This window comes from Bombina bombina, chromosome 4 (assembly GCF_027579735.1).
Source record: "Bombina bombina isolate aBomBom1 chromosome 4, aBomBom1.pri, whole genome shotgun sequence".
In the NCBI taxonomy this organism is placed as follows: domain Eukaryota; kingdom Metazoa; phylum Chordata; class Amphibia; order Anura; family Bombinatoridae; genus Bombina; species Bombina bombina.
In genome coordinates, this window is record NC_069502.1 from 253570918 (window position 1) to 253805917 (window position 235000).

At 40.0% G+C, this 235000-nt stretch overlaps 1 protein-coding gene across 2 annotated transcripts; it reads right to left on the reverse strand.

Annotated features, from left to right (window-relative positions):
* Positions 1-9711: 9711 nt before the first annotated feature.
* Positions 9712-135980, reverse strand: SEPTIN2 (septin 2). 2 transcript variants are annotated; one of them, XM_053709898.1, is made up of 13 exons: positions 135895-135980; positions 120237-120264; positions 118326-118443; positions 117093-117179; positions 114702-114825; positions 106708-106842; positions 106495-106612; positions 83390-83491; positions 82489-82634; positions 69806-69892; positions 58239-58296; positions 10716-10807; positions 9712-10620 (listed from the first exon to the last, which is right to left on the reverse strand). In XM_053709898.1, exons 2-12 carry the CDS (start codon positions 120243-120245, stop codon positions 10718-10720), a joined length of 1074 nt encoding a protein of 357 aa, XP_053565873.1. In that variant the 5' UTR covers positions 120246-120264; positions 135895-135980; the 3' UTR covers positions 9712-10620; positions 10716-10717. The 2 variants fall into 2 exon arrangements, with proteins under 2 accessions (XP_053565873.1, XP_053565872.1); XM_053709897.1 differs by lacking the exon at positions 135895-135980 and adding an exon at positions 126978-127064.
* Positions 135981-235000: the final 99020 nt, after the last annotated feature.

Consider the following 235000-nt stretch of genomic DNA (forward strand, 5'->3'; position numbering starts at 1 on the left):
TGATGCCCAGAGTGTTGACTCCCAATATGTCCACTTGCCCCATGTTGGGTATCTGAATCGGATCCAGAACTAGTGTCTACCGTCTGGAGTGTTTGTTTGGTATGGTATCTCTGTCTCCTCCGTCTCTGCGAAAAGGGTCTCCTGTTTTCACCCCCACTTAGCCATCGGTACACGGATTTCTCCTTATGGTCATCACACACAGTTTGTAATGTTCTGTTTTTAAATTGATCAAGAGTATCTTTATATTCTTTAATCTGTGTGGCAAGTTTTTCTAGCCAAGGCTCATGTCCAACTGTCAATGAACGGCCAGTGAGATTCAGTTAGAGTAATAAACAGATTACATATTGTGGCTGTTACATATAGATCATTATGCTTTATTTACATAGTAGGCATAGTGTTGTTACTTGTAGTGATCTGTTACTCTTACGGCACTTAGCGATACTGTACTGAGAGATTGCGGGTTGTGAGCTGTCAAGCACGATAGGCGTGATACGATTGGTTGTAGATCAGGCAATGACGTATTAGGTCTTTGAGCAACACTTCCTGTAACATGCACAGAGCGGAATCGCTCCGGGGACGGCTATGCGCTGTACAGATGATCCCCACAATATTCGCATGTAGGTAATTGCAATTTTAACGGTTTGTAGATTGTAGTCAGCATATATTATGTGGAGTTGTTTGGTTCTGTGTGAGCATTCGCAATTGGGCTGTTATGTTATCTTTTTACTGATCCCTTCAGGTTGATTAGGGTTTGATGCTTCACCCATTGCTCTGTATTCTCTGTTCTCCTATTTCCCCTTTACTTCACGAGTCACTAACACTTTTAATATTAATACTCAGACAGTTTATGCATATCACTTTAAATGTCAGCATGACTCAGTGGTCACCTTGACAACTGCTGTTTGGCGTTTTTTTTTTGTCTGAGGGGGTGGGGTTTATTATTTGTTTGTTATAAATGTATTTCACTTTGTATCACATGTGTCTGAGGAAGGGGATATATTATCCCCGAAACGTTACACGGTCACAGTAAATTTGCTTTGAAAAATCCAGCGAGTGCAAGTCTCTTTTGTATGATTATATATATATATATATATATATATATATATATATATATATTAAAAAAGATACAATATACACACATACACATACTAAAATTGTTTGAATGCCTTTAAACCATCTCTTATGAAGAACATGATGTTTTATGGCTTACAAAATTTGGCGGCAAGATTATCACACTTTGTATACTCAGCCTTCCAAACTGTCATTCATGTGGGTACAAAATGTCACTTTCTAGGATGCAGAATGTGTCAATCTTTTAAAGGGACATTAAACACTAAATACATTTTAGAAGTATAGTATTGCGGTCATTCCCCACCTCCCTCTAGTCATTTAGTGCCGCAATGTTAAAATATTTCTTTCACTACGTCCCAGTATTGAGCGGTTTGCACATGTGCAGCAACTCTCCTTTAGATACCTGCAGCAACTCTCCTCCAGATACCTAGGTCCCACCATGGCACCACCCATGATTAGAGGGACGTGCATGAAATGTATTTAGTGTTCCTTTAAGTGACTCAGAAGACCTTAGTTAAGCAAACCTCACATTAGTGTAAGCCAAGAGTCTAGTATCTATCTCTAGGGATTTGTTAAAAGTAAGTACATTTTCTGTATAGTTGTAAACCATATATACAATATTGATTTGGCACTATCTAAAAGCAACACTGACAATCAATAACTTCATGTATAGCAAATACAAGGTGGTTACATCATTTATAGAACTTTCCTTTAAAGGGACAGTCAACTCAAAAAATGTTATTGTTTAAAAATATAGATAATCCCTTTATTACCCATTCCCCAGTTTTGCATAACCAACACTGTTATATTAATATAATTTTAACCTCTGTGATTACCTTGTATCTAAGTCTCTGCAAACTGCCCCCTGATCCCATGACTTTTTATTTATTATCTATTGACTTGCATTTTAGCAACGGGCATGAGCACAACGTTCTCTATATAGCCCACATGAATGAGCAAATAAATAATGCATGTGATTAAGAATCTATAGTGGTTTAGAAACAGGCAGAAATTTAGAGGTTTGAATGCTATAAAGTATATTAATGTAACAAAGTTGGTTTTGCAATGCAATAGGGAATGGGTAGTAAAGGTGTTATCTAACTTTTTAAACAATAACAATTTTAGTGTTGACTGTCCTTTTAAGCCAATAATAATTAAAACAAGTTTTGGTGCAAGATACTTTTTATTTTTAAAATGTATTTTATTCATAGTTATATAAAAAGAAACAGAAGTCATAATACAAACAAACAGTAACATTACTCGTAACCCTGCTGCAGCAGCTGCAATATAATGCAACGCAACCAGTAAGTGAATGACTAGTGGCCAGGGTTTGTACTATTATATAAAAAAAACAAAACTTGTAATCATTTGATGTTACTACATAAAGCAGAAGTGGTACGTCCCCAGTAACATATGGCAGTTTATTAATAAAATACTGTGGCTTACCAGGTACAAAATGATAACATCTGAAAGTCTATTAACCTACTGAATACCCATCAGTTACAACACACTGCTTTTGTGGCAGGCAGAGGGTTAATGTATCACAGGTTAAGGCACTTCTGCAGAGTAACAAGCCCTTGTTCATTATTAGTTGAATGCTCCATAATATGAATATAAAAGTAAGATTTTGTGCTGTAATATATACTGCAGTAATTGTAAATTGAACACAACACAAACGTCATACCACACCAGAAAGGCTTACAGCTTTCATTCAACCTAGCTAGTAGAATAATTGTGTGGGAATAGTATTATATATGGTTTAAGGAAATTAGTTTTAAGCACTGTCACACCATGGGGCATTACCATAATGTATTACATTTTATTATTTAATGTATTGCACCAAATGAGTACAGTGAATTTGCAGCCAAGTGTGCGAACCATTATTGCCTACTGTGTTCAGTAATAAAAAAATGTAAACTTTTAGGGAAAAATATGTGAACTGGTTCTCACATGATATGACAGAGCTTTCAATCAACTATAAAAAGAAAAAAAAAAAAAAAAAAGGAAAAGGAATTATAGTGCTGAAATTGAAAATTGAACCGCTTCACACTAGTATGTCATAACCTTTGTGATGTTTCTAGGGCATTCCCAGTACCATGCCTACAGACCACAAACAGGCTAGATTTACAGGGTCACAACCTGTGACAAAATGGTCTTAAAATCCTGTTTAGTTCCAAATCTACTTAACGCCTGGAGAAAGACAATAAAAGGTGGTTATTAAAGATCTATTGTAACAAAAAAATAATGTTCAAGTGAAACAAATAGCAGCTGATGTTAGGTTTTGTCAGGATAATGGCATACTTATTTCTCTGCACTGTCCCTTTAAAGCATCCTGCTCTCATTAACATCAACCTATTTAAGGCCCCTCCCAGCATTTTCACATTGCTTAGTATTGAAGTTTGTTTTAAACCTTATCCTGAGCCTGCTCTCTGTAAGATTTATCTTACTACTTCTGTTTGTTGGATTCCTCTTCTCCTCCTAGCTGGATTTTTGTTGTCATCCTCTCCTTTCTGCCTGCTTCTCCATCAAGAAGATTCAGCTATTTCAAAAGCCTCATTCATACCTTTACTCTAACTCAGTTTCCCCTGCAGCTCACCGGCCTTGGGATTCACTTTTCACTGAGCTCCACTTCCTCATGCTGTGACGTCATCAGCCAGCTGCTACTGAGCTTCCCTGCTCCCTCTGGCAAGTCTCCATTACAACCCGGTGTTTACAACTATCATTATAACAGTCCTGTTAGGGGTAAGCCAGTCTCTGTATTTTACTTTGCTGCTATACTCTAAGATTAGTATCTCAGTTGCTGCTGTTATTTTTCTGTGACTTTTATTTTCATTCCTCATATCCTGCTGTTTTACCATAACTCTGTACACAATAGCAATTGCTTATTTTTTTCTATGATCATAGTACCATTTTTTCCTTGCTTATTTATTTTTTCCTTCATTAATGGTAAAATCTCAGGTTTATCTGAGCATATCCCTGCTGCATTTACTTTCTCACAGTGACTACCCAGACACATGTGGCAGCCATAGGGAATATGCTCAATTACTGCCTGTATATTAAAACTATGCAATAAGGAGTAAGGTTTTACATAGCTGCCTAATTCCTAATCTTTGTTTTACCTTATCACTCTGTTGCAAACAACCATACAATTTTTATTGTCTTTTTCATTCCCAGCAGTTGTGGTCCAAATAACTAAGCTGCACACATTTTTTCTTTCTTAGTTGTGCCTGACATAATACTAAGCCCAAAACTATGGACCCAGCTGGAATGAACGCACATGTGCAAAATATCACACAGAGGGTTGATTTATTAACTGAAGCTGTTAATTCTCTGAAAACAGAAAATGATACTTTAAAAGCTTATATCAGGGATGTGGTTGATAAGAGAGTACCTATATTAGAACCACAGGTTAGTACACCAGAAAAATTTAGTGGTGAGAGATCTGAGTATAGATATTTCAAGAATGCTTGTTTGCTTATGTTCTCCCTTAAACCTCATACCTATCCCACTGATAGAGCAAGGGTACTCACAGTCATATCCTATTTGAGAGGTGAGCCCCGCACATGGGCCAACACTTACTTCGAGAATAACGATGATATACTTAATTCGTTGGAAAGTTTTTTTTCTGCTATGGGTCAGCTATATGAGGATCCATATAAACAGCTTACTGCTGAAACTGCAATGCGAGGCTTGAAACAAAAGAAAAGAGTAGTTGAAGATTACATTGCCGAATTTAAAAAATGGGCGAAAGACACTCAATGGAATGACCTTTCACTGAGAAATCAGTTTAGATTAGGCCTTTCAGAAGGAATTAAGGATGAGTTGTCTAGATCTGAACTACCACATACTCTTGAGGCTTTAATGTCACTTAGCATAACTATAGACAGAAGACTGAGAGAGAGACAGCAGGAGAGATCATTTCATGAATATCCTGCAAAGAAACAAAATACACCCAGCCCCAGCAAATCAACTGCTGAACCTATGGATATAGGTTTTATAAAGGGACCATTAACCCCTGAGGAGAAGATCCGACGAAGGGTTAATAACCTCTGCTTATACTGTGCTTCAGACAAACACACTGTCAGGGACTGTCCTTCCCTCCTGAAACAAAATAAGGGTAAGATGTATAAAGAACCTTTTTGTTGTACCACTCAGGATCATGCTCTCCCTTACCTAAATTTATCTCTTCTTTTACAGTGGGAGTCACATCGAATCAACGCTCCCGCGATTATTGACTCAGGAGCTACAGCATCTTACATAGATACTGTATTCACTAAATTCAATAAAATTCCACTTGTGCAAAAAAGGTCTCCTGTGTTATTACGTGGAATAGATGGTAATCCAATCACATCAGGTCCAGTTAAATATCAAACAATACCCTTACTTGTTGTTACCCAAGACCACCATAGGGAGTATTTGTCATTTGATGTAATATCATCCCCTATTTCACCCATAGTTCTCGGTATAAACTGGCTCCGAATTCATAATCCTGAAGTAAATTGGTCTACCTCAACAGTCACATTTAATTCTACATTCTGCTCTACTACTTGTTTCCCAGCTACTATTTTGCAAACCACTGAATCCAATGAGACAATTCAAATTCCTGAGGTTTATAAGGATTATGCAGATGTATTCAGCAAAACCCAGTGCGACAATCTTCCTCCTCACAGGAAGTATGATTGTCCTATTGAGATCATACCTGGCTCTGAGATCCCCACGGGTCATATTTACCCACTCTCAAACCCAGAGTTAATACACCTTAAATCTTACTTAGATGAAAATCTAAAGAAAGGTTTCATCCGTCCCTCCACCTCTCCAGCTAGTGCTGGGATTTTTTTTGTTAAAAATAAGGATGGCTCATTAAGGCCAATCGTAGACTACAGACAACTAAATAAAATTACAGTAAAAAACAGATATCCTTTACCCCTCATCCCGGAGTTAATTGAAAGGTTGGAGGGAGCAAAATTTTTCACAAAATTGGACTTAAGAGGAGCCTATAATCTCATCCGAATTAGATCTGGAGATGAGTGGCTCACGGCGTTTCGAACAAGATACGGATTGTTCGAATACGTCGTGATGCCTTTTGGGCTCTGCAACGCGCCCGCAACTTTCCAGCACTTAATTAATGACATTTTTAGGGACATATTAGATGTCTTTATTGTCATCTATCTGGATGATATTTTAATTTATTCCAAGACCTATCAGGAACACATTTCCCATGTTAGACAAGTTTTATCAAGGCTCAGAGGTAACCACTTGTATGCTAAGGCTGAGAAATGCCTGTTCAATTCACAGACCATATCCTTTCTGGGATATGAAATTTCTCCTTCAGGTATCCATATGGAACAAAAAAAGGTTGATGCAGTTTTAAATTGGCCCATACCAACAACTAAACGTCAAGTTCAGTCCTTCATGGGTTTTGCGAATTTCTACCGCAAATTTATTAAAAATTTCTCCAAACTTGCTCTTCCTTTAACTGTTCTAACAAAAAATAATTCACATTTCACGTGGACTAAAGAAGCACAATCCGCTTTTGATTTGTTCAAACAAAAGTTCACTTCAGCACCAATACTCCGTTTTCCTGACCCTAATCTACAATTTGTTCTTGAGGTGGACGCCTCAAATTCTGCTATTGGCGCTGTTCTCTCCCAAAGAGAAAACTTGTCAAAACCCTTACATCCTGTGGCTTTTTACTCCAAGACTTTGAATAGTGCGGAACAAAACTATCCTATTGGTGACAAAGAACTCTTAGCCATAAAACTCTCCCTGGAACACTGGCGACACCTCCTTGAAGGTACTTCCATTCCTACACTCATCTATACAGATCATAGGAACCTGCAGTACTTGAAGGCCACTAGAACCTTGTCAGCAAGACAGGTTCGCTGGAATCTCTTTTTCTCTCGTTTTAATTTCCTCATCACATACCATCCTGCTGGAAAGAACCAAAAAGCCGACGCACTATCCCGGTTACCCACAAATCTTCCACATCAAACGACTGACCAATCCATCATACCAAAAGAAAACTTCATTTCTTTTACTCTTGAAGTCTCATCTAACCTTAAAAAGGAACAGTTGGCCGACTCTACAAAGCCATTACACCTTCTTCAACTTAATACTCAAGGACTTTATTCTCATGATTCAAAGATATATGTTCCACCTTCCCTCAGACTCATTCTCCTTCAATCTGTACATGATTCACCTCTAGCTGGTCATCCAGGTATCCATAAAACTCTGGATCTAGTAAAAAGAGATTACTGGTGGCCTCATATGGCAACTCAAGTTAAGGACTATATAAACTCTTGTCTTAATTGTACCATTTCAAAAAGGGATAAACACTCTCCCTATGGGTTGCTTTTGCCTTTGCCTACTCCAAAGAATCCATGGTCTGAGATTGCTTTAGACTTTATTGTAGATTTGCCAGTCTCTTCAAAGAATACCACCATCCTTGTCGTTGTAGATCTCTTCACGAAGATGTGCCATTTCATCCCCTTCTCCAAACTTCCTACCGCTTTGGAGACAGTACATTTGCTTCTCAAACATATTGTTAAGTATCATGGACTTCCCACTTCAATCCTCAGTGATCGTGGCAGTCAATTTTCTAGCAGACTATGGTACCATTTCTGTAAAACTTTATCTGTTGAGAGAAAGTTGACTACTGCTTACCACCCGCAATGTAATGGTCAAACTGAACGTTGTAACCAGTGGTTGGAACAATTTTTAAGACTCTTCTGTTCCTCTCAACAACATCTTTGGAGTGACTTCCTGCATTACGCTGAATTTTGTTACAACAACACTATTCATTCCACTACTGGTCAAACTCCCTTCTTCGCAAACTACGGTTTTCACCCCAAGTTTCACATCCTACCATCTTCTACCGTTCCAGTATCTAGTATATCAGATTTGTCTGATTCCATCTCTTCCAACTTTAAAACCATCGAGTCCAACATCATAGCAGCAAAACAACTCCAGAAACAGTATTATGATCGCCGCAGAACTCCGCCTCCTGTCTACACAAAAGGTGATCTAGTCTGGCTATCCACCAAACACCTAAGTTTGAAAACCCCTTCGAAAAAACTTTCTCCGTTGTTCATTGGTCCATACCCTGTTGAACTTGTCATTAATGCCAATGCTGTCCGGCTTAAATTACCCGATAATTTAAGAGTTCATCCCACATTCCATGTATCCCTTCTCAAACCCTATAAGGATCTCAGGGATTTCTCTTTACAAACGTCTCTTCCACCTATTTCTCTCGACCCTGAAATGGAGTATGAAGTTCACTCAATCCTGGATTCCCGTTTCCGTAGGGGACGTATTGAATATCTTGTTCGTTGGAAGGGTTTCTCTACAGATGATGATTCCTGGGAACCAGCTACCAACATATCTGCTCCTCGTTTGATATCTCATTTCCACCAAAGACATCCGGATCGTCCTGGGCCTTGAGCCTCTGGAGTGGCTCCTTGGAGGGGGGATTCTGTCAGGATAATGGCATACTTATTTCTCTGCACTGTCCCTTTAAAGCATCCTGCTCTCATTAACATCAACCTATTTAAGGCCCCTCCCAGCATTTTCACATTGCTTAGTATTGAAGTTTGTTTTAAACCTTATCCTGAGCCTGCTCTCTGTAAGATTTATCTTACTACTTCTGTTTGTTGGATTCCTCTTCTCCTCCTAGCTGGATTTTTGTTGTCATCCTCTCCTTTCTGCCTGCTTCTCCATCAAGAAGATTCAGCTATTTCAAAAGCCTCATTCATACCTTTACTCTAACTCAGTTTCCCCTGCAGCTCACCGGCCTTGGGATTCACTTTTCACTGAGCTCCACTTCCTCATGCTGTGACGTCATCAGCCAGCTGCTACTGAGCTTCCCTGCTCCCTCTGGCAAGTCTCCATTACAACCCGGTGTTTACAACTATCATTATAACAGTCCTGTTAGGGGTAAGCCAGTCTCTGTATTTTACTTTGCTGCTATACTCTAAGATTAATATCTCAGTTGCTGCTGTTATTTTTCTGTGACTTTTATTTTCATTCCTCATATCCTGCTGTTTTACCATAACTCTGTACACAATAGCAATTGCTTATTTTTTTCTATGATCATAGTACCATTTTTTCCTTGCTTATTTATTTTTTCCTTCATTAATGGTAAAATCTCAGGTTTATCTGAGCATATCCCTGCTGCATTTACTTTCTCACAGTGACTACCCAGACACATGTGGCAGCCATAGGGAATATGCTCAATTACTGCCTGTATATTAAAACTATGCAATAAGGAGTAAGGTTTTACATAGCTGCCTAATTCCTAATCTTTGTTTTACCTTATCACTCTGTTGCAAACAACCATACAATTTTTATTGTCTTTTTCATTCCCAGCAGTTGTGGTCCAAATAACTAAGCTGCACACATTTTTTCTTTCTTAGTTGTGCCTGACAGGTTTCTAGTTGTAGTAAGCATTAAATGGGCTATACATTATTCCTTTAGGTATATTATTCTACTACTTCTACAGAGCATGCATTTGTCTCCCCTTTGGTTGTATATAAATATTTTAAAATACTCCATTAAATCTTATTCTATCCATTTCACATTTTTAAACCATGTCAGTTCTAAAGGAGACATTCTATATGTTATTTATCATTACTGCATACATAGTTTTGTTAAATGATAATTTATTCTTTGACTGTAATTGTAGTCAATATCCCTCTGGTTTTATGCATTCGTATTTATGAACTTCAACTAACAAACTATAGTCTCATCTACATTATATGTGAATTCACAATTTTTTAAGCTAGTGGTTCTATCCCTTCATTAAATGCTAACAATAGAGGTGAGAATATAATGTAATTCAGAAAGGCAATCTCTCAATTGTTCCTGAAACAGCATGTGCCACATAGCTTTTTATGGCTTTGCAACTTTTAATAGCAAATCGGGCACAACCGTGTCTCATAAAAACACAGCTTTTTTCTATTAATTTCAAGGGGATTGTTCCCATAGTAAACACATGTCACTACAATTTACTACAGATTAGTAGGGGAACCATGTAAGTGCAAGTATCAGGACAAGAGTCATAGAATGAATGAAAAATGCATTATTTGTAGGTGATATGTAATAAATGTAAATACAGTACCAGAACAAAATCTACATTTCTTGTAAATACTATAAAAAAAGGTGACGCAGAGAAAACCAGTGTTAGTCTTGAGAATTTAGCAGTACAAACAGCACGAGGAGTATATGAAAAGTTGTGTGTGATCAGAGTATAAAACAGGTTTTATAAGATAAGGGCAGTGTGCACAAAGTGTAACAGGCAGATAACTATTTTGTAACAGGCTGTATGTGCATGTTTGATAAAAGTTGTGTATTTATCTAAGCAAAACATAACCATACCAAAAAATATATACATGTTTACGAGACATAAAACACAACATGTAGAAATCCTATGTCAGTATAACTGATGCGTAACAAGGCCACACATGACAGCCATGCTATTTTCGGTACAGGATAACAGGTCACATGTGAACAGCGGTCAGCATTCGGATCCATCCCTGAACTGTGATTATGGACCTGAAAGAAAAAACCCCACAAGACCCAAGTATTATTTTTACGAATACACAGGTCTGACTAATTCACCAACGACAACACGTGCAAATGCTTCTCACCATTACACATGCTGAGCGTCCCCATCTCCTCCTTGTCTCTGGATCTGCATCTGAGCCTGCATCCGTACAATCATTTCCTGCATGCGACGCAGCTGTAACACACAAGAGATACAAGTCAAGACTAAGGCCTGGCCTGATGATCTAAAGCACACCGCGCTGGCAAGATTATCTAAAAAGTAGCATCAGTACTGCAAGGTATTTTAGAAAGGAAAATGTTAGCTTGAGAGTTATTTTTCTTGATTTAAAGGATTCTGGGTGTGAAGGAAAAACCTGCATTGCAAAAAAAAATGCTTGCGAGTTATTGATCATCAGGCCCCTTGACTTAAAGTGAAGGTAAACTTTCATGAATGAGTGCCCGTTTTTTAAAAATAAAAACACCTTTTCTTCTTGCAAGCCGGAGAAGAGATCCCCCCGTCCGCAGTTAGTCTCTTCTTACATCAGCAATGATGAATCCGGCTTCCTCCAATCACGGCGTGGCCTCAGGCAATGTTTGCTCGGGGGGGGGGGGGGAGCCGTGATTGGAGGAAGCTGGATTTGTCATTGCTGACGTAAGAAGAGACGCCTTACGGGCGGGGAAATCCGCTGCTCCAGCTTGTAAGATGAAAAGGTAAGTGTTTTAACAAAAGCGCTGAAATGTAAACTTTCATGAATGAAAGTGCCACTGTTTTTAATAATATTTTTAAAAACCGGGCACTCATTTGTGAAAGATTACCTTCACTATAATGATTAAACACCTTTTCTCAGGTAAGCTGTTCATATACAGACCAGTAGCACAATGCTGTTGGGAGTTTCAGAATAGAACAAACAATCTCCGGGAAAACAAAATTTATGCTTACCTGATAAATGTATTTCTTTCTTGACACGGTGAGTCCACGGATCATCATCAATTACTGTTGGGAATATCACTCCTGCCCAGCAGGAGTAGGCAAAGAACACCACAGCAAAGCTGTTAAGTATCACTTCCCTTCCCACAACCCCCAGTCATTCGACCGAAGGAAAAGGAGAGAAAGGAAGCAACACAAGGTGCAGAGGTGCCTGAGGTTTAAATAACAAAAAACCTGTCTGAAAAAAAAAACAGGGAGGGCTGTGGACTCACCATGTCAAGAAATAAATAAAATTGATCAGATAAGCATAAATTTTGTTTTCTTTCTTATGACACAGGTAGTCCACAGATCATCATCAATTACTGTTGGGAATCAATACCCAAGCTAGAGGACACAGATGATAAGGGAGGGACAAGACAGGTAACCGAAACAGAAGGCACCCCTGCTTGAAGAACCATACTCCACAAGAAAACCTCAATCGAGACAAAAGAAACAAATCTGGAATCTTTTTTTTTTCTTCTTTCAAATATGTACAGAGAACTCAGATGCAGCCAGTCAAATCTGATGCACAGAAACGACATTGAGAAGGCTAAGAAGACTAAACAGCCCTCATGGAATGAGCCGCAATTCTCTCAGGAGACTGCTACCCAGCAGACTAAAAACCCAAACAATTTTACTTCTCCATCAGAAAAAAAGAAAGTAGCAGTAGCTTTCTGACCTATACGTTTCCCATAGAGAACAAACAGAAGGGTTAGAAGACTTGCGAAAATCCTTAGTCGTCTGTAAATAGATAAAAAAATCTGCATAATAACTGAATTATGTAACAAACGATCCTTATGAGAAGAAGGATCAGGACATAAAGAATTCCCAACTTAGGACTAAGGACCGCCTTATCAACATGAAAGATAAGATAAAGCGAATCACACTGAAATGCCGAGAGTTCCGAGACTCTCACCAAAAAACCAAGATAGCAACTTAATATCCATGGAATGCAAAAGCTCAAACGGAGCCTGCTGCAAAACTTTAGGAACAAAGTTAAAACTCCTCGGAGGAGCAATAGCAAAACACAGGCCTGATTCTGACCAAGGTCTGACAGAGAGATAGCACATCTGGCATGTCCGCCAGATGCTTAAGTAGCAAAAAGAAAATGCGGAAGGAAACCCATTCGGGTACTGACTGACAACCCATTTCCAGACCTTTCTGGAGAAGGACACAATCCTAGAAATCCTGATCTTACTCAAAAAGTAGCCCGTGGATTCACCCCATAAGGATAAAAGCGCCATATTCTTATAGCAAATCTGTCAACGAACAGGCCAGCGAGCCTGAATTATGGACTCAATGACTAATCCAGAAAAAAAACAAGCTCAGATAAAACTAAGAGTTCACCAATTGAAACGAGCCAAACTCGTGCAAAGAAAGCAAACTGAGGAACAGAGATGTCAGACTGAAAACCCCAGGAAACCACCAGGGATTTAACAAAGCAGCCTTCAGATCTCTTGACCTTAAAACGTAACCAAAAGGTTTGGCGTACTGCCATCCCAACTCCAGCACCCTCCATTTTGAGGGTTAACCTAGAGAACACCTCCGGAAAAAAAATCCACTCCCCGGAATGAAAACTGTCTGCTCAGGAAATCCTCGTCCAGAAGACCACCTCTAGAATGCGGAAAGGCAGATAGGCCATTAAGAGCTACCGTCCACTGAACGAAGCCTGAACCATCTCATGGCTAAGGAACACGAGTTCCTTCCCAAGCCACTGAAGAAAAAGACCAACTGGAACCGGATAAACTGGCTAGAACAACTTAAGTCAAGCCCTCAGAGCCTAAACATCGTTCTCCACTCCAAATGTTGATGGGGAGAACAAACTCCTCTAGAGCTCAAAAGGTCCTGCGCTGATAACGAGATCCAGACTGCACCGCAGCCCAGCATGGTGGCGTCTATGGACACATCCCATGGACCCTCAGGACAATTACCTCCATACAATGAGCCACAAAAAGAGAAGGGAAATTCAACAACAGCTGGATTCGAACTCCCAATCCTCTGGAAGCAATGGCTAAGCTATCTACCGGGCTACTATTGCTAGATATAGCCTGAAGAAGAGAGAGGTAAGTGGAAGAATACATTGATAATCTATTAAAATATCTCTAAAAAACATAATTTATGTAAGAACTTACATGATAAATTCATTTCTTTCATATTGGCAAGAGTCCATGAGCTAGTGACGTATGGGATATACATTCCTACCAGGAGGCGAAAAGTTTCCCAAACCTCAAAATGCCTATAAATACACCCCCACCACACCCACAATTCAGTTTAACGAATAGCCAAGAAGTGGGGTGATAAGAAAGGAGCAAAAGCATCAACAAGGAATTGGAATAATTGTGCTTTATACAAAAAATCATAACCACCATAAAAAGGGTGGGCCTCAGGGATTCTTGCCAATATGAAAGAAATGAATTTATCAGGTAAGTTCTTACATAAATTATGTTTTCTTTCATGTAATTGGCAAGAGTCCATGAGCTAGTGACGTATGGGATAGCAAATACCCAAGATGTGGAACTCCACGCAAGAGTCACAGTCACTAGAGAGGGAGGGATAAAAATAAAGACAGCCAATTCAGCTGAAAAATTAATCCACAACCCAAATCAAAAGTTTTAATCTTTATAATGAAAAAAACAGAAATTATAAGCAGAAGAATCAAACAGCTGCTTGAAGTACTTTTCTACCAAAAACTGCTTCTGAAGAAGAGAAAACATCAAAATGGTAGAATTTAGTAAAAGTATGCAAAGAAGACCAAATCGTTGCTTTGCAAATCTGATCAACAGAAGCTTCATTCTTAAAAGCCCAGGAAGTAGAAACTGACCTAGTAGAATGAGCCGTAATCCTCTGAGGCGGGAATTAACCCGACTCCAAATAAGCATGATGAATCAAAAGCTTTAACCAAGATGCCAAAGAAATGGCAGAAGCCTTCTGACCTTTCCTAAAACCAGAAAAGATAACAAATAGACTAGAAGTCTGTCTGAAATCTTAGTAGCTTCGACATAATATTTCAAAGCTCTTACCACATCCAAAGAATGTAAGGATCTTTCCAAAGAATTCTTAGGATTAGGAGACAAGGAAGGGACAATAATTTCTCTACGAATGTTGTTAGAATTCACAACTTTAGGTAAAAATTTAAATAAAGTCTGCAAAACTGCCTTATCCTGATGAAAAATCAGAAAAGGAGACTCACAAGAAAGAGCAGATAATTCAGAAACTCTTCTAGCAGAAGAGATGGCCAAAAGGAACAATACTTTCCATGAAAGTAATTCAATGTCCAGAAAATGCATAGGCTCAAACGGAGGAGCCTGTAAAGCCCTCAGAACCAAATTAAGACTCCAAGGAGGATAAATTGGCTTAATGACAGGCTTGATACGAACCAAAGCCTGAACAAAACAATGAATATCAGGAAGATTAGCAATTTTTCTGTGAAACAGCACAGAAAGAGCAGAGATTTGTCCTATCAAGGAACTTGCAGACAAACCCTTATTTAAACCATCCTGAAGAAACTGTAAAATCCTAGGAATTCTAAAAGAATGCCAAGAGAATTTATGAGAAGAGCATCATGAGATGTAAGTCTTCCAAACTTGATAATAAATCTTTCTAGACACAGAATTACGAGCCTGCAACATAGTATTAATCACTGAGTCAGAGAAACCTCTATGACTAAGCACTAAGCGTTTAATTTCCATGCCATCAAATTTAATAATTTGAGTTCTTGACGGAAAAAAAACAACCTTAAGATATAAGGTCTGGCCTAATGGAAGTGACCAAGGTTGGCAACTGGACATCCGAACAAGAACCATATACCAAAACCTGAGCGGCCATGCTGGAGCCACCAGCAGCACAAACGATTGCTCCATGATGATTTTGAAAATCACTCTTAAAAGAAGAACCAGAGGCGGAAAAATATAGGCAGGTTGATAACTCCAAGGAAGTGTCAAATGCATACACTGCTTCCGCCTGAGGATCCCCGGACCTGGATAGGTACCTGGGAAGTTTCTTGTTTAGATGAGATGCCATCAGATCTATTTCTGGAAGCCCCCACATCTGAACAATTTGAAAAAACACATCTGGGTGAAGAGACCATTCTCCTGGATGTAAAGCTTGATTGACAGAGATAATCCGCTTCCCAATTGTCTATACCTGGGATATGGACCGCAGAAATTAGACAGGAGCTGGATTTAGCCTAAGCAAGTATCCGAGATACTTCTTCCACAGCCTAAGGACTGAGAGTCCCGCCCTGATGATTGACATACGCCACAGTTGCGCTGCGGAATCTGTTGGCGCTCTACAAATAACCGATAATAATAAAATAATTGTCTGTCTGAAAACCAATAAATGTCTCTCTCTTCAAAAAGAAGCCAAAACTGAAGAACTCTGAGAAAACGCACAGAGTTTCAAAATACTGAATGGTAATCTCGCCTCTTGAAATTTCCAAACCCCTTGTGCTGACAGAGATCCCCAGACAGCTTCCCAACCTAAAAGACTCGCATCTGTTGTGATCATGGTCCAGGTTGGATGAACCGAAGAGACCCATAGAACTATATGATGGTGATCTAACCACCAAGTCAAAGATAGTTGAATATTGGGATTCAAAGATATTAAAAGTGATATCCTAGAATAATCCCTGCACCATTAATTCAACATAAAAAACTGGTTTTCATATGAAAATGAGCAAAGGGAATCGAATCCAATGCTGCAGCCATGAGACCTAAAACTTCCATGCATATAGCTACTGAAGGAAATAATAGAGACTAAAGGTTCCGACAAGCTGAACCCAATATAATTGTCTCGTCTGTTAGAGACAAAGACATTGACACAATCTGGAAACCTAAAAAAAGTGACCCTTGTCTGAGGAATCAAGGAGCTTTTGATTAAAAGATCCTCTAACCATGTCTTTGAAGAAATAACAAAAGTTGAATCGTATGAGATTCTGCAGAACGAAAAGACTGAGCAAGTACCACAAGATCGTCCAAATAAGGAAACACTGAGAACCTTGAAAAGATTCTTAGAGCTGTCGCTAGGCCAGAAGGAAAAGCAACAAATTGGTAATGCTTGTCTAAAAGAGTGAATCTCAGAAAATGAAAATAATCTGAATGAAAACAGAATATGAAGATATGCATCTATTGAATCTATTGTAAACAAATAATGCCCTTGCTGACCAAAAGGCAGAATAGACCATATAAACACCATTCTGAAAGATGGTACTCTTATATGACAAATCCAAAAGATTTTCTATCTTTGGGGCAATGAATAGATTTGAACAAAACCCCAAACCCCGTTCCTGAAATGGAACTGGTATGAATACCCCAGATAACTCCAGGTCTGAGCAGCGCCTTGAGACTCCAACGGGTGACCAGCCGCGCTTTACAAGTACCCAATACATATAGGTCTGAAACACACTTCAGGAAAGTGTGAGCCTTTACTGGAATAGCTGGAATATGCTAGAGAGAAAAAAAAACTTCTCACAGGCGGTTTTACTCTGAATCCTATTCTGTACCCCAATCTAAGAAGTTTGGGCCGAATTGAACCAAACAAATTTAAAAAAAAGTCTTAAACTGCCCCTTACCAGTTAAGCTGGAATAAGAGCCGCACCTACATGCAAATTTGTTGGCTGACTTTGATCTTTTAAATAGCTTGAATTCATTCCATGTTGAAGAAAGCTTGTAATTATAAACATGATACTTGGGGAAGAATTAGGATTCCGTTCCTTATTAAGAACAAAAACTAATATAAGCTTAAGATTTACTCTTAGAACTTAATCTTAAAGCAAAAAAACTCCCTTCCCCAGAGTAACAGTTGAAAGAATTGAATCCAATTGTGAACCAAATAATTGATTACCTTGGAAAAAAAGAAATATGGATTTTAGAAATCAAAATAGCATTCCAAGATTTAAAGTGATGGTAAACGCTCCCCTTTTAAAACTCAGATCTGGAATGTAAGCGCTATTTTAGATGGAGTTTTATTCATCATGTGCAATGAAGATGCGCTATAACTTAGTTTTTAATATAGATATGAAATTCAAATACCCCACGTTACACCACCCACTTCAAAAGTCAATTTTTCTGTCAGCTAAATGATTGAATTACTCTCCAATCAATGCTCTAGCTACAACAAAAGTGCCATATGGGGAGAGCGCTTATTGGATAATTCAATCTGTTAGCTCACAGAAAATTTTACTTTTGAAGTGGGCGGAGAAGCATGCAGTATTTGAATTTCATATCTATATTAAAAAGCATGTTATACTGCATCTTCATTACAGCTAATGAATTAAACTTCATCTAAAATAGAGCTTACATTCCAGATCTGATTTTTAAAAGGGGAGAGTTTACCATCACTTTAAGTCACAAAGTTCTTCTAGCTAAAATAGCTAAAGACATAGATTTAACCTCAATTGTGAAAATATCAAAAAATGACGACACGAAATTATTAGCATGTTGATCAACTTAATGCTAAACAAATCATAATCCGATACTTGTTGCACTAAAGTATCCAACCAGAAAGTTGAAACAGTTGCAACATCAGCCAAATAAATTGCAGGCCTAAGAAAAGGACCTGAAAAAATAATTTTCCTTAGATAAGATACAAGTTTCCCATCTGAAGGAACTTAAAAAAGAAATACTAGTTTCTATAGAAATAGTAGTATGTTTAGCAAGAGTAGAGATAGCCCCATTAACTTTGGGGATCTTTCCCCAAAACTCTAAACTAACTGCTGGCAAAGGATACAATTTAAAAACCTTAAAGAAGGAATAAAAGAAGTCCCAGGCCTATTCTACTCCCTAGTATCAGGAACTGGAAAAAACCTCTGAAGAAACCACAGGAGGATAATAAGCAGAATTTATATGTTAGCTAGTCTTAAAATCAAAAGAACTAGTCTCCTCAATATCCAATATAATCAACACCTTTTCAACAAAGAACGAATGTACTCTATTTAAAAGTAAAAAATTAGATTTGTTAGTGTCAATATCTGATGAAGGATATTCTGAATGAGATAAATCATCATCAGAGAAGGATAATTCAGTATGTTGTCGGTCATTTGAAAATTCATCAACTAAATGAGAAGTTTAAAAAAACATAATTTATGCTTACCTGATAAATTTATTTCTCTTGTAGTGTATCCAGTCCACGGATCATCCATTACTTATGGGATATTCTCCTTCCCAACAGGAAGTTGCAAGAGGATCACCCACAACAGAGCTGCTATATAGCTCCTCCCCTCACTGCCATATCCAGTCATTCGACCCAAACAAGACGAGAAAGGAGAAACCATAGGGTGCAGTGGTGACTGTAGTTTAATTAAAATTTAGACCTGCCTTAAAAGGACAGGGCGGGCCGTGGACTGGATACACTACAAGAGAAATAAATTTATCAGGTAAGCATAAATTATGTTTTCTCTTGTTAAGTGTATCCAGTCCACGGATCATCCATTACTTATGGGATACCAATACCAAAGCTAAAGTACACGGATGATGGGAGGGACAAGGCAGGATTAAACGGAAGGAACACTGCCTGAAGAACCTTTCTCCCAAAAACAGCCTCCGAAGAAGCAAAAGTATCAAATTTGTAAAATTTTGAAAAGGTGTGAAGCGAAGACCAAGTCGCAGCCTTGCAAATCTGTTCAACAGAGGCCTCATTTTTAAAGGCCCAGGTGGAAGCCACAGCTCTAGTAGAATGAGCTGTAATCCTTTCAGGGGGCTGCTGTCCAGCAGTCTCATAGGCTAAGCGAATTATGCTCCGAAGCCAAAAGGAAAGAGGTTGCCGAAGCTTTTTGACCTCTCATCTGTCCAGAGTAAACGACAAACAGGGAAGATGTTTGGCGAAAATCTTTAGTAGCTTGTAAGTAAAAACTTCAAGGCACGGACTACGTCCAGATTATGTAAGAGACGTTCCTTCTTTGAAGAAGGATTAGGACACAATGATGGAACAACAATCTCTTGATTGGTATTCTTGTTAGAAACCACACCTTAGGTAAAAGCCCAGGTTTGGTACGCAGAACTACCTTATCTGCATGAAAAATCAGATAAGGAGAATCACATTGTAAGGCAGATAGCTCAGAGACTCTTGGAGCCGAGGAAATAGCCATCAAAAACAGAACTTTCCAAGATAAAAGTTTAATATCAATGGAATGAAGGGGTTCAAACGGAACTCCTTGAAGAACTTTAAGAACCAAGTATAAGCTCCACGGGGGAGCAACGGTTTTAAACACAGGCTTAATTCTAACCAAAGCCTGACAAAATGCCTGGACGTCTGGAACCTCTGCCAGACGCTTGTGCAAAAGAATAGACAGAGCAGAAATCTGTCCTTTTAAAGAACTAGCTGATAATCCTTTGTCCAAACCCTCTTGGAGAAAGGACAATATCCTAGGAATCCTAACCTTACTCCATGAGTAATTCTTGGATTCACACCAATAAAGATATTTACGCCATATCTTATGGTAGATTTTCCTTTCGTGCATGTATTAAGGTATCAATCAATGACTGACTCGGAGAAGCCACGCCTTGATAGAATCAAGCGTTCAACCTCCATGCAGTCAGTCTCAGAGAAATTAGATTTGGATGATTGAAAGGACCTTGTATTAGAAGGTCCTGCCTCAGAGGCAGAGTCCATGGTGGAAAGGATGACATGTCCACTAGGTCTGCATACCAGGTCCTGCGTGGCCACGCAGGCGCTATCAGAATCACTGATGCTCTCTCCTGCTTGATTTTGGCAATCAGTCGAGGGAGCAGAGGAAACGGTGGAAACACATAAGCCAGGTTGAAGAACCAAGGAGCTGCTAGAGCATCTATCAGCGTCGCTCCCGGGTCCCTGGACCTGGATCCGTAAAAGGAAGCTTGGCGTTCTGGCGAAACGCCATGAGATCCAGTTCTGGTTTGCCCCAACGATGGATCAGTTGAGCAAACACCTCCGGATGGAGTTCCCACTCCCCCGGATGAAAAGTCTGACGACTTAGAAAATCCGCCTCCCAGTTCTCTACGCCTGGGATGTGGATCGCTGACAGATGGCAAGAGTGAGACTCTGCCCCGCGAATTATCTTGGAGACTTCTAACATCGCTAGGGAACTCCTGGTTCCCCCTTGATGGTTGATGTAAGCCACAGTCGTGATGTTGTCCGACTGAAATCTGATGAACCTCAGGGTTGCTAACTGAGGCCAAGCTAGAAGAGCATTGAATATTGCTCTTAACTCCAGAATATTTATTGGGAGGAGTTTCTCCTCCTGAGTCCACGATCCCTGAGCCTTCAGGGAGTTCCAGACTGCGCCCCAACCTAGAAGGCTGGCATCTGTTGTTACAATCGTCCAATCTGGCCTGCGAAAGGTCATACCCTTGGACAGATGGACCCGAGATAGCCACCAGAGAAGAGAATCTCTGGTCTCTTGATCCAGATTTAGTAGAGGGGACAAATCTGAGTAATCCCCATTCCACTGACTTAGCATGCATAATTGCAGCGGTCTGAGATGCAGGTGCGCAAATGGCACTATGTCCATTACCGCTACCATTAAGCCGATTACTTCCATGCACTGAGCCACTGACGGGCGTGGAATGGAATGAAGGACACGGCAAGCATTTAGAAGTTTTGATAACCTGGACTCCGTCAGGTAAATTTTCATCTCTACAGTATCTATAAGAGTCCCTAGGAAGGAGACTCTTGTGAGTGGTGATAGAGAACTCTTTTCCACTTTCACTTCCACCCATGCAACCTCAGAAATGCCAGAACTATCTCTGTATGAGACTTGGCAATTTGAAAGCTTGACGCCTGTATAAGGATGTCGTCTAGATACGGAGCCACCGCTATGCTTCGCGGTCTTAGAACCGCCAGAAGTGAGCCCAGAACCTTTGTAAAAATTCTCGGGGCAGTGGCCAACCCGAAGGGAAGAGCTACAAATTGGTAATGCCTGTCTAGAAAGGCAAACCGTAGGAACCGATGATGATCTTTGTGAATCGGTATGTGAAGGTAGGCATCCTTTAAGTCCACTGTGGTCATGTACTGACCCTCTTGGATCATGGGTAGGATGGTCCGAATAGTTTCCATTTTGAATGATGGAACTCTGAGGAATTTGTTTAAGATCTTTAGATCCAAGATTGGTCTGAAGGTTCCCTCTTTCTTGGGAACCACAAACAGATTTGAATAAAATCCCTGTCCTTGTTCCGTCCGCGGAACTGGATGGATCACTCCCATTACTAGGAGGTCTTGCACACAGCTTAGGAATGCCTCTTTCTTTATCTGGTTTGCTGATAACCTTGAAAGATGAAATCTCCCTTGTGGAGGAGAAGCTTTGAAGTCCAGAAGATATCCCTGAGATATGATCTCCAACGCCCAGGGATCCTGAACATCTCTTGCCCACGCCTGGGCGAAGAGAGAAAGTCTGCCCCCCACTAGATCCGTTTCCGGATAGGGGGCCGTTCCTTCATGCTGTCTTGGGGGCAGCAGCAGGCTTTCTTGCCTGCTTGCCCTTGTTCCAGAACTGGTTAGGGTTCCAGAACTGGTTAGGGTTCCAGGCCTGTCTGGAATGATCAACAGTTCCCTCTTGTTTTGAAGCGGAGGAAGTTGATGCTGCTCCTGCCTTGAAATTTCGAAAGGCACGAAAATTAGACTGTTTGGCCTTTGATTTGGCCCTGTCCTGAGGAAGGGTATGACCCTTGCCTCCAGTAATGTCAGCAATAATTTCCTTCAAGCCAGGCCCGAATAAGGTCTGCCCCTTGAAAGGAATGTTGAGTAATTTAGACTTTGAAGTCACGTCAGCTGACCAGGATTTAAGCCATAGCGCCCTATGCGCCTGGATGGCGAATCCGGAATTCTTAGCCGTTAGTTTAGTCAAATGAACAATGGCATCAGAAACAAATGAGTTAGTTAGCTTAAGCGTTCTAAGCTTGTCAATAATTTCATTCAATGGAGCTGTCTGGATGGCCTCTTCCAGGGCTACAAACCAGAATGCCACCGCAGCAGTGACAGGTGCAATGCATGTAAGGGGCTGTAAAATAAAACCTTGTTGAATAAACATTTTCTTAAGGTAACCCTCCAATTTTTTATCCATTGGATCTGAAAAAGCACAACTGTCCTCAACCGGGATAGTGGTACGCTTTGCTAAAGTAGAAACTGCTCCCTCCACCTTAGGGACCGTCTGCCATAAGTCCCGTGTAGTGGTGTCTATTGGAAACATTTTTCTAAATATAGGAGGTGGGGAAAAGGGCACACCGGGTCTATCCCACTCCTTGCTAATAATTTCTGTAAGCCTTTTAGGTATAGGAAAAACGTCAGTACACACCGGCACCGCATAGTATCTATCCAGCCTACACAATTTCTTTGGAATTGCAACTGTGTTACAGTCATTCAGAGCAGCTAATACCTCCCCAAGCAATACACGGAGGTTCTCAAGCTTAAATTTAAAATTAGAAATCTCTGAATCAGGTTTCCCCGAGTCAGAGATGTCACCCACAGACTGAAGCTCTCCGTCCTCATGTTCTGCATACTGTGACGCAGTATCAGACATGGCTCTAACAGCATTTGCGCGCTCTGTATCTCTCCTAACCCCAGAGCTATCGCGCTTGCCTCTTAATTCAGGCAATCTAGATAATACCTCTGACAGGGTATTATTCATGATTGCAGCCATGTCTTGCAAGGTAATCGCTATGGGTGTCCCTGATGTAATTGGCGCCATATTAGCGTGCGTCCCCTGAGCGGGAGGCGAAGGGTCTGACACGTGGGGAGAGTTAGTCGGCATAACTTCCCCCTCGACAGAACCCTCTGGTGATAATTCTTTTATAGATAAAGACTGATCTTTACTATTTAAGGTCAAATCAATACATTTAGTACACATTCTCCTATGGGGCTCTACCATGGCTTTCAAACATAATGAACAAGTAGGTTCCTCTGTGTCAGACATGTTTAAACAGACTAGCAATGAGACTAGCAAGCTTGGAAAACACTTTAAAACAAGTTTACAAGCAATATTAAAAACGTTACTGCGCCTTTAAGAAACACAAATTTTCCCAAATTTTGAAATAACAGTGAAAAAATGCAGTTACACTAACGAAATTTTTACAGTGTATGTAATAAGTTAGCAGAGCATTGCACCCACTTGCAAATGGATGATTAACCCCTTAATACCAAAAACGGAATAACAAATGACAAAAACGTTTTTTAAAACAGTCACAACTGCCACAGCTCTACTGTGGCTTTTTACCTCCCTCAATACGACTTTTGAAGCCTTTTGAGCCCTTCAGAGAAGTCCTGGATCATGCAGGAAGAAGCTGGATGTCTGTGTCTGTAATTTTTGCTGTGCAAAAAAATGCCAAAATAGGCCCCTCCCACTCATATTACAACAGTGGGAAGCCTCAGGGAACTGTTTCTAGGCAAAATTCAAGCCAGCCATGTGGAAAAAACTAGGCCCCAATAAATTTTATCACCAAACATATGTAAAAAACGATTAAACATGCCAGCAAACGTTTTAAAATACACTTTTATAAGAGTATGTATCTCTATTAATAAGCCTGATACCAGTTGCTATCACTGCATTTAAGGCTTTACTTACATTAATTCGGTATCAGCAGCATTTTCTAGCAAATTCCAGCCCTAGAAAAATATTTTAACTGCACATACCTTATTACAGGAAAACCTGCACGCTATTATTCCCCCTCTGAAGTTACCTCACTCCTCAGAATATGAGAGAACAGCAAAGGATCTTAGTTACTTCTGCTAAGATCATAGAAAACGCAGGCAGATTCTTCTTCTAAATACTGCCTGAGATAATCAGTACACTCCGGTACCATTTAAAAATAAACTTTTGATTGAAGAAGTAAACTAAGTATAAAACACCACAGTCCTCTTACGACCTCCATCTTAGTTGAGAGTTGCAAGAGAATGACTGGATATGGCAGTGAGGGGAGGAGCTATATAGCAGCTCTGCTGTGGGTGATCCTCTTGCAACTTCCTGTTGGGAAGGAGAATATCCCATAAGTAATGGATGATCCGTGGACTGGATACACTTAACAAGAGAAAAGACCTATACATTTTATTAGAAGGCAGGATGGCAGACAAAGCCTTTAGGATAGAATCAGAAAAATATTCTTATAAATTCATAGGTATATCTTGTACATTAGATGTAAAAGGAATAGCAATAGATAATGCATTAATACTAATGGACTCTGCATGTAAAAGTTTATCATGATAACTTATTACAAACCATAGCTAAAGATAAAAATTCATAACATTAAAATAAATTAACTTAGCTTTGGTAGGACTGATATCAGTCATCAGGAATCCAACAGTATTTTCTGATACAGGAACAGTTTTTGAGATATCTTGCAAATGTAAGAGAAAAACAAAATTTATGCTTACCTGATAAATTTCTCTCTCTTGTGGTGTATCCAGTCCACGGGTTCATCCATTACTTGTGGGATATTCTCCTTCCCAACAGGAAGTTGCAAGAGGACACCCACAGCAGAGCTGTCTATATAGCTCCTCCCCTAACCCCCACCTCCAGTCATTCGACCAAAGACAAGTAAGGAGAAACTATAGGGTGCAGTGGTGACTGTAGTTTTAAAAATAAAAACACCTGCCTTAAAGTGACAGGGCGGGCCTTGGACTGGATACACCACAAGAGAAAGAAATTTATCAGGTAAGCATAAATTTTGTTTTCTCTTGTAAGGTGTATCCAGTCCACGGGTTTATCCATTACTTGTGGGATACCAATACCAAAGCTTTAGGACACGGATGAAGGGAGGGACAAGGCAGGAACTTAAACGGAAGGCACCACTGCCTGTAAGACCTCTCTCCCAAAAATAGCCTCCGAAGAAGCAAAAGTATCGAATTTGTAAAATTGATCAAAAGTGTGAAGCGAAGACTAAGTCGCCGCCTTACAAATCTGTTCAACAGAGGCCTCATTTTTAAAAGCCCATGTCGCTCTAGTAGAATGAGCTGTAATTCTTTCAGGAGGCTGCTGGCCAGCAGTCTCATAAGTTAACCGGATTATGCTTCTCAGCCAAAAAGAAAGAGAAGTTGCCGAAGCCTTTTGGCCTCTCCTCCTTCCAGAGTAGACAACAAACAATGCAGATGTTTGACGAAAATCCTTAGTAGCTTGTAAATAAAACTTTAAAGCACGAACCACGTCAAGATTGTGTAACAGGCGTTCCTTCTTTGAAGAAGGATTAGGACACAGTGACGGAACAACAATTTCCTGATTGATATTCTTATTAGATACTACCTTAGGAAGATCAGATAAGGGGAATCACACTGTAAGGCAGATAACTCTGAAACTCTTCGAGCCGAAGAGATAGCCACCAAGAACAGAACTTTCCAAGATAAAAGCTTGATATCTATGGAATGCAAAGGTTCAAACGGAACCCCTTGAAGAACTTTAAGAACTAAATTTAAACTCCATGGCGGAGCAACAGGTTTAAACACAGGCTTAATTCCAACTAAAGCCTGACAAAACGCCTGAACGTCTGGAACATCTGCCAGACGCTTGTGTAAAAGAATAGACAGAGCAGAAATCTGTCCCTTTAAGGAACTAGCTGATAATCCCTTTTCCAATCCTTCTTGGAGAAAAGATAAAATCCTAGGAATCCTGACCTTACTCCACGAGTAACCCTTGGATTCACACCAATGAAGATATTTACACCATATTTTATGATAGATTTTCCTGGTGACAGGCTTTCGAGCCTGAATCAAGGTATCAATGACCGACTCTGAGAAACCGCGTTTTGATAAAATCAAGCGTTCAATCTCCAAGCAGTCAGACGCAGAGAAATTAGATTTGGATGTTTGAATGGACCTTGGAGTAGAAGGTCCTGCCTCAGCGGCAGAGTCCATGGTGGAAAGGATGACATGTCCATCAGATCTGCATACCAAGTCCTGCGTGGCAACGCAGGTGCTATCAAAATCACCGAAGCTCTCTCCTGCTTGAACTTGGCAATCAGATGAGGGAGGAGAGGAAACGGTGTAAACACATAAGCCAGGCTGAAGGACCAGGGCACTGCAAGAGCATCTATCAGCGCTGCCTGGGGATCCCTTGACCTGGACCCGTAACAAGGAAGCTTGGCGTTCTGACGAGACGCCATCAGATCCAGTTCTGGTTTGCCCCATAGTTGAATAAGCTGGGCAAATACCTCCGGATGGAGCTCCCACTCCCCCGGATGAAAAGTCTGCCGACTTAGAAAATACGCCTCCCAGTTCTCTACTCCTGGGATATGGATAGCTGAGAGAGCCTCTGCCCTTAGAATTATCTTTGAAACCTCCATCATTGCCAGGGGACTCCTTGTTCTCCCCTGATGGTTGATATAGGCTACAGTCGTGATATTGTCCGACTGAAATCTGATGAACCTGGCCGCAGCTAGTTGAGGCCAAGCCTGAAGAGCATTGAATATCGCTCTTAGTTCCAGAATGTTTATCGGAAGGAGGGCTTCCTCCTGAGTCCACGAACCCTGAGCCTTCAGGGAATTCCAGACTGCGCCCCAGCCCAGGAGGCTGGCACCTGTCGTCACTATAGTCCACTCTGATCTGCGGAAACTCATTCCCCTGGACAGATGGACGCGAGATAACCACCAGGGAAGAGAATCCCTGGTCTCTTGATCCAGATTTAACAGAGGGGACCAATCTGTGTAGTCCCCATTCCACTGATTGAGCATGCAAAGTTTGCAGTGGTCTGAGATGTAGGCGGGCAAACGGAACTATGTTCAATTGCCGCTACCATTAGGCCGATCATTTCCATACACTGAGCCACTGACGGCCGAGAAGTGGAATGAAGAGCACGGCAGGAAGTCAGAAGCTTTGAAATCCTGACCTTAATTTCTAATTTCTACTGAATCTATCAGAGTTCCTAGGAAGGAAACTCTTGTGAGAGGAGAGAGAGAACTCTTTTCTCTGTTCACTTTCCACCCGTGAGACCTCAGAAAGGCCAGAACAATATCCGTATGGGACTTGGCGATTTGAAAAGTCGACGCCTGGATTAGAATGTCGTCTAAGTAAGGAGCCACCGCTATGCCCTGTGGCCTTAGAACCGCCAGAAGAGACCCTAGAACCTTTGTAAAGATTCTTGGAGCCGTGGCTAACCCGAAGGAAAGAGCCACAAACTGGTAATGCCTGTCTAGGAAGACAAACCTTAGGAACTGATGATGATCTCTGTGAATCGGAATGTGGAGATAAGCATCCTTTAAGACCACGGTAGTCATATATTGACCCTCCTGGATCATAGGGAGGATGGTTCGGACTGTCTCCATCTTGAAGGATGGGACCCTGAGAAATTTGTTTAGGATCTTGAGATCCAAGATTGGTCTGAAAGTTCCCTCTTTTTTGGGAACTATAAACAGGTTTGAATAGAAACCCTGACCCTGTTCCTCCCTTGGAACTGGGTGGATCACTCCCATAACCAGCAGATCTTGAATGCAACGTAAGAATGCCTCTCTCTTTATCTGGTTTGCAGATAGTTGTGAGAGATGAAATCTACCCTTTGGAGATGAACCTTTGAATTCCAGAAGATATCCCTGGGAAACAATCTCTAGTGCCAAGGGGTCCAGGATGTCTCTTGCCCAAGCCTGCGCGAAGAGAGAAAGTCTGCCCCCGACTAGATCCGGTCCCGGTCCACACCAGGTGTGAATACAGCACCACTGTATGTGCACGGTGTAGAGGAAAAAACTGCAACTCCTCTAAATCATCCAATAATTCATGTAGTACACCAGCACTATGGATATAAAACTTTCATCTTTAATAAACGGACCAAGTTAAAATAAGCAACGTTTCGTGACTCCTGTCACTTAATCATGCTCTCTGTTACATACTAGCAAAATTCCTTTTTAAACATTTAGTTACTCGCGCCAAATTTGCAACAATTTGGCGCGAGTAACTAAATGTTTAAAAAGGAATACACACAGACATAGTCACGTTAATCTATGCAATACGTTTGGTACACCAGTGCACATTACCAAACAAAGATATTGTCACTTCACCACATAAGCTAAGAGGGACAGTTAGGAAGTGGTCCCTGGTCTTTAGAATCTATATATAATATAGTATCATAACACTGGTGTTCCGTACACATTAATTTTTATTACATATCATTTTTATATACATATTTGTTATCACGCATATAGCTATTGTCATTGGACATTCAAACTTTTTTGGGCATAATATAGAGTCCACTATTGATCGTATATTGAACAGGGTTGGTGAACTTGATGTCAGTCTGTTTACGCCATACCAACCTATCAGATTCATGGGTGTGTACCTGTATTGAGCAATGAAAATCATTATCTGTTATGCTGATGGCGGTGGATACAAAATCGGTGCGGTCCACACCCACAAAAGGTGTTCAATTGAATCATGGGAAATGTAGTTCATTAACAAATAGACTCCCACCAACCGGATTCAGATTTTAAGACAAGCCCCATAGTTCTTCGCTATTATTGGTGGGTTAGACATACATCACATGATGTGTTTATATAATTCCGGCTGTAACTCTCTACACGATCACACAAAATGAGTTCATAGGAATCATGGGAAATGTAGTTCATGATTAAATAGACTCCCACCAATCGGATTTAGATTCTAAGACAAGCCCCATAGTTCTTCGTTACCATTGGTGGGTTAGACATACATCACATGATTTGTTTACATAATCCCGGTTGTAACTTTCTACACGATCGCAAAAACAATTTGGTTAATAAATCTCAAGATCACTTGTATATATAACAAGAATAATAGGGAACAAGTAGCATACTGTCAATGATAAATTTATCTAGTAAATTATAACTAATTACTGCAACAAGTGGGAGTGGGGGGAAAGGAAGGTTCTGATTGGTTTAAGTAAAGGAAGGAAGGGGAGTGTTTATTGTGAACATGTGGTTACTTAGGCCCATTTAAGGGTGATCAAGACATAGATAGAGCATACAAGCCTGAGGAAACGGGGTTACTCCCGAGAAACGCGTCGCTTTACTTCTCTATATACCACAAGAGATTTGATTTTAACACACCAGCTGTAATGTGCTACATTACTGGCTATTTTATTCTGTATAATAAATGCTAGTTTTATGATTCACTAAGTCTGGTGTGTGCATCAATCTCTTCTAAGTAACCCAAAGGCTGTCCAGCCTTTCTCCCTTGTTCCAACCTTTAGGACACTATCCAGGCAAGGACTGCCTTGCAGGACATCCATCTCTCCAGGATATCACGACGGGGATTCGCATACACAGCCAGCTGGTTTGCTGTTTAGAATACCAGCCTGCCTCTAATAGGCACAAGAGAGTGCCTTCACGTTTGTGAGTATCCTGTGTCTTGTCCAGATTTACATCTTGGTATCTATTGATCTACACATGTGGCCCCTCTGTTTCTGTTTTTTACAGTTGTCCATATAAGAAAATTACATCACTTGTGAAGTGAAGACCGAGAGCTGCCTTCTCCACTTTTCCCTTTCTCAGACAGACTTATTTTGGGACTTTTTATTTGCACCGTTTATATTGGACATCTTCCAGTGTAACGTGTGTATTTTTACATATATACATTTGTATTTTTATTTTTTATTTACATATCAGAATATTTTTTTAATTAAGTTTATATTTGATTTCAACAATTTATATTAATTCTATAGTAATTTTGTATTTTAGTTATGTTTTTATTTTTATATGGGTATATCATTATACATTTATACTAGGGCCATCCAAACCACCTGTCAAGTATGCGCCTCCTATAGGTTATCTGTGACACTCAGTCACAGAGTTTCCAGTTTGTAGTGGTTAGGTCTCCAGACTGGCTTGGACTGAGAGAAATTTCCCTCTTGTTTTGTATTAGAGGAAGCTGAAGCTGCGCCACTCTTGAAGTTTCGAAAGGAACGAAAATTGTTCTGTTTGGTCCTTAACTTATTGGACCTATCCTGAGGAAGGGCGTGACCTTTTCCTCCGGTAATGTCAGAGATGATCTCCTTCAGGCCAGGCCCGAATAGGGTCTGTCCCTTGAAGGGGATGTTAAGAAGCTTAGACTTTGAAGTAACGTCTGCTGACCAGGACTTAAGCCATAGCGCCCTATGCGCCAGAATGGCAAAACCTGAATTCTTAGCCGTTAGCTTGGTTAAATGAAAAATGGCGTCAGAAATAAAGGAATTAGCTAACTTAAGAGCTTTAATCCTGTCTAAAATATCATCTAACGGGGTCTCCACCTGTAGAGCCTCCTCAAGAGGCCAAAAAGCTGCTGCAGCAGTAACTGGGGCAATGCAAGCAAGAGGCTGGAGAATAAAACCCTGATGTATAAAAATTATCTTAAGGAGACCCTCCAATTTTTTATCCATAGGATCTAGGAAAGCACAACTGTCCTCTACGGGGATAGTTGTACGCTTAGCTAGGGTAGAGACTGCTCCCTCCACCTTAGGGACCGTCTGCCACGAGTCCCGTATGGCGGCATCTATGGGAAACATCTTTTTAAAAGCAGGAGGGGGAGAGAACGGCACACCTGGTCTATCCCATTCCTTAGTAATAATTTCCGAAAACCTCTTAGGGACTTGAAAAACATCAGTGTAAACAGGCACTGCAAAGTATTTGTCCATCTTACACAATTTTTCTGGAACTGCAATGGGTTCACAGTCGTCCAGAGTCGCTAAAACCTCCCTAAGCAATAAGTGGAGGTGTTCGAGCTTAAATTTAAACGCTGTCATTTCAGAATCAGACTGAAGTAACGCCTTCCCTGAGTCTGAAATGTCACCCACAGACAGAAGCTCACCTGCCTCGGCTTCTGAGTATTGTGAAGATATATCGGACACAGGTATTAAAGCGTCAGAAAGCTCTGTATTAGTTCTAGCCCCAGAGCCGTCTCGCTTTCCTTGTAATCCTGGCAGTTTGGACAATACCTCTGAGAGGGTAGCATTCATAACTGCCGCCATGTCCTGTAAGGTAAAAGAATTAGACGCGCTAGATGTACTTGGCGTCACTTGAGCGGGAGTTATAGGTTCTGACACATGGGGAGAGCTAGATGGCATAATCTCCCTTTTTTCAGTCAGAGAATCCTCTGGAAATAAATCTTTAAGCGCCATAATATGGTCTTTATAGTTTATAGAAATTTCAGTACATTTGGTACACATTCTAAGAGGGGGTTCCACAATGCCTTCCAAACATATTGAACAAGGAGTTTCCTCTATGTCAGACATGTTTAACAGACTAGTAATGAGACAAGCAAGCTTGGAAAACACTTTAATAAAGGTGAAACAGCAATTAAACAAAAACGTTACTGTGCCTTTAAGAGAAAAAAAAAAAACTAGCACTTAAACTGCAAAACAGTGTAAAAATATAGTAAAGTCTTTGAAATTTTTACAGTGTGTGTAAGGGACTATAAAGCAACATTGCACCCACTTGCAAATGGATGATAAACCCCTTAGGCCCCAAACCGGATTTAAAAAACGTTAAAAGACAGTTGAGCACCTTGCCACAGCTCTGCTGAGGCTCCTACCTGCCCTCAAATACGATTTTGTGCAGAAATAAACCCTTTGTAATGGTCCTCAGATGCCAGAGGACTCCTCTATGGAAGCTGGATGTCTCAGTCTGAAGGAAAACTGCGCATCTAGAGCGCGAAAATAGGCCCCTCCCACCATGTACTGGATGTCAGAGGGGCCTTAAGAAAATACCCCTAGGAGTATCTAACAAGCCATGTGGAAAACTAGGCCCCAAATAAAGACTTATCTCCCTCAGAGAAAAAACGTCCTATTTATGAAACATGTAAAACGTTTTGTCACTAAGTAATATGAGTATTAACATGAGTATTACCCTGTTTTGTAAGCATGATCCCAGTCGTTGTTAAATCACTGCATCTAGCTTACCTCAAATACACAAGGCTCTGTCAGCATTTTCTAGAACTTATTCATCTCTCTAGAAATAAAAATACTGAACATACCTCAAAGCAGGTAATCTGCAGACCGTTCCCCCAACTGAAGTTTTCCCATACTCTTCAGTTATGTGTGAGAACAGCAATGGATCTTAGTTACAAACCGCTAAGATCATCAAACCTCCAGGCAGAATCTTCTTCTAATTTCTGCCTGAGAGTAAAACAGTACAACGCCGGTACCGTTTAAAAATAACAAACTCTTGATTGAAGGTAAAACTACACTAAGTCACCACATATCTCTTGATGCTTCCTATCTTGTCGAGAGTTGCAAGAGAATGACTGGAGGTGGGGGTTAGGGGAGGAGCTATATAGACAGCTCTACTGTGGGTGTCCTCTTGCAACTTCCTGTTGGGAAGGAGAATATCCCACAAGTAATGGATGAACCCGTGGACTGGATACACCTTACAAGAGAAAAAACAACATATAAGCAAAATATCAATTTCCTTAAATGACAGTTTCAGGAATGAGATAAAAATGCAAACAAAATAAGCCTCTGAAAACCAAAAGCCGAATGAAATAAAGACTTAAATAATGTCAGAATCTGGCGCCAAGTACGACGCCCACAACTGACAAAATATTTTTTGGCGCCAAGAACGTCTGTAACAGAAACGAGCGTCATAGATGACGCAACTACGTGAAAACTCTCGTCGTCAACTACAACGCCGGAAATGACGTCATCGACGTCAAACGTAATTCTCGCGCCAAAAAAGTCTTGCGCCAAAAATAACACAATAAATTCTAGCATTTTTTGCACCCGCGAGCCTAACAGCCCGCAATTTAGAAAAAAAGTAAAATGAAAAATTTCAGGTAAGAATTTTTTTTATTTATATGCATTTCCCAAAAATGAAACTGACAGTCTATAAGAAGGAAATATACTGATTAACCTGAATCATGGCAAATATAAGTATAAAACATATATTTAGAACTTTACATATAAAGTGCCAAACCATAGCTGGGAGTGTCATAAATAAAATAAGACTTACTTACCAAAAGACACTCATCTACATATAGTAGATAGCCAAACCAGTACTGAAACGAGAATCAGCAGAGGTAATGGTATATAAGAGTATATCGTCGATCTGAAAAGGGAGGTAGGGGAAGAATCTCTACGACCGATAACAGAGAACCTATGAAATAGATCCCCGATAGGATGACCATAGCATTCAATAGGCAATACTCCCTTCACATCTCTGTCATTCACTGCACTCTGAGAGGAAAACCGGGCTTCAGCATGCTGCGAAGCGCATATCAACGTAGAAATCTAGCACAAACTTACTTCACCACCTCCATAGGAGGCAAAGTTTGTAAAACTGAATTGTGGGTGTGGTGGGGGGTGTATTTATAGGCATTTTGAGGTTTGGGAAACTTTGCCCCTCCTGGTAGGAATGTATATCCCATACGTCACTAGCTCATGGACTCTTGCCAATTACATGAAAGAAATACCCTAGAAGATGAAACAAGACACTCTTCCCCAGATACACTTTCCATCCACGAGAAAGTGAAAGGGACAATATCTCTTGAAAGAGAGACTGTTCAGAAGAAAGAGGACACCCTCATATAGGAGTCCGAAATAGCACCCTTGCAATTCCCCAAGAACAAAAAAAGTCTTCCTTAGAAGACAAATCTCAGAAAACTTGATAAGATCCCGGATGATGGAAACAATAAGCTACATATCCTACAGTTCTGTGTTTGTCATGAACAGACCCCCCTTTGAATCAAAGGAGCAAGGATACTACTTTAAAGGACTGATTCATGGCACTCATTTTATCAACCTTGGAAGGATGAAGGACTGAGTCGGTCCTGCAGGGATTTCAATCTGTGACCCTGGATCCTTCAAGCAGGCTTTTTTGCAGTCAGGGCATTTTACCAACTGAGCTATCTCACTCTCTGAGAAACTAAAGGAAAACCAAGATCCCATTCCCTAAATGGAACTGAAACTACAACTCCCAGAGAGGCAGAATCTGAACCCAGTTCAAGAAGGCCTCTCAACATAACTGGATTGCAGATACAAGAAAGAAGAAAAAAAATCTTTCCCCTAGGAGAAGTTCTAAGAAGTTATCTCCTGGACCCGGACTGTTAGATCTCAATCAGAATTCCAAAAGACTGGACTGAACTTCTCGAAAAAGAGAGAAAGACTGTCCTTGACAAGTGATAGAAACTTGAAAGTCCTCTCCGCCAGCCCAGGTCTAAACAAGGTCTTACTGTTGTAAAGAAGCTCCCGAAGCTTGTACTAGGAGGGAAAACCCCCCAAAAACAAACATGTTCCATCATGGCCATGATCGACATACGTCTTCGCCAAATAGGATATAGAATCTGCACCTGCAGAGATATAAAGCCTAGGCTGTGCCATTGATCCACAGGTAGGCATCTCAGATATAACGCCCCACGGACTAGCACAGAAAGTCTGATTAGATAAGGCATCACTCTAGATGTCAAATAAACTTCGGGCTTCTTATCCATTTTTTTTTTATATTAAATAGTTTTTATTGAGGTAAATCACATGGCATACAGCTTATGTATCATAACAAAGTGAACAACAGTATAACACAGTACATAAACTACATAACATGAGGCGTATTACCGCCTCAATTGGTACACGTACCTCGTTTTTACAGAGGCCGTCAATTAGGGTCTTGTTAAACAATATGGAGCCTAGTGGCTCTTTTTAGTGAATATACAACTGGGACGGCTTTTGGATTAGCATATAGGATTGTTAGGACTATGTAGTAGGGGAATATTGCAGGCACAGTGAGGGTGTACATGTATGGGGGTTTAGGTCATTGCACCACGTATCTTGTGGGGGTCAAGAGAGGCTATAGTAATGCCTTCACTAGCTCCCTTGAATGTCCCGTGTCCGGCTTCCTCGTATAGCAGAATGTGGGGGAATGGCTGCAAGGGTATGATGGTAGTGTCAGATGTCAGATAGTCTAGTTATGTACATTATGGGACATAAGAGTGTCCCATGGTTCCCAGATAAGGCAGAAGTCAGTCAGTGTCTTGCGTTCTCCGTATACATAATTTTCCATACTTCTAATGTAATTCATACAGTCTACTACTCCCTGCCATCTGGGGGGTTGGCTTTTCTTCCAGTTTCTGGCTACAAGTAGTTTGGTGGAGATGAGGATGTATATTAGTAGGTTTCGTTTAGCTCTAGGGAGCAGGTCCACTCCCAAATGTAGAATCGCCAAGGCCGGGCTGACTGTTTCCACCAGCTCAAGGTCCTTACATAGGGCTTCCACCCTTTTCCAGAGACCTGACAATTTTGGGCATGACCACCAAATGTGTGTCGGGGTGCCCCTCTCTCCACACTCTCGCCAGCACATGGGAGAGTGATCGGGGTAGAGTCTCTGCAGTTTAGTAGGTACTAAATGCCATCTTGTAATTATCTTACCTGATAAATTACTTTCTCCAACGGTGTGTCCGGTCCACGGCGTCATCCTTACTTGTGGGATATTCTCTTCCCCAACAGGAAATGGCAAAGAGCCCAGCAAAGCTGGTCACATGATCCCTCCTAGGCTCCGCCTACCCCAGTCATTCGACCGACGTTAAGGAGGAATATTTGCATAGGAGAAACCATATGGTACCGTGGTGACTGTAGCTAAAGAAAATAAAATATCAGACCTGATTAAAAAAACCAGGGCGGGCCGTGGACCGGACACACCGTTGGAGAAAGTAATTTATCAGGTAAACATAAATTCTGTTTTCTCCAACATAGGTGTGTCCGGTCCACGGCGTCATCCTTACTTGTGGGAACCAATACCAAAGCTTTAGGACACGGATGAAGGGAGGGAGCAAATCAGGTCACCTAAATGGAAGGCACCACGGCTTGCAAAACCTTTCTCCCAAAAATAGCCTCAGAAGAAGCAAAAGTATCAAACTTGTAAAATTTGGTAAAAGTGTGCAGTGAAGACCAAGTCGCTGCCCTACATATCTGATCAACAGAAGCCTCGTTCTTGAAGGCCCATGTGGAAGCCACAGCCCTAGTGGAATGAGCTGTGATTCTTTCGGGAGGCTGCCGTCCGGCAGTCTCGTAAGCCAATCTGATGATGCTTTTAATCCAAAAAGAGAGAGAGGTAGAAGTTGCTTTTTGACCTCTCCTTTTACCGGAATAAACAACAAACAAGGAAGATGTTTGTCTAAAATCCTTTGTAGCATCTAAATAGAATTTTAGAGCGCGAACAACATCCAAATTGTGCAACAAACGTTCCTTCTTTGAAACTGGTTTCGGACACAGAGAAGGTACGATAATCTCCTGGTTAATGTTTTTGTTAGAAACAACTTTTGGAAGAAAACCAGGTTTAGTACGTAAAACCACCTTATCTGCATGGAACACCAGATAAGGAGGAGAACACTGCAGAGCAGATAATTCTGAAACTCTTCTAGCAGAAGAAATTGCAACTAAAAACAAAACTTTCCAAGATAATAACTTAATATCAACGGAATGTAAGGGTTCAAACGGAACCCCCTGAAGAACTGAAAGAACTAAATTGAGACTCCAAGGAGGAGTCAAAGGTTTGTAAACAGGCTTAATTCTAACCAGAGCCTGAACAAAAGCTTGAACATCTGGCACAGCTGCCAGCTTTTTGTGAAGTAACACAGACAAGGCAGAAATCTGTCCCTTCAGGGAACTTGCAGATAATCCTTTTTCCAATCCTTCTTGAAGGAAGGATAAAATCTTAGGAATCTTAACCTTGTCCCAAGGGAATCCTTTAGATTCACACCAACAGATATATTTTTTCCAAATTTTGTGGTAAATCTTTCTAGTTACAGGTTTTCTGGCCTGAACAAGAGTATCGATAACAGAATCTGAGAACCCTCGCTTCGATAAGATCAAGCGTTCAATCTCCAAGCAGTCAGCTGGAGTGAAACCAGATTCGGATGTTCGAACGGACCCTGAACAAGCAGGTCTCGTCTCAAAGGTAGCTTCCAAGGTGGAGCCGATGACATATTCACCAGATCTGCATACCAAGTCCTGCGTGGCCACGCAGGAGCTATCAAGATCACTGACGCCCTCTCCTGATTGATCCTGGCTACCAGCCTGGGGATGAGAGGAAACGGCGGGAACACATAAGCTAGTTTGAAGGTCCAAGGTGCTACTAGTGCATCCACTAGAGCCGCCTTGGGATCCCTGGATCTGGACCCGTAGCAAGGAACTTTGAAGTTCTGACGAGAGGCCATCAGATCCATGTCTGGAATGCCCCACAGCTGAGTGACTTGGGCAAAGATTTCCGGATGGAGTTCCCACTCCCCCGGATGTAATGTCTGACGACTCAGAAAATCCGCTTCCCAATTTTCCACTCCTGGGATGTGGATAGCAGACAGGTGGCAGGAGTGAAACTCCGCCCATAGAATGATTTTGGTCACTTCTTCCATCGCTAGGGAACTCCTTGTTCCCCCCTGATGGTTGATGTACGCAACAGTTGTCATGTTGTCTGATTGAAACCGTATGAACTTGGCCCTCGCTAGCTGAGGCCAAGCCTTGAGAGCATTGAATATCGCTCTCAGTTCCAGAATATTTATCGGTAGAAGAGATTCTTCCCGAGACCAAAGACCCTGAGCTTTCAGGGATCCCCAGACCGCGCCCCAGCCCATCAGACTGGCGTCGGTCGTGACAATGACCCACTCTGGTCTGCGGAATGTCATCCCTTGTGACAGGTTGTCCAGGGACAGCCACCAACGGAGTGAGTCTCTGGTCCTCTGATTTACTTGTATCTTCGGAGACAAGTCTGTATAGTCCCCATTCCACTGACTGAGCATGCACAGTTGTAATGGTCTTAGATGAATGCGCGCAAAAGGAACTATGTCCATTGCCGCTACCATCAACCCGATCACTTCCATGCACTGAGCTATGGAAGGAAGAGGAACGGAATGAAGTATCCGACAAGAGTCTAGAAGTTTTGTTTTTCTGGCCTCTGTCAGAAAAATCCTCATTTCTAAGGAGTCTATTATTGTTCCCAAGAAGGGAACCCTTGTTGACGGAGATAGAGAACTCTTTTCCACGTTCACTTTCCATCCGTGAGATCTGAGAAAGGCCAGGACAATGTCCGTGTGAGCCTTTGCTTGAGGAAGGGACGACGCTTGAATCAGAATGTCGTCCAAGTAAGGTACTACAGAAATGCCCCTTGGTCTTAGCACAGCTAGAAGGGACCCTAGTACCTTTGTGAAAATCCTTGGAGCAGTGGCTAATCCGAAAGGAAGCGCCACGAACTGGTAATGCTTGTCCAGGAATGCGAACCTTAGGAACCGATGATGTTCCTTGTGGATAGGAATATGTAGATACGCATCCTTTAAATCCACCGTGGTCATGAATTGACCTTCCTGGATGGAAGGAAGAATAGTTCGAATGGTTTCCATCTTGAACGAAGGAACCTTGAGAAACTTGTTTAAGATCTTGAGATCTAAGATTGGTCTGAACGTTCCCTCTTTTTTGGGAACTATGAACAGATTGGAGTAGAACCCCATCCCTTGTTCTCTTAATGGAACAGGATGAAACACTCCCATTTTTAACAGGTCTTCTACACAATGTAAGAATGCCTGTCTTTTTATGTGGTCTGAAGACAACTGAGACCTGTGGAACCTCCCCCTTGGGGGAAGTCCCTTGAATTCCAGAAGATAACCTTGGGAGACTATTTCTAGCGCCCAAGGATCCAGAACATCTCTTGCCCAAGCCTGAGCGAAGAGAGAGAGTCTGCCCCCCACCAGATCCGGTCCCGGATCGGGGGCCAACATTTCATGCTGTCTTGGTAGCAGTGGCAGGTTTCTTGGCCTGCTTTCCCTTGTTCCAGCCTTGCATTGGTCTCCAAGCTGGCTTGGCTTGAGAAGTATTACCCTCTTGCTTAGAGGACGTAGCACTTTGGGCTGGTCCGTTTCTACGAAAGGGACGAAAAACAGAATTTATGTTTACCTGATAAATTTCTTTCTCCAACGGTGTGTCCGGTCCACGGCGTCATCCTTACTTGTGGGATATTCTCTTCCCCAACAGGAAATGGCAAAGAGCCCAGCAAAGCTGGTCACATGATCCCTCCTAGGCTCCGCCTACCCCAGTCATTCGACCGACGTTAAGGAGGAATATTTGCATAGGAGAAACCATATGGTACCGTGGTGACTGTAGTTAAAGAAAATAAAATATCAGACCTGATTAAAAAAACCAGGGCGGGCCGTGGACCGGACACACCGTTGGAGAAAGAAATTTATCAGGTAAACATAAATTCTGTTTTCTCCAACATAGGTGTGTCCGGTCCACGGCGTCATCCTTACTTGTGGGAACCAATACCAAAGCTTTAGGACACGGATGAAGGGAGGGAGCAAATCAGGTCACCTAAATGGAAGGCACCACGGCTTGCAAAACCTTTCTCCCAAAAATAGCCTCAGAAGAAGCAAAAGTATCAAACTTGTAAAATTTGGTAAAAGTGTGCAGTGAAGACCAAGTCGCTGCCCTACATATCTGATCAACAGAAGCCTCGTTCTTGAAGGCCCATGTGGAAGCCACAGCCCTAGTGGAATGAGCTGTGATTCTTTCGGGAGGCTGCCGTCCGGCAGTCTCGTAAGCCAATCTGATGATGCTCTTAATCCAAAAAGAGAGAGAGGTAGAAGTTGCTTTTTGACCTCTCCTTTTACCTGAATAAACAACAAACAAGGAAGATGTTTGTCTAAAATCCTTTGTAGCATCTAAATAGAATTTTAGAGCGCGAACAACATCCAAATTGTGCAACAAACGTTCCTTCTTTGAAACTGGTTTTGGACACAGAGAAGGTACGATAATCTCCTGGTTAATGTTTTTGTTAGAAACAACTTTTGGAAGAAAACCAGGTTTAGTACGTAAAACCACCTTATCTGCATGGAACACCAGATAAGGAGGAGAACACTGCAGAGCAGATAATTCTGAGACTCTTCTAGCAGAAGAAATCGCAACTAAAAACAAAACTTTCCAAGATAATAACTTAATATCAACGGAATGTAAGGGTTCAAACGGAACCCCCTGAAGAACTGAAAGAACTAAATTGAGACTCCAAGGAGGAGTCAAAGGTTTGTAAACAGGCTTGATTCTAACCAGAGCCTGAACAAAGGCTTGAACATCTGGCACAGCTGCCAGCTTTTTGTGAAGTAATACCGACAAGGCAGAAATCTGTCCCTTCAGGGAACTTGCAGATAATCCTTTTTCCAATCCTTCTTGAAGGAAGGATAGAATCCTAGGAATCTTAACCTTGTCCCAAGGGAATCCTTTAGATTCACACCAACAGATATATTTTTTCCAAATTTTGTGGTAAATCTTTCTAGTCACAGGCTTTCTGGCCTGAACAAGAGTATCGATCACAGAATCTGAGAATCCTCGCTTCGATAAAATCAAGCGTTCAATCTCCAAGCAGTCAGCTGGAGTGAAACCAGATTCGGATGTTCGAACGGACCCTGAACAAGAAGGTCTCGTCTCAAAGGTAGCTTCCAAGGTGGAGCCGATGACATATTCACCAGATCTGCATACCAAGTCCTGCGTGGCCACGCAGGAGCTATCAAGATCACCGACGCCCTCTCCTGCTTGATCCTGGCTATCAGCCTGGGGATGAGAGGAAATGGCGGGAACACATAAGCTAGTTTGAAGGTCCAAGGTGCTACTAGTGCATCCACTAGAGCCGCCTTGGGATCCCTGGATCTGGCCCCGTAGCAAGGAACTTTGAAGTTCTGACGAGAGGCCATCAGATCCATGTCTGGAATGCCCCACAGGTGAGTGACTTGGGCAAAGATTTCCGGATGGAGTTCCCACTCCCCCGGATGCAATGTCTGACGACTCAGAAAATCCGCTTCCCAATTTTCCACTCCTGGGATGTGGATAGCAGACAGGTGGCAGGAGTGAGAGTCCGCCCAAAGAATAATTTTGGTTACTTCTTCCATCGCTAGGGAACTCCTTGTTCCCCCCTGATGGTTGATGTACGCAACAGTCGTCATGTTGTCTGATTGAAACCGTATGAACCTGGTCCTCGCAAGCTGGGGCCAGGCCTGGAGCGCATTGAATATCGCTCTCAGTTCCAGAATATTTATCGGTAGAAGAGATTCTTCCCGAGACCAAAGACCCTGAGCTTTCAGGGATCCCCAGACAGCGCCCCAGCCTATCAGACTGGCGTCGGTCGTGACAATGACCCACTCTGGTCTGTGGAACATCATCCCTTGAGACAGATTGTCCAGGGACAGCCACCAACGGAGTGAGTCTCTGGTCCTCTGATTTACTTGAATCTTCGGAGACAAGTCTGTATAGTCCCCATTCCACTGACTGAGCATGCACAGTTGTAATGGTCTTAGATGAATGCGCGCAAAAGGAACTATGTCCATCGCCGCCACCATCAACCCGATCACTTCCATGCACTGAGCTATGGAAGGAAGAGGAACGGAATGAAGTATCCGACAAGAGTCCAGAAGCTTTGTTTTTCTGGCCTCTGTTAGAAAGATCCTCATTTCTAAGGAGTCTATAATTGTTCCCAAGAAGGGAACCCTTGTTGACGGGGATAGAGAACTCTTTTCCACGTTCACTTTCCAGCCGTGAGATCTGAGAAAGGCCAGGACAATGTCCGTGTGAGCCTTTGCTTGAGGAAGGGACGACGCTTGAATCAGAATGTCGTCCAGGTAAGGTACTACTGCAATGCCCCTTGGTCTTAGCACCGCTAGAAGGGACCCTAGTACCTTTGTGAAAATCCTTGGAGCAGTGGCTAATCCGAAAGGAAGCGCCACGAACTGGTAATGTTTGTCCAGGAATGCAAACCTTAGGAACCGATGATGTTCCTTGTGGATAGGAATATGTAGATACGCATCCTTTAAATCCACCGTGGTCATAAATTGACCTTCCTGGATGGAAGGAAGGATAGTTCGAATGGTTTCCATCTTGAACGATGGGACCTTGAGAAATTTGTTTAAGATCTTGAGATCTAGGATTGGTCTGAACGTTCCCTCTTTTTTGGGAACTATGAACAGATTGGAGTAGAACCCCATCCCTTGTTCTCTTAATGGAACAGGATGAATTACTCCCATTTTTAACAGGTCTTCTACACAATGTAAGAACGCCTGTCTTTTTATGTGGTCTGAAGACAACTGCGACTTGTGGAACCTCCCCCTTGGGGGAAGTCCCTTGAATTCCAGAAGATAACCCTGGGAGACTATTTCTAGCGCCCAAGGATCCAGAACATCTCTTGCCCAAGCCTGAGCGAAGAGAGAGAGTCTGCCCCCCACCAGATCCGGTCCCGGATCGGGGGCCAATATTTCATGCTGTCTTGGTAGCAGTGGCAGGTTTCTTGGCCTGCTTTCCCTTGTTCCAGCCTTGCATTGGTCTCCAAGCTGGCTTGGCCTGAGAAGTATTACCCTCTTGCTTAGAGGACGTAGCACCTTGGGCTGGTCCGTTTTTACGAAAGGGACGAAAATTAGGTCTATTTTTTGCCTTGAAGGGCCGATCCTGAGGAAGGGCGTGGCCCTTACCCCCAGTGATATCAGAGATAATCTCTTTCAAGTCAGGACCAAACAGCGTTTTCCCCTTGAAAGGAATGTTTAGTAGCTTGTTCTTGGAAGACGCATCAGCCGACCAAGATTTCAACCAAAGCGCTCTGCGCGCCACAATAGCAAACCCAGAGTTCTTAGCCGCTAACTTAGCCAATTGCAAAGAGGCGTATAGAGTGAAAGAATTAGCCAATTTGAGAGCATTGATTCTGTCCATAATCTCCTCATAAGGAGGAGAGTCACTATCGAGCACCTTAAGCAGTTCATCAAACCAGAAATATGCGGCTGTAGTGACAGGGACAATGCATGAAATGGGTTGTAGAAGGTAACCCTGCTGAACAAACATCTTTTTAAGCAAACCTTCTAATTTTTTATCCATAGGATCTTTGAAAGCACAACTATCCTCTATGGGAATAGTGGTGCGTTTGTTTAAAGTAGAAACCGCTCCCTCGACCTTGGGGACTGACTGCCATAAGTCCTTTCTGGGGTCGACCATAGGAAACAATTTTTTAAATATGGGGGGAGGGACGAAAGGAATACCGGGCCTTTCCCATTCTTTATTAACAATGTCCGCCACCCGCTTGGGTATAGGAAAAGCTTCTGGGAGCCCCGGCACCTCTAGGAACTTGTCCATTTTACATAGTTTCTCTGGGATGACTAAATTTTCACAATCATCCAGAGTGGATAATACCTCCTTAAGCAAAATGCGGAGATGTTCCAATTTAAATTTAAATGTAATCACATCAGATTCAGCCTGCTGAGAAATGTTCCCTAAATCAGTAATTTCTCCCTCAGACAAAACCTCCCTGGCCCCCTCAGATTGGGTTAGGGGCCCTTCAGAGATATTAATATCAGCGTCGTCATGCTCTTCAGTAACTAAAACAGAGCAGCCACGCTTACGCTGACAAGGGTTCATTTTGGCTAAAATGTTTTTGACAGAATTATCCATTACAGCCGTTAATTGTTGCATAGTAAGGAGTATTGGCGCGCTAGATGTACTAGGGGCCTCCTGAGTGGGCAAGACTCGTGTAGACGAAGGAGGGAATGATGCAGTACCATGCTTACTCCCCTCACTTGAGGAATCATCTTGGGCATCATTGTCATTATCACATAAATCACATTTATTTAAATGAATAGGAATTCTGGCTTCCCCACATTCAGAACACAGTCTATCTGGTAGTTCAGACATGTTAAACAGGCATAAACTTGATCAGAAAGTACAAAAAACGTTTTAAAATAAAACCGTTACTGTCACTTTAAATTTTAAACTGAACACACTTTATTACTGCAATTGCGAAAAAACATGAAGGAATTGTTCAAAATTCACCAAATTTTCACCACAGCGTCTTAAAGCCTTGAAAATATTGCACACCAATTTTGGAAGCTTTAACCCTTAAAATAACGGAACCGGAGCCGTTTTAAGCTTTAAACCCCTTTACAGTCCCTGGTATCTGCTTTGCTGAGACCCAACCAAACCCAAAGGGGAATACGATACCAAATGACGCCTTCAGAAGTCTTTTATAAGTATCAGAGCTCCTCTCACATGCGACTGCATGCCATGCCTCTCAAAAACAAGTGCGCAACACCGGCGCGAAAATGAGACTCTGCCTATGCTTTGGGAAAGCCCCTAAAGAATAAGGTGTCTAAAACAGTGCCTGCCGATATTATTAAATCAAAATACCCAGAATAAATGATTCCTCAAGGCTAAATAAGTGTTAATATCAATCGATTTAGCCCAAAAAAAGTCTACAGTTTAAATAAGCCCTTGTGAAGCCCTTATTTACAATCGTAATAAACATGGCTTACCGGATCCCATAGGGAAAATGACAGCTTCCAGCATTACATCGTCTTGTTAGAATGTGTCATACCTCAAGCAGTAAGAGACTGCAAACTGTTCCCCCAACTGAAGTTAATTGCTCTCAACAGTCCTGTGTGGAACAGCCATGGATTTTAGTTACGGTTGCTAAAATCATTTTCCTCATACAAACAGAATTCTTCATCTCTTTTCTGTTTCTGAGTAAATAGTACGTACCAGCACTATTTGAAAATAACAAACTCTTGATTGAATAATGAAAAACTACAGTTAAACAGTAAAAAACTCTAAGCCATCTCCGTGGAGATGTTGCCTGTACAACGGCAAAGAGAATGACTGGGGTAGGCGGAGCCTAGGAGGGATCATGTGACCAGCTTTGCTGGGCTCTTTGCCATTTCCTGTTGGGGAAGAGAATATCCCACAAGTAAGGATGACGCCGTGGACCGGACACACCTATGTTGGAGAAATTAGGTTTATTTTTTGCCTTGAAAGGCCGATCCTGAGGAAGGGCGTGGCCCTTACCCCCAGTGATATCAGAGATAATCTCTTTCAAGTCAGGGCCAAACTTTTCCCCTTGAAAGGAATGTTAAGTAGCTTGTTCTTGGAAGACGCATCAGCCGACCAAGATTTCAACCAAAGCGCTCTGCGCGCCACAATAGCAAACCCAGAATTCTTAGCCGCTAACCTAGCCAATTGCAAAGTGGCGTCTAGGGTGAAAGAATTAGCCAATTTGAGAGCATTGATTCTGTCCATAATCTCCTCATAAGGAGGAGAATCACTATCGACCGCCTTTATCAGCTCATCGAACCAGAAACATGCGGCTGTAGCGACAGGGACAATGCATGAAATTGGTTGTAGAAGGTAACCCTGCTGAACAAACATCTTTTTAAGCAAACCTTCTAATTTTTTATCCATAGGATCTTTGAAAGCACAACTATCCTCTATGGGTATAGTGGTGCGTTTGTTTAAAGTGGAAACCGCTCCCTCGACCTTGGGGACTGTCTGCCATAAGTCCTTTCTGGGGTCGACCATAGGAAACAATTTTTTAAATATGGGGGGAGGGACGAAAGGAATACCGGGCCTTTCCCATTCTTTATTAACAATGTCCGCCACCCGCTTGGGTATAGGAAAAGCTTCTGGGAGCCCCGGCACCTCTAGGAACTTGTCCATTTTACATAGTTTCTCTGGGATGACCAACTTGTCACAATCATCCAGAGTGGATAATACCTCCTTAAGCAGAATGCGGAGATGTTCCAACTTAAATTTAAATGTAATCACATCAGGTTCAGCTTGTTGAGAAATGTTCCCTGAATCAGTAATTTCTCCCTCAGACAAAACCTCCCTGGCCCCATCAGACTGGGTTAGGGGCCCTTCAGAAATATTATTATCAGCGTCGTCATGCTCTTCAGTATCTAAAACAGAGCAGTCGCGCTTACGCTGATAAGTGTTCATTTTGGCTAAAATGTTTTTGACAGAATTATCCATTACAGCCGTTAATTGTTGCATAGTAAGGAGTATTGGCGCGCTAGATGTACTAGGGGCCTCCTGAGTGGGCAAGACTCGTGTAGACGAAGGAGGGAATGATGCAGTACCATGCTTACTCCCCTCACTTGAGGAATCATCTTGGGCATCATTGTCACATAAATCACATTTATTTAAATGAATAGGAATTCTGGCTTCCCCACATTCAGAACACAGTCTATCTGGTAGTTCAGACATGTTAAACAGGCATAAACTTGATAACAAAGTACAAAAAACGTTTTAAAATAAAACCGTTACTGTCACTTTAAATTTTAAACTGAACACACTTTATTACTGCAATTGCGAAAAAACATGAAGGAATTGTTCAAAATTCACCAAATTTTCACCACAGTGTCTTAAAGCCTTAAAAGTATGGTTGCGGTTCTGATTTACTTATATACTCTGGTCTTACTTTCCTCTAGTGGTCATATTATAACTAGTGTCACCTATAGTCGGGTGCAATTATATTGTCATTTAGGGGCAAGTCGGGTGTAGGTTCACAGGGTATAAGGGTCAGGAGGAAAGCCAGAAGATGTAGTGTGGAGTCAGCTGGTCAGATCTCTATCGGTGTATCCTGCAGTTAAGTAGTCAGAGCAAACATTTCAGAGTAATATAAGGAACATACTTAGAGAAAAAACATAACTAGAGTGAGACATTACAGTTTATCCTTCATTCAATCAGCAATAAACATAGGGGTAATCATGTCTGATTATACTAGGTACTATAAATGCATATATTGTGTATATTGAGTGTTCTATGGTTAGGACGTGAACAGGGAGAGCAAGTACAACTTGTATTTAGAACATAGCACCCAGTGGGGTTATCATTTCAACTACAAAATTATGGAAGTATGAAAGTACATAGTTCAAGTTAGCATGAAATCTGGATGTCTCACCCATCTTCATCTGTGGCCTTAGGTTCCTTTTGAAAAGCGTGCGTGGGAGAAGCCCACAAAAGTCTCTGGATCAATGCAAAACTGTATTAATAGAGCTGTAAACGGATTCCCTATGTATCTTCAGCTAAGGATAAATCCCTTGAGTCTAGGGATCTTTTGGAAGTGGGTGCCGGCCGTTGTGGCAGCGGTCTCCAGGTTGGTGCAGAGGCCCTAAGTCCGCTGTTCTCAGCAGGGCCAGGATCACGGTCCCCCGAGTCCCGTGGGAGCAGTTCCCATTTCAGCAAAAGTTCTCTGGCCTGTTGTGGCGTCGTGGCGAGGAATTGCTGGCTGGCTTTGGTGATGAACAGTCGTACTGGATAGCCCCATCTATATTTAAGGCCTTTATCCCCGAGAATCTTGGTATACGGATGATAGTGCCTACGAATTTGGAGCGTGTGTGGGGAGAGGTCAGGGTAAATCTGCAGATCAGCATATTTATCTGGTAATGACTTTTCTCTTGCAAGAACTCGGATGATCTTTTCTCGGAATGTGTAGTAGTGAAGCTAGGCTATTACATCACGGGGCTTCCCCTCATCTGCAGATCTAGGTCTGACCGCCCTATGTGCTCTGTCAATGAGGGTTTCATTGCCCAGGTCAGCGCCCAGTGCTGCTTTGAACAGGTCTTGTAGGTAAGCATCTAGATCCTGTGGTTGAACAGTCTCTGGGATCCCTTTAATTCGAATGTTATTGCGGCGCGACCTGTCTTCCAGGTCCGCTAACTTTAGTTCTAGGTCTGTTATTTGACCAGCCAAGCATTGGGAGTAACTCAGGAGATTTGTATGATCCACAGCAAGGTCTTCCTGTCTGCGCTCCAGCGCATCTGTTCGCTCTCCAATGCTGCCTATATCTTTTTTAAGGTCAGCATGGGATTTGTCAAATTTCCTTGACAGGGAATCATGGTGGGATGCTAGCAGTGTTGTGATATAGTCCATCAGGTTGTTAGGGGCACCTTCTATGGATGGCAATCTGGAAACTCTTTTTGTTAAGGTTTTGCCAGGTTGGGTGTCTGACAGGCTCCCAGTATCAGAACCATCATCCTCAGATCTTGTATGAGTCATTCTGGCCGGGTGTTGGAAATGGTCAACGACCGTTCTTTTAGGGGTGGCGTGTGGTTTTTGCTTTCTTTTATGGAGTTGAGACATTATGGGCCTGGGCTCCTAAATGTGATCCTAAGCTGTTTTACTTTCTTTGTTCTTGCTTTAGTGGGAATCCGCTTACTTCTAGTATGTTGGTTAGGTGCTCATGGGTTGGCGGGGTCGCGGGCTGTTGCTAAGGGGCTTACATGTTGATGTGTCTTAGAGCCTCTTAGTAAAAAGGAGAATGCTGCAAGTGGATAGCAGAGTCTCAGCTGTTATGGTAACATAGGGAGGTCCGCAGCCTTGCTTCTGAGTGTCTAATCTCTCTCCCAGGGAGTTGCCCCTGCAGGGCGATATGGGACAAGGTATTTGGGTTATGACCCGCAGGCAAAAGGACCGGCGGGAAAGGGGGGAGAGAGATCAAAATTTCAAATATACAACAGTAACAGCGGACCCTCAGATATTTGTGGGCTCAAAAGACACAGGTTATCTCAGTAGGCCTGGTGGGATAGTGTCTCACTTTCAAGTGCGGTATGTAAATAACTGCCTTATTATTTCTCTAGACAGCTTGGTTTCAATCATAGGATTGTATTAGGGTCAAATAGAGTGTTCAGCGCTTTGCTGCCGGCCTGGCAGGGTGGTGATAGGGTATACAGGTTTTGTATTTATATTTAAGTAGCAGTCTGTACAATGGTTGCCTGTGGGGTTTTGATATCAGACGGTCAGCAGTTGGTATGTGGCAAGAGGGTTAATGGGGTTCCCAAGAAAGGATAAATCAGGGTATGTATTAAGGTCTCTTACCCGCTGCAGCTAATCTGTGTGATTCTCTCAGTAGGCCTTCTGTGAGCTCGAGAGATAGGCCTCAATATGGTGGAGATTCGCGCTCAAAAGTAGATGCGTGACGCACTTAAGGCTGAGGGTCTCTCTTCTGTTTTCCCCTTAGGCCCACGGAAATTTAATTTAAAGCCCCCTAGTCCTTTTTAGTTAGCAATCTTGAGGGGGGATCTATGGCCCAAATGAGTACTCTTACCCCAGGCGGTCTCTCAATGTTCACTACCTGAGCCCAGGATGAAGTGCTGTATGTTCCGGAGCGGAGCCCCGACCCTCCGGACCACCGATGTAGGCTGGATGTGCGGTAACAGGTATGTCTTCGCAAGTGTCGGCAGTCACTGGGTTAGTCGCTTTCTCCCGGTTGTGTGCGCCGTCTCCGGCAATTGCCCAGCAGGGCCGCAGGTACAGTTCTCGCTCTGGTGCCGCGTCCGCGGCTGTTATGATGCAGGTCACCTTGTTGTGATTGAAGTCCGGAATTATTAGGCGGTATATGGTTGTAGACAGTAAGCCTTTCGGGTCTCAGGTTCCTGTAGTGCTGGTCTTCTATGGAGGCCTTACTGTTAAGCGGTTGGTAGCGTTCCACAATGCGCGGTTAAGGTAGTAAGTACCGGTGAGATTTCTGTCTCAGTTAAGTCCAGGGTACTTCTATTAGTATAAGGCAACACTTTTTCTCTTTTTCTAGTGTATTTTAGCCGTTAATAGTAACGTTTTTAACGATAGTCAGAGAGAGCTCTCTAGATGTGCTGCCACTCTGTGCTGCGGTTAACTCCGCCCCCCTCTTATCCATTTTTTAATTGTATTGTATACTTGTAAAGCGCGGTTAATCACCGGTAAGGGTCTCAAGGCGCTGCTCAATTTATCAACCTCGGAAAGATGAAAGGCTGAGTGGACCTCGCCGGGGATAGAATCTGCAACCCTTGGGTTGCTACAGATCTCAGCCACAGTGCCTTAGCATGCTGAGATATCTGTCCGGCTGTTCTCTGAGCCAAGTAGAAAGTTCCCTTCTACTTAAAGCACTGAAAATCTGAGGAACAGGAAAATCCTGAGAAGGACGAAAAAACAGGGAGAAATGTATCTCTAGCTTCTCCTATTCCAGTGAAAATTTTTGATAACATGTCTAGAAACACTTCCTCATAGGAAGTAACCTCCTAGAATGAAAAGATGACAAAACTTCCAAAGGTTGACAACGACCGGAGAATCAATGTCGTCCAAGTAGCTAAAAAATTGTTTAACAGTACACGAGGATCATACATCTGAAGAAGACCACTTCAGTATCAGATGAAGAAATTATACTGTCCGATAACTGAGATCTTACCCTCAGAAACTACCGGAGAATCCTCCTACCAAACTTAGGAGAGAAATCAACCTGCGTAGCAGGGAGTGGAACAGAAACCTTACTATCTGAATCATTAAAAATGTCCTCTTGCATTTTCTCTGTAGAAAGGAAAAACAGATTAAGCCACAGATACCGCAGGGGATACCCAAGCAGCAAAATCCGCCAGGAGATTGAGAGGAACTGCAGGGCACTGCATGCGACACCATAGAAGCTTGGGACATTTAAGGAGAAGCTGTGGCAATGCCTAAACGGCATCATTCTTGGAGAAATGAGGCTCAAATGCCGCCAGCTATACAAAACATCCAATAGCTGACAGTTATATGCAGCACAGCATTTCATTAAGCTGTATAAAATATGTCTAGAGGAACAGAAGGTTAAATAAAATTCTTATTTTTTAAAGATTTCATTTTTGATATAAGGGACTGAAACGTTTGAACAAACAATAAAGTCCCCAAGAGACCAGACCCTGTTCCAATCCAGACTCGAATATAATATAAAATAAAGCAACACTCTCATAGGGCGTAAGTACTTTGAGGTACATAAAAACAAACATAGAAACTAAAAATCAAATTTTTCTACAGCACTGTCAGCGATGTATTCTCTGTAGCAAGAAAAGCATAGCTGCTAAAAAACATAATTTATGTAAGAACTTACCTGATAAATTAATTTCTTTCATATTAGCAAGAGTCCATGAGCTAGTGACGTATGGGATATACATTCCTACCAGGAGGGGCAAAGTTTCCCAAACCTCAAAATGCCTATAAATACACCCCTCACCACACCCACAAATCAGTTTAACGAATAGCCAAGAAGTGGGGTGATAAGAAAAAAGTGCGAAAGCATAAAAAATAAGGAATTGGAATAATTGTGCTTTATACAAAAAAATCATAATCACCACAAAAAGGGTGGGCCTCATGGACTCTTGCTAATATGAAAGAAATGAATTTATTAGGTAAGTTCCTACATAAATTATGTTTTCTTTCATGTAATTAGCAAGAGTCCATGAGCTAGTGACATATGGGATAATGACTACCCAAGATGTGGATCTTTCCACGCAAGAGTCACTAGAGAGGGAGGGATAAAATAAAGACAGCCAATTCCTGCTGAAAATAATCCACACCCAAAATAAAGTTTAAATGAAAACATAAGCAGACGATTCAAACTGAAAACAGCTGCCTGAAGTACTTTTCAAAATGGTAGAATTTAGTAAAAGTATGCAAAGAAGACCAAGTTGTTGCTTTGCAAATCTGATCAACCGAAGCTTCATTCCTAAACGCCCAGGAAGTAGAAACTGACCTAGTAGAATGAGCTGTAATCCTCTGAGGCGGAGTTTTACCCGACTCAACATAGGCATGATGAATTAAAGATTTCAACCAAGATGCCAAAGAAATGGCAGAAGCTTTCTGGCCTTTTCTAGAACCGGAAAAGATGACAAATAGACTAGAAGTCTTTCGGAAAGTCTTAGTAGCTTCAACATAATATTTCAAAGCTCTAACAACATCCAAAGAATGCAATGATTTCTCCTTAGAATTCTTAGGATTAGGACATAATGAAGTAACTACAATTTCTCTACTACTGTTGTTGGAATTCACAACCTTAGGTAAAAATTCAAAAGAAGTTCGCAACACTGCCTTATCCTGATGAAAAATCAGAAAAGGAGACTCACAAGAAAGAGCAGACAATTCAGAGACTCTTCTGGCAGAAGAGATGGCCAAAAGGAACACAACTTTCCAAGAAAGTAATTTAATGTCCAATGAATGCATAGGTTCAAACGGAGGAGCTTGAAGAGCCCCCAGAACCAAATTCAAACTCCAAAGAGGAGAAATTGACTTAATGACAGGTTTTATACGAACCAAGGCTTGCACAAAACAATGAATATCAGGAAGATTAGCAATCTTTCTGTGAAAAAGAACAGAAAGAGCAGAGATTTGACCTTTCAAGGAACTTGCGGACAAACCTTTATCTAAACCATCCTGAAGAAACTGTAAAATTCTCGGAATTCTAAAAGAATGCCAGGAAAAATGAAGAGAAAGACACCAAGAAATATAAGTCTTCCAGACTCTATAATATATCTCTCTAGATACAGATTTACGAGCCTGTAACATAGTATTAATCACAGAGTCAGAGAAACCTCTTTGACCAAGAATCAAGCGTTCAATCTCCATACCTTTAAATTTAAGGATTTGAGATCCTGATGGAAAAAAGGACCTTGCGACAGAAGGTCTGGTCTTAACGGAAGAGTCCACGGTTGGCAAGAGGCCATCCGGACAAGATCCGCATACCAAAACCTGTGAGGCCATGCCGGAGCTACCAGCAGAACAAACGAGCATTCCTTCAGAATCTTGGAGATTACTCTTGGAAGAAGAACTAGAGGCGGAAAGATATAGGCAGGATGATACTTCCAAGGAAGTGATAATGCATCCACTGCCTCCGCCTGAGGATCCCGGGATCTGGACAGATACCTGGGAAGTTTCTTGTTTAGATGAGAAGCCATCAGATCTATTTCTGGAAGTTCCCACATTTGAACAATCTGAAGAAATACCTCTGGGTGAAGAGACCATTTGCCCGGATGCAACGTTTGGCGACTGAGATAATCCGCTTCCCAATTGTCTATTCCTGGAATATGAACCGCAGAGATTAGACAGGAGCTGGATTCCGCCCAAACCAGAATTCGAGATACTTCTTTCATAGCCAGAGGACTGTGAGTCCCTCCTTGATGATTGATGTATGCCACAGTTGTGACATTGTCTGTCTGAAAACAAATGAACGATTCTCTCTTCAGAAGAGGCCAAGACTGAAGAGCTCTGAAAATTGCACGGAGTTCCAAAATATTGATCGGTAATCTCACCTCCTGAGATTCCCAAACCCCTTGTGCTGTCAGAGACCCCCACACAGCTCCCCAACCTGTAAGACTTGCATCTGTTGAAATTACAGTCCAGGTCGGAAGAACAAAAGAAGCCCCCTGAACTAAACGATGGTGATCTGTCCACCACGCCAGAGAGTGTCGTACAATCGGTTTTAAAGATATTAATTGAGATATCTTTGTGTAATCCCTGCACCATTGGTTCAGCATACAGAGCTGAAGAGGTCCCATGTGAAAACGAGCAAAGGGGATCGCGTCCGATGCAGCAGTCATAAGACCTAGAATTTCCATGCATAAGGCTACCGAAGGGAATGATTGTGACTGAAGGTTTCGACAAGCTGAAATCAATTTTAGACGTCTCTTGTCTGTCAAAGACAGAGTCATGGACACTGAATCTATCTGGAAACCCAAAAAGGTTACCCTTGACTGAGGAATCAATGAACTTTTTAGTGAATTGATCCTCCAACCATGATCTTGAAGAAACAACACAAGTCGATTCGTATGAGATTCTGCTAAATGTGAAGACTGAGCAAGTACCAAGATATCGTCCAAATAAGGAAATACCACAATACCCTGTTCTCTGATTACAGACAGAAGGGCACCGAGAACCTTTGTAAAAATTCTTGGAGCTGTAGCTAGGCCAAACGGCAGAGCCACAAACTGGTAATGCTTGTCCAGGAAAGAGAATCTCAGAAACTGATAGTGAGCTGGATGAATCTGAATATGCAGATATGCATCCTGTAAATCTATTGTAGACATATAATGCCCTTGCTGAACAAAAAGGCAGGATAGTCCTTACAGTTACCATTTTGAATGTTGGTATCCTTACATAACGATTCAATATTTTTAGATCCAGAACTAGTCTGAAGGAATTCTCCTTCTTTGGTACAATGAAGAGATTCGAATAAAACCCCAGCCCCTGTTCCAGAACTGGAATTGGCATAATTACCCCAGCCAACTCTAGATCTGAAACACATTTCAGAAATGCTTGAGCTTTCACTGGGTTTACTGGGACACGGGAAAGAAAAAATCTCTTTGCAGGAGGTCTTATCTTGAAACCAATTCTGTACCCTTCTGAAACAATGTTCTGAATCCAAAGATTGTGAACAGATTTGATCCAAATTTCTTTGAAAAAACGTAATCTGCCCCCTACCAGCTGGGCTGGAATGAGGGCCGCACCTTCATGTGGACTTAGAAGTTGGCTTTGCTTTTCTAGAAGGCTTGGATTTATTCCAGACTGGAGATGGTTTCCAAACTGAAACTGCTCCTGAGGATGAAGGATCAGGCTTTTGTTCTTTGTTGAAACGAAAACGATTATTAGCCCTGTTTTTACCCTTAGATTTTTTATCCTGTGGTAAAAAAGTTCCTTTCCCACCAGTAACAGTTGAGATAATAGAATCCAACTGAGAACCAAATAATTTATTACCCTGGAAATAAAGGGAAAGTAGAGTCGATTTAGGAGACATATCAGCATTCCAAGTTTTAAGCCATAAAGCTCTTCTAGCTAAAATAGCTAGAGACATAAACCTGACATCAACTCTGATAATATCAAAAATGGCATCACAGATAAAATTATTAGCATGCTGAAGAAGAATAATAATATTATGAGAATCATGATCTGTTACTTGTTGCGCTAAAGTTTCCAACCAAAAAGTTGAAGCTGCAGCAACATCATCCAATGATATAGCAGGTCTAAGAAGATTACCTGAACACAGATAAGCTTTTCTTAGAAAGGATTCAATTTTCCTATCTAAAGGATCCTTAAAGGAAGTACCATCTGCCGTAGGAATAGTAGTACGTTTAGCAAGGGTAGAAATAGCCCCATCAACTTTAGGGATTTTGTCCCAAAACTCTAATCTGTCGGACGGTACAGGATATAATTGCTTAAAACGTTTAGAAGGAGTAAATGAATTACCCAAATTATTCCATTCTCTGGAAATTACTTCAGAAATAGCACCAGGAACAGGAAAAACTTCTGGAATAACCACAGGAGATTTAAAGACCTTGTCTAAACGTTTAGATTTAGTATCAAGAGGACCAGAATCCTCAATTTCTAATGCAATTAGGACTTCTTTAAGTAAAGAACGGATAAATTCCATTTTAAATAAATATGACGATTTATCAGCATCAACCTCTGAGACAGAATCCTCTGTATCAGAAGAATCATTAGAATCAGAATGATGATGTTCATTTAAAAATTCATCTGTATAAAGAGAAGTTTTAAAAGACTTTTTATGTTTACCAGAAGGAGGAATAACAGACATAGCCTTCTTAATGGATTCAGAAACAAAATCTCTTATGTTATCAGGAACACTCTGAACATTAGATGTTGATGGAACTGCAACAGGTAATGGTACTTTACTAAAGGAAATATTTTCTGCATTAACAAGTTTGTCATGACATTTAATACAAACAACAGCTGGAGGAACAACTACCAAAAGTTTACAGCAGATACACTTAGCTTTGGTAGTTCCAGCACCAGGCAGCGATTTTCCAGTAGTATCTTCTGACTCAGATGCAACGTGAGACATCTTGCAATATGTAATAGAAAAAACAACATATAAAGCAAAATTGATCAAATTCCTTAAATGACAGTTTCAGGAATGGGAAAAAATGCCAGTAAACAAGCTTCTAGCAACCAGAAGCAAAAAATAACGAGACTTAAATAAAGTGGAGACAAAAATTGACGCCCACATTATTTGGCGCCTAAATGCTATTAGCGCCAAAAATGACGCCACATCCGGAACGCCGACATTTTTGGCGCGAAAAACGTCAAAAATGACGCAACTTCCGGTGACACGTATGATGCCGGAAACAGAAAAAAAATTTGCGCCAAGAAAGTCCGCGCCAAGAGTGACGCAATAAAATGAAGCATTTTCAACCCCCGCGAGCCTAACGGCCCACAGGGAAGTCAAATATAAAAATGATATATTCAAATGCATTATCCCAAATATGAAACTGACTGTCTGAAATAAGGAAATGTTGAACATCCTGAGTCAAGGCAAATAAATGTTTGAATACATATATTTAGAACTTTATAAAAAAGTGCCCAACCATAGCTTTAGAGTGTCACAGAAAATAAGACTTACTTACCCCAGGACACTCATCTACATGTTGTAGAAAGCCAAACCAGTACTGAAACGAAAATCAGCAGAGGTAATGGTATATATATATATATAAGAGTATATCGTCGATCTGAAAAGGGAGGTAAGAGATGAATCTCTACGACCGATAACAGAGAACCTATGAAATAGACCCCGTAGAAGGAGATCATTGAATTCAAACAGGCAATACTCTCCTCACATCCCTCTGACATTCACTGCACGCTGAGAGGAAAACCGGGCTCCAACCTGCTGCGGAGCGCATATCAACGTAGAATCTAGCACAAACTTACTTCACCACCTCCATAGGAGGCAAAGTTTGTAAAACTGAATTGTGGGTGTGGTGAGGGGTGTATTTATAGGCATTTTGAGGTTTGGGAAACTTTGCCCCTCCTGGTAGGAATGTATATCCCATACGTCACTAGCTCATGGACTCTTGCTAATTACATGAAAGAAATTATATAATTTGCAAACAGAGTGCAAGAAGCAATACTGGTCAGATAAAATGCGCGAATAGGCAGAACACGCTATCTGAAAAACAATATGACCAAAATCACAACCCCGCTCAGATTCTTTAAATTACCGAGGAGCGAGGCAGAGTAAACATCTAGACTCCTATATTCACTTATTAAGGAATTTCATGTTATAGAGACAGCCAAGGATCTACCCCAAACCTGCCTCTCTGACATGCTGATTGAAGTAACCAAAATGTCGATACTCCGCTCTGTAAGGGAAGGAGGCGGGAAAAAAAACTACATTGGCAAGGACTGAAGCGAACACACATAGCTCTTCATTCCGCCAAGAAAACAAACTAAAAACTGCTGCAAACATAAGGAGAACCTAGCAGCGCCATTAAAATAGATCAAAATAATTAAGCAGCTTCGAACTCCCTACAATTTGTGTTGAGAACAACTGAAAAAAACCATTACAATCAATGCAGCTCGCTCCTGCTCTGTCTGATAGCGGGAGCGAGCTGCATTGAGTTTAATGGCATGATCGGGCCAGGCTTTAACTAGACAGCTGCCCAGATGCGCTCAGGGGGAAAACCAGACCCGCTCAGTAGAGGAAGAGTGGCGGTCTGAAAAACCCTCTTTTTTAATCAAATTTCACCGGCAATATTATGTTGAATAAAGTTTAGCTAAGATAATGACTATGTGCAGAATTATATAACATTATTTTCTAGGTTTAATGCCCCTTTCACCCCTTTAGTGCCAGCCTCCCAGCCCCAGAAGACAAAAGGCACTTACCTGCACCTTCCGCTGTCCGGCAGCTCATACCCGGTATGAGAGGATGCCTCTCCTCACATGGACCTGTGGAAAACAAGAAAGACTGAGTAAGCTTACTCAGGCTTTCAGTAGAGGGCAGCAAAACTGTTTGAGAGGTGCAGTGGGGATTGTACCCCAAAAGTTACCAATTGCTTAAAAGCCACCACTGCCCTACTGAAGAGACTGACGTGGACTACGGCTAGACCCCAGAAAAGATCAGAGCAAACCTGCTCTGCTTTAAAATAATAAACTCTTGATTGAAGAAAATTTATCAGACACCTAAACTTCACCTTTTCCTTGTACTGCAGGCAAAGAGAATGACTGGGGGTTGTAGGAAGGGAAGCGATACTTAACAGCTTTGCTGTTGTGCTCTTTGCCTCCTCCTGCTGGGCAGGAGTGATATTCCCAACAGTAATTGATGATGATCCGTGGACTCACTGTGTCATAAGAAAGAAATAAACATGTAATTTGCTGCAAAAGACTGGAGTGTGTGACAACAATAAGGATGAACACACAAGTGTAAGTAATAGCACAAGTCACAATGGTTTGTTCTAATCTTACATTATAAATTGTATACACAGGCTGGTTTCTCACCTCTGCTTCCTTTTCCTGTAGTATCTGGTCCTTTGAAACCTCCACAATTTCCACTTTGCTAGAAGATAAAGGGAAATGAACAAGCAATTTAGTCGAGGGGATTTGAGGAATGGGATTATAATCTATATTTTGTGGAAAATTGTACAAAAAAATAACACATACACACAATATATAACGAACAATAAAATCCAATAGCACTTTATTCACAAAGTTGATTAAATATGTGACAAGCTGCATCAGTTAAACGTATCCATCGTTATACAGGTTTATTTAATATGTTTTGAAGTTTCTTGAGTACTTAAAGGGACATTGTACACTATATTTTTCTTTGCATAAATGTTTTGTAGATGATTCATTTATATTTCCCATTTGGTAGTGTTTTTGTAACAATGTATTAGTTTTGCTTATTTTTTTTAATAACATTGTGATGATTTTCAGACTCCTAACCAAGCCCAAAAGTATAAGATGAAGACTGAAGTCTACTGATTCCTGATGCTCATGTTTGTGTAATCTGTCTTTTCATATGCAGGGAGGGGGGAGTGTATGCTCTTTCAGCTCTCCCAGACCCTTTCACTGGGTGTCCCAGCCTAACCTTGTCAACAGTGCTAAACTCAGAGCTTTAAAAGTTTTTATACTTTATTTTAGATCAGTATCTGTGCATATGCTTCTTTATAGTAGTGTCTATTACATGCATTTATATGAAAATTGGTGTATACTGTCCCTTTAAAGACATTTGTGCAACATCCCACTAAAATGTATAGCAATTAGTGAAAGTAAGTTATCCCTGTTTCCCAGCAGTAGACAAAGTGGAAGTGGATCTGTTCTGCTGCTGTTACACAGTCACTGACATTGTTCATAGAGGATGGGCCTAGTCATACACAGCTCTTATTGTGTACAGATACAGTTTAAGGTCTGGTGTTCTCAGATGTTAGAGGACAGTTTTGTTTGTTACCTAAAGGGAGCTAAAAGTCCATATAATAAAAAGAGAAAACAAAACCACTTACCAGTTAAAACACCCCATTCATCTCTTGAATATACAGAAGGCATGGTGGCCACCTCAAACACTTTTTAATGGTCTATCAATGTATGTGACTAAATTACGACCATACTGTGCTCTCCCAGCAAATTTTAAGTCAATACAGCTGGGATCACGCTTTCAGGGCAGCGCAAAGTGGCATAAGGGACAAGGAAAAGTAAGTTGTTTTAATCACTTTGTTTATTAATAATGTTAAATAAAAGTCGCTCAAATAAAAAAGGTCTTTAAACTCAAATTTGAATTCCAAAAGAAAAAAAATATGTTAAGTTATGCATAGTAAAAAAAATACAAAATCTTTGCAAATGTACTTTCATTACTTATTTTGCCCACAATTCCTGTAATTTACCACTGAAAACTGTAAGTGCATCCAATATGCGGATAATTGTCAGCCGGGCACGGTAGGCTAAGAATGGCCAGCAGGACACAGCATGCGGGTAATGGCCAGTAAAGCACCATTGATATAGAAAGGTCAGTAAGGCATTGTGACCAGGAACAAGGAAATCAGAAAATGGCAAGGTCCAGAATCTACCACACAGGTAACAGAACATGAAGCACAACTTTTTTCATTCCTTACTGTCGGGATATACAACACCTGGTCACCAGGAGGGGACAAAGACACCCCAGAGAAAAGGCTTAAATATCCCTCCTACTTCCTCATTACCCCAGTCATTCTGCCGAGGGAACAAGGAAAAGTAGGAGAAACATAAAAGGTATAAATGGTGCCAGAAGAATAAAATAAATAATAGGGGACCGCCCATAGACAAGAAAAAAATGCGCGGGGGCCGTGACTCTCCCTGTCAGGAAGGAAAAGAATTTATCTGGTAAGCATGAATTATGTTTTCCCTCCTAAGATAGGGAGAGTGCATGGCTTCATTCCTTACTGTTGGGAAAGCTATACGCAAGCTCCAGAGGACACAATGAATAACGGGAGGGAACAAAAAGGAAGATGCAGACTATTCTGAGGGCACCACAGCCTGCAAAATTTTGAAAAAGTATGTAAGGAGGACCAGGTAGCAGCCTTACAAATCTAATCCATAGAGGCCTTGTTCGTAAAGGCCCAAGAGGAAGCCACTGCTCTAGTGGAATGAGCCGTTATCCTCTCAGGAGGACGATATCCCGCTGTCTCGTAAGCTAAGTGGATGACACTCCTTAACCAAAAAGATAGGGAAGTCGAAGTAACCTTCCCCGCCCCTTACGCTTCCCAGAATAGACAACAAACAAAGAGGAAGATTGTCTAAACTCCTTAGTAGCCTGAAGATAGAACTGCATTCATTACTTTTGGGAATTCAGAACCTGGCCACCAGGAGGAGGCAAAGACACCACAGCCAAAGGCTTAAATACCTCCCCCACTTCCCTCATCCCCCAGTCATTCTGCCAAGGGAACAAGGAACAGTAGGAGAAATATCAGGGGATAAATGGTGCCAGAAGAATAAGCAAAAAACACGGCCACCCACCATAAAAGAATGTGGGAGGGGAGCTGTGGACTCTCTCCGTCAGAAGAAAAGAAAATGATCAGGTAAGCATAATTTAAGTTTTTCTTCTTAAACAGGGAGTCCCCACAGCTGCATTCATTACTTTTGGGAAAACAATACCCAAGCTATAGAGGACACTGAATGCAAAAAAGGGCGGGTAGGAAAGGCGGCCCATTCGAAGAGCACCACAGCCTGAAATTACCCAACCAACAACTGCTGTACCGAGCAGAACAAAAAGGACTGAAGGGACTAAGTAACTGCCCAACAGTTAAATCCCGCAAAGTCCAGATAGAGATCGCTCAAAAGGTACTAGATTCCACCGAGCACAAAGCCCCCAAAGAGACAAGTCCTGCCGGCTCCAAGACCGTACCGATTCCACATATTCCCAGAAGGGAAAAAGGAAAAATAAATATTCAACAAGAGATCTAAAATCTCAGCAACTAGGGTAAAAAAGGAACACCAGCAAAATAGAGTGCAACCGCAGGTTGCAGTAAGACAATGAAAAAAAAGAAGAGATAAACTCCAACAACCTACCAGAATTAAGATAGGGGGAAAAAAACAACCCACCCCAATCTGGAGAAAGTCCAAAGGACCAAGATTAGATTCAAAGACAACCCTGAAGATGGAGCAGAACCCATAACTCACACAGAGTGCAGTCTGCACTCATAAAAGAGGTATCGCGGAAAAAGCAGATATTCCCCAGAACTGCCAACAATTAGCAGTATAAGCACTTATCTGGCTCCAGATGGAGCTCCTGGCTCCCACTCTGCCACACAAGACTAGTCATCAGTCACGAACACTAGCCTATCAAGTTAGAAACTGCACCAGGAGACTCCCACAGAGGGAACTCTCCGGAAGTGCAGGAACTTACTCCATTACAAAAATAGGGAAGCAGAAAAAAACCATGCTGAGTAAAAACTCCTCCAATCTTCACCTCTAGAAAGATCACAAGATCTGGAGAAGAACACGGTCAAAACTCAACCGAACATAGGCCTCAGGCCGAAAAATGTAAAACCAGCCCACAGCTGGATTCGAACCAACAACTCAAGTTGCAAAGCCCCAAAACCCCACCATTAGGTTACATGGGCTACTTCCTCGAGACAAAGGCCAAGCAGCAAAAACGCCTGGCATGTCCAAAGATAAGGAAATAAATCCCTGTATTACTCAGAACTCAAAAGAGGACTAAACGGTAACAAAGGGTAGGCAAACCCTGACCATATGTAACAAGCTTGGCATGCTAAACCACCAAGCCGGAACAGAACATAGTACGATCTTGTGTTCCAGAACCCAGACACAGATTCCTTACTCAAAAGGAAGGTGAACTCCCAGACAAAGGGAGACTACACACTGACACAACAGTGTTAACACAATACCAGAATCTGCCTCAACATGACTGTACCACAAGGTCGAGGGACCCCCCTCCGAGCATTAGACAGACACCATGGCATATCCCGCTCCCCCTAAAGGGAGGGAAATGAAGACACCTGCTCACCCACAGGTACGGAGCATATGTCATTGAACAGACAACAAAAACAGAACCGACTAAAAGGGCACCCTCTGGCTGTAACAGCTGGACAGGAGCCAAACAGACAGCCAGCGAGCCCACCTATAAAGTGGAACGGCTGAATAAGAGATCAATCTCCCGCTTGCTAGGCAGCTAACAAGCCGCCAAGCCCTTCTCAAAAATCTGCCCGATGGAGCAAGTGGATGACTCAACCTTAAGGACTGAATCACTCGGGATCCAACTAGGCGGTCCGGCCAGATATCCTAGCCAAGACCAAACACCTGGAAAACGGAGCTTGTTACAGACTAGGAACCCCTGAGGAATCATAGGAATACCTCATACGGAGAACCCTAGAAGATGCCAGCACAGCCCATCCAAAGGCCCTAGGGCACTGGTCGTTCACTAAGCATCCCAGAGACAGAAAAGAAACTTTTCCAAAAATCTAGACCGACAGCTAAGCAGCTGCCAATAAAAAGCACACCTCTGCAACAGAGGCTGCAAAAATCTGAAACAATCCATCTGGGTCAACTTCCCGGTAACCCCCCAGGACCAAGGGACAACAGGATGACGAACATCGATATCACAAAACCAACATATCTCATATGATGTAATAAAGGGTAGCTCCAGGACCACCACAGAGATCAACGCATTCTCTATAGTCCCTAAAAACATGGGAACAGACGAGAAGCAGTATGAGGAAGAAAGGCGGATAAAAGTGCCCGAACCTCTAAAACCGATAACCAACCATCCCCCGACAAGGGAAAGAAGGAAGTCTAAGACACTTCGCTCCTTATGGAAGAGGTACCGAGGTCAAGAATCTCAAAAAGAGTAGATCAATAAAAGCAATACCATATGAGGGATAAAAAAAAACAAACAAAAAAAAAACACAACAACCTGGTATTCCAAGTTAAGGAGACGTCTAAAACTCCAGCCCAAATGGAAATGGAGAGAACTAGCTCCGAGGTCAAAGACCTTCGGAGTGCTTCTTAGCAGGATCCATCCAGGTCCAAAAAACAGGAACAGGACCAAGAGGACTGAAAAAAACCCTTGATGCCCCACCCCAAAAAAAAAGCAGAGAGAACCAGCCTGACGTCAAACGCCGTCAAGGGCAGAGTCTTAAAATAAAAAATTAAACTCTCATGGAGTCCCTTTCCCTGGCAATCCCCATTCACAGGGAATATAACATGCTGAAGGAGAAACCCAAGCATAATAAACCTCTTATCTGAGAAAAAAAAAAGAACTCACCACCCAACCAGATATCCCAGCACCACGTGGATGGTATAGAACCTTAAGGAACAGAAACCAGGGAGGTCTGGGGCACTCACCACCTACTATGACCCAGACAATTAGCGAAACAGACTCTCTCCTTCGCCACGCGGTCAGGAATACGGAAATAGTGACTAGAAACATGACCACGCCCGGTCAAAAAGGTACACCGTGCAGGCCAACTAAAAACGCGCCAAAGCCGCAAGGGCTGCGTAGCCTGACAAAAAAAGGATGTTATGTTCCGATATAGCCACAAGCCCAAATATCACTACACATTAGCAGACAGAATCACAAAACAAACATGATTAAAGTCCCCCGTTTAATAACCCCCCACAGGAGATTTTAACCATCGATTCCATAAGATAAAGGAGTCCCACTGAGACCCTGACTTCTTAGTTTACTTTACACTTCACACATCTTAAGTAAAATGAAACGATCTTACCTGAATCTACGCCGTGGAACAGGAACATGGCCCTTCAAGCGTGACATATAGTAGCCTCGCTTCTGACACGGACTTGAGCGAACAAAGCAGTCAGCAAAACTAGTCAACACTGATGAGCTGTTAATATGAGTCGGGATGGTTTCGCAGAAAGACTCTCCTTGCATCTCCTGACTAACTTTCATCCAAGCTCTCACTGATAGGCTGACATAACTACTTAAAACTGCAGTCCCATTCCGAAGAGTACTACCCTCCATAAGAGACTATCTTTAATCTTCCAACACTTCTCTGTCCACCTCTTGTGACGAAAGGCAAAGAATGACTGGGGGATGAGGGAAGTGGGGGAGGTATTTAAACCTTTGGCTAGGGTATCTCTGCCTCCTCCTGGTGGCCAGGTTCTGAATTCCCAAAAGTAATGAATACAGCTGTGGACTCTCGCCGTTTAAGAAGAAAAAGAGAACCTTCCAAGATAATTTAATGTCAACGGAATGCAGAGGCTCAAATGGAACCTGTTGCAAAACTCGAAGAACAAGATTTAGGCTCCAAGGAGGAGCCCCAGATCTAAACACAGGTCTGATCCTAATCAGAGCCTTAACAAAGGACTGCACGTCTGGAAACTCAGCCAGTCTATTGTGCAATAAAACCGACAGGGCCGAAATCTGTCCCCTCAGGGAACCCAAAAACAGCCTCAGACGAGGCAAAAGTATCAAATTTGTAAAATTTGGAAAAAGTGTGAAGAGACGACCAAGTTGCAGCTTTGCAAATCTGTTCAACAGAAGCATCATTTTTGAATGCCCATGAGGAAGCCAAAACCCTAGTGGAATGAGCCGTAATTCTTTCAGGAGGATGCTGTCCAGCAGTCTCATATGCAAAACGGATGACACTCCTCAGCCAAAAGGAAAGAGGTAGCCGTAGCTTTCTGACCCCTACGTTTCCCCGAAAAAACAACAAACAAGGAAGACGATTGACGAAAATCCTTAGTCGCCTGTAAGTAAAACTTCAAGGCACGGACCACGTCCAAATTATGCAAAAGACGCTCCTTCTTAGAAGAAGGATTAGGACACAGGGAAGGAACAACAATTTCCTGATTAATATTTTTATTAGAAACAACCTTAGGAAGAAAACCAGGGTTGGTATGTAACACCACCTTATCCGCATGAAAAATAAGATAAGGAGAATCACATTGTAATGCCGAAAGCTCAGAAACTCTGTGAGCAGAAGAAATAGCAACCAAAAATAAAACCTTCCAAGATAACAACTTAATATCTATGGAATGCATAGGTTCAAACAGAACCCCTTGAAGAACATTAAGAACTAAATTCAAACTCCAAGGAGGAGCAATTGGTCTAAACACAGGCCTGATTCTAGTCAGAGCCTGACAAAAGGACTGAACATCCGGAACATCTGCCAGACGATTGTGTAGCAAAATAGACACAGCAGAAATATGTCCCCTTGAGGAACTTGCTGACAATCCTTTCTCCAATACTTCTAGGAGAAAAGACAAAATCCTGGGAATCCGAACTCTACTCCAAGAGTAGCCCTTGGATTCGCACCAATAAAGATATTTACGCCATATCTTATGGTTAATCTTTCTAGTAAAAGGCTTACGTGCCTGAATCAAGGTATCAATGACCGAATCAGAAAATCCTTGCTTAGATAAAATCAAGCGTTCAATCTCCAAGCAGTTAGCTGCAGAGAAACTAGATTCGGATGATGGAAGGGTCCCTGAATGAGAAGGTCTTTCCTCAATGGAAGCTTCCATGGTGGCTGAGATGACATGTCCACCAGATCGGCATACCAAGTCCTGCGAGGCCACGCAGGAGCGATGAGGATCACCAAAGCCATCTCCTGTTTGATTCGAGCAATCACCCGAGGAAGGAGAGCAAATGGAGAGAACACATAAGCTAGGCTGAACGACCAAGGCACTGCCAAGGCATCTATCAGTTCGGCCTGGGGATCCCTGGACCTGGATCCGTATCTCGGAAGTTTGGCATTCTGACGAGATGCCATAAGATCCAACTCCGGTCTGCCCCACTTGAGAATCAGGTTGGCAAATATCTCCGGATGGAGTTCCCATTCCCCCAGATGAAAAGTCTGTCTGCTCAGAAAATCCGCTTCCCAGTTTTCCACACCTGGGATGTCGATCGCCGACAGATAACAAGAGTGAGCCTCCGCCCACTGAATTATCTTGGTTACTTCTGTCATCGCTAAGGAACTCCTTGTTCCTCCCTGATGATTGATGTAAGCTACAGTCGTGATGTTGTCCGACTGGAATCTGATGAATTTGGCCGATGCCAAGCCTGAAGCGCATTGAATATTGCTCTCAACTCCAGGATATTGATGGGAAGTAGAGACTCCGATCGAGTCCATACACCCTGAGCCCTCAGGGAGTTCCAGACTGCTCCCCATCCTATCAGACTGGCGTCCCTTGTCACCATCACCCATGAAGGTCTGCGGAAGTATGTCCCCTGGGACAGATGATCCGGCGACAACCACCATAGAAGAGAGTCCCTTGTCTACTGATCTAGATCTATTTGAGGAGACAAATTTGCATAATCTCCATTCCACTGTCTTAGCATGCTCAGTTGTAGAGGTCTGAGATGAAAACGAGCAAACGGAATGATGTCCATTGCCGCAACCATCAATCCAATTACCTCCATGCGCTGAGCGACTGACGGCTGAAGATTGGACTGAAGGCCTCGGCATGTATTCAGAATCTTTAACTTTCTGACGTCCGTCAAAAAGATCTTCATGGATAGATAGTCGATTAGAGTTCCCAAGAAAGGAACCCTGTTCTGTGGAACTAACGAACTCTTTTCTAGATTCACTTTCCACCCGTGAGTCCTTAGAAAGGACATTACAATGTCGGTATGAGACTTTGTTAGCCGATAAGACGCCTGGATCAGAATATCGTCCAGATAAGGCACCACTGCAATGCCCCGTGGCCTGAGAACAGCTAGCAGAGACCCCAGAACCTTCGTGAAGATTCTGGGCGCTGTGGCCAGACCGGAAGGAAGAGCCACGAACTGAAAATGTTTGTCCAGAAAGGCAAAACTGAGAAACTTGTGATGATCTCCTGTTTAGCGGAAGAGGGAACTCCTTTGAAATTTCAAAAGGAACAAAAATTACTCTGTCGCCCTCTCTGTTTGGACTTTTTATCCTGAGGGAGGAGATGACCCTTGCCTCCCGTGATGTCAGAAATAATTTCCTTCAAGTCAGGCCCGAACAGGGTCTTCCCCTTGTAAGGAATAGCCAAAAAGCTTAGACTTTGATGACACATCCGCGGACCAAGACTTCAATCATAAAGCCCTCCGGGGTAAAATGGCAAAGCCTGAACTCTTAGCCGCCAATTTAGTGATCTGCAAAGAAGCATCCGTAATAAACAAATTAGCTAACTTAAGAGCTTTAATCCGATCCTGTATCTCTTACAGAGGAGTCTCCACCTTGAGAGACTCTTCCAGGGCATCAAACCAATAAGCGGCCGCGGTGGTAACTGTAACAATACAAGCCGCCGGTTGCAAAAGGAATCCCTGGTGAACATACATCTTTTTAAGGAGACCCTCCAACTTCTTATCCATGGGGTCCTTAAAAGCACAACTATCCTCAATAGGGATAGTACTCCGTTTGGCCAGGGTAGATATGGCTCCCTCAATTTTGGGAACCGTCTGCTAAGAATCCCTAATAGTGTCAGCTATAGGGTACATTTTCTTAAAAATAGGAGAAGGGGAGAATGGAATACCAGGCCTCTCTCATTCTTTAACAAGGCTCTCCGAAGTTCTCTTAGGAACTGGAAAAACATCTGAGTAAGAAGGAACTTCCAAATATTTGTCCAACTTACTCAATTTTTCTGGAGGGACCACTATTGAGTCACAATCATCCAGAGTAACCAACACCTCTCTTTGTAATAGGCGAAGGTGTTCAAGCTTAAACCTGAAAGATACTTCAGAGTCAGTCATAGGCAAGGCGCTCCCAAAATCAGAGATGTCACCTTCAGACAGGACCTCCGTGCCCTCCCGTTCACTGTGGGCGGGGACATTCTTAATCGCCATCAGAGAATCAGAGGTCGGAATTGACCACACAATTGTCTCCTCTAGAACGCTTGCCGTGCGATATATTTGGAAAATTAGATAACGCATCAGAAAGAGTAGAAGACATCACTGCAGCAATGTCTTTTAAAGTAAAAGCGGCAGAAACTGGCAAAATGCCCGGCACCACTTGAGCGGGAGTTAAAGGCTGTGACGCTTGGGGAGAAAGCTGCGGCATACTCTGCATCTCATCTGTAGACTCTTGAGAAGCATCCGCTCTAGGCAATGAGGCATCATAAAAAAAAATTGGTCTTTATAATGTAAAGCCCTCTGAACACATGAAGGGCAAAAAGGAATAGGAGGTTCCACAGGGGCATTCAAACACATAGCACATGGGACAGTTTGAATTACATCTGAATCCATTATTTGACAGAAAAACAGAAGCAACAACTTGTCTCTAAAAATAAGTCTTCTTTTTTTTTTTTTTTTTAATTCTTTAAACTGAAAAAGAAAAAAAACTACCCAGATACACCGGAAACTCACTGACACCAGAAAAATAGGGAAAATGCCTGTTAACTATCAAAATACAATAATATTGAAAACTTCAGGCACCCACGAAAAAGAAACTGGCACCTCGCCTCAGCAGCTCTGCTGAGGCGCCTACCTGCCCCCTCGATCGACCAACCGTCAATCCGCAACCAAAATCAGGTCCAGATCAGCACTACGATACTGCAAACCACTTGCTTCTAACCCATGCGGTTGCAGCGTTTCTCTAGCACCACGTAATAGCAACCGGGACTTCCAGAAGTGAAAGCCGCGCGACAAAACAACAGCCCCAGCGCGCCAAGGAAGTCACGCCCATCGTGGGCATGATCAAAGACCATAGTAAGCAGAGATACGGCCATATTGTCAGACCGGGCCAGAATATAATAAAGCCCATGCGGTCGTGACTGCTCCGTAATAGGAACACACAGAAGATAGCCTTAGATGTAAACTGGATGGTTCCTGTAATAATAAGAGACACATAACATCCCCAGTGTCAGCCAAAGAAACCCCCTTAAGTCATATAAAGCACTTAACATAAGCCCTATAAACGTGTCATCTAAAGTAACACGCAGCTTTAGGGAAAACAAATATCAGAGTGGGTGCTACTTAACCCTAAGAGAACCCACACTCTGTGGACAAGGAGCCCTGTGAGAGTCCATGATCTGTCCAGCAGAATAAAAGCGTACAGTCATGTCTGAGATCTTTTACCCCCAGAAAAAGAAAGACTGCACTTGCCTCAATGCTGAATAACAGCATGAAAACGTCCCACAGTGTCAAGAGGTCTTCTCCCTCCAGCAGTCCTGTGGAAACAGAAGGGCCTTAGTTACTATATGCTAAGACCATATTCCAGAAGGGCAGCACAAGTATGGGAGGCGCAGTGAGGCTAAAACCCCACCAGTTCCCACTGCTCTAAAGCCACCTGCAGCTCTACTCTAGAGGCTGACAAGGAATACGGCTACACCCTGTAGTAAAATAGTACACTTTGGCACCATTTTAAAAATAATAAACTCTTGATTGAAGAATCTAAACTAACACCTCACTTTACCTCTTCCTATCACTAACACAGGCAAAGAGAATGACTGGGGTGGGAGGGAAGGGAGGAGCTATATATACAGCTCTGCTGTGGTGCTCTTTGCCTCCTCCTGCTGACCAGGAGACGATATTCCACAAGTAAGGATGAAATCCGTGGACTCATCGTATCTTGTAAAAGAAATTTAAAAAATAAAAATAAAATCAGCCATCTTGTTCAATAAGAATTAAAAAAAAAAAAAGGCTATACCTGGCACCACCTCTCTTGAGGCGCTCCGAACGGAAGTTTTCATAATGCAGGTCCTGGGTTACTTCCTGCAGGTCTTGCATGTGTGTACTGTGAAGAAAAAAAACAGAAGTTCTACTATATTGTAGATGCTGAAGTTTTGTTAAAAAACAAAACAAAACAAAAAAAACTCTCCTTAATTAGTCTCGACTATCAGTATGTATTTTTACGAAAAAGAAAACAATTGAAATTAAATTGAATGATTAACTACTACGGTCAACCTGTTGTACAGTATTCTTAAAATACAGCAAAATGATTAGATTGAGGTGATAAACATTTTATATTTAGCTTCTAGTTGCCACCATGAATTGCGGATTACAAGATGAAGATAAACTTAAAACTAAATAGGAAGAAATTAGCATCTTTCAAAAGGTACCTGGGTGTGTTCGGCCTGTGTCCTGTCAAGATCCCAAAGTGAGACAGAACATGCTAATGAAGAACCCGCTCTGGAGCTATTGAATTTTAATTAGGGAATGAATTATTGTAATTTCTATAATGCATTTAAAAGAGCACTATTAAAACATTTTTTTGCATGAAATGAACAAGAAAAGCCTGGCTCAACATAACTAACTGATCTGTGAGAGAGAAGCTCATAGGGCAGACACCTACAGGTAGACAGTAACATGCCCTTCAAGCATTACAAAAAAAACCCCCATAATTTATGCTTACCTGATAAATTAATTTCCTTCATGGTGGTGAGAGTCCACAATCCATTACTAATGGGAATTACTCTTCTCTACACCAAGAGCTCTATAAAACCCCTCCAATATACCTCAGTCTAACGTATAGCCAAGCAAGTGAGGTAAGAAAAAAAAAAAGGTAGCAAGGGAAAAAAAAAAAAAAAAAGGGGATGTGCTGAAAAAAAATCTGGGAGACGCCAAAGATCCACAATCTGATTTAACACATCCTGATGAAGAGACTACTCCCCTGGATGTAGAGACTGACAACTGAGAAAGGCTGCCTCCCAATTGTTCACTCCTGGGATGTGAATCGCAGAGACTAGGCATGAATTGGCTTCTACCCGGGAGAGAATCTGAGACACTGCCATCATTGCCAGGGAATTGCGAGTTCCCCCCTGATAGCTGACATAAGCTACTGCTGTAACATTGTCTCGAAACGGAGATAAGACTCCCCTTTTCAACAGAAGACAAGCTTAAAAGGGCCCTAAAAATTGCATGGAGTTCTAGAACATTGCTTGGTAACCTCACCTCCTGAGGATCCCAAACCCCCTTGTGCTGTCAGAGACCCCGAAAAAGCTCCCCAACCTCAAAGACTTGCATCTATAGTGATCATAAACCAGGTAGAACTAGCAAAAGAAGCCCCCTGAATAATAAACTAATGATCCAGCCACCAAGTTAGAGACTGACTTGTAATGGGATCTAATAATATATCTTTTAAAAACAGCTGACTATAATCCCTGTACCATTGACGCAGCATACAATGCTAAAGAGGTCTCTTGAAATCTGAAGCTGCAATCATGAGACTTAGTACTTCCACACACAGAGCCACTGAAGGGAACGAAATAGACTGGAGGTTAAGACAATCAATAAAGATAAAATGCACTATACACTGAGTAAATGTGGAATGTATATAATTTTTTTTATTGTTAACGGTATTTATAGGATAAATATACTGAGTATAAAAAAGTGTATTTGAACCTTATTCATATGGTCTTAATACAAACTGACACTCTGATTCACAGATTAGTTATGTTGCCAGCCTAATTAGCAATAAAGAACACACAATACCTTCTGAGATAGTCCAAACATAGAGAGTATGTATGAGTCCAATGTAAATCCGCTGTATGTTCAAAGTACTTGAAATGTGCAATCCCTTCAAATTCAGGTGGAGTCTCAATGCCCAATACTTTGCTGCCTTTAATCCAGCCCGGTCTTTCCTAACCAGGGCTTCGTATGGAGAATCATGCAGATATAGGGAGAGAAGAAATGGCGCAAAAGGCAGGACTCAAGTGAAGCGTTTAATAACAAAATAATACACACTGATATATATGCACTTACTAGAACAACAAATAAAAGCTGCAATTGGGAGGAGCGTGGGTGGTGAAGTTCTTATAGTTCTCACAGCCGGCTTGTTGTAATTGCCGTGTGATGCTGCACCAGACTTGGCTGACAGGTGAATCCGGATACCGTGTCAGTTAGATCCGTGGCTGATGTGAGTGCAGGATACCAGGACCCTTCACGCTTACGACCCACTTGTCAGTCTATTCCCTGACGCGTTTCCCCCGGTCAGTGGCCGGGCTTCTTCAAGAGGGGTTAGAACGAATGTGGTGATACAAGCGCTCTTTCTGTTTAAATTGATTTTGTCCAATCAGAGCTCAGGGGTGTGTACAAGAGCTCCAGTAGTGTTCATTCAGGTTAAAACATACTGGTTAACAATAATAAATACAGATAACTACATTCAAATACAAAAAAGTGCAATGTAAATACAAATAAAAGTGCCTTTCATACAAGTTGGTAGTTATTAATGAAAATTTCGGTCCTTAATTGTGTTAAAAAAAATAAAAATTTTCCGATATTTGGACAATTTTAGATAAATTAACAGTATGCAATCGTTGCACATTTTGTCCAGCAATAGCAATTCAAATGAGCCATTTTATTTCTTTCAACCTAATATGATACTTGTTGCGAAAGTGTATATGAATATATGTTTATACTAGCCATATAACTAAACATAATGTCTCTGGATACCTAATGAGCAGTCAGTTGGTTAAAAACAATATATACCTGCTCTGATACGAGATATATTGCGTTATATATGAAAAGCCAGTTTACATATTTTTAATGTATATGGCTTGATTAGCTGGATACATTGTGTATATGAATACTGGTAACAACAAGATCTCTAAAATGGTGTATTAAATAGTTTATAATCTATATAGGGAAAAATTTTTTAAAAAAAATTAAAAATTATAATTGATTGTATTCTTAAAATTTATGTTTCACATTTAATTATTTGTATAACCCCAATAAATTCTCAGCAGAATTTTATAATAATATGAAAAGAATTGTTTGGAGTTAAAAACTAGATTTAAAAATTTGGTTAATACAAAATACCTTAATAAAAAGTTTTTCGTTTATAAATAGCTAAAAGATTCATTTTAATAATATTAAGTTAAAACTGATATATACAGTGCAATGGATGGACATATTATTTAAAAAACATATTTCACATAAAAGCTGCCACGTCTATGTCTATTTTCATACCTAATGGTTGGAGTGTTTTTAATTTATAAATCCATTTTGTTTCAAGCCTTCTTAGTTCAAGCAACCTATTAGGGTTGGAAGGGGGTACCCAATCAATGACTTGTATTTTTAATGAACTTGGATTACTTTCATGGCACTCTGCAAAGTGCCTGGGTACACTATGTTTAAGTAATTTTTCTTTTATATTGTAAATGTGTTCGTTGGTTCTCCTTCTTATTTTCCGTTTCGTGCGGCCTACATATAATAGGCCGCACCCACATTCCAACAAATAGACAACATACGTGGAGTCACAGTTGCTTCTAAAAGCTATGCTGTATGTGTTAGTTAATTCACTATTTGAAAATGTGGGCGCTTTATTTATGTGTTTGCACATGTTACACCTTGTTTTATTGCATTTCATGGTTCCCTTCCATTCTTTCAGCCAGTTGCCTTCCACTGGTTTTGATTCTACATTGTTTGAATTTTTGTTTTTTATAGGTTTAAGTTTGCTAGGGACAATATATTTTTTAAACTTTTTCCCTTTTTATAGGTAAAAGTGGGTTTATTTTCCAAATGTGGTCCAAGAATTGGATCTGACTTGAGAAGAGGCCAGTGTTTCTTAAAAATATGTTCCATTTTCGTACTACCTTCATTATAGGTGGTAATTAATCTAGGCTGGTTTATTTTGCACTCTCGTGATTTCAATAATGTATTGTGTATTTTAGTCCCCAAAATTTCAATATTTACATCAGTATTGGTATTTTTAGAGATGATAGACATTCTATCTTTATCTAGTGCCCTTACCTTTGCTTGCTGTATAATTTCTCGGCTATATCCCTTTTCTAAAAACTTATCTTCTAAAACTTGTGCTTCTAATTCAAAGTCTGTTGGATATGTACAATTTCTCCTAAGACGTAAGAATTGACTATATGGGACATTGTTGATCCAGCATTTCTTATGCGCGCTTTTTGCTTGTATAAAGCTATTACGGTCAGTTGTCTTACGATAGTTTTTCACTGCAATTTTACCTGTAGTGTAGTTTAAACAAAACTAGATCTAAAAATTCAATTTGAGTTTTAGAATAAGATTTGGTAAATATTAGATTAAAATTATTTTGATTGATATAATTCATGAAATCCTCAATTTGGTCTACCTCTCCCTTCCAAAGGATGATAATATCATCTATATACCTGCCGTAGTGTAGTATACTATTGATGAAGGGGTTATTTTCCCAAATAAATTTATTCTCAAATGCATTGAGATATAAGTTAGCATACGATGGGGCAAACGTAGTCCCCATCGCTGTACCCCTAGTTTGAAGGTAACATTTATTTTGAAATATGAAATAGTATGAATTTCATCCTGCATCACAACTATTTCATATTTCAAAATAAATTTTACCTTCAAACTAGGGGTACAGCAATGGGGACTACGTTTGACCCATCGTATGCTAACTTATATGTCAATGCATTTGAGAATAAATTTATTTGGGAAAATAACCCCTTCATCAATAGTATACTACACTACGGCAGGTATATAGATATTATCATCCTTTGGGAGGGAGAGGTAGACCAAATTGAGGATTTCATGAATTATGTCAATCAAAATAATTTTAATCTAATATTTACCAAATCTTATTCTAAAACTCAAATCGAATTTTTAGACCTAGTTTTGTTTAAAGACACGGTATCCGGATTCACCTGTCAGCCAAGTCTGGTGCAGCATCACACGGCAATTACAACAAGCCGGCTGTGAGAACTATAAGAACTTCACCACCCACGCTCCTCCCAATTGCAGCTTTTATTTGTTGTTCTAGTGAGTGCATATATATCCGTGTGTATTATTTTGTTATTAAACGCTTCACTTGAGTCCTGCCTTTTGCGCCATTTCTTCTCTCCCTATATCTGCATGGAGGTTAAGACAAGCTGACTCCAATCTCAACCATGTCTGCTATGTTAGAGAAAGACGCATGGACACGGAGTATATTTGGAAACCGAGGAAAGTAACCTTTGTCTGAGGAACCAAAGAACTATTTGGAAAATTGATCCTCCAACCATGTTTTTGAAGAAACAACAATAGCCGATTAATGTGAAATTCTGCTAAAGGAAAAGACAGTTCTTGAACCAAGATATCATCCAGGTAAGGAAATACTACAATACCTGAGCTCTTATCCAGGGAACTGGGACAGACTGAAATGAAGCCTCTTGAAAGGTTTAATCTGCCCCCTACCAGAACTAATGGGTCAGGGACCACACCTTCATGCTGGTTTAAAAGAGGGGACAGATTTCTTACCCTGTTTAGACTTGTTGCAGTTAACATTGGGTCTCTAGATTGAACCAGAGGAACCTTGTTTTTGAACAGAGTCAGCTTTCTGTTCTTTATTCTGACAAAAGGAACTAAAACGATTAAAAAGCTTTGGATTTTCCTTTAGACTTACTGTCTTGAGGAAGAATAACTCCTTTACCTCTAGTAATAGTAGAAATAATAGAATCTAAATCAGACCCAAAATAAGTTATTTCCTTGAAAAGAAAGACAATCTAGATGTAGCCACTATATCAGCATTCCAGGATTTAAGCCACAAGACCCTCCTAGCAAGAATGGCTAAAGACATGCTTTTGACATTAAATTTTCATAATATCAAACACAGCATCACAAATAAAAAAAATTGGCACTCTGAAGCAAACACAATACATTTGCACAAAAAGGGTGATCAGAAAATTGCTCTAAAAGTCTAGACAACCAGTAAGTAGAAGCAGCAGCCACATCAGCAATAGAAATAGCTGGCCTGAGAATATAACCAGCATGTAAAAAAGGCCCTTCTATGAAAGGATTCCAACTTTCTTTCTAAAAGGTCCTTAAAAGAAGTACTGTCTTCCAAATGAAGTGGAAATGGTCCCATCCACCTTGGGAACTGTATCCCATAACTTTAGATTAGCAGTAGGAAAAGGATATAACTTTTCAAACTTTGCAGAAGAATTAAAATAAACACCTGGCTTAGACCATTACCTAGCAATCATGTCGAGACCGCATCAGAGACTGTCAAAGAGAGAGAGTAAGATTATTCTGAAAAATTGACCAGTGACACTGCCATTCCCTGCCGGAAAAAAAAACTTCAAATGCACCCAAGGAGTGCCTTTTTTTGCCTGCCCAACAACATTGAATACAACTCATTTTTCTAGCCTGCAATAAAAAAATTCAAGTTTGTAAAAATTATATTCCTATATGCAATGCAATATACACAATGCAAAAGAAACAGAACAACAGGGTTATCCACAGAAAACTTTGCCAGCTGGGTGGTATTATAAAGTAGCTGGGTTGGGCAGTGTAATACTTTGCAATATTATACAATTTTCTGTTATTTATAGATGTTACTTAAGATATCCAATAAAATATAAAATTGGCTTAATTATAATTTGTGTGAAAAACACTGAAACATATAACATTAGCTAATTTTAGACTAACCAGGTAGTCAGTCAAATAAGTTGGGTGGGGTGCCCATTAAATAAGGTCCTGGGGAGAACACTGACTGTAACTGACCTACGGGGCTTCAACAGAATATTTTGCATTTTGCAAGGAAAATCACAGACCCAGATATCTCTAAGGGCAGACTCAGTGCAAACAAGCTTTTACTGCATCTTGTCCTGTGTCTTAACTTTTACTGACTACTAAATACATCGTTATTAAAGGGCCATAATACCCAAATGTCTAAACACTTGAAAGTAATGCAGCATAGCTGTAAAAAGCTGACAGGAAAATATCACCTGAACATATCTATGTAAAAAAGAAAGATATTTTACCTAAAAAATTCCTCAGTAGCCACATCACATTGTGAAGGACTTCTAAGCAGCAAATTAGTATGTCTGTCCCGGGACATCAGAAGGAGTGAGCTTACGTGCACTCATCTTATTTCCCTATTCAGCTTAAAGGTACATGAAACCCAATTTTTTTCTTTCATGATTCAGATAGAGAATACAATTTTAAACAACTTTCTAATTTACTTCTATTATCTAATCGGTGTCAATCTCTTGGTATCATTTGTTGAAGGAGCAGCAATGCACTACTAGTTTCTAACTGAACAAATGGGTGAGCCAATCACAATAAAATATATATATGCAGCCACCAATCAACAGCTAGAACCTAGGTTCTCTGCTGCTCGTGGACTTGCCTAGATAAACCTTTCAGCAAATGATAACAAGAGAAGGAAGCAAATTTAATAATAGAAGTAAATTGGAAAGTTGTTTAGAATTGTATTTTCTATCTGAATCATGAAAACATTTTTTGGGTTTCATGTCCCTTTAAGGAAGTTTACAATGATATCTCATGAGAGTTAAGTCAAATCTCATGAGATCACAGTAAGAGAGTTCATGACCTCAGCACTGTTGATGCTGATTGGCTGCTGTTCATTTCTTCATTTTTATTTTTTTTACCTGCAACTGGGCAGTAACTGAAATATAACTTTTTACACAGAACTTACTCTGCTGAGCTGAGGAGATTGTGAGGTAAAATAACTTCCTTTTTTTACATAGAGATACTCAGGTGATATTTTCATGTCAGCTTTTACAGTTATAATGCATCATTTTCTAGTGATTTAGCATATGAGTATTTTGTCCCTTTAAACTCTATTTTTTTTTAAATGACAATGGAGCAAATTATTTACACTAAGCTATGAAGAAAAAAAAAAATCTTAATTTAAATGTTCCAAGAAAAAAGTCAACATTGTTATTGTTTAAAAAGATAGATAACGCCTTTATTACCCATTCCCCAGCTTTGCACAACCAACGTTGTTATAATAATATACTTTATAACATTTAAACCTCTAAATTTCTGCCTGTTTGTGAGTCACTACAGACAGGCTCTTATCACATGCTTTTTTATAAGCTTTTCACAACAAGAGACTGCTAATTCATGTGGGCCATATAGATAATACTGTGCTCTCTCCTGTGGAGTTGTGCATGACACTGCACTAACTGGCTAAAATGTAAGTCAATAGATAATAAATAGCCATGTTATCAAGGGGCTGTCAAGAGAGGCTTAGATACAAGGTAATAACAGAGGTTAAAAAGTATATTAATATAACCATGTTGGCTGTGCAAAACTGGGGAATGGGTAATAAAAGGTTTATCTATATTTTAAACAATTTTTTTTTTTTTTTAGTAGACTGTCCCTTTAACCGTTTGTTTTTGAAGGCTATTCTTACAAATCATGCCGCTCACAGGCTTACACAGCTCTTCCTAGTTCAACGGAAGTGAAATGCAGAGAAAACAACAAATCCAACACTGCAGCGAGGTGCATGCCATAGTGGCTTAGCTTGTTGCAAATACAATGTGATGCAAAAATCAATGCGCTTGCCCTCTGGAGACAAACTAGTTAAATAACTTTTTGAAAAAAATGAAAAAAGATAATACACCAGGATAAACTAGTCTTATGTCCCTTCTAGTATGCTTTTCCACAATTTATTTCCAAGAAAAAATTTTTAACACAGTTATTACACAATGCCTGGTATTCATCTAACAGTCATGTGCAACAAAAGCGTAGCAAGATCAAGAAAGTAGCTTGAAGCAACAAGAAACATATACAAACTAAAAATAGATGCTTAGTAGGAATATAATATAATATATATATATATATATATATATATATATATATATATATATATATACATACATACATACATATATACATATATACATACACACACAGGTAGCCCTCAGTTTACCCCGGGGTTAGTTTCCAGAAGGAATGGTTGTAAATCGAAACCGTTGTAAATTGAAACCCAGTTTATAATGTAAGTCAATGGGAAATGATGGTGATAGGTTCCAGGCCCCTCTCAAAATTGTCATAAGTTACACCTAATATATTATTTTAAAAGCTTTGAAATGCAGACTTTAAATGCTAGACAGCATAATAAACCTAATAAAATAATCACACAACACAGACTTCACTTGCATTTTTCTGCAAACCGTTCTTTCTATGCATTCCAATCTATAACTGAGTTATAGACAGGAAGATCTTGTTCCTTTGAAATCTGCTCAATAGCTCAGGTCTGGTTAAACTGATTAATTTCAGCTTGCTTGGCTTTTCTGCAACACAAGCAGACAGCTCCACCTGCTGGCTATTTTAATAAATGCACTGCTTCTCAATGCTTTTCAATAGCAGTCACATGACTGGGGAAAAAAGGTTGTTATTCTGAAACTATGTAAATTGAACCGTTGTAAAACGAGGGCCACCTGTGTATGTGTGTGTATATATATATATATGTGTGTGTATATATATATATGTGTGTGTATATATATATATGTGTGTGTATATATATATATATATATATATATATATATATGTATATATATATATATATATATATATATATATATATATATATATATATATATATATATGTGTGTGTGTGTGTGTGTGTGTGTGAGTGTGTGTGAGTGTGTGTGTGTATATATATATATATATATATATATATATATATATATATATATATATATATATATATATATACACACACAGTATATATATATATATATATATATATATATATATATATATATATATATATATATATAAATTTTTTTTTTATTTTTTTTTTCATATTCCTACTTATTATTTTCTGTAAGTAAAGTATGTCAGTGGCCCTTTAAACCTGCTTTTAATGATTGCAGCTAATATAAGGAATCAGTCAGTCAAACAGGACATCATTACTTACTGATTGGAAGAGTCTGAAACAATGGGCCAGATCCCCATATTTCTCTTATGAAAGAACAGGAAAAGCTTGTTTCAGAGGATTGTTTGGATCTGAAAATACTGCAACTAAGGCAGCCTTTGTGTACAATTCACAAACCTCACCATTTTGTGGGTCTCTTTTTGAGCTCTGTTGCTTAGGTCTTTCAGTACAGAGTGTTAGTACTATATCCAGGCAACAGAACGGCCTACAGCACTGGGAAATAACTCCCCACATATGCATCTGGCAAACAAAGTAAAAAAATCTAGATACCAGGAAAAATAGACAGAGAATACCTGAACACAACAATGCAAATTATAGAGGCAGAAAACACCTTGAGATTGTAATCTAAATAGTTTGTTATGCATAGTAAAATGACTTTGCAATATACTTTCATTATTAATTATCCCCCATCATTTTCATGTAATTTAAGCATTTTCCAATTCAAAGAAGACAAAGTGCACATAGCCGGCTTCACAAGTTTAACCCTACCATGTTTGTCTTATGCGGTGGGGGGGGGGGTGTTAAACATACCAATATCTGTTTCATTGAAAAAAAAACACAACAACAAAAAAACAGTGCGTATATACTATAGAAATCATTGCAATATGCATTATTCTTCTTCATTTTAAAATAATTTTACCTTTTATTTATATTTAATTTATGCAGCGTCCATTACTTGCTGTCACAGTCCTACAAAAGGGGTCTCTACAGAAAGGTTTATCTAGCTTAATGTTATAAATCTTCTAAAGTAACTTGAGCTAGTTTACTATTCAGATAATGCAATATAGATAGTAAGTCTTTTTTGTACATGCTTAGAAGAGGCAGAATGCAACTTAAAGGGACATGAAACCCAAAATAATTATTTCAGGATTTAGGTAGAACATACAAATTTAAACAAGTTTCTAGTTTTCTTCTATTATCAAAATTTTCTTCATTCTCTTGGTATCATTTGTTGAACGAGCAGCAATGCACTACTGGTTACTAACTGAACACATAGGTAAGCCAATGACAATTGGTATATATATGCAGCCACCAATCAGCAGCTAGAACCTAGCTTTCTTTGCTGCTCCTGAGCTTACCTAGATGAACCTTTCAGCAAATGATAACAAGAGAATGAAGCAAATTAAATAGACATAAATTAGAAAGTTGTTTAAAATTGTATGCTCTGTTTAAATCTTAAAATGTATAATTATGACTTTACTGTCCCCTTTAAGTTCAAAAGAAGTCTCCTCTCTAATCTCCCTAAGGGCAGAGGCTACAATAAGACATTTCAATGCTCATTTTAAAAAGTTATTTGTTGGTGGTTGTTTTTTTTTTTTTTTTACACAATCTGTTCCGTTTTATGTTTAATTGAATTAAGATATTTATTTTTACTAAAAGGAGCAGTAAAGTCAAAGCTAATCTGTGCTGACTCATAAATAACTCCACGGGAGTGAGCACACTGTTAGATGAACTAGTGCTGTCTAGCTGTAAAAAATTGTCAAAATACACCGCGATAAGAGGCAGCCTTCAAGGGCTTAGAAATTAGCATATAAGTCTACTAGGTTTAGCTTTCAACAAATACCACCAAGATAGCAAAGCAAATTTGATGATAAAAGTAAATTGGAAAGTTGTTTAAAATTGCATGCCCTACCTGATTCATGAAAGTTTAATTTGGAGTAGACTGTGCCTTTAAACAAACTTTCAAAAATAATTCCATTATCAAAAATGTTATTTGGAATCTGCCAGAAAATATTCTACTTACTCATTTTACATTCAATTCATGTGTTATTAAATTCTCTTTTTATTGTGTGTTTGTCAATTATACTATATTTAGTGGTTCTGAATTAAAGGGACAGTCTAGTCAAAAATATACTTTCATGAATCAGATAGGGCATGCAATTTGAAACAACTTTCCAATTTACTTTTATCATCGAATTGTATTTATTCCCTTGTTAATTTTTGTTGAAAGCTAAACCTACCCCTAGTTTTGAAAGCTTCAAGCGCTCCCTAAAGACTCTACTGTTCAGGGATGCATACAACCTACACTAACCTTTCTTTATACCATTTCCTCTCTGCCATTGCTATCCCCTGAACCCCTTAGCATGTAAGCCTAAGAGTCCAGCTGTTTGTAGATCACCTTCTTAAGAGCTGACTACAACAGTGTGACTCTTGGCAGGACCCTCTACACATTTGATCCCTATAAATGTTTTGTTGTACTACGCATTTGTTTATAACGTTGCAGAATCTGTTGGCGCTCTACAAATAATCGATAATAAAAAAAAACTAGGTAGGCTCATATGCTAATCTTATCTGAATGCATTTGGACAGTTTTTCACAGCTAGACAGCACTAGTTCATGTGTTCCATATAGATAACATTGTGCTCCCTCCCATGGATTTACCTAGGAGTCAGCTGTGATTGGCTAAAATGCAAGTCTGTCAAAAGAACCGAAATAAGGGAGCAGTCTGCAGAGGCTTAGATGCAAGACAATCAGAGAGATAAAAAGTATATTGACATAACCCTCGATATAACCCTGCTGGTTATGCAAAACTGTGGAATGGGTAATTAAGTTATTATATATATTTTTAAACAATAACAATTCTGGACTAGACTGTCCCTTTAACTTACATGTAAGGAGTGACACTAACAAATTAGAGTTTTAATGCCTGCATCCTAGTAAATGTTCTAAAAAAACAAAAAAAAAACATAATACATTAGAAGAACAGCTCAACTTACATTAACATAGTTCTCAGCTTCAAGAAATCGTTGTGCTCAGGATTCTCCACCTCCACCACACCCCAGGGGTAAAGGCGACCACGGACTTTTTTACCTTTGGCCTCAATGAGCTGGTTTGATCCAACAACAGAAAAAGGGATGCTGGCCTGAAAGAAGTAAATGAGGTAAGCAAATCAAGCTAAAAAAGAGGCCCGATCATAGCAAGGTTTGCTCCTGTCATATGCAATAGTATCTTTACAGGTAATACTAAGTAAGCAGTACCTGCCATTGTCATCTTAAGACCTACTAATGTGATATGAAATGTACAAAATGGAAGAGGTTTTAAGATATAAAATGCCATCATAATGCCAAGTAAAAATAGTCTTTGGAGGAGAAATCTACAAAAATTATAATTAAGTACACTTTAGATAGGCACATTAACAACTAGAGTATTATATAACTGCATATAGTGCACACTCTTACAAGTAGCAAAACATAATGGGTCATTTTATTAGAGCAACAATAAAGACACACGTTTTTCTCTCTCTTTAGCCTGGTACTTAGAAGCACATTCTAAGGGCATCAGACATGCAGTGCAATGTATTTGAATTACCATTAGAAGCACCAGTGCCACATGTAACGACCAATCATATAGCCTAAAGCCATACTGCCAGCTGGTCATGTGCATGTTAAAAGTTATTACTTTAGCAATTATAATTAATAAAAAAAAATACTTTTGCAAAACAACTTCTACTAATGTTTCAAACGAATAGCAGTGCATTTCAAATATCCGTACAATATCCCTTTAAATTGTTGTATGTGTTATGGGTTTCTCTGGGTCAGAAGGTCAGCATAAAATCACATATTACTGAGCAAACAATACACAGTATTCCCACAGTAAATATAGGCAAGTCATACTCACCTTCAGGAGTCTTGTTTGCTCTTTAAAGTCCTCATCCTCATCTGACTCTGCGTCTGGCAGCTGATAGATCTTAATTCCATGTTCTTCAATTTCATCTAATATCTGCAACAAAGGCAGCAATGATATATTAGAAGAAAACAATATCCGGTTTAAAATCAAATTTACTATAAAGCTTATGAAAGAGTAACATTAAAATGTTACAAATATTTTTGAAACAAAAAGTTACATAAAAGCAGTATACGGTATATATATATATATATATATATATATATATATATTTTTTTTTTTAAATAGCAGTAATTTCTACGTGAAATGTTTAATCAATTTAAACAAATGTCCAATCCCACTGTACCTCCAAACTACTACTTTCTTCAAAATAATTAAAATTGTATTTATGGGTCTGTTGAGAAAAATACAGAAAATCATGTTTTAAATTGAGTCTTACTGACTAGTGACTTAAATTTTGATTTAAATCAAATACACCCTGATTAGGTTTACTGTGGCAAACACCAAACCCAAATGTTCAAGTGGAAAGTTTCTGGAAATCTATAATTTTGTAAAACAACAAAAAACATTATCTAATTTGTATGTGTGTATTAGGACGTATATTTGTGTGTGAATTCTTGATTAGGTTTATTTTTTTTATAGGTGTAGCTTATTAGCCCATCATTTTAATAAAACCAGGAGCAAGGTTCTATAATCCTTAAAGGGACAGAAAACCCAAATGTTTTTCTTTCATGATTGAGAATGCAATTTTAAGCAACTTTCTAATTTACTGCTATTATAATTTTTTCTTCGCTCTCTTGCTATCTTTATTTGAAAAAGCAGGGATGTAAGCATAGGAGTCGGCTCATTTTTGGTTCAGCACCTGGGTAGCGCTTGCTGATTGGTGGCTACATTTAGATACCAAACAGCAGGCACTACCTAGGTGCTGAACCAAAGAAGAGCTGGCTAGTAAGCTTACATCCCTGCTTTTTCAAATAAAGATAGCAAGAGAACGAAGAAGAAAAATAGGATTAAATTAGACAGTTGCTTAAAATTGCCTGCTCTATCTGAATCATGAAAAAAAAACAAAAAAAAAAATTAATTTATGCTTACCTGATAAATTTCTTTCTTTTGCGATGTACCGAGTCCACGGATTCATCCTAACTTGTGGGATATTGTCCTTCCCGCAGGAAGTAGCAAAGAGAGCACCACAGCAGAGCTGTCTATATAGCTCCCCCTTAACTCCACCCCCCCAGTCATTCGACCGAAGGCCAAGGAAGAAAAGGAGAAACTATAAGGTGCAGAGATGACTGAAGTTTATATAAAAAAAATACTATCTGTCTTGAATAGACAGGGCGGGCAATGGACTCGGTACATTGCAAAAGCAAGAAATTTATCAGGTAAGCATAAATTCTGTTTTCTTTTGCAAGATGTACCGAGTCCACGGATTCATCCTAACTTGTGGGATACCAATACCAAAGCTTTAGGACACGGATGAAGGGAGGGACAAGACAGGAACCTAAACGGAAGGCACCACTGCTTGCAAAACCTCTCTCCCAAAAATAGCCTCCGAAGAACCAAAAGTATCAAATTTGTAAAATTTGGAAAAGGTATGAAGCGAAGACCAAGTCACAGCCTTACAAATCTGTTTAACAGAAGCATCATTTTTAAAAGCCCATGTGTATAATTGCACCCGACTATAGGTGACACTAGTTATAATATGACCACTAGAGGAAAGTAAGACCAGAGTATATAAGTAAATCAGAACCGCAACCCCCGACCTTACACAGAAGCAGCTCACTAACACAGATTTAGCTACCTATCACTTTCTCATCTCTATAAGGCTGTCCACCCAGCCAGAAAATCATATCCCCTCTTTGACTAGGACCTACACTATAAGCCAGATACTTCTACAGCCCTAGTTGACGGATATCTAATACCTCTTATTAAGGAGTCACTTGGTCAGATGACAGAGCACATTCCCCCTCTGGTTCGATAGTTTAATTATATGTTCTTGTTTATTACTGTTTAACATGTTACATATCAATTTAAGTATGTTACGTTATATTTATGTTATATTATAAAAGAAATATTGTTATTGGGTTTGGCGGAGGCAATGGCTGACCTCTGCGCATCTCCGCCCAACAAAAATAGTTGTGCCCCCCTGATAGACATCAGGAGTGACACTCATTGCGAAAGTGATTCTTTGACACTTTATTTTCCTTCACCCTCTCATTACTCTTTCATAAGAGTAATATCCAGGACACCCGATTTCTTGACTATAGCAGACACCACAGCTTGACAGACTGCCGTTCCTGGCTCCTCGATAGCAGCCCCCATATTCCCTTCACCCTCCATTAAGGTTGTACCCTTCCCTTTGTCCTTAACTGACCCTAGTAATGGCACCGATCAGAATAGCTACTCTCAATGCGCAGGGACTCAATTCCCCTACGAAGAGGAAACTCTTGCTAAATTACATCCGTACACACAAGATCCACATTCTGTTCCTCCAGGAGACACATTGGTCAGGAGAAACTAATACCATTAAGGGCACGCGACATTACCCTATCTGCGAAATTGCCTCTAATAACACAGGGAAGACACGAGGAGTGGCAATTCTGCTCAGTAGAGATTTAACCTACACACTAGAGCACATTGAGAAAGATACAGAAGGTAGATTCCTCATACTAATCTGTAAACTTAATGGCATTCAATACACCCTAGCCTCAGTATAGGCACCGAATACAAAGCAGATCCCCTTTGTAAGGCAGTTCCTAGCCAGGGTAGACCAACTTAAGAGAGGCCACCTAATCATTGGTGGGGACCTCAACATGGTATGGGACCCACATAGAGATAAGAGATCCCCCCTCACCACTCACTCAGATAGAAATATCTCGTCAACCTCTAATGCCTTCAGAAAACTCATGTTCCAGCATAGTCTATACGATGCATGGAGGTGTCTAGCCCCTACCATTACAGATTTCACACACTATTCCAAAGCACACAATTCCTCTTCGAGGATCGACTTTGTCTTATGTGACTCCTGGTCCTTAGATAAGATGACAAATCCGACTATCCAACCATGCACATGGTCAGACCACGACATGGTCTATTTAGACTTCTCTGAATTACAGACCTTGACTAGTAGACCCCCTTGGAAACTCCCCGATCAACTATTGACTGAGAGAGAGGTGCCCTCACTTCTCAGGGAATTAACTGACTTTCTGACACATAATGACACAGGCTCCACTGACCTAGATATGGTCTGGGCAGCCCTTAAGGCATTCTTGAGAGGATACTTCATCAAGACGTTAGCTCACCGTCGTAAGACAGGATACCAATCCTTAGCCAAGCTCTATGGAGAGCTTTATTTTCTAGAGACTACTAACAAATCATGTCCCGAATCCCTATTAGCCCAACAGATAGGCTGCATTAGAGATGAAATTGCCAGAAGAGAAACCTTGCGAGTACAGGACAGTCTACATAGACTTAAACAGCTATACTATTACAAAGGCAATAGGGCAGACAGGCTGTTAGCCAATAAACTCAGAAAGCGCACGCAGCAGAGTAGGATAGCCTCTATCACAACTCAGAAGGGACCAGTCCACTCCCCCAAAGCAATAGGAGTAGCCTTCGCGGAATACTACTCCTCCCTCTATAACATCGCGTCAGCTGAGCTGACGACTAAAGCCACTCCAGATGACATCCGTCAGTTCCTGGAGGGACTAGACCTACCTATGCTGACAGCTGATGCCAAGACCGCACTAGCAGAGCAGTTTACATTGAGGGAGGTCAGCATGGCCATAGCTGACTTAGCACCCCACAAAGCCCCGGGACCAGATGGCTTCACTGTCGCCTTCTTTCAGACCCTTAGTCCCTCACTCCATTTTTGCTTCGTCTCTTCAATAGAGTGGCCCAACGTGGTGAGTTCCTTCCGGAATTTCTGGAGGCTAACATCACTACGATCCACAAAGAGGGCAAGGACCCATCGCTGTGCTCTAGCTATAGGCCCATCTCCCTCATAAATGTTGACGCCAAGATCCTCGCCAACAGACTGAGCACACACCTCCAGACACTAATACACTTAGACCAAGTAGGTTTTGTCCTCAATAGACAGGGCTCTGATAATACGCGCCGTCTCTTGAACATATATTCAGAGGTAGCGGATCTGGGCCTACCCATGCTCACTCTGTCACTCGACGCTGAAAAGGCGTTTGACAGAGTGAGATGGGACTATTTAACTCAGACCCTGATGGCATTTGGGATCCCTAATGCTTATATCAAAGCTACCATGGCACTTTACTCATCCCCCACAGCTGTGGTGAGGGGCTTGGGTTTCTGCTCCCCCACGATACGGATAACGAACGGGACAAGACAGGGGTGCCCCCTGTCCCCCCTACTGTTCGTGCTGGCAATCGAACCGCTAGGCGCAGCCATCAGGAAGTGCCCCGAAATACAGGGACTCCAGCTCCATGACACCATTCAGAAACTAGCTCTATTCGCGGATGACCTTACGGTCTTCCTCACGGAGCCTCTAGATTCTCTCCCTCCACTGTTCCGCCTACTGCAGAAATTTGGCGAACTCTCATATTACAAAATAAATGTTAGTAAAACTGAGGTGTATTCCCTCAACCTCCCTTTTGAAGAGGAACGCAGTATTCGGCTCCTTTATCCTTTCAACTGGTCCAGAAAGGGCATTAAACATCTAGGAGTATTTCTATCCCATTCCAAACGGATCACTATAAGAGAAAACTATGAGAAATTACTGAGAGAGATCACATTCGAATTGAATACCAATAGGTATGGCGAGATCTCATGGTTTGGCAGAATAGCGGCTCTCAAAATGATGGTCTTGCCCAGACTCACATACGCGTTCCGATGTATTCCCATCCCAATTCCGGTATCTTTGATCCGGAAGTTCCAGACTCTCTTTAATGCCTACACTTGGCGTGACAAGAGACCACGAGTCGCAGCCCACATACTGCAAGCTCCCATAGAGAGAGGAGGTGTGGGCCTCCCTAACGTGAGGAAATACCATGAGGCAGCAATGGTCACCCACGCCTCAGCGTGGGGTAACGACCTCCCAGAGACCAGATGGAAGGAGCTAGAACGGGCATCCTTGCCGGCACTGATGGAACTGGAGGACCTTCTGTGGCTCCCTCCACATTGGCGGACAAAAATTTGCATTCCTAATAACATAGTTAAGGGGTGCCAGGAGACCTGGCTGAAATTGAGACACAACAGACTCATAGCCCCACACCCCTCACCCACACATTCTATCAGAGGCCTCCTTGTGGGTTTGCCTGATATCCCTGCCAACTCATGGTCTGCCATGGAAGTGATCTCTCTGACAGACTTCTATGATAATAAGAAGCTAAAAACCCATGCGGCCATGTTGGCCCTACCCTCTGTAACCCCGAGGTTCCATTTTACACTTCTACGCCTTCGAGCGCTAATGCGTTCTTGGGGCTTTCTAGAAGATGCGTTGAGAGATCCTACCCCATGGGAATTACGCTGGAAGGCCAATCTTCAACTCCACAAACCTCTCTCGGTACATTATCAGTGCCTACTGGGAGACCCTGTCCCTTCCAAAACTATCCACATGGAGGCCTGGGAGAGAGATCTACAACTTAACTACCCACTGGAGGCTTGGGAGGAAGCAATTTGTATCACTAAAAAGGCCACCCATTGTGTCACCCTGTATGAGCTTTATTTTAAGATAATTACAAGATGGCATTTAGTACCTACTAAACTGCAGAGACTCTACCCCGATCACTCTCCCATGTGCTGGCGAGAGTGTGGAGAGAGGGGCACCCCGACACACATTTGGTGGTCATGCCCAAAATTGTCAGGTCTCTGGAAAAGGGTGGAAGCCCTATGTAAGGACCTTGAGCTGGTGGAAACAGTCAGCCCGGCCTTGGCGATTCTACATTTGGGAGTGGACCTGCTCCCTAGAGCTAAACGAAACCTACTAATATACATCCTCATCTCCACCAAACTACTTGTAGCCAGAAACTGGAAGAAAAGCCAACCCGCCAGATGGCAGGGAGTAGTAGACTGTATGAATTACATTAGAAGTATGGAAAATTATGTATACGGAGAACGCAAGACACTGACTGACTTCTGCCTTATCTGGGAACCATGGGACACTCTTATGTCCCATAATGTACATAACTAGACTATCTGACATCTGACACTACCACCATACCCTTGCAGCCATTCCCCCACATTCTGCTATATGAGGAAGCCGGACACGGGACATTCAAGGGAGCTAGTGAAGGCATTACTATAGCCTCTCTTGACCCCCACAAGATACGTGGTGCAATGACCTAAACCCCCATACATGTACACCCTCACTGTGCCTGCAATATTCCCCTACTACATAGTCCTAACAATCCTATATGCTAATCCAAAAGCCGTCCCAGTTGTATATTCACTAAAAAGAGCCACTAGGCTCCATATTGTTTAACAAGACCCTAATTGACGGCCTCTGTAAAAACGAGGTACGTGTACCAATTGAGGCGGTAATACGCCTCATGTTATGTAGTTTATGTACTGTGTTATACTGTTGTTCACTTTGTTATGATACATAAGCTGTATGCCATGTGATTTACCTCAATAAAAACTATTTAATATAAAAGCCCATGTGGAAGCCACCGCTCTAGTGGAGTGAGCTGTAATTCTTTCAGGAGGCTGCTGTCCAGCAGTCTCATAAGCCAAACGGATGATGCTTTTCAGCCAAAAGGAAAGAGAGGTAGCCGTAGCCTTTTGACCTCTATGCTTTCCAGCATAGACAACAAACAAAGAAGATGATTGGCGAAAATCTTTGGTTGCCTGCAAATAAAACTTCAAGGCACGAACCACGTCCAAGTTGTGCAACAGACGGTCTTTCTTAGAAGAAGGATTAGGACACAGAGAAGGAACAACAATTTCCTGATTGATATTCCTGTTAGAAACAACCTTAGGGAGAAACCCAGGTTTGGTACGCAAAACCACCTTATCAGCATGGAAAACAAGATAAGTTCAGAAACTCTTCGAGCTGAAGAGATAGCAACTAGAAACAGAACTTTCCAAGATAGAAGCTTAATATCTATGGAATGCATGGGTTCAAACGGAACCCCCTGAAGAACATTAAGAACTAAATTGAGACTCCATGGTGGAGCAACAGGTTTAAACACAGGCTTAATTCTAACTAAAGCCTGACAAAAAGCCCGAACGTCTGGGACATCTGCCAGACGCTTGTGCAACAGAAAAGACAAAGCAGATATCTGTCCCTTTAAGGAACTAGCGGACAATCCTTTCTCCAATCCTTCTTGGAGAAAAGACAAAATCCTAGGAATCCTGATCTTACTCCATGAGTAGCCTTTGGATTCACACCAAAAAAGATATCGCCATATCTTATGATAGATCTTCCTGGTGACAGGCTTTCGAGCCTGAATTAAGGTATCTTTGACCGACTCAGAGAAACCCTGCTTTGATAAAATCAAGCATTCAATCTCCAAGCAGTCAGTTGCAGAGAAATGTGAATGGACCTTGAATCAAAAGGTCCCGTCTCAGTGGCAGAGTCCATGGTGGCAGAGATGACATGTCCACCAGGTCTGCATACCAAGTCCTCCGTGGCCACGCAAGTGCTATCAAAATCACTGAAGCTCTCTCCTGTTTGATTCTGGCAATCAGACGCGGAAGGAGAGGGAAAGGTGGAAACACATAAGCCAGGTTGAACGACCAGGGTACTACTAGAGCATCTATCAGTACTGCCTGAGGATCCCTTGACCTGGATCCGTAACGAGGAAGTTTGGCGTTCTGACGAGACGCCATCAGATCCAATTCTGGTGTGCCCCATAACTGAACCAGTTGAGCAAACACCTCCGGATGGAGTTCCCACTCCGCCGGATGAAAAGTCTGACGACTTAGAAAATCTGCCTCCCAGTTCTCCACCCCTGGGATATAGATCGCTGATAGATGGCAAGAGTGAGTCTCTGCCCATCGGATTATCCTGGAAACTTCCATCATCGCCAAGGAACTTCTTGTTCCCCCCTGATGATTGATATAAGCTACAGTCGTGATGTTGTCCGACTGAAACCTGATGAATCCGGCCGAAGCCAGCTGAGGCCATGCCTGAAGAGCATTGAATATCGCTCTTAATTCCAGAATATTTATCGGTAGGAGGGCCTCCTCCTGAGTCCACAAACCCTGTGCTTTCAGGGAATTCCAGACTGCACCCCAGCCCAGTAGGCTGGCGTCCGTCGTCACAATAACCCACGCTGGCCTGCGGAAACACATTCCCCTGGACAGGTGATCCTGTGACAACCAACAAAGAAGAGAGTCTCTGGTCTCTTGATCCAGATTTATCTGAGGAGATAAATCTGCATAATCCCCATTCCACTGTTTGAGCATGCAGTGGTCTGAGGTGCAAGCGAGCAAACGGAACTATGTCCATTGCCGCTACCATAAGTCCGATTACCTCCATACACTGAGCCACTGACGGCCGAGGAATGAATGAAGAGCTAGGAAGGTGGTTAAAATCTTTGATTTCCTGACCTCCGTCAGAAATATTTTCATGTCCACCGAATCTATCAGAGTTCCCATGAATGGAACTCTTGTGAGAGGAATAAGAGAACTCTTTTTCACGTTCACCTTCCACCCATGAGATCTTAGAAAGGCCAACACTAAGTCCGTGTGAGACTTGGCAAGTTGGAAAGTCGGCGCTTGAATTAAGATGTCGTCTAGATAAGGCGCCACTGCTATGCCCCTCGGCCTTAGGACCGCCAGAAGGGACCCTAGCACCTTTGTGAAGATTCTTGGCGCCGTGGCCAACCCGAAGGGAAGAGCCACAAACTGGTAATGCCTGTCCAGAAAGGCAAACCTGAGGAACTGATGATGATCTTTGTGGATAGGAATGTGTAGATACGCATCCTTTAGATCCACGGTAGTCATATATTGACCCTCCTGGATCATTGGTAAAATAGTCCGAATGGTCTCCATCTTGAAGGATGGAACTCTTAGGAATTGGTTTAGGATCTTGAGATCTAAAATTGGTCTGAAGGTTCCCTCTTTTTTGGGAACCACAAACAGATTGGAGTAGAAACCTTGCCCCTGTTCTGTTTTCGGAACTGGGCAGATAACTCCCATGGTAAAAAAGGTCTTCCACACAGCGTAAGAACACCTCTCTTTTTGTCTGGTTTACAGATAATGGAGAAAGATGGAACCTCCCCCTTGGAGGAGAATCTTTAAAATCTAGGAGATACCCCTGGGTTACAATTTCTAAGACCCAGGAGTCCTGAACGTCTCTTGCCCAGGCCTGAGCAAAGAGAGAAAGTCTGCCCCCTACTTGATCCGGTCCCGGATCGGGGGCTATCCCTTCATGCTGTCTTAGTGGCAGCAGCAGGCTTTTTGGCCTGTTTACCCTTGTTCCAAGCCTGGTTAGGTCTCAAGGTTGGCTTGGATTGAGCAAAGTTCCCCTCTTGCTTTGCAGCAGGGGAAGAGGAAGCAGGACCACCCTCAAAGTTTCGAAAGGAACGAAAATTATTTTGTTTGGTCCTTGTCTTATTTGACTTATCTTGAGGGAGGGCATGACCCTTCCCTCCAGAGATGTCTGAAATGATCTCTTTCAGTGCAGGCCCGAATAGGGTCTTACCTTTAAAAGGGATGGTCAAAGCTTAGATTTAGATGACACATCAGCTGACCAGGACTTAAGCCATAACACTCTATGCGCTAAAATGGCAAAACCTGAATTCTTTGCCGCTAACTTAGCAAGATGAAAAGCTGCGTCTGTAATAAAAGAATTAGCCAACTTAAGGGCCTTAATTCTGTCCAAAATATCATCTAGTGGGGTCTCCATCTGAAGAGCCTCTTCTAGAGCCTCAAACCAAAAAGCAGCTGCAGTGGTTACCGGAACAATGCACGCTATAGGTTGAAGAAGAAAACCCTGATGAACAAAAATTTTCTTTAGGAGACCCTCTAATTTTTTATCCATAGGATCAATAAAAGCACAACTGTCTTCAATAGGTATAGTTGTACACTTATCCAGAGTAGAAATAGCTCCCTCCACCTTAGGGACCGTCTGCCATGAGTCCTTTATGGTGTCAGAAATGGGGAACATTTTCTTAAAAACAGGAGGGGGAGCGAACGGAATACCTGGTCCATCCCACTCCTTAGTAACAATGTCTGAAATCCTCTTAGGGACCGGAAAAATATCAGTGTAAACAGGAACCTCTAAATATTTGTCCATTTTACGCAATTTCTCTGGAACGACAATAGGGTCACAATTATCTAGAGTAGCTAAAACCTCCCTGAGCAATAAACGGAGGTGCTCTAGCTTAAATTTAAATGCCGTCAAATCTGAATCTGTCTGAGGGAACATCTTTCCTGAATCAGAAATCTCTCCCTCAGACAGCAAATCCCTCATCCCTACCTCAGAACATTGTGAGGGAACATCGGATACGGCTACTAAAGCGTCAGAAGGCTCAGCATTTGTTCTTAACCCAGAGCTATTGCGCTTCCCTTGCAGTTTAGATAAAACCTCTGTAAGGGTAGTATTCATAACTGAAGCCATATCTTGCAAGGTGAAAGAATTAGACGCACTAGAAGTACTTGGCGTCGCTTGTGTGGGCGTAATTGGTTGTCACACTTGGGGAGAACTAGATGGCGAAACCTGATTTCCTTTTGTCTGAGAATCATTTAATGCCAAATTCTTATAAGTCAAAATATGCTGATTGCAATTTATAGACATATCAGTACAATTGGGACACATTCTTAGAGGGGGCTCCACAATGGCTTCTAAACAAATTGAACAATGAGTTTCCTCAGTATCAGATATGTTTAACAGGCTAGTAATGAAGCAAGCAAGCTTGGAAAACACTTTATTTAATGAAAAAAAACACAATTTGCAAAAACGGTACTGTACCTTTAAGAGTAAAAAAAGGCATACAGAAACTGCAAAACAGGTTAAAATTGCTTAAAAAATTCCAAAATTTTAACAGTGTACCCACTAAGCTTTAGAAGGATTGCACCACAAGTAAAAAAGCAATAGACCCCCAAATGAAAAAAACGGATTGATAATTGTCTAAAACCGGTTAAAAACCCCTAAAGCACCTTGCCACAGCTCTGCTGTGGCCCTACCTGCCCTTCGGAAGAGATAATATGGGGTTTAAAGCTCCAATTAGTCCCTCAGAAGACTATCAGGACCTCAGGAGAAGTTGCTTGCTGCTTGCAAATGTAGGCCCCGCCCACCTCACTCGATGTTGCTGGGGCCTACACAAAACTAACAAACCCTGCCTGAAAGCCATGTGGGTTATAAACAACCCCAAAGAACCCTCAAGCAAATGTCCCATAAAACAGAAAACGTTACTCACAGACACAAAAATGTTTGTCCCAAATTCACATAAACTGAGTGCCCACAAAAAATTAACCCTTTATGCAAGCTAGTAAAAACCTCTGATAACACTAGGATTACTGCTTACCCTTCCCCTAATGGGGACACTGTCAGCCTTTCTGAGTTAACAGTCTCTGCAGAAAATATGACTGAACATACCTCATTGCTGTATAGCAAGAAACCGTTCCTCACACTGAAGTTTTCCTGTACTCCTCAGCTTCTGTGGGAACAGCAGTGGACCTTAGTTACAAATGCTAAGATCATCATCCTCCAGGCAGAAATCTTCATCTATGTCCTGCCTGAGAGTAAATAGTACAACACCGGTACCATTTAAAAATAACAAACACTTGATTGAAGATAAAATAAAACTAACTGTTTAACACCTCTTCTCTTTACTCTTCCTGCTTAGAGCCAGCAAAGAGAATGACTGGGGGTGGAGTTAAGGGGGGAGCTATATAGACAGCTCTGCTGTGGTGCTCTCTTTGCTACTTCCTGTCAGGAAGGACAATATCCCACAAGTTAGGATGAAGCCGTGGACTCTGTACATCTTGCAAAAGAAATTGGGTGTTCTGTCCCTTTAAGGATTATAGAACCTTGCTCCCTGTTTGAATAAAATAATGGGCTAATAAGCTACACCTAAAATAATGGGCTAATAAGCTACACCTACAAAAAAAATAAACATATTCAAGAATTCACACAAAAATATGTCTAATACACACATACAAATTAGATATGTTTAATTTTTTTACAAAATTAAAGATTTCCAGAAACTTTCCACTTGAACATTTGGTTTTGGCATTTGCCACAGTAAACCTAATCAGGGTGGATTTTATTAAAATCAAAATTTTTGTCACTAGTCATTAAGACTCAATTTAAATCATGGTTTTCTACATAAAAGTTTCATTTTTAGAATAATAACTTTTCAGATTATGTTTCCAGTTATATAAAGAAATACACTGATAATTATTAAATTATTGGGAGGTGAACTATTTTAATAGATTAATCATTCATATCTGACAAAATATTCAGATGTCATTTATTGAAAGGAGAAAATAATCATTACCTGAATAGCAACAATGTTTTTATTTAACTAAAGAAAAATAACCAGTGGCATAACAACAACAATGTAAATATTTTCAAATGATATACAACATTATAGGTTTAACTTTCATTTTTACTGTTAGCCCCCCCTTCCCCTCCTAACACTTCTGCAGATCTATTCCACTCCACACAATCTTTTTTTTTTCTTTTTCCATTGAACTTCTTAAAACTTAGTAAGGGGTTAATTTTCTTAGCAAGGGCTTAATTCTTTATAAGGTCTATTTCTCATCATTTTATGTTTAGTTTATAACAACATTTTGGTGTAAAGAAGAGACATGTTATTTCTGAAGACACAAATTCACAGTTTTGAGAGCAACAAAACCAAGAATATGTGATGTGATATATATATAGAAAAAAAAATGCAAAAAATAATCTTACAGAAAGTTCTGAGAGAGCATGACATATGCATTAATAGATTTAATTTACCAAAAAAATTAAACATTACACTAATGAATATACAGCCTCATGCTACATAATTAATACCTTTGGATTATAATGTATCTTAACTCTTTAAAAAGGACTAAGGACGTACAGGGTACGTTCTACAAGAACTGTCATTTAATGACCAAGGAAGTACCCTATACGTCCTCAAGGTTTTCAAGCTCTACATTCAGTACAGAACGAGTCAAAGAAGGGAGAGGGGAAAAATGTTTGGGAAGGGATCTTGGAGGGTGGGCAGCTACACTACAGAAATTGGGGTTTTTATTTTATTATTTTTTAAAAAGGGGCAAATTTTGTAGTAAATGGGTACTGGCATACAGCTGCAAGTACCTAAGATGGCGGCCAATAGGTCGAGGGGAGGGGCTTAGAGAGCTGTTTGGGGGGGATCCTACACTAAAGATAAGATTTAAAAAAAAAAAAAAAAAAAAGGGAAGAGAGCTGTTTGAGGGGGATCAGGGGTGCGATGTGTCAGGAGGGAGGCTGATCTCTACACTAAAGCTAAAATATACCCTACAAGTTACCTAATTAACCCAAACAAACAGATGCGGTATAGGAGCGCCAAAGGCTTAGGTATACACCAGGTTAATAATCAAATGTAGAAAAATTGTGTAAAGGAATAAATATCAATATGATACTGATTATCAATAGTTGATCCAATAAGTTAATTATCATACATCAACCATTAAGATTAAAGCGAGAAGGGAAACAAGACCAAATGGATCTTAGTATAGAGGTTCAAAGACTAATCAAGTCTTGATGGTATTGAGTGACAACTACAAGGGGGTATATATAGATGTATTTAATAAATAAAATAAAATAAAATAAGCAATATTGCTATAACAATAGGTTAGGATAAAAAACAAAAAGGTCAACCTAAAAGGTCAACCTAAGTTATAATAGATATACATCAAGAACAATAAAAAAATCTGGTTACAAACAAGACGGTTACAAATATGGATAAGTATAAAAGACCTTGGAATACAGTTGATAAAACCTAGATTATAGTTTAAAATATCGGAACAGTATTAGAATATATTAAAGATATATATGTGAAAAATATCAAAAAGCTATAAAAAAAATGTGGACAATTATAGATATCTATAAATCAATACCGGTATGATTGGGGGATAAGTGTGTACGGTGAAACAATGTGACCAGTGTACAAACTGTGCCAATAAAAATCGTGTCAATAAATCAGTGTAACTTCAAAAAAGTCAAAATGAAAAGAGCAAATTGTTACAAAAATGTACAAACAGTATACATAGTACATGAAATTAACAGGTGTGGAAGGACAGCCGGTTGGTCCTGGATAAAAAAAGTCCCAAAAAAAGGAAAAAAAACGTTGAAACGTTAAAATTTAAATCCAAGGACTCTAATGAGATATTTAATATCAAGCAATTAGGTGCACAGATCAGTTTGTTATCTACCTCATTGAATGTGGGTGTGGCCTGCAATATGTCGGACAGACCACACGGAAACAGAGATAGGATCCTGAGAGCACCTATTACAGATTAAAGCCCGTGACACACTGCAAGCGATGCGGCGCGAGGCGAAGCAGTTGCTTTGCTCCGCGTCGCTTCTGAAGTTCAAATATTTCATCTCTGAGCGCTCAGCTACGCGTCCTGACGCAGAAGAGTGCTCAGAGATGAAAAGGCAGGACACACTGAGCGCACACAGCTGCATGTACACGCTGCGCGTCGTTCTGCTTGCAGTGTGTCACAGCCTTAAGTGGAAGAAAGTCGATTTGCCAATTTACAAACACTTTAAGGAAGTACATGGAGGGAGTGACAAAAGCTTTAAATATATGGGGATAAGCAAATTGTCTAAAGATTGGAGAGGAGGTGATATGGAATTAAGAATGTTCAGGACCGAATCTAAATGGATTTTTAATCTAGATAGCATTCACCCTAAGGGATTAAATGCAAATTTTGAAATGGTCCACCTAATCTAATCTGAGATTCACCCTCTCTCTTCCCCAACACTTCCTTTTTCTTTGATTAATCTAATTCTGTCAGTAATTCAACTAGAACCTATCCTCTAGTATGCAAGATAATTGAGAAGACAGAGCATGTATTATCATACTAGCCTATACCTCTCTTAAACTTAGATTTTCCTCCTAAGTTTGGTTCTTGTAGTATATCATATGGGTGCTCTTTGTATAGAGCACTTAGTAAGGTGTAGAAAAATATTCTTAATGAATTTTTTTTATGAAAAACCCCTATAATTAGTTTTTTTATTTTATTTATATATATATATATATATATATATATATATATATATATATATATATATATATATATTTATATATATATATATCTTAGTATTTGTAAGTCCTGGAGAATATTGAGCCTAAAATCCTTAAGTTTCAACCAGCCATAACAGCAATAATTCACTAATTCATATATCCATTTTTCATTTTTCTAAGTAATATATATAGCCATGTAGTATATCATATAAAACCGGAAAATAGAAAATAAGGCCCAATATCTATTTTATATTTTTTATATTTTTATTATTATTTATTTCCTATGTACTCCAAATATATTACATTTAGTCTCGAATATTTTATCTCTGGCCCCCAATATCATTTAATGGTAAGGCTATTAACCCACAATCCTCTGTAATAGTGGTGGAATCTAGTATATTGGTATAGATGGTTGCCAATCCCCACATGCCCGCAACAAATATGGCGTCCGAATAACCACTACAACCGGAAATAGTGACGTGAGATTTTGCCACGAGAGCGGCCTGAGCTTTGAATTTTTTGGCGCCATCAATGCAGGCCACCCTTTCCATCTGATTGGATTACCTACCATTTATAAGGTCAGTAAACTTTGAGCTTCACTATGTCTTGATAAAGGCCCTAAGGGCTGAAACGCATAGACGGAATTCTAAAGCAGGATTTGTGAGGCTCAATATTACTACAGGACCACTAAATTTGGGTGAGTTTATTTACCAATAGATTCGACCCCAAATACAATTTGTATATCGCTTGTTTCCTTTTTCTTTAGGTTATTGTTAATTTGGTACTGAACTTGGACGCAGGATTCGTTTTAGGAATTTGTGACTTTTTAGAATTTTATTTGGACTCCAGAATTATTTTGGATTTTGTATCACTTTGGATTTTGTATCACTCTTTTTTGGATAGACTGTGCATTAATTTGGATTATTTTTAACGTTTCAAAGTTTTTTTCCTTTTTTTGGGACTTTTTTTTATCCAGGACCAACCGGCTGTCCTTCCACATCACTTGTTAATTTCATGTACTATGTATACTGTTTGTACATTTTTGTAACAATTTGCTCTTTTCATTTTGACTTTTTTGAAGTTACACTGATTTATTGACACTATTTTTATTGGCACTATTTGTACACTGGTCACATTGTTTCACTGTACACACTTATCCCCCAATCATACCGGTATTGATTTATAGATATCTATAATTTTCCAAATTTTTTATGGCTTTTTGATATTTTTCACATATATATCTTTAATATATTCTAATACTGTTCCGATATTTTAAACTATAATCTAGGTTTTATCATCAACTGTATTCCAAGGTCTTTTATACTTATCCATATTTGTAACGGTCTTGTTTGTAAGCAGATTTTTTATTGTTCTTGATGTATCTCTATTATAACTTAGGTTGATCTTTTTTGTTTTTTATCCTAACCTATTGTTATAGCAATATTGCTTATTTTATTTATTAAATACATCTATATATACCCCCTTGTAGTTGATTAGTCTTTGAACCTCTATACTAAGATCCATTTGTTCTTGTTTCCCTTCTCGCTTTAATCTTAATGGTTAATGTTTGATAATTAACTTATTGGATCAACTATTGATAATCAGTATCATATTGGTATTTATTGCTTTACACAATTTTTCCACGTTTGATTATTAACCTGGTGTATACTTAAGCCTTTGGCGCTCCTATACCGCATCTGTTTGAAATCTTTTTTAGGACCCAGTTAGGAGGTCTTTTTATAGTGTAGCTCGTATACCAACTCAGGCGCTAGTCACTATATATTTTAGACCACACACTACCTAATTAACCCCTTAACTGCTGGGCATAATACACGTGTGGTGCGCAGCAGGATTTAGCGGCCTTCTAATTACCAAAAAGTAATGCCAAAGCCATATATGTCTGCTATTTCAGAACAAAGGGGATCGCAGAGAAGCATTGAAAACAATTTGTGCTATAATAGCACAAGCTGTTTGTAAATAATTTCAGTGAGAAAGCTAAAGTTAGTGAAAAAGTTACCGATTGTTTTTTTTTATTTTTTTTAAATTGCATTTGGTGGTTAAATGGTAGCATGAAATATACCAAAATGGGCCTAGATCAATACTTTGGGTTGTTACTTCTTCGCTGGGTAAACTTATCATCAGTTATGGCTTCAAATATCACCTCTATGCAGATGACACCCAGATCTACCTCTCCACCTGTCCTTTCTCATGTCAGCGACTGCTTATCTGGTATTTCTTCCTGGATGGCCTCTCACCACCTAAAGATTAACATGTCCAAGACTGAGCTCCTTCTTATCCCCCCTCAAGCTCTACACCGACTTCTCTATCCCTGTTGATGGCATCACCATTTCCCCAAGTCCGCTGCCTCGGAGTCACACTTGACTCAAATCTATCCTTCGTCCCCCATATCCAATCGCTTTCTACATCCTGCCGCAACCATCTACGCAATATTTCCAAAATTCGCCCTTTTCTACATGACATGACAAAGCAAATAATCCACTCCCTTGTTATTTCCCGACTTGACTACTGCAATAACCTACTCGCTGGCCTTCCTCTTTCCCGCCTCTCCCCCCTTCAATCCATCCTAAATGCCTCGGCCAGGCTGATCCACCTTTCCCGTCGATCTGTATCTGCTGCACCTCTCTGCGAGTCCCTTCATTGGCTCCCCATTCACAGCAGAATTAAATTCAAAATTCTCACCCTTACATACAAAGCTCTCACCAACGCCGCTCCCCTCTACCTATCCTCTCTAATACACAAGTATACTCCAGCCCGTCCACTAAGATCCAACAATGACCTGCTCCTTGCATCCGCAACTATCACCTCCTCTCATGCTAGACTGCAGGACTTCTGTCGTGCAGCACCTACCCTCTGGAACACTCTCCCTCGTGCTGTCAGGCTTTGCCCTAATCTGTCTTCCTTTAAATGTTCCCTGAAGACTTTTCTGTTCAGGGAAGCCTACCACCCAACTCAATAAGTTAACTTCACTTACCTAACATTTACCTCATCTAACTCTGTATTAACATCTTTCCAAATCTTGCAGTCCTCCCCTGTTTCTCAACCTCCTACCTTCTAGATTGTAAATTCCCACGGGAATAGGGCCCTCAATCCCTCCTGTATGTGTTTGTAAATTTTGTCCTGTCTCTTACAAGTCTTGTATTGTTTTATTTAAATGAATTGTATCCATGGACAGCGCTGCAGAATATGTTGGTGCTTCATAAATAAAGTATAATGCTACTTATTGCCCTATAACTTGGGGGGAAAAAGCAAAGAATGTGTAAACATTGGGTATTTCTAAACTCAGGACAAAATTTAGAAACTATTTAGCATGGGTGTTTTTTGGTGGTTGTAGATGTGTAACAGATTTTGGGGGTCAAAGTTAGAAAAAGTGTGTGTGTGTCCCATTTTTTATAAAAAATGTTTATAGTAAATTATAGAAATTGATGAAAATAATGTTATCTTTAGAAAGTCCATTTAATGGCGAGAAAAACGGTATATAATATGTGTGGGTACAGTAAATGAGTAAGAGGAAAATTACAGCTAAACACAAACACCGCAGAAATGTAAAAACAGCCCTGGTCCCAAACGGTAAGAAAAATCTGAAAGTACTGTAAGGGTTAAATCGAAAGCTAATCATTAGATAGCTTTTTCCTCAAAAAGGATTAAAAGATCCTACTTAAATAAAAAATTGATTTAAAATTATTTTTTTTTTTTTTATTGATTCTTAATAATTCTTTCCAGCTATTTTAATCATTGGTTCTAGAATTATACATTAGAGAACTTTCAATTTTCCCTTAAAAGGTTTATTACTCATTTTATAAATATTTCCGTTACTGGATTAACTACACAAAAAATAGGCTACAGATTAGCAGTGAAATACAGGTCCAGAGTTTAATTTAGGCACTGAGCCAATTAGGGATTGCATATTTGCATACCCACCAATCATGTTTTTCAGCTTAGAATCTGCAGTGCATTGCTGCACCATAACCGACTATCTGTTTAACCCCTTTGCAGGAGTTGAGCATAGTTCTTTACAAGCAAACGTATACTGAGAGGCTTAATCGAGCACAGTTTAATAAGGAGTTTGTCCTATTACATGCAGTCAAGGTAGAAAATTGTAGGTAAATATAGTAATAATGCTTTCATACACAATAAAGTTGTTATCAGTAGTGGGAAAGATGGGACTTACCACAATACAAGAGTGAGAATCAATTTTCAACTGAACATTCATTCCCCAGACCTCCTAGGCAAAGACTACTCAGGTTATCGCCCAAATTTAATGAAAACTTGATACCAGGTGATAATTCATTCCTCTTGGTATTCAGTGTCCATGCCACTTAATTCAGCCTACTCCTGCTCACCAATGTAGAAACTGTATATCCCGGAGAAAGCCAGGAAGACTAAGGAACTGTGGAGCAGAGCTGCTGAAAAGCACTGGTCGGATTACCTGTCATTTCAAGCTGAACAGAAAAGTTACAATAATCTACATATTTCTTCAGAGGAGCTGAAATTCCAACACAGAGCCTGGAGGTTCACTGAAATACCCACCTGAGGTATTCACAGAACAGCACCACACCAGAAAACCTGGGGCTATTAAAACATTACACTTATTTCTTGTCACTACTTTAACCTTGTTCCGCTGTGAATTTTGTAGCACAGACAACACTTCATTAGTTACACACTGCTCTTAAAGTGAAAGTCAATCCTAGCGTTTTACAAACGCTAGGATTGACTATTGAAACAAAGGGTACATTTACTTCATGTAGAAAGCTCCTTTATTTGAATCAATCGATCGCCGTTTTTAGCTGCTACAGCAGCCTACGGCTAAAAAAATTTTTTGCTAAGAGGTGACGTTTTGACCTCTTAGCCAATAGTCGTGCGGTAAATCCAGCTTGGCGCACCGCAACGTCACCTCTTAGCCAAAACATTTTTTAACTGTGAACTGTTGTACCAGGTAAAGATGGCGATTGATTGAAACAAATAAAGGCGCTTTCTACATGAAGTATCTTATACTTCATGAATGAAAGTCCCCTTTGTTTCAATAGTCAATCCTAGCGCTAGGATTGACTTTCACTTTAATAAATGATCGTTGCTTATGGAGACAAGGAAATGTTTGCAGGTAATTACATTTTAACAGCTTGCCCCACACTTTTTGATCTACAGTTGAAGGACAGGTGGGCATCATTAATTAATCTAAGTGCATACAGAGCAATGTGTCCTAAGTCCTGTCACTTAGGGGACACTAAAGTCAAAATTAAACTTTCATTATTAAGATAGAGCAGGCAATTTTATTCAACTTTCTAATTTACTTCCATTAACAAAATGTGCACAGTCTTTATATTTAAACTTTTTAAAGTCACCAGCTTCTACTGAGCATGAGCAAGAATTCACAGAATAAACATATATGCATTTGTGATTGGCTGATGGCTATCACATGGTACAGGGGGAGTGAAAATAGACTTTTAAAAAATTGTCAGAATAAAAATCTACTACTCATTTGAAGTTCAGACTAAGTGCTATTGCATTGACTTTTTATCATGCATTTGTCGATTATGCAAATTTGCTCTATAGAGGCCTCATTCTTGAAGGCCCAAGAAGAAGCCACAGCTCTAGTTGAATGAGCCATGATCCTCTGAGGAGGCTTATGTACCGCTGTCTCAACCAAAAAGACAAAGAAGTAGAAGAGGCTCTTTGCCCCTTGCACTTGACAGAATACAACACAAAAAGATGATGTAGACTGTCTGAAATCCTTTGTAGCCTGAAGATAGAACTTCAAGGCACGAACCACATCCAGGTTATGAAGTAATCTCTCCTTTGAAGAAGGTGGTTTAGGACACAAAGAAGGAACAACTATTTCCTGATTGATGTTACGGTTAGACACCATCTTGGGGAGAAACCCCAACCCAGTGCGACGTACACCCTTATCCGCATGAAACACAAAATAAGAAGGATCACATTGCAAGGCAGCTAGTTCAGATACTCTGTGTGCCGATGCAATAGCCAACAGGAAGAGAACCTTCCAGGACAGAATCTTAATGTCTATGGAATGCATAGGTTCAAACGGAACCCTCTGCAAAACCTTAAGGACTAAGTTTAAGCTCCAAGGTGAAGCCGACTGCCTAAAGACAGGCCTGATTCTAGACAGAGCCTGAACAAAAGATTGAATGTCAGGGAGCACAGCGAGTCTCCTATACAACAAAACCAATAATGCAGAAATCTGCCCCTTTAAGGAACTAGCAGCAGGACCCTTCTCCAAACCATCTTGGAAAAAGGACAGAATCCTGGATACCTTCACCTCATGCCAAGGATATCCATGCTTATTACACCAGGACAAGTCATCCACACCTTATGGTAGATGCAACGAGTAACTGGCTTCCTTGCCTAAATTAGAGAATCAATCACACTTTCTGAAAAACCTCTCTTGGCTAAGACTAGGCGCAGTCAGCCTCAGAGAATCTAGATTTCGATGTTGAAAGGGGCCCTGTGAAAGCAGATCCCTCTATGGCGGAGAGGATGACATCCCCACCAGATCCTCAAACTACGTCCTCCATGGCCACGAAGGAGCAATCAGAATGGCCGGGCCTGCTCTTGTTTAATGCGTGCCACTACACGAGGTAAAAGTGGTAACAGTGGAAAAATGTAAGCTAGGCTGAATCCCCAAGAAACCACTAAAGCATCTATCAGCTCTGCCTGGGGATCCCTGGACCTTGACCGGTATCGAGGTAGCTTGCAGTTGTGTTTGGACGCCATGAGATCTATCTCCGGCGCTCCCCATCTGTGAAATCTCCGCAAACACCTCGGGGTGAAGAGACTATTCCCCTGGATGGAAAGATTGTCTGCTGAGAAAGTCCGCTTCCCAGTTGTCCACACCTGGAATGTGAAATCGATGAGAGCGAACAGTCGTGGGACTCCGCCCACTCCAGAATCCGAGACACCTCTCTCATCGTGAGGAAGCTCCTCGTGCCCCCCTGATGGTTGATGTAAGCCACCGAGGTAATGTTGTCGGTCTGGAATCTGATGAAATTGACCGACTCCAGAGAAGGCCATGCCTTCAGAGCATTGTAAATTGCTCGTAGTTCTAGGATGTTGATCGGAAGGAGAGACTCCTCCCTGGACCACTTTCCTTGTGCCATCCTGGCACCCCAAACAGCTCCCCATCCTGTCAGACTGGCGTCCGTGGTCACAATCTCCCAGGACGGTCGCAAGAAGGATGTCCCCATGGACAGTTGCTCATCTCGCACATTATGCAGCAATGACACAATAAACAATATCATGTATAAACCCCCCCTGTTCAATACTCCCCCTTCCAGGAATATTAACCCTTGGTTCTGTAAAGATAAAAAGGCGCCACACTGTGACCCTGTCTTCTAGGTTATCATTATTAATAAAAAAATTAAACAATCTTTACAGAATCTACGCCGTGGAACAGGAACACGGCCCTTCAAGTGTGACAGGTTAGTAGCCTCGCTCCCAACATGGACTTGGATGAAGAAAGCAGGCAGCGAAACTCGTCAATGCTGATTGCTTATGGAGCTGTTAATATGAGTCGGGATGGTTTCGCAGAAAGACTCTCTCTGCATCTCCGGACTCTAACTTTCATCCAAGCTCTCAGTGAGAGGCTGATAGGACTACTTGAAACTCCAGTCTCACTGCGAAGAGTACTACCCTCCATAAGAGACTACTACAAAACTCCGGCACTCCTCTGCCATCCTCCTGTGACGAAAGGCAAAGAATGACTGGGGGATGAGGGAAGTGGGGGAGGTATTTAAGCCTTTGGCTGGGGTGTCTTTGCCTCCTCCTGGTGGCCAGGTTCTTAATTCCCAATAGTAATGAATTAAGTCATGGATTCTCCTCCCCTTTAGATGGAAATACAGTATAGAAGCATACTATTTGCAGGTTACATGGGATATATTCCATCACAATCTAAAAACTATGCTTATTGATTGGTTTGCATCTTACTCTTCTCTTGAGTCTCTCACGTTCCCTAAGTGTCAGTGTGTCAGCTTTGGCGATGACAGGTACAATGTTCACTCTATTGTGCAAAGCCTTCATAAACTCAACATCCAGAGGCTTCAATCTGAAACACACAAACACAGTTTCAACTTTAACAGTGACACAGATACACAATATAGATAGAGGACTATAGAAAATAAAGGCAACTGTTTTACATACCCATGACCAAATGGAGAAATGAAGTAAAAGCAGCAATGTACACGGTTATCTATAATGTGACGTCTGTTCAGTCCACTCTCGTCATGCAAGTATCTCTCAAACTGGTCATCAACATAGGCAATGATTGGCTTAAAACTGCAAAAAACACAGCAATAAGCAAGCTGTAATATTTTGAATGGCTCTGGTGCATTACCCATGGCTTCCCCAAGATCTGTACAATGAGAATACATTGTATTGCAAAATAACAAACATATTCTAGTGGATAGTTCAGCAATTTTACCTGTAGATTATCTTATTAAAAACCAACAATATAAATACAAATTAGTAAAGCTCCTAACCATCTGTACCACTGCCACTCTTCTGTTAAGGCTTTTCACAAGATTTTGGAGTGAGTCAGTCGGAAATTGTGCCCATTCAGCCAAAAGAGGTGGCATAAGGCACTCATGTTGGGCAAGAAAGTCTGGCTCTTCATTGGAATTAGAATTCATAGCAAAGGTGTTCAGGGGGAGGTTAAGAAGAGGGCTCTGTGGTCCACACTACAGGGAGTGCAGAATTATTTGGCAAGTTGTATTTTTGAGGATTAATTTTATTATTGAACAACAACCATGTTCTCAATGAACCCAAAAACTCATTAATATCAAAGCTGAATAGTTTTGGAAGTAGTTTTTAGTTTGTTTTTAGTTATAGCTATTTTAGGGGGATATCTGTGTGTGCAGGTGACTATTACTGTGCATAATTATTAGGCAACTTAACAAAAAACAAATATATACCCATTTCAATTATTTATTTTTACCAGTGAAACCAATATAACATCTCAACATTCACAAATATACATTTCTGACATTCAAAAACAAAACAAAAACAAATCAGTGACCAATATAGCCACCTTTCTTTGCAAGGACACTCAAAAGCCTGCCATCCATGGATTCTGTCAGTGTTTTGATCTGTTCACCATCAACATTGCGTGCAGCAGCAACCACAGCCTCCCAGACACTGTTCAGAGAGGTGTACTGTTTTCCCTCCTTGTAAATCTCACATTTGATGATGGATCACAGATTTTCAATGGGGTTCAGATCAGGTGAACAAGGAGGCCATGTCATTAGATTTTCTTCTTTTATACCCTTTCTTGCCAGCCACGCTGTGGAGTACTTGGACGCGTGTGATGGAGCATTGTCCTGCATGAAAATCATGTTTTTCTTGAAGGATGCAGACTTCTTCCTGTACCACTGCTTGAAGAAGGTGTCTTCCAGAAACTGGCAGTAGGACTGGGAGTTGAGCTTGACTCCATCCTCAACCCGAAAAGGCCCCACAAGCTCATCTTTGATGATACCAGCCCAAACCAGTACTCCACCTCCACCTTGCTGGCGTCTGAGTCGGACTGGAGCTCTCTGCCCTTTACCAATCCAGCCACGGGCCCATCCATCTGGCCCATCAAGACTCACTCTCATTTCATCAGTCCATAAAACCTTAGAAAAATCAGTCTTGAGATATTTCTTGGCCCAGTCTTGACGTTTCAGCTTGTGTGTCTTGTTCAGTGGTGGTCGTCTTTGAGCCTCTCTTACCTTGGCCATGTCTCTGAGTATTGCACACCTTGTGCTTTTGGGCACTCCAGTGATGTTGCAGCTCTGAAATATGGCCAAACTGGTGGCAAGTGGCATCTTGGCAGCTGCACGCTTGACTTTTCTCAGTTCATGGGCAGTTATTTTGCGCCTTGGTTTTTCCACACGCTTCTTGCGACCCTGTTGACTATTTTGAATGAAACGCTTGATTGTTCGATGATCACGCTTCAGAAGCTTTGCAATTTTAAGAGTGCTGCATCCCTCTGCAAGATATCACTATTTTTGACTTTTCTGAGCCTGTCAAGTCCTTCTTTTGACCCATTTTGCCAAAGGAAAGGAAGTTGCCTAATAATTATGCACACCTGATATAGGGTGTTGATGTCATTAGACCACACCCCTTCTCATTACAGAGATGCACATCACCTAATATACTTAATTGGTAGTAGACTTTCGAGCCTATACAGCTTGGAGTAAGACAACATGCATAAAGAGGATGATGTGGTCAAAATACTCATTTGCCTAATAATTCTGCACTCCCTGTAAACTTGTCAAACCATGTCAGCTGGAAGCACAGCTTTATATCCTGTAGCATTAAAATGACCCGTCACTGGAGCTAAGCAGTATAGCCCAAACCTTGAAAACCAGAGTTCCAATGGTATACCACTTTGTGGATGGGTAGTTGTTGCACCTAGACTCTTCCACTTATAATAGCATTTACAGTTGACCGGGCAGATCTAGTAGGGCAAAAATTTCACAAACTGACAGAGGAGACCCCCTTTGACAGTGCCACATATAAAGACTGTGGGGATGTCATGGCTGTGTGCAGGATTGTATGCACATTTTAGCAATTGGTGTGGCTTAAACACCTATACTCAATTTGTAGTGGTGTCCACATGATTTTGGTAAAAATAGAAATTTATGCTTACCTGATAAATGTATTTCTTTTACGATATGACGAGTCCACAGATTTCATCCTTACTTATGGGATTACGCCTCCTGGTCACCAGGAGGAAGCAAAGAGCACCACAGCAGAGCTGTATATATAGCTCCTCCCTTCTCTCCCACTACAGTCATTCGACCGAAGTTAGGAAGAGAAAGGAAAAGCCAAGGTGCAGAGGTGACTGAAGTTTAACAAAAATAAAGACCTGTCTTAGAAATTGACAGGGTGGGCCGTGGACTCGTCATATCGTAAAAGAAATAAATTTATCAGGTAAGCATAAATTTCCTTTTCTTTTACAAGATATGACGAGTCCACGGATTTCATCCTTACTTATGGGATACAATACCAAAGCAATAGGACACGATGAAAGGGAGGGTCAAGACAGGAACCTAAACGGAAGGCACCACTGCTTGAAGAACCTTTCTCCCAAAAACAGCCTCAGACGAGGCAAAAGTATCAAATTTGGAAAATTTGGAAAAAGTGTGAAGAGATGACCAAGTTGCAGCCTTGCAAATCTGCTCAACAGAAGCATCATTTTTAAATGCCCATGAGGAAGCCTGCTGTCCAGCAGTCTCATATGCCAAACGGATGATACTCTTCAGCCAAAAAGAAAGAGAGGTAGCCGTAGCTTTCTGGTCCCTACGTTTTCCAGAAACAACAACAAATAATGAAGATGATTGACGAAAAGCTTTAGTCACCTGCAAGTAAAACTTCAGGGCACGGACCACGTCCAAGTTAAGTAACAGACGCTCCTTCTTAGAAGGATTAGGACACAAGGAAGGAACAACAAGTTCCTGATTAATATTCTTATTAGAAACAACCTTAGGAAGGAAACCAGGTTTGGTACGTAAGACCACCACCATCAGAATGGAAAAGAAGATAAGGAGAATCACATTGTAAAGCTGAAAGCTCAAACTCTACGAGCAGAAGAAATAGCAACCAAAAATAAAACTTTCCAAGATACTAAATTCAAACTCCAAGGAGGAGCAATTGGACTAAACACAGGCCTGATTCTAGTCAGAGCCTGACAAAAGAATTGAACATCTGGAACATCTGACAGACGTTTGTGTAGCAAAATAGACAAAGCAGAAATCTGTCCCTTTAAGGAACTTGCTGGCAACCCTTTCTCCAATACTTCTTGGAGAAAAGATAAAATACTGGGAATCCAAACCCTACTCCATGAGTAGCCCTTGGATTCGCACCAATAAAGATATTTACGCCATATCTTATGGTAAATTTTTCTAGTAACGGGCTTACGTGCCTGAATCAAGGTATCAATGACTGAATCAGAGAACCCTCGCTTAGATAAAATTAAGCGTTCAATCTCCAAGCAGTCAGCTGCATAGAAACTAGATTCGGATGATGGAAGGGTCCCTGAATGAGAAGGTCCTGCCTCAACTGAAGCTTCCATGGCAGCAGAGAGGACATGTCTACCAGATCGGCATAACAAGTCCTGGAGCAATGAGAATCACTGAAGCCTCTCCTGTTTGAGACGAGCAATCACCCGGGGAAGGAGAGCAAACTGTGAAAACACATAAGCTAGGTTGAACGACCAAGGCATTGCCAAGGCATCTATCAGTTGGGCCTGGATCCTTATCTCGGGAGCGTTGCATTCTGACGAGATGCCATAAGATCCAGCTCCGGTCTGCCCCATCTGAGATTCAGGGTTGCAAAGACCTCCGGATGAAGTTCCCATTCCCCCGGATGAAACGTCTGTCTGCTCAAAAAATCCACTTCCCAGTTGTCCACTCCTGGAATGTAGATTGCTGACAGATAACAAGAGTGAGCCTCCGCCCACCAAATTATTTTGGATTCTTCTGTCATCGCTAAGGAACTCCTTGTTCCTCCCTGATGATTGATGTAAGCCACAGTCGTGATGTTGTCTGACTGAAACTGGATGAATTTGGCCGAAGCCAACTGAGGGCAAGCCTGAAGCGCATTGAATATTGCTCTCAATTCCAGAATATTGATTGGAATTAGAGACTTCGACCGAGTCCACACACCCTGAGCCTTCAGGGAATTCCAGACTGCACCCCAACCTAGTAGACTGGCGTCCGTTGTCACCATCACCTATGAGGGTCTGCGGAAGCACGTCCCTTGGGACAGATGATCCGGCGACAACCACCAAAGAAGAGAGTCTCGTCTCCTGATCCAGATCTATCTGAGGAGACAAATTTGCATAATCTCCATTCCACTGCCTGAGCATGCTCAGTTGTAGAGGTCTGAGATGAAAATGAGCAAACGGAATGATGTCCATAGCCGCCACCATCAATCCAATTACCTCCATGCACTGAGCCACTGATGGCCGAGGATTGGACTGAAGGGTTCGGCATGTATTCAGAATCTTTAACTTTCTGACTTCCGTCAAAAAGATTTTCATAGATACAGAGTCTATTAGAGTTCCCAGGAAGGGAACCCTTGTCTGTTGAATTAATGAACTCTTTTCTAGATTCACCTTCCACCCGGAGTCCTTAGAAAGGATATGACAATGTTGGTATGAGACTTTGTCAGCTGATAAGATGACGCCTGGATCAGAATATCGTCCAGATAAGGCGCCACTGCAATGCCCCGCGGTCTGAGAACCGCCAGCCGAGACCCTAGAACCTTCGTGAAGATCCTGGGTGCCGTGGCCAACCAGAAAGGAAGGGCCACGAACTGAAAATGTTTGTCCAGAAAGGCAAACCTCAGGAACTGGTGATGATCTCTGTGGATAGGAATATGAAGATATGCATCCTTTAAGTCCACGGTAGTCATATATTGACCATCCTGGATCAATGGAAGAATTGTCCGAATAGTCTCCACCTTGAAGGATGGGACTCTGAGAAACTTGTTTAGACTCTTGAGATCTAAAATGGGTCGGAACGTTCCCTCTTTTTTGGGAACCACAAAAAGATTTGAGTAAAAACACCTGCCCCTGTATTGGAACGGGGAAAATTACTCCCATAGTGGAGAGGTCTTTTACACAATGTAAGAACGCCTCTCTTTTTATCTGGTCTACAGACAATCGTGAAAGAAGAAATCTTCCCTTTGGGACGGAATTTTTGAACTCCAGCTGATACCCTTGAGACACGATTTCCAGTGTCCAGGGATCCTGAACGTCTCTTATCCAAGCCTGGACAAAGAGAGAAAGTCTGCCCCCTACTAGATCCGGTCCCGGATCGGGGGCCGCCCCTTCATGCTGTCTTGGGAGCAGCAGCAGGCTTCTTGAGTTGTTTACCCTTATTCCAAGCCTGGTTGGGTTTTTCCAGATGGCTTAGGCTTGAGGAACGTTCCCTTCCTGTTTAGCGGCAGAGGAAGAGGGAACTCCTTTGAAATTACGAAAGGAACGAAAATTACTCTGTCTTCCCCTTTGCTTAGATGTTTTGTCTTGAGGGAGGAGATGACCCTCACCTCCCGTAATATCAGAAATTATTTCTTTCAAATCAGGCCCAAATAGGGTCTTTCCCTTGAAGGGAATAGCCAAAAGCTTTGATTTAGAAGACACATTCGCAGACCAAGATTTTAACCATAAGGCTCTGCGCGCTAAAATGGAAAATCCTGACGGTGTCAGCTATAAGGTACATCTTCTTAAAAATAGGGGAAGGGGAGAACGGGATACCCGGTCTTTCACATTCCCATGTAACAATCTCCGAAATTCTCTTGGGAACCAGAAAAACATTGCACCTAACACAAGTGCCTACAATAAAAAGAAGCCAGTCCCCCATACAAATAAAAAAACTCCCGGTCTGCGTGTAACAGAACCTTGCAGGGAGAAAACCTAGAACAGAGTTATTGCGTGTAGGTAAAAATCCCCAGTGTCAGCCCAAAACATAAGGGGGTTAAATATAGTACCTTTCTTACTAAAGAACACCCCAGATGACAGTATGCCCCAATGATATGAGAGCAGCCCCCAGAACCATATAAAGTAACAGACATAGGGTAAAAGAGCCAGCTCATAGAGGAAAAACGACAGTCCTTTCTGAGTTACTAAGTGTCACAGAAAGCGGTAGACTGCACATACCTCGATGCTGAGGAACAGCATAATTCGTCCCACACTGCCAGAGGTCCTTCTCCTCCTCCTCCAGGAATCTGTGGGAACAAACTGGGCCTTAGATAAAATCTGCTAAAACCATATTCAGCAGGGCAGCACACAGTCTTGAAGTCACAGAGAACACATACTTGAATCTGTACAGATCCCATTGCTATACCCTTGAGCAAAAAATAGTACACACTGGCACCATTTAAAAATAATAAACTCTTGATTGAAGAATCTAAACTAACACCTCACTTTACCTCTTCCTATCACTAACACAGACAAAGAGAATGACTGGGGTGGGAGGGAAGGGAGGAGCTATATATACAGCTCTGTTGTGGTGCTCTTTGCCTCCTCCTGCTGACCAGGAGGTGTAATCCCATAAGTAAGGATGAAATCCGTTGACTCGTCATATCTTGTAAAAGAAACACATTTTTTTTAAATAAAAATATGAGCCAGTATATCGGCATTATATTAAAGAAAACCCTTAAAGTGAATGTAAATTTTGATGCTAAAGTGCACGGTTTTTAAAAATTTGACTGAAAACAGGGGCACTTTAATTCATCAAAATGTACATTTCACTCCTGAAAAAAAAAAACAAAAAAAAAAAAAAAAAACTTACCTTTTAAACTTGACAGCTGCTCCAGCTTCCTCCGGTCGTTGCAAGCCATTTCTGATATCAGATATGATGGATGGTTCATCCTCCAATCACGGCTTTCCCCCCGGGGGAATCTGTGTCTCATTCAATGCCGTGATTGGAGGAAGCCGGATTCCTCATTTTAGACCCAGGAAGAAGCTTTGCGACGGGGGGAGGAAGCTTGATCTGCTGTTAAGATTAAAAAGGTACATTTTTTTCTTAACAGGAGTGAAATGTAAATTTTGATGAATTAAAGTGCCCCTGTTTTTACCGGGCATTTTAGCATCAAAATTTACATTCACTTTAAGACATTTACAGCAGTAGAAGCAATACGGCTGCAGAAGGAAATGTACAACAAATGCAGAAACTGAAAATTGGATCTTATATTTTCCTTGTGGCAAAAAAAACATTTGCATTACCTACACAAAGCTTATAAACAGGATGAGAATGACAGTTAAAAAGGATTATATTTAATAACCCCTTGACTGACAGTTTTGTTGAAGACCCCAAACATATCTCAAAAATAAAAGAATTAAACAAAACCAAACTATTTTTTATAGGCGAGTAGGAATCTCAATACCCGACAAATTGAGTCCCCTGTATGCTGTTTGTTTTTAGATATCATGGCTCTAACGTACTGGAGAACGTATGTGTGTTTATTGTGTTGTCATCCTAATGGACATCCACAAGAGATTTCTTTGAATAGCATAAAGTGGAAATAGACCAAGTGGATGTGTATTGAGTGAGAACACTGAATCATAGTGTATGGCGCCGGGTTTCCTGCACATTGATGGAACAATACTTTTGGAAGATATTTTCAGTAAACAGCTTAACACCAACACTCACCAGTCCTCACAATTCATAGCATCACCATAACCTGGAGTGTCAACCACAGTGAGGCGCAGCTTTACACCTCTCTCTTCTATCTCCACTGTAGAGGCTTCAATCTCCACTGTCCGTTCAATCTTATCTGGAATATGACAAATTTAGCAAGTGTTAAATGACCACCAGGTACAGTAAGAGTGTCTAGACAGTACAGGGCTGGCCTAAATCTAACTGCCCACACAGAACAATAATTAAAGGGGCATTGTACACTAGATTTTTCTTTGCATAAATGTTTTGTAAATAATCCATTTATATAGCCCATCTGGTAGCGTTTTTGTAACAATGCATAGTTTTGCTTATTTTTTAAGACCATTGTGCTGATTTTCAGACTCCTAACCAAGCTCCACAGTGTCAGATGTATAGAGACTCCTGATTATGTTATCTGTCTTTTCATATGCAGAGAAGGGGGGGAGGGAGAGTGTCTGCTCTTCATGTTTTTCCAACCCTTTTAACTGGGTGTCACAGCCAAACCTTATCAACAGTGCCAAACTGGGAGCTTTTAAAGGGACATTATACACTCATTTTTTCTTTGCATAAATGTTTTGTAGATAATCTATTTATATAGCCCATAAAGTTTTTTTTTTTAATTAAATGTATAGTTTTGCTTATTTTTAAATAACATTGCTCTGATTTTCAGACTCCTAACCAAGCCCCAAAGTTTTATGTGAATACGCTCGACTACCTACTCCAGCTTGCTCCTGTTTGTGTAAAGGGTCTTTTCATATGCAAAAGAAGGGGGAGGGGGGGAGTGTCTTATTTGTCACTTGCAGTGGGCTTTCCAGCTACCTTTTCAACAGAGCCAAACTGACAGCTTCTAAGTAAGTTTTTAAACAGTTTTATACTGGATTTTTATATCAGTATCTGTGCATCCTATTCTTTATAGTAGTGTCTATTACATGCAGTTATATGAAAATGAGTGTATACTGTCCCTTTAAGTAAGTTTTTAAAAAGGTGCATATTCATTTTTAATAGTAGTGTCTATTACACGCAGCTATATGAAAATTGGTGTATACATTAAAAAATAAAATTAAAAACACAAAATAAGAGACTCTATATAAGAGCATCAAAATTAAAGTTCAGGATTCAGACAGAGCATGTAATTTTTAAACAACTTTCCAGTTTACAGCTATCAAATTTGCATATTTCTCTTGGTATCCTAAGTTGAAGAGTAGGCTCAGGAGCAGAAATGCACTAATAGGAGCTAGATGAACACATATGGTTACACAATGATAAAAAGACATATATGCCAATCAATAACTAGCTGAAGTCAGTTCATTGCTGCTACTGCACCTACCTCAGTATGCTATTCAACAAAGGATATAAATGAACAAAGTAAATTTGATAGAAATAAATTGGAAGCTTGCTTAACATGTTGTATCGGAATCATAAGTAATTCTGACTTTACTGTCCCTTTAAGCACATAAAAATCATTCTAAAAATCAGCATTTTCAATGAAAATGGCACAGAGTTAATGTACAACTTCAAAAGTCAATTTATATCTTACTGGTAGAACAATCAAAAACATTTATATGAAACGTATAAATTCATCATTGGCAAATTAATCTGTACCTTTTTGGTTTTTTGAATTAGCTTTACGTAAATGTTTTGTTTTTCTTACTCCGCTTCTCCGGCAATATAAAGCATACCCTACTGCACCAGATTTTATCAAACTCGTGTAACATAAATAAAGTGCTTTTTCTGTTATAGGATTCTTTTTTTAAGGTCGACAAATTCTCCTATGGGTACTCCTCAGCTCTCCTTTCGAGAAGAGCATCTTCAAATTGTTGTTGTTTTTTTTTTTTTTTTTTATGCTTCTCCATAGGAGATGTAAAGATAAATTTCTCCAGTCAAATTAGTATCTGAGCCTTATTTATCATTGAAAATAAGCAAAATTCTCCATGCAAGTCATTTATAAATCAATAGAAATATTAGCGCTTCTTTTATATATTATTTTTATGCCCCAATAGATATTATTGCACTTTTTTATATATATTATTTGTGCGCCTTGTAGAGCCCTTTTTTTGTAACATTGCTTCTACAGCTAGTAGAGAATATATTTCTAATGCTGTTCTCCACAGTAGCTATGGAGAACTTTAATGCAGGAGAACTTTCAGTCCTCTATGGGCTCGATTTACCAAGCGACAGTGGGGTACATATACGCCCCTGTACGCAGCAGCTCATCCTCGGCGGGCAGAACTCTGTTGGCGGAATTCTGATAAATTTGTAACTAGTCGAATTAAAGAAGAGTACTATAGGAAATAGATGTTGCGTTACAAAATAAAATGCATCAGATAATGATGATTTACATAAGTAATTTTACTGTTGCTCCATTAACATAGTAAAAGTTTTTACCAGCTGCGCCAGGCACCACACGCTCAGGATAAAGATCCGTCAGGAAAAGACTGTTAATCAGAGTAGATTTCCCCAATCCGGATTCTCCTGCAAATAAGAATTTTGAAACAAAAATATGTTTTAGTCTAGTGTAAATTCAAAATGCACAAGCTCCAAACTAACCTTGCAATGCTAATGATATTTCAGGAGTCAAATCCCACTCTAATCAATAGAAAACAGTTATAAATAGGACAGGGTAGCTCTAATAAGCAAGGCAGATCTACCAATAGATAAACTGACAAAGCAGGACATGACAAAAATTACAGGAAGAAGAATAGTTTATTTTTAGCTCTCAGCTTTTAGATTATTTTAAACAAAATCTTAATGCAAACGCACTTCTCTAGCTCAGAGAAATATTTAAAGGGACAGTAAACTTAAAAAATAATGTTAAATAATTCTGCACTATATGACCCCTTTAAAAACCAAGAGATGTGAGAGATTTAACCCCCCCAAAAGGTATATACTTACCTTCCGCTCCTCGACAGCCTCTTATGATTTTTTCCCCCTCAAAAGTGCCTCACGGATGCGCTGTGTGGCTGCTTTACCTGGCACGTTGGCACTACATTTAGTTAAATGGCACGCAGTGATTTTACAGCGTGCCCATGACACACTTTTGGAAAAAAATCTCTCGATTTTGAAGGTGTCGCTAGGATTATGTTACATAATTCTGCACATGGTTTACTGTCCCTTTTAGCTAGCTAATTTAAAGAACATAAATGGGAAAAAGAAATTGGCCCAATGTATTACAACATTTTATTACACTGTTCATAGAACTGTGATTTAACACCTGCAAAGATGTTAAACATGTAGTTAAAATCAGTTCAGCAGCTAAGCCAATGATAAGAAGCATTTGTGTGTAGCCACAAATCACCTGCTAGCTTATAGTAGGGCACTGCTGTGCCTGTGATACACAAGTATGTATATCAACAAAGAATGCCAAAAGAACAAAGTACATTTGAAAAGTTTCTTAAAATTGCATGCTGTCTCATAATTTTGACTTTCATGTCCCTATAATATTTAAATATTTTCCAAAGTTTGATATATATCACTGATAGAATATGTGATAAATTGTCATAACCTGCCTTATTTGAAATTAGAGAACCAAGTGTTTATCACACTTTTAATAATGGACTACTTTATAATCAATCACACAAGACAAAACAATGCATTGCCAGTTACACTGTCCATCCTTACCCACAACCATGAGTGTGAATTCAAAGCCTTTCCTCACTGACTTCCGGTGCACTTGATTCGGGAGGTTAGCAAACCCAACATAGCCTGGAGTCTCGGGGTTTGAAAACTGAGGTTGTGGCTGGGAAAAAGGACCAAAGAATAATTCCATTTTGTATGCAAGGATGGTACATACCCTAGTAGTATTTTAGTTTCGCATTGGCATGTCACCTTTGATAAATTGACTTTAATAAGTGAAAAAACTGAATATATAAAATCTATAAATTTTTTCTTTAATGATTTAGATAGAGCATGAAATTTTAAGCAACTTTTCTAATTTACTCCTATTATCAATTTTTCTTCTCTCTCTTGCAATCTTTATTTTAAAAGCGGGAATGTAAATCTTAGCAGACAGCCCATTTAAGGTTCAGCACCATGGATAGCGCTTGCTTATTGGAGGCTTACATTTACCCCACCAATAAGCAAGCATAACCCAGGTTCTCAACCAAAAATGGACTGGCCCCTATGCATCACATTCCTGCTTTTTAAATAAAGATAGCAAGAGAACATAGAAAAATTGTTAATAGGAGTAAATTAGAAAGTTGCTTAAAATTGGATGCTCTATCTGAATCATGAAAGAAAAATTTTGGGGTTAGTGTCCCTTTAATACCCATTTAAAAGTGCATATTTTTTGGCCTTTACAAAATAATTTTTTTTTAAAAAATGATGTGCTTTATATCTCCTGTGAAATAGTTGTGAGAGTGTATCCGACTGTAGTGTATGCACTTTGGGTACAATTAAAAAAAAACATATTACTAATATTTCCTATTGTGTATATAAAAAGCAGCAAAAGATGTTTAAATGTAAAGCGGAAAAAAAAAAACAGGAATTATACAACAATGTACAACACAGTCCCCAGACTTACTGCTCACTGGCTTATGCAGAAAAAGTACGGTCATAAATTCAATCAATACACCAACCCCACATGCCAGGTTTTTTAGGGTCACACTTTATGCAGATCTTTCTTTTACTCCTCACACTCAGTCTTTGGTGACTTTATGCTGCTTCCACCATCTCCAAAATTCAACATTGCCTTACACAAGACACAACTAAGATTCTAATCCACTCTCTCATCCTTTGCCGCCTTGACTACTGTAACTTCATCCTCTATGGCTGCCATCTAGCTCATTTACAATCCATAAAGAATGCCTCTGTCAGGCTCATCTTCCTTACACGTTGCTCTTCATCTATCCCTTCAATGGCTTCCTCTAGCCCCAGAATTAAAACACAAAATTCTGACTCTAACATACAAGGCGCTCAGTTGCACTGTTTCCCCCTATATCTCAGACCTTGTCTCTAGACACTCTCCCTCCTGACCCATTCGCTCTGCTCATGACCTCCTCCTCTCCTGCTACCTCCTCACATTCCTGTCTACAGGACCTCTCCAGACTGACCCCCATTTTTGTGGAATTCTCTGCCTCGCTCCACAAGACTCTCCCCTAGTTTTGCAAGTTTCAAGTGCTCTCCAAAGACTCTAATGAACCTACATTAACCTTTTTTAACCTCAGTTCCTCTCCTCCTTTGCTATCCCCTTGAACCCTCTTAGCATGTAAGCCTATGAGCCCAGCTGCAGATTCACCTTCATAAGAGCCGACTACAACATTTCAACTCTCGGCAGGCAAATGTTGCCTTGCATCTCATGCCTATGTTTACAGAACTACGGAATCTGTTGGCGCTCTACAAATAACACACACTCAAAAAAAAAAAAAGGGGAGGAGCACTGTAATACATTTTTTTTTTTTTTAAGATAGAACATAAGACATTTTGGAGTACCTCGTCATTTAGGCAAATTTACACTTCTGTAATATACTATCCTATACATTTAAAAGACATTAGATGTAGCTTAGTAAATGCCGCTAGGACATTAACCCTTACCTTGGACATTTTGAAGCTGTGTAAACCCCTGTAAGAGAGAACCAAGATGTTATTATACAACCAGATAATAACATAGAGAGACGTATCGCAACCATGTTATCTCTACCTTCATTGCCTGTCATATCAGTTACTGACTGCTATAGACCAGCAGTTGACAAATACAGAACAAAAAATAGCCAGTTAGAGCACTAAAGAGAAGAGATTGGCAAGGTAACAAGTTACAGAATCTAAATAATTTCCAACAGAAGAGACATTCTTAACCAATTTCCAGAATCTGACAGACTCTGATATAGATGCATTCAGAATTAAAAACATTAAATAAATAGGATTTGAACAAAATAGCCCCCAGACCCATAATAAACACCTATACAAATCATGGTATGCTGCATCACTGAGATTTTTAAATTACACACAGTTTGTCCTAACTAGCATTTTCAGATTTGGGACAAAATGCTAGCTCCCTGTAGTGCAGTCACTCCTGAGCCTATCCAGGAATTTCTTTCAACAAAGGATATCAAGAAAACTAAGTACATGGAATGATAAAAGTAAATTGAAAAGCCTTTTAAAATTACATGTTCTGTTTGTATCATGAAAGTTAATTTAAAACCGTGAAAGCGATTTGCTACATAAATTGAAAGCCTATTACAAAGAACTAGGTATCACATGCAAAATCAAAGCAAGTCAGATTTTGTAAGCAAATTAAATATATATGATCTATACAGAACAACTGTAATATAAATGGTATCTCAATGAACAAACAGACATAGGTATATTACCTGAAACCTACCCCCACAAACACACTTACACTACCATGGGAGAAGGAAGAAAACATAATTTATGCTTACCTGATAAATTCCTTTCTTCTGTAGTGTGATCAGTCCACGGGTCATCATTACTTGTGGGATATTAACTGCTCCCCTACAGGAAGTGCAAGAGGATTCACCCAGCAGAGTTGCTATATAGCTCCTCCCCTCTACGTCACCTCCAGTCATTCGACCAAGGACCAACGAGAAAGGAGAAGCCAAGGGTGTAGTGGTGACTGGAGTATAATTTAAAAAATATTTACCTGCCTTAAAAAACAGGGCGGGCCGTGGACTGATCACACTACAGAAGAAAGGAATTTATCAGGTAAGCATAAATTATGTTTTCTTCTGTTAAGTGTGATCAGTCCACGGGTCATCATTACTTGTGGGATACCAATACCAAAGCAAAAGTACACGGATGACGGGAGGGATAGGCAGGCTCTTTATACAGAAGGAACCACTGCCTGAAGAACCTTTCTCCCAAAAATAGCCTCCGAGGAAGCAAAAGTGTCAAATTTGTAAAATTTGTAAAAAGTATGAAGCGAAGACCAAGTTGCAGCCTTGCAAATCTGTTCAACAGAGGCCTCATTCTTAAAGGCCCAAGTGGAAGCCACAGCTCTAGTGGAATGAGCTGTAATTCTTTCAGGAGGCTGCTGTCCAGCAGTCTCATAAGCTAAACGAATTATGCTACGAAGCCAAAAAGAGAGAGAGGTAGCAGAAGCTTTTTGACCTCTCCTCTGACCAGAGTAAACGACAAACAGGGAAGACGTTTGTCGAAAATCTTTAGTTGCCTGTAAATAAAATTTAAGGGCACGAACTACATCCAGATTGTGCAAAAGACGTTCCTTCCTCGAAGAAGGATTTGGGCACAAGGATGGAACAACAATCTCCTGATTGATATTCCTGTTAGTGACTACCTTAGGTAAGAACCCAGGCTTAGTACGCAGAACTACCTTATCCGAGTGAAAAATCAAATAAGGAGAATCACAATGTAAGGCTGATAACTCAGAGACTCTTCGAGCCGAGGAAATAGCCATTAAAAATAGAACTTTCCAAGATAACAACTTTATATCAATGGAATGAAGGGGTTCAAACGGAACACCCTGTAAAACGTTAAGAACAAGGTTTAAACTCCATGGTGGAGCCACAGCTTTAAACACAGGTTTAATCCTGGCCAAAGCCTGACAAAAAGCCTGAACGTCTGGAACTTCTGACAGACGCTTGTGTAACAGAATGGACAGAGCTGAGATCTGTCCCTTTAAGGAACTAGCGGATAACCCCTTTTCTAAACCTTCTTGTAGAAAAGACAATATCCTAGGAATCCTAACCTTACTCCAAGAGTAACCTTTGGATTCGCACCAATATAGGTATTTACGCCATATTTTATGGTAAATCTTTCTGGTGACAGGCTTCCTAGCCTGTATTAAGGTATCAATAACTGACTCAGAAAAACCACGCTTTGATAAGATCAAGCGTTCAATTTCCAAGCAGTCAGCTTCAGAGAAGTTAGATTTTGATGTTTGAAAGGACCCTGAATCAGAAGGTCCTGTTTCAGAGGTAACGACCAAGGTGGACAGAATGACATGTCCACCAGATCTGTATACCAAGTCCTGCGTGGCCATGCAGGCGCTATTAGAATCACTGATGCTTTCTCCTGTTTGATTCTGGCAATCAATCGAGGAAGCATCGGGAAAGGTGGAAACACATAAGCCATCCTGAAGGTCCATGGTGCTGTCAAGGCATCTATCAGGACCGCTCCCGGATCCCTGGATCTGGACCCGTAGCGCGGAAGCTTGGCGTTCTGTCGAGACGCCATGAGATCTATCTCTGGTTTGCCCCAACGTGGAAGTATTTGGGCAAAGACCTCTGGATGAAGTTCCCACTCCCCCGGATGAAAAGTCTGACGACTTAAGAAATCCGCCTCCCAGTTCTCCACTCCCGGGATGTGGATTGCAGACAGGTGGCAAGAGTGAGACTCTGCCCAGCGAATTATCTTCGATACTTCCATCATTGCTAGGGAGCTTCTTGTCCCTCCCTGATGGTTGATATAAGCTACAGTCGTGATGTTGTCCGACTGGAACCTGATGAACCCCCGAGTTGCTAACTGGGGCCAAGCCAGAAGAGCATTGAGGACTGCTCTCAATTCCAGAATGTTTATTGGAAGAAGACTCTCCTCCTGATTCCATAGTCCCTGAGCCTTCAGAGAATTCCAGACAGCGCCCCAACCTAGTAGGCTGGCGTCTGTTGTTACAATTGACCAGTCTGGCCTGCTGAATGGCATTCCCCTGGACAGATGTGGCCGATAAAGCCACCATAGAAGAGAATTTCTAGTCTCTTGAATGGAATGAAGGACACGGCATGCATTTTGAAGTTTTGTTAACCTGTCCTCTGTCAGGTAAATCTTCATTTCTACAGAATCTATCAGAGTCCCCAGGAAGGGAACTCTTGTGAGTGGAAAGAGAGAACTTTTCTCTTCGTTCACTTTCCATCCATGCGACCTTAGAAATGCCAGTACTATCTCTGTATGAGATTTGGCAGTTTGAAAGCTTGAAGCTTGTATCAGTATGTCGTCTAAGTACGGAGCTACTGAAATTCCTCGCGGTCTTAGTACCACCAGAAGAGTGCCCAGAACCTTTGTGAAGATTCTTGGAGCCGTAGCCAGTCCGAATGGAAGAGCTACAAACTGGTAATGCCTGTCTAAAAAGGCAAACCTTAGATACCGGTAATGACTTCTGTGAATCGGTATGTGAAGGTAAGCATCCTTTAAATCCACTGTGGTCAAGTACTGACCCTCTTGGATCATGGGCAAAATTGTTCGAATAGTTTCCATCTTGAACGATGGAACTCTTAGGAATTTGTTTAGGATCTTTAAATCCAAGATTGGCCTGAAGGTTCCCTCTTTTTGGGAACTACAAACAGATTTGAGTAAAACCCTTGTCCTTGTTCCAACCGCGGAACTGGATGGATCACTCCCATTAATAAAAGATCTTGTACGCAGCGTAGAAACGCTTCCTTCTTTGTTAGGTTTGTTGACAACCTTGACAGATGAAATCTCCCTCTTGGGGGAGAGGATTTGAAGTCCAGAAGGTATCCCTGAGATATGATCTCTAACGCCCAGGGATCCTGAACATCTCTTGCCCAAGCCTGGGCGAAGAGGGAAAGTCTGCCCCCCACTAGATCCGGTCCCGGATCGGGGGCCCTCAATTCATGCTGTCTTAGGGGCAGCAGCAGGTTTTCTGGCCTGTTTGCCCCTGTTCCAGGACTGGTTAGGTTTCCAGCCTTGTCTGTAGCGAGCAACAGCTCCTTCCTGTTTTGGTGCAGAGGAAGTTGATGCTGCTCCTGCTTTGAAATTACGAAAGGAACGAAAATTGGACTGTCTAGCCTTGGCTTTGGCCTTGTCCTGAGGCAGGGCATGACCTTTACCTCCTGTAATGTCATCAATAATCTCTTTCAAGCCGGGCCCGAATAAGGTCTGCCCTTTGAAAGGAATATTAAGCAATTTAGATTTAGACGTAACATCAGCTGACCAGGATTTTAGCCACAGAGCTCTGCGTGCCTGAATGGCGAATCCTGAATTTTTAGCCGCAAGTTTAGTTAAATGTACTACGGCATCTGAAATAAATGAATTAGCTAACTTAAGGAATTTAAGTTTGTGTGTGATGTCATCTAGTGTGGATGATTGAAGTGTCTCTTCCAGAGACTCAAACCAAAATGCTGCTGCAGCCGTGACAGGCGCAATACATGCAAGAGGTTGCAATATAAACCCTTGTTGAACAAACATTTTCTTAAGGTAACCCTCTAATTTTTTATCCATTGGATCTGAAAAAGCACAGCTATCCTCCACTGGGATAGTGGTACGCTTAGCTAAAGTAGAAACTGCTCCCTCCACCTTAGGGACCATTTGCCATAAGTCCCGTGTGGCGGCGTCTATTGGAAACATTTTTCTGAATATAGGAGGGGGTGAGAAAGGCACACCGGGTCTATCCCACTCCTTAGTAACAATGTCAGTAAGTCTCTTAGGTATAGGAAAAACGTCAGTACTCGTCGGTACCGCAAAATATTTATCCAACCTACACATTTTTTCTGGGATTGCAACTGTGTTACAATCATTCAGAGCCGCTAATACCTCCCCTAGTAACACACGGAGGTTCGCAAGCTTAAATTTAAAATTTGAAATGTCTGAGTCCAGTTTATTTGGATCAGAACCGTCACCCACAGAATGAAGCTCTCAGTCTTCACGTTCTGCAAACTGTGACGCAGTATCAGACATGGCCCTTGCATTATCAGCGCACTCTGTTCTCATCCCAGAGTGATCACGTTTACCTCTTAGTTCTGGTAGTTTAGCCAAAACTTCAGTCATAACAGTAGCCATATCTTGTAATGTGATTTGTAATGGCCGCCCAGATGCACTCGGCGCTACAATATCACGCACCTCCTGAGCGGGAGATGCAGGTACTGACACGTGAGGCGAGTTAGTCGGCATAACTCTCCCCTCGTTGTTTGGTGAAATATGTTCAATTTGTACAGATTGACTATTTTTTAAAGTAGCATCAATACATTTAGTACATAAATTTCTATTGGGCTCCACTTTGGCATTAACACATATAGCACAGAGATATTCCTTTGAATCAGACATGTTTAACACACTAGCAAATAAACAGCAACTTGGAAATACTTTTCAAAGTAATTTACAAATAATATGAAAACGAACTGTGCCTTTAAGAAGCACAGAAAATATTATAACAGATAAAATAATTAAGTTATAGCATCAATCTTTGTCAGAATATACAGTTTTAGCAAAGGATTGTTCCCCTCAGCAAATGATAACTAACCCAGGCAGCAGAAAAAAATACACAAATAAACGTTTTTTATATCACAGTCAATACAATCAGCACAGCTCTGCTGTGAATGATTACTTCCCTCAAAAAAGACTCTTGAGATCCCTGAACTCTGTAGAGATGAACCGGATCATGCAGGAAGAAAATGAACCTCTGACTGAGTTTTTCTGATGCATAGTGAAAGCACCAAAATGGCCCCTCCCCCACACACATAACAGTGAGAGGGATCAGTGAACTGCTCTAATTTAAATCAAAACTATTGCCAAGTGGAAAAAAAGTGCCCAAAACATTTTTTCACCCAGTACCTCAGAGAAAAAAACATTTTTACATGCCAGCAAAAAAACGTTTTACCTCAATAATTAATTGTCATTTAAAACCTATTGCAAGTCCCTGCAAAATAGGTTAAGTCTATGTATACAGTTTAAAAGCCAGAGAAGTACCATTTCCCAGAAAACTGAAGTGTAAAATATACATACATGACAGCCTGATATCAGCTACATCTACTGCATTCAAGGCTGAGTTTACATTATAACGGTATGGCAGGATTTTCTCATCAATTCCATGTCAGAAAATAATAAACTGCTACATACCTCTTTGCAGATTAATCTGCCTGCTGTCCCCTGATCTGAAGTTTACCTCTCCTCAGATGGCCGAGAAACAGCAATATGATCTTAACTACTACGGCTAAAATCATAGAAAAACTCAGGTAGATTCTTCTTCAAATTCTACCAGAGAAGGAATAACACACTCCGGTGCTATTATAAAATAACAAACTTTTGATTGAAGATATAAAAACTAAATATATCACCATAGTCCTCTCACACATCCTATCTAGTCGTTGGGTGCAAGAGAATGACTGGGGGTGACGTAGAGGGGAGGAGCTATATAGCAACTCTGCTGGGTGAATCCTCTTGCACTTCCTGTAGGGGAGCAGTTAATATCCCACAAGTAATGATGACCCGTGGACTGATCACACTTAACAGAAGAAATATCTGTCTTTTCTATGGTCACTAAACAGTAAAATGCTTGAGAGGGGACAGGTACACTCATCACAACCACATATACACTAATGTTCTACACAAACTGCTCTCCCTACCCACCCGCTTCCTCCAACCTCTCCAATACACGTTGGATTTAATGGTCTCGATTTATCAAGCACTTCTCCTTGTGACTGCAGGCTTGCACAAGAGAACCTGCAGTCAGGATTTATCAAGCAGCGGTCATTAGACTGCTGCTTCCCTACCCTGTTCTCCACCTCTTAGGTGGAGAGTTGCCATCTCGAATACGTCTCGTCAGTATAACGAGGTCACTCAAAGAATTTTAAAAAGGAAAAAAAAAAAAAAATCTTGAGAGTGGTTTTGCTCTCTATGCGAAGTTTGGGATGTGAAGGAGAGAGACACCTACATTGCAAAATAATGCTCAAAAACAGCCCCTAAATAATTGGCGAGATTTCTCTCCATGCCGGCAAGTTTTTTTTTTTTATCATCAGGCCCTTAAAGGTTAGGGAGGGAAAGCAGCTATAGACTGTTCCCTGTAGTCATTTAACACAAATACTTTACTAATGTACTAACATTCTTTATTGAAAAAAATATTACTGCAAAAAAGAAAAACTATGCTGTCAGCCACATTACTTAATAGTGAGTGGTATGCAAATCCTGTATGATCTTTTTCTCAATACATACACACATATGTGTGTGTGTGTGCGCGCGCGCATGTAGAAAAATGGACGTCTCCAAGAAAAGTGAGAGAGAACGGAGGAGAAAAATAAAATAAACAGGGTAGGGAAAACTAAATATGTCATGAGAAGAGAGGCTGGTCATCGGGGGGGGGGAAACAAATGGTGGTATGTGGCAGAATTAGATATCAGTGGTGAGTAATACATTTTTGAAGGAAGTGAATGATCTGACAGTCTTTACAAATTCCAATCAAGAAGCATAATTCTACATGGAGACAATGGACTGTGTACAAGGAACTAACTAGCAGCCAGCAACATTTTTCAGGAGCCAGGCACAACGAACACACATTACATTTTACCAATATATTTTTTTTTAGAAGCCATAGTTACATTTTAATATTCTTTATTCTCGGTCTCCCAGTTTTCCTTTGTATGCGAAAGATCCTATATGCAACACTATATATTTCACACAATGATATGTACCATTTAAATATTATCATATGACATAAAATAGTTTATTTTAGCGATTAGGTATTTTTCAGTTAACTCTGTCATATCAAAATATACATTGTTAAAAATATATATATATTTTTTTATTTAAATGCCACAAAGGGTGCTTATTGTTGTCTGACTCTTCAGTGCAACAGATCACAATGCATGAAATAAAGGGCACATACAAACCTGTGAATTTGCTGACAGTGTCTTGTCTACTAGTGATGTGTCCCAGTGATTGAGAGAGATAACTGAGAGGCCCCTTTGCTAGTGCTGAGAGGGCTCAAACATACTACACAGGAAGGAAATGAAGTGTGGGATCACTCACAGAGACACAGGCGAGGAGCCGTTTCCTGTGCATTTATAATCTCACAGACAGCAAGTGAACCAGAGCGCCTGCTCTCACAATGCAGAAGAGCTACCTCAGATGAGCATGCAGTCTTTTTTTTAAATAGCTAAATAAAATCAGCAGCCTAACTTCCCTTCCATTACAGCCAACCAAATGGTCTGGTCAGAAACCCTTAAAGGGACACTCAAGTCAAAATAAAATGTCATGATTCAGATAGAACAAGCAATTTTATTGAACTTTTTAATTTACTTACATTAACAAAATGTGCACAGTCCTTTTATATTTAAACTTTTTGAGTCACCAGCTCCTACTGAGCATGTGCAAGAATTTAAAGAATATACATATATGCATTTGTGATTGGCTGATGGCTGTCACATGATACAGGAGGAGCGGAAAAAGAAATAAAACTGTGAAATTTGTCATAAAAATAAAATTTAGACTAAGTGCTATTGCATTGTCTGTTTACCATGCATTTGTTGATTTTGCAAACCTATTGTATTTACTGGACCTTTAAAAAAAAAACTTAACACTAAAACATGTGGGTTTAAATCTACTGCCTATTTAAAAGTTAAAGTAGCAAATGTGATTTTTTTTAAAAAAAATATTTTTTTAACCGAAATACACAAACACCACTGATAAAAACAAGGAATGAGGCAGTGATTTATAAGCATTTAAAAAGGAACTGTAAAGTCAATAGAGCTGCATCTACTAATCAGCATAATAATCGATTATGAAAATAGTTGTCAACGAATCTCATAATCGATTAGTTGGTTTGCAATTAGTTGATCTGTGCACAGCACCAGCTGTTTTACTCCAATGAGCTCCTGCACATGGTATTGTGTTTTATGGTTATGCCCTTAGCCTAAAGGACGTCTACAGACATTTTACGTTTCACTTTTTTAGGACACTGTTTCTTTTTAAAGTGAATGTAAATTTTGATGCTCAAGTGCCCGTTTTTTAAAAATTCAATTAAAAACAGGGGCACTTTAATTCATCAAAATTTACATTTCATTCATTCATTTTTTTATTCTTTTTATTGAGGTACTAATGGCAGTAATACAAATAATATAAAAGTACACGACAACTTGCAATACTGTACAAGCAGGGAAATGTACAATCCAAACATTGTAACTCGTCAACTAATCCCATAAATAGTTAACAGTTTTAAATATCAGAATTAATACAAAATGCCTAGACAATTAGACACCTTCCATATGGAATCAAGAAGGCCATTTTTGGACCTACATTAATAGAATGTGTAGAGGAAGGTTTAATGAAGTAAGGAGACCACTTTTGGGTCTCATTATATGGACCTCAGATTTTATTTTTATATTCCTATAATATAGCCGTTAGGATAAACATCTTGAAAAAAGTATAGATGGCACCAAATAGCTTATAGACTGATTTGCTTGAGCAGCTTAATATCTAAGAGATATTGCATCGATACACATCTTCAACCAGGAATACATCACCTGCATTAAATATTAGAGGAGCTTTGTAGATGTTCAGATAAGGCATACTTATGAGTAGGACTCAGAGGGATCCGTTAAAACTTAATATAGGCAATTTTAATTACTGTAGGACTCAAAACCTCTAATAACTTGGGGGGGGGGGTGTTAACTTAAATACCCATCTCCGGGGTATAAGCCTGATAATATGGTCTTAGTTTTTTATGCAGCATGAACAACATAATATATAACTCTGAATATAACACAGGCATCATGTGGCATAGACATGTTGAGATAGATGACAGACATTTAATTTGCAGCCAACCTCCATCAGGGCCATGTGTAAGTAGTTTTGGTGAAAATACATCGCCACTTTTCATACTAGTTAGGGGTCACGTTAATATAGCACTCTGGCATTTTCACTGCCTACTCTTCCTAACATCTATTAAAGTTATAAAGACCCTGATATGGCTGTTATAGGGGTACAAACCGGGTCAGCTGGAACGTTCCTGAACCGGACCGGATTCTGCCCTACTAAAGGTGGTTATACAGGGATTCATAGCTAGCCCCCACATATATGTATAAACATTGACCACTAGCCCCAATTGCATAATATATCCTAAGGAACAAGTATATTGCTAAACAACTTATATTCATACGTTTGATTTACACAGACCCCTAGGGTTTCAGGTCTCTAGACCGTCATTATTAGGACAATAAGTAAAGCACATAGTAACTCAGTCTATTTCGTTAAAATGTCCTGTCCTGGGATCACAGGCCGTTATATGACCTTTCTTAGCACCTTATCCGATCCCTCTTCGTCGGATAGATGTCCCTGGGCTAACCTGTTTGTTGCGGCTGACAGTCCCCCAAAGAGGCAAAAAGTCCTTCATAAGGGTTGGAGAGCAGAAGATTGTTAGCCCAGATAAGCGACTTCCAATGTCCTGCAGACTGCAGAGGGCTTCTGACTGACTTTTGACAAGGCCTCTCCCGGTAAGAACTAGCGTGTGCGCAAGAGTCTGTAATAGCCCGTCTTGGATCTCCTGGGTGACTTTATCCTTCTCTATAGGAACCGTACAGATCGTTTGATGTTCCGGCTGCTCAATCTCTGTATTTTGTAGAATTGCCGTTATGTCCAAGCTCTCATTGTGGGGTGTATAGACCTCGGCCAACTCTGTGATTACAACAGCCTCAGGATTGTATCGGCCTGTTTCTTCAGCTTGTGTGCTGGCAAGACTGGAGCCGTTCACCCTCTGATCCCGTCGGTCTGCAACATAAAAAAAAACAGTGTCTCACAAGCTGGATCAGCTCCTTGTAGTGCGCATCAAGTATGTTGCAGATGCTTTCTTCTCCGGCCTTTACTTCTGACTCCATCTTGGTGGCTCTTGTGATAGAATCCCTGGCCATTGAAATAGTATCTCTAGTCAGGTTCAATATAGGGTATAGCACTGTGGTGCGAATCAGACTCTGGTTAAGACTAGCAAAAATGTTACAGCATAATAAGCTGTTCTACCCGGATAGCCGGGGGGGTTAGGTAAAGCCCGGTCTATTGTAAGGCAGCTACTGCCGACTATACCGTTCCAGTTCTTTAGGACTGAGAAACTGCAAACTAACGGTATCAACCCAAACTGTCTGTTATGTATGATCCGATAGTGGTATTTATGAGTATGGATGGCGTATCTTGTGTCCGATAAACAGTAGATTTATCGAGAGTTCTACTCAGCCTCTAAAAAAAGCAACCATCATGGCTGCCGCCCGGAAGCATCCCCCGTGAAATGTAAATTTTGATGAATTAAAGTGCCCGTTTTTAACAGAATTTTTAAAAACCGGGCACTTTAGCATCAAAGTTTACAACTACTCTTGTCGTATGTGCAACCCAGAAATAAAATAGGAGTCATTAATTGGATTGTTTATATAAAATCAGGTGATTTGGGACTATGCTTTGCAAGATATAGTGCCAAGCTTGTTATTTACACCTAGCCCTAGATTGATGGCATTTGTCATATGAATTGATGTCACTATTACCCATTTGCACCATTTTTAGCGCATCGCTTGCTATTGCTGATTATATGTACTCTATAGATAAATGTGTAAGGCTGTGTCCTTTTACTGATATATAGTCTAGCCGTTTTGCCTTTTTTTCCCCCTTCTATTTTTAATTAATTGGAATATGTACCAAATTCAACCTCTTTAAGTATGTATCTGTTATTTTAAGAGTGCACTAGATATTCTCCCCCCTAAACTTATAGATGGTTATTTACCAATGCATACAGATATTCAAGATATTTTTATGAGGCTTACTTTGTTGAGAGGCCCCTTGCATTAGTGGAGAGCTAACAAAGATAATAGTCCACCTTGGTGAAATTGGCAAAACCCTATTTATGCATCTCTGGCACCTCAACACCATCGGAGCGCCTCTTCTCTGCTGCAGGCAAAATACCTTGCAAAATAGCAAGCCAGCCTCAGCCAGGAGCATGTGATCATGTTGACATTTTTGCATTTCAATGCAAAGTTTCTGAAAGAGTGAATAACAGAATGTTATAAACAGTGGTAGTCTACCTTTTACTAGTTCTACAGCTTTTCAAACAGTTTGTTCTGCTGCTTAAAAAATTGGACCAACTGTTTTAATGTAAAGTTTTAGTTGGAAGTTTATATTTATAACACTCAGTATTTGGATTATATTTTAAATATAGGAAAAATGTATTTATTTTTTATCTGATTAGTCAATTAATCGAAAAAAAAAAATAATCGGCCGTTTAATCGATTATGAAAATAATCGTTACTTGCAGCCCTAAAAGTCAAAATTAAACATCCATGATTCAGACAGAGCATGCAATTTAAAATAACTTTTCAATTTATTTCTATCATTAAATTTGCTTTCTTCTCTTAGTATCTTTTGGTGAAGTGTAAAGTTAGGTAGGCTGATGGGCTCTGAGGAGTATGCATGTGTCTTTAGCAGCAGTGTTGGCAAATGCGTAACATGGCTATAAACAATGTTGCAGACACTGCTGCCAGCTGGCTAAAGACACATGCACACCAAGGATTACTCTTTAACAAAGGATACAAAGAGAAAGTAAATTGGAATGTTGTTAAAAATGTAAAAAGAGCAGCTAAATGGTTGTTGCGCACAGAGCACTTAGTCTGATGCGTTCACGTTGATCTTAATTTTAACTAAAGAAAAACAAGTGCATTTCATAAAACTTTTCCTATCTCCCAGTGGCACCAAGGAAAGATGGGAATTTATGCCAAGTAACATGTCCCTTTAAGGGACTCCGTTCATTCTCCCTGTAAAATGTTTAAGTAAAACAAAACATCAATACACTATACAATTACTTGTGTTGCCTGTTCTTGATCTACTTCATCTCTGAAAGGCTGGATTGGTTCGGTAATACTTGAAACTAAAAACTGAAATCTAAACACATTACAATATAGATTATTTATTTTGCAAAAAAAGAGCTCAGATTCTGTTCTTAACCTTTTAATGCCGTTATGCCGTTCTATTCCGTCATAATTACACTGGGCTTTAAAGCCGTCATGACGGAATAGAACGTCATAGCTAACGGCTGTCCTGAAGCCTTCTGTGCATCTAGGATTTGATCGCGGTCTGGAGGGCGTTACTAAAATTGTAGGGACGCCCCCCAGATGCAATCCAATAATTTAAATCTTGCGATCGGATGCACGATCGCATCGTTTCAATTTGTCTACATCGGAACAGTTGTTCCGATGTAGGCACTTTAACCCTGTCACAAAAGGGCTAAATATATACTACACAGTGATTACATGGTTACAAACGTTCCCCCTTCAGTATAACAGGCTCATTGCGCATGCGCTAAAGAAGGTTATGAGGAGGATCGATAAGTGACTGCTATTCCATGAAGATGATGATGTAGGTGATTACAAAATAGGGGAGGGGCCAAACGGACATTTTCAAACGGCAGCAGCGCAAACAGTAAGTGCTTTTACTTGCAAACGATAAAGATCACAAAATTGGGCTACATTTGTACACAATGATCGATTTACACTTTATATATATCACTTAGCAGAATTGTTAGGTTGACTGTTCCTTTAATTAAAGGGTCATAAAACAGGTTGAGATCTGTGCATATCCTGAAAGGGCTAATTAATTAAAAATAGTCTGCATAAAAACATTGTTTAAAAATTGCTGGCAAGTATTTTAAAATAATTTTTTAAAATAAGCAAAATTAAATAGCTAAGTTGCCTAGAGCAGCCAACTCCACCCCCTTATCAGTGTTTAGACACAGGCATTGTATTTCAACTGGAGTTCACAGCTTCTAGGCATGCTCCAGAAGATAATCCATATGTATTTTTGCATTCTTCCAAAATAACAATAGACATAGATACAGCCATAGAAGGAAATGTGTGGGGGGAGTTAGAGCTTTACAATTCAGAAACTAAAAAGAAAGGGTTAAAGGCTAATGAATGTTTCAAGTTTGAGTAATATTTGAGCGGTTTGCCCTAACCCTATTTTATTTATTTTATACCAAAAACCCTGTTACAGTTATTGCATAACTATCTATAAAGATCTCAGAAACACATTTACTGCATTCTAGCAAAGCCTCCTGTATTAGAAAGATCATGTGACAGAAAATAAACTGCTTGTAGCAAGATAACATGTGGTGATGGCAATTTTAAAGTGACCTATGTAACTATGCAGAGTGTGTGTGTGTGGTGTATATATATATCCATTTAATAAAGCAAGAGAGCACAAAATGGAATAGATTTTAATGCACTACTATGTATAAGTAAGATGTAAGGAATATTTGCTCATCAGACTTGTCAATTGATTTACGCGAGTCTCATGGAGGTTGTACTAGCCGTTCTCTCTGAACAGAATTAAAACTATATTGAATCTAGGAGGAAATGCATGTTGCACACAATTGATACAGCTAAGTTCCTCACTATGACAAAGCACATGGGGACAAGCCTATGCAAGCATAAAAAAATATTTGCAAGAGAACATTTGTTTTATATTCAAAATACCCACTTTCAGATGCAGCAAATGCACACACAAAAAATTCTGCACACAGTCATTTTCAACAATAACACTTGAGGTTATACATTGGTAATGTGTGTGAAACTGTCAAATACCAAATGCGGAAGGGACTATATGCAAATTAACCACACACATACACTGACTTAGGGATTCTTGCATACTGCTTAGCTAAGAATACCTGACACAATGTGACAGATACAATTCATTATTCTCGCAAGACTATCCCAATAACACTAAGGAGTGTTTTTCCCCCCTGTATGGCTACCAATTACCCAAATCTATTTGATTACATTGTACAATTGTGTGCTACTGTGCAGAATACACAGATTATATTATAATGTGGCTCGGGTTTATGTTTCAGTTTTCAAACCACTTTTTCTAAGAGTAATTATTATGACAATTTATATCAACTAGACCATTTGCACCAATACTTAAAATACTATTTTTGTAAAAAAACAAAAACAAAAAAAACAAAACAAAAGCAATATATTTTTTAATAGCTAAACGGCATAAAAAAATTCTAAGAATTGCAAAAGCTCTTTTTGTTATTAGACAAAACTGTTCTAAGAAAGAAACAGCCCAACTTCCTCACTGTTTGGTATGTGGAATGGGCCACCACCCTTTACCGACCCCTCACATCCTTTCCAGTCACTAAAGGCATGAACGACCACCCATTCCCTAAATAGTAAGGATAAATAATTGTGTGTTTGTATTATATATATATATATATATATATATACACACACATACACAGTTACACACAATATACCATATGTAAATGTACTATATATACACATTAATGTATATGCTTACATAAGGTATTGCAATAAATAGTGATGCATTACAAAAGCCCTATAAAAACCATTGCTGCTCCAGTAATCGTTATCTGCATCAGAATCAACAGACAAACGCGGACATTGCAATAAATACAAAAATATGGGCAAATGCAGACTACGTTCAAATCTGATTTCTCTAAACAATTAAAACAAATTGACATTTTACCCAAATATACCAATAACACACAAAACTACTTTCTCACCCTTTCGGTTTCCGGTCCCAAAAATTCCGCTGCTCATAAGTAGCAACCTGAGACAAACTCACATTGACACGCCTCTCTCAATAGACCACCAATCAGAAATCCGAGATCGGCCAGCTATACAACATTAGACCAATCAACGACCGAACAGAAGAAAAAAAAACCTCTAGCTCTAGTTCAGGAATGTCTGTGATATCCAATCAGCTGGACCTGATACATGAACAGCCGCTAAATCTTTAGAAGCCCAACCTCTTTGGGCGGATATGGAGATGCAGCTGTCTTTTAGGTGGTTGGAATTTGAATATTTTGTGCCCAAATTAAAGATGGCTGAATGATGTTTCTAGGAATATTTTAATCCAATAGTTGCTAGTGAGTACAACGAAATATCATCATTCATAACCTATCAATCTGCAATGCATTTGAAATAGGGGTTCTTATGTAAATGCACGTGTAAAATGGTGACTAGATTGTACTTTTTTTTTATATTGTTTGTGCTGACTTTCATTGTGATATGTGTACAGGATATATACACCGGTGAGTAGTTCCTCTCTAATTGCCCATCAAAGGGATAATATGGTAGTTCCTTTTGGTACACAAGTTCTCCCCTCTATACCTAGTCTAATATTGGGCATTTATCCCATCCTGTCATGACACGAATTATTAACAAACACATGTCATAGAGATTAATATTTTGGTACTATGGGCACGGGGTAAAGTTACTTTCTCCATTATTGTTTATCTTGTCTATATCACGGTTGAATGTCCCCATATGGTTTGGATTTATATTCCCTAGCTACTTATACTACAGATGTTAGATATCTTAGAACTCATAGTAGAGCTCCTATAGTGGCCTCTTTCTAATATAAATATATTTTTCTCCCCCCCCCCCCCCCCCCGTGAATAGTGATTGAGCCTAAAAGTGGTTTCATCCTGTTACAGTGGCATTGTGTGTGTGTGTGTATGTATATATGTGTATATATATGTGTGTGTATATATATATATATATATATATATATATATATATATATATATATATATATATATATATATATATATTGGTACCTAATACGTTTTGAGTAGATTTCTGATTTATTTCATATCTAATATTTAGTACATTTAACTTTATTTATATTATATCTAATATTTAGTACATTTAACTTTATTAAAAACATAAAGTTGGTTTACTTGAGTCTTTTGTATGACTATAGGTCTATAGTAGTTCTTGTTCTCTGATTGTTCCAACCTCTATTGGAAACTGTTGTCATATGGGTAAATTTGTGTTTCACACTCTTATATTGGAAGTGTATGTCCAAATTTATTTCTATCTCAATAAAAATAATAATAATAAAAAATAGTTTTTCACAGCTAGGAGTTTGTTGTATAAATAATGTCAGCAATCAGCTTATACTATAAAATTACAGACTAAAAGGGACACAACCCAATTTTTTTTCTTTCGTTTTTCAGATAGAGCATGCAATTTTAAGCAACTTTCTAATTTACTCCTATTATCACTTTTTATTCATTCTCTTGCTATCTTTAATTGAAAAAGAAGGCATCTAAGCTAAGGAGCCAGTTAGGGTCGCCACCCGCCCCGGTTTCACCGGGACAGTCCCAGTCTGAGGCTCTGTGTCCCATGTCCCGGAACTAGCCTCAAATGCCCGGGCTAAACGCTCCCCTGGCGCAGCAAGCAGCAGTGAGCAGAGTGACTTTAAAAAACTTTAGCTGGCCAGAGGAGCGCTTAGCTCGGGGTGACAAAAACGGGTAGGTGGAGTCTGCTGCCTGCAGGAGAGACAGTGATTAGTGTAGGACAGTGGGAAGTCAGAAGATCGAGGAGGGGAGTCTCAGTCGTCACATCCGGCTGCAGGTGTTAGTAGTGCGGTGGCCACGCAGCGGGCTGTCTGTCTGCTAAAACATGGCCAGACCACGACCTCCGACTGCAGCAGCAGTCTTCCTGAAGCCCTTGAACCGGCCGGCCCTAAGCCAACAAGAGCAGTGCAGCCAGTCACAGAGAAACTGTGAATAATACTTGGCTGTGTCTGCTGTTTTTTTCTAACTGATATGGGCAAGAGATCCTGCACAAAGTAACGTAGCTAAGAGAACATAAACCAGTGCGAGTTATCGCTGGCTATAATGCTTTATATACAGATACTATTTATAATAGTTAATAATAAAGTCCGTTTTTATTATTTAGACTGTGGTGACAAAATTAGTGACAGTGACATAGGAAACACACGGAACTAAAAACCTATCATAAATCACATTAGCTGAATTGCCTGAATATATGTATAAGGGATAATGCACATTATAGGTATAATCCCTATTGGCAACAATATGGTCCTTTTTTGTGGGGGCTTATGTGTATGTATATGTATATATATATATATATATATATATATATATATAATAAAAATTTATTTCATAACGAATTTGAGGCAGCGAGAAGCCACACCCTCTCCACGCCCACTTAAAAAGTGTCCAGGAATTTTCTGGACAAAAGGTGGCAACCCTAGAGCCAGTCAATTTTGGTTCAGTACCCTGGACATCACTTGTTTATTGGTGGGTGAATTTATCCACCAATCAGCAAGAACAACCAAGGTTGTTCACCAAAAATGAGCCGGCATCTAAACTTACATTCTTGCTTTTCAAATAAAGATACAAAGATAATTAATAAAATTTGCCAATAGGAATAAATTAGAAAGTTGCTTAAAATTGAATGCTCTATGTGAATTATGAAAGAAAAAAAAATGGGTACAGTGTCCCTTTAAAGGGACATAAAAACCCAAACAATTTCTTTCATGATTCAGATAGAGAATACAATTTTAAACAACTTTCAAATTTACTTCTTTTTTTTTTTTTTAATTTTTAAACGCTTTATTAGTATCAATTTCCAGAATTACATACAGAAAAAGAAAAAAGCATCTACATTCTTCATTGTTCATATTTACAAATAATCTGATCCAAAAAAATTAACTAAATAATAAAAAACCAAAATTATACATTCTTCATTGTTCACCTTTACAAATAATCTGATCCAAAAAAATATACTTCTTATAGTACCATAAATAATTATAATCTGACTAGTACAAGGTTTGACTGTTTGTATCAAGAGTTAAATATAATTCCCCTAATGAAAGACACCAGTAACTTATCATCTAGTGTCTTAAACATAGCCTTCTTCTAATATTAAGTATATGCAGAAAAGAAAGAAAAACAGCCAAAGTTTGTAATCATAAATTATCCTCTTGGTCTTACAACCATCTCGAAGAGATGATAGGGTGGGGGGGAGGAGAGAAGAAAAAAAAAAAAAAACCCCTCACATCCCTTACCTCTCTCGCTCTCTCTAGCGCTTTTACATTCCACCCCAACTTGGGGGGAATAAGCCTGTTATAATATTGATCATAACATATTCTGTATTCCTAAAAGGAGCTGTCAATTGGATTTGTATATGCAACGGTAAAGATAGAATTAACTTTTTCCATTTCTTAAAAAAACTTCTTCTAACGGGCTAGCTGGCTCTCGTGAATCATAATGTTCTAACATACACTGTTTAACCACTCCATTTTTACATGCCACCAGTTTGGGGGCTTTTGTCCCTTTCCAGTCCTTCAAGATTAGATTCCTAGTTATAAAAATTATAGTATTAATTAAATCATTCTCTTTAACTTTATCTGAATATTTTACTAGAAAAAAGACGTGGAATATTTGAATCTCAAACTCAATATCCAACTTCCTTTTAATCCAATAATTGACTTGTCTCCATAATTGGTTAATTTTCGGACACTTCCAAAAATAATGAGTAATATCTGCTTCCTCTGCGTTACACTTCGGGCAGGTTAATGTAGTCCCATACCACCTAGTTAGATTTCTATTAGTTATATATACTTTCCTGATCAATTTCAGGTGTGACTCTCTCCAGTTAGTTGGGACCCAAAATTTATAAGTCAACTTCAGAGATTGACCTATTTCATTTGTCGTTAAATTTGGGAACTCTCTATGCCATTTCTCTTTTATCCCCTGCAGATGTTCTTCATTATTAAGTGAATTAATTGCTTTGTAGATTATTGAGATTGATATCTTGCCATTTTCATACAGCTTAATAATATTATCTAACATCCCCATAAACCAATTGGGTTTGTATTTAGTTCGTAAGCTGTTAATGTAGTGGCGTACTTGTAGAAACGCGAAAAAAATCCTTTTTCGACAGGTCAAAAATTCTAGCTAGATTTGTGAATGAGTTAACTGTCAAATCTTCTGATACTAATTGTCTAATAAACATTAAACCTTTCCTTTGGAAAACTGCTTGTGATACACCAGGTTGGAATTCGGGATTGCCACAAATGCTGAGAAAATTTGTACAGAATGGATTAACCTGTACTTTGTGGCAAACCTGTTGCCATGCCTTTATAGTATTGGTAAAAATTATCATTTTTACAATTTTCTTAGGTATTCTATTTATAGGGCAATGTAGAAGTGTACCCAGCCTAAATGGTTCGACCATATAGTTTTCTAAACTACCAATTGTCACATAGTCTTTGGACGTTATCCAGTCCATTGCATATTTAAGTGCGGTCACTAAATTATACATCTCTAAATTTGGGAAATCCAGCCCAGCCGCTAGTTTGTTAAGTTGTAATTTGTCTAGCCCTATCCGTGGCCTTTTCCCAGCCCAGATAAATTTGGTACATTGTTTATTAAAATCTCTAATGTCTTTTTTATATAATAGTATTGGAATATTCTGACATAAGTATAGAATTTTGGGAAATATCACAGATTTGATTAACATTATTCTAGCTGTTATAGATATAGGAAGATTAGACCACATTAATAATTTTCTTTGGCATTCCCTAAAAATTCTAGGGTAGTTTAATTCGTAACACTCCGTCATATATTTAGACAATACAATACCTAAATACTTAATCTGTGCTTTTTCTTTAAAAGGTAATGGCCCTTTAAAATTCAAGGGCTTTTTTAACCATAGCAACTCTGATTTCCCATAATTAATCTTATAGCCTGATATCTCGCTAAATACCTGCGTTTCTGACAATAATATTGGTAATGTTTTTTCGATATTACTTAAATATACTAAAAGGTCATCTGCATAGAAAGAAAGTACCATTTTTTGATCACCAATCTGGATTCCTGCCAGGCAGTCTCTTAAACGAATTGCAAAAGGTTCTATTGATAGATTAAATAGCAGGGGGGATAGGGGGCAACCCTGTCGCGTCCCTCTTTGTAGCCCGAACTTATCCGACGTTAATCCATTAACTATTACCGCTGACATTGGGTTCTTGTATAAGATTTTTATTAAATTTATGATATTGTCTTTAAAGCTGAATTTTTCTAATGTAGTGAATAAATGATCCCAGCTGATATAATCAAAGGCTTTCTCAGCATCAACAGCTAAGATTGCCGCGTCCAACATCCCACGACCTATCTCTTTCTTAGTTTTATTTTGCATATATTCTATTATCAACATTGTTTTACGGATGTTTTTGACAGGATTTCTCCCGGGCATAAATCCGGTTTGATTATCATGAATAATTTCTGATATGAATGGTTTTAAGCGGTTAGCAATTATAGAAGTCAGTAATTTATAATCTATGTTCAATAATGCAATCGGGCGGTAAGATGCTGGGTTTTCTGGGTCTTTATCTTTTTTAAGGATAAGTGAGATGTTGGACGCGGCAAAGCCGGAGGAGCATTGCTTCTGATGTAAAAAATAGCTATTGTATACGTTATATAAAACTGGGGTTATTTCTTCTACTAGTATTTGATAGAATTCCGCCGGTAGTCTGTCCGGCCCTGGAGCTTTATTACCTTTAAGGTTTTTTTCCCCTTGTTCAATTTCATCAAGTGAAATTGGAGTATTGATACTTTCCATTATATCCTGTGATAATTTAGGTAATTTTACTTTTTCCCAGAATTTATTTTTAACCTCTGGATTAAATGTCTCTGCTGTATACAGGTTCCTAAAAAATTCTACAAAAACCTTCTGTATCTCTTTATTTGTAGTGGTTCTAAATGATCCCTGTTTAATTGCTCCTATATTGTTTTTGACTCTGCTTTTAGTTATAGAAGCTAAGTATTTAGCTGATCTTCCCCTAAAGCCACCATATAGTGATTTTAAACGCATTTCTTCCTGTATCGTGTTTTGTTTTATGCGTAAATCTCTCTGGGACTTTAACTTTATATATTTCTCCCAGAGTACTCTCCCTGGCTGGGCTGTATAGGAGTTAAAACTATTCCTTACTGCATTGGAGAGCTGTTCTTCCTGCTGTTTATTTTTTTTTTTTAGTTTTACAAAGATATGCCTTCACCTCTCCTCTTAATACCGCTTTGCCACATTCCCAAAATATTTCAGCCTTATTTTCATATGACCTATTATGCAAAGCGTATTCCTGCCATCTGCTCTTCAGCCAATTCTGGAACGCAAAATTTTTTGCCAAATATCTGGGAAAAAATACATCATTATTAGTTTGTTTTTGATAGGTTTTTAATTCTAAATCTAAGAAGATTACCGCGTGATCTGATATCTTTATATCACCAATTTCTGCCCTTACTTTCTTTCCCGTCATCATATCAGCTATTAGGAACATATCGATCCTCGAGAATGTCTGGTGTGATTTGGACATACACGTAAAGGTTCTATTATCAGGATTTTGGAGCCTCCAAATATCTTTTGTTCCAGTTTTATGACAGAATGTGTATAGGATTCGTGTTTCTCTGTCTCTTCTAGCCCTACATTTATTATTTAACCTATCTAGATTAGGTGAGAATACCAAATTGAAGTCCCCTCCAATAATCAGCTCTTGATCTCTATATATCATTAATTTTCCTGCTAGGGTATCCCAAAATTGCCGATCTACCTTATTTGGTCCATATAAGTTACATAAAATAAACAGCTTTCTGTCGATTTCAATATGAACAATCAGGAATCTACCTAATGGATCTATTATTTTTTTTAATTATTTTATATGTTAATACCTTATTTATTAATATTGCTACTCCATTTTTCCTATTATCATAGTCAGACGAGATTACCTCTCCTACCCATCTAGTCTTTAATTTATTTGCTTCTTTCTCAGACAAGTGTGTCTCTTGTAACATCGCTATGTGTAGTTTATATGTTCCTAGTAGCTTAATAATTGATTTTCGTTTTATTGGAGATGATACACCGCCCACATTCCATGAGGCTATTTTTAAATTCTCACTCATTTTACTCTACTTACACTAAATTAGTTAGATTAATACTCATTATTACATACTAGTTTTGAATAGTTGAAAGGGATTGCGAGAGAGAGAGAAAAAAAAAAAAAAAAAGTTATATAAGCACTCCCCTCCCCCCCCTCCCTATATAGTCTAAGAAATATCATCTTCATATTACCAATAGGATAAAACATCCTGCACATATAAAAATAAAACATCAACAACCATTGTTCAAATAAAATCTGTCTAGTAAGCCTTCTGTTTGTGTAGTTCACTACCCTCCTTATATGGCAATTCAGCAACCCTCCAGTTCCCCTTCTATTGAATATGTACTTCCTTAGTTTATCCCCCCTTATGCTCCTTTTTATCTTATAAGTACTAAAATGCTGCTTCAGAAGTATATTATTAAACCGAGCCCCACTAGAAAATTTTCCTGTCATGTACTTGGCTACCCTCTTCTTATAAGTTAGACAATGAAACATACATTATATATTATGGCGTCCACTTGTACTCCATCTATACTATATTACTCTATCCCTTTGTCTCTGCAAAATGTTCTCGCTTCCTGGGGGGTTTCAAGTGTCTTAGGTTCCCCATCTATTAATATAATTAGCTTAGCCGGGTATACTAATCTGACATTGAAATTTGCTTTAATCAGCTTAGAACAGAAGGGTGACATTAATCTCCTTTTGGCCGAGGTCTCTGCTGAGAAATCTTGGAATAACATTATTTTATTTTGTTCTATCACAACTGGGAATGTTTTCCTATAATTCCTTATCATATTAACTTTATCTGTAAATTTTAACAATTTGACAATTATAGGCCTCGGTGTAGCGTGCCATCTGGATTTCTATGGCTTATCCCCATTCTGTGTATTCTTTCAATTTGTAGGGGTTGAGATTCTGAGTACATGTTCAAAGCTTTAGGAAGTGTATTAGTAATAAAGTGAACCAAATCTTTAAAATCAGCATTCTCAGGGACCCCAATGATTCTAATATTATTTCGTCGTGCCCTGTCTTCTAAATCTTCTACTTTTCTCTGCATAGTGTCTACATTAACTTGCATTCTTGAGTTAGACTGCTCCATCTGGGACATTCTATCTTCTAGATCTGAGACCCTATTCTCTACCTCTTCTATTCTCGCAGTAAACTGCCTAACTTCAGATGACAAGGAGTTGATATCGTGTTTAATCTCCACTTTTAGAGCATCTAACTGTAGTGTAAACACCCTAGATATTTGGGCTACTATTTCAGCTGTGTTGTTTGTGAGTGGCTGGGTCTCAGTGTCTACTTGTAATGTGTCAGGTCCTACCTCTATATTTTTAGGGTTATTCTTTTTTTCTCTATGTCTCGGCGGCATAGCTGGAGAGCTCCCTTTAGAGGTCGCTATATATTTATCCATCAGAGTGTATTATTAATTTTGTGGGAGCAAGTGCAAATCAGTGTTTGAAGAAAGAGAAAAGAAAAAAAAAAAGAAAAAAAATTATGTGAAATTGTGAGAGGAAAAGAAAAGAAAAAAAAAAAAAGAAAATAAATATGTGAAATTGTGAGAGGGAAAAAAAAAAAAAAAAGTGCAGCAAAAATATGGCTCTGAATTTACCAGAGCATCTACCTTATAACTATAAATAAATTTTGTTCAACTCTTGTGTATATACCTTTAGTGAATTTAAGTGAAGCTAAGTGATATTTAAGTGAATACGGCCTGTCTCCGAGACTTGTGCCCAATTAAACAATAATATAGTCTTAGATTCTCCCTTTGCTGATTAAGCTCTAACTATGATTTAAGGCTAGGAAAAGAAGAAAAAAATCCTTAAAATATTTCTGTGTTATCACACTTATACAATCGTTTCTGTCACCCACTCTAGGACTTGCCTCTTAAGCTCTGATGCTTTAGTGACAGTACAGATAGATCACTCTATGTTTCGTCCTAAGTATACTTAGGTAGGAATACAGAGAGATCTATCAGGGAAGCACTTAATTTATCTAAGTAGACTTTAGCATCTGAACAGCTTCCCCAATTAGGCTATACAAAACAGTCTAGCACTATTCAAACTTTGCTTTACACACAACCTAATTCAAACAGTGTTTACAAAAAGTGGTATTCAACCAAATTACAAAGTATCTCATTCTCATATATGTTGTTATCTGTTACCGTTTATGCACACGCCATTATGCGTTTAACATAATCAGTAACTCAAAGTTGTTATGTTTCAGTATAACTTTTTTGTTTCCCCCTTGTAGCAGGAATATCCAAATTTGGGGAAAAGAGATATGAGAGAAACCACAATAACATAAAAATACAAAGTCCCTCTTTTCTTCCTTCTTTTGGTTCTCCCTCTCTCCTTCTTTTCCAGATTGAGCCCCCCTGTCACTGAATTTCCAACACACTTGGCTCTGCAGAGAAATGTAACTTCTTAAAGGGCCACTGTAAGTAAATATTTTCTATGCCTGTTACTAACTAACTACCCCAAATACGCTTTTTATCAATAGCATTTCATTAACATATCTCTACCGTATATCAGAAATCTTGTCTGCAAATGTAATTGTTTTCCAAACCCACTCCGTGGGTATCTTTTGCTCTGTACCAATCCGTTTACAATACCTAGGTTTCAAAATGGCGCTTTAAACACAAATTTATTGGTTTAAGTATTTTGAACATGCAGTGCTGAAAATAGTGGGCAGGATAACGTGACATCATCGGCGAATAAAAGATATAACTTTAAGAACGTTATGAAACTTCGTTTTGGAGAAAATATAGGTCAGTAGGTTTTAATTAATGTTTATTAACTTTAATATGTTAGTTGTTTAGCTTAAAAATTATAACAGAAAGTAATCCTTTAAGTTCTGCTTCTTTTATTATCTGCAATCAGTAGGGGTACCGGTAGTCCCAGCAAACTGTTACATAATGGTATTTCTCTGAATGACAGTATACTGGATATCAGCTTTTTAGGCCTCTCTAGCTTCTTAACTCCTACCCATAGGTTATGGGAGTTTTATTTTGTACTCCTACCCGTGAGGGTTATGGGAGTGTATCACAGCACTTGTAGCGCCAGTGGTTGATGCTTTAAAAACTATTATTCCATTCCTCTTTCTGTGTCTCAGCTTCTTTAATCCAGCAAAACAATTAGGGACCTTCCCAGCTGCTGAAATACAAATACAATTCCATTTCTCAGGCTGCAGCTTGCCCTTTTTTTTTACTCCTCCATATCACTGGCTTGCCTGCTTCCCTTGTTGTGGGCCTCACTTCAGGGATATTATGAACAGTCTCTTCTCTCCTCCCCCCTTTCCTTTCTGTCCCTTTTTATTTTACTTAGTTTTGATAATTTTGAACAGTACCTTGATATCCGCTGTGTGTCCAAAAGGAGTCCGCCGTAAAAGGGGCCTTCAGTGACTACCCCGCTCACCTTGCGAGGGAAAACATACCTCCTTGGAGTAGCCCAGCACCAGATCGTCCAGGGGGGGGGGGTTTATCGGCATTTTAACAGAGGCCCACAGCGCTGTTCCAGGATCCGACCCCAGCCAGTACTTGCCACAAACTATCTCCTCAGTCCCAGCCTGCTGCCGCCTCTACGATTTTACGCTGCTGTTCCACCGCCTACTCGGTAACTTAGGCACTACGTTACCCCAGATTACAGCAAACAATGAAGTTGCTCCACTTTCAGGAGCCTGACTGTGGCTGACTTCTAGGCGCTGACTGCTCCTGCAATCCGCAAACTATCCGGGTCGCCTGCTTTTAGCGGCCAAGGATTACTGCGCCTAACAGCTGATGCTCGAGCTCGGGGAAGAAGCGCAAAATCGCAAGCGCCCTGCTTGCTCCGCCTCTTCCTGGAAGTCACCTTTCAAATTTACTTCTATTATCTAACCTGTTTTATTCTCTTGGTATGCTTTGTTGAATGAGCAGCAATGCACTACTGGTTTCTAACTGAACACATGGGTGAACCAATGACAATCAGTTTATATATGCAGTCACCAATCAACAACTAGAACCTAGGTTCTCTGCTGCAAGGATAATAAGAGAAAGAAGCACATTAAATAATAGAAGTAAATTGGAAAGTTCAGTGCTAATGACGGCTCTGAGCCGTCACAGAGTTTCTCACTCTGGTGCTAATGACGACTCAGAGCCGTCATGAGAACTCTCCCACCTTGAGCGAGATCTGGGGGCTCCTTAGTGCTCCTACCCCGGCGATCGTGCCTGTAGAGTGACAGGCATCGCTGGGGCTTCACGTGATGCGCGGTGACGTCACGCGCAATTACGTGATGACGTCACAGCGCAACTTTATTTATACTTAACAATGTTAAGTATAGGAGGAGGGGGCATGCTGCTTAGAAGCCTGTATCTCAGGCATCTAAGCAGCTACAGACCCCCAAGACCCACTGTTGGAAAGGTAATCGCCTAACCTTTCAACAGTGTAAGTCTTGGGAGTCTGTAAAATAAAATAAAAAAGTTAAAATAAAAAATTCAAAAAAGAAAATATTAGCACCCAGGTGGGAAATGGCTTAGCAGCCAAAGGGTTAAGTCAAACTATTGGACAGTTCACAAATTCAAGTCAAGATATCTGACCGTTTCAAAACAGTAGTCAAGCTAACATCATAGTTGACAACATTTGAAAAAATTTCCAGGAACACTTTCAGCTATCAATTACATATGAAATTTTTACCACACCCCGTAGCTTAAAGTTCTACCCACTTTGCCAAACCCACATAATTAGCATAATTTAGCCACGACTATTTATTATGGTACAGATTATATATATATATATATATATATATATATATATTTATATATATATACACACACACACATAAATATACATACACGTTTATACAAACACACAGAAATTAGTAACCTATTTGGTACCAAAGAATATTGCCTTTTAATAGGAAAAGAAAGGGTAATTATTGACACTTGACAGATGTTAACCCTTGCAGTGCCAGGAATTACAGCCCATATTTGTTGTCAACCCATTCAATAATAGGACCCAGGATAAATCATAAACCCTCAAATGCTATAACACAGTTAGCTAAAAAAAACTTTAGCTAAACTAAATAAAGTAAGAAATGTAAACAACTGAATTCAGTTCATTGTCTAGATTTTTGAAACTTTATATGTATTATCTTTTTATCTAGATATCCAACTACTACTATGAAAGCATGCTTTTTTATAATGTTAAACATACTCTCTAAATATATATATATATATATATATATATATAAATATATATATATACACTGCATGTGTGTGTGTGTATATATATATATATATATATATATATATATATATATATATATATATCTCAAATACATTGAAAAGTCCTATATATTGAAGTGTGCCAAAAAGGTCACAACATGTAAAAGTATGGTTACCAAGGTTACTTTTCATTCCCAAAATTGGAAAAGCAAAGCACAGTCAAGAACCTGCATTATCAGCATGAGATGATTTCTACCTAGGACTCTCTAGCAAGTCTGGGCAGTCAAGAATTCAGGTTAGTAGCTTCTAGATATCCAGCTCCTGATTAAAGGGCCATCTTCACTGTTGTGTACAACTAGGGAAAGCCACAATATTATACTATTTGTTGCATGAACTCATTTTTATATAGAAAATACATTATTATGAAACCTCATCTTTTCAAAATACATTAAGAATGTGTGTTACAATTTTAAGAGGTAGCCAAGGCACAACCTAAAAATTGTATCTGCCAAAGATTACCAATCCAAGAAAGCAACTCCAAGAGAGAGAAGCAGAATTCTGTGCAATTGGTGATTACTTTGGTATTCACTTATAGAAGGGTATGAGTCAAATTAAAATAGCATAACCCTTTTAATGCTCTTGGCCCATCACATTTATGTAATATAAAGCCATAGAAGTGGCAGAGAAACAGAACACCAAGGAACAACCTCACAGTGAATAAAGACCAAGGCAGTTAGTCATTCTAAACATTAAATAGTTTGTAAGTTTGAAAAACTTATTTTTCCTCTCTATAATTATGACACCGCATAAAGAAATCTGTACATCTGCGTGCATGTAAAAGGTTTTCCCTCACTTGAAGGGACAACTAACTAGGATTAAACATGGAAAGGGCAAGAAAAAAAACCACACACAGACAGACACTGAAGCAGAAAAAAAACAGACCGAATAAAGAAAAAAGATATCAGACTTGTTGCTGAGGAAAATAACAAAGCATCCTGATCCACACATGCCATATACTCTTTGGGTAATACAAAATAAGGACACCATGATTATTTCTGCTGGGGACTACAGGCTCCTTTGATACTCTTAACTCATAGAGCAGCTACTGACAGAACAACTATAAAAGCCCCATAACCTGACATATCCCACATATCACTCACCACTGACCCAGCTACCTGACATGAGACAAGCTTGCATTTGCCAAGGGGTGGGGAGCCCTCTATTGCGGCACACACTGTCAGTTTTAGGAATACTTAGCAGCAGCCAATGTTGACTGTCCTGTACCCTGGCTGGACCACCCGCATCTCACCTCTCTAGCGCTCTGCTGTCACAGACTGACAGTTGGCAATGATCTGGCTCAGACTGCAGAGTAACTCGGTGTGTCCTAGACTCCTGTCACCTCGTGTGTGAAGGCTGGGGCTCCAGTATGAGCGGGCAAGCAGGGTCACGTGACGGTGATGTTGCGTGCTGACGTGACGGTGATGTCGCGTGCTGACGTCACTGCCTGTCCTGACCGCACGAGGATCGCAAGATTCAAAAGAGGAGACTGAGTCAGTGTCAGATCGCGCTATAATAAATTTGAAGCTACAGCCTGCTACTGCTACTTGCCGGGACATTTAAATATTCAAGTAATTCCTTAAAGGAAAAACTAAGGGGACGCGCTGTTGTGAAAATCAAAGATGTGTAATGAAAATCCCTATAGTGTCTAATACAATGTGTTATCTGTGAAAAAGTATCTCAGGACAGAGGTGTATATAATTAGAAAGTGAGTAGGATTTGTTATAGAAGAAGCAGTGTGTGACCTTGTTACAATCCGTGGCAGTTAAAACAAATGGGATACAATAAGAACAAAAACAAATAGAATATTGCATAAAAAGCAAAAAACATAAAGCAAGAAATGTAAAAAGTTAAATCATGTATATATATAATAAAAAGTCCAATTCCTGAAAAAATATATGTGATATAGTGTTCAAAGATAAAAAGTCCACTTCAAAGTAAAGGATATAGTGAGAACAAAAGTTCAAAACATATGGCTTGCTCCGCTTGTGTCCACAGTGTGATGGATCAGGAAATCTAAGAGGATGAAAAGACAAGGGGCGCCAACATAGTATGAATCGGTTTAGGACAAATATAAAACAATAATTTGCATGAAATCTACTCACAAGTGGAGTGGCACCTAGAATCAACTAGGTGCGTGCAGGCAGGCTGACATTCAGGACCAGCAGTCAGTACGCTGGAGGTCTCACCCGGGAGACCTGTAGGTGAGTGGATGAAATCAGCTGTGAATCGTGCAGTGAGCCGGATCGCCACAGGAGGAGTTCAAACGGCTGTGTTGTTTTTCCCAAGATAGCTGCTCACACGATCGGACTTGTTCCCAAACAGACTGACAATGTCAGTGTAAGGAATAAACTGTTTGAAATCCAACTAGATAAAAACACTGCATACAGCAGTATATTGGAAAGCACAGAACCGGGTCTGTATAAAAACAAGTATTTATTTGCTACGCGTTTCTCAGTCCGTAAAGGACCGTTTCCTCAGGCATATGTTTTTATCTAGTTGTATTTCAAACAGTTTATTCCTGTTGTGTGCAGATTCTACAGATGTGAAGACATGCTTGTTTAATTCATTATGTAAATTCTAATATATGTCAAATGGGCATGTTGCCATGATGTTTCTGTCTGAAATTGTATTTTTGTTTGCCATTTTACCTCAATAAAAATTACTTTAAAAAAAAAAAAAAAAAAAACAGTTTATTCCTTACACTGACATTGTCAGTCTGTTTGGGAACAAGTCCGATCGTGTGAGCAGCTATCTTGGAAAAAACAACACAGCCGTTTGAACTCCTCCCGTGGCGATCCGGCTCACTGCACGATTCACAGCTGATTTCATCCACTCACCTACAGGTCTCCCGGGTGAGACCTCCAGCGTACTGACTGCTGGTCCTGAATGTCAGCCTGCCTGCACGCACCTAGTTGATTCTAGGTGCCACTCCACTTGTGAGTAGATTTCATGCAAATTATTGTTTTATATTTGTCCTAAACCGATTCACACTATGTTGGCGCCCCTTGTCTTTTCCTCCTCCGGGACATTTAAATGGCCGGGACTGGGTCCCAAATTCCGGGACTGTCCCGGCAAAACGGGACAGTTGGCAACTATGGCTAACATGCATATTTTTGTGTGCTTTAATTACCCCTTCATGCCTGGGGGCAAGTTCTTAGTTTGGAACGAAGTTCTGATGTAAACACTTGCTGGAAAATTTAAACTGTGATTGTCGATGCGATCACGTGATTTCAAGGTTGGGATCGGATCTTGGGGAACTTTTAAGCTGCTAGGCACGCCCCTCAGTCCGATTTTTATTAACTAAAAAGAGAAGGCTTCAGGACGCTATATGACGTCCGAATGGCGTTAAAGCCCATTGCTGTTAGGACGGGGTTAAGATTAATAGCTGTACCATAGATATATAGTAATAAGAAATGTTTGGACTGCATTTGTATTTATTTTAAAAAAAAAAAACAACAAGAAGCATTTTTCCAGTATTTTCAATTAGGGTATAAACAAAATATCCCATTGTACCAATATATGTATACTGCAGATATCTTTCACAGTGACCCCTCTACACTCTAACACATTATGGGAACTTTTCACTGTGAAATAAAAAACAAACAAAAAACACGATATCGCTCAAATAGAAAAAACATTTTTAACTTATTGGTAACACAATTCCACCCTGTTGTACCAGTATATTTACACTGCAGATGTTTCACATATCAACCGTTCTGCATTCTCACACAGTATGGAAACTTTTTACTGTGGAATTTTAAAACTATTGGGACTGTAATTGTACATTCTGATTTTGGCTGTAACATAAATTGTACTGGATATCCTCCAAACTAACAATTGTGCAACATGTTTACAGTTAGTTAATCTATTTTTGGGTGTATGAGTGAGGGTTAGGACTATATCTACAGATGGTTTTGTGAAGCTTTACAAGGTTTATTTTGTAAATGATCAAAATGCGATTTTCTAAAATATACAGTATTTTATAGAACCCAGTCTTAATTTAAATGTGAATTGGAGTCCAGTACATCAGTGTAATCCGGATAATGCATTTAACCTCTTTGATGCGCATGACGAGGTGTCACGGGAGTGCCGATGATGTCACCTCATTCACAAGTGTCACAAAAGGGGAAGAACCAGGAAGCTATGGGAGCTGGATAGGGGCTCTCTTAGCAGCTACAAACCTCCAAGACCCCTCATTTGAATGAGAATCAATCACTTTCAAATGACAGAGCAGTACTACAAAGAAAACATTTTTTAAAATAAAGTAAAACAAAACATATGGGGATTTGCTTTGGAATGGGACATTATATGTACAACAACAAAATCTGGTATGTCTAGAGACCCGTAGTTAAAGTAATGGTAAACTTTAGCTAATCAAATGCCTTATATGTAATCTTTGAAAGGGTTAAATCCGTGCCTATAGTAATGTTTTTTATTACAATGTTATGTCGGCCCAATTCTAATGAACATCCCTTCAGTGTGTGTGTCCTATGATACAGTTCAGCCCTTTGAAAGCCCTTAGGAAGCCTATGAAGAGAGTGGGTGGGAACAAAAGATACCAAATAGAATTATAAATATTGTAAAATATATATACGCTTTTAAAAATAATTATTTCCTTTTGGCTTGTACATTATTATATCTTCATTTTAACATTCTTAAAGTCTGAAATTCACCATCACTTAAAGGGACAGTATACACCAATTTTCATATAATTGCATGCAATAGACACTACTATAAAGAAGAATATGCACAGATACTGATCTAAAAATCCAGTATAAAACCTTTTAAAAACTTACTTAGAAGCTCCCACTTTAGAACTGTTGATAAGGTAGTCTGGGTTACCCACTGAAAGGGGCTGGGTAAACAAAAAGAGCAGACACTCCCCCCCCTCCCCTCTTCCCTGCTTATGAAAAGACAGATAACATAAACAGGAGCTGTCAGGAGTCAGTAAATGCGTGTATACATCTGACGCTGTGGGGCTTAAATAGGAGTCTGAAAATCAGCACAATGTTCTTAAAAAAATAAGCAAAACTATACATTTTTATAAAAACACTACCAGATGGGCTATATAAATGGATCATCTATAAAACATTTATGCAAAGAAAAATCTAGTGTACAATGTCCCTTTAAAGTTTATTTTTTAGTACACAAGTCCCTATCTTATATATATGAATTTTGTCTGTATAGTCAGGTGATCACTGTGGTAACTGAACACCTTGCAAGAAAAAAAAGTGCATAGAAAAGCAATGTCACAGCGCTGGTTCAAAGAAACTCATACAATGCAGTAGATCATATATAAGGATTCCCAACCCCTTATAAACAGACAATACAAAGAAAAAAAGTTTCTAGCAAATGCTTGCTGGAAACAACTACTGCACTGAGCTGCTCAAATAGCAGCTTAATATGTGTAGTTTCTAGCTGATGGAAAATGGAATGCTTTAAGAAATATTTAATAAAATGTTGATTCACATAAAAACATCTCATATACACACAATAAAATAATTGGAAATTAACAACAAAATATAAGCAATTTCTATATCTTGGCCCATACCCTGGGTAATACTTACCAGTGAGACCCCCTCTCCTGAGGGACTTGGACAGAGCTATCCACTCCCCTCATTTACCATAAAAGCCTTAGAGAGACACCACTCCTTCCTCCTCCTAGAGATGTCCAGCAAAAACAGGTGAACCAAACAAAGGGGGGGAGCCTGGTAAGTATTACCCAGGGTATGAGCCAAGATATAGAAATTGCTTATATTTTGTTGTTAATTTCCAATTATCTTGGCCCCCTGGTAATACTTACCAGTAAGAGAATACAGAGCAATAATAAAAAAAGGTTGGGAAATAAATGCAAAATACACATAAATACTGCAGACATATATAAATATTTATTCCTTAACAACAGAAGATAATATTTAACGGCCAAATTTGGCAGCAGCTGACTGACAAACATCTAGCTTATAATGGGAAATAAAGGTGTTATACGATTTCCAAACTGCGGCTTGACAGATTTCTTCAGGAGAAGCGTCAGCTTGAAGCGCCCAAGAGGTTGATACAGCCCTTGTGGAATGAGCCTTAAGATCTTAAGGTACCTGTTCCCCTTTTTCTTTATAGGCTCATCAAATAGCCTACACAATCCAGCGAGAAATTGTCATTCGTGATTGAGCTTGACCTTGACGAGGACCTTTTGGAACAAACAATAATCTTTCAGTCTTACGAATATCTTGAGACATAAATATGAAGACATCGGACCACATCCAAATGATACAATGGTTTGCTTTGAGAATCTGAGTTTTTAGGGCAGAATGAAGCAAGAACTGAATTAGGAAGGAATTCAGGAATAGTACGAAGTACTACCTTATCTTGATAAATCAATGTTAGTGTCTGTAACTGACAAAGCTCGAAGTTCAGATACACGGCGAGCCAATGTGATGGCCACTAGAAAAATGTTTTTCAAGGTGAGAAACCATAAGGAAACTTCAAGTAAAGGTTTAAGGGGAGATTCCAGAAGAGAATCCAAAACCAAAGGCAGGTCCCAGGATGGATTTTGTGTTTTGACAGATGGACGGATATGGGCCAAAGCTTGAAAGAATTTAATTATCAAAGGGTCCTGAGCCCACCTAATACCAGATATTGCAGACATTTGAACTTTAAGAGTTCTATCACTGAGGCTTTGAAAAAAAAAACAATGTGAAGAAAATCTAGCAAAGGAAATATCTTGATTGTTGCTGTAGAGATATTATGTGAAATAATCTATGATGAGAAGATATCCCAGATACAATAGTATGCTTTAGATGTAGTTCCCTTTCTAGCTTGAAGAAGCGTTTGAATGACAGGAGCTGAAACTCTTAATTGTTGCAACCTTGAGACTTCCGCCACCAAGCGGTTAACCTGAATCGGTGTGGATTCAGATGAACCACTGGTCCTTCGTTGAGCATGTCCCAAGAGATTGGAAGATGCCAGGGAGGTTGGATTGCTAGTTTGTGTACCAGAGGAAACCAAGGCCTGCGAGGCCAGAAGGGAAGGATGACAATGTTCACAAACTGTATCTCCTTGGTCTAGACTCAAAAACTGTGAACTGGGTAGAATGCTGGCTTAAGGACAGAAAACAAAGTGTCTTAGTAAATGGAGTTCATTCAGCAGAGGGGGCTGTTACTAGTGGTGTTCCTCAGAGGTCAGTTCTGGGGCCTGTTTTTTTTTTTTAAACATTTATCTGTGATATCAGCTAAGGGCTACAGGGGAAAGTATGTCTGTTTGCAGATGATGCAAAAATTTGTAACAGAGTGGATGTTTCAGGGGGGGTAGACAAAATGAGAAGTGATATACAACAATTGGAGGATTGGACAAATGACTGGGATCTAAAGTTTAACACAGCAAAGTGTAAAATAATGCATTTAGGGAAGAAAAATCCAAATGCTAATTACAGACTGAAGGACACTTTTCTGACTATTACAAATGAGGAACATGACTTGGGCATTATTATTTCAGATTATTTAAAACTTAGTAAACAATGAAGTAATGCAGCGAGTAAGGCCAGCAGAATGCTTGAAAGTATTGGTAGAGGTATTTGCAGCAGAAATAGTAAGGTTATTATGCCACTTTATACTGTAGAACATTAGTTAGGCCTCATCTTGAGTATTGTGTGCAGTTCTGGAGGCCATATCTTCAGAAGGATATTAACAAACTTGAATATGTGCAAAGGAGGGCTACCAAAATGGTACATGGTCTAAAAAATAAAACTTACCAGGATAGGCTCAATGACCTAAATATGTATAACTTAGAGGAGAGAAGGGAAATAGGTGATATGATAGCAACTTTCAAGTACAATAAAGGGCTTGGGAAAACTGAGACCGTGGGTATTTTACATAAAATGAACAAGGGGTCATGATGTTAAGCTGAAGGGTAGTAGATTCAGGAGTAATTTGAGGAAGCACTTCTTTACAGAAAGAGTGATTGATTTCTGGAATAAACTTCCTCAAGAGGTAGTAATGACAAACACTGTGGGGGACTATAAAAATGCCTGGGACAAGCATAAGGCTATCCTACGAACTAGATAGGTTTAGGTAACATCTGGCAGACTTGCTGGGCCTATGACTCTTATCTACCGTCAATATCTATGTTTCTATGAAGGTAGCCGATTCCAGCAGAATCCTTTTCAACAGTCTCGGGATGAGAGGAAATGGAGGGAAGACATATATGAGGTTGCATGACCAATTGTGGAGAATGGCATCCACTCCAAAGGCAAGAGGTGTTGGGTGTTGGCTGAAGAACTTTGGGACCTGATGATTCAATGCAGAGGCCATGAGATCGATTTCTGGAAGTCCCCAGAGGCTGACTATCCTCTGAAACAAAAAACAAAGATTCAAAGTAAATGTCCCAGCACTCAACGACCCCCTTGCCAGCCACTCCAGAGACCCACTCCAATCTCTGAATCATATATCAAAAGAAATCCAAAGAGAGTAGCAGCAAAAGTTAGTGTTTATTAGGCACAACACTGTCAGCAACGTTTCAGTATTGCATGAATAAGGTAGCAATACCGAAACGTTGCTGACAGTGTTGTGTTGTGCCTAATAAACACTAACTTTTGCTGCTACTCTCTTTGTATTTCTTTTGATATATCCTCTGAAACAACCACCTGCTCAGTCGCCATTCGGTTGTAAAATTCAACTTCTTCTTAAGTAGTCTGGCAGGACATGGACTGCAGAGAGAAACTGAATGTGGCGTTGTGCCCATCTGAAGATTGGGGAGACCTCCTTCAATGCATTTAAACTTCTTGTACCTCCTTGAAACTGGAGATAAGATGCCGCTGTCCTGTTGTCGGTTAGTATTTTTACCGCATTTCCCTCCAACAGTTGCTGAAAGGCAAGGGGAGCTAAGAATACTGATCTCCAGAAGGTTTGATGGAAGAGGTTGATATTGCTTTTCCCACATTCCTTGGGCATATCTATCTTGACAATGTGCTCCCCATCCAGTCTTGCTGGTATCTTTTTGCACAATGATCCAATTTGACTCCTGAAGAAAAAGTCCCCTGGATAGGTTCTTGGACTGTGACCAACAGAGAAGAAATATTCTCAGACTCACAGGTATCCTGATATGCTGGGCAGTCCCCTGCTTCTGTTGAACTCTTGTAAGAAGTGTATCTGAAATGGGCACATTCTCCATCTGGCCCATCTCACTATATGGATTACTGAGGACATGTGACTCAGGAGCTTCATCCATTGGTGGGCTGTGAGGTATTTGACATTGCAGAACAGCTGGAAATATTTTAGAAGAAATTTGATGCGAACATCTGGAAGAGACACAATCTCTTTTTGTGTATTGAAGAATGCTCCCAGAAACACTAGCTTTTGACAGGGTCGAAGCTGTCTCTTTTGAACATTTATGTTCCAACCGTGATCCTGAAGGAACTCAAGAAGGATAGACCTGTGGGCAAATGCTTGTTGTTGTGAACTCCCCAGGAGACGGCTATCATCTAGATAATGGATTATGAATAACCCTTTGACATGTAGTTCTGCTATAAGAGGGACTAAAACCTTTGAAAGACCCTTGGAGCAGTGGATATTCCAAAGGGAAGAGTGGAAAATTGAAAATGGTGATCTCCGACCTTGAATCAAAGGAACTTTCTGTGCAGTTCTGCAATAAGAATATGGAAGTATGCATCTTTGAGATCTACAGAAAACAGGTAGGACTTTGGTGGGATAAGATTAATTACTGACAGCATAGACTCCATCTTGAAGTGCTCAACCTTAAGAAAGGTCTTCAGGACTCGAAGATCCGGAACCGGTCTCCAGGAACCATCTTTCTTTTTTACCAGAAAAAGAGTTGAATAAAAGCCTTTGTCACAAGCTTGAATTGGAATCTGTTGAATAACACTGTTGCATAGAAGCTTGCTTATGATCTCGAGAATGGCCTTCAGTTTCACAGGATCTCTGGGGAGTGGAGTTTTTACTAAGCAGGGAAGACTCGGTTTTCTCCGGAACTCCAGATGGTACTCGTCTTGAAGAATCCCCAGAACCCATCGGTCTGATATACTGTACGCCCAGACCTCTCTGAAATTGTGTAATCTTCCTCCTAGAGGAAAGCTCTGGGAAAGCCCACCATCATTGCTTTTTAGCCTGAAAGGAAGGAAAGGACTTACCACGTCCCTTGCCTCTAAACTGAAAGTTACACCTTCCATCCTGAGGTTGAAAGAATTCCCTTCTAGAGGATACCCTGAAATTTTTATGCATATTATGCTGCCTGTGGGCGAAAGAGGGTAACTTCCGGCCTTTGGAAACCTGTGGAAGAAAAGGACTCTTACCTCCTGTCCTCTTTGATATTTAAAGACTCCAATTGTTTACCGAACAGCATATACCCTTCAAAAGGAAGACTCAGTAAATTCAATTTGGAACCTGGGCCAGCTTCCTAATGTCGTAGCCATAGGGCCCTTCTGACAAGGTTAGCTATAGCCATAGACTTTGCATTTAGATCCAAAATATTGGCAGCGGCTGATAAGCAGAAAGAAGTAACCATATTAAAGTCTGAAAGAAAAGATGTAACATTTTCATTATCTTGTAAAGTATGAGACAAGTTAGAAGACCACACCTCTGAAGCTTTGAGGGTTGAGAATAGGACAAGTAGAGGATAAAATAAGGTCCCTTGTTGAAGATAAAGTCTCTTTAATTTTTGTTCCATTTTTTTTATCCATGACATCTTTAAATGATCCTGCATCATCTACAGGGAAAATTATCCTTTTTGAAAGTCTAGCAATTGCAGCGTCAATCTTGGGAGTAGAAACAAATTGTTTATGCAAAAGATTTTTCCAAAGTTTTTTTTTTAATATTTTATTTTTTGTCAAGGACAGTATAGTATTATTAAAAAAACATGTACAATATATGGTACATCTCAAATATTTTCATCATATTCAACAATGTATTATGTACTCAGGATGTTATAGTCCTCATTTTTTATCCCTTTGAACTGGGTTGGTCACTCTTGGACCTGCAATAATATGATGGTTTAAAGCTGGGGGTTACATTAGGCATGGGATAACAAACAATGAAACAAAACAAAAAAGATTTGCATATTTAAAAAGAATAATAACTTTGATATATTAGGTTAGACAATATTGAAGAGGAGATGCAAATAGCCAGAACTGAATAGGATTTAATTGCATACCCTAACCTCTTATGTATTGTATTAGAGTGAGATTCAAATTACTGCTTATTGTAATTTGTGTGGTTTGTTTATGTTATTAGTTAGTTCTATAAGTAGGAGGTGTTGGTGATATACTCACCCTGGACTGAATAACTTCTTCAGATTAAGACAGGTTAAAAAGAGTTTGTTTATTGATTACACACTGCAGTATGGAGAGAAACAATACAAAGTTTTCTCTGTAGGGGTCAGTCCCCATCCCAAGTATTTATACACAAAAGACAGCGCATTTCCTGAGCTCCATATCTAGGCTAATACAATTCATGATTAGCTAGCTACAAAATGCAGGGATTTTAACAAATATGGTTACAACATAAGTAAATAACAGTTCTACACATCAGAATTGTAGGTTTTACTGTGTTTGACCATACATCAAGAAAAAGGGCAAAGGTCAGGGATGAACTAGTGTCTACTTTTTATGAGACATCCCTTATGTTTACAAAGAGAGCATATATTTGGCCTATCAAGATAATCAGGAACTTAAGTGTTTACTGATACTAGCTGGAATGCCAGAATTTAAACAAGGATAGACAAAGATTAGATTTAGAAAAAAACACAGACATACACTCAGAACTAGCTACATTTTATAGCCTCTTAAACCAGACTGGCCCCTCCTGACTAATAATGCCCGCTTACAAATGAACCCATTCAGGCCTCACAAGGCACTGCAAAAAACAGAGACAGATATTGCTTATTATTTTCAACAGTCCCTCCTCTGATGCTGTTTAACTCTGTGACAATAGCATCAAACAGCAATATGATTTAGTCGGGTGAACTCCATCTCAAACTGCAGTGCAGAGTTGTCGTGGTCAAAGCAATGGGACATTAGCGGGGTTGGATTTTCACAGGAGGGCATCAGTCTGCTGGTTGCTGGGCTGACAAGGCTGCAGAGCTTGTGTAGCATTAGTTTGAGACAGATTACTACGAGAGAAAGAAAAACAATTAGTATGACAAAGATTAGCAAACCTTGCAGTATCTGTACCCCCAATTTACCCAGCCACCCTGTAATATATCTCAGCCTAATGTCACTATCCCTTTAAGACTTCCTTCTCTGACTGCTGCATTTGGGCAGTATTCACATTCAGCTTGCTTGCCTGCCATATTAATCATTCATGCACCTGTTTACCTCAGCCTCTTTTTAAGCCTTCTCAGGTCTAATGTGCTTTGCATTAACATTGAAGTTGTGATCCTGAACAACAGAGGTCTGTGACTGTTTCCTGCATGAACTTAGCAACTATTCCAAGATACAGCATTTTCTATTACCTATGCAAAATATCATCAAACCGCAAGTATCAAGAATATCTCCATTCTGTTTCCTGGACACAGCTACTTAACAATCTCTGAACTTTATTATAAATCAACTGTGCTTTTGCTTACCATCACTCTCTAATTACAACAGCATCTTACTCAGAACTTTATAACTATTACTCTGCTACAAGTTGTCATTGCTGAAATATCCTGCTGCTATTCAGAACTCTGCATCTTTATGTTCAGTTAAAAGCTTTCATGTGATTCTTCAATATATGCACAAAACAGTAATTAATGCCTAAGACTTGCAACCTGTTTATCACCTGTGCTGCTCTGCTAATTACTGACATACAGCTCTTTATAATATTATGTACTGTGAACCTGCAACAAACCAAGTTTGCATTTATAAGCACAAACAATGCCTAAACTTTCAGCTTGTCTAACTACCTGTGCAACTGTGCTTAACTCTGACATACAGCTTTATATAATATTATGTACGGTGAACCTGCAACAAACCTAGTTTGCATCTAAGTGTCAATCTTTTACCAGTTTACTCTGAAACCTGAACATTCCACATTGCTATATTTTTCTCTCATTGAATCCTGCAGCTACTTCTATTAACTAACTATAAGTCACAGTGAAGTCAGAATATATTGTAAACAAATATTGCACCCTCCATTAATTCTTCAATAACTTCTAGCAACTATGAATCACAGAATATCATCTATCCACGTCCAGGATACTCTTCCCCGGGTCAGGGGTCGGTGTCTTCAAATCCCTACCACTGCCCCGAGGGTCTGTTTCCTGAGCGCATGTACACCGGATCATGACACACCCTGACAGGCCAAAAGTTAAATCAACATCAAAACCATTGAACTTAATGTCATGCACTTTTCTCATGTTGACCTGTAGTTTAGTAATTCGATCAAGATCATCCTGTACTGCTACACTGGAATCATTAATAAAAACACAGCATTGAGCCCCTATTAAAGAGCATGCTCCGCTCTTAGCAGCTAACATGATATCTAAGGCTTGGCGGTTTTGCAGGGCAACAAGACGTATTTGTTTCTGTTCCTGGTTTAACAACTGTAAAGAATGGTGTGTTGAGTTAAAAATGTCATCTAATATGTCCATGAGGAGATTTAATTTATACTGCAGTTGGACAGTACCATACCAGGGGAGTATACCCATGTAAACTCTATCATCTATACCAGTACGGACAGTGAGATCAGAATTATCTGATTTTTTTTTTTTTTACCTTGGAACCTGCAATCTCACTTTTATTTTGCAAACGCCCTTCAGGTAGGGTTTGTGTGCTATATAGGGCTGGGATAATAACACCTAAGTAACAAATACCCATCCATGCACATGGAATACTCTTGTAGGCCCAGCGGCCGCATGGAAAATACAGATTGTCAATTAACATCCATGATTGGGAAAGATTACAGTTAGGATTTGAAAAAGGACATTTTAATGGGATTGTGGCAAACCTGGATATGCATATGGTGTATAAAAAGAATGCAATTAACAACACCCTCTTTAATTAAAGCTATATGAGCTTTAACTAGTTTCCTTAACTAGAGTACACCAATATAGGGATACCCAAAATCATGGCTATGTGTTATGAATCCACATACAGTATCCAGCAGGCACCTGTACCTTCAGTGTGACGGTAATAGGCTTTGGCATTAGCTATAAATTAATTGTCCTGTTTCCATGGGGTGGTGTGGCAGACATAACTGAGAATATCCAAAAGTATGAACACTGTGATAGAATAAACAAATTATACCCAAATTAATTGCTAATATTAGTAACTATTACAAAGTTTATAAAACAGGGAATTTCTTTACACTCCAGTAAAGCATCACCAGAGTGTAAATGCAGCATACAGAAATAATAATTGAAAAAAATGAGTCCAAACTCAGGAAATAGTCCAACACTGTCAGAGAATGATACTTCCCAAAGGCTCAGTCTTTTTGGATTTCCTTGCCAGTGATAGGATCAGTCTGTGGCAGCACCAATTTGTAGTGAGATCCATGACTTAACTTCTGTGACTTCAGTGGCTGTATTTGTGATAAATAGTAGGCAGACAGGCCCCTTCTACTTTGGCTCTAGAGCTATTTTTCTGGACAAAAACTTGCAACCATTATAAGATCACCAGTTGAGATGGCATACACTACACGATTATCATTCTGTAACTGTGCAGCATGTACCTGGATATGGAAAGACTTAAGCATTGATGTTAGTTGTATGTCATAGTCTCCAAAATCAACATCACAGATATTATATTTACATTACATAATAGTCACCAGCATTTTACACAGGGGGTATTGTAAAATACAGGGTAATTTACGTTTTTCTTTAAAGGGTCAATAAAATTAAACTTTAATTATTTAGATAGGGCATGTAATTCCAAACAACCTTCACATTTACTCTTATCATCAAATTTGCCTTGTTCACTTGGTACTCCTTGTTAAAGGCTAAAACTAGGCAGGATCATAGGCTGCAGCACTAATTGCCAAATTGCAAGTTTAAAAAAAAAGCACTGAGATAAGTGGGTAGTCTGCAGAGATTTGGATACTAAGTAATCACAGCGGTAAAAGAAGTTTATCAATACTACCGTGTTGATCATGTAAAACTGGGGAATTGGTAACAAAGGGACCATCTATTTTTTTTTATTTAAAACAATAAAAATGTCAAGTACCCTGTCCCTTTAATTTAAATAAAACATTTCCCCTGCTGATTTTATTAGTCACAAATCTTCTGCAGTTACCACTCCAAGGCAGGTATACACTTTCTTGTTCCCCTCCAGACACATTAAGTTTACACAGTAAGTATTTCCTAATGACATTATTGAACAGTTTTGAAACTTATTCTGTTTCAGGACCTACAGTTACACTCAAAGGTTCTGATATGTGCTTATTCCCAACTCCAATAATCATTAAAGCTTTTGGCTATATTTACAAGGTGTGCTTTGTGTAACAAGAACAGTCAGTCAGAGTCTGCATTCTTCTTAGGGTTAAACAGTCCCCTCGCCCCCTCCCTTTTTCTTATAGCACGCAGCTCCTATGTCTTTACTGTCTGACTGCTCAAAAGTCTTATCTGTGTCACATTTTTCTATAGTTAAAACATTTTATTCCCCTTGAAAAATGTAAGTAAAAGAAGTTAAACAACCATATACAAACATCTTCATTAAGGTTACACCTGGTTTAATTGTATTCATCCACTAAATATTATTTGAACTAAATATTGTCTTTGTATAATTATTGCAGCTGGCCAGTTCTGCAAATCAATACAAGACAATATGTATATATATGAAAATTTGCGGCATATAATTTACAATCAATAATTCTGTGTAATTTCAGTGGAGAACACAATAAACCTTATACACAAAAGTTCAAAATACAACATTTACCTTCAACTACACATTGTACTCTATTGCTTTGACAAAATCATACAGCAGAGAACACTGACAATCGACCACTAATTAAAACTTCAAAAATATTCACTCCTAAGGTAGAAAACCTACCATACAAACTTCTAATATCTCCTTACATACCTCCAGCACCTCTTCAATATTTATACACATTTTCATGAGCATTACATTCTGAACCATCTAACAAAGAAATACATTTCCTCTCAATTATTCCTATTTTTACAAAATTGTGTAATATACAATTACTTTGTCCATGGGTACTCGCTGATAACAAACACTAAAACATGATTTACCCTACTTAAAATATCACTTAAAGAATATAAAGCACATTTCTTAAGTTATTACTTAATCTTAAATCATTAAAACACAAACTTCTCTAACACATACTTTTACCAGTCCATCTAGCAGTATTCCTATACCCCTCTTACATGCAGCTCTTGTGTCTGTGTTTTTTGTGCTGCTGGAGTGACAAACAATCTTTGCTCATGTGTCCCACCTTTCCACATTTGAAATATTTTTTTTTCTTTTACCCCTTGCACTCTTTTTCTTCTTCTTTTTTTTTTTTTTTTTTGCTCTTTTACTTCCCTTACTGGGAGATTTAATTTTAAGTTTTTAATTTCTTTTTGATAATTATCCTCTAGCGAAGCCTTTAACGACTCACACTGTCTTTTTACTGCCTCAGTATTGCATTTAAAATATGCTTTCCACTCTTCTGATGTAGGGTTGTTCTTTTTTGAAACCTCTATTAAAACATTACTTAGGGTATTTATTGTATCTAGGTTCCAAGAGTCACCCTCTGGCCATATATTGAACCCTTTAATTTGAGTTATTCGAGACCATTTAGTATGATACTTATTACAAAAAGGGCCATGGTGTTGATTCATATATTCTGCTGGGGAACCCTTTGGCCATTTAAGATTAGTGGAACAGCCTTTAGAGGAACTTTGTCCCATTTTAAATGGACTTTTTACTTTTTACTATTATTTTTTTTATTTTGTAAATGTAACTTGGGGTTTTTACTTACAATTAACACAAATTCTTAAAAACTAAAACAACAAAAAACAACAAAACAGAACAAGAGAATTGTATTGCATCAGGGGAACCTTCACCCCAACCTGGCAACACTACACCACGTGTTTTCCCTCAACGGGACATTATATACTCATTTTTTCTTTGCATAAATGTTTTGTAGATGATCTATTTATATAGCCCATAAAGTTGGGTTTTTTTTAAAAAATTTTAAATGTATAGTTTTGCTTATTTTTAAAAAACATTGCTCTGATTTTCAGACTCCTAACCAAGCCCCAAAGTTTTATGAGAATACCGTCAGCTACCTACTCCAGCTTGCTCCTGTTTGTGTCCTTTTCAACAGAGCAAACTGAGAGCTTCTAAGTAAGTTTTTAAACAGTTTTATACTGGATTTTTATATCAGTATCTGTGCATCCTTATTCTTTATAGTAGTGTCTATTACATGCAGTTATATGAAAATGAGTGTATACTGTCCCCTTAAATGACTGCTGCAGTCTTACGTCTACCCAGGATAGCCCCTTCCTAAGATTAACAATATTTTCTTCACTGGGAATACTATCAGTGCTCACACAAGAAATAAAACTGTCTAATCAGGACTTATCCAGAAGGTTTTCCTAAACAAATAATCAGATAACAGGTAACTATGTTTCCTCTTAGGGTGTCTGCCAGGTCACAGTTTTGGATATAGGTTTGTCACAGTTCCCCTTGCATTCAAAAACTGACTAGTTAACGTCCGGTGGGACTTGCAGTCAGGTTGGGGCGGCTAGAACTGTAAACACAGTCTCCTAATCCCAGTTGCCTTAAAATAGACACCCTCCTAGGTCACAAGTTTTGACATTTACAAAAACAATTTACACTGAACCAATTTTCACATTTACAGAAAACAAACAAAACAATTTACACAACATGACACATAACATTAATAAATAAATAAACAAATCCTCTTAGGATAGCGTCACCCAGAACGCCAAACAGCTCTGACCCCTTAGCCAGAGACACTCAATTACTGTTAAACTAAAAACATTTTACAAATAATGTTCTTACCATTCAGAAGACCGGTCTAAATTGAGTGTCCCTGGAGCAGAAAGTCTTTGCCACTTGGACTGCTGTCTGAGATTTTGCCATCCTGCCAACTGCACCATGTGTTGGTGATATACTCACCCTGGACTGAATAACTTCTTCAGACCAAGACAGGTTAAAAAGAGTTTGTTTATTGATTACACACTGCAGTATGGAGAGAAACAATACAAAGTTTTCTCTGCAAGGGTCAGTCCCTATCCCAAGTATTTATACATAAAAGACAGCGCATTTCCTGAGCTCCATATCTAGGCTAATACAATTCATGATTGGCTAGCTACAAAATGCAAGGATTTTAACAAATATGGTTACAACATAATTAAATAACAGTTCTACACATCAGAATGGTAGGTTTTACTGTGTTTGACCATACATCAAGAAAAAGGGCAAAGGTCAGGGATGAACTAGTGTCTACTTTCTTCTGTTATGTGTGATCAGTCCACGGGTCATCATTACTTCTGGGATATAACTCCTCCCCAACAGGAAATGCAAGAGGATTCACCCAGCAGAGCTGCATATAGCTCCTCCCCTCTACGTCAGTCCCAGTCATTCTCTTGCACCCAACGACTAGATAGGATGTGTGAGAGGACTATGGTGATTATACTTAGTTTTTATGACTTCAATCAAAAGTTTGTTATTTTACAATAGCACCGGAGCGTGTTATTACTTCTCTGGCAGAGTTTGAGGAAGAATCTGCCAGAGTTTTTTTACTATGATTTTAACCGGAGTAGTTAAGATCATATTGCTGTTCTCGGCCATCTGAGGGAGGTAAAGGCTTCAGATCAGGGGACAGCGGGCAGATGAATCTGCATTGAGGTATGTAGCAGTTTTTATTTTCTGAATGGAATTGATGAGAAAATCCTGCCATACCGTTAAAATGACATGTATGTATACACTTCAGTATTCTGGGGATGGTATTTCACCGGAACTACTCTGCTAAAGGTCACTAATACTTTTAATAACTATTTATCATGTTAAACGTTTTTGCTGGAATGTAGAATCGTTTACATTGCTGAGGTACTGTGTGAATAGATATTTGGGCATTATTTTCCACTTGGCAGTTTTTTGCTTGTAATTGTGACAGTTTCGTTTCTCTTCACTGCTGTGTGGGAGAGGGAGGGGCCGTTTTTGGCGCTCTTTACTACGCATCAAAAAATTCCAGTCAGTCATTTTTATATTTCCTGCATGATCCGGTTCATCTCTGACAGATCTCAGGGGTCTTCAAACTTCTTTGAAGGGAGGTAAATTCTCTCAGCAGAGCTGTGAGAATTCTTATAGTGACTGTGCATAAAAACGTTGCTTTGTACTTCTTATGTCAAATTTAATTATTGTTATTTTACTAATGGGAACAAACCTTTGCTAAAAGTTGTGTTGTTTTAAAGTTTGATGCTATAACTGCTTTTCAGTTCATTATTTCAACTGTTATTTAATCGTTTAGTACCTCTTTGAGGCACAGTATTTTTTTGCTAAAAAAGATTATAACCAAGTTGTAAGTTTTTTGCTAGTGTGTTAAACATGTCTGACTCAGAGGAAGATATCTGTGTCATTTGTTCCAATGCCAAGGTGGAGCCCAATAGAAATTTATGTACTAACTGTATTGATGCTACTTTAAATAAAAGTCAATCTGTACAATGTGAACAAATTTCACCAAACAGCGAGGGGAGAGTTATGCCGACTAACTCGCCTCACGCGGCAGTACCTGCATCTCCCGCCCGGGAGGTGCGTGATATTATGGCGCCTAGTACATCTGGGCGGCCATTACAGATAACATTACAAGATATGGCTACTGTTATGACTGAAGTTTTGTCTAAATTACCAGAACTAAGAGGCAAGCGTGATCACTCTGGGGTGAGAACAGAGTGCGCTGACAATGCTAGGGCCATGTCTGATACTGCGTCACAGCTCGCAGAGCATGAGGACGGAGAGCTTCATTCTGTGGGTGACGGTTCTGATCCAAACAGATTGGACTCAGATATTTCAAATTTTAAATTTAAATTGGAGAACCTCCGTGTATTACTAGGGGAGGTCTTAGCAGCTCTTAACGATTGTAACACCGTTGCAATACCAGAGAAACTGTGTAGGTTGGATAAATACTTTGCGGTACCGGCGAGTACTGACGTTTTTCCTATACCTAAGAGACTAACTGAAATTGTTACTAAGGAGTGGGATAGACCCGGTGTGCCGTTCTCACCCCCTCCAATATTTAGAAAGATGTTCCCAATAGACGCCACCACTAGGGACTTATGGCAAACGGTCCCCAAGGTGGAGGGAGCAGTTTCTACTTTAGCTAAGCGTACCACTATCCCGGTGGAGGATAGCTGTGCCTTCTCAGATCCAATGGATAAAAAATTAGAGGGTTACCTTAAGAAAATGTTTGTTCAACAAGGTTTTATATTGCAACCCCTTGCATGTATCGCGCCGATTACGGCTGCGGCAGCATTTTGGATTGAGTCGCTGGAAGAGAACCTTAGTTCATCTACGCTAGACGACATTACGGACAGGCTTAGAGTCCTTAAACTAGCTAATTCTTTCATTTCGGAGGCCGTAGTACATTTAACTAAACTTACGGCTAAGAACTCAGGATTCGCCATACAGGCACGTAGGGCGCTGTGGCTAAAATCCTGGTCAGCTGATGTGACTTCTAAGTCCAAATTACTTAATATACCTTTCAAGGGGCAGTCTTTATTTGGGCCCGGTTTGAAAGATATTATCGCCGACATTACAGGTGGTAAGGGCCACGCCCTACCTCAAGACAAAGCCAAAGCTAAGGCTAGACAGTCTAATTTTCGTCCCTTTCGGAATTTCAAAACAGGAGCAGCATCAACCTCCACTGCACCAAAACAGGAAGGAGCTGTTGCTCGTTACAGGCAAGGCTGGAAGCCTAACCAGTCCTGGAACAAGAGCAAGCAGGCCAGGAAACCTGCTGCTGCCCCAAAGACAGCATGAACCGAGAGCCCCCGATCCGGGACCGGATCTAGTGGGGGGCAGACTCTCTCTCTTCGCCCAGGCCTGGGCAAGAGATGTTCAGGATCCCTGGGCTCTAGAGATCATATCGCAGGGATACCTTCTAGACTTCAAATTATCTCCCCCAAGAGGGAGATTTCATCTGTCAAGGTTGTCAACAAACCAGATAAAGAAAGAAGCGTTTCTACGCTGCGTACAAGATCTGTTATTAATGGGAGTGATCCATCCGGTTCCGCGGTCGGAACAAGGACAAGGGTTCTACTCAAACCTGTTTGTGGTTCCCAAAAAAGAGGGAACTTTCAGGCCAATCTTAGATTTAAAGACTCTAAACAAATTCCTAAGAGTTCCATCGTTCAAAATGGAAACTATTCGGACAATCTTACCCATGATCCAAGAGGGTCAGTACATGACCACAGTGGATTTAAAGGATGCTTACCTTCACATACCGATCCACAAAGATCATCACCGGTATCTAAGGTTTGCCTTCTTAGACAGGCACTACCAGTTTGTAGCTCTTCCATTCGGATTGGCTACGGCTCCAAGAATCTTCACAAAGGTTCTGGGTGCCCTTCTAGCGGTACTAAGACCGCAAGGGATTTCGGTAGCTCCGTACCTAGACGACATTCTAATACAAGCTTCAAGCTTTCAAACTGCCAAGTCTCATACAGAGTTAGTTCTGGCATTTCTAAGGTCGCATGGATGGAAAGTGAACGAAAAGAAGAGTTCTCTCTTTCCTCTCACAAGAGTTCCATTCTTGGGGACTCTTATAGATTCTGTAGAAATGAAGATTTACCTGACAGAAGACAGGTTAACAAAGCTTCAAAATGCATGCCGCGTCCTTCATTCCATTCAACACCCGTCAGTAGCTCAATGCATGGAGGTGATCGGCTTAATGGTAGCGGCAATGGACATAGTACCTTTTGCACGCCTACACCTCAGACCGCTGCAATTATGCATGCTAAGTCAGTGGAATGGGGATTACTCCGATTTGTCCCCTACTCTGAATCTGAATCAAGAGACCAGAAATTCTCTTCTATGGTGGCTTTATCGGCCACACCTGTCCAGGGGGATGCCATTCAGCAGGCCAGACTGGACAATTGTAACAACAGACGCCAGCCTACTAGGTTGGGGCGCTGTCTGGAATTCTCTGAAGGCTCAGGGACTATGGAATCAGGAGGAGAGTCTCCTTCCAATAAACATTCTGGAATTGAGAGCAGTTCTCAATGCCCTTCTGGCTTGGCCCCAGTTAACAACTCGGGGGTTCATCAGGTTTCAGTCGGACAACATCACGACTGTAGCTTACATCAACCATCAGGGAGGGACAAGAAGCTCCCTAGCAATGATGGAAGTATCAAAGATAATTCGCTGGGCAGAGTCTCACTCTTGCCACCTGTCAGCAATCCACATCCCGGGAGTGGAGAACTGGGAGGCGGATTTCTTGAGTCGCCAGACTTTTCATCCGGGGGAGTGGGAACTTCATCCGGAGGTCTTTGCCCAAATACTTCGACGTTGGGGCAAACCAGAGATAGATCTCATGGCGTCTCGCCAGAACGCCAAACTTCCTCGCTACGGGTCCAGATCCAGGGACCCGGGAGCAGTTCTGATAGATGCTTTGACAGCACCTTGGAACTTCAGGATGGCTTATGTGTTTCCACCCTTCCCGCTGCTTCCTCGATTGATTGCCAAAATCAAACAGGAGAGAGCATCAGTAATTCTAATAGCACCTGCATGGCCACGCAGGACTTGGTATGCAGATCTAGTGGACATGTCATCCTGTCCGCCTTGGTCTCTACCTCTAAGACAGGACCTTCTGATACAGGGTCCATTCAAACATCAAAATCTAACTTCTCTGAAGCTGACTGCTTGGAAATTGAACGCTTGATTTTATCAAAACGTGGTTTTTCTGAGTCGGTTATTGATACCCTGATTCAGGCTAGGAAGCCTGTTACCAGAAGGATTTACCATAAAATATGGCGGAAATACCTATACTGGTGCGAATCCAAAGGTTACTCCTGGAGTAAGGTTAGGATCGCTAGGATATTGTCTTTTCTACAAGAAGGTTTAGAAAAGGGTTTATCAGCTAGTTCATTAAAGGGACAGATTTCAGCTCTGTCCATCTTGTTACACAGACGTCTGTCAGAAAATCCAGACGTCCAGTCCTTTTGTCAGGCTTTAGCTAGGATCAAGCCTGTGTTTAAAGCTGTTGCTCCACCATGGAGTTTAAACTTAGTTCTTAACGTTTTACAGGGTGTTCCGTTTGAACCCCTTCATTCCATTGATATAAAAATGTTATCTTGGAAAGTTCTGTTTTTAATGGCTATTTCCTCGGCTCGAAGAATCTCTGAGTTATCAGCCTTACATTGTGATTCCCCTTATCTGATTTTTCACTCAGACAAGGTAGTTCTGCGTACTAAACCTGGGTTCTTACCTAAGGTAGTCACTAACAGGAACATCAATCAAGAGATTGTTGTCCCATCCTTGTGTCCAAATCCTTCTTCAAAGAAGGAACGTCTTTTACACAATCTGGATGTAGTTCGTGCCCTCAAGTTCTACTTGCAGGCAACTAAAGATTTTCGCCAAACTTCTTCCTTGTTTGTCGTTTACTCTGGACAGAGGAGAGGTCAAAAAGCTTCTGCTACCTCTCTCTCTTTTTGGCTTCGTAGCATAATACGTTTAGCCTATGAGACTGCTGGACAGCAGCCTCCTGAAAGAATTACAGCTCACTCCACTAGAGCTGTGGCTTCCACTTGGGCCTTTAAGAATGAGGCCTCTGTTGAACAGATTTGCAAGGCTGCAACTTGGTCTTCACTTCATACTTTTTCCAAATTTTACAAATTTGACACTTTTGCTTCTTCGGAGGCTATTTTTGGGAGAAAGGTTCTTCAGGCAGTGGTTCCTTCTGTATAATGAGCCTGCCTATCCCTCCCGTCATCCGTGTACTTTTGCTTTGGTATTGGTATCCCAGAAGTAATGATGACCCGTGGACTGATCACACATAACAGAAGAAAACATAATTTTTGCTTACCTGATAAATTCCTTTCTTCTGTTGTGTGATCAGTCCACGGCCCGCCCTGTTTTAAGGCAGGTAAATATCTTTTAAATTATACTCCAGTCACCACTTCACCCTTGGTTACTCCTTTCTCGTTGATTCTTGGTCGAATGACTGGGACTGACGTAGAGGGGAGGAGCTATATGCAGCTCTGCTGGGTGAATCCTCTTGCATTTCCTGTTGGGGAGGAGTTATATCCCAGAAGTAATGATGACCCGTGGACTGATCACACAACAGAAGAAAGGAATTTATCAGGTAAGCATAAATTATGTTTTTTATGAGACATCCCTTATGTTTACAAAGAGAGCATATATTTGACCTATCAAGATAACCAGGAACTTAAGTGTTTACTGATACTAGCTGGAATGCCAGAATTTAAACAAGGATAGAAAAAGATTAGATTTAGAAAAAATGAACAGATATACACTCAGAACTAGCTACATTTTATAGCCTCTTAAACCAGACTGGCCCCTCCTGACTAATAATGCTCGCTTACAAATTAACCCATTCAGACCTCGCAAGGCACTGCAAAAAACAGAGACAGATATTGCTTATTATTTTCAACAGTGGTAAGGTTTGTTTGTGACTTTTTTTGAGTGTTTAAAATTTATTTAGAGGGTGGGAAACTTTACTGCTCTAGTACATTGCTACAATCTTTTTGGCTTGTATTGTTAAGAGTTTAGCTAATTAGGGTTGCTGTATATAGTATGCAAAATCACCTATACTTCAAGCATCCTATCTTATGGTAGTTCCATCACATGTTTTATCCTTTATGTGATGATGTTAGATCTATACGGCTAGATTACGAGTTTGGCGTTAGGCTTAAAAAACAGCGTTGGCTGGTCCTAACACTGCTTTTTAACGCCTGCTGGTATTATGAGTCTTGTAGGTACAGGTGTACTGCTCACTTTTTTGGCCAGACTTGGAAATACCGCAAATCCACTTACGTTAATTGCGTATCCTCTTTTTTTCAATGGGACTTGCATAGCGCCGGTATTACGAGTCTGCCAAAAAGTGAGCGGTATAGACCCTCTCCTGTCAACACTGGTACCACATTTTAAAGTCAGTAGTTAAGAGTTTTACACTACAACGCCGTAGCATAAAACTCTTAACTAAAGTGCTAAAAAGTACACTAACACTCATAAACTACCTATTAACCCCTAAACCGAGGCCCTCCCACATTGCAAACACTAAAATACATTTTTTAACCCCTAATCTGCTAAACTGGACATCGCCGCCACTATAATAAATATATTAACCCCTAAACCGCCGCACTCCCGCATCATAAACACTAGTTAAATATTATTAACCCCTAATCTGCTGTCCCTAACATCGCCGACACCTACCTATATTTATTAACCCCTAATCAGCTGCCCACAACGTCACTGCCACTATATTAAAGTTATTAAACCCTAAATCTAAGTCTAACCCTAATTTAAATAAATCTAAATAAAATTACTATTATTACCTAAATTATTCCTATTTAAAACGAAATACTTACCTATAAAATAAACCCTAAGCTAGCTACAATATAACTAATAGTTACATTGTATCTAGCTTAGGGTTTATTTTTATTTTACAGGCAAGTTTGTATTTATTTTAACTAGGTAGAACAGTTATTAAATAGTTATTACCTATTTAATAACTACCTAGTTAAAATAAAGACAAATTTACCTGTAAAATAAAACCTAACCTAAGTTACAATTACACCTAACATTACACTATAATTAAATTAATTCCCTAAATTAAATACAATTAAATACAAATAAATAAAATGATCTAAAGTACAAAAAAAAACACTAAATTACAGAAAATAATAAACAAATTACAAGATTTTTAAACTAATTACACCTAATCTAATCCCCCCAACAAAATAAAAAAGTCCCCCCAAAATAAAAAAAAAAGCCCTACCCTACACTAAATTACAAATAGCCCTTAAAAGGGCCTTTTGCTGGGCATTGCCCCAAAGTAATAAGCTCTTTTACCTGTAAAAAAAAGTACAAATCCCCCCTAACATTAAAACCCACCACTCACACAACCAACCCTACTCTAAAACCCACCCAATACCTCCTTAAAAAAACCTAACACTAACCCCTTGAAGATCACCTTACCGGGAGAAGTCTTCACCCAACCGGGCCGAAGTCCTCAACGAAGCTGAGAGAAGTCTTCATCCAAGCCGGGCGAAGTGGTCCTCCAGACGGGCAGAAGTCTTCATCCAGACGGCATCTTCTATCTTCATCCATCCGGCGTGGAGCGGGTCCATCTTCAAGACATCCGGCGCGGAGCATCCTCTTCCATCGAAGTCTTCTTACTAAATGATGGTTCCTTTAAGTGACATCATCCAAGATGGCGTCCCTTCAATTCCGATTGGCTAATAGAATTCTATCAGCCAATCGGAATTAAGGTAGAGAAACAAAATTTATGCTTACCTGATAAATTTCTTTCTCTTGTGGTGTATCCAGTCCACGTGTTCATCCATTACTTGTGGGATATTCTCCTTCCCAACAGGAAGTTGCAAGAGGACACCCACAGCAGAGCTGTTTATATAGCTCCTCCCCTAACTGCCACCCCCAGTCATTCGGCCGAAGACAAGCAAGAAAAAGGAGAAACTATAGGGTGCAGTGGTGACTGTAGTTTAAAAATAAAAAAACACCTGCCTTAAAGTGACAGGGCGGGCCATGGACTGGATAAACCACAAGAGAAAGAAATTTATCAGGTAAGCATAAATTTTGTTTTCTCTTGTAAGGTGTATCCAGTCCACTGGTTCATCCATTACTTGTGGGATACCAATACCAAAGCTTTAGGACACGGATGAAGCGAGGGACAAGGCAGGAACTTAAACGGAAGGCACCACTGCCTGCAAGACCTTTCTGTCAGCCGTAAAGGATCAGCCCAGGATTCAACCCAACTGCTAGCGTGAAAAGTAAAACACACGCTAGAACACTGAGAAATATCCAGGACGTGACCCACTCAGGATTGATTAAAGCAAATGTCCCTTTAAGAAGATTAATAAACAAACAAAGTCAAGTTTTCCTTTTAGCAGGTGTGATAAAGCAAATGTCCCTTTAAGCAGGTTAGAAAGCAAACAGGGGAGGTATTCCTTTTAGCAGGTTTGGATAAAGTAAATGTCCCTTAAAGCAGGTTAGCAAACAAACAAGGAATTCCTTTTAGCAGGTTTGGATAAAGCAAATGTCCCTTTAAGCTGGTTAGAAAGCAAACAGAGAGGTATTCCTTTTAGCAGGTTTGGATAAAGCAAATGTCCCTTTAAGCAGGTTAGAAAACAAACAGAGAGGTATTCCTTTTAGCAGGTTTGGATAAAGCAAATGTCCCTTTAAGCAGGTTAGCAAACAAACTGAGAGGTATTCCTTTAGCAGGTTTGGATTAAGCAAATGTCCCTTTAAGCAGGTTAGCAAACAAACAGAGGGGTATTCCTTTAGCAGGTTTGGATTAAGCAAATGTCCCTTTAAGCAGGTTAGCAAACAAACAGAGAGGTATTCCTTTAGCATGTTAGCAAACAAACAGAGAGGTATTCAGGCAAAGAAAGTCTGGCAGGGAAGGAAGATACTTCTGCATATTACTCACTCAGGTCCGGTCTGGCATGAAGAGAGAGACAAACGGGCCACGAGAAAGATCTCCCGCCGAGATTTGAAGGCAGGGAGACTCTGACGTCAGGAGGTGTGTCAGATACCGCATCACGTTGCTAGGCAACGTGACGTGAGACAGAGGAGATCCGTGAGCCGCGGCAATGAGCGGATCAGATACATGACAGCACCCCCCCTCAAGGACCCCTCCGGGGGACAGGACCAGGCCTAGCAGGATAAGTTTTGTGAAAGGTCCTAATCAAAGCAGGGGCGTGCACCTGTTGAGCTGGTTCCCAAGTCCGTTCCGTGACAGGATAACCCTTACAATGGATGAGATAGAACAACTTCTTGCCACAAAATTTGGAATCCAAAATTCGTTCTACTTCAAACTCAGGCTGTCCCTGAATCAACAGAGGAGGAGGCTTGGGTAGAGACTTAGAATACTTATTAGATACCACAGGTTTCAGAAGAGAAACATGAAAAACAGGGTGAGCTTTGAGGGTTTTAGGAAGAGCAACTCGGTAAGCAGTCGAACAAACCTGACCCAATATTCGGAAAGGACCCACATATCGTGGCCCCAATTTATTAGAAGGTTGTTTGAGACAAAGATGACATGTAGAAATCCAAACCTTGTCTCCAGGACGAAAATTAGGAGCCTTCTTCCGTCGGCGATCTGCAAAAAACTTGTATCGATTAGAGGCTTTGGAAAGAAGAACATGTATCCTACGCCAATGGCGAGTTAATCTCCAAGCAGTTTGATCAGAAGCAGGATTTTCAGAAGAGGAAGTATGCAGAGGAAATGTTCTGGGTTGAAATCCGTAAGCTGCATTAAAGGGAGAAGACTGAAGAGACAAATTGGAACGAGCATTATGAGCCAACTCCGCCAAAGGAAGATAAAGAGCCCAATTAGAATGATGATGGTCCACATAATGTCTAAGGTAAGTCTCCAGACACTGGTTTACTCTCTCGGTCTTGCCATTAGATTGTGGATGATGTGAAGTTGATAAAGAGACTGTAGTGCCAAAATGTTTGCAGAGCCATCTCCAGAACCGAGAAACAAATTGTACCCCTCTATCGTAGACGATGTCCATAGGAAACCCATGTAATCTCACGATATGTAAAAGAAAAAGTTCAGAAAGTCTCTTGGCAGATGGAAGACCAGGCAAAGGAATGAAATGACTATACTGGAAAAAAGATTAAACTTCTTGCGCTATAAATCCAACAGCAAGGACCAGCACCACAGATGGATACTAGTTCCCTACAAACTAGCAAAATGAATATTGAAGTGAAAAAACAAGTACTGTGGGCGCCTTAACAACTCTTTTAATACATTTAGTAAAGTCTAATTAAATTATATTTTAACATTCATCTCAATTGGCTGTTGTTTTTTTTTCTTGATCATTTACCTATCATTTGTTAAAAGATTTTTTTTTCTTGATCATTTACCTATCATTTGTTAAAAGATTTTTTTCATATGTATTAGGACATAATCAACTCATATATTTTTTTTGACCTGCCCTTTAAGGCGCCCACAGTACTTGTTTTTTCACTTCAAAGGAATGAAATGAGCAGACTTCATAAACCTGTCGACTAACAACAAAATAGTGTTGTTTCTGGCTGAAAGAGGAATGTCTGTAATAAAATCCATAGATAAATGGGTCCAAGGCTGGTGAGGAATGGGTAAAGGTTGAAGCAAACCAGAAGGGAGTTGACGAGGAGTTTTATTAGTAGCACATTGTGTGCAAACAGAAACATAATCTTTAACATCTTGAGTGAGAGTAGGCCACCAGACATACTGTTTGAGATTCCGAGTCGTGTTACTGATGCCAGGATGTCCAGAGAGAGGACTATCATGAGCCCAATGTAGGATCTTGGGACGGAGACGTTCAGGAACAAATAATAAACCGTCAGGAGGTTTGAAGGATGAAGGAAAATCCTTTTGAGCAGACTGTAAGTCCTGTAAGCAAGAGGTTGATAACTGAGCTATGACTTCTTGTGGTTGAAGAATGGTACCAGATTCTGGAGTAGAGGTAGATTGAAACTGTCTGGACAGGGCATCCGCTTTTTTATTCTTAGAACCAGGTATATAGGAAAGATTGTAATTAAAACGTGAGAAGAATAAAGACCAACGAGCCTGCCTGGAATTCAATCATTTGGCAGTTTGGAGATAAAGAAGATTTTTATGATCCGTGAGTATGGAAAATGGAAAAGTAGTACCCTCCAGCCAATGCCTCCATTCGTCCAGAGCCATCTTGATGGCTAATAACTCTTTATTGCCAACGTCATAGTTTAATTCAGAAGAAGTACATTTCTTGGAAAAGAAACCTACAGGATGAATCTTTCCCGTGTCAGGTATTCGTTGGGAAAGAATAGCCCCAGTAGCAACAGAAGAAGCATCCATTTCTAGGATAAATTGAAAATCCGGATTTGGGTGACGGAGTATGGGTGCAGAAGAAAAGGCCTCTTTGAGGGACTCAAAGGCCTTAATAGCCTCTGGGGACCATTCTTTACAATCTTGCCCCTTTCTAGTGAGTGACGTAAGGGGAGTAGTGATAGTAGCAAATCCTTTGATAAATTTCCTGTAATAATTGGCGAAGCCAAGAAACCTTTGTAGGGCCTTAAGAGAATCAGGTCTAGGCCAGTCCAAAATGGAAGAAAGTTTAGTTGGATCCATTTCAAATCCAGATTCAGATATTACATAACCCAAGAAAGGTATGGATTTTTGATGAAATGAACATTTCTCCAATTTGGCGAATAGATGATTGTCTCGTAACCGTTGCAAAACCTTCCTGACGTGGTGTACGTGATCTTGATAATTGTGGGAAAAAATTAGAATATCGTCAAGGTAAATAATGATGAAGGAGTTAAAAAAATCCCGAAAGATCTCATTAACGAAGTGTTGAAAAACAGCAGGGGCATTACACAGTCCAAAGGGCATGACCAGATATTCATAATGTGTAGTGTGATAGGAGCGCCTAAAGGTGGATTCCTGCTGCTAAAAAAGTTCTTCCCTCAAAGAGAACTCATTCTGCCCAAATCGAGTGTTAAAGGCTGTCTTCCATTCATCACCCTTGCGCATGCGAATAAGGTTATAAGCACCACGAAGATCCAGTTTGGTAAATATTGTAGCTCCTTGAAGATAAGTAAACAGTTCAGGAATAAGAGGTAAGGGGTAACTATTCTTGACTGTGATTTGATTCAAACCCCGGTAATCAATACAAGGTCGCAGACCTCCATCCTTTTTTCCAACAAAAAAGAACCCTGCCCCTAGAGGAGAAGAGGAAGGTCGAATAAAACCTCTAGCCAAACTATCTTGGATATATTCCTCCAAGGCTACATTCTCAGGCCTTGAGAGCGGATACGTCTTGCCACGAGGGTAGGTAGCCCCAGGAAGTAGATCAATGGGACAATCAAAAGGACGGTGAGGGGGAAGACGTTCAACAAAATCTTGATAAGGTGCGGGTAACGACCCAGAAGTGTCAGTAGTGAGAGCAATAGTAAGAGGCACTTTAGTGGGTATTTGAAGACAACTATTTTGACATGCAGATCCCCAGGAAGTGAGTTCGCCTTGAGTCCAAGAGACGACAGGGTTATGTAACTGGAGCCAGGGAAGACCCAAAATTATGGGAAATTGAGGAGTCGAGATAACGTCAAAACATATTGTCTCCGAATGAAGAATTCCTACAGAAAAGAGAATGGGTCTAGTAGCAAACTGGATAAGTCCGGAACCCAAAGGATCTCCACTAACAGTAGAGACAGGAATAGAATACTCCTTTCTACTTAAGGGAATAGAGTGAGTAGTTACAAATGTGGAATCGATGAAGACTCCTCCAGCACCCGAGTCAATAAGGGCTTGAGTATGAATCTTCTCTCCTCCAATTTGAAGATAAACCGGAACAAAAAGTTTATTATTGAGGGAATGAAATCCTATTTGGCTTAACTCAGCTCCCTGGACAGAAGTTAAGCCCTGGCTTTTAGTGGTCTGGTAGGACAATCCTTTAATAAATGTCCTTTAAGGCCACAGTACAAACATAGTCCAAGAGAGCGTCTCCTCAGACGTTCAGTTTCGGTTAATCTAATGGTGCCTATTTCCATTGGTTCAGCCTGGTCGGAAGCTGGAGAAGCGGGAGTTACAGGGTTAGAGAGGCGAGGAACCAGACGAAAAGGTCGATTAGAAGATTTCTAACTTATTTCTCTTTCTTGTTGGCGTTCGCGGTATCTGGAATTGAGGCAAATATAAAGATTTATCAGAGCTTCTAGAGATTCTGGAAGTTCACGATAGACCAACTCATCTTTGCGACGTTCAGAGAGTCCTTTACGAAAAGCTGCTCTAAGAGCTCCCTGATTCCAAGTAGTCTCAGAAGCTAGGGTGCGAAATTCAATGGCATATTGAGATACAGATTGACCACCTTGTCGTAAGTCTAGGAGGGAAGCTTCAGCAGCGGCAGACCTCCCCAGTTTATCGAAGACATTTGAAAAGACAGAGAGGAATGTATCCACATCCTGGAGTATTGGATCATTCTTTTCAAGCAAAGGTGAACCCAGGCTAAGGCTCTACCTTTCATTAAGGATATAAGGAAAGTGATTCTAGAAGAGGGGGTTGCAAAGAGAACAGGACTATTCCGAAAATGAAGGCGACACTGATTCAGAAAACCTCTACAATCCTCAGGATTCCCATCATATTTATCCGGAAGGGGTATCCTCGGACTGAGTTGACCTTGTGACTGGTAGGATTCGTAGGAGGAGAGGGCTCCAAAGGAATAGGATTAGGAGGTATAGGAACAGCCATATTCTGAAGTAAAGTAGTTATCTGATCCAACTTTGCATCCAAGGATTGCAAGTGGGTAGCATGAGATCCCAATAACTGTCCCTGGTGGGTCACGGCCATGGATAATTCAGTGGGGTCCATTTTTGGCCCGTTTGTAATGTCAGCCGTAAAGGATCAGCCCAGGATTCAACCCAACTGCTAGCGTGAAAAGTAAAACACACGCTAGCACACTGAGAAATATCCAGGACGTGACCCACTCAGGATTGATTAAAGCAAATGTCCCTTTAAGAAGATTAATAAACAAACAAAGTCAAGTTTTCCTTTTAGCAGGTGTGATAAAGCAAATGACCCTTAAAGCAGGTTAGCAAACAAACAAGGTATTCCTTTTAGCAGGTTTGGATAAAGCAAATGTCCCTTTAAGCAGGTTAGAAAACAAACAGAGAGGTATTCCTTTTAGCAGGTTTGGATAAAGCAAATGTCCCTTTAAGCAGGTTAGCAAACAAACTGAGAGGTATTCCTTTAGCAGGTTTGGATTAAGCAAATTTCCCTTTAAGCAGATTAGAAAACAAACAGAGAGGTATTCCTTTAGCAGGTTTGGATTAAGCAAATGTCCCTTTAAGCAGGTTAGCAAACAAGCAGAGAGGTATTCCTTTAGCAGGTTTGGATTAAGCAAATGTCCCTTTAAGCAGGTTAGCAAACAAACAGAGAGGTATTCCTTTAGCAGGTTAGCAAACAAACAGAGAGGTATTCAGGCAAAGAAAGTCTGGCAGGGAAGGAAGATACTTCTGCATATTACTCACTCAGGTCCGGTCCGGCATGAAGAGAGAGACAAACGGGCCCCGAGTAAGATCTCCCGCCGAGATTTGAAGGCAGGGAGACTCTGACGTCAGGAGGTGTGTCAGATACCGCGTCACGTTGCTAGGCAACGTGACGTGAGACAGAGGAGATCCGTGAGCCGCAGTGACACGGCAATGAGCGGATCAGATACATGACACTTTCTCCCAAAAATAGCCTCCGAGGAAGCAAAAGTATCAAATTTGTAGAATTTAGAAAAAGTATGAAGCGAAGACCAAGTCGCCGCCTTACAAATCTGTTCAACAGAGGCCTCATTTTTAAAGCCCATGTGGAAGCTACCGCTCTAGTGGAATGAGCTGTAATTCTTTCAGGAGGCTGCTGGCCAGCAGTCTCATAAGCTAAACTGATTATACTTCTCAGCCAAAAAGAAAGAGAAGATGCCAAAGCCTTTTGGCCTTTCCTCTGTCCAGAGTAGACAACAAACAATGCAGATGTTTGACGAAAATCCTTAGTAGCTTGTAAATAAAACTTTAAAGCACGAACCACGTCAAGATTGTGTAATAGACGTTCCTTCTTTGAAGAAGGATTAGGACACAGTGACGGAACTACAATCTGTAATCCCCATTCCACTGATTGAGCATGCAAAGTTGCAGTGGTCTGAGATGTAGGCGGGCAAACAGAACTATGTCCATTGCCGCTACCATTAGGCCTATTACTTCCATACACTGAGCTACTGACGGCCGAGAAGTGGAATGAAGAGCACGGCAGGAAGTTAGAAGCTTTGATAACCTGACCTCTGTCAGAAAAATTTTCATTTCTACTGAATCTATCAGTGTTCCTATGAAGGAAACTCTTGTGAGAGGGGAGAGAGAACTCTTTTCTTCGTTCACCTTCCACCCGTGAGACCTCAGAAAAGCCAGAACAATGTCCGTATGGGACTTGGCGATTTGAAAAGTCGACGTCTGTATCAGAATGTCGTCTAGATAAGGAGCCACCGCTATGCCCCGTGGCCTTAGAACCGCCAGTAGGGACCCTAGAACCTTCGTAAAGATTCTTGGTGCCGTGGCTAACCCGAAGGGAAGAGCCACAAACTGGTAATGCCTGTCTAAGAAGGCGATCTCTCTAGAAATAAAAATACTGAACATACCTCAAAGCAGGTAATCTGCAGGCCGTTCCCCCAACTGAAGTTTTCCCATATTCATCAGTTATGTGTGAGAACAGCAATGGACCTTAGTTACAAACCGCTAAGATCATCAAATCTCCAGGCAGAATTCTTCTTCTAATTTCTGCCTGAGAGAAAAACAGTACAACGCCGGTACCGTTTAAAAATAACAAACTCTTGATTGAAGGTAAAACTACACTAAGTCACCACATATCTCTTGATACTTCCTTTCTTGTCGAGAGTTGCAAGAGAATAACTGGGGGTGGCAGTTAGGGGAGGAGCTATATAAACAGCTCTGCTGTGCGTTTCCTCTTGCAACTTCCTGTTGGGAAGGAGAATATCCCACAAGTAATGGATGAACCCGTGGACTGGATACACCTTACAAGAGAAAAATCCTATTGGCTGATGCAATCAGCCAATAGGATTGAGCTGGCATTCTATTGGTTGATTTGAACAGCCAATAGAATGCCAGCTCAATCCTATTGGCTGATTGGATCAGCCAATAGGATTGAAATTCAATCCTATTGGCTGATTACATCAGCCAATAGGATTTTTTCTACCTTAATTCCGATTGGCTGATAGAATTCTATCAGCCAATCGGAATTGAAGCGTCGTTGAGGACTTCGGCCCGGTTGGGTGAAGACTTCTCCAAGTAAGGTGATCTTCAAGGGGTTAGTGTTAGGTTTTTTAATGGGGTATTGGGTGGGTTTTAGAGTAGGGTTGGTTGTGTGGGTGGTGTGTTTTAATGTTGGGGGGATTTGTACTTTTTTTTACAGGTAAAAGAGCTGATTACTTTGGGGCAATGCCCCGCAAAATGCCCTTTTAAGGGCTATTTGTAATTTAGTGTAGGGTAGGGCTTTTTATTTTGGGGGACTTTTTTATTTTGTTATGGGGATTAGATTAGGTGTAATTAGTTTAAAAATCTTGTAATTTGTTGATTATTTTCTGTAATTTAGTGGGAGTTTTTTGTACTTTAGATAATTGTATTTAATTGTATTTAATTTAGGGAATTAATTTAATTATAGTGTAGTGTTAGGTGTAATTGTAACTTAGGTTAGGTTTTATTTTACAGGTACTTTTGTATTTATTTTAGCTAGGTAGTTAGTAAATAGTTAATAACTATTTAGTAACTATTCTACCTAGTTAAAATAAATACAAACTTGCCTGTAAAATAAAAATAAACCCTAAGATAGCTACAATGTAACTATTAGTTATATTGTAGCTATCTTAGGGTTTATTTTATAGGTAAGTATTTAGTTTTAAATAGGAATTATTTAGGTAATAATAGTAATTTTATTTAGATTTATTTAAATTATATTTAAGTTAGGGGGTGTTAGGGTTAGATTTAGGGGTTAATAACTTTAATATAGTGGCAGCGACGTTGGGGCAGCAGATTAGGGGTTAAGAAGTGTAGGTAGGTTGCGGCAACATTGGGGGCGGCAGATTAGGGGTTAATAAATATAATGTAGGTGTCGGTAATGTTGGGGGCAGCAGATTAGGGGTTCAAAAGTATAATATAGGTGGCGGCGGTGTCCGGAGCGGCATATTAGGGGTTAATCAATATAATGTAGGTGTCTGTGATGTCGGGGGTGTCAGATTGTTAGGGGTTAATAAGTGTAAGATTAGGGGTGTTTAGACTCGGGGTTCATGTTAGGTGTAGACATAAATGTATTTTCCCCATAGGAATCAATGGAGCTGCGTTAGGAGCTTTACACTGCTTTTTTGCAGGTGTTAGTTTTTTTTTCAGTCGGCTCTCCCCCATTGATTCCTATGGGGAAATCGTGCACGAGCACGTTCAGCCAGTTTACCGTTAACCTAAGCAGCGCTGGTATTGAGGTGAGATGTGGAGCAAAATTTTGCTCTACAATCACTTTTTTGCGGTTAACGCCGGGTTTGTAAAAACCCGTAATACCAGCGCTGTCTGTAAGTGAGCAGTGAGCATAAACTGTTCGTTAGCACCGCATAGCCTCTAACGCAAAACTCGTAATCTAGGTGATATAATGTGTATTAACCTCCACCACTGCTGACCCGGCCACAGACAGCCCCAAAGGAGGCAAACCATATATTAGTAGTGGCCACCCTTTATTATTTGTATTGGTATCTTCCTGATGTTGGCTGTGTGTAAAATAACTGGGTGTTGTCACACTGCTCCTCTGCTCTGCTGTTGCCGTTGCCATGGACACAGGCACTCCTCCTGTTGCTATGGACACAGGCACTCCTCCTGTTGCTAAGGATATGGTAGTGTAACTGCAGCACGGTGATGACATCATCACCACCCGCCCTGTCTTCCCTATGTAAAGGCCTCAGTCTCTCTCACCTGTGCCCAAGTATAGGTGTTACTTCTTGTGTTCCTGGGTGCTGTATATCTGTATGCTGAATCACTGTATTGATTCACTGTTGCTGAACTCTGCCTGTTTTGACTACTCTGCTTGCCTTAACCCCTGAATTGCTGGACTGCTTAACTGTTGATGATTTCTGCCTGTTTTGACTATGCTGCTTGCCTTAACCCCTGAATTGCTGGATTGCTTTAGTGTTGATTAACTCTGCCTGTTTTGACTACTTTGCTTGCCTTAACTCCTGAATTGCGGGATTGCTTTACCGTAGATGATCTCTGCCTGTTTTGACTACTATGCTTGCCTTAACCCCTGAATTGCTGGACTGCTTTACTGTTGATGAACTCTGCCTGTTTTGACTACCCTGCTTGCCTTAACCTCTGAATTGCTGGATTGCTTAACTGTTGATGAAGTCTGCCTGTCTAACCATTCTATTGGTTTACCCCTGAACTGTTATACTGCTGGATATCCTTTTGCTGCTGACTCCTGCCTATTCCCGGCCCTTCTGTTGGTTTACCCCTGAACTGCCATACTGCTGGATTACCTTCCTGTTGTCGCTGAGTACTGCCCTGCCTGCTGTGAGTACTGATTACGTCATTTTACAAACTCTCTCTCTCTCTGCTCTGGGATATTTCCTATCATTCCACTTGATGCCGGGATAAGAAGACTACTGGCCAAGTTTGGTCTGATAGTGGAATATCCCACGAGCATTAAAGGTGTCCTTGTTCTATTGCATATTTCTATGTGGCAGCGTGATTTTATCTGTTTAGGATGGTGTTGCAATTGCTTAAATATGCCTTTCTATAGATGCGGTTGCAATTAGTTATATACTTTGTTCTAAGAGATTGCTCATGTATAAGCAATAAGAAATCCAAACAAACAACTTGTTAGAGAACATTTAAATTGAAACAACAATACCTAACTTAGGTGAGCTCTAGCAGTTAAAACCTTTAAGAGAAACAAAATACTAAAACATTTGCTCTATATATTATAGTGTACATATACTATGTAAATCTAAGCATGTCAATACATTGGTAGGTTACTGAAAATCTAGTGCAGTCCAACTTGGTTTGACCTATTAAATGCTCATTATAAATTTGCTCCCTGCTCTTTATATCTGACCATAGCAGATACATATTTTTCATCTCTGTTTCATAAACGGTTGAGGAGGAATTAGGTCTTCTTCTTGATTGAATCGATTGTCATGGTATTATATCAGCAGGAGGTATTTTTGGAGCGTTCATGCTCTTTTTTGAGCTGTATGGTGTAGCGGAGACTATGTCTTGTAGCGCATGGTGTGGGGTTATGCTTGTGTAATCTCTGGGAAGCATGAGGTTCATTGTTTCTGGTTCCACAACCTCTCGTGAGCACCCCCTGAGACTGAGCGGCCGTGATGGTTCTTGTAGATTGCGAGGACTCAATCTCCCAGAGCAGTCCCAGATGTCAAGAGGTGTGTCCCATTCACCTATGGTGTAGATGTAATAGTCCAAGCTTTTTGTCTTTTCGGGCGTCAGTTTTATATATTGGCTATTTGGTATCTGCGCGAGTTCATCTCGCTGTGGGAGAGGTGATATGTCTTGAATGTCATTCCGGTAGTTGTTTTTCACTAGGATATTATTGTTACTCCTTATTGCAGGCATAAGCGCTGCTTTGAAGTGGTTGAGTAGTTGGGTATAATCCCTGGATGTCTGCTTGTTGGATTTTTCAGCCTTCCCAAGCCCAGTGGATGTAGCAGGTCTGTATTATCTGTTCCTCCGATATAGCCATAGGTGCATATGAAATAATATCATATGCGCTTGAAAACTATTTAAATATGCTATGCAAAATTCATACACGCTTATCCTAAAAACCAGCCTTATTTACAAATCTTTTAACATCCAAACAATACAATTTTAAACTGTGTTCTTAAGCAATAGGATAATATATATATTCTGCTATTTAACTGCAATTTATCCTAATACAAAATTTACAGTATCAGAACTTGCACAGATGAATTACTTAACAAATCAGATACAGATTTAAACAATATATAGGCTGTGAAATGTTAACTTAAAATTCAAACTATTTCTTTAACTCTGCTACATACAGTAATAGTAAATGCTTTTTTTTTTTTTTTCCAATATATCTTTTTATTGTTTTCAAACAGGTTTAAAGAAAAGAAACAGTATACAATGTATAAATACGCCTATAGGCAGATGTGAACAGCAAATACAATTAAATCAGGGATAACACATAGAATCATGATACTTGCCAACCTTACAGATTGTTACTGGCTATATCAAACTTCCAGACTAGATCCACAGACAATGTTACAGAAACAGTAAGATAGTAGACAGAGGACCATATAATTTGAATCAAAGCATTTGTGCTGGGTTCATTCGAGTAAATGCTTATTTTAAATGCTTGCATACAAATAGGCAGGCTAAGAGCTAACTGAAACAATGGCATACAGTTTAAAAGTATAATCTGCTCTTTAAATCTATTAACTGTAAAGGCTATGCATATGACTTATCTTACAATAAAACTTTTGTATACATCACCAAATAAACAGCAATCCAGTTTCCAATGTTTCGCAACAGATCCAATTTCACCTCAGAAATTTCAAAATTGGGGATAATGCATATGGAGTCCAATAGTAGGTGTGTGCTTTAATAATAACTGCAGCAGTTATTCCTTCTGGATCAGTCAACACCACCTTTTTCTTAGTCTCTATGCTGGGGTTTTAATCATCTGATTTCACCCCTCCCCGTTTTTGATTGTTCTCAGTCATTGGTGAATATTGGAAACGCCCACGGAGCCTTGTCCCTTGTCATTGGATAACCGGAATATCTCATTCCCAACAGCCAAAAGGCTTTCTGGCTGTAGTTCTCTCATGGCAACACCGGGTGGCAGCATTACAAACAGACACAGCAATATCATTTTAACATTTGAACAACCTAAATCAGTATTTCTATGAAAGGGTTATTCATTTATCATAATTTACTGCAACAACTATTCACAATATTTGTTTTGGATGAGTTATATCTTAATGAATTTTCTGATCATTTTGATATGAAACATCAAATAAATCTAACATTATATTAAAATAATTTATATTTCATTTAGCCTAACAGAAAATTTATATTTCATAGTCATATCACATCAAAGTAACTTCCATATCTTCATCTCACTATATTTTAAAAGATGTATTTAAAACTTTATAAACATTTATTGCACATTCATATGATATGACTTATTTCATCTCACGCAGGCATTCCATCTGAAATAAAGTAATAAATGTCATTAATTATTTCTTTCCAGGTCCACAAATATTTATTTATATTCTTAAAAACACAGAGGCTAAGTAAGATCTTTTATGTTTTCAAAACATATATATATATATATATATATATATATATATATATATATATATATATATATATATATCTGTATATAGCTGCGGAAATTTTGTAGAGCCCATACAGTAGATAAGAGGGCTTTTTCGCAATCGTTAAACTTTATTTCTACTGGGGATAGATTTTTGCTCGCATAAGCAATGGCTTTGTTCAAATTATCATGCTTTTGGTATAAAACAGCACTCATGCTTATATCTGTGTAACCTGTCTCTAAGAAGAAAGGTTTACCACCTTCAGGGTACGCTAAAAAGGTGCTTGGGTGAGTTTTCTCCTCAGCTCTCTGATGGCTGTCTCTTGAGACTCACTCCAGTGCCATTTCACATCTTTCTTTAGAAGAAGTAATAGTGGTTTAGCTAATTCTGCATAATTATCAATGAATTTGCGAGAATAATTTGTCATACCCAGGAATGATCTTAATTCCTTTAAGTTAGTTGGGTTTTTAGAATTCACTATAGCTTCCACCTTTTTCTTCTGGGGATTTAATCCTTCAGAGGTAACTTCATGTCCCAAGAGGTTTACACGAGTGCGGCACCATTGAGCTTTTTGTAGGGATAATTTGACACCTGCCCTTTTAAGTTCGCTGAGGACGTGTTTAAGCTCTGCGATGTGTTTTTCAAAGTCTGTGCTTTTGATTAAAACATCATCAACATAAGATAAGGTCCCCCTTTCAAGTGCGTCAGGCATAGCCTTATGCATGAATACAGCAAATTCATGTCCAGAATTTATGTATCCAAATGGAAGTCTCTGGAATGCATACTGAACCTTTTGGAAGGAGAATGCTAGCTTATATTGGTCCTCTTCATGTACCTTTATGGTCCAATATCCCTGTGCACAATCAATGGCAGTGAATATTTTGGATCCCTGCATTTGTGCTAGGCACTGGTCAATGTATGGTACAGGCCAGCCAGACATGTATACTCGTTTGTTTAGTTGTCTTAAATCAGCACACAAACGCCATTGTCCATTGGGCTTAAGGACACCTAGAATAGGATTATTATAAGAGCTGTGCACCTGTCTGATAATACCTCTTTCTTCCAAATTCCTTATGATCTCTGCAAGAGAATCATACGAGGCTAGGGGAAGTCTGTATTGTTTGACAAATACACGTGGTGCATCGGGATCTGTTTGTATTCTTGCAATGTGCAAGTCTGTAGTACCACAGTCATACGAATCATTAGCAAAAATATCCTTGTACTCCATCAGGAGTTCTCGCAGCTGTTGGCGTTCATCATCGCTGGAACAGCCATTAGCTAAGGATATTTGCTCTTCGACTATTTGCTGAAATCCTGGAAAGATTTCAGGCTGTCCTATTTCATAGGCTTCTTCCAGCCTAGAGGTGAGATCCCCTTGATTATAGTTTACATTGCTCCCATGACTCTGGGAATTGGGGTAATCTTGCTGTTTGATTGGCTGACACTAGAGGCTTCTTCAATTTTACAGATGCCTTCCTCTGAGCTGAAGGGATAAATAGACTGAATATTAAATAGACCCTCTGGCATAGATGCAAAAGATTGTTCTATTAATTGTTCTTCAGTTAAGTATCCTTCAGGTATTAGCCCAATTACATTATTCTGGAATCCAAAAGTGTAATAACTTGATTCCAGTGCATATCCTATGGTAGTTCCCTTGGATAATGTTGTATCCTGTGGGGTCATGTTATGTACAATAATATGTATTGGAACAGTTCCAATATTCACCATAGGAGTGTAGGTTACTGTGACACCCAGATTTTGTATTCTATGGGAGAGGCAAATCAGTGTTTCAGAAGTTTTTAATTTCTGACCTCTCTTTACCTGTAAGGGTAAAAGAAATTTATCAGCCCGAGCAGGAATTATAACATCGCTAGATACCTGCATATTCACAGCATATGGCAATTGCTGGTTTGATTTCAGGGCTGCATTTTCATCCTGAAATACTTCAGGGTCCCCCTTTAACCTGCTCCAAAGGCAAGAATTAATCAAATCTATTTGTATGGCATATCTATGTAAGATATCATTGCCAATGTATATTTGATTATGGGGAGTATTTAAAACTAAAAACAGGTGCTTCATTGACTTATTACCAATAGAGATAGATAATAAGCACTTAGCTGTGATGTTATAGCTTTCAGACCTGTTATCCAGGTTGTGGACACAGTGGTCTTGGGGAGAAAGATATTTAATCACTTTAGGTTCAGCTATTTGCGCTAATAAACCTTCGCTTATATAGCTAGCTTCCTGTTTTAAGTTTATTTTAGCATACTTGGTTTTACCAAGGTCATGTACTTGTATAGGGATAAATAGATCCTCTTTAACTCTCTCAATCCCTGTGAGGTATTGAGTGTGGCCTCCCCCCTTAGGGATTTTATGATCCCCCTTGTGGAGTGATATGGTTAATACATCGCCATCTATGGGAAATATTCTCTATCTTTCCAGGCGATATTTTAAAAGTATTACCATCAGAGCCACTAAAAGGAGTCTGATCATCTATTTGTAGAATAGTGATTTCAGGTACAGAGTTATTCCTGAAATGAATCTCCACAGCATCTGGTTTCTCTTCCACCACGTGACAGCTATGTCGGGCGCGAGATATACCAGATTTTTCATAATTGATAGGTCTCTTAACTTGTGACCAAATTACATTATTTTTGCAATCAATTATGGTGCTTAATTGCTTCAGGAGATCACTACCAATAATTAAACGATCAGTTGGCAGATCCACTATAATGACAGGGTGTCTTATGACCCTGTTCCCCAATTTAAATTTTAACCAGGCAGTACCGTAGACTTTTAGGGAGTCACCCCCAACACCTATTAGAGAACCGTCAAATTCTTTTATTTTAGGTTTGTGGGGTGTTAGCTCATTTAGCTGTGTGTAGTACCTGTGGGATAAGATAGTTGCCTGTGACCCAGTGTCAATTAATCCCCTGATAGGGTTGGAAACTGAATCTTGCAGCTCAACTAATACATAATACCTTCCTGCAGTTTCTACCATTTCACACATAAAGTTGGCGTTATCATACATTTGTGGGCTTCGCCACGTGTTACCTGAGTTTGCCATGCTTTCTGATGCAGAAGAAGCTTCATACCTACCGGTCTCCTCTATGACAGGTTCGGCTGGATTCTTGTGTACTGCATCTGTGGAAATAAGGTTAAAAGAGTGCTGCAAAAGAAGATATTTGTTAATTTTTCCCGGATGAGGTTGCCTGTCATCACAGCTAAACTGTCCGTTTCCGGTCTGTGGGGAGAAAACATGATTAGCATCATTGATATTTATTATTACATTTTGTATATCTCTCCCCTCCCCTTCAGGTGATACTGCAGTATTTATGACTGTGCCTGTGGTCCACTGCTGACCACTGGCTGTGCCCCTAAAAAAGTATTGTTTGGTTGCTGAGCCGTAGAAATTTGACTCATATTAGCGAATTGTTCGCTCAACCAATTTAACTGGGTAAACAGCATATCTACCTGATTGTACAAGTTACCTCTACCCCTGGGCCTATCTCTTGGTGCCCCATAATAATGATTCCTGGACCATTGGGTTCCCTCAGAATCAGGGCCGCTATTTCTATTCTGGCGTGGTTGCCCCTGGGGTTCAGCTTGCTCAGTATTAGTACCTTGGGGAGCATTATATACCTGGGGTGTCTGGTTACCCTGAGAATATCTTCGCTGTCTATTGTATCTACCCTTGCCCGGATACCAATTATTTGGTGAGTATTCTCTTTGTGAGTAATTATTCACCTGATTATGTCCCCCACTTTGGTTATAGTCTCCCTGCGCCTCAACCTGTGTAGGGGAGGGGGCAGAGTTAAACCTCTGTGGAGATGGCCTGTTTTGACTGGTCACCTCTACATAGGTTCTCTTTTTAGACTCCAAATTGAGGGGGCTAGATGACACCCTAGTTTCTGCCACAATTTTGGGTTTTGACTCCTTTTTCACCCCCTGTTCACTGGACTGCTGAATAGAGTATAATTTTGTACTCTCTTTGATCCGCCATTCCAATGAGCAGTCCTCATCAAAATCTCTAGCTAAGTTAATTTTGATGGGTGTAGGCAGTGCTTCAAAAAATAAATTTACAAATTCTGAGCCATCAAATTTGGGATTATCTTCAGCCATACTGTACGCATTTTTCAATACAGAAAGGAATTCGATTGGACTCTGATTCACACGACACTTTAAGACATATACCCCTATTTTCTCGGCAGTTTTAGTGCGATATTGCCCGAATTCTTTTCTGCATTGTCGTTTTATCCCATTCCAGGAATTAATATTCATATCCTTTAGTGAAGCAAAGAATTTGTGATGCTTACTGTCAAATACCCAGGGCAGAAATTCAATTTTCAATTTCTCACTTGTAACATTCATTATAGCTAACGCATTTTCAAAAGCCTCTAAATGATCAATCACAGATGTTGTTCCCTTATTGGAGAATATAGGTACTGCGCGTTGTACAAAGGTGATTATTTTATGGGAATCATAGACTTTATCAGACTTACTTTGGGCTTCTCTGTTAGAGTTTCCCTCCCCCGCGCCAGCTGTGCTACAGCTGTCCTCTGGATTTATATCATGAGGTGACTGCCTATTTGGGAAATCTATTTCTGACCCATTAGGGGTCATTTGTCTATATTGTTCTATATATTTTTGTACCTCGTCCCTGACGCGTTCGCTAAAGGAGTTAGCATTATCTGTATTATTCTCACTATTAATATAAGGGTTTTCATTATAGCGATATGACCTTTTTAAATCGCTTAATTCTCTCTGGCTTTGCGCAAGCTGTTTATTAAAATCTTGTATCTGTGCGAGTAAGTCGATGTTATGCTTATCTAAGGTGGTTAGGTTTTGGGCAAATTCATCCATTTTATGTTTGGCTATTTTTAAATCCTCTTCGCGTCTGCGTGAGGAACGAATACTATTTTCTAGCTCCTGTATTTGCAATCGTTTGTCTGTGACACAAAACGACATTTCGTCAATCATGCATATTAAGAGGGGCCAAGATTTTAGTATTAATTCCTCTCACTTTTTGGGAGTTTTGCATTGATTAATCATTAATAATTCCTGGAAGAATTCATTCTCTTCATTCCACATATTATTATTAACAGTAATATTTTTAGCTCTAGTTTCAAGCATATCCACAAAATCATTTAATTTACCAGCAATATTTAACTTCCCTTTAATGTAACTTAAGATATCTTTCTTAAGGACCTGACCTTTAGTAATGGGTATTGTAATGGGACCAATTTCATCTCTATGTATAGAATTAAATGAGTCACTTCTGGCTACAGACATTATTGTATTGGTTTAGTATTCAGTTAAATTTAAATGCAAATACAATTTTTGCCAATAAAAGAGAAAAGAAATTTATATTTCACAAAAAAAATATTATTAATTTTGAAATATGAAAAATTAATATTTTGAAATATGAAAAATTAATATTTTTGATTAACTTTGAAAATATGAAAAATTAATATTTTTGATTAATTTTTAAATATGAAAAATTTATATTTTTATTAATTTTTTAAAAATTAATTTTAAATAATATTTCAAGATATTAATATCAATCTCGAAATATGAAAATCAATATTTCAACTTCTCAAATTATATCTTCAAAATATTAATATCGAAATATGAATTGTTTTTTTTTTCTTTTATAATAATTTCTATTTACTACAAATATATTATATCAAATATGATGGAATATTAATAAATCTCAGAACAGTGCCTCCAATTATTATGTCAGTATATTTATGAAAATCTTAGTAGTGCTATCCAAATAATATATCAGCTTATGGTAGGGTTATAATCACAATACAAATAATAATTTTCATTAAAAATAGAAACCCTTAATCAACATGCACCTACTAGACCATGCAATTAATATAAATATCTGAATTATTTTATTTAGTTAATATCCATAAACATATTGAAATATATTTGCAATAAAAGGGAATGAAATAATATCATATGCGCTTGAAAACTATTTAAATATGCTATGCAAAATTCATACACGCTTATCTTAAAAACCAGCCTTATTTACAAATCTTTTAACATCCAAACAATACAATTTTAAACTGTGTTCTTAAGCAATAGGATAATATATATATTCTGCTATTTAACTGCAATTTATCCTAATACAAAATTTACAGTATCAGAACTTGCACAGATGAATTACTTAACAAATCAGATACAGATTTAAACAATATATAGGCTGTGAAATGTTAACTTAAAATTCAAACTATTTCTTTAACTCTGCTACATACAGTAATAGTAAATGCTTATTTTAAATGCTTGCATACAAATAGGCAGGCTAAGAGCTAACTGAAACAATGGCATACAGTTTAAAAGTATAATCTGCTCTTTAAATCTATTAACTGTAAAGGCTATGCATATGACTTATCTTACAATAAAACTTTTGTATACATCACCAAATAAACAGCAATCCAGTTTCCAATGTTTCGCAACAGATCCAATTTCACCTCAGAAATTTCAAAATTGGGGATAATGCATATGGAGTCCAATAGTAGGTGTGTGCTTTAATAATAACTGCAGCAGTCATTCCTTCTGGATCAGTCAACACCACCTTTTTCTTAGTCTCTATGCTGGGGTTTTAATCATCTGATTTCACCCCTCCCCGTTTTTGATTGTTCTCAGTCATTGGTGAATATTGGAAACGCCCACGGAGCCTTGTCCCTTGTCATTGGATAACCGGAATATCTCATTCCCAACAGCCAAAAGGCTTTCTGGCTGTAGTTCTCTCATGGCAACACCGGGTGGCAGCATTACAAACAGACACAGCAATATCATTTTTAACATTTGAACAACCTAAATCAGTATTTATATGAAAGGGTTATTCATTTATCATAATTTACTGCAACTACTATTCACAATATTTGTTTTGGATAAGTTATATCTTAATGCAAGAGGTTATATGTTTGATAAGGGATCCCATAATAGATTCTAAAACTCGGATCTTGAATATTATTATACTAATTGTTAGATATAACATTTTTAAGTCCTGGATTGCTAAGAAGCCCCCTAGTTTAGGGATAATTCTTAAAGGGATCCAATCTCAAATTATATACGAATCTTTTCATCTATCTCAAGCCACAGAGAAAAAAATTAAGATATTCTTGACAGATTGGGCACCAATCATTAAAACTTATTCATTGCAAATCCAACATTTGATCTTGTCTCCATTTGTATCTTCCATTAGTTTCGCTGAGTTAGTTCTGCTTCAAGTATTCCCAGGTTCATGGATGAGGAATTTCAGAGATATACCATAAAGTCATGACCTATCTCCCTTTATGACCTATCTTCCTTTATGACCTATCTTCCCTAAGAGGGAGCCTTGCGGGCCCGGAGGTTGTTGGGGATTTTTTTTTTTTTTTTTTTTTTTTTTTTTTTTTTTTTTTTTCTCTCAGTTTTTTGTTCTTGTTTTGTGTTTTTGTTTTTGTTGTTTTCTGTCTTTTGATGTAAGGAAAATAGAAAAAAACCCAGCTCATGTGTACAAATATTGCATCTAACATTATATTAAAATAATTTATATTTCATTTAGCCTAACAGAAAATTTATATTTCATAGTCATATCACATCAAAGTAACTTCCATATCTTCATCTGACTATATTTTAAAAGATGTATTTAAAACTTTATAAACATTTATTGCACATTCATATGATATGACTTATTTCATCTCACGCAGGCATTCCATCTGAAATATAGTAATAAGTGTCATTAATTATTTCTTTCCAGGTCCACAAATATTTATTTATATTCTTAAAAACACAGAGGCTAAGTAAGATCTTTTATGTTTTCAAAACATATATATATATATATATATATATATATGCACATTCATTTCTATGTAGATCTGAGATGATATAAAATCCAGCAGATTATGCATTGTTCCCTTTGTAAAATGTATTTAATTCAGTATTGTACTGTATTCCAACAAGAATATGCCATATTTTATGTTTCTAATAAGCCCAGGATGTATGAACCTTCTTCATGCAGATCTGAGATTATATGTCTGAAAAATATAAACAATACAGAGGTTATTAAACATTCTTGACTGACTAAAACCGTTACCTCCCAAGCTTAGCAAATATCCATGTAATAATAGAGAATTAGACAATTTCCCAAATTTCTATATTTAATACATTCTGAGGCATGCATTTTTTTTTCACCTATCTGACAATCTATCCTCTTAATTTGCCTTTTATGACTCATCCTGTCTCAAACTGTAAGTTGATTATAGCAAATTTGGTATGGGCTTCATGTTCACACTTTAGCTAGGAATGACTCTTTTAAAGTAATCCTTAAGAATTTCCTGTGTAATTGAAGAAGTGGGGGAGAACTAAACCTGTCTGAAGTCAGTTCTTCTAAATGCAATGAGTTATTTTTCTACTGATCAGTGAAATATCTGATCAAAGGTACATATTTATTAATCTTGAAATATATGATTAAAATTTATATTTATTAACCTCACATATACCTTGACATAGGTAATAATATAGCATAGGGAGAATGGGGGGATTTTATGGCATTTAAGCCAGGTGTAGAATTATACACTCAGTGAATACAATAAATAATAGAAAATTAAATTAACACTTTATTTAACAGATATGCAAAAACGAACATTACCATAGGTAAACTCTGTAGCTAATTAGAAGGTCTGGGTATGATTACTTCCAACCCCCTCACGTGAGGTTTAGCTAATACAGTATCTATCAAAAATTAAAAAAGATACTATAAAAGCCATTGAGAAACATGGGAATTACACTACCAGTTTCTATAAATCATTTGCCTTGTAAATAGCATCTATATTAAAATAAGGGCTACAGAGTGTGTTATAGCGTGTGATTATTATGGTCCAATTATAGGGAACAGGAGAAAGTAGGATACAGAGTAATCCACAATTAGATCATTCACAACAGTATTCACGCTGTCTGTAAAGCTGTGCGCTCAAAGGCGACCTCCTACCTGCGTACCGCTCTGATTTAACAGAGTCGGCCGATTTCTAACTGTATTCCCTATATACAATGTCTACATGTCACATACATACCACAACAATCAGCTATCATTTACAAACCAATGGGTCATTAACCACTATCCTATAAGTCTATATCAGTCAAAAAGAGGTGACCCCGTTTGTAATGGATACAAATTAGAACCATTCTAGTTACAACAAATATCAGTTGTGTCTAGGTAGCGCCTTAATAGGTGCTGAAAATACTGTCCCACAAAATAGCAACTATTGTATCCAGAGCGGGTATAACTTATTAGAGACCGCTCATGTGTGCTGTATGTGAATCAAGCAACCACGCTATAGCCAAACTCCGCCTGCCGACGCGTTTCCGTCACTGTAACGTGACTTCGTCAGGGCATAGGGCTAGCCCAGCGTTAAACTACGCTGTTTATACCCGATGGTTGTCAAGGTAACCGTTTGTGACTCCACGGGTGTTATGCGGTAGTGTAAGAAACCGCTTGGCCTCAGATTAGTCATCTCTTGTCAGTCTTTTCGCTAGCATGCTTTATATATATTTTTCACCACCTAATACAGAGAGTGCAGAATTATTAGGCAAATGAGTATTTTGACCACATCATCCTCTTTATGCATGTTGTCTTACTCCAAGCTGTATAGGCTCGAAAGCCTACTACCAATTAAGCATATTAGGTGATGTGCATCTCTGTAATGAGAAGGGGTGTGGTCTAATGACATCAACACCCTATATCAGGTGTGCATAATTATTAGGCAACTTCCTTTCCTTTGGCAAAATGGGTCAAAAGAAGGACTTGACAGGCTCAGAAAAGTAAAAAATAGTGAGATATCTTGCAGAGGGATGCAGCACTCTTAAAATTGAAAAAGCTTCTGAAGCATGATCATCAAACAATCAAGCGTTTCATTCAAAATAGTCAACAGGGTCGCAAGAAGCGTGTGGAAAAACCAAGGCGCAAAATAACTGCCCATGAACTGAGAAAAGTCAAGTGTGCAGCTGCCAAGAGGCCACTTGCCACCATTTTGGCCATATTTCAGAGCTGCAACATCACTGGAGTGCCCAAAAGCACAAGGTGTGCAATACTCAGAGACATGGCCAAGGTAAGAAAGGCTGAAAGACGACCACCACTGAACAAGACACACAAGCTGAAACGTCAAGACTGGGCCAAGAAATATCTCAAGACTGATTTTTCTAAGGTTTTATGGACTGATGAAATGAGAGTGAGTCTTGATGGGCCAGATGGATGGGCCCGTGGCTGGATTGGTAAAGGGCAGAGAGCTCCAGTCCGACTCAGACGCCAGCAAGGTACTGGTTTGGGCTGGTATCATCAAAGATGAGCTTGTGGGGCCTTTTCGGGTTGAGGATAGAGTCAAGCTCAACTCCCAGTCCTACTGCCAGTTTCTGGAAGACACCTTCTTCAAGCAGTGGTACAGGAAGAAGTCTGCATCCTTCAAGAAAAACATGATTTTCATGCAGGACAATGCTCCATCACACGCGTCCAAGTACTCCACAGCGTGGCTGGCAAGAAAGGGTATAAAAGAAGAAAATCTAATGACATCGCCTCCTTGTTCACCTGATCTGAACCCCATTGAGAACCTGTGGTCCATCATCAAATGTGAGATTTACAAGGAGGGAAAACAGTACACCTCTCTGAACAGTGTCTGGGAGGCTGTGGTTGCTGCTGCATGCAATGTTTGTAAGGATTGAAGAGAATTTATGAAATGTGGAACACAACTGCAGAACTGAAAGTAAGTGATTGGAATGTTTCACCCTCTTGATTTAATATCACTATAGCTGGAAGTGATATTGTTGTATGTTGAGAGTGATTTTATCTGAAAAGGTTTAACGGTATAAGTTGCCCCAGTCACTTATACAGATTACACAGGAGGATTGGGAGTACAAGTGATTCTCAGTATCGAGTTCAAATGGATGAATACGCTTAAGGATTCCCTAAGTAGTTCGTACACAGATGGATCCTAGAGGAGCTGGAGGTCACAGTGATCGAATCCCCCTTAGGAAGGAGACAGATCCGCTACCTGACACTGCTGCTACAGCACTCAGCGTTCTGTGTGTAAGCGCGGCAGGCTGGGGAGGAGCAGCTCTCTGACGCGCTGTTTGATTGACAGCGCAAGACGCTGGTGAGTCCCGGTCTTCCCTGGTTTAAAGTTGCGGCAAGTAATTTACTGAAAAACACAGTAAGAGAGTCCTTTGGGGAGCGTTCAGATAGTAGTGGGGTCTCAGGAGGAGACCTTGACACTCGTTATATAAGTGAACTCACAGTCAGTAAATCCTCTTGAGAAGTGGCAAGAGCCGATCCGGTTAGAGATTGGAGATAACCTGTAGCAAATAACAAAGTCCTTCCAGTAGAAGTAGTACTGCAACAAGTTAGCGAGGCAGAGAGGAATTGTAATCCAAAGGAAGATGGTTGCGAAAATATTCATTGCAGAAATAAATGAGCTCAGTATGAGCAGGAGTTACTCTGTCAGAGGTAACAAAATACTAAGCACCTCTCCTTGGTTGAACAGGTGATTTAAAGACTCTGTGGGCAGGGCTAGGAGGATGCAGGTAACTGCTTAAAGGAACATGCATGTTGTGAGATCCCTGACATCACCCCCTCCTCAAGAAAGCTGTCCCACAGCTTTAGGTCTAGGTTTATCCGGAAAGCGACCGTGGAACGTAGAGATAAGCCTAGGAGCATCAACCTCTGAGGCATCTTCCCAAGTGTCGTCCTACGAAGGATAACCCTTCCAGTGGATAAGATATTGCAGTACTGATGCCTTGTAACGGGAATCCAGAATGGAATGTACTTCATATACTTGAGTATCGGTTATAACAGAGGAGTCTGTACCGATGGCATCCTGGTGCCTTGATCCAGTATAAGGTTTCAGGAGAGAGACGTGGAAAGTCGGATGTACCTTCATCCCGACGGGCAGTTGTAGAGTGACAGCGTTAGGGTTGACTACCCTGGTTATCTCATAAGGTCCAATAAACTTCCTTGCAAGTTTTTTGCTGGGAACTTGTAGTTTCAAGTTCTTTGTGGAAAGCCAAACCCGGTCACCGATGGAGTAGTTGGGGGGAGTTCTTCTCCTGAGGTCATAATGTCTTTTCTGTGTAGCTTGAGCATTCTGGATATTCCGTTTGATGAAATCAAAATTGTCTAAAATCCTAATGGTAAAATCATCCAATTTGGGGGAATCAGTGCTGGAGGTTGTGTTGAGGAAGAGAGTTGGGTGGAAACCGTAGTTTGCATAAAAAGGGGAACAGTTTGTAGATGAACTGGTTAAGTTGTTGTAGGCATATTCGGCCATAGGTAAATAGGAGATCCACTGGTCTTGCTGATAGGAACAGAAACATCTGAGGTATTCCTCAAGCCATTGATTCAACCGTTCCGTCTGCCCGTTGGTTTGGGGGTGGTAGGCTGTTGTAAATCTATGATCGATTTGAAGGAGTTTAGACAATGTGGCCCAAAATCTCGAGGTGAATTGCGATCCTCTGTCTGTGATCACCCTAGCAGGTACCCCATGTAGTTTAACGATGTTGTCTATGAAAAGGCGAGCAGTTTCTGAAGACGAAGGGACCTTATGGTAGGGGATGAAGTGGCCCATCTTAGTGAACATATCTATTACGACGAGTATGGTATTCTGTTTTTGTGATAGGGGTAATTCAACTATGAAGTCCATACTTATTTGTTCCCAAGGGCGGCTGGGTACAGGTAAAGACATCAATAGCCCATAAGGTTTTAACCTTTCATTTTTTGAGGTAATGCAGGTGGAACAGGTACCAACATAGTCTTTAACCAATTGCTTCAGTTTGGGCCACCAGTAGTAACGGTTCAGTAAATCCAAGGTATGCCTGACACCTGGATGACCTGAGGTAGGTATGTCGTGATGGTATTTTAAAACCTGATTCCTTAGAGCTTGAGGTACATAAAGCTTATCCTTGTGATAGAATAACCCATCTTTCTTCTCTACTTGGTAACGAGTTCTTTCTACGTCTTGTCTTTGATGTTTCTTAATCTCAGATAGGAAAGGTGCAGTGATGCCTATGAAACGTTCTTGGGGAATCATTGATTGGATCTCTTGTGTATTAGAAGGTCTAAGATCTCGTCTAGAGAGAGCATCGGCTTTTCCGTTCTTGTTGGCTGGTCTATATTGGATAATGAAGTCAAACCTGGAGAAATAAAGGCTCCAACGGACCTTGTCTTGCTGATAGGGTTTTATTATTCTGGAGAAATTGGAGATTTCTATGGTCTGTGTAGATTGTGACAGGGAATTTAGCTCCCTCTAATAGATGTCTCCAGTTCTCTAAGGCTCTGCGAATGGCGAGGAGTTCTTTGTCTCCAATGGTGTAATTCCTCTCTGCTGAAGACATAGTTTTGGAGAAGAACGAAACTGGGTGCAAGGGTTCTGACAAAGACCGGCGTTGTGAGAGTACAGCCCCTAGGGCATAGTCAGATGAGTCAACTTCAAGGATATAAGGCAATGAGGCATCAGGGAATCAGAGAATAGGTGCTGTGGAGAAACTATTCTTGAGGAATTCGAAAGCTGTGGACGCTTCCTTGGTCCAAGCGAACAGTTTGGACTGGGTTGTGAGTTGGGTTAAAGGTTTTACTATTTTGGAGAATCCCTTGATGAATTTTCGATAGTAGTTGGAGAACCCAAGGAAGCGTTGTAGATCCTTCCTGTTGGCTGGTTGAGGCCAATCCATCACAGTGTCTACCTTCTTATGTTACATCTTTATACCTTAAGGGGAGATGTCATAGCCCAGGAATGAAATTTCTTTGCAATGAAATTGACATTTTTCAGCCTTGGCATAAAGCTTGTGAGTACGGAGTCTAGAGAGTACCCAGCGAAGATGTTTGATATGATCCTTCAAGGTCTTGGAATAGATTAAAATGTCGTCGAGGTACACGACCATACAGACATCCAACAAATCTCTGAAAATATTGTTTATAAAATGTTGGAAGGTCGCCGGAGCGTTGCACAATCCAAACTGCATCACCAGGTACTCAAACAGCCCATATCTAGTGCGGAAAGCCGTGAGCCACTCATGACCTTCTTGTATCCGTACCAAATTGTATGCTCCTCTGAGGTCGAGTTTGGAGAAGATGGTAGCGTCGGATAGGCGTTCAATCATCTCCGGAATCAATGGTAACGGATATCGATTTTTTATGGTCCTCTTGTTGAGCTCACGGTAGTCGATGATGGGTCGGAGTGAATCATCCTTATTCCTCACAAAGAAGATGCCGGCTCCGGCGGGAGAGGTGGAAGGTCTTATGAATCCTCTTTTGAGGTTTTCCTCAAGGTAGTTTTTGAGATGTGCTAATTCAGTTTCGTTTAATGGATATATGTGGCCAAACGGTATGCTTGCCCCTGGTTGCAGTTGGATAGGGCAATCGTACGGTCGGTGGGGTGGAAGGGTGTCAGCTTCAGTCTTACTGAATACGTCAGCGAAATCTTTATAGCAGTCAGGTAGCAACTGTGGATCAGGGAGCATATGAAGGAGGTGATGATGTGGGAAACAGGTGTTTTGACAGTATGAAGAGTTGAAGGATATCTTTGAAGAGGCCCAGACTATGGAAGGCTCATGTAGCTTCAACCATGTGATACCTAAAACTACAGGGAAATGAGGAGAAGGCAGAACATCAAAAGAGATGAATTCAGTATGGCCCTTTTCAGTAACAACTCTCAGAGGAACAGTATGATGTGTGATAGGGCCATTACGTATAGTGGACCCATCAATGACACGAAGTACAAGTGGTATTTCTTTCAGCACAAGTGGGATTTTATTTAATTTTACAAGCTGGGAATCGATGAAGTTCCCAAAAGCCCCGGAATCAATGATGGCTTCAGCTGGTACTCTTTTCTGATCCCACTGCAAGAATAGAGAGAGATTACAGTAAGTGGATTGCTTATGTACCTCATGAGAGGAAAATATTATGGTGGACTTACTTTTCTTATTCTTCTGAAGAATAGGACATTGATACACTGAGTGGGTTGGATCACCACAGTACATGCAGAGGTTCCTAGTTTTACGCCTCATCCTCTCTTCAGCTGATAGCGGTCCTCTAACAACCCCAATCTCCATAGGAATGGATGTAGGGGGTGTGGGTTTGGTTTGGCTTGAGGAAGCAGTATGCTTGACATATAGATCGGTATGTAACTTCTCTCCACATCTCTCTCTGAGTCTTCTATCAATATGAGAGGAGATCTTCATCAAAGCTTCTAAGGTAGAGGGTAGTTCAACCCTTGCCAATTCATCCTTCAGATTCTCTGCCAACCCTAGACGGAATTGATTTTGAAGCGCTATAGGGCTCCAGAGGGATTCTGCAGCATAGTTTTAACTCCGCTATGTATTCTTCTACGGGCCTCTTACCCTGTTTGAGGTCCCTCATGTGAGCCTCAGCTGTTAGTTGGGTGTCTTTATCAGAATAAAGATCGTCCATAAGGCTGAAGAAAGATTCTAGAGTAGCAAGGGCAGAATCTTCATGTTTACATAAATTGTCTGCCCATACCCTGGGCTCCCCTCTGAGGAATGTGATAACAGTTAACACTCGTATTTTCTCTGTAGTATAGGTTTTGGGACGTAGAGTAAAAAGTAAGTGGCAGGCGTTTTTGAATTGTTTGTAGTTGCATCTATTTCCGCTGAAAGTATCAGGGAGAGATATTTGTGGTTCAGGTACGGAATCATGAGCTGATCTAGCAGCTATGGAGTCCTTAAATAAATCTTTTAGGGTCTTATTCTCGATCTGTAGTTCTCTCACTGCATGTGCTATTTGATCTACTTTCTGAGATAGATTGTAGACCACTTGAGGGAGTTCTGCTGGTTCCATAATCCTTAGCGGCTTAGTATTATGTAAGGATTGAACAGAATTTATGAAATGTGGAACACAACTGCAGAACTGAAAGTAAGTGATTGGAATGTTTCACCCTCTTGATTTAATATCACTATAGCTGGAAGTGATATTGTTGTATGTTGAGAGTGATTTTATCTGAAAAGGTTTAACGGTATAAGTTGCCCCAGTCACTTATACAGATTACACAGGAGGATTGGGAGTACAAGTGATTCTCAGTATCGAGTTCAAATGGATGAATACGCTTAAGGATTCCCTAAGTAGTTCGTACACAGATGGATCCTAGAGGAGCTGGAGGTCACAGTGATCGAATCCCCCTTAGGAAGGAGACAGATCCGCTACCTGACACTGCTGCTGCAGCACTCAGCGTTCTGTGTGTAAGCGCGGCAGGCTGGGGAGGAGCAGCTCTCTGACGCGCTGTTTGATTGACAGCGCAAGACGCTGGTGAGTCCCAGTCTTCCCTGGTTTAAAGTTGCGGCAAGTAATTTACTGAAAAACACAGTAAGAGAGTCCTTTGGGGAGCGTTCAGATAGTAGTGGGGTCTCAGGAGGAGACCTTGACACTCGTTATATAAGTGAACTTACAGTCGGTAAATCCTCTTGAGAAGCGGCAAGAGCCGATCCGGTTAGAGATTGGGGATAACCTGTAGCAAATAACAAAGTCCTTCCAGTAGAAGTAGTACTGCAACAAGTTAGCGAGGCAGAGAGGAATTGTAATCCAAAGGAAGATGGTTGCGAAAATATTCTTTGCAGAAATAAATGAGCTCAGTATGAGCAGGAGTTACTCTGTCAGAGGTAACAAAATACTAAGCACCTGTCCTTGGTTGAACAGGTGATTTAAAGACTCTGTGGGCAGGGCTAGGAGGATGCAGGTAACTGCTTAAAGGAACATGCATGTTGTGAGATCCCTGACATGTTGATGGTGAACAGATCAAAACACTGACAGAATCCATGGATGGCAGGCTTTTGAGTGTCCTTGCAAAGAAAGGTGGCTATATTGGTCACTGATTTGTTTTTGTTATGTTTTTGAATGTCAGAAATGTATATTTGTGAATGTTGAGATGTTATATTGGTTTCACTGGTAAAAATAAATAATTGAAATGGGTATATATTTGTTTTTTGTTAAGTTGCCTAATAATTATGCACAGTAATAGTCACCTGCACACACAGATATCCCCCTAAAATAGCTATAACTAAAAACAAACTAAAAACTACTTCCAAAACTATTCAGCTTTGATATTAATGAGTTTTTTGGGTTCATTGAGAACATGGTTGTTGTTCAATAATAAAATTAATCCTCAAAAATACAACTTGCCTAATAATTCTGCACTCCCTGTATATGAAAGCTGCTTCCAAAGTCACTGCAGAAAGAATGTTTGTAACTGTTTCAGGTATATTATCGAACTCGGCTGTATGTGTTGGCATCATTAATGGATAGTGTTCATAATAAAATCGTAATTTCTTGTCCGTGCATCTTCCTATTTATATATCTCTAATAATCAGGACCAAATCCTAAAATACCAATATATGTGGGGATATCCTATCATAGTAACTTGTATATGACTCTTACAAATTCTTAAGAATTTAGAATGTATCTAGGTGATTATATCTAAAAAGCAAATAATCTAATCTAACCAGGATATAAGTAATTAATCCTGATCTTGTATTATATAGCTACGATATCTTTATGGGTGTCATACTGAATAAATCGTCAGGTTAGTATCCCAACACTAACAGTTGTCATCATTACTGTTAGTACAATATTTATCTTGCACTGTATGACTGTTACACCGCTATGTCTCTCAGTTGAAAGACCAATTAACTTTAATTAGATCAACAGGGCATATAGATATCCAAATAATACAAGGATATTTCCTTTTGGTGCATTCTAAATTATGACTCTAAGTCAAGGGTTATTTTTAAATAAAAAAATTGATATTATTCTAGAGTTTTACTTCCAGCCATCAATATATAGTGGGTAACACTTATAATGTATCTACTAATAAAATCAAACCCTCTGTGTGTTCCATAACTTGAGACATATTTCTTTAAGAAAAAAACACTGATGTTTGTTTGTACTGAATTTAGGTATCCCCATATTATTTTCCAGATATATAGGATATACTGTGTCACTCCAGCTAAGCAGGGACAGATACTATCTAATCTGTTACAATATACCCTTCAATAGAATACCAAAACATAACTTAAGCCAAATGCATGTATTGAATATGTGTAGTGGTTTACAGAAAACATTTAAATGATATTGCCTCATTTAATCCTCGTGGTGCCGAAGATTGTAATTCGTGAATCCATCTACACTCTTTTTGTAATAACATCTTGGTGATGTCTCCTTTTCTGCCTTTTACTTTGAGTTGTTCTATTGCAAAGAAAGATATGTCATATTTGTGTCCCAGGTGTACACTATTCATATGCCGTGCCACCGGTACATCCCTATTCCATTTGATATCACCTAGGTGTTCAAGGGCCCTAGTTCGTAGTTCCCTAGAGGTTTCACCCACATAGATTCTAGGGCATTTGCACATTCCAACATAGATAACTCTTTTTGATCTGCAGTTCAGGAAGTCTTTGATAATGTATTGTTTCCCCGTATCCGGGTGCTCAAAGATCTTAGTGGGGGTCATATTTTTACAGGCTTGGCATCTGCCACACTTATGGTAACCTTTTGTTTCTCTTAACCATGTTCTTGGTTGTTCTTTTGAGTAATGGCTATTCATTATTAAATCTCTTAGGTTTTGTGACCTTCTATAAGTTATCAAAGGATTGGCAGTAATAACTTCTCTAAGGTCCTCGTCCTCATTTAATAAGTGCCAATGTCTTTGGATTATGTTTTTACGCTTACATTTTTGTTATCATAAGTCCCTATAATTCTTATAGGCTGTGGCGTGTCATTAGATTGGTCTTTCACTATATTCTGATTCTCCAGAAGTGAAGATCTGTCTAAGCCCTCTGATAAGCCCTTTTTAGACATATCCCAGGGTAACCCCTTGCTTTAAATCTATTTCTTAATTCTTTAGCTTCTGCTTCAAAATCCATGTCTGTGCTACAATTCCGTCTGGCTATTGGCCAACTTCTGTTTTTTAGGGTGAAAACTCTCCCATTGGAGAAGACTATTGGTAGATGTTTCCTTTCTGTAAAGTTTATGTATTACTGATGTGTATTTCATCCCATCTTTGTTGTCATTTAGCCATAGCATGAAATCACTAAAATCTTTTTGAGTGCCAGTCCATAGGATCAAGACATCATCTATATATCTAATATATAGATCCATAAACTTCATATATGGATTAATGTCTTCATTTAGTATGCATTTATGTTCTATCCACCCCAAAAATATATTTGTATAGGTAGGGGCACAGCATGTGCCCATTGCTGTACCCCTCTTCTGCAGATAGATTTTCTTATTGAACAAGAAATAATTATGTTTCAATACATAATTCAGAAGATCAACAACAAAATCATCTTCCTTATTCCCTTTTGGGTGTACAGTTCTCTGAAAAAAGGCAACTGCCTCTAGTCCCAAATCATGGGAAATGTTAGAATAAAGGCTTTCAACGTCGATACTAGCTAATAATGTATTACTTTCTATTCTCATATTAGCTATACATTTCAGGACATCTTTGGTATCTTGTACGTATGATGTTAGAGTGTGTACAAAATGTCTCAGTTTTTTGTCTATGAATATGCTTACATTCTCTGTTAAACAGCCATTCCCTGAGACTATGGGTCTCCCTGGTGGCTTAGCCATATTTTTATGGACTTTGGGTAGGCCTTTATAGTATCTTTTTTAATTTTAGATAGATACTGTATTAGCTAAACCTCACGTGAGGGGGTTGGAAGTAATCATACCCAGACCTTCTAATTAGCTACAGTGTTTACCTATGGTAATGTTAGTTTTTGCATATCTGTTAAATAAAGTGTTAATTTAATTTTCTATTATTTATTGTATTCACTGAGTGTATAATTCTACACCTGGCTTAAATGCCATAAAATCCCCCCATTCTCCCTAAGCTATATCATTATTTTCAGTGATTTAATTCACACTTACGAATTTGGGAATTGAGAGGTAGAGAGGTTATTAGCTATGGCCGGCTATTTATCCTCTACTATAGATTTTGAACAATGGTAGCAAGAAGCAGAGACTGTATTTACTCTAAATGTTGGGAATGTATGCCCACAAGCCACCAATATAGAAGAAGCTTTCAAAAGCATTGCAAAAATAATGAAAAAACAAGTAAAATCTTTCTGGGAAGTCTTTAGCCTAGAAAGTTATGTCAAAAATAAACTCATTCCTAGAGGACTGAGAATTCAGTTAGCTCCCTCCTTTCATATCGCAGATGAAAACTTTGTATTAAGGTGGCAGGAAATTCTTACCCAATGCTCTCTGGATCTTATGAAATTGACCCTAGAATATGAAAGAAAACAATATGACCAACTCACGAAATTAATAGGTGAGGCCAAGGTACAAACAAATAAATTCATTACACACAAAGATTTTGAGACACTGTATGTAAAACTTAAATTCCATATAGATAAGCTAAAGGAAGAACTTAGCGAAGCCAAATATTTATAAGACAAATCAGAAGCGTAGGAATTTCAGATATACACAAGAGAATAAGGGTAGTAATAAAAATACCACCCCTGATAACTCAACTACAGATTCTGAACCTTCTGATGAAGAAGTTAGTCAAGTACCCATAACAAGTGTGGCCACGACTGAACCATCAATCACTAGAATTTTTTTAGAAAAGGATCTGTTCCCCCCAAAGAGAACCATAAGAACAAGACAGCAAAACAAATCGAAACCCCCAAACAAACAGAAGTAAATACACAAAATGTACAAACTATTAATTTGTCAGATATAACTCTATCTAAGGAACACCATACTTTATTAAATAAAGGTTCAACATTTATACCCACTCCACATTTTGATACATTCAATTGGATTAAGGACATACATCTATTCGCTAGAAAATTAGCACTACATAAGTTCCATAAGATGTCCAACATCAACTCCCTTAATGATCTGGGTATCACACAAGAAGATCATGAAATGGTTAATTTAATGTTCTCATTATTGAATGAAAATGATGAGACATCCAGCACTAGAAAAGAAAGTGTTGTGAAACCTAAAAGTAAATTTATGCCATCTATTTCTAAATACCCAGTAATTGAAAAAATTGTATCCCTAGTCACCACAGAGATTGAGGGACTAAACCCACGAAGTAAAATTAAAAAGAATGTAACTTGCAGAGAACGGATGGCCCTTTAAAGAACTACAGAATAAAAAGGATATTTCTATCAAAAATGCAGATAAGGGAGGGAATATGGTAATCATGAATAACACACAATATGAACAAATGTGTAATGAAATTCTAGAGAATGTGGAGAACTATAAAGTCCTTACTCATGATCCAACTGAAACCTTTACTAAAGAGTTAAAATCCTTGTTAGATAGAGGCTTACAAGAAAGGGCGATAACAAAAGCAGAACATTCTTTTATGATTAATACAGTACCAAGAATTGCTACATTCTACAGCCTACCCAAAGTCCATAAAAATATGGCTAAGCCACCAGGGAGACCCATAGTCTCAGGGAATGGTTGTTTATCAGAGAATGTAAGCATATTCATAGACAAAAAACTGAGACATATTGTACACACTCTAACATCATACGTACAAGATACCAAAGATGTCCTGAAATGTATAGCTAATATGAGAATAGAAAGTAATACATTATTAGCTAGTATCGACGTTGAAAGCCTTTATTCTAACATTTCCCATGATTTGGGACTAGAGGCAGTTGCCTTTTTTCAGAGAACTGTACACCCAAAAGGGAATGAAGAAGATGATTTTGTTGTTGATCTTCTGAATTATGTATTGAAACATAATTATTTCTTGTTCAATAAGAAAATCTATCTGCAGAAGAGGGGTACAGCAATGGGCACATGCTGTGCCCCTACCTATGCAAATAAATTTTTGGGGTGGATCGAACATAAATGAATACTAAATGAAGACATTAATCCATATATGAAGTTTATGGATCTATATATTAGATATATAGATGATGTCTTGATCCTATGGACTGGCACTCAAAAAGATTTTAGTGATTTCATGCTATGGCTAAATGACAACAAAGATGGGATGAAATACACATCAGTAATAAGTGACACAAAAATTTCCTTTTTAGACCTGGAAATCAGAAAAGAGAGAGATGGGACTTTAAATACTAAACTTTACAGAAAGGAAACATCTACCAATAGTCTTCTCCAATGGGAGAGTTTTCACCCTAAAAACAGAAGTTGGGTATTCCTTTTGGCCAATACTTGCGAGCCAGACGGAATTGTAGCACAGACATGGATTTTGAAGCAGAAGCTAAAGAATTAAGAAATAGATTTAAAGCAAGGGGTTACCCAGGGAGATGTCTAAAAAGGGCTTATTAGAGTGCAAAAGCCTTAGACAGATCTTCACTTCTGGAGAATCAGAATATAGTGAAAGACCAATCTAATGATACGCCACAGCCTATAAGAATTATAGGGACTTATGATAACAAAAATGTAAGCGTAAAAAACATCATCCAAAGACATTGGCACGTATTAAATGAGGACGAGGACCTTAGAGAAGTTATTATTGCCAATCCTTTGATAATTTATAGAAGGTCACAAAACCTAAAAGATTTAATAATGAATAGCCATTACTCAAAAGAACAACCAAGAACATGGTTAAGAGAAACAAAAGGTTACCATAAGTGTGGCAGATGCCAAGCCTGTAAAAATATGACCCCCACTAAGATCTTTGAGCACCCGGATATGGGGAAACAATATATTATCAAAGACTTCCTGAACTGCAGATCAAAAAGAGTTATCTATGTTGGAATGTGCAAATGCCCTAGAATCTATGTGGGTGAAACCTCTAGGGAACTACGAACTAGGGTCCTTGAACACCTAGGTGATATCAAATGGAATAGGGATGTACCAGTGGCACGACATATGAATAGTGTACACCTGGGACACAAATATGACATATCCTTTCTTTACAATAGAACAACTCAAAGTAAAAGGCAGAAAAGGAGACATCACCAAGATGTTATTACAAAAAGAGTGTAGATGGATTCACGAATTACAATCTTCGGCACCACGAGGATTAAATGAGGCAATATCATTTAAATGTTTTCTGTAAACCACTACACATATTCAATACATGCACTTGGCTTAAGTTATATTTTGGTATTCTATTGAAGGGTATATAGTAACAGATTAGATAGTATCTGTCCCTGCTTAGCTGGAGTGACACAATATATCCTATATATCTGGAAAATAATATGGGGATACCTAAATTCAGTACAAACAAACATCAGTGTTTTTTTCTTAAAGAAATATGTCTCAAGTTATGGAACACACAGAGGGTTTGATTTTATTAGTAGATACATTATAAGTGTTACCCACTATATATTGATGGCTGGAAGTAAAACTCTAGAATAATATCAATTTTTTTATTTAAAAATAACCCTTGACTTAGAGTCATAATTTAGAATGTACCAAAAGGAAATATCCTTGTATTATTTGGATATCTATATGCCCTGTTGATCTAATAAAAGTTAATTGGTCTTTCAACTGAGAGACATAGCGGTGTAACAGTCATACAGTGCAAGATAAATATTGTACTAACAGTAATGATGACAACTGTTGTGTTGGGATACTAACCTGACGATTTATTCAGTATGACACCCATAAAGATATCGTAGCTATATAATACAAGATCAGGATTAATGATTTATATCCTGGTTAGATTAGATTATTTGCTTTTTAGATATAATCACCTAGATACATTCTAAATTCTTAAGAATTTGTAAGAGCCATATACAAGTTACTATGATAGGATATCCCCACATATATTGGTATTTTAGGATTTGGTCTTGATTATTAGAGATATATAAATAGGAAGATGCACGGACAAGAAATTACGATTTTATTATGAACACTATCCATTAATGATGCCAACACATACAGCCGAGTTCGATAATATACCTGAAACAGTTACAAACATTCTTTCTGCAGTGACTTTGGAAGCAGCTTTCATATATTAGGTGGCGAAAAATATATATAATGCATGCTAGCGAAATGACTGACAAGAGATGACTAATCTGAGGCCAAGCGGTTTCTTACACTACTGCATAACACCCGTGGAGTCACAAACGGTTACCTTGACAACCATTGGGTATAAACAGCGTAGTTTAACGCTGGGCTGGCCCTATGCCCTGACGAAGTCACGTTACAGTGACGGAAACGCTTCGGCGGGCGGAGTTTGGCTATAGCGTGGTTGCTTGATTCACATACAGCACACATGAGCGGTCTCTAATAAGTTATACCCGCTCTGGATACAATAGTTGCTATTTTGTGGGACAGTATTTTCAGCACCTATTAAGGTGCTACCTAGACACAGCTGATATTTGTTGTAACTAGAATTGTTGCAACGATTACTTTGTAGCTACTTTACCCTTAAACAATATTAGCTCTAATTTGTATCCATTACAAACGGGGTCACCTCTTTTTGACTGATATAGACTTATAGGATAGTGGTTAATGACACATTGGTTTGTAAATGATAGCTGATTGTTGTGGTATGTATGTGACATGTAGACATTGTATATAGGGAATACAGTTAGAAATCGGCCGACTCTGTTAAATCAGAGCGGTACGCAGGTAGGAGGTCGCCTTTGAGCGCACAGCTTTACAGACAGCTTGAATACTGTTGTGAATGATCTAATTGTGGATTACTCTGTATCCTACTTTCTCCTGTTCCCTATAATTGGACCATAATAATCACACGCTATAACACACTCTGTAGCCCTTATTTTAATATAGATGCTATTTACAAGGCAAATGATTTATAGAAACTGGTAGTGGAATTCCCATGTTTCTCAATGGCCTATATAGTATCTTTTTTAATTTTTGATAGATACTGTATTAGCTAAACCTCACGTGAGGGGGTTGGAAGTAATCATACCCAGACCTTCTAATTAGCTACAGTGTTTACCTATGGTAATGTTCGTTTTTGCATATCTGTTAAATAAAGTGTTAATTTAATTTTCTATTATTTATTGTATTCACTGAGTGTATAATTCTACACCTGGCTTAAATGCCATAAAATCCCCCCATTCTCCCTAAGCTATATCATTATTTTCAGTGATTTAATTCACACTTACAAATTTGGGAATTGAGAGGTAGAGAGGTTATTAGCTATGGCCGGCTATTTATCCTCTACTATAGATTTTGAACAATGGAAGCAAGAAGCAGAGAGGGTATTTACTCTAAATGTTGGGAATGTATGCCCACAAGCCACCAATATAGAGGAAGCTTTCAAAAGCATTGCAAAAATAATGAAAAAACAAGTAAAATCTTTCTGGGAAGTCTTTAGCCTAGAAAGTTATGTCAAAAATAAACTCATTCCTAGAGGACTGAGAATTCAGTTAGCTCCCTCCTTTCATATCGCAGATGAAAACTTTGTATTAAGGCGGAAGGAAATTCTTACCCAATGCTCTCTGGATCTTATGAAATTGACCCTAGAATATGAAAGAAAATAATATGACCAACTCACGAAATTAATAGATGAGGCCAAGGTACAAACAAATAAATTCATTACACACAAAGATTTTGAGACACTGGATGTAAAACTTAAATTCCATATAGATAAGCTAAAGGAAGAACTTAGCGAAGCCAAAAATAGAAAATTACAAAGGGATTGGTCTGACCATCAGAAAGGAAATATTTATAAGACAAATCAGAAGCGTAGGAATTTCAGATATACACAAGAGAATAAGGGTAGTAATAAAAATACCACCCCTGATAACTCAACTACAGATTCTGAACCTTCTGATGAAGAAGTTAGTCAAGTACCCATAACAAGTGTGGCCACGACTGAACCATCAATCACTAGAATATTTTTAGAAAAGGATCTGTTCCCCCCAAAGAGAACCATAAGAACAAGACAGCAAAACAAATCGAAACCCCCAAACAAACAGAAGTAAATACACAAAATTTACAAACTATTAATTTGTCAGATATAACTCTATCTAAGGAACACCATACTTTATTAAATAAAGGTTCAACATTTATACCCACTCCATATTTTGATACATTCAATTGGATTAAGGACATACATCTATTCGCTAGAAAATTAGCACTACATAAGTTCCATAAGATGTCCAACACCAACTCCCTTAATGATCTGGGTATCGCACAAGAAGATCGTGAAATGGTTAATTTAATGTTCTCATTATTGAATGAAAATGATGAGACATCCAGCACTAGAAAAGAAAGTGTTGTGAAACCTAAAAGTAAATTTATGCCATCTATTTCTAAATACCCAGTAATTGAAAAATTTGTATCCCTAGTCACCACAGAGATTGAGGGACTAAACCCACAAAGTAAAATTAAAAAGAATGTAACTTGCAGAGAACGGATGGCCCTTAAAGAACTACAGAATAATAGGGATTTCTCCAACATAGGTGTGTCGGTCCACGGCGTCATCCTTACTTGTGGGATATTCTCTTCCCCAACAGGAAATGGCAAAGAGCCCAGCAAAGCTGGTCACATGATCCCTCCTAGGCTCCGCCTACCCCAGTCATTCTCTTTGCCGTTGTACAGGCAACATCTCCACGGAGATGGCTTAGAGTTTTTTAGTGTTTAACTGTAGTTTTTATTATTCAATCAAGAGTTTGTTATTTTAAAATAGTGCTGGTATGTACTATTTACTCAGAAACAGAAAAGAGATGAAGATTCTGTTTGTATGAGGAAAATGATTTTAGCAACCGTTACTAAAATCCATGGCTGTTCCACACAGGACTGTTGAGAGGAATTAACTTCAGTTGGGGGAACAGTGAGCAGTCTCTTGCTGCTTGAGGTATGACACATTCTAACAAGACGATGTAATGCTGGAAGCTGTCATTTTCCCTATGGGATCCGGTAAGCCATGTTTATTAAGATAGTAAATAAGGGCTTCACAAGGGCTTATTAAGACTGTAGACTTTTTCTGGGCTAAATCGATTCATTATTAACACATATTTAGCCTTGAGGAATCATTTAATCTGGGTATTTTGATAAGATTATATCGCAGGCACTTTTTTAGACACCTTTCTCTTTAGGGGCTTTCCCAAATCATAGGCAGAGCCTCATTTTCGCGCCGGTGTTGCGCACTTGTTTTTGAGAGGCATGACATGCAGTCGCATGTGTGAGGAGCTCTGATACATAGAAAAGACTTTCTGAAGGCGTCATTTGGTATCGTATTCCCCTTTGGGCTTGGTTGGGTCTCAGCAAAGCAGATACCAGGGACTGTAAAGGGGTTAAAGTTAAAAACGGCTCCGGTTCCGTTATTTTAAGGGTTAAAGCTTCCAAATTTGGTGTGCAATACTTTTAAGGCTTTAAGACACTGTGGTGAAATTTTGGTGAATTTTGAACAATTCCTTCATATTTTTTCGCAATTGCAGTAATAAAGTGTGTTCAGTTTAAAATTTAAAGTGACAGTAACGGTTTTATTTTAAAACGTTTTTTGTACTTTGTTATCAAGTTTAAGCCTGTTTAACATGTCTGAACTACCAGATAGACTGTGTTCTGAATGTGGGGAAGCCAGAGTTCCTTCTCATTTAAATAAATGTGATTTATGTGACAATGACAATGATGCCCAGATGATTCCTCAAGTGAGGGAGTAAGCATGGTACTGCATCATTCCCTCCTTCGTCTACACGAGTCTTGCCCACTCAGGAGGCCCCTAGTACATCTAGCGCGCCAATACTCCTTACTATGCAACAATTAACGGCTGTAATGGATAATTCTGTCAAAAACATTTTAGCCAAAATGAACACTTATCAGCGTAAGCGCGACTGCTCTGTTTTAGATACTGAAGAGCATGACGACGCTGATAATAATGGTTCTGAAGGGCCCCTAAACCAGTCTGATGGGGCCAGGGAGGTTTTGTCTGAGGGAGAAATTACTGATTCAGGGAACATTTCTCAACAAGCTGAACCTGATGTGATTACGTTTAAATTTAAGTTGGAACATCTCCGCATTCTGATTACAAAGGATTTTAGACAAACATCTTCCTTGTTTGTTGTTTATTCCGGTAAAAGGAGAGGTCAAAAAGCAACTTCTACCTCTCTCTCTTTTTGGATTAAAAGCATCATCAGATTGGCTTACGAGACTGCCGGACGGCAGCCTCCCGAAAGAATCACAGCTCATTCCACTAGGGCTGTGGCTTCCACATGGGCCTTCAAGAACGAGGCTTCTGTTGATCAGATATGTAGGGCAGCGATTTGGTCTTCACTGCACACTTTTACCAAATTTTACAGGTTTGATACTTTTGCTTCTTCTGAGGCTATTTTTGGGAGAAAGGTTTTGCAAGCCGTGGTGCCTTCCATCTAGGTGACCTGATTTGCTCCCTCCCATCATCCGTGTCCTAAAGCTTTGGTATTGGTTCCCACAAGTAAGGATGACGCCGTGGACCGGACACACCTATGTTGGAGAAAACAGAATTTATGTTTACCTGATAAATTACTTTCTCCAACGGTGTGTCCGGTCCACGGCCCGCCCTGGTTTTTTAATCAGGTCTGATAATTTATTTTCTTTAACTACAGTCACCACGGTATCATATGGTTTCTCCTATGCAAATATTCCTCCTTAACGTCGGTCGAATGACTGGGGTAGGCGGAGCCTAGGAGGGATCATGTGACCAGCTTTGCTGGGCTCTTTGCCATTTCCTGTTGGGGAAGAGAATATCCCACAAGTAAGGATGACGCCGTGGACCGGACACACCGTTGGAGAAAGTAATTTATCAGGTAAACATAAATTCTGTTATTTCTATCAAAAATGCAGATAAGGGAGGGAATATGGTAATCATGAATAACACACAATATGAACAAATGTGTAATGAAATTCTAGAGAATGTGGAGAACTATAAAGTCCTTACTCATGATCCAACTGAAACCTTTACTAAAGAGTTAAAATCCTTGTTAGATAGAGGCTTACAAGAAAGGGCGATAACAAAAGCAGAACATTCTTTTATGATTAATACAGTACCAAGAATTGCTACATTCTACAGCCTACCCAAAGTCCATAAAAATATGGCTAAGCCACCAGGGAGACCCATAGTCTCAGGGAATGGCTGTTTAACAGAGAATGTAAGCATATTCATAGACAAAAAACTGAGACATTTTGTACACACTCTAACATCATACGTACAAGATACCAAAGATGTCCTGAAATGTATAGCTAATATGAGAATAGAAAGTAATACATTATTAGCTAGTATCAACGTTGAAAGCCTTTATTCTAACATTTCCCATGATTTGGGACTAGAGGCAGTTGCCTTTTTTCAGAGAAATGTACACCCAAAAGGGAATGAAGAAGATGATTTTGTTGTTGATCTTCTGAATTATGTATTGAAACATAATTATTTCTTGTTCAATAAGAAAATCTATCTGCAGAAGAGGGGTACAGCAATGGGCACATGCTGTGTGCCCCTACCTATGCAAATAAATTTTTGGGGTGGATCGAACATAAATGCATACTAAATGAAGACATTAATCAATATATGAAGTTTATGGATCTATATATTAGATATATAGATGATGTCTTGATCCTATGGACTGGCATTCAAAAAGATTTTAGTGATTTCATGCTATTGCTAAATGACAACAAAGATGGGATGAAATACACATCAGTAATAAATGACACAAAAATTTCCTTTTTAGACCTGGAAATCAGAAAAGAGAGAGATGGGACTTTAAATACTAAACTTTACAGAAAGGAAACATCTACCAATAGTCTTCTCCAATGGGAGAGTTTTCACCCTAAAAACAGAAGTTGGGTATTCCTTTTGGCCATTACTTGCAAGCCAGACGGAATTGTAGCACAGACATGGATTTTGAAGCAGAAGCTAAAGAATTAAGAAATAGATTTAAAGCAAGGGGTTACCCAGGGAGATGTCTAAAAAGGGCTTATCAGGGGGCGGAGCTAGCCACTGCACAGCTTGGACGTGTGTACTCTGAGCTCCTGAACTAAAGAGTATATATTTGGCATATAAACTGTTTATTTTGCAATACTTTTAGAGTAAAGTGAGGATATTCGCAATATATCACCTCACCCTGCAGACTACTCAGCTTTTCGCAACTTTTGGTAGCCCTATTGAGACTGTAGAAGCAACATCTTTGGCTACGGTAAATCGTTCTGGCTTTGGGCTTGTGGCATCACCTACCTACACTGCTCTGGAGGACCTCTTATTACTCTTGGCAGAAGCCGTGTTTCCTCTGCCCCCGGAGGGTCGGGGCTCCGCTCCGGGGATTTTATCACTGCTTTCCTCTGCCTACTGTACCCGCCAGCTTACCTCCCGCCTCATTGCTCCGGGGGGTTGGGGGTCCACCCCGGAGCGGTCATCCAAAAGATCCAGCACCTAGAAGAGGGGAATCGTGTGACTGTGTGCCCTACTCGGCATTACCTGACAGGCGCTGCTTGTTTCCACCCCCCGAGGCCGGTCTTCAGCTCACTTCTTGCCGCACTGCTCCGGAGGGTCGGGGATCCGCTCCGGAGCGCATACCCGGCGGCCTGGTCACCTGCTACAGAGTGGAGGAGCGATCTTCTGAGGTCAGTGTCCTTGGGGGGCTGGTACCGGGTGGAGACCACTTAAGCCATCTGTTGTGGAAAGAGAATCGGCTGGGATAGTCAGACCTCAAGTGGTTGGGCCTACCTGTTGCGCAGATAAACTGAAAGGGCGCGAATCCCCGCCATCTTGGGCCTCAGTCTCCCTGCTAGTGCGGCCCTGCCCCAGACAACACACATCCTGAAAGAGTCTCACTGGCATTACCAAATGGTCACTGAATGTTAGGAGCCCACTCTTGCAGTTTTTACCGTAGTGGGTCCAGAAGGTTATCATAAACAGAAATAAACAGTCCAGCTAGTGTTTTAATACCATTCCCTGCCTCCATGCAATGATGTGTTTATCAATTTAAGACACTGTGTTTCAACCAGCACTCCAGGAGGACTCACATATACTGCAAGGGCTCTGGAAAATATAAAGTCATTGAGGTTCCTGTCTTTACCTCCTACTCATAAGGACATATTCTGTGTGCAACCCCCTACATACATTTCCATCCTATCTGATCAGTTCTCATTGATGGACACTGCATAACTTCTAGCTGCTGCAACAGCTTAGGTACCTTTGGGTTCATAGCCCAAAGTGGAGTGGAGTTTTATTTTGTTTTTTTTTCTTGCTGTGTTAACCAGTTCTTGCTTTTTACAGGTCCTACCTATAGCGATTGACTTAGTTGAATTTTAAGCAAGTGTACCCTTTAATACCAACTCACCACACTTTCTCCCCTTTACTAACCAGCCACAAGTACCCCCACGCTTCATTCCACATTCCCACCTACAGGTTCTAGCACACAAGGCTCACAACACATCCTAGTATCCCTAATTGTTTAGGCCAGATTTCCTACTCTCTCCTCACTTCTTACCTGCTTGTGCATGCAAACTTAAGCTTCTCCTCCTGAGGCCTGTGTGTATTCTAAGGGCATATTTGCTGAGGTTCACTCTGACCATTATTGTATTGTATTGGTTTTCATTGCATATTCAGCCCATTTAATTGAGTCATTGCGACAGAGGGCCTGTGAGCGGAGACTCTAGTATACTACCTCATATACCAAGGTGGGTTTGCCCTGCCACTGCAGGTGGTGTGCCATCCTGCCCTGCTCACGTAAGAACTCTGTCTGAATATTTTTAGCAGGTGAACCCCAACTGGCCCCCCCTTTCCGGCCCTGCTTGTCTGGGCTGGTCACTTCCCTCTCCCCTTTTCCCTTCCGCAAGGTCGTACCCCCTATTCCCGGGCCAGAAGGGGACTTACCACAAATTTACCCATAACTTTTGGAGCGAATTTGCCTTTGACCTGTGTCTGGGGGGTCTCGCTGGCCCTTGCTCCCCGGTGGCGGCCTATCCTTTTACAAACTGGACCTGTGGTCATTTAATCCTTAGCAGGGTGGCCGTCATGGAGGGGTAGGGGTTGGGGAGGCCGTCTGGGCCCCTCTCTGTGTACTGTTTAATGTGATTTCTTGTTCATGCTCTTATTTTTGTAACCACCTGTGAATCTAACCTCTGGTGCCTCCACCGCTTGACCTGTCCTGTGTCCGCTTTTGTCTCATTGACTCTCTTTTTGCCACAAATTTAAAATGCCTCATACGGTCAGACGAAACACAAAAACACCTGGATCAGTAAAAAAAAAGGTTATAGATCACTTCTCCCTACCACGCAAGGAGCTGGAAGATGACTCCAATGACGGCCTGAGTGGGTCAGAGTCTCTAGGAGATGGCTCCCAACATGATGCCTTGTTAAACCCCAGGTCTCAGCACTTCATTACTGAGGATACCCTTCAGAAGATGCTCGCTAACCAAACTCGCTCCATCACCAAAGAAATTCAAAAAAACCATGCTGAGCTCAAAAAAGATATTTCGGAAATTGGTGAACGGGTGGACTCCTTGGAAAGGCGGCAAGATGATATCGTTACAGACCAATCAAACCTTTTGGCCTACTCTGAATCCTTGGCTGACCAGCTGAGTCAGCTTGAGTTTAAGCTGGCGGATGTCGAAGATCGGGCCCGCAGAAACAATATAAGATTTCGGGGTATACCGGAGCACATTATATCAACAGACCTGCAAGGTTTTCTCCAAGAGCTCTTTGGTAGCCTGTTGGGTCCTATGGAGGGCCTAACTGCTACTATTGAAAGAGTGCACAGAGCTCTACGCCCCAGGTCTGTCTCACAAGAAAAGCCAAGAGACGTTATAGCCTGTTTTCACAGTTTCCTCTTTAAAGACAAGCTGATGCAGGCCACCTTCCGTAAGCCTCAGTTACCAGAAAAGTTTCAAGCCATCCAGCTTCTTCCCGATTTGTCGGCCCACACCTTACAATTCAGAAGGCAGTACCAACCAGTCACACTGGCTCTCAGAAATGCTGGCATTCGATACAGATGGGGATATCCGTCTAAGCTGTTGATTACAAGGGACAATCAAACCCATATAATCTCTTCACTGGCCCAGGGCACTGCATTGCTGGCACAGTGGGGTCTTACTAAAGGTGACACGACGGAATCCGTTCCCATTAAGGCGAAATTGAGGGCCACTGCTCCAGAATGGACCGCTAAGGACCAGCGCTCCAAGAGGCAAAAAACACAGCAGACACAGGACTCTCTGGGTCCCCAAGATCCCTCCTCCTGAATGCAGGGCACCATTGGTCAGCAACAACATTAATCTGTCATCATGTCCTAGCATAGGGTCCATCCATTATGGATGGCCCTACAGCGACAGTGGTACTTAGCTTGTACTGGACTCTTGGCGGCCCACGTTGGGTCTAACGTTAAAGTCAATATTATTATCTTTCCCTCTTGTAATTTATGTGTATATTTGCATTACCAGAGTTTATACATGCTTTCTAATACTTTATGCGGTCAACCCAGCACAGGTCATTCATCTCTAAATGGGTAGGCATAGTATTACCTCCACTCTTTAGATAACATAAGTACTGTTTTTTCTTCACCATGTTATGACTGATTTTATATTTACCTAGACTGGATGCTTTGTATCTTACTCAGGTTTGTTGTTGCTGTACGTACATATCCATTGCTGTTTTCACAGGTTTAATATATGTTTATGGATTTATTTGTTTCCTTCCTCTGTGCACAGAGGGGGGCCGATAGCTTCGGCTCTCTCTCTGTACCTATTCCTAGCTCCCCCCCACATAGGTAGCCCACACCAGGGTTCCACTTAGGTGAACTATTTTCACCTCATTTCCTATCACAACACCTCAGAACTGATTTCTTGTCCTAATCTCCCCCCCTAACCCCCTCTCTCTAATTTCCATCCTATCCCTTGTCCCCAGGCCTAGGTCGTGAGATGGCGCACTCTTTAAAAGTGCTCACACATAATGTCAGGGGGCTTAATTCTCCCTTTAAAAGGAGTCTTTTGTCCCGTGAACTTAGATTCCACAATCCTGACGTAGTCTTCTTGCAGGAGACTCACTGGCAGTCGGGCACCCCTCAATATTTTCACTCTCGTTCCTATAAAGTCCTAGAACACTCACCCTTCTCCAAAAAAGCTAGAGGGACGGCCATCCTGCTTCACAACAGGATCGCCTACGAGCAAATTCATGCACTTACTGATCCCCAAGCCAGATATACAATTCTGGTTTGTAAACTGGACCATGTTCTTCATACATTGGTCTCCATTTATCTTCCCAACTCCCGACAGCCTGCATCTCTCCGTACTATCTTACAGACACTTGATACGATTAGGCAAGGGAGGGTTTTGATCGCGGGAGACTTCAACATGACATGGGAACCAACTCTCCACCGCAAACAACTTCAAGCTGGCAGTAAACATTCGCAAGAGACATATGTCTCTGCCCAATTTAGGGCAGTAATGTCACAATATGGATACTTCGACATTTGGAGAAGTCTACATCCTAACGACAGGGACTTTACTCATTTCTCTATCCCCCACAAAACCTACTCCCGACTGGACTATATTTTCTGTCAGGCTGGGTCTTTGGACTCAGTCTCCTGTTCCAGTATCCCACTCTGCTCTTGGTCGGACCATGACCTTGTAACGGCAGATCTATTCCCCTCAGATAAAGCACTTTCTAAATCCAATTGGTGCCTTCCTAGACACATTTTGGCCGATATTCCGTTCAGGGAGGAATTAAGACGGGACCTGGCTGAATTGTTAGTTTGCAATGACAACGGCCAGACCTCAGACGATATTCTCTGGGGCACGATCAAAGCAACTACCAGGGGCCTTATCATTCACAAACAAGGAGAACTGAGAAAGTTAGCAGGCCTTACCCTTGCACAGGCACACGCAAAACTCAGATCCCTGGAATCCCTCAATCGCGCTTCCATTAGCCTAGACGTAGCAGCGCAGATTGCTACAGTTAAGGAGCATATCAACCTCCTAGAGCTACGCCGTACACAAACTAATCTCAGCAAACTAAAACAATTATACTACTACAAAGGTAATAGACCTGACACTATGCTTGCTAATAGGCTTAGGCATAAGCATAGCAATTCCCGTATTTCCCAGATTAATTATAATGGTAAATTGCATAAGAGGCCCTCTCAGATTGGAGAATGCTTTGCTGACTTTTACTCCAAACTTTACAATATCGAAAATTCAGAGACTCTCACCCCCACTACTAGTCAGGACATCAGAGACTTTCTGTCCTCCGCTAACCTCCCCACTCTTACTACAGAGCAACAAGACTCTCTTACAGCCCCTTTATCTTTGGCAGAGATTAAGCAAACGATAAAAAATCTAAAACCCTTTAAGGCCCCAGGACCTGATGGCTTCTCTGCCCAGTTTTATAAGGTGTTTGTCAACGAACTATCCCCCTACTTGCAGAGGTTTTTTACCTTAGCGAGCGAAGAAGGCTCCATGAGAGAGGAATTCTTAAAAGCTGCCATAGTTACCCTGCCAAAACCAGATAAGGACCCTTCCTCCTGCGCAAGCTATAGGCCAATTTCTTTAATCAACGTAGACGTGAAGGTTTACTCTAAAATTCTTGCCAATCGTATCAGCAGGCTTCTTCCGCACCTTATAGGTCCGGACCAAGTAGGGTTTATTCACAAGCGCGAGGGGCCGGACAATAATAGGCGTCTTGTTAATATTGTGTGTGAATCTACCAGAATGCAGAAGCCTTTCTCGGTTATCTCTTTGGATGCCGAGAAGGCTTTTGATCGAATCCGCTGGTCCTACTTGTGGGAAACCCTCAGAACCTTCGGCTGCTGTCAGGGGTCTTGGCTTTCAGTCTGACCCTTTCAGTATCTCCAATGGCACTAGACAGGGGTGCCCCCTATCTCCGCTGTTGTTTGCCCTGGCAATCGAGCCCTTGGCTGCCCATATCCGCGATGATGCGTCCATTCCAGGGATAATGCTTTCAGGCACTTTGCAAAAAATTGCGTTATTCGCAGATGATATCACAATTTTCACTGCGGATCCCGGCAGAGCTGTCCCCAGACTATTGGATGTCCTAAAGACCTTTGGTGACCTCTCATTTTATAAATTGAATACTCAAAAGACAGAGATATATTGGTGGGGATACCCTCACAATTACATTAACAGTTTAAAGAAAAGCCATAATTTCAAATGGTCGCAGGAGCAGGTCACACATCTGGGGGTTAGAATATCCAATAACGCCTCAAAAATGATCAAAGATAATTACATCCCCTTGTTGTCAGAACTGAGATCTTTAAAAAACACTTGGGATCACAAGTCCATTTCATGGATGGGGCGTATAGCCTCTATTAAAATGTCCTTCCTTCCTAAGCTCACCTACTTGTTTAGGTGCCTCCCCATCAGAGTCCCTATGCCACTCTTGCTACAGTTTCAGAGCGAGATAACAAAGTTTATTTGGAAGGGCTCGACCCCCAGGATAGCTCAAAAAAATCTGAAATTTCCTATTCACCTAGGAGGCCTGGCTTCCCCCTCTGTGGTAAAATACTATGAGGGGGCCATGCTTACCCACATCTCCCAGTGGGGAGTTCTTCAGTCCCGTGATAAATGGCGCGAGATTGAACAGGCCTCTCTGCCCCACAATGTCCTGCTCAAGGATATTATTTGGACTCCTCCACATAGCCGCAGAAGTCTAGGTATCAACAACCTAGTTATCACAGAATGCCTTCAGGTTTGGGACAAGATCCGGCATCGCCAACTAATTGCCCCCCACCCTTCCCCTATCACTTCGGTGGCTGGTCTGCTTTCTGGATTGGCAGATACCCACCCGAATATATGGGCCAGGCTAGGGATTCGGCGGGTCTCGGACTTCTGGTCCGCCTCACAGCCTGATGGCTTTATAGACCCAACCCACCTGGGTTCCCCTGGGGATATTCCTCCGGTCCTTTTTTTTGAGACCATTAGGATTAAAAGTTTCTTGAGAAGCTGGGGTTTTCTCCCCACCACCTCTCGACAGCCCACCCCGTGGGAGTCTGTCTGGAAGACGGGTCACAGACTTATCCGGCCATTATCGTTCCACTATGGGACACTCGACGGTACTGTCCCGCCTGAAACCGCCCCCCATTTGCAGATCTGGGACGCTTTACTGCACTCTCAAATCTCGGTGGACGCCTGGCAAAGGGCCATGACTCCATTGTATCACTATGTTCGAAACCTACTGCAAGGTGATTTCTCACTGGTACCTGGTCCCCACACGGCTGGCAAGGATGTACCCAGGAGTTTCGCCTCTCTGCTGGAGGAATTGCGGTTTGCAGGGCACCATGCTCCACATCTGGTGGGAATGCCCTAAAATTACTTTCTTATGGTCTCAAGGATTCCGCGCCCTCACTGATTTCGGAATTAGAATTCCGCCTGGCCCGCCTACTGCATTGCTCCACCTGGGCTTACAGGACTTACCTAAGCACCAAAGTATCTTCAGTACCTACTTACTAGCCTCTATTAAGACTAATTTGGCTAGGTCCTGGAAGAAAGAAACACCCCCTTCATGGAACGAGATTGAAAAAACCATGGCCTTCCTATACACCATGGAAAAGACTATATATTTCGACTTAAACAAACTGGACCTATTCGAACTTGCTTGGGCCGACTGGAAAGATAAGTTTGATACTTCCTGGAGCCCTCCTGTCACGTCCTAAAGCCTATGGCCTGACTCTCTTTGATCTGTCTACCGTCTTCCCCCATTTCTTCCCTCTCCTCTTCTATGCTCCCCCCCCCCTCCTTTCCCCCCCTGGACTTTGTTCTGATTTCAGGACATGCGATGTGTTGTATAGGTTTCTTTCAAGGTCTCCCATTTGTTCTCAGACTGATGTGAGATGTCATCTCTTCACCAGGGGAGTCCATCTAATCTTATCACTATTGTATTATTTCTTATCTTTGGGACCTCTGGTCTAATCCGTAACCATATATTTATGTATGCTATTGATGTTTGTGTTTGGGACCTGCGTGTCCCTCATTGTTACTTCTATAAGTTTGAAAATGAATAAAAAATCTTTAAAAAAAAAAAAAAAAAAAAAAGGGCTTATCAGAGAGCAAAAGCCTTAGACAGATCTTCACTTCTGGAGAATCAGAATATAGTGAAAGACCAATCTAATGACACGCCACAGCCTATAAGAATTATAGGGACTTATGATAACAAAAATGTAAGCGTAAAAAACATCATCCAAAGACATTGGCACGTATTAAATGAGGACGAGGACCTTAGAGAAGTTATTACTGCCAATCCTTTGATAATTTATAGAAGGTCACAAAACCTAAAAGATTTAATAATGAATAGCCATTACTAAAAAGAACAACCAAGAACATGGTTAAGAAAAACAAAAGGTTACCATAAGTGTGGCAGATGCCAAGCCTGTAAAAATATGACCCCCACTAAGATCTTTGAGCACCCGGATACGGGGAAACAATACATTATCAAAGACTTCCTGAACTGCAGATCAAAAAGAGTTATCTATGTTGGAATGTGCAAATGCCCTAGAATCTATGTGGGTGAAACCTCTAGGGAACTACGAACTAGGGTCCTTGAACACCTAGGTGATATCAAATGGAATAGGGATGTACCGGTGGCACGACATATGAATAGTGTACACCTGGGACACAAATATGACATATCTTTCTTTGCAATAGAACAACTCAAAGTAAAAGGCAGAAAAGGAGACATCACCAAGATGTTATTACAAAAAGAGTGTAGATGGATTCACGAATTACAATCTTTGGCACCACGAGGATTAAATGAGGCAATATCATTTAAATGTTTTCTGTAAACCACTGCACATATTCAATACATGCACTTGGCTGAAGTTATGTTTTGGTATTCTATTGAAGGGTATATAGTAACAGATTAGATAGTATCTGTCCCTGCTTAGCTGGAGTGACACAATATATCCTATATATCTGGAAAATAATATGGGGATACTTAAATTCAGTACAAACATCCATCAGTGTTTTTTTCTTAAAGAAATATGTCTCAAGTTATGGAACACACAGAGGGTTTGATTTTATTAGTAGATACATTATAAGTGTTACCCACTATATATTGATGGGGAGTTCTTCAGTCCCGTGATAAATGGCGCGAGATTGAACAGGCCTCTCTGCCCCACAATGTCCTGCTCAAGGATATTATTTGGACTCCTCCACATAGCCGCAGAAGTCTAGGTATCAACAACCTAGTTATCACAGAATGCCTTCAGGTTTGGGACAAGATCCGGCATCGCCAACTAATTGCCCCCCACCCTTCCCCTATCACTTCGGTGGCTGGTCTGCTTTCTGGATTGGCAGATACCCACCCGAATATATGGGCCAGGCTAGGGATTCGGCGGGTCTCGGACTTCTGGTCCGCCTCACAGCCTGATGGCTTTATAGACCCAACCCACCTGGGTTCCCCTGGGGATATTCCTCCGGTCCTTTTTTTTGAGACCATTAGGATTAAAAGTTTCTTGAGAAGCTGGGGTTTTCTCCCCACCACCTCTCGACAGCCCACCCCGTGGGAGTCTGTCTGGAAGACGGGTCACAGACTTATCCGGCCATTATCGTTCCACTATGGGACACTCGACGGTACTGTCCCGCCTGAAACCGCCCCGCATTTGCAGATCTGGGACGCTTTACTGCACTCTCAAATCTCGGTGGACGCCTGGCAAAGGGCCATCCTTTTGACAAAGAAAACCCTCCATTGTATCACTATGTTCGAAACCTACTACAAGGTGATTTCTCACTGGTACCTGGTCCCCACACGGCTGGCAAGGATGTACCCAGGAGTTTCGCCTCTCTGCTGGAGGAATTGCAGTTTGCAGGGCACCATGCTCCACATCTGGTGGGAATGCCCTAAAATTACTTTCTTATGGTCTCAAGGATTCCGCGCCCTCACTGATTTCGGAATTAGAATTCCGCCTGGCCTGCCTACTGCATTGCTCCACCTGGGCTTACAGGACTTACCTAAGCACCAAAGTATCTTCAGTACCTACTTACTAGCCTCTATTAAGACTAATTTGGCTAGGTCCTGGAAGAAAGAAACACCCCCTTCATGGAACGAGATTGAAAAAACCATGGCCTTCCTATACACCATGGAAAAGACTATATATTTCGACTTAAACAAACTGGACCTATTCGAACTTGCTTGGGCCAACTGGAAAGATAAGTTTGATACTTCCTGGAGCCCTCCTGTCACGTCCTAAAGCCTATGGCCTGACTCTCTTTGATCTGTCTACCGTCTTCCCCCATTTCTTCCCTCTCCTCTTCTATGCTCCCCCCCCCTCCTTTCCCCCCCTGGACTTTGTTCTGATTTCAGGACATGCGATGTGTTGTATAGGTTTCTTTCAAGGTCTCCCATTTGTTCTCAGACTGATGTGAGATGTCATCTCTTCACCAGGGGAGTCCATCTAATCTTATCACTATTGTATTATTTCTTATCCGTAACCATATATTTATGTATGCTATTGATGTTTGTGTTTGGGACCTGCGTGTCCCTCATTGTTACTTCTATAAGTTTGAAAATGAATAAAAAATCTTTAAAAAAAAAAAAAAAAAAAAAGGGCTTATCAGAGAGCAAAAGCCTTAGACAGATCTTCACTTCTGGAGAATCAGAATATAGTGAAAGACCAATCTAATGACACGCCACAGCCTATAAGAATTATAGGGACTTATGATAACAAAAATGTAAGCGTAAAAAACATCATCCAAAGACATTGGCACGTATTAAATGAGGACGAGGACCTTAGAGAAGTTATTACTGCCAATCCTTTGATAATTTATAGAAGGTCACAAAACCTAAAAGATTTAATAATGAATAGCCATTACTAAAAAGAACAACCAAGAACATGGTTAAGAGAAACAAAAGGTTACCATAAGTGTGGCAGATGCCAAGCCTGTAAAAATATGACCCCCACTAAGATCTTTGAGCACCCAGATACGGGGAAACAATACATTATCAAAGACTTCCTGAACTGCAGATCAAAAAGAGTTATCTATGTTGGAATGTGCAAATGCCCTAGAATCTATGTGGGTGAAACCTCTAGGGAACTACGAACTAGGGTCCTTGAACACCTAGGTGATATCAAATGGAATAGGGATGTACCGGTGGCACGACATATGAATAGTGTACACCTGGGACACAAATATGACATATCTTTCTTTGCAATAGAACAACTCAAAGTAAAAGGCAGAAAAGGAGACATCACCAAGATGTTATTACAAAAAGAGTGTAGATGGATTCACGAATTACAATCTTCGGCACCACGAGGATTAAATGAGGCAATATCATTTAAATGTTTTCTGTAAACCACTACACATATTCAATACATGCACTTGGCTGAAGTTATGTTTTGGTATTCTATTGAAGGGTATATAGTAACAGATTAGATAGTATCTGTCCCTGCTTAGCTGGAGTGACACAATATATCCTATATATCTGGAAAATAATATGGGGATACTTAAATTCAGTACAAACATCCATCAGTGTTTTTTTCTTAAAGAAATATGTCTCAAGTTATGGAACACACAGAGGGTATGATTTTATTAGTAGATACATTATAAGTGTTACCCACTATATATTGATGGCTGGAAGTAAAACTCTAGAATAATATCAATTTTTTTATTTAAAAATAACCCTTGACTTAGAGTCATAATTTAGAATGTACCAAAAGGAAATATCCTTGTATTATTTGGATATCTATATGCCCTGTTGATCTAATAAAAGTTAATTGGTCTTTCAACTGAGAGACATAGCGGTGTAACAGTCATACAGTGCAAGATAAATATTGTACTAACAGTAATGATGACAACTGTTAGTGTTGGGATACTAACCTGATGATTTATTCAGTATGACACCCATAAAGATATCGTAGCTATATAATACAAGATCAGGATTAATGACTTATATCCTGGTTAGATTAGATTATTTGCTTTTTAGATATAATCACCTAGATACATTCTAAATTCTTAAGAATTTGTAAGTCATATACAAGTTACTATGATAGGATATCCCCACATATATTGGTATTTTAGGATTTGGTCCTGATTATTAGAGATATATAAATAGGAAGATGCACGGACAAGAAATTACGATTTTATTATGAACACTATCCATTAATGATGCCAACACATACAGCCGAGTTCGATAATATACCTGAAACAGTTACAAACATTTTTTCTGCAGTGACTTTGGAAGCAGCTTTCATATATTAGGTGGCGAAAAATATATATAAAGCATGCTAGCAAAATGACTGAAAAGAGATGACTAATCTGAGGCCAAGCGGTTTCTTACACTACCGCATAACACCCGTGGAGTCACAAACGGTTACCTTGACAACCATCGGGTATAAACAGCGTAGTTTAACGCTGGGCTGGCCCTATGCCCTGACAAAGTCACGTTACAGTGACGGAAACGCGTCGGCGGGTGGAGTTTGGCTATAGCGTGGTTGCTTGATTCACATACAGCACACATAAGCGGTCTCTAATAAGTTATACCCACTCTGGATACAATAGTTGCTATTTTGTGGGACAGTATTTTCAGCACCTATTAAGGCGCTACCTAGACACAGCTGATATTTGTTGTAACTAGAATGGTTGCAACGATTACTTTGTAGCTACTTTACCCTTAAACAATATTAGCTCTAATTTGTATCCATTACAAACGGGGTCACCTCTTTTTGACTGATATAGACTAAGAGGATAGTGCTTAATGACCCATTGGTTTGTAAATGATAGCTGATTGTTGTGGTATGTATGTGACATGTAGACATTGTATATAGGGAATACAGTTAGAAATCGGCCGACTTAAATCAGAGCGGTACGCAGGTAGGAGGTCGCCTTTGAGCGCACAGCTTTACAGACAGCGTGAATACTGTTGTGAATGATCTAATTGTGGATTACTCTGTATCCTACTTTCTCCTGTTCCCTATAATTGGACCATAATAATCACACGCTATAACACACTCTGTAGCCCTTATTTTAATATAGATGCTATTTACAAGGCAAACGATTTATAGAAACTGGTAGTGGAATTCCCATGTTTCTCAATGGCCTTTATAGTATCTTTTTTAATTTTAGATAGATACTGTATTAGCTAAACCTCACGTGAGGGGGTTGGAAGTAATCATACCCAGACCTTCTAATTAGCTACATTGTTTACCTATGGTAATGTTCGTTTTTGCATATCTGTTAAATAAAGTGTTAATTTAATTTTCTATTATTTATTGTAAAGATAGGTAATAGTCAGTTCTGGTAGATTACCCCAGGAAAACCGGGGAGGGGGGGCGCCGCCTGTATATTAGCCACCGCTACGGGCCTCTATAGTCCTTTTCCGTCTCTGGGGTCATCAATACAGCTACCCAAGTTGATTTTTAGATTGTATATCAAATATAATCACAATGCCAGTCGTGCTTTTATGTGGAGCTGTGAATGCTGAGTTATAATCGGCGGGTTTCAGTCTCCTCTCCCGGAGCTCCAGAAAAATGTGACTTCTCAGAGCCGCTGCTTGGACACGCCCCCAAAGGAAAAATTTGATATATTTTATCAGGAACTCCAAACGTTTTATCTGGTTTAGAAAAAATATTTAAATATATAGACTTCAAATTGTCAGAAACAGGAAAAAACTGATTTGGTGCAGAATTTCAGGCGGTACTTGAGACAGTTCCTCTTCAATGCCCAGGGAACTCTTTTTTTTTTTTAATCTTTTATTGAAAATCTTGGTACATAAACATCATTGAGATGATATAACAAGTAATATACATGAACACTTAAGGTTGTCTATTTACAGTTGTTACAGAAATGACAATTAAATCTCATATCGACAAGCGATAGTTGTACATTACATAGTTATCAATAATTTGAGAATCTCATTTTATAATATATAGAGATAATAGCATTTAACAGTGGTTAATTCAATGGTTACATGTGAACCAACTGATCCAGGAAACACTATTAGTCAGTAGAGCATAAATCCCTAACGAGGTGCACTTGTGTGAAGCGAATAAGAGACCTCAGGCAGATCTTGAAAATTCCGGCAGCACTCCCAATACAGAATGATGTAATAGGAATTCCTGTGTAAGACAGAAAAAGAGCTGAGAAACGCGTTGGTGTTTGTTTTTAGACTTTTAATAAATTGTCTTTTTATTACACACCTTTACTCTGTGACTTTGTTCCACGAACCTTACTGCTTGCAGTACTCATGCTCTACCTCTTGGAGTTTGTGTACCCATACCTTTATTTCCAGCTGAACATTGTCTGTGCCTAAACCAGAGGATTTGGTTTCTTTGGATTGGTTGATCTCCTGTGACGACATCAGTGATGTATCTGACGTTCCAGCGTGTCTGTTGAGCGACTCACTATAGTCTCGACCGACTGTATCCGGCATCCTGGCTGTGCCACTGCTTCTATAAGTATATCCACTTGAAAAGGGGGGGGGGGGACTCTCTCCTGTGCTGTTCTGTTGATCCATACGATATTGTCCTATGGTGGCGCCTCTCTTTTTCTATCTTACACAGGAATTCCAAACACTATTACTCTGATAATGATAACCACAGAAATTATGCATCTGTAATGAAATAGGAATGGTTTAGTATGGCCCACAGTTGTACAGATATAATGAGAAGGGAAATTTAGCGGGTAAACACGGTTATAGAAATGTGAAAAAGGGGGGGCGGGCTATCTCCCATGAACTTTGTATTTTCGAATGCAAAATCAAGGGTGTTCTAGTATTTTATGAGATATATGGCCAGACAGGATGCAAATTGCAGGTCGCAGGTTTAATAGAGAGTAACTTCAGTATGAAATGGGCTATATGAGATACTGTGTTGTGAAGGTGTAACATTTCACCAACTATAGCACATAACTATATTATATATAATGAACCAGAACAATAAACCAGTTATCAGAGTAATACCTATGCTTAAGTTCTAAAGGGCAGAGTATACTAATTATTTCAAGCATAATAAATGTCTGTAAATACAAGTACCAGAGATTCATAACTGTATATAGAATATGAGGGCTGAGCCTACTGTATACTCCTATTCGCTAGTAATATGGTTCAGAAAGATATTTCTGTATTTAGAAGACCTAGATATATTAATATATATATATACATATATATAAATGGTAATTTCTATAAAACATTGTGAATACCACTGTGAAGAGGATGCATGTCTACCTTAGTATACATGTCTGCGTGATCATGTGGTGGATCTGACTAGACCCAACCAATACAGCTAGCAGTATCTCAATGTGAGCCATTATAAAATGTCAAACGACTGAGCTATGTGATGTTGTTATGAGTTGTCACTTAATATCCCCACTCCCCTCGCCGGCTGAGGGAGATGTAGGAAACATGTCGGCTAAATAAAAGATTCGCCTTTACTACAGAGCAAAGAACTTAGCAAATGATAATGCAAAGTTAAGGAATAGTAGGTTATCTTACACCTCCTCTCTCTGGCTAACGCCACTCTTGGGCTCTCAATTCTAAAAGTTATGCAGGGTAATTCAAAATATAGGGCCCTCACATAGAATTTACATATAATCCTGCTCAATAATTGTAGTACTCTAATAATTTTAGCCTAATGACACTCAGAAGATCTGAATATTGTTATTTGACTCATAACAAGTCTATTTCTCCTCCCTTGTGTCATCTCACGCATTCAACCCCAGAAAGCTGTTCTCAACTTTTAACTCCCTTCTACGTCCGCCTGCCCCCCACCCACTACCAACCTCACTGTTTGAATTATTGCTGATCACTTCAAAAATAAAATTGACACCATTAGAAAAGAGATCTGCACCTCACACCCCTTAAACCCAGCAATCCTACCCACCCCTTCTATTAACAAAAATCTATGCTACTTCCTTTGTGTAACAGAGGAAGAAGTCTCTGCACTCCTATCCTTGGCTCATCTCACAACCTGCCCACTTGACCCTATTCCTTCATGACTTATTCCCTCTCTCTCTGCTTCACTAACCCCTACACTAACTTATCTCTTTAACCAATCTCTCACCGCTGGCACATTTCCTGACACATTCAAACATGTGTCAATCATACCAATCCTAAAAAAGCCCTTGCTTGACCCCTCCGCCCCTTCTAACTATCGACCGGTCTCCTTACTTCCCTTTGCTTCAAAATTATTGGAACAGCTAGTCTATAATCGGCTAACTCAATTTCTCACAACTAACTCCTTACTTGATTCACTACAATCTGGTTTCTGCCCTAAACACTCAACAGAAACCGCTCTTGCTAAGCAACATATGACCTGTTATCAGCTAAAGCAAAAGGCCATTACTCCTTACTAATTCTTCTTGACCTGTCTGCAGCTTTTGACACAGTTGACCATCCTCTCCTCCTAAAAATACTACATTCATTTGGCATCCGAGACACAGCCCTCTCCTGGTTTGCATCATATCTGTCAAACCGCTCGTTTTCAGTTTCCTTTAACAACATATCTTGTGATCCTATGCCAGTCTCAGTTGGAGTACCGCAAGGCTCTGTCTTGGGCCCCTTGCTTTTTTCTCTATACATCCTGCCTTGAAAAACTTATAGCCTCCTTTGGATTCCAGTACCACTTGTATGCTGATGATACCCAAATCTATCTTTCCTCTCCCGATATCTCTCCCTCTTTACTCAACCAGATTTCTGACTGCCTCTCTGCAATTTCCTCTTGGATGTCTTCACACTACCTCCAACTCAATCTGTCCAAAACTGAGCTGCTTCTTATCCCCCCCCTCTTCGAGACATCCAACACCTGACATTTCTCTGACGGTTGGAGACTCAATC

Coding starts and splice junctions, on each gene's coding strand:
- SEPTIN2 (XM_053709898.1), bottom strand. Junction 106,613..106,707: donor ATTTCTCCATTTGGTCATGG/GTATGTAAAACA, acceptor TGTGTGTTTCAG/ATTGAAGCCTCTGGATGTTG. Junction 58,297..69,805: donor CTCAAGAGAGGTGGTGCCAG/GTATAGCCTTTT, acceptor TTTATCTTCTAG/CAAAGTGGAAATTGTGGAGG.